The 288358-nt window shown below is 40.5% G+C and overlaps 2 protein-coding genes across 7 annotated transcripts; one reads left to right on the top strand and one right to left on the bottom strand.

The window, feature by feature from the left end:
* The first annotated feature begins 77299 nt into the window (after positions 1–77299).
* LOC125703116 (aldo-keto reductase family 1 member B10-like) lies at positions 77300–86929 on the top strand. The gene is made up of 10 exons (XM_048967183.1): positions 77300–77389; positions 78048–78215; positions 79269–79385; positions 80093–80170; positions 80952–81074; positions 82403–82509; positions 82694–82775; positions 83490–83573; positions 84391–84473; positions 84822–86929. Exons 1-10 carry the CDS (start codon positions 77321–77323, stop codon positions 84862–84864), a joined length of 954 nt encoding a protein of 317 aa, XP_048823140.1. The 5' UTR covers positions 77300–77320; the 3' UTR covers positions 84865–86929.
* Positions 86571–270969, bottom strand: CALD1 (caldesmon 1). 6 transcript variants are annotated; one of them, XM_048966957.1, is made up of 16 exons: positions 270699–270969; positions 201250–201338; positions 178399–178510; positions 118770–118916; positions 116166–117159; positions 115472–115552; positions 110745–110893; positions 105249–105432; positions 103290–103430; positions 95334–95377; positions 95154–95232; positions 93450–93587; positions 92375–92470; positions 90311–90394; positions 89952–89985; positions 86571–88232 (listed from the first exon to the last, which is right to left on the bottom strand). In XM_048966957.1, the coding sequence occupies exons 3-16, from the start codon at positions 178467–178469 to the stop codon at positions 88201–88203; spliced, it is 2274 nt and encodes a 757-aa protein (XP_048822914.1). In that variant the 5' UTR covers positions 178470–178510; positions 201250–201338; positions 270699–270969; the 3' UTR covers positions 86571–88200. The 6 variants fall into 6 exon arrangements, with proteins under 6 accessions (XP_048822914.1, XP_048822931.1, XP_048822949.1 ...); XM_048966974.1 differs by having other exon boundaries at positions 86571–88229; positions 270699–270968; XM_048966992.1 differs by lacking the exon at positions 115472–115552 and having other exon boundaries at positions 116781–117159; positions 270699–270936.
* Between the last annotated feature and the right edge of the window lie 17389 nt (positions 270970–288358).

Here is a 288358-nt window from a genome sequence, read left to right as displayed (position 1 = left end):
CTGTGAATCTGCAACACTCTCAAACTGCTCACTTGGGAAGTGAACCAGTCTGTTGACATGATTTGGAGGCTTCCATTAGCTTCAGTCCCATGAGTCAAAGATTCCATCTTCAAGGAGATCTCTGACAACCTTTTCTAAGCAGAGTATGAAGAAAAGCTGAATACAGAAATTAAAGTTTTTCAAAGATAAGAGATCATGCATGAGCACTTTTTCAAAATAGGATAGCTGAACAGAAGAAATAACTTTTTCAGCATGTTTCCTGTGGATGTCAGATTTTTCTTCTCTATTATCCTTTGTACATTATATTTAGTCTTACAGAACAAGACAAGGCAGATTATGCTGAGTTTCTTTGGTGTAACTTCTTGTACCTTAGCATCTCAGTTTCTGTCACACAGAGCACTGGCTTGATCCATTGCAACATCAGGCAGTTACTGCTTGTAACTTTATCCCCAGTATAACAGCAGTATAACAATACAGTTTTATTTTAAAAGGGTTCCAGAAACAGCATCTTTAAGGATAGCTATAGCTCATCTATTTGTCCATTCCTCATATCTTAATTAGCAAGTCTGAGCAAAGGGATTGTTATCATGTAGAAAAGAATATTTTCAAAGAAGATCTGATGAAAGCCTCCTGCAGCAATGTCCTCCAAAAGTTCCTGCTTCCAGGACTCCTCAGCTAAAATGCTACACCTTACATTCATTTAGCTGATTTGAACATTGCCACTTTCAGGGGTAACCAGAAGCAAGAACTCACATAGTTCAGACATCTCCAGCACACAGAGAAACCCAGAAGAAATAGAACATCAGAAGATTATGTAGCAGACTGAGAAAATCTGCCTAACATGGGAAAAAATAACAGAACAAAATAGCATGCACATTTTGTCAATTTGCAATGTGAGACAACAAAAATCTCAGTGCAGTTTCAGAGTGCTTCAGAGTGTTTGGTGCTTTGGTTAGAAGGAATAGAGTGAGGGGGCAGAAGAACAAAAGTCATTTATTGTGTTTTTTCCAGCAAGCTCCAGCCAAATGGGCTGCTCTGTGGGGAATCTTTCTGAATATGTGAGAACTCAGTGAGAACTACCAGTGATAGTGGATGGTTGGACTGGATGATCTTGGAGGGCTTTTCCAACTTTGGTGATTCTATGATTCTATGCCAGACTGCAAGCACAGGCAAGGGTACGCCCCCATAGATGCTACTGTAAGACTTTGAGACATGACTCAGTTACAGACAAACTTGGTGCTCAGTGTTCAATTCCAAGAACGTCAGTTGCTACTGAGAAATAAGATGAAAGAAAAGAGTTCAGTGAAATAACTCTGTATACTCAAGGTATGTGATGGTAGAAATAAAGAAAAATAAATAAAATTTAGGAATGGATTATCAGATGTGTACATTGTCACATCTTCACAGAGGTGAGAAAGTTAAGAGAATTCACTGAAGATAAATATCTTTCTCAGTGGAGCAGCACAGTAATCCAAGGCAGATCTGGCATAACATATCTTAAGTACAAAAAGGACTGAAAAATAAAAGTTCAAAGTAAAAGAGAAGTTTGAAGTTAAAAAGGGGGAGAATGTGATGAACATTTATGTGACCCTGGGATGAGGTGCTGGGAAGAATATTCTCACATGCACAGTGCTTCAGACTGAATGAAAAATAAGGTCCCTTCTTTGTAATTTCTCTGAACCACTCAGAAACCCTCTGAGCTTGGGAAATAATGTTATTCCATGACAGCTGTGAAAAGAGGAAGTCACAAAACTGGTCTTTCTCACAGTGTCAAGAAAAGAGCTACTAGACACAGGACACAGAGCAGCCTCCAGTGAGAGGAAGGAGCTATTAATTGTTCAAAAACAAAAATAAGAATCACTTTAATGGCTAAAGGGAAGTAACTGTGCAAAGATTAGGCAAGCATAAATAGAAGGAGCTGGGATCAGCAGACTGCAGGAAATAAAGCTGGTGGAATGCTTCTATGAAAAAGAAGAAATGTGTAATGGTTTTATAGACTTGTGCATCTTAAAAAGGCACTGAGGTATGCTTCTGATGAATTGGACCTTCCCCTCCCTCAGCCTTCATGGACCAATGGTAAAACTCTTAAAAAATGGTAAATTGAGATACTTCTGAGCCATGCATTGTCATTCCTGCAAAATAACAAATTTGAATTCATTTTAAACAAGTTATAGCGGAGCTACTATCATCAAATGCAAATCGTTAAATGAGCAAAGAGTAAAACATCTGCAAATGTCTTTCCGTGCAGCAATGCCTTTTCAAGAAGTGCCCAGGACAGAAAGAAAAGCAACGTGATGATGTTCATCTAGAGACATATGAAACTACTCCATGCACAGTTAAGCACAAGCATTCCCAGAATTTAGAGATCAGAGCTAACCTCAGATGCGTTCTAGCCTATTGTTATGTTTTATTCTGGCTCACATAAATATCAGGCAATTGAGTAACTACTTTACCATAAGTTTAACCCCCACTGGAAATACTGAAGAAAACTGCAATGGCTTGAAACAACTGCTTTAATCAGCCACAGGCAGATGAGGATTTGGATTATGGGAAACATCTGAATGAAACAGGTTGATTCCAGCAAAACTCTTTACAGTTGGAAAGCTCTCTGGTGTTAATTTCAGGATTTCAGAGTTGCTGTGCATAAAAGCAATGTGATGACTGGACCACAAGCTAATGCAGTGTATTGTGGAGAATAGACATAATGATATTTGCATGATAAACAGGTGTATGTATGGAACAACTTAGCTGAAAGTAATAAAGACTCCTGAGAACACCAGGTTTTTATGGGAGTACCAAGCTGAAATCTTATCTTGTCTACTGCTTTCTGCAAGAGAAAAAAATAAATAAAATTATATTTTCTCCTTTAATATACATCACCCTGCATGCTCTCTTTTTCCCCCTGCATATGTGGTGGGGCTTGATTAAAGCACCTGAAATACTTGTATGAATCTGGCTGGAGTCCATTTAGTAATGGACTTCATTGTTTAGAAATAACCGTCAACATTCATTAGAAGTATGCACCCTCAAAAAAACAGCATATGACATTGATGGAGAATCTGTGCCAGCTGTCTGAAAGCACTCCAGAAATATCTATTCTTACATATTTCCTAGGAGTAGCATTCACAGGAACCAGGCTATCTCAAAGTCTGCAAAAGTTTTCTTTTGGTAATGTGCTGCAGCTGTTGACTCAGATGCTGTGCTTTGCGTGGTCACCCACCTACTGAGATCCTGAGCAGACACAGGTGGTAATCAGGAATGAATGAGATGCTGGCAACAAGAGTATTCATCACTTAGACAAAAGAGGAGCTTTATCATTGACTCACCAAGAAAATTGACCATTTTTTTTTCCCCTTTCTTTCTTTTAAATTATATTTTTTGCTGTCAGTCCTGGTTTTAGAAGAGTCAAAAAAGTCTAGCTGCTTTCCTTGTAGTTATAGATATATTCCCCAAAAGAAATATCTTATAGATTGGCATAGATGCTTTACTGTGATATGTCATAATACGAAGAGTCTAGATATTGACTGAAAACAAGAACTCCAAGACCTCACCTGTTGCTAGTCTGGCTACAGCATTGCTATTTTTCATTTTCCTCAGTCATAAGATGGGAAACTACAGTCCCAGCTTCAGAGCTGTTGTGATTTGGAATGTTTACAGAGTTCAGCCTAATTATAAGAAACAGCCTGTCTTAGTGTTGCACTCTGAGATGCTGAGGATGCTGACCATCACTTTTACTTTCAGCAGAAATACATACAATGCTGCAGCTGCAGCCACTGGGTCTATCCTGAAATACCTGCCCAGCCATTAGCAGGAAGAGCTGCTCACACTGACTCTCCTCACATCAGATCTGGTGTGTGAAATATGATGTGTTTTTTTTTAAATATTGATATAAAACTGTATGTTACAAATCATATTGCATGGGCTATAAAATATATCAAATAACAAAACACATATAAAAACCACTTTCTAAATGTTAATATATGTGTGCCATGTTACAATGATAGCACAAGAATTTTAGTACTGCAGCTGCATCAATTTTTTCAGACTATTTTATTTCAGGAGTTTTGTATTATAAACAGCAAGTATAACATAATCTGTCCAAGCACCAGTCATTCTTTAAAAGATTATTCCCCTTAAGAGGAAATGTTTGAGATCTGCCATGAAAATATTCACAGCACTGAGTAGTTATCAAATGCCTGGACAGAGTGAAGCATAGGGCTGCTTTCTTTGCACAGCTAGAGCAGAGGTCGACAGTAATCCATAACTTGGAAATACATGAACAGTTGAAAGGAGAGGGAGGAGGGTGCTGGGAGGGAGGTTGTTTGGTTTTCTTTTGCACAGGACATGCATTATTACATTTGAATCCTTAGAAATACACAAGCTGTATTTCAATACCCTGGGTAGATTTATAAACCAGGTTACTCTATCTGAAATCTAATCATCACAGCTACTTTGCTCCAAATGCTAGCTCAGAGATAAAGCTTTGTAATAACGATTACAGAGTTTATGCCACAAGCAGGTCATTCTATGCACAGGCATCGTAAAACTGCATACCATGGCTGCTACTTTAATTCTGGTGAACACATCTTTCATTCACTGGATGCAGTTTCCAGATGCCATCGCTGTCAGCTCATTTCTTATTCCCACCGTTCCTCCACCCTGGCCCTGTCTGAATGGTGCTTTTTTAATATTGGCAGGGGATTTCTAGTACTTCAGAAGTATGCACACACCACACATGCTCCCTGTAGCTCTGCTATACGTGAACAGCTGCTCCCAGAGACGTAGAATAGGGGATGCACATGGGCAACATTTTCTTCTGCAACAAAGCAAGCCAGATTGCTTCACTTCAGTAATGTCAACTCAACGCCATTTGCAACCACTTTCCTTTCTAATGGTGAAAACTGTTGCAAGTGGAGTAGAGACAGTGCAAGACAGAGCCCACTGGGTTTCACAGTGGAAAACTGTCACCTTCCAATTCCTTTTATTTCATTCTGGGGGGTTAGGAGGTACCAGTGGAAACAATGGAAACAAAACAGTGTTTGAACACAGCCAGGCTCCTTTGTAAACTCAATGAAAAAGTACATTTTCGAGCAGAATCAAAAATGACTATTTGAAGCAGCATCAGCCTCAGAACCACAGCAAGTGACATGCATGTGTAGATCAAGTTGTCACCAAACAGCCACATGTGATCTCTGTCGACACTTCTTTTAACTGCCAGTGCATAGTGCCAGAACTGTACAGCACTGCTGTATGCCCGTATCAAAGTTGCTTCGGGTCCTAAGATTTCATTGAGAAGTTAATCATACGGTATCTGTATTTATCAGAGTAACTCTCCAAACACAAAGTGTATCCAAACTAAAGAACTCTGTTGCACTATTTATCTCAGCACTGAGGAATTCTGAAGCCTACAGAGATTATATATAGACCAGTATACTTTATTATTATTATTATTATTCAGCATTTTTGCAATCCAAACTTTCTCTGGTAGTATTCCAGCTTCCAAAATCCTAAATGCCAAACTCGGAACTACATTTTTTTACAAACAGTACCATGCAATTATGTGCTGGCAGTTATTCCAAAGTATTTTAAGTACCAGGAAATATGGGAAGAACATAAATAGTGTAATACAAAAGAAAAATAATATGAATCACTCAGTGCATTTTTCATCTTAGCTTTGTGAATGTGCTCCAGGGTTAAGTTAAGACGAAGCTGCTGCAAAATCTTCATTTAACTGAAGTGGAGTGCCATCAAGAATAACATGTCCTTTTACAGAACATTAGTCAAGGTGAGACAAATGATGCACAGAGATGCACAGAGTCAGATGTTATTCCTGTCGGTGACTGTCCAGTTCTGCTTTTCATCTTCTGCCTTTCAGATGCAGAGGGTTTGTTCTGGCCAAGCAGAAGTTCTCTTTTCCCACAGCCTGCACTACTGGGGTGGAGACTGCAAAATCCTTGCCAAGTGCCTTGAACTCCAGGGATTTTCTCCAAGTGCACCAAAGTTTTCCAGGAGGACATCACCTCACCATGGAGCTCTTTCCAGAATCCAGTAGCAGCGTGAGATAAGAGGATCTCTGACAACTGCTCCTTCAGCTTCTAAACAGGGTTTGAAACAAGCTGGCTTTGTTCCAGAAGCCAAACCATCTGAATTTAGAATATTATCAGTAATTACACTGTTAGTCATTTATCCTAAGGTTTCTATACATATATATATATAAAAAAAAAAAAACTACTTAAAATATCAGTAACTATATTTGGAATTGGTGGAAGAACAGATATTTTAGAAAAAGAGGAAATTGTCCAAATGGTTAAGAAGCATTTGGCTTTGTGTCATGGCTGTGAACATGACAAAAATTGTAATTGATAACGATGGAGAAAAATTAAAATCTTGCAAGAATGTTCTCCCACACTTTAAATCATGTGGAACATGGACCAGTGTTATGCCCTTCCCTTTTGCACTATTTCCTCTGCATTTTATAAATTGTATGTAACAAAGCCAACCCCTGCCTCCTGCCAACCTTGACACAGGCATAATCTCTTGGGCATTTTGAAAGTCAGAACATCTACCTAGTTTAGGGAGACTTGAATCATGAGGCAAAGAGATGAAAGAAATCTCCAGGCAACTCAGCTTTTCAGCGTGGTTGATTCCAGTCACAAGTTATCTTTAGTGGTGCTTAAAAATAATGTAGAGAGACTTGAAGTTGTAGAAGAATAGAAGGAACAAGAAAGAATGTGTATCCTGGAACTCATATTTTGCCATGTAGATATTCAGCCTGCATACTAACTTTGTTCATGTTCTGTCTCCATTACTATGTGGATCTGGCTTTCTTTAATTTAATTACTTGCGAGTACTACAAACCATAGAAAACCATCAGATACTAGAACACTGAAAGAAAATGACAAGAATTTTCTATTCTATTCTGTCCTCCTCTGGCTGCTATGAGAATGTTTTATCAGCAGTACTTAGAAACACTTAGGGAAATTAAACTGAAAAGCTTGTGGTTGAGTCTCACCCATACAAGAAAGGAAGAGCAATGTTAGCCTTAGTGGCACCTTTTGCTTCTTTCAGACCACTCACAGAAACCCAGGAGTGGCTTTTTCTGACAACAAGGAACATCACACATGCAGGGTGGCTTATAGCTGCTCCTGGTCCTCCCACTCACACAGAAGCAGATAAATAAATGGTGAAGCTTGGCAGTGCCCAGGATTTATTTCCTATCATCATGTATCTCAGAAGACAGACAAACAGGCTCTTGTGCTTGCTACAGTGCCAAATGCCACAGACAGTCTGAGTAAATAGGGACAGGTAAGGATTTCTGGATATAAGGCCTTCTCTTCCTCAGTTTACGACACAAGAGTAGAGTCAATCCAGAGCAGTTTTGGCCAGCTTAGGACTGTAAAATCTCCCACACCAGCTCTTCAGCCACCCATGAAGTTACCTAACAGGCTTCTTCTCAAAATTCCCATCACCAAAGAACCTTCCACAAAACTATCCTTCTCAGTAAAATACAAATTAACAAGCTTCATCGTTTCATCACAAAACGTGTGGTGTCTCTGTTTCTCTCCCACTCCTGGTATGTGGAAAACTTCTTATTTTGTCTACATTCTTTACCCATCCCTGACTGAAATAAAGACACCCAGTCCTTCGGAAAAAATTAAACAAAAAGTTCCATGTCTCCCTAGGGAAATAAAAACCGACACAACATACATGTGTTTTAAAAAATTATAGTGATACTTTCTTTGAGGTTCTGCAGGACAATTAGCTAGAAGGAGAAGGAAGACAGCCAAGTTTTCTTAGATGTTTATTCTAACTCATGAACAAAGTGTGGTAAACTGTACATTCTCTAGAGACATCCAAACATGTCATAAAATGGCAAATATAAAATGTACAGTTAAAATATTAACTTCAACAATTTTAACATCCCCAACACAAACACTTCTGAGTGGTGCTAAAGAATTCCCATCTTTGAGAAAAACTGTTGTTCTTACAGGGCAATTATACAACACTGAAGTATCCTTTGTTATTATTTTGGTTGTTTAATTAAAACTAAAGCATACAAATCTTCATGTTTCAGGTGAGATCTGCATTTTAACCCTCCTTGTCTGGGCACTGCTTCATTTGCACACAATTCTGTGGAATCCAAAGAAGAATCTACCAACACCTCTAACACTGCACAAGAGGATGCACTGTGGAGACCAAGACAGAAGAACAAAAATGCTTCTTCATATATGTTTATATATGGTAATAATCAAAAGATGCAAGACAGAAGAAGGTTATTTGATCTGCTGAGTGTTCTTGAAATAAAAGCAGCTCCGGATTCAGAGTTTGATTTACAGGACGACATTCAAGGATTCTTAGACAATGGATTAATTTTAAAGCTTTTGCAGAAAGGTAAGATGGGAAACAATTTCTTGAAAGAGAGGAAGTCAAAGCATGTTGAGTACTGAATTAAAGGTCTAAGTTGGGAAAAGGAAGAAAGCAATTTTAAACTCTAGTATAGTGATAAGTGCCAATCTAAACTGTGAACACCTGTGGAATATCTGAAGTGCCAAAAAACATCAGGACTGTGGGCAAAAAAGTAAAAAAAAAAAAGAGGTGCCTGGACAACTGCAGAACACAGAAAAGCCTTAAAAAGAAAGATCCCACAAAGCTGAGAAATCATTTTGAACCAAACTAATACATAAGTTTGGCAAACTGGTTACTCCAGATGACTTTCTGATACAGTCAATATTCCATCACACTTTTTGCAGGATCTGTTTTCTAAGTGAGATGCACACAAATGGAAAAAGAGAATTCAGCTCACCTGACTACAGCTGCACAGATCTTAGTAGTTTTAACTCCATTTAAGGGCCAGAGAGAAACAAACTTGCACAGGGCTTTATCTGCAGGACTGGTTTTGGCACTTGCACTCAGCTGTGTTGAGTCACAGTGTGGGGGTACTCATTGCTCTGCAGAAGCCTGCAGAAGTCTGTATTAGCAGGTGAGATGTGTGATGTCTCAAAACAAGGAGCACCATTGTGTACTGTTAATCTGTGCAGTAATTGAGTGGCATCAGCAGCATGAATAGCAAGCATATGTAGGACCTTTGTTTTCCAGTTGAGGGCCAGGAGCCAGATCCCACACCAGCCAACAAGCATAGCTGCAAACTGCAGAAACACAGAACTAAAGCTGGCTTAAAATAACACCCCTCCTCTCAGGAGCTGGTGCAACATCATTCCCCACTCAAAAGCTGTTCCTGAGCTTTGAGAAAAGAGCAAAGAGTGTTTGTATGAACATATTGAATTTATTTAATGCTTTGACAACCTTTCTGAGAGGAAGGGCAGCAGAGTTCTGGAAGTGTTTCGCTGTATGCTTCAGGTTGGGGGGTAAGCATAAGGAAAAGCTCTTATATCAAGAGATCTTTCTTTCTTCTGTCTGGGGATATCTTTGATCCATAATTCTTGAGGGAAAAAAGATAGAAAAAGACACAAGGCATTCTTCTCCCTAAAAAAAAAAAAAACAAAAAACTTTCAACACATTGTTTCAAATCTTTCTTCGCAGCTTACTGAGAGTCTGATAATGTCTGGGTTTAAAATAAATATGAGAAACAATCAATATATCTGCTTTTTGTTCTTGCTTCTACGCTGCACTCCCCCGAAATGCATGGAAGATGTGCCAAAATAACACAAAACGACTGTTCTACATCTTGTGCTCCCAGAAAGACAGGAAACACTGTGGTCTCATGAGAAGATTTTTTAAAAAACAACTGTGGCTTATCCTGCAAAGAGCTCCATGGAAACGTCAATGGAACTCATTGCTGGAGTGTAGCCTAAAGCTGGGGTTTAGGTTTTTTTTTTTTTCTTTAAAAAAAAAAAAAAAAAAAGTTTGTTCTTGTTTTGTCCAAAACAGCCTACACATCTCTGGTACAGCTCTGTTGGCCTGTTAGGAGCTAAGCTGAGCTCTTCAGCTTCTTTTAAAACAAGATACCAAGCAGCCATGAAATGGTAATGACTTTCAGTATTTGACCCAGTAACCTACAGGAGGAATGTAGGTAAAACTTTGTTGACTGATGCTGCATTATGTAAAGCCAGGATCAGATAAGTGCTGGTATTTTTTTCTATGCTTGCCATGATGAATAAAATCACACAAAGCTTTATTTCAAGATATAAATGAAGTTGGATTGGATTGAACAATTCTTTTAGCTCTTTTAAAAATTACACAGTTGGAAAAGAATTGTCAATCAGTTCTGTAGGGAACAATGAATGTTAAACCTCATTCAAGGCTGTTTCTGTACTGGCCTTATTTTCGTAGCATAGAGCACATTCTAGTGCTTCACATATCAGGTGGTATCTTTATGCCCTGTGCTTTGAATGATTTCATCTCTTATGCATAAAGGCACAAGAGAATCCTGAAAATCTTTTCAACTTGTTGATCTGAAAGAGTGTTTGAAAACAGGAGAAGCCTAGCTATTTTATACCCTTGACTTCATTACTTTAGAAAGTAAAGCTACATGTGTTCTGTTTTAACCAGTAAGTAGGCCCTGGAAAAGTATAAATATGCCACTCAGTATTCAGGGTTTTTTCCCCTGTCTGCAACAAGATGTTCTGCCAACTTATTCACATTTGCATGACATTGTAATATTTCCATTAGCTTGGCCGATAAAAGTTTTGAGAGGCTGAGTATGTTGACAACATCCAAAAATTTTTAAGCAACTTTGGCCTACATTGTTCTGAGGGGGAAGTAAGAAGACAAAACACAACAAAATTTTCAAGGACAGAGGATCTAAAGCAAACCATCATGACTTCGAAAAATGTGAATTTTAGTTTAGTTGGCCTCAAGTTTGCTTTAGATAGGAGAGCAATTCATTTTATTTTGCTTTTTATTTTTCTTTTTCATGTCCAGCTGTTCTAAATGTTTTGAGAAAATCAACATTGTAAATGAAAAGGACATCCTGTAAACTTGAACATCAAACCAGAAGACTTGGTCACGGTCAGCGTGAGCCCAACACTCTATCACAGTTACTAATACAAAAGAGAAGCCAAACACTGAAAGCAACCAAAGTCTAGAAGGACAAGATAAAGGTCAACAAGGAATTCCTTCTTTTAAAATTCTAAGATTAGCTGGGAGACTTTGTCCACAGAAATCCTACCTTAGGTGAGCAAATAGGGTCCACCAAAACAAGCTTCATTTCTCAAATGATGAGATGCCAAAGAACCAGAAGATACAGTAGAGAAACAAGAAATAGGAAATATATATTTCCTAGACTGAAGTAAATAGGATGCTAAAGCCCCTACTGCTCAGATTAACAGGGACCAGAGAAATCACACGGGGTCACGACAACAGTACCATTCTGTTTGCACCCTCAGACATTCATTGGAAATTCACCTATCAGTGATCCTGAGATTCACTGATGCTGGAATCAGGAAATTACCTTTAGTTTGTCTTTTTTCTTCTTCACTTAAAAAAAAAACAAGCAACAATAAAAAACCCCACACAACTAAAATGCAAAACTTAGATTATAAGGATGGAGAAAATAATAAGTTCAGGACAAGGAAAAGGATTTGGGCTGAGAAAACCAAGGCACCCCACTTCTTCCTCACTCAGCTCCAGAGTCCATTGTTGGAAGGGAGAAAACACCCCTTTTGCTTATAGGTCCTGCTGTTGTTAGGCAACACTCCTACTTGCTTTAATGCACTGATTAAACACTAAGGACCTCACAACTTAACCTTTAATTAGACCATCACTGTCTTGCAATCAGCATTGTGCAGCATTCAAAGTTCAAATCCTGCTCTGCACAAAGCTAACTTGATCCTGCAGAATATTTTGTGCATCAGTATTTGTTAGTGTGGGATGTTCTCAAAATTAATAAGTCTTACTGTGTGGGAGAGCTGTTTTATTTTTCTTCTGTAGGGTTACTCTGGAATAACTCTTGTGGCTTCTAGAAATGCTATATAGATGAGGAATTCAGCCTACCCTGTCTCATAATAGGGTAGTTTGTTGTTGTTGTTTGGGGTTTTTTTTGTCTGTTTTGTTTTTCTTAACATGAGGAATTGAATACTGATGCACATTCATAAAAGTCTGTTCTTATAAGCCCAAGTACACAGTGCTGCAGGACATACTTTACCTGCAAATTCTTGTGCCCATGTAACACTGCAGAATTTCATCAAGCACAGCTAAGCCTACCACGCAGCTAGGTCATTTGTAAGGCAATTTGTTAGAGCTGGAAGCCACACTTAAAGTTAAGTACACATTTTAATGATCTACAAAGGTCTCTTCCCACTAAAAGAAAGACTTATTTGCCTCCTTTCTACTTAATCCTCAGAGACTTTGCACCCATAGTTACAGCAGATGGCAATGGGACGAATCTGCTCCTAATGCACCAAATCTGCCATCCCTTACTTAAGGAGTAGGAATAAAAATGTGGCCTTAACGTGGCTTGAAATACGACTAAGAACAAACAAGCTCCAGAAGAACTCTAATTTGTGATCACACAGAAACTTCTATAGGATGCAGATTAGAAGTTCATGTTCTCGTCACTGTGGGGATATGATGCCTCTGTTAATTTAAGCCACTTAACCATTTGAGTTTGCAGTTCCTCATGATCTTGTTGCTAATTTGCTCACAGTGGTCTTAAGAATTGAAAACAAGCCTATCAGGGACCATTTCAAAGATCTTAACATTGTCATACCATTAACTCAGAGGAAGAATAGTTCCAGTCTAACTAAGTGTAGTCTTTAAAATCTATAACAGCAATGGGTGAGAAAAAGCTATGCTTAATGAGCCTCAGCCCACTCAAACATATGTTTGTTAGTAATGCAGAGTAAGTGCCAGGATTTATTAAGTAAATTATTGTACAGCCATTTCTTGAGTATACAATAATAATGACTTGGTGTGAAAGCAAATCATATGCAGAAATGAAAATCAAGAAAGAAATCATGTTATTCATATCTGACTGCTTTTGTTTCTGCCATTGACCAACCATTCTTTAGCATCAGCCAGGCTGCTTTTTGAAATAAACCCACGACAGACTCCCAATGAGGTTCTGTGTTTCTGTCTGCCAAGGGGTGTAATAAGAGAAGAGGCATTTTGGTGCACACTGAAAACCAGAAAGAGAAATAAAAGAACTTGCAACCCAAAAGAACATCTTACTTTGTACCCTTTAGATTCTGTAACAAAGTATTTTTAGATAGTACATGGAAGATCCCAACTAATGATTTCCCAAATAATATGTAAATGAATTCACCAGACTACCCAAAGCATTTCAACATGGCCTGATGTTTCACTGACCGTTCAGAAACCTTCTCTCCTGTGGTACAAACTTTGCATCTTCTTGAAAGGATTTGCCTGAAACGAGCACAAAATGTGTTTACAGCAGCACCCTTTTCAACACCCAACAGGGAAACAAAGAGAAGCAACATGAACAAAAGTGGACAGAACACCTTATAGCACTAGAGCTCCTTGGTGTGGAGCTCGAAGTACCACAGTCATAATTCAGCAAGCACCTACAATCAAAGTCACCCTTCATTTTTTTTTAGCTTTGTACTCAGAGGCTGAGTACAGAGAAGCCTCTACATGAGAGCTGCAAGAACAATGTGATCTGTCTCTTCCTTAGTTTAAAAATCACACTAACTGCTATTGGAAAGAAACATTTTCAAGTTAACAAGTTACCCTTCAAAACCATCCCATTGCAATCTTAAATGCAATTTACGGACAGGTAGTCCCAGCTCCTTGTGAGCTAATTTTAGGCACTTAGCTAGAGCTACCCTTGCGTATCCTAGGAGATAATGAGGTACCTGCTGACAGCAGTTGAGATCTTAGTGGTACGAACAACTTTTTTCCTCTACTGATTACAGTGAAGACTTAGGACAATTATGCTCCTAAATGAAGTGCATCAATTATGTACCTGAAGTTAGGCAAGATGAATGCAGGCCTACAGAGCCTAATATTTACAGAGAATTAGTACACCTAAGGTGCTTCCGTGGACAGGTTGTTCTTGAAAAAGGTTTTTAGGCCCCATGGTGAGCCTTTAGGTAACAAATTCCCTCCAAATTCACTGGGAGTTGGTCAATAACTACCTTCAAAAAACTTTCCTCTACAGCACATTCAAAAACTTCCTCTATTTTCATCCGTTTGGAGTGGCTTTGCACAGCAACAGAGCAACTGTCTATCAAAGGACAACAGCCTAGATATTACAGAGGGAGATACAAGTGGAGAACAGGGAAAGCTGCCATACTTTGTCAGATTTTCTAGCATGTCAGATGGCCCTCGAGAATCCTGCTGGCTTTGTATGATTGACATGATTTATGAAGGTCAAGGAGCTGTGAACAGCAGCTCTGGGTAGTGCTATAGCTGACAGCGTTCCTCTTCACTGGGAATGCAGTGGGGCACAAGGCAGTAACAATATGCAAACTGTGTCTTCACAATATGCAGAACTTGAGCTCTTTCTTAAAGAATGTTTGATAAGGGCTTGAGTATTTATTTGCAAGGCAAATAAATAAAAAGAATCTGCCTCAGTCCCAACAAAACCTTTCTAAAAGGAAAGCAAAACAAAAAGCTCATAGGAGAAAGCCAGAAAAAGCACAGTTGGTTGTTATTATTCAGCACACGCAATCCAGTGAGAGTTGAGAATTTACCAGAGAACATCAGACCAGAGGACCAATTGAAAGTCCCTGATGTTCTCCCACATGTAATCAGAGAAAAAAAAACACAAAGAAACCCCACACCATAATGAACCCAGGGGATTTCCATTGCTGCATGCTGTGAGAAGAGATAAAATTACTTTCTCTCCCAAGGAAAGTGGTTTAGTGGTCATGGTGGTGGTGGGTTGATAGTGGGACTTGATGATCTTAGTCTTTTCCAACCTTAATGATTCTATGATTTCAGTTAGTTTAAAATGCATGTTTTCACAAATAGGAGGACATATTCAGTAAGGAACATCCAAATCCAAACTTCCAGTTGTTTTCATCATGAAAAGAAAACATCCGTAGCATTGATTCTGTTCCCCTTCTCATTACTACTGTTCAAAAAAATATTTCCCCATTTATATGAATTTCCAGTATATTTCCACACAATCTTCTCCTTAGCTCTAAAATGTTCACCTGTCAAATGCCAGACTTCACTTCAGATGAGTCTGACAGAATGAAAGTTTTTCATTAGTATCAGACTCTTACCTCCTCTTACCAGATGTAATGCTATGTGACCACATATTTGCTATGCCACGTCATTCATCTGGTGGATTTTTATCCAAGTGACAGGGCAAAACTGCAGCAGTTCCCATTGCCAACAGCAAGAAGACATCGTTCTTGCTTGGAGAAGGGTCTTTCAACTTCAAAGACTCAAGTTGGTGGGAATTTCAGCAACAATACCAGAGGTGGGAGTGGAAGAAATAGGACAAATATGCTGAAGTCAACAACTTCCTTCTCTGTCCACCAAGTAACCATTTTGCTATCAGGTACAATTGTTATATCATTGTTACACCATCATTACCTCCTTTTGGTATTTTCTGCTAGAGTCATTCCCTCTCTGATTGCAGAAGTACCTCCTGAATCATCACGTCTCCAGGCCTCTGCCTACTGAGTTGCAGGCCAAGGGTTTGTACATTCAGAATGTCCCACAAGAAATGTCAAATATGGAGAATGAGAAGAAAAAAAGAAATGATGACTACTAACATCAAAAGCATGCATTACTTAATCAGACCACCAGAGTTACTCACTTTTTAATAAAAATTTGTGCCTACCTCATGAGGTGTTGATGTGTGATCATGCCTCAGCTGCTCACTACTCATGAATGTGGTAAAAATCTGGACTGGAGCACTACTGGATAATGTGTCCTAAGATCCACTGCAAGGAAATGACATGACAAATTTGAGTATCCTCTGCCAATATATTTGTGAAAGTGCTAGATGCCTTTCTAAGGAGAAAATCCAACTTCATACAAAACAATTTTTCACAAACTTGAAAATATTCTGTTTCCTCTTATCCAAAATATGTTGCACTGACAAACTCCTAAACGGAAAACAAAGATGAAATGGGCTTCCATTAAGATGCACTTCCAGTTTAGTATTTATTAAATAATGTTCTTTATTCTGGCTGATTCAAATCCTGCATTCAGCCATGAAAAATTCTATAACAGACTTTCTAATCCTACAGCTGCAGTGTTAAAGGGTATCCTGGTTTGCAAGAGCATAGAATATTAGGAAATGAAGTAGACTTATTTTATTCACAGTGGTGCCAGCAGTAAGGTTTAGAAAAGACAGTACTTCAGTGCAAATCTACTGACTGTATTAAACAAACTCTGAATTTTAGGACCGTGGACCATTTTCTTTATTACATCATCTGATATCTGAGTCTAGCCTAGCAAACAAGAATACTATAAAGACTATATGGTCCAGAGCAGATTATGCTTTTACTGCAAGAATTAATAAAAATACCTAATGCCCTGTGCAGCTCTTTTAACCTCTCTGAACCTAAAATTTCTTCCATAAAGCAGAGATAGCATGTAGTATCCTTGCAAAAATCACTACGATAATGAAAAAAATATTTTCCATACTCAATCCCTCTTCCCAGTGAATATTTAGAAAAAAAAAATAGAAACCTCATGGATAAACAAGCTCAGTAACATAGGCTCAGAAACATTTTCTTTCATTATGGAACACATAAAACATAAGCTCATGTGGGAGACAGGTTATAGCCTTGCTTCTGGTTTCTTTCTGTAAATGTACATTGTATTATAAATTAAATGAGGTTTGGTTCTTTCTTGAGGTTTGTGATGGCCTCTAGTGGTGGCTGTGTGAACAGAACATTTCCTTATCCCAAACATTCAGGAACCATGCTATGGAAGAAGAATTTGTATTGTAAATTGTGTCTCCCAGCTTCTCACACAGCAAAGGTGGAAAAGAGCAAACCAGCAGCACTTTTGTGTAGCTCACACTTAGAAATGAGAAATGCAAACTCTTTAGAGGTGAACAAACACTAGGGAGATGTCATCCATAGACATCTCTGAACAGGACTGAGAAGCGGGACCATGCTAATATCAAGAAGTTCAGCAAGGCCAGCACAAGGTCTTGCACCTGCATCAGGGCAATTCCAAGCATGAATAAAGACTGGGCAATGAGTGGATTGAGAGAAGACCTACAGAAAAGTATTCAGGGGTTTTGGTGGATGGATGAAAAACTCTACACGACTTGGAAATGTGTGTTTGCAGCTCAGAAAGCCAACAGTATCAGGGCTGCATCAAAAAAGGGGTGGCCAGCAGGGCAAGGGAGGTGATTCTCCATCTTTGCTCTGCCTTTGTAAGTCTCCATGTGGAGGTCTGCATCCAAGGTTAGGGCCCGCAGCACATGAAAGATGTGGAGCTTCCAGAGCAGGTCCAGGAGAGGAAAGATGATCAAAGAGCTGGAGCACTTCTGTTATGAAGAAAGGTTAAGGGTGCTGGGCTTTAGAATCATTTGGCTCGGAAAGGATCTTTATACATCATCTAATCCAGTAATCATAGCCCCAGTCAGCCTGACCTTGATTGTTTTCAGGGATGAGGCATTCACCACCTCTTTGGGCAACCTGTTCCAATGCTTAACCACCCTTATTGTAAAAAACTTTTCCCTTGTATCCAGTCTAAATTTCTCCTGTTTTAGTTTGAAATCATTTCCCTTTGTCCTGTCACAGCAGACCTTGTTCAGCTTAGAGAAGAGAAGGCACAAGGGAGATCATTGTCGCCTCCCAGAACCTGAGGGGAGTTTTTAAAAAACATGGAAAGAGACTTCTTACAAGGGTCTGTGGTGAGAAGAACAGGGAGCAATGGTTTTAAAGTAAAATTGGGTGGATTTAGATTAGATATTCTGAAGAAACTCTTTACTTAGAAGGTGGTGAGGCCCTGATACAGGCTCACCAGAGAAACTCTAGATGCCCCATCCCTGGAGGCATTCAAAGCTAGGCTGGATGGGGCCCTGGACAGCGTGATCTGGTGGGAAGGGTCCTTGCCCATGGCAAGGTGTTGGAACTTAATTATCTTTAAGTTCCCTTCCAAAGCAAATCGCTCTAAGATTCTGTGAAACAACTTCATCCATTGTTTGTCCTTTGCAAGAATATGTAAGCCCTTTCCTAATGTTTCCTAATATTTCATTGAAGTAACCAAAGTTGTCCTTCTTTCCCATAGCTTCCCTCAAATCCTTCTAGGACCTAGGGTTTTTAAGGTGAAATTCACTCTAGAAAAGTTATGGAAGGATGCACTTCAATACTGAAACTTTGAGAATGACGCAACACAGAGCAGCCAGTAAAAGTGGTTTCAGTATCCAATTTTCTTCTTGAACTTCAGTGTTTATCCTAACCTCAGCTTAGGATATTCATCAGGTTGGTTTCAAAACCATGACACTGCCCTCTATTAGTAGAAGTGCACTCATTTTCCCCTAACATGCAAGGAAAATCTTTGCATATACTGCCAGTCCTTAATGGCTTCTTTGCCAGATGCTTTCCATCATTTCTCTACTAGATTTCATCACCCAAACCACGAGTCTCTTTGCTATACCACTGCAGAGAATCTTGAGAAATGGTTTCTTCTTCTTTTACTCCTCCTCCTTTCTTCCTTCCAACTTCAGAGCCAAAGGAAAGACCTCCGTTCCATGAAAAGCTCTAAAAGTAGCAGAGCGCTGATGTGAAGACATAGCAATAACAGCAGCATCTGTTTCAGATGCCTGTGTTGAAGGGATCTGACAGAATCCATTCTTGACACACTTGACAGCAGAAATCAAGCTTTAAGAGTGCTCACCAAAGGTGTTTGCACTAGACATGCTCAGAAAGGGCCTCTTGAACAACGAATACATTTGAAACATGGAGAAGTGTTTTTTCTTTTCATTATTTCAATGACTACTTCAGAACTCTCAGTCTAAGATTTTCAGTTTTAAATCTTAAATGCAAAGCACTTAACTGTCAATTAAAATAATGATATCCTTTCATTCAGCATTTTTAGCTGAGCTCACCAAAGAGGCTAATGCCTCAATGGAGGAATGCACAGAACAGTTTTAAAGTGAGCGCTTATGTGGACTGGGAAACTGAGGCACAGTGTGAAGATCACAGAGACGCAATATGACAAGGTAAGAAACAAAACCCAATTTTCCTAGTTCCTAGGACCCAGTCCTAATTCTGGAACACATTCCTTTCTTTGCAAGGGGTATTTCAAAATGAACCGTCAAATCCCACCACTGTTCTCATCTTTCTCTGGACAGATGATATCCCATGTTGCTTTCATTATTGCTTTGTGCTATCCTTTGTCTCTCCTGTTCCACTCCAGCTCTCTTGGCTTCGCCCATAATCTCTTCAAAAACACAGTGCAAGTATTATTCCTGTTTCATGCAAAGCTTTCCTAAATTTGTGGCAGGGAAAAGGCTGCAGAAAAACTGTATCGTGTGACTCCCAAATGAAACCAGCTGCCTATTATTTCCATGCCTGTAACTTTAGACCAAATTATGTGAGCTGGAAAGCAAATCTTTGGTCACTCTTTGAAAAAGTAAAGTATTTTATAATCATTTTTATTTACATTTCATGCTAGTAGCATAGAAATTTGATCACAAATGTGACCTTGATATTTTCTCTTGCTCAACTATTTTGCTACTAAGCCAATTATAATAGTGATATAGGATATTCTCCTTATGGTGTCTTTAAAGTGTAGCTGCAAAGTCTACTAACAAGAGGCTTATGGTCAGTGACAAACCGCCATAGGACACTGAGGTCCAGGTGCTGTGAAAACTGATAGCACTTGCAAAGCTCTCCTGGAGCCTTTATCCTGCTTCCTGCAGGTTGTTGAGATGTCACACCAATCTCCATGCTACTGGGGACTGACTATGTCTGGAAATCATAAGATCTAACTTAGTGGGAATTTGGAAATATCTGCATGGGCTAGTATAAATACAGCTTTAGCCTACACACCAATTCTGGCCTTAAGAGCTCACAGAGTCGCCAGCAGTCACTGATGCTACAAGCTTATCTGTTAAATCAGAACTGAATATCCTTCAGAATTTGTTCACTCAGGTAGAAACAGCACATCAGTGCAGAAAACGTCCTCTGAAACACTATGGCCAGTAGTCAGCGAGATAGGTAATTGCCATTGTCCCTTCAGTTATATAGACATATATACAGTTTTCTCTCAAGCCTGTATATTAATAACACAGGTGCCCATCTTGCAGCTACCAGTAGGGAGTGCCTTGTTTCACCTCAATCATTTCAGAACTGAATGTCCTACTCCACACTTCTGTTTTCTAAGTGGGGGTGTGGAAGAAATGGATTCAAAACTTTTCCCTCATGTTCTGTCCATCATATACCTTTCATTTATTCTTAGTCATTCTGTTTGTTTGGGATCTCACACATGACTGTGCCTGCCAATTAATTGATACCAGTAATTATATTTGAAAAAGTTAAGCTCTAGTGAGTGTGATGAAGCCATAACATTGTAGTACATGATGACTTTCACAAAAATTAAAATTTCAATGCATTAGAAGCTGCATAATGTTTCTTCCTTGAGTACCAACTAAAAAGCAAGCTGCCTTTCATATTTTTGACCACCTGTACTCTTAAGTTCAAATGAGTTCTGTTTATGGTGCATCAACATTATCTGACCTGCAAGTGAATTTTAATTGTTGAACTTTCTCTCTTCTGCATTTCAAAAGCCACTGAAGTCTAAAGGCCCACATATTCAACCTTCAAAAATGTAAAACAGCTTATGCAGCCTATTGAGAAATAGATAACTGATTTCCTGAATAAAGCAACAGATTTCATAGAGATAAAATAATACTTTCTTTCTTCAGGGAAACCAATAAGAATGTTCCACTGGAACATTATGCAGCAAAATGTTTACCACTAATATCGTGGAAAATCTGAAGATCTAAAAATACAAGGTGGCAGAAGCAGCGTGCCTCAGTTCCAGCTCTAAATTGCTATGGTCTATTCACAGCCAACATCTCGAGCCTTGGAATGAATCCTGCAATGTACATTCTTCTGAAAAGAATTTATGGTCAGGAAGAAAGCTGACTGGTGGTATGAAGTCGCTGTAAAACAAACACATGCACAAATCCTGGTACTCTTCTAAGGGCAATGAATTCAAATCTACTTCCATCCAATTATTTCTTCATTTTCAGACGGGACAGAGAAATGAAAGTATTCGAGCTTTATCTTAATTCTGTCAGATCTGTGTAACAGAAAATGGCTTATAGCTTGAGGCAAAAACATACTTTCTTCTAGAATCTTTGTCTTCCTGGCTGCCCATTTAATGAGCAGTGAGCTTCCCACATCCTTGGCCTGCTTAAGTCTTTGCTTCAGTGAATCTTCAGTGTAATATCTTAGTGAAAAAAACACTGACTAGCTAGTAAGGCAGGCATGCAACAAACTCTTGGTCTCTTTTGTCAGCCTGGAACTTCAGAAGATCTCTTTGTCTTTCCAAAAATATATATATATTTTTTTTACTTCCAAGAACATGCTGTTTTTCTGACTGTTCATTCATGTTCAGAACAATGGCAACAAAATCAAAACCTGAAAAAGCTAAATCCCATACAATACTTTTCTCACATCTGCAGGTTTTGTCTTAGAGGTAATTCAAAAGAAGTCCCAGCTACTCATGAGTCTTACAGATTTCAGTTTCCTGGATAACTTTAGAGTAACAAGAGTTTTAGAGTTTGACTACTAACACATCACTATACTACATAGTGAAAGTCCACCTGCAGTTCTAAATTAATATATGTAAATTGTTATATGTGTGCATGTGTATTTACCTAACTGTCAGCATAAGCTGTTAAATATGTAAACAAATTCTTCAGGGTGTAAGTTAAAGCATGCATCTGGCAGAATCAGTTGTGGTTGGGTTTGCCTTCTGAGTTTCTTTTTAACATTTTGCAGTCACACTGCCATTATTTCTAAAAGACTTTCTTTCATAAATATTGGTTGGTGTTATAGTATCACTTAGACTCAAGCCTTTTAGATGTTGTATGCAAAAGACAGAAGTGTTCTGTAATTATTTAAGAAAGATGCAGTTCACACAATCAGATTGGGCTGCATGGGTTCAGCAATGCCCCAGTCAACCCATCCTACCGACTGAACAGCATGCGAGGAACAGAAGCGTGCTGGAAGTTTGTCAGGACTTTAGCACCTTGCAATACCTAGAAGACATGCTACTACAGAGTTCACATGATTATTTTTATGGCAGTTTCCCAAATGGCTCTATTTTGATATTTTTTAAGTGCAATTTATTCAACCATTTAAAATCACATGGATCTAAAATTAATTTTCTTCATGCTATTTTTAAGTTTCTGAGGTAATCCAAAATACAGCACTTCAGAAACAAGACTTAGGCAGAACTGATCTTTGATCCATCTTTTTATGTAAAACATTAAGATCATAGTCAAACTCTAAGTGATAATGTGAGACTTGTTCCTGCTCTGGGATGTACAGTCTGAAGCCTCAGCTCCCAGAAACAGAATTTACAGCTGATATTTACCCTTGGCAGAAGTGTAACATGACCAAGCAACAAACAATGAATCAAGACAGGGTCACCATTGAAGGCTTCAACAACTTCCCATAGCATAATCAGAAGGCAGCACTGTGGTTTCCATCACTACAGCAGACTCAATCCAGCATTTTCTCAGTTTTGACAAAGCAGTGTGCAGCTGTTATCATTATATTCCTTGCAGCATGAAATTTTATAGAGAAGAAAAGGTTGATAATGAAATTGAAGATTCTTACACATCATCTGTCTAATCCTACACATCACTGCTATATGTATTTGAAAGAAGCTTTCTTCTCAGAACTTGTAATAAAGTTGAGTCTTTTATTTTTTTTGTCCCAGATTATTGCCATTTTATCCCTTTAGTAAAACTAATAAAAATATAAAGTTTGAACTGAGAAAGCTAGATGCCTTTGCAGCTTCAGTTAGTGTCTGTCTTAAGCCACACTCAATATGGAAATTACTTTAATCCATGAAAGATGAATGACAGTTTTCATTCTACATAGAAACAGTGATAGCTTTTCTTGCCTTGAAGAAAACTGAGGTTAATTCCAATGATTTTGGTATCACAGAAACATAGCAGAGTATTTTCAACTTGGTTTTGATGGTATTGTGACATCTGGGAGTCCTACTTTTTCATCTCAATCATCTGAGAAGACATTTCTTATGCAAATACCCAGGAGCCCTTTCGCCCAGCCTCCCAGCTGGTACCACTCAGCATACCACTGCTATCACAGAGAGGACAGCTTTCTTCAACACATTTACAAAAAAAAAAAAACAACCTGAAAAGCCAAGTAAGATACTAACAATTGTACTGGTTTCCAGAATAGAGCATTAACTTTTTCAGACTACATCTCACAAAGACTACTGAAGCAAGCTGAAAAAAATCCAAATTCCTCTAATAGCAGTAATTCCTAATTTCTACTTTTGTACACAACCTGAAAATGGGTTTGAATCATCAGACTCCTCTATTTCAGAGATTAAAGATATTGAAAAGAACATGGAACAAAACTCTCACACTAATTCTACTGCTTTACATGTATCAGAGTTACTAATTTCATGCAGTGACAACAAATTATAGAGGTCAGGAACCTTTGCTTCATTATGATATTTTTGGTTTGTCAGGCTGCAAGAAGTGATCCAGTTAATAAATAAGCAAACTCAGCTAATAAACTTGATTTCTACGCCTTTACTCACCTTTAATGCATAACAAAGTAAGTGCTTGCTAGTGCCAAGTCATTCTGGTGCAGTGCTTCACTGTCATGCACAGCAGAGGTTATTATTTTTAACTTTCATATCAAATTGATGATTGGGAGAGGAAGCTTCTTATACAAATTATAGGCTGCTACTGCCCCAAGTGAGCCCTCTCCACCAGCAGCCAACCTGAAAAGAAATCAATTTTAAATGCATAGGAGAGCCACAGCTCTTCTTTGGTCTTGTGGTATGAAGGAGACTGGGGGAGTCTGTAAGACAAATTGCATCATACTGAGAGGATAACAGTAGTGAGTCTATCTACTGCTAGTTTAAGGGTTAGCCTCACTGCAACCAGTTAGAGGCAGCATTTGATCACACTATTACTTAACCTGGAAACACTCTTGTCTCGACCTTAGGATCCCAGCCACAGTAATATTCTTAAAGAGATGAATTGTCTTTTAGCTTGCTGGCTTTGTCTGGCAACAAGATGAAAGTAATTTTCTGCAACTTGATCTGGAGAAAAGAGGCATCTTAGTATTTTAGGACAGAGATTAATTGGAAACAATGGCTATACGGACACCTTAACACCATTTTGATGCTGTATTCTAAGATTGTATGGCATCTCTACTACCTAAGAGCAGTTAAATGCAAAAGTAACATCTGGAAAGAGCACCTGGGGCTGCCTGGACCCAACAAGGATTTGAGTATATTTTTCAGTGTAGTATGACAAAATATCACAGACTGTGCAGTTCCACATCAGCAAGATCTCAGATAACATGCACAGCAATATTTACTATAAAAAGAGTATATTACAGTATCAGAGCTTATATTATGGCTGAAAATGGAAATCAAAGTGTATTTCTTGAAGATTTATAACTTAATAACAAGAAAAAAAGCCATCATGGTGAAAGATTTTCAGACAACAAGAAGTGTCTGTTGTTCTACGATATAACTGGGAGCTTGAAAACTCACGTTAGAAATGACTGGGAAAATTTATAGACCTTGAAAAAAGAGGTATCTGCTGATTGTATGCCACCTCTTTATAAATAAGATTGACAAAGAAAGTCCCTTCGTACAGTTTTTATGCCTCACTGAAATAAGACTGGAAAAAAACACTAGTCTTTGTGTGAGACTCCAGGTCATCTGAAGGCTTCCTCTGACTGAATAAGGCCAAGTGCTGCCTCATTTCCAATCTCTTTTTTTTTTTAATTATTGTTTCCTACTTATCTTTGAGTACACAAAACTAATAAGCATGCTCTTATCATAGATAAATAAGGTAGCAGAGGTGAAATCTGCAAGATCAAGCAAGCATGGAAATGCCTTTATTGTTTGTTTGGTTTTTTTTTTAGTAAAGTTTTTAATAAAGATGTATATACAAGCCTTGCAGCTCTTCAATAAAAGTCTGAACCCACACGTTTCTTACAGACCTCAACTCCCCTGAAGACAGCAAGCAATTTTATAGGAAACAATCTTACACTGGCTCCAAGGCGATGAAGAATATTATCTAATATGTCTTTTCCCTCTTGAATCCCTGTGATTAAGTTTTTAATTATATCAGATGGAGAATACATATCAAGACAGAGGAGCAGAAGAACTGACCCCAGCTCTTTGCTCTCCTGGTGCAAGAGGGGGTGCACATTCCCGTCCAGCCTTGCACAGTGAGCCCTGGAAGGAGAGAAAGCTCCCACACTCCCCAGACACAGCCCTAGAGCCAGCCTGAGCCCATCTGCTGCTGTAGCACCATTTGCATTACTGACTGTTACAGGATGATTGCAGACAACACCTTGATGGCCAGCAATTCCTTTTGTTGTCAGTGGTGCTAGAACCCAGATGTTCTACTCTGATAGTTGGCAAACTGATTTCCTTTTATTCTTTTCCCTATTTCCCAGGAGAATCATCACAAGAAATAATTTTGAAGCCAACTAAGTGTAACATAAATAAAAAAGAGATTAATTGTAGAAAAAAGATATTTTCTATTTCAAAAGGGGAAATCTGGTAAGTTAGGCCAGTTAACAGTAATTAACCAAACTAGCCAATGACAGAGAGAAGCCTTCTGATCCAAGTACTTCCATACAATTTACAACGATAGAATGTTTTTGATCTTAAATATAATCTAGTTCCAGACCCATGAACAAGGTCTGTGTAGCTTGAACATCGAGTTCATAATAGGCATTATGAAACACAGTGACTGTGCAAGCAGGAGCTGTTTTGACTCCAGGCCAGCAGCAAAGTTGGGAATAAAATTTCATCCCCTGTTTATGACTCCCTGCACAGAAAAAGAATGCTCAAAGAAACTTGCTCAATGCAACTTGCATTACTTTTTTTTTAAGCATCTCACTTGTGTTTATGATCAAAGATGTGCTTAAAGTTGATTTACATTATCATAAAGAAATATTCTTTTTGCAACACTCTACCTTTGAAGTTATCAATACTTTAGAACCTATCCAACTCTATTAGCAGTGGCAATAGTTTCAACCAACAAACATTAGTAAGAAAAGCTACAGGTAGCTCTAAGTTCAATGAAATTAACAGTTCAAATTTAATTTCAGATGCATCCAATTAAAGAATTGACCAGAATAGAAATTTATCTTGGGAACTGATTCTTTCTAATGGTTAAATTATAGTTAATACTGCTACAAGTAGCACAACATACATACTTATGGATTTATAAGGGAAAATAAGAGGTACAAAACTGAAAAAGCAACTGGTGGGAGATGGAATAGAGACACATGCATAAAGAAAGTGAACCCATACCTCTACTTATTTTTTTTCTAATACTGTCTGACAAGGCAGATACTGTCTGTCATTTTCTCAAGCTGCATGAGCGCTCAGAGGAGAAGAGCTGATAAAACATGAGAAAAATAATGATGAAAATGTGTTCGAGCACCCAAACCTGCTTGGACAACCACTACTGCCATCCCTCATTTAACACGCAGCCACCACAAAATCTGTATATATTGACTAACTTATAACAGAAACATACAACTCTGTAGTTAGCTAGCAGCTAATGATGTGGTATCAGTGTTACAGCACAATTAGAGCACTGGCAAAATTACAGAGACCTTCTTTTCTGACACTCTGACACAATATGTGCCTTCCACACATCCTCCCTTGCATCTTGGTCTTCCCATTACTGAGACAACTAAACGAGCTAAAACTACAGTGGAAGCACTGAACAGTTTGCATTATGATCTGCTTCTCCAGCCTAACCTATTTCTGGAACACAGACTTAATCCTCCCTTTTTATATTTTGCATTGTTTTAAATAGGAACTGAGAAATAAATGCGCTCTTCAGTATGCATGGCCAGTATAGAAAACAAAAGCAAAGTCTCAATTCCCTAACTTCTTAATGTCTGCATCTCAAAGTCCAGCAGGCAAAGTTACCAAGAACAAGAAAACAAAACCATGCCATCATTAGGGCAACATATAAATAGCCAAAATAATCACAGAATGTGAAATGTAAAGAAAAGCCTATTTGTGTGACACTATAACTTACTGAAACCCAAATTCACTGCACAGAAATTGAAGGGTGTTACATTTGCTGCTGATAGCTCTCAACTGCTAGTATTAAATATTCTTGAAATGTTAATCTGTGTTCTCATAAGCCTATTTCAACATGGTTCATAACAAAAGATTCATACAAATGTGCTTTAAGAATGGGGGTCAGAAACAACATTAACTGGGAAAGAAATCTATATACCTATCTATTCCATCTTCATAGAATCATAAAATGGCCTGGGTTGAAAAGGACTTCAAAGATCATCGAGTTTCAACGCCCCTGCCATGGTCAGGGTCACCAACCATCAGACCAGGCTGCCCAGAGTCACATCCAGCCTGGCCTTGCATGCCTTCAGGGATGGGGCATCCACAACCTCCTTGGGCAACCTGTTCCACAGCATCACCACCCTGCACCACAATGAAAAGGCTAATCTACTATTTATCTACTGTAAATTGAAAAGAGTGGTCTCCTCTTGGGTAAAGGATTTTTGCAGCTGTAGCTGCAAAGACTCAGCACATCTACAAAACTTAGGACATCTACAAAACCTATAACATGCACTAGATTTTATACATATATATTTTTAACAAACTAACATATGGTATGGAAAAAGTACAGCTATTTTAGAATCTTATTAGAATCTTATTAGAAGCCTTGGAAGTGGAAACAAAAAGATACTTACCTGAACTTCCAGAATATCCTCACAGTACTTGCAATCCTTTCAGCCACATGATAAAATGGGAAGAATTATGGGAAAGGCCAAAGCCATTAAGCCTTTTGCGCCCAGTGTGCTCTGATGTCCATATCTGCTATGTCCATGCTCCCATCATTTGGCTTATCCTAAGGAGACTACGTATGAATGAGTGATGTGTTGCCTCATATTTCTGAAATAGTCAATTCACCCTGTGGTACAGTAGAGGAACACATGGGCTCTTCTGGCGTAGGAGTCTGAGCGCTGCTGTTGGAAAATAACATATTTTTTAATTGTGTGCCTGAACAAAAACACCCATGATAAAAGCATGTTGATTTTTCAGCTCTGATGACTAACGACTGGGACTGTAAATGATGTATATGTTGAGGCAATTTGAATTTTTAGTGAAAAGAAGAAAATGATGCCTGTAGAAGCTCAGGCCAGTAATCAATCTTAAAAAGCACTCAGCATTTAAAGTAAATTTGATCTAGAAAATTACTAGTTTGTCAGGTGTTTTCACGACTCAGGAAGAGAATAATAAGATTCCAGAAAAAGAGAAAAAGTCACTGGCAACTTTGAGTAGCAAGACAAGAGAATTCCGCTCCACGCAAGTTATGTAAGAACACACTACCATAGTCAGGTTCATGATACGGCCATCTCACCACTGTTATTTTTCATCTTTGTGCAGGCTAGACTCCCTGTCCTTAAGAGCTTATAACTGAAAAGGAGAAAATAATAACAGAAGGTAAAATAGGAAACAAACAAAAATAGGGTATCTAGTTTTGTTGCTGCTGCTTTTAATTAAACCAGAGAAAAGGCTTATGACAGAGATAGATTTCCATTGTGAGTAGGAGCACGAGAGTTACATGATTATCAAAGCGCTGTTTGATGCCATGTAACTTATACATTCTTTTATCTGTATTTCATTATACTCCCAAAGAAATGCCAGGTGAACACAGGGCAGAAAAGCTGAAGAAGCAAAGCAGACGGGGCTGCAGATTTCACTGTTTTTTCAGGTGTCCTCTTTTGAAATCATCTACACAGAAAGGTCTGTTGGCTGAAAGACCTTTTACAGTTGTATCTGGGGAATCTTTCAAAGGAGCATCAAAGAAATGGAAAAGAGTGGAAAGTAAAATAAAGGCTCCCAAACAGCTGTGGCTGACCACACAAGGCCAGGAAGGCCTACACAAAGGTCTATGGATTTGAGTGCGGTATTTATGTTAAATAATTAAGACAACGAGGCAGAGAAACATCCTGTGCCTAATCATTAGCAAACTAGACTAATATTTCAACCAGTGCTTGATACAATACCCTCATAACAGCTACAGCATTTCCCACGGATTGCACAAATAACAGATCATTCCACATTGCTTTACTGCATAATCTTCCCAGCAGTCTTTAATTAAGAATGCTAGGCAGAATCAAGAGGAAAAAATGGCACTGACAAACAGGATGAAAATAGCCTATTTAGAGTGGCAAGGTTTGTATTCCTAGTGAATAAGCAATGACACTGATCCACTGATCACAAATGTCATTTAGTGAGCTCTCACTCCAAATAAGGAAATTTGAATAGGTGTGACAGACTTCTCAGCATGAAAGAAAAATGCTTTGAATGCAAGCGGCTACAACCACAGCTACAGTACCATGGATCTAGAGGTCAAGACTCTTACTGACTGCAACTAGCTAAGAACCATTTGCTATTTGATCTTCCTTACCCACCTACCATCCCAACAGTCACGGTCACTGCAAAGAGCTGGTGATCTTGATGGATAGTACAACTGATGTTACTATCATCAGAAAGCAAAATGAACAGATTTTTCTATTTCCTTTGTGCCTGATTGTAGCTTAAGAAGATTTGGACCAGCCTGAAAAAGTGATCATAATTACATGCTGGCACATATTATAAGCTCTTAAAGCAGCGTTCAAGTAACTGACGTGATTTTAAAGGGACAGAAGGTGCATTAGAGGAATCATTCTGAAGGTGACCATTTTAAGGCAGACTATATAAATATTACAAAGTGATACTATGCATCACCGCATATACGAAGAACAGGAACATCTGGATTAGCAAAGAGAGTCGATTTTGGACTTAGTGACATGGCAAGTAAAAATCAGTAAGACCACAAGAATGATTGGAAGGAAAGGTAAGAAAGATAGTTTCAAAAGTGTCAATAAAGTGAAATTTTGAAAAATTATTTCTGTGCATATTTTCATGTGACTATGAGTGAGCTTGCCATGGAAAGTCAGCTGAATGGAAAATGTAATAATGTACACTGCAGGTAAGTTATAACGAGGAAACAATAAGCACAATTCTGTTGATGTGGTCAGTGCTTCAGAATCCCATTAAAACTGGCTAAACACTAGTCTGTGATAAACAAATCTTAATCTGTATATTTTCTAGCCTGTACAACAAAACAGTTGAGTATTTTATATCAGCTCAGTTGCTTGTGCACATCAAATTAGCAATCCATTTTGTTTGCTTATCAGCAGTAGCATACGGGAAATGAATTCCACACATAGAATCAGTTAGTGTGAAATAAAAGAGACAGGGTAACAAAGCTTTAATAAAACGGCATCCAGCATTTGGGGAAATTAATTATTTACAGAAAAGACAGACAAGCTTCTTCACAAGAATTCAGCAAAACAGTATTTGCAATGTTCTGATAAAACAGTAGTATAATTTTCCTTTAGCTTACTGGAATGTTAACCAAAGACACACATGAAGTGATCAAGCAAGTGGCCCCTCTTACACACAGTAATCTTTTCATTTGGAATTCCTAAAGTGAAAGGAAGAGAGTTGGTTAATAACAAAAATATAATTCTATGATGTAATGAATTTAATTTCTACGCAATGTTCAGTATTTGACAATCATCAACTTCTGTTAAGTAGGGAGGACAGAAAATATCAGCGTGAGTAATGAAAATTTTCAATATCTATGATTTTTGCATGATTTTCAGAAGGAAAAAAAATAACTCAGTTGATGCCAATAGTTGATTCTACTGGAACATAAAATTAGAACATTAGAATGGAACATTAGAAATAAGCATGCTATTCTTTGAAGTCACTACAGAGAGTTTCTTTTCATGAGAAGGTAGAAGTTAGCTAATTTGGTGTAAAATTTCTGTGAAAAGTAAAACCTGTGTTGCTTTTATGTAAGCTATTTATTAGGATAAAATCTATAAAGGGGGTGGAAATTTCTATTGACTTCTTGACAGTCTATGACAACATCCGAGCTCTATTAAATTTTACCACCCAAACATTCTGAAGTAATTTTTTCATTAGCCAAAGGGTTTTTTTCTCTCTCTGCTCCAATCTATTATATTTTCATTCTGCCAACTATGTCAGACAGCTAATGGTTAGTATGTGTATATGCCTTGGTCCAAGTGATCATTTGAACTGGACTGATATCTAGTAGCCTCTGGGAGGCTTCCATTTTGAACTAACTGTTGAAAAAAGATTTAAAAAGAAAAAAAAAGTACTTTGTTCAAAAGTTGTCCTCAGATGAACTGTAAAGGAATAACTCTTCCCCTCTCCCTGCCATATTTGTCATTTTTATTTAACTTTATTTGACTTGTTTCAAAAAGACAGGCGCTTCTAATCTCGTCTAGTAATACAAGCTGCCCTTCCTGATACCCGTTTCAACATGATTCCACTTGGACTCCACCTTTCTAATAGCTGTTGAGTAATCTGTACACAGTGTTTCAGATAGAGACTTGCCATGTTTTGCAATGCCATTAATACTCCCACAAACTTCAATGAAAATGCCTCACACATCACAGGTTTTATTCATTCCTTTAAAGTTTAATTGTACCACTGAGCATAGACCATATAGCAGAAGGTCAACTAACAGTTACCAAAGTAGAAGAGAACTGAGGTAATAAAGTTCAAACAGTTCAATTAGAGAAAAGATATTGATGCCTCATAAAAGCTTTAATTTTGACACTATTCTCTCCAAAATTTTCCTGTAAGTTCAAATTGTTCCAGGTGTGTTTGGCACATCATGGGCAAAAGAGGTACCATGATGTAACTCAGAAGAGATATACTTTTGAGCAGTAAGTAAAGGAAGAGAGAGCAGATTAAAGACCAGACTACTACAGGACTGCACTGGTTCAAGCCAGGTAATAAGCATCTTCGATGCCACAATCAACAAGTAAGTACCAGTCTGTACCTGATCCAGAACATATACAACTCAGTGGAAAAATATACCCTGTTTTCCATGTTCATTCATCCAGGCTCAGGGAAAACTATAGCTCAATCTCAAATAAGCTAGATAGTAAATGCAATGCTGGTGTTAAGGGCTGTTTTATTTCAGTTTCAGGTACCCACAAATCTTTTTTTCAAGAAGTGTTTCAAGGAACGTCTGGATTCTCAAGTTAAACAAAAATGAAAGTTTTGGAGAATATTATTCTAGCTCTGATGAGAAACCCTGCTTAAGTCTTTTTTCATTTCATGAAGATTTGTATATCCTGATATTATTAAAATTCATAGGCTTGTTGTGTCTGAGACACCTTACAAGGGACTGAACTTCTCTTTGTAAGGACTTACTCTTCAGTTGAAAATATAGCCAGACAAGAATTCTGTATTTAGAGAAAATAAATTCCTCATTTCTTTGCCTTCCTGTCCATCTCCATAGATTAATAAGAAGTTTGGTCACTCTCTACACTAATCTCTTTCCTGCAAAAAGGACTAATACATTTTGATTTAAGATCTTACCAAATTGAATGAGAATTTGACTAAAGATCTCAAATCTGTTTGCAGAAAGACAGTGACTCAGTGATTATAACAAAACAAACAAGCAAACAAACAAAAAACGTGAAAGAATCATAGAATCTAGAATCAGAAAATGGCTTACCTTGAAAGGGATCTTAAAGACTGTTGAGCTCCAAGCCCCTGCCATGAGCAGGGCTGCCACCTACCAGCTCAGGCTGCCCATAGCCCCATCCAACCTGGCTTTGAACACCTCCAGGAATGGGGCATCTACAGCTTCTCCAGGCAGCTGTGTCAGTGCCTCATCACCCTGTGCATAAATAATTTCTTCCTAACATCTAACCTAAATTTCCCCAGTTTTAGTTTAAAGCCACTCCTCCCTGTCCTATTACAATCTACCTGTGTAAAAAACTCAAACTCCCTCCTACTTAAAAGCTCCCTTCAAGTGCTGGATAGTTGTAGTGAGGTCTCCCCAGAGCTTTCTGTTCTCCAAGCTAAACAATACTAACTGTCTCAGCCTTTCTTCATAGGAGAGGTGCTCCAGCCTTTTGATCATCTTTGTGACTGCCTATTGGATCTGCTCCAACAGCTCTCCATCCTTCTTGTTCTAAGGGCCTCAGACATATATACAGTACTCCAGATGGGGCCTCACAATGGCAGAGGAGGACAATCTGCTCCCTGCTGTCCAACCCTCTTTTGATGCAGCCCAGAATACTGTTGGCTTTCCAGGCTGCAAGCACACATAGCTGGCTCATGTCCATGTCATGTCTTTCCATCCATAAGGATCCCCAAATCCTTCCCTGCAAGGCTTCTTTCAATGAATTCTCTCAGTTTGTACACATATTTGGGATTGCCCCTACTCAGGTATAATACCTTGCATTTGGCCTTACTGAACCTCATTAGGTTCATTATGATCCCACTTTTTGAGCTTGTTCAGGTCTGTCTGGATAGCATCTTTCCATTTTATTGTGTCAACTGCACCACCCAGCTTAGTGTCACCAGCAAATTCACTCAGGGTACATTCAATCTCCAGAAGAGCTTTGTTTTTTATTCCACGTGTGTTAAGTTCCCAAACAAAATAAGGCTGGGCAGTACTTCTACCTCTTCTTAATCCATTCATTGTAGGAATCTTATTCCAGTATGAAGGACAGAAGGAAGGAAGTTGTGGATCCAGTATAGGAAACTGGAGATGCCTAAATGCACCTTGACACTTTCTCTTACTTACACTTGATGTACATCAAAACTCTGATCTGTGAACTACAAGAGATCTGTGTTTCTTAGCTCTTTGATGACCTTATATGCCTCGCAAGACACTGTGTGTGCGTGCCCTCCAGACTGTGTACATCAAAGACAGAAAATGATGATTCCCTGTCCTGCCCCCTAACGTGGAAACTGCACCAGTCAAACTTCAAAAACATCAGAACTTCCTTAATGAAAGTCAAGTAACTCTCACTCTGATCACAAGTTGACTTTCGTGCAAGGTTTTGCAATTGGGCCAGAGGAATCCCAGGCATCCATACAGACTGGAAGGAGCAGTCCTTGAGAGCAGCCCTGCAGAGAAGGACCTGGGGGTCTTGATGTATGAAAAGCTTAACGTGAGCCAGCAGTGTGCTCTTGCAGCTCAAAAAGCAATTGGTATCCTGGGCTCCACCAGAAGAGAGCTGGTCAGCAGGGACAGGGAGGTGATTGTCCCCCTCTACTCTGCTCTTGTGAGGCCCCATCTGGAGAACTGTGTCCAGGTCTGGAGCACCCAGTATAAGAAAGTCAGGGAGCTGTTGAAGAGGGTCCAGAGGAGAGCCACAAAGATCATCAGGGGACTGGAGCACCTCCCCTATGAAGACAGGCTGAGGGAGCTGGGCTTGTTCAGCCTGGAGAAAAGAAGGCTGCTGGGGTGACCTCATTGCAGCCTTTCAGTACCTAAAGGGAGCCTACAAACAGGAGGGGAATCAACTCTTTGAAAAGGTAGATAACAGCAGGACAAGGGTTTTAAGCTGAGCAAGGGAAGATTTAGGTCAGATGTCAGGGGGAAGTTCTTTACCAAGAGAGTGGCGAGGTGCTGCACAGGCTGCCCAGAGAAGTTGTGGATGCCCCATCCTTGGAGGTGTTCAAGGTTGGATGGGGCCCTGGGCAGCCTGGTCTAGCATTAAATGTGGAGGCTGGTGTCCCTGCCTGTGTCAGGGGAACATAATGAATTATTTCTCAGGCCTTACAATAGGAACTGGTACATACCACCAGGTACTTGTCCATCTTCATTCAGTAATGCTCTGAAACCTCTTAACTGCTCTGTACAGGACACACACCAAGCAGACAAACAACTGTTAACCAACCCCATTGGACAAAACAGACAAAAAAGCCCATCTGCCAACACTTTCCTACAATAACCAGTTTGTGAAACTCTTACCTCTTAAATGCACCAGATCAGATTCTTTGCTTTTTTCCCCGTGGGATCAGGACTACCTTCAAGGAAGTTTTCCTCTTCTCTCTGGCGTTGCCATTATTCACAGTCACACTGACCATGAAGAACAAAACAGGGCTTTCATGTAATGATATCCAATTTGCATCTTGACACCCACTGAATCATTGAACCTTGATCATTGAAGAAGTTTTTACTGAAGTCATAAAACTAATGTGACTTGCTTAAAACAAACAAAAATCTTGTATCTTTGACCAGACATGGAGACCAGCATTTAAGTACCTATCCATTCTTACACAAAGATTCATTCATGTATCTTACCAGTCTGCAAGTTTTCTGTGTGTATAAACATACTGCAACCCAACCCTGTCTAAGCTGAAATTGAGCCAACCACAAAGGAAGAAAAAAACCACCACTCTAAAAACTTTTTTAAAAATGGAAAATCAGACATGTTAGACAAGTTTTTCCAGCATATTCTAAAACATTCCTGCAGCTCCCCTCCCAGGTATTTTAAGTTTGAAGAGGTTTGCCTAGTAATGCTGCTCTAATTTAATAGTAACAAAGCATGTGATTTGGTTTTGAGAATAAAGAGGCTTTTGGGATAGCAGATAGGCTTTATTCCAGAATCCTCAGTATTTCAGAAGAAAATAGTCGTGGGCTTCACACTTTCTCATGTTGCTTAACTGGTGAAAATAAAAAAAAAAAAAGTGAAGTTGCAACAACATCTGGGATGTTTTCTTCCACTATTTTATATACCATTGTGATTGTGTGAGAATAAGACAGCTTTGAGCTACAAATGAGCTTACAAACTGAAGCAGTTACGGGAAAAAAAGTAGAGAGATTAAAAGTCTGGAGAATTTATGTTGAGGAAATTGTATTACGACAAAGTGAGATGAAATTGAAAGGGAATATATAGCCAGGAAGTGAGCTAGGCATTAGATGTCAAAGAATAAAGATTACTGTAAATGAAATAGCAACTGCCTTGCTTACAAAACAATAAATGCTTTTATCTCTGGTTTTTCTACTATTAACTGTTCAGCAAGGATCACACTATACATGAAGTATACCTGTAAGTTATCAGAGAAGCAAAACATACAAGGAAGATATAGTAGTATCTCAGCATGTTATGAGCTATGTTACATGAAGATTTTGCACCACCTGCAGGTTCAAGGAGATATAAATACACTACAGATATACTCATCAAATAATAAAATACAACAGCTGTGTGCATAATTTCCCGTTCCAGCAATAATAGGTTTTGTGGATTTTTTGAATGCAGCCTTTATTGTTACTATATTTCTGGATGAGAGGCTGTTAGACCCTCTTGAGTACTCTCCAGCAAGAATCAAGCCATGTATATATATATATAAGATTTTTAGGATTCATTTAATCTTTAACTGAGTAGACAGCATTGTCCTGCTAACTTAGTTCAGGGCACTTAATTTTCCTGGGCAATCTGGCAGCGGCCACAAGCCTTCTCTAGTTCTTATATTCACTACTTGGGAATACTAGAAGTGTTTTCTTATAACCAAAGGCTACAGCATACTAATCCTCATCTAAATGTAATCATCTTGTACTTAATTATGCATTGTTAGAAAGGCTTTCTTCACCAGGTACTATTTTATATTCTCAGTGGTTCTTGGTGTGAGATGTTTTTGATGATTTAAGACTGAAAAAATATAGCAGTAAAGGTACAGTTGCTCATAGAGGTAGGATGATTTCAGATGAAGCACACTTTTTCTCGGTGTCAATTTGGAGAGGATTTAAAGCTTTACACAATAATATATTCTTATTGTAAAAAAGAGGACAAGATGGAAAATAAAACAAATGTATCAGTGTAATAATGCAATGAAAATTTGTTGTGTAAAAATCACTCAACATAATTCACTAGCACAAACATCAGTATAAAATTATACAGGAAATAAACTCAGTGGCCTTTGAAATTTTTCCTCATAAGAGAGAATGACACAAATAGGGTATTTAGGTTGAAAGTTTGATTAATTTGGTAAAACCAATTATATATCAAAGTACACCATTATTTGATACATCTGCCCTGCTGACACGTAACACTGCAGCAAATATAAACTAAGTCAGTTACTGATGATAAAATTTTGTGATGCAAAGATGTGTTGGGCTAGTACCAAGGGTATTACAGGAAAATAGTGCATACTACTCTCCTGATGACTTCAATATGTGTTTAAAATATACAGCTGCTTTCAATTGATCTTCAAACTTCTACTGACGTCAACAAGAAAACAATGTCAGGAGAAGATCTGTGATAAAATATGGTGAGTTCTAAGAGCAACTGTGCTTTTAGTTATTTATTTTAAAGTCACGGCAACAATACAGCTGCTGCAGTGTGTATTCTACTTGCAAAGGAGCACCTGTGAAGAAGAACCTGCAAAATATAGAAGAAAAAAAAATTAAAATATGTGCATAAATTGTCTTTTGCATTGATTTACTCTGTTTACTGTCCATGCACGTTAAATTTTTGCAATCTACTTTGCAAACAACACACACATTTTTGCACATCTTCACAACTTCAACTTCTCTATTGTTTGACATACCAAGTTATAATTTACATTTTGCCATGACATACAATTCTGCCAAAATTCTTGCACTGAATTTTTGCATTGTTTCTTATTGCCTCTGACTTAGTTTCTCTGGAGAGCTTGAGCAAAAGTGGCTCAGCCATTCTGAAGCACAAAACTTGTAAAGAGCAGCCAGACTAAATCTACAGTGAAAACTTCAATTTCTGAAGATCTCGGCCTTACCTACAGCAGAATTTTAGAGAAAAGCCATTACTCCAAACACTAGAAGAGTTATTGCACTTTTTTTCTGTGTGTGTGTGGAAATATATCCTGGCTGGCTAATTATTTGTTTTTTATAAATCTGGGAGCACAAAGTTTAATGTTAACACGCCCAGGTTCTGAGAAGCTAAGCAGGCAACTCGGACAGTGAAGAGTTAAGATTACCAATGGAAATGAAAACAAAACATCGTGTGCCAAATTGCCACAGCTAATTTTTGGCTCCGAGGCAAAAAAAAAAAAAATTACGTCAATCACTCACTCTGCAATTATAAATTGTGATGAGAGATATTTCTGGCTTTGGTATTTTAAACAGATGACCTAGGTGCCTGGTCCTTCTCTTCACAAATTGATCCCAATCCCCTAGAATCAGGGAGGCAGTAATCTGAGTTTTTGCATAGCCCTTGCACTCCTAATGCAGAAATTACTCATGTGCCAAAATACCCAATTTCTGCTGCAACACATGGTGGATTTTCTGAAGTTACAGAGAAGCTGGAAAACAACAGATTACTCACCCACACTGTTTATGCTGCACACACTACACTTTTACAGTTTTGCTCCCTAAAGATGTGAAGGAACTTCAATGGTGGTAAAAAAAAAAAAAAGCAGAGGGGGAGATGGGAAGCAGTGGTAGCAGCATAACTGCCTATTGGCTAACTTAGAATTTAGAGAAACAAAACAATGAAATGCCAAAGAAAAAAGGGAAAGCTTTATGATCTACATTCCAAATCGATTATATGACACTATTTAAATCATCCGAGAGATATTTGTACATCCTCCTAGGAGTGCAAGTGGACCCTTAAGAAAGCCAAAAGAACCAAGTGTCAGCCAGTGGGCAAACAGTCCTGCGAAGTCCATTGTTTTGGTTGTCAAACACAAATACTTATGTTCTAAGATGAAATGCAAAGTTAGCAGTATTGATTTCTGTAAGTCTCCAATATTATAAAGCATTTGTGAACAAGTTGAAGAGTACTTAGGGTAGCTTTCTTGGGTCAGGACAAACACAAGACTGCAGTTATGCATACTGCTCTGGACCTCAGTTTTTTATGCCACTTATAAGCCTGATGTTAATAGTTTTCAAGGAAGGAAAGAAAAACTTTAAAGGAAAAAAAAAAAAAATAGCAGAGTAGTGACATGTTTCAAAATCATCATTCCATGACAAATTTGAAAACCATTATTCTACCACAGTAATAATAACGTCAATGTACACATTGAAATCTGCCTAAAGCAGTTTTAATTTTTTTTCTTAGTAATAAAGACAGAATGATGCCTACATATCTTTTTCTACTCTTTTGTGGAAAAATTCTGCAGTAGTAGGTACTATATACTAATATTTATCAGAGGAAAATAATGGTGACAGGCAGCGTCTGATGCACAGACTTAGATGTGAAGGATCCAAATTATTTACTAGAAGTTCTCACATCACTTATATACATTCACAAGTTTCCTTTTTTTAGCTTTTCTATCCACCCTTAAAACTTTCCCATGCACCTTTACATGTCAACAAAGTATCTTACAAACTCTCCTTAACCATGCATGCAGATGCTTATCCTATGAGAGCCATAAGCCATTCCTTTTGCTTTTTTTCTTCTAAAGGTATCCTTGGTTCTCATGTTGTTTATCTTGCTACACAGCTGCTGCTCAGAATAGTTTTTCTTGTATTCCCACAGTGACACATACACTTAAATTTTAATCTAAGATCTTGGATTTTGTTAACTTTGCTGGTAATGTTAAAAAGAATAATTCCATAATTTAGTACTGAAAAGAACTGCAAATGAACCACAAGTAAATAGAACTGAATTATCTTTTGCAAAGATCTGAGAGAGACTGAAGTTTTGCATGCTGCATGTGAAGGCTTATAGAAAGCCAGATATATTTAATGTGTGGAGGGCATCTTTGCCTTGAGTTCTGCATTGAGTTCCCTCGCTCCAGAGACAGTCACTTGCATTATGATATGATGTATACTCACAGTTTGTATGGGAATAAACAAAGACATAAGGGTTGATAGAAAAAGAGCATATATTTGAAATGTAGGTGTTACGCAGGGATGCGTGTTGTGACGGTTGTAGGTATCTTAGGGCATGGGGAGGGGGAAATGTTGGGTTTGTTATTAGGCGACTAACCGGGAGTTCGGGCTGTCACGGTGCAGGCAGCTGGACTGTCTCATGATAAGCACATATGGGAGTTATTCAGCACTGTGGTAGGTGCTTGGAGCAGTATGTCCACTGGCCTTGAGGAAGAAATTAAGAGAGGAAGAAGGAGCTGAAGGATGAAGATAGGGAACAAGGAGATGGCCACCACCTGGAGATGGTCACCATGGAACAATGTTAACAATGAAGGGCCAATGGTAGGATTGGTGCTGGGCAGCCTGGGCTGATACCCACCAATAAGATACTGACAAGTGAACTCCGGAGGGTATATAAGATACTGTTGAATTTCAATAAACACCATTTTGCAGCATCCCCCATTTTGGTGTCTGTGTTGCAATGGCCCTAGCGAGGAGAGATTGTGGGTAGAGCAAGGACAGATCGCTAGCCCCTGCAGTGAGGGATCCTGTAATGGTGGCGTGTCTGTGGCAGTCTCCTCAGACTTTTACTCACTCTGCCATCCTCCCCTGAATTCTTTCTACCATGGCAACAGCTTTCTGGGTTTGAAGCACCCCAATTAAACACTTTCTCACCACTGCCTGATTAATTGTTCATAGACAATATAAGGGCTTCCTTCTCTTACTGATTCCTAATACTTGGCCTCATGTTCTTAAAACATGAGTAACAACAGCCTCCCCTCATCTCAACAAGATGTGCAGCTCCATGCAGCAGTGCTTTTCCAGGGTGTGCAGACAAAACAGCTTGGAGACCAAGGCTGCAGAGCATGGAGGTACGTCCAAGCAGGAACATACCTGCATTCTGAGTCATAAACTGTGTCAGAAAATCCACCCCACTGCAACCATGCATTCTATCAGCTCCTGAACTCACCTGGCACAGGATCTTGCCTTGATGACTAGCACCAAGCCTGCCTGCACAAACTGCTGCTGCCATTGCACAGGGTTAGTAGTCCACCCAGGGAGAAGTGACAACGGGTGGGAGAGTTTGGACTCTGGCATCAGGAACTCTCATGAGGGAACAGGGATGCAAAGGTTCTTTTTTCCCTGTAAACAGAAATTCAATTAAGCTTACAGCATCTTAGGATCATAGACAAGGCTTGGGTTGGAAGAGACCCTAAGGACAATCAAGCTCCGATCCCCTGCTGCAGGCAGGGCTGCCACACAGCAGCTCAGGCTGCCCAGGGCCCCGTCCAACCTAGATGCGAACACCTCCAGGGATGGGTGTCTGAACCCTTCTTTGTTTTTGGCTCAAAGCTTGCTTTCCAAGGCATTTCTTGAAATAAGACTGATTTATCTAGGAGACGAGAGGAGGGTGCTGCCATGTGGCAGTCGGCATCACTGTGTGGATAGTTTTACATTTGAAAGCATTTCTTTGGAGTTCTTTGCAATAAATAAGTTTGTACTGCTATTGGAAAGGGTCGTCACAGTTGTCGATGTCAACCGAACAACAACGCCCGATGATCCATCACTGCTGAAGTTTAGCATCTGAGCTATAAGCAATGCTGGTATCTATGGTGGTCACTATCTCCCATTTGCTTTCTACACAGACTCCTTGCTTTTATTTCCCATCTTTTCTATTGCCTATCTCCCCCTCTCCATCTCCCTAAACGACTAGAATATGTAATTAAATGATCGGGCGAACATTTGACCTATTGTGCCTTAATCTCAGTGTTGGTTATACATATATTAAAAGAACCACCTCTCACTCCTATAAACTGGAGCAAGACAGCGGGCCATCCACAACTTCTCTGAGCAGCCTGGACCAGAGCCTTGCCACTCTCTCTGAGTAAAAAGCTTCTCCCTAACATCCTGTTGAAATTTCTCCTCTTTTACCTTAAAGTCATTCTCCCCTTTTCCTGTCACTGTCAGACCACATAAAAAGTCACCCTCCCTTGCTTATAAGCTCCCCTCAAGTACAGGAAGACCACAGTGAAGTATCCCCAGAGCCTTCTCTTCCCGAGGAAGAAACAAGACAAACTCCCTCAGCCATTACAGAAGGTGCTCAGACTCTCTGTGCACCCCGATGGCCTCCTTTAAACCCACTCCAACAGCTCTACGTCCTTCTCAACCCCTCTGAATGGCATCCCTTCCTTCCATTGTGTCAACAGCACCACTCAGCTTGGTGTCATCAGCAAACTTGCTGAGGGTGCACTCAATTCTATCATTGATGTCATTGATAAGGATATTAAAGAGCACTGGTCCCTAGACAGTCCCCTGGGGGACGCTGCTCTTTACTGGCCTTCACCTGGAGATAGAACCACCCTCTGTCTGCAGCCTTTCAACCAATTCCTCATCCACTGGGTGATCCACCCGTCAAATCCACATCTCTCCAATCTGGAGATAAAGATGTGGGAGGACAGTGTTAAAGGCTTTGCACAAGCAGGGGAGCTGCAGACCTTCGTGCAGAACTTCGCATGGGGCCTCACAAAGGCAGAGCAGAGGAGCACAGTCACTTCCCTCACCCTGCCCACCATTTTATTTAAAATAAATAAATACATACATACATACATAACAATATCCATTGTACAGCCAAAGATGAGGGTGACAGTGCTTTCTAACGGGATACAAACAGTACAGAGCAATAGCAGATAAAAAAAAAAGGGGAAACTGCCTCAATCCTGTCAACAAGCAGTGACGATTCAGAGCACAATCACCATCAAGAAAGATGCAGCTCCCCCAATTTCTAACCCTCAAATGCGGATGAGGAGGGGTGGATCCTGGCTCTGCCCCCATTCCTTGCACCTGATCTCCCTAGGTTAGCCACACTTTCTCACCTTGGGCTCAACCATTGGTTCAGGCTGTGACCTAGCACTTCTGCTGCATACGTCAACTAGCATAAAGTAGAAAGAGTTTCAAGAGTTTAACTCCATTCTTTCCCACAGATTAGTTTTAATTTATTCACGACAGCCTGCAGGGCAGGAGAGGAAAGACTTAAAAAACAGAAATAAGAAATTAATATTTCAAATGTTTATTTAAAATCAGGTGTTCATTTAAAATCTGTTCAGAACTATGTATTGAAACACATAATAAAACGTTTTGGTAGAAACACAATGATATGAAGGAAAATACACTGAAGGACACACATCCCACACCTCTAATTCGTTATTTCACTATGGTTACCACGTGCTGAGTTGCTGACATTCACCACGGCATAAAGAAACAAGAGCTGACTTCTGAGGGGGTCCAGCACTATACTCAAGGTAATTAGAAGACCCCAGGATCCATACAGTTCTTTGCCTATGAACGTAAAAAGCTTTTGGTGTATCTCTGCACCGCACCTTCTCCCAACATGACAAGGCAGCAACCTGGCGGTGGCTGCTGGTGCACCTCCTGCCACTGTGACAGGGCTGCTGCGCCACTGTCCCACTGTGACATGGCTTGCGAAGATGCACTTGCTTCTTCTTACAATTAATAAGTAATTAATTTTAAAAAAGTTTACGACTCATCACTGTTCCAGGTGGGGGGTAAATTAGGGCAGGTACGGTTGGATTAGATTGTGAAGAAACGCGCACTGTTTATTGCTGTGTGCTGCTGGAGAACGTTGAGCAAGCGCACCGAGGCTCTATGCAGTGTAAGCATTGTGTTTCGGTTTCCTTCTTTGCCCTCTGTCTTTGCAGGTACTTTTTATTTCTTCCCGCCTGTTCAATTTCGTTTCCAGTTCTCTCCCTCCTCCCTCTTTGGTAGTGTGATCAAAGGACGGTGTGGGCCTGAGCAGCTGCCGGGTGGCACCACCCCGTAGAGCCCACTGGCACCCAACCCCAGTTCCTCTGAGTGTCCTCGTGTGTCAGAAAACAATCAGAACGCTTGTAGATGTGGAGAAAGGCTGAGAGCAGCCCCACTGCTGAGCCCTGGCACAGAGCAAACGCTCTGCAGGCCAGAGGTGAGGGATGGAGCTCCTCAGGCCGAGAGGCACTGCATTCCTTGCCCTCCACATCGCTCAGGCACGCCTGTTGGCCTCGCAAACAGGCTGAACTACCACCTATCAGCCAGCAGAGGCACAGCACCAGCGGTGAAGACCAAACAGCAGCAGATGGGTGCTAACGGGCTATTTTTAATACTGCCACCCCAGCCTGCCTTCAACCTGCAGCCCGGGGGCACTGCTGAGGTGAGCTGTGCTGGTCAAAGCCCCTGAGACAGGCTGAGGGGAAAGGAAGAGTCCTGGATTCAGCTCAAGAGGGGCAAACAAATCACAGCTGGGTGGGTTGGAGCCGCTGCTGCAACGGACGGCAGTGGGGGGCTGGGCTGGGGCTGGGGCTGGGCCAGGACAGCGCCGCCATTGGGCCGGGGCCGTTCCGTAGCCTGTGATGTCACGTGATGCCATAATGCTGAGAGCAGTGGGCAGTTGGTCAGCAGCTGGAGTTGCCAGTTAGCAGTTGGAGCTGCTGGTCTGCAGTTGGAGCTGCTGGTCTGCAGTTGGATCTGCTGAATAGTAGTTGGATCTGCTGAATAGCGTTTGGATCTGCTGGACAGTAGTTGGACCTGCTGGATAGCAGCTGGAGCTGCTGGTCTGCGGGTGGATCTGCTGAACAGCATCTGGATCTGCTGGACAGTAGTTGGACCTGCTGGATAGCAGCTGGAGCTGCTGGATAGCGGTTGCAGCTGCTGGTTTGCAGTTGGCGCTGCTGGTCGGTCCCTGTGCTTTCTCCGGGCCTTGATCAGCAGCATTTATGGGTGCACATCAGTTAGTGGCTGGTGAGTAGTTTCTTAAAATAGAAAATAACCCCTCCAGTAGGACCTCAAATTGGACGGCACCATCGTGTATTGCAGAAGTGTAGGGCACGGTTGAAGAGCTAGTCCAAAACTTACCATCATCCCTTCCCTGGGGTGACGATTTTGAAGGAAGTCCCAAAAATTTGCCCAAAGTTTTGTTCCATTTTAAGTCCAAGTGAACACAAGCTCTCTTTCTTTCCCCTTTATGTCGGGGTAACCAATCCACTTCCCCCCAGCTCCCTCCGCTATAAGAGGGAGAGTACCAGAGTATCATTTTCACCCGTGGATAAGTAATAGAGACAGCATTTGGCCCTAAAAATCACCCTCCTGGCCTTTGCTTCTCACTTCATTTCCGCGTCGTTTGTTTTGGAAACAAACACTAGAAAGAGGCATCCATGTAGTTTGCTTCTCTGATGGGCAGCTGCCCTGGGCACTGCTCTGTTACTATACTACTTCCTATCATGTGAAGATAGAGACACAGCAGTGACATGGTAATTGCTCAAGTAACGCTTGCTATTGTGACAGGGCTGCTGCCTGCCGCCTGGCTCTTCTGGCAGTCTACTATGCCGCCTGCCTCTTCCTGGCATCTACTACACTGCCTGCCTCTTCTGGTAATCTACTACCTTGCCTGCCTCTTCTTGCAACCTTCGACACCGCCTGGCTTTTCTTGGAAACTACTGCGCTGCCTGGCTCTTGGAATCTACTACACTGCTTGCCTCTATTTTGGAATCCACTGCGCTGTCTGCCTCTTCTTAGGCATCTACTATGCTGCCTGCTTTGTTTTTGGAATATTCTACGCGGCCTGCCTTGTTTTGGGAATATACTATGCTGCTTTCCACCTCTTCTGGGAATCTGCCACATCTCCCGCCTCTGCCTGGAAACTACTATGCTGCCTGCAGCTTCTTTGGAAGATAGCATGCTGCCTGCAGCTTCTTTGGAATACACTAAGCTGCCTGCAGCTTCTGTGGAATAAACTACACCTCCTGCAGCTTCTGTGGAATATACTATGCGACCTCCATCTTCTTTGGAGTACACTGTGCTACCTGCCTCGTATTTGGAATCAGCTATACCGCCTGCATCTTCTTTGGAATACATTACGCCACCTGCCTCTTTTTGGAATATACTACACCACCTGCACCTTCGTGGAATACATGATGCCATCTGCCTCTATTTGGACTCTACTGTGCCGCCTGCCTCTTCTTGGACTGTACAGCGCTGCCTTCCTCTTCTTGAAATACACCGTGCCGCCTGCCTTCTCCTGGAATGTGCTGTGCGACCCGCTCTTTTTGTGGCATATACTATTCCACCTGCCCCTTCTAAGGAGGATACTACGCCGCCTGGCTCTGCTACGGGATATACTACGCCACCGGGCCGTGCTGTGGAATATGCTACGCCGCCTGGCCCTGCTGTGGAATGGACTACGCCGCCTGGCCCTGCTATTGAATATGCAGCACTATCGGCTTTGTTTGCGGAATATTCCACACCGCCTGGCTCTCTTTGCAACATACCACACAGGCTGGCTCTGCTTGGAATATAGCACGCAGGCTGGCTCTCCTTGGAGGATACCACGCAGGCTGGCTCTCCTTGGAGGATACCACACTTGCTGGCTCTCCTTGGAATATAGCACGCAGGCTGGCTCTCCTTGGAGGATACTACGCAGGCTGGCTCTCCTTGGAGGATACTATGCCGCTTGGCTCTGTTTGGAGTATGCCAGACCCACTGGCTCTCTTTGGAACACACCATACAGCCTGGCTCTCTTGGCAATTGAGTACGCCACCTGGCATTCCTTGTAATAGAGTACACCACCTGGCTCTCCTTCTAATAAAGTACACCACCTGGCTCTTTCCATTAAACTTGCAATGGCTTTTTGTTTATAGAATTGTACTGCATTTTCCTTCTCTTATCATAGCGTGCCTTGGTTTGGGATGGACCTCAAGGGCCGTCATGTTCCAACTCCCCTTCCACAGGCATGGTTGCCCTGCACTACACCAGTTGCTGTACCTGTTCGCTCAGGGCCCCACGCCTCATCGACTTGAACGCCTCCAGGGACGAGGAATTTACAACTTCTCTGGGCAACGTGTTCCAGCACCTCACCACTCTCTCAGTAAAAAAACTTCCCCTCACATCTAATCTACATGCACTGCCCTTGTCCTAGCACCCTCTGCTTTTCCAAAATGTTGATTTCCCTCATGTTTCATCATCCTCTTGATCACCACATTTGGTTGTGCCTCTCTAGTTTCAATTGGGTGTAGATTTTACCTGCATCTTAGGTGTTCTGTTTCCCCTAGGTCAGCTACTAGTTTTGCTACTTACTTTACAACTACATCTCCAGCTACCAGACGGTTCCAAATAGCTACTAGAGCTCCATGTTGATGAGAGGGGGCTTTCTGCAGGATAAGATCTCTCATCAGAGATTTAAATTTAGCTAGGCCGGGACCTCCTTATAAAGTTTTCAGTGGGTTACGGGCTCTGCGTGGTTTTTTCCATTTGCACACTCTACCCACAGGCCAACGTGTGATACAGAGCCCAAGTGGAACACCTGCCTGCAAAACAAATCCTTGCAAAAACAAGATAAACTACCAACATCTTCTCTCTTCAAAACAAGATATTTGCGGCTGCGGCCACGTGCGGCCCAGTCCACAAGACTCTCATCAGCGCCCTTATCGTCTGCACCACCACCCGGCACAGGGACACAGGAGACGCACGCCATAGGGTGTAGCTCAAGTGCCCAATTTAATGCTGCGCAACAACTGCCTATATACCATGACACGTGACCGCCCCGTGAACCGGTGACCCGTTAAGCACCACCCAGAACCACCCCTGTAACTACCACCCACCTTAGCCCAAGTACCACCCACACCGAGTACTGCCCACAACTTTGTTCCTTCCCAGGATCATTCTTCAGTCTGGGGCTTTTGGGTCCCTGCCTGACACATGCCCCCCTATGATCTTGATTGGAACACACTGGTCCCTTTAAGTCTTCAGAAAACTTTGTTATATTATGGCATTAGTAAAATCACTTTTCATACTTTAAAAGTGTGTTTGCAGAGGAAAACAAACGTAAAGTTCATAGGGAATTCTTCAAATCTCCAAGATTAGAAAGCGTTTGTGCAGAAGTTGAAGATTCCTTGCTGAATAGCAAAATTGTCTTGGGTCACAACCTACACAAGATTGCAGTAGTATGTGCTGCTCTGGATCCCAGTTGTTCACGTTATTTACAAACTCGACTATTTGAAGTCTCATAATACAATCATAATAGCAAACAAACTGCACAATTGTTGAACTGAAGGAAGTCTTCACAGAATTTAATGCAAGGCTCCGCTTTTCCGTGGTTAAAGTACACATTTATGGAGAAACGTGATGTATTCTTGGCTTTGGATTCTTTGGAGCCCTGGTCGTTTATGTCTAAAGACTTTCTATGCCTGGTCCTCAGGCTTCGGTGAAAATTTCCATTTTGGTGTTGGCAAAACTGGTGTTTCTCAGGTACCCCAAAGGCAACCTCTTGAAGTAGAAGATGTTAAGCCCAGAAAAACCCATGACATAGTACTAAATCTGTGTTTTGTCCACCTCATTCGAGAAGGCAAGAACTAGTCAAAACTTTTTAGATACTCAACTTTCATCGCTGCTGGCGAGCTGCTTCATACTGACATTGCTAGATCCATAACCAAACATGGTTCAAAGAAGTCTGATAGAAGTTCTGTCCTCATACAAGCAGATATTTCCTACTAGAAGTTGTTTACTTTCGTTTCTAAAGAAATGTTGAAAAAATACAGCAATTTTAAAACACACCAAAGACTGGCAGTGTCAGCACGTATAATATGAAACTGTTGTTCATATATTAGAAGAGCAAAATAAATTAAGAACTAAGTTTGCTGACTTCCACCACTGTCCTAAGGAAGCCCACCTACAAACCAGTGGCAGGTGAGCACGCAGTGAGGTGACAGTCATGCTTTGGAAGTCAATGCCATGCATTCTGCTCCTGTGGGGGAGTTTCTTACTGCACCCACACACTTCAGCTTAAGGATGCATGCAGCCAAGTGCCTGGCAGGACTGCCACGCTGTGACTCAGCTATAGCACTGGGGCAATGTACCTTGATATTCATTCACGATGAGCAGTGAAACAAAGCCTGCAAGACTTTTAGACACCCATAAAAAAATAAAAAATAAAAAATAAAAAAAAAAAAAACCAGAGGTTTTAGTAGAGTATTTACAACAGTGTTGATCTTTCTTTTCTTTCTTTCTTTTTTTTTTTTTTTTTTTTCCTTCAGAGATAAGACCATTAGGTGAAATAGAAGCACTTTATGAACTACTACTGCCACCGAACTCAGTAGCTTTCTGAGCTGGATTAGACTGCCCCTCCGTTCCTAGGAAATACTTTTCACCACACTGAAGGCCTTGCTAGATGCAAGCCAGACCTATTTTTTTCCCCTCAAGCTCATTTTGCTGCAGTATTCCCATCAATGGCATGCTATAGTGCAGTATACGGAGGCGCAGCCCATTTTAGGGCTGTGACACTGTGACAGGGCTGCTGCGCCACTGTCCCACTGTGACATGGCTTGCGAAGATGCACTTGCTTCTTCTTACAATTAATAAGTAATTAATTTTAAAAAAGTTTACGACTCATCACTGTTCCAGGTGGGGGGTAAATTAGGGCAGGTACGGTTGGATTAGATTGTGAAGAAACGCGCACTGTTTATTGCTGTGTGCTGCTGGAGAACGTTGAGCAAGCGCACCGAGGCTCTATGCAGTGTAAGCATTGTGTTTCGGTTTCCTTCTTTGCCCTCTGTCTTTGCAGGTACTTTTTATTTCTTCCCGCCTGTTCAATTTCGTTTCCAGTTCTCTCCCTCCTCCCTCTTTGGTAGTGTGATCAAAGGACGGTGTGGGCCTGAGCGACTGCCGGGTGGCACCACCCCGTAGAGCCCACTGGCACCCAACCCCAGTTCCTCTGAGTGTCCTCGTGTGTCAGAAAACAATCAGAACGCTTGTAGATGTGGAGAAAGGCTGAGAGCAGCCCCACTGCTGAGCCCTGGCACAGAGCAAACGCTCTGCAGGCCAGAGGTGAGGGATGGAGCTCCTCAGGCCGAGAGGCACTGCATTCCTAGCCCTCCACATCGCTCAGGCACGCCTGTTGGCCTCGCAAACAGGCTGAACTACCACCTATCAGCCAGCAGAGGCACAGCACCAGCGGTGAAGACCAAACAGCAGCAGATGGGTGCTAACGGGCTATTTTTAATACTGCCACCCCAGCCTGCCTTCAACCTGCAGCCCGGGGGCACTGCTGAGGTGAGCTGTGCTGGTCAAAGCCCCTGAGACAGGCTGAGGGGAAAGGAAGAGTCCTGGATTCAGCTCAAGAGGGGCAAACAAATCACAGCTGGGTGGGTTGGAGCCGCTGCTGCAACGGACGGCAGTGGGGGGCTGGGCTGGGGCTGGGGCTGGGCCAGGACAGCGCCGCCATTGGGCCGGGGCCGTTCCGTAGCCTGTGATGTCACGTGATGCCATAATGCTGAGAGCAGTGGGCAGTTGGTCAGCAGCTGGAGTTGCCAGTTAGCAGTTGGAGCTGCTGGTCTGCAGTTGGAGCTGCTGGTCTGCAGTTGGATCTGCTGAATAGTAGTTGGATCTGCTGAATAGCGTTTGGATCTGCTGGACAGTAGTTGGACCTGCTGGATAGCAGCTGGAGCTGCTGGTCTGCGGGTGGATCTGCTGAACAGCATCTGGATCTGCTGGACAGTAGTTGGACCTGCTGGATAGCAGCTGGAGCTGCTGGATAGCGGTTGCAGCTGCTGGTTTGCAGTTGGCGCTGCTGGTCGGTCCCTGTGCTTTCTCCGGGCCTTGATCAGCAGCATTTATGGGTGCACATCAGTTAGTGGCTGGTGAGTAGTTTCTTAAAATAGAAAATAACCCCTCCAGTAGGACCTCAAATTGGACGGCACCATCGTGTATTGCAGAAGTGTAGGGCACGGTTGAAGAGCTAGTCCAAAACTTACCATCATCCCTTCCCTGGGGTGACGATTTTGAAGGAAGTCCCAAAAATTTGCCCAAAGTTTTGTTCCATTTTAAGTCCAAGTGAACACAAGCTCTCTTTCTTTCCCCTTTATGTCGGGGTAACCAATCCACTTCCCCCCAGCTCCCTCCGCTATAAGAGGGAGAGTACCAGAGTATCATTTTCACCCGTGGATAAGTAATAGAGACAGCATTTGGCCCTAAAAATCACCCTCCTGGCCTTTGCTTCTCACTTCATTTCCGCGTCGTTTGTTTTGGAAACAAACACTAGAAAGAGGCATCCATGTAGTTTGCTTCTCTGATGGGCAGCTGCCCTGGGCACTGCTCTGTTACTATACTACTTCCTATCATGTGAAGATAGAGACACAGCAGTGACATGGTAATTGCTCAAGTAACGCTTGCTATTGTGACAGGGCTGCTGCCTGCCGCCTGGCTCTTCTGGCAGTCTACTATGCCGCCTGCCTCTTCCTGGCATCTACTACACTGCCTGCCTCTTCTGGTAATCTACTACCTTGCCTGCCTCTTCTTGCAACCTTCGACACCGCCTGGCTTTTCTTGGAAACTACTGCGCTGCCTGGCTCTTGGAATCTACTACACTGCTTGCCTCTATTTTGGAATCCACTGCGCTGTCTGCCTCTTCTTAGGCATCTACTATGCTGCCTGCTTTGTTTTTGGAATATTCTACGCGGCCTGCCTTGTTTTGGGAATATACTATGCTGCTTTCCACCTCTTCTGGGAATCTGCCACATCTCCCGCCTCTGCCTGGAAACTACTATGCTGCCTGCAGCTTCTTTGGAAGATAGCATGCTGCCTGCAGCTTCTTTGGAATACACTAAGCTGCCTGCAGCTTCTGTGGAATAAACTACACCTCCTGCAGCTTCTGTGGAATATACTATGCGACCTCCATCTTCTTTGGAGTACACTGTGCTACCTGCCTCGTATTTGGAATCAGCTATACCGCCTGCATCTTCTTTGGAATACATTACGCCACCTGCCTCTTTTTGGAATATACTACACCACCTGCACCTTCGTGGAATACATGATGCCATCTGCCTCTATTTGGACTCTACTGTGCCGCCTGCCTCTTCTTGGACTGTACAGCGCTGCCTTCCTCTTCTTGAAATACACCGTGCCGCCTGCCTTCTCCTGGAATGTGCTGTGCGACCCGCTCTTTTTGTGGCATATACTATTCCACCTGCCCCTTCTAAGGAGGATACTACGCCGCCTGGCTCTGCTACGGGATATACTACGCCACCGGGCCGTGCTGTGGAATATGCTACGCCGCCTGGCCCTGCTGTGGAATGGACTACGCCGCCTGGCCCTGCTATTGAATATGCAGCACTATCGGCTTTGTTTGCGGAATATTCCACACCGCCTGGCTCTCTTTGCAACATACCACACAGGCTGGCTCTGCTTGGAATATAGCACGCAGGCTGGCTCTCCTTGGAGGATACCACGCAGGCTGGCTCTCCTTGGAGGATACCACACTTGCTGGCTCTCCTTGGAATATAGCACGCAGGCTGGCTCTCCTTGGAGGATACTACGCAGGCTGGCTCTCCTTGGAGGATACTATGCCGCTTGGCTCTGTTTGGAGTATGCCAGACCCACTGGCTCTCTTTGGAACACACCATACAGCCTGGCTCTCTTGGCAATTGAGTACGCCACCTGGCATTCCTTGTAATAGAGTACACCACCTGGCTCTCCTTCTAATAAAGTACACCACCTGGCTCTTTCCATTAAACTTGCAATGGCTTTTTGTTTATAGAATTGTACTGCATTTTCCTTCTCTTATCATAGCGTGCCTTGGTTTGGGATGGACCTCAAGGGCCGTCATGTTCCAACTCCCCTTCCACAGGCATGGTTGCCCTGCACTACACCAGTTGCTGTACCTGTTCGCTCAGGGCCCCACGCCTCATCGACTTGAACGCCTCCAGGGACGAGGAATTTACAACTTCTCTGGGCAACGTGTTCCAGCACCTCACCACTCTCTCAGTAAAAAAACTTCCCCTCACATCTAATCTACATGCACTGCCCTTGTCCTAGCACCCTCTGCTTTTCCAAAATGTTGATTTCCCTCATGTTTCATCATCCTCTTGATCACCACATTTGGTTGTGCCTCTCTAGTTTCAATTGGGTGTAGATTTTACCTGCATCTTAGGTGTTCTGTTTCCCCTAGGTCAGCTACTAGTTTTGCTACTTACTTTACAACTACATCTCCAGCTACCAGACGGTTCCAAATAGCTACTAGAGCTCCATGTTGATGAGAGGGGGCTTTCTGCAGGATAAGATCTCTCATCCGAGATTTAAATTTAGCTAGGCCGGGACCTCCTTATAAAGTTTTCAGTGGGTTACGGGCTCTGCGTGGTTTTTTCCATTTGCACACTCTACCCACAGGCCAACGTGTGATACAGAGCCCAAGTGGAACACCTGCCTGCAAAACAAATCCTTGCAAAAACAAGATAAACTACCAACATCTTCTCTCTTCAAAACAAGATATTTGCGGCTGCGGCCACGTGCGGCCCAGTCCACAAGACTCTCATCAGCGCCCTTATCGTCTGCACCACCACCCGGCACAGGGACACAGGAGACGCACGCCATAGGGTGTAGCTCAAGTGCCCAATTTAATGCTGCGCAACAACTGCCTATATACCATGACACGTGACCGCCCCGTGAACCGGTGACCCGCTAAGCACCACCCAGAACCACCCCTGTAACTACCACCCACCTTAGCCCAAGTACCACCCACACCAAGTACTGCCCACAACTTTGTTCCTTCCCAGGATCATTCTTCAGTCTGGGGCTTTTGGGTCCCTGCCTGACACATGCCCCCCTATGATCTTGATTGGAACACACTGGTCCCTTTAAGTCTTCAGAAAACTTTGTTATATTATGGCATTAGTAAAATCACTTTTCATACTTTAAAAGTGTGTTTGCAGAGGAAAACAAATGTAAAGTTCATAGGGAATTCTTCAAATCTCCAAGATTAGAAAGCGTTTGTGCAGAAGTTGAAGATTCCTTGCTGAATAGCAAAATTGTCTTGGGTCACAACCTACACAAGATTGCAGTAGTATGTGCTGCTCTGGATCCCAGTTGTTCACGTTATTTACAAACTCGACTATTTGAAGTCTCATAATACAATCATAATAGCAAACAAACTGCACAATTGTTGAACTGAAGGAAGTCTTCACAGAATTTAATGCAAGGCTCCGCTTTTCCGTGGTTAAAGTACACATTTATGGAGAAACGTGATGTATTCTTGGCTTTGGATTCTTTGGAGCCCTGGTCGTTTATGTCTAAAGACTTTCTATGCCTGGTCCTCAGGCTTCGGTGAAAATTTCCATTTTGGTGTTGGCAAAACTGGTGTTTCTCAGGTACCCCAAAGGCAACCTCTTGAAGTAGAAGATGTTAAGCCCAGAAAAACCCATGACATAGTACTAAATCTGTGTTTTGTCCACCTCATTCGAGAAGGCAAGAACTAGTCAAAACTTTTTAGATACTCAACTTTCATCGCTGCTGGCGAGCTGCTTCATACTGACATTGCTAGATCCATAACCAAACATGGTTCAAAGAAGTCTGATAGAAGTTCTGTCCTCATACAAGCAGATATTTCCTACTAGAAGTTGTTTACTTTTGTTTCTAAAGAAATGTTGAAAAAATACAGCAATTTTAAAACACACCAAAGACTGGCAGTGTCAGCACGTATAATATGAAACTGTTGTTCATATATTAGAAGAGCAAAATAAATTAAGAACTAAGTTTGCTGACTTCCACCACTGTCCTAAGGAAGCCCACCTACAAACCAGTGGCAGGTGAGCACGCAGTGAGGTGACAGTCATGCTTTGGAAGTCAATGCCATGCATTCTGCTCCTGTGGGGGAGTTTCTTACTGCACCCACACACTTCAGCTTAAGGATGCATGCAGCCAAGTGCCTGGCAGGACTGCCACGCTGTGACTCAGCTATAGCACTGGGGCAATGTACCTTGATATTCATTCACGATGAGCAGTGAAACAAAGCCTGCAAGACTTTTAGACACCCATAAAAAAATAAAAAATAAAAAAAATAAAAAAAAAAAAACCAGAGGTTTTAGTAGAGTATTTACAACAGTGTTGATCTTTCTTTTCTTTCTTTCTTTTTTTTTTTTTTTTCCTTCAGAGATAAGACCATTAGGTGAAATAGAAGCACTTTATGAACTACTACTGCCACCGAACTCAGTAGCTTTCTGAGCTGGATTAGACTGCCCCTCCGTTCCTAGGAAATACTTTTCACCACACTGAAGGCCTTGCTAGATGCAAGCCAGACCTATTTTTTTCCCCTCAAGCTCATTTTGCTGCAGTATTCCCATCAATGGCATGCTATAGTGCAGTATACGGAGGCGCAGCCCATTTTAGGGCTGTGACACTGTGACAGGGCTGCTGCGCCACTGTCCCACTGTGACATGGCTTGCGAAGATGCACTTGCTTCTTCTTACAATTAATAAGTAATTAATTTTAAAAAAGTTTACGACTCATCACTGTTCCAGGTGGGGGGTAAATTAGGGCAGGTACGGTTGGATTAGATTGTGAAGAAACGCGCACTGTTTATTGCTGTGTGCTGCTGGAGAACGTTGAGCAAGCGCACCGAGGCTCTATGCAGTGTAAGCATTGTGTTTCGGTTTCCTTCTTTGCCCTCTGTCTTTGCAGGTACTTTTTATTTCTTCCCGCCTGTTCAATTTCGTTTCCAGTTCTCTCCCTCCTCCCTCTTTGGTAGTGTGATCAAAGGACGGTGTGGGCCTGAGCAGCTGCCGGGTGGCACCACCCCGTAGAGCCCACTGGCACCCAACCCCAGTTCCTCTGAGTGTCCTCGTGTGTCAGAAAACAATCAGAACGCTTGTAGATGTGGAGAAAGGCTGAGAGCAGCCCCACTGCTGAGCCCTGGCACAGAGCAAACGCTCTGCAGGCCAGAGGTGAGGGATGGAGCTCCTCAGGCCGAGAGGCACTGCATTCCTTGCCCTCCACATCGCTCAGGCACGCCTGTTGGCCTCGCAAACAGGCTGAACTACCACCTATCAGCCAGCAGAGGCACAGCACCAGCGGTGAAGACCAAACAGCAGCAGATGGGTGCTAACGGGCTATTTTTAATACTGCCACCCCAGCCTGCCTTCAACCTGCAGCCCGGGGGCACTGCTGAGGTGAGCTGTGCTGGTCAAAGCCCCTGAGACAGGCTGAGGGGAAAGGAAGAGTCCTGGATTCAGCTCAAGAGGGGCAAACAAATCACAGCTGGGTGGGTTGGAGCCGCTGCTGCAACGGACGGCAGTGGGGGGCTGGGCTGGGGCTGGGGCTGGGCCAGGACAGCGCCGCCATTGGGCCGGGGCCGTTCCGTAGCCTGTGATGTCACGTGATGCCATAATGCTGAGAGCAGTGGGCAGTTGGTCAGCAGCTGGAGTTGCCAGTTAGCAGTTGGAGCTGCTGGTCTGCAGTTGGAGCTGCTGGTCTGCAGTTGGATCTGCTGAATAGTAGTTGGATCTGCTGAATAGCGTTTGGATCTGCTGGACAGTAGTTGGACCTGCTGGATAGCAGCTGGAGCTGCTGGTCTGCGGGTGGATCTGCTGAACAGCATCTGGATCTGCTGGACAGTAGTTGGACCTGCTGGATAGCAGCTGGAGCTGCTGGATAGCGGTTGCAGCTGCTGGTTTGCAGTTGGCGCTGCTGGTCGGTCCCTGTGCTTTCTCCGGGCCTTGATCAGCAGCATTTATGGGTGCACATCAGTTAGTGGCTGGTGAGTAGTTTCTTAAAATAGAAAATAACCCCTCCAGTAGGACCTCAAATTGGACGGCACCATCGTGTATTGCAGAAGTGTAGGGCACGGTTGAAGAGCTAGTCCAAAACTTACCATCATCCCTTCCCTGGGGTGACGATTTTGAAGGAAGTCCCAAAAATTTGCCCAAAGTTTTGTTCCATTTTAAGTCCAAGTGAACACAAGCTCTCTTTCTTTCCCCTTTATGTCGGGGTAACCAATCCACTTCCCCCCAGCTCCCTCCGCTATAAGAGGGAGAGTACCAGAGTATCATTTTCACCCGTGGATAAGTAATAGAGACAGCATTTGGCCCTAAAAATCACCCTCCTGGCCTTTGCTTCTCACTTCATTTCCGCGTCGTTTGTTTTGGAAACAAACACTAGAAAGAGGCATCCATGTAGTTTGCTTCTCTGATGGGCAGCTGCCCTGGGCACTGCTCTGTTACTATACTACTTCCTATCATGTGAAGATAGAGACACAGCAGTGACATGGTAATTGCTCAAGTAACGCTTGCTATTGTGACAGGGCTGCTGCCTGCCGCCTGGCTCTTCTGGCAGTCTACTATGCCGCCTGCCTCTTCCTGGCATCTACTACACTGCCTGCCTCTTCTGGTAATCTACTACCTTGCCTGCCTCTTCTTGCAATCTTCGACACGGCCTGGCTTTTCTTGGAAACTACTGCGCTGCCTGGCTCTTGGAATCTACTACACTGCTTGCCTCTATTTTGGAATCCACTGCGCTGTCTGCCTCTTCTTAGGCATCTACTATGCTGCCTGCTTTGTTTTTGGAATATTCTACGCGGCCTGCCTTGTTTTGGGAATATACTATGCTGCTTTCCACCTCTTCTGGGAATCTGCCACATCTCCCGCCTCTGCCTGGAAACTACTATGCTGCCTGCAGCTTCTTTGGAAGATAGCATGCTGCCTGCAGCTTCTTTGGAATACACTAAGCTGCCTGCAGCTTCTGTGGAATAAACTACACCTCCTGCAGCTTCTGTGGAATATACTATGCGACCTCCATCTTCTTTGGAGTACACTGTGCTACCTGCCTCGTATTTGGAATCAGCTATACCGCCTGCATCTTCTTTGGAATACATTACGCCACCTGCCTCTTTTTGGAATATACTACACCACCTGCACCTTCGTGGAATACATGATGCCATCTGCCTCTATTTGGACTCTACTGTGCCGCCTGCCTCTTCTTGGACTGTACAGCGCTGCCTTCCTCTTCTTGAAATACACCGTGCCGCCTGCCTTCTCCTGGAATGTGCTGTGCGACCCGCTCTTTTTGTGGCATATACTATTCCACCTGCCCCTTCTAAGGAGGATACTACGCCGCCTGGCTCTGCTACGGGATATACTACGCCACCGGGCCGTGCTGTGGAATATGCTACGCCGCCTGGCCCTGCTGTGGAATGGACTACGCCGCCTGGCCCTGCTATTGAATATGCAGCACTATCGGCTTTGTTTGCGGAATATTCCACACCGCCTGGCTCTCTTTGCAACATACCACACAGGCTGGCTCTGCTTGGAATATAGCACGCAGGCTGGCTCTCCTTGGAGGATACCACGCAGGCTGGCTCTCCTTGGAGGATACCACACTTGCTGGCTCTCCTTGGAATATAGCACGCAGGCTGGCTCTCCTTGGAGGATACTACGCAGGCTGGCTCTCCTTGGAGGATACTATGCCGCTTGGCTCTGTTTGGAGTATGCCAGACCCACTGGCTCTCTTTGGAACACACCATACAGCCTGGCTCTCTTGGCAATTGAGTACGCCACCTGGCATTCCTTGTAATAGAGTACACCACCTGGCTCTCCTTCTAATAAAGTACACCACCTGGCTCTTTCCATTAAACTTGCAATGGCTTTTTGTTTATAGAATTGTACTGCATTTTCCTTCTCTTATCATAGCGTGCCTTGGTTTGGGATGGACCTCAAGGGCCGTCATGTTCCAACTCCCCTTCCACAGGCATGGTTGCCCTGCACTACACCAGTTGCTGTACCTGTTCGCTCAGGGCCCCACGCCTCATCGACTTGAACGCCTCCAGGGACGAGGAATTTACAACTTCTCTGGGCAACGTGTTCCAGCACCTCACCACTCTCTCAGTAAAAAAACTTCCCCTCACATCTAATCTACATGCACTGCCCTTGTCCTAGCACCCTCTGCTTTTCCAAAATGTTGATTTCCCTCATGTTTCATCATCCTCTTGATCACCACATTTGGTTGTGCCTCTCTAGTTTCAATTGGGTGTAGATTTTACCTGCATCTTAGGTGTTCTGTTTCCCCTAGGTCAGCTACTAGTTTTGCTACTTACTTTACAACTACATCTCCAGCTACCAGACGGTTCCAAATAGCTACTAGAGCTCCATGTTGATGAGAGGGGGCTTTCTGCAGGATAAGATCTCTCATCCGAGATTTAAATTTAGCTAGGCCGGGACCTCCTTATAAAGTTTTCAGTGGGTTACGGGCTCTGCGTGGTTTTTTCCATTTGCACACTCTACCCACAGGCCAACGTGTGATACAGAGCCCAAGTGGAACACCTGCCTGCAAAACAAATCCTTGCAAAAACAAGATAAACTACCAGCATCTTCTCTCTTCAAAACAAGATATTTGCGGCTGCGGCCACGTGCGGCCCAGTCCACAAGACTCTCATCAGCGCCCTTATCGTCTGCACCACCACCCGGCACAGGGACACAGGAGACGCACGCCATAGGGTGTAGCTCAAGTGCCCAATTTAATGCTGCGCAACAACTGCCTATATACCATGACACGTGACCGCCCCGTGAACCGGTGACCCGTTAAGCACCACCCAGAACCACCCCTGTAACTACCACCCACCTTAGCCCAAGTACCACCCACACCGAGTACTGCCCACAACTTTGTTCCTTCCCAGGATCATTCTTCAGTCTGGGGCTTTTGGGTCCCTGCCTGACACATGCCCCCCTATGATCTTGATTGGAACACACTGGTCCCTTTAAGTCTTCAGAAAACTTTGTTATATTATGGCATTAGTAAAATCACTTTTCATACTTTAAAAGTGTGTTTGCAGAGGAAAACAAATGTAAAGTTCATAGGGAATTCTTCAAATCTCCAAGATTAGAAAGCGTTTGTGCAGAAGTTGAAGATTCCTTGCTGAATAGCAAAATTGTCTTGGGTCACAACCTACACAAGATTGCAGTAGTATGTGCTGCTCTGGATCCCAGTTGTTCACGTTATTTACAAACTCGACTATTTGAAGTCTCATAATACAATCATAATAGCAAACAAACTGCACAATTGTTGAACTGAAGGAAGTCTTCACAGAATTTAATGCAAGGCTCCGCTTTTCCGTGGTTAAAGTACACATTTATGGAGAAACGTGATGTATTCTTGGCTTTGGATTCTTTGGAGCCCTGGTCGTTTATGTCTAAAGACTTTCTATGCCTGGTCCTCAGGCTTCGGTGAAAATTTCCATTTTGGTGTTGGCAAAACTGGTGTTTCTCAGGTACCCCAAAGGCAACCTCTTGAAGTAGAAGATGTTAAGCCCAGAAAAACCCATGACATAGTACTAAATCTGTGTTTTGTCCACCTCATTCGAGAAGGCAAGAACTAGTCAAAACTTTTTAGATACTCAACTTTCATCGCTGCTGGCGAGCTGCTTCATACTGACATTGCTAGATCCATAACCAAACATGGTTCAAAGAAGTCTGATAGAAGTTCTGTCCTCATACAAGCAGATATTTCCTACTAGAAGTTGTTTACTTTCGTTTCTAAAGAAATGTTGAAAAAATACAGCAATTTTAAAACACACCAAAGACTGGCAGTGTCAGCACGTATAATATGAAACTGTTGTTCATATATTAGAAGAGCAAAATAAATTAAGAACTAAGTTTGCTGACTTCCACCACTGTCCTAAGGAAGCCCACCTACAAACCAGTGGCAGGTGAGCAGGCAGTGAGGTGACAGTCATGCTTTGGAAGTCAATGCCATGCATTCTGCTCCTGTGGGGGAGTTTCTTACTGCACCCACACACTTCAGCTTAAGGATGCATGCAGCCAAGTGCCTGGCAGGACTGCCACGCTGTGACTCAGCTATAGCACTGGGGCAATGTACCTTGATATTCATTCACGATGAGCAGTGAAACAAAGCCTGCAAGACTTTTAGACACCCATAAAAAAATAAAAAATAAAAAATAAAAAATAAAAAATAAAAAAACCAGAGGTTTTAGTAGAGTATTTACAACAGTGTTGATCTTTCTTTTCTTTCTTTCTTTTTTTTTTTTTTTTTTTTCCTTCAGAGATAAGACCATTAGGTGAAATAGAAGCACTTTATGAACTACTACTGCCACCGAACTCAGTAGCTTTCTGAGCTGGATTAGACTGCCCCTCCGTTCCTAGGAAATACTTTTCACCACACTGAAGGCCTTGCTAGATGCAAGCCAGACCTATTTTTTTCCCCTCAAGCTCATTTTGCTGCAGTATTCCCATCAATGGCATGCTATAGTGCAGTATACGGAGGCGCAGCCCATTTTAGGGCTGTGACACTGTGACAGGGCTGCTGCGCCACTGTCCCACTGTGACATGGCTTGCGAAGATGCACTTGCTTCTTCTTACAATTAATAAGTAATTAATTTTAAAAAAGTTTACGACTCATCACTGTTCCAGGTGGGGGGTAAATTAGGGCAGGTACGGTTGGATTAGATTGTGAAGAAACGCGCACTGTTTATTGCTGTGTGCTGCTGGAGAACGTTGAGCAAGCGCACCGAGGCTCTATGCAGTGTAAGCATTGTGTTTCGGTTTCCTTCTTTGCCCTCTGTCTTTGCAGGTACTTTTTATTTCTTCCCGCCTGTTCAATTTCGTTTCCAGTTCTCTCCCTCCTCCCTCTTTGGTAGTGTGATCAAAGGACGGTGTGGGCCTGAGCGGCTGCCGGGTGGCACCACCCCGTAGAGCCCACTGGCACCCAACCCCAGTTCCTCTGAGTGTCCTCGTGTGTCAGAAAACAATCAGAACGCTTGTAGATGTGGAGAAAGGCTGAGAGCAGCCCCACTGCTGAGCCCTGGCACAGAGCAAACGCTCTGCAGGCCAGAGGTGAGGGATGGAGCTCCTCAGGCCGAGAGGCACTGCATTCCTAGCCCTCCACATCGCTCAGGCACGCCTGTTGGCCTCGCAAACAGGCTGAACTACCACCTATCAGCCAGCAGAGGCACAGCACCAGCGGTGAAGACCAAACAGCAGCAGATGGGTGCTAACGGGCTATTTTTAATACTGCCACCCCAGCCTGCCTTCAACCTGCAGCCCGGGGGCACTGCTGAGGTGAGCTGTGCTGGTCAAAGCCCCTGAGACAGGCTGAGGGGAAAGGAAGAGTCCTGGATTCAGCTCAAGAGGGGCAAACAAATCACAGCTGGGTGGGTTGGAGCCGCTGCTGCAACGGACGGCAGTGGGGGGCTGGGCTGGGGCTGGGGCTGGGCCAGGACAGCGCCGCCATTGGGCCGGGGCCGTTCCGTAGCCTGTGATGTCACGTGATGCCATAATGCTGAGAGCAGTGGGCAGTTGGTCAGCAGCTGGAGTTGCCAGTTAGCAGTTGGAGCTGCTGGTCTGCAGTTGGAGCTGCTGGTCTGCAGTTGGATCTGCTGAATAGTAGTTGGATCTGCTGAATAGCGTTTGGATCTGCTGGACAGTAGTTGGACCTGCTGGATAGCAGCTGGAGCTGCTGGTCTGCGGGTGGATCTGCTGAACAGCATCTGGATCTGCTGGACAGTAGTTGGACCTGCTGGATAGCAGCTGGAGCTGCTGGATAGCGGTTGCAGCTGCTGGTTTGCAGTTGGCGCTGCTGGTCGGTCCCTGTGCTTTCTCCGGGCCTTGATCAGCAGCATTTATGGGTGCACATCAGTTAGTGGCTGGTGAGTAGTTTCTTAAAATAGAAAATAACCCCTCCAGTAGGACCTCAAATTGGACGGCACCATCGTGTATTGCAGAAGTGTAGGGCACGGTTGAAGAGCTAGTCCAAAACTTACCATCATCCCTTCCCTGGGGTGACGATTTTGAAGGAAGTCCCAAAAATTTGCCCAACGTTTTGTTCCATTTTAAGTCCAAGTGAACACAAGCTCTCTTTCTTTCCCCTTTATGTCGGGGTAACCAATCCACTTCCCCCCAGCTCCCTCCGCTATAAGAGGGAGAGTACCAGAGTATCATTTTCACCCGTGGATAAGTAATAGAGACAGCATTTGGCCCTAAAAATCACCCTCCTGGCCTTTGCTTCTCACTTCATTTCCGCGTCGTTTGTTTTGGAAACAAACACTAGAAAGAGGCATCCATGTAGTTTGCTTCTCTGATGGGCAGCTGCCCTGGGCACTGCTCTGTTACTATACTACTTCCTATCATGTGAAGATAGAGACACAGCAGTGACATGGTAATTGCTCAAGTAACGCTTGCTATTGTGACAGGGCTGCTGCCTGCCGCCTGGCTCTTCTGGCAGTCTACTATGCCGCCTGCCTCTTCCTGGCATCTACTACACTGCCTGCCTCTTCTGGTAATCTACTACCTTGCCTGCCTCTTCTTGCAATCTTCGACACGGCCTGGCTTTTCTTGGAAACTACTGCGCTGCCTGGCTCTTGGAATCTACTACACTGCTTGCCTCTATTTTGGAATCCACTGCGCTGTCTGCCTCTTCTTAGGCATCTACTATGCTGCCTGCTTTGTTTTTGGAATATTCTACGCGGCCTGCCTTGTTTTGGGAATATACTATGCTGCTTTCCACCTCTTCTGGGAATCTGCCACATCTCCCGCCTCTGCCTGGAAACTACTATGCTGCCTGCAGCTTCTTTGGAAGATAGCATGCTGCCTGCAGCTTCTTTGGAATACACTAAGCTGCCTGCAGCTTCTGTGGAATAAACTACACCTCCTGCAGCTTCTGTGGAATATACTATGCGACCTCCATCTTCTTTGGAGTACACTGTGCTACCTGCCTCGTATTTGGAATCAGCTATACCGCCTGCATCTTCTTTGGAATACATTACGCCACCTGCCTCTTTTTGGAATATACTACACCACCTGCACCTTCGTGGAATACATGATGCCATCTGCCTCTATTTGGACTCTACTGTGCCGCCTGCCTCTTCTTGGACTGTACAGCGCTGCCTTCCTCTTCTTGAAATACACCGTGCCGCCTGCCTTCTCCTGGAATGTGCTGTGCGACCCGCTCTTTTTGTGGCATATACTATTCCACCTGCCCCTTCTAAGGAGGATACTACGCCGCCTGGCTCTGCTACGGGATATACTACGCCACCGGGCCGTGCTGTGGAATATGCTACGCCGCCTGGCCCTGCTGTGGAATGGACTACGCCGCCTGGCCCTGCTATTGAATATGCAGCACTATCGGCTTTGTTTGCGGAATATTCCACACCGCCTGGCTCTCTTTGCAACATACCACACAGGCTGGCTCTGCTTGGAATATAGCACGCAGGCTGGCTCTCCTTGGAGGATACCACGCAGGCTGGCTCTCCTTGGAGGATACCACACTTGCTGGCTCTCCTTGGAATATAGCACGCAGGCTGGCTCTCCTTGGAGGATACTACGCAGGCTGGCTCTCCTTGGAGGATACTATGCCGCTTGGCTCTGTTTGGAGTATGCCAGACCCACTGGCTCTCTTTGGAACACACCATACAGCCTGGCTCTCTTGGCAATTGAGTACGCCACCTGGCATTCCTTGTAATAGAGTACACCACCTGGCTCTCCTTCTAATAAAGTACACCACCTGGCTCTTTCCATTAAACTTGCAATGGCTTTTTGTTTATAGAATTGTACTGCATTTTCCTTCTCTTATCATAGCGTGCCTTGGTTTGGGATGGACCTCAAGGGCCGTCATGTTCCAACTCCCCTTCCACAGGCATGGTTGCCCTGCACTACACCAGTTGCTGTACCTGTTCGCTCAGGGCCCCACGCCTCATCGACTTGAACGCCTCCAGGGACGAGGAATTTACAACTTCTCTGGGCAACGTGTTCCAGCACCTCACCACTCTCTCAGTAAAAAAACTTCCCCTCACATCTAATCTACATGCACTGCCCTTGTCCTAGCACCCTCTGCTTTTCCAAAATGTTGATTTCCCTCATGTTTCATCATCCTCTTGATCACCACATTTGGTTGTGCCTCTCTAGTTTCAATTGGGTGTAGATTTTACCTGCATCTTAGGTGTTCTGTTTCCCCTAGGTCAGCTACTAGTTTTGCTACTTACTTTACAACTACATCTCCAGCTACCAGACGGTTCCAAATAGCTACTAGAGCTCCATGTTGATGAGAGGGGGCTTTCTGCAGGATAAGATCTCTCATCCGAGATTTAAATTTAGCTAGGCCGGGACCTCCTTATAAAGTTTTCAGTGGGTTACGGGCTCTGCGTGGTTTTTTCCATTTGCACACTCTACCCACAGGCCAACGTGTGATACAGAGCCCAAGTGGAACACCTGCCTGCAAAACAAATCCTTGCAAAAACAAGATAAACTACCAGCATCTTCTCTCTTCAAAACAAGATATTTGCGGCTGCGGCCACGTGCGGCCCAGTCCACAAGACTCTCATCAGCGCCCTTATCGTCTGCACCACCACCCGGCACAGGGACACAGGAGACGCACGCCATAGGGTGTAGCTCAAGTGCCCAATTTAATGCTGCGCAACAACTGCCTATATACCATGACACGTGACCGCCCCGTGAACCGGTGACCCGTTAAGCACCACCCAGAACCACCCCTGTAACTACCACCCACCTTAGCCCAAGTACCACCCACACCGAGTACTGCCCACAACTTTGTTCCTTCCCAGGATCATTCTTCAGTCTGGGGCTTTTGGGTCCCTGCCTGACACATGCCCCCCTATGATCTTGATTGGAACACACTGGTCCCTTTAAGTCTTCAGAAAACTTTGTTATATTATGGCATTAGTAAAATCACTTTTCATACTTTAAAAGTGTGTTTGCAGAGGAAAACAAATGTAAAGTTCATAGGGAATTCTTCAAATCTCCAAGATTAGAAAGCGTTTGTGCAGAAGTTGAAGATTCCTTGCTGAATAGCAAAATTGTCTTGGGTCACAACCTACACAAGATTGCAGTAGTATGTGCTGCTCTGGATCCCAGTTGTTCACGTTATTTACAAACTCGACTATTTGAAGTCTCATAATACAATCATAATAGCAAACAAACTGCACAATTGTTGAACTGAAGGAAGTCTTCACAGAATTTAATGCAAGGCTCCGCTTTTCCGTGGTTAAAGTACACATTTATGGAGAAACGTGATGTATTCTTGGCTTTGGATTCTTTGGAGCCCTGGTCGTTTATGTCTAAAGACTTTCTATGCCTGGTCCTCAGGCTTCGGTGAAAATTTCCATTTTGGTGTTGGCAAAACTGGTGTTTCTCAGGTACCCCAAAGGCAACCTCTTGAAGTAGAAGATGTTAAGCCCAGAAAAACCCATGACATAGTACTAAATCTGTGTTTTGTCCACCTCATTCGAGAAGGCAAGAACTAGTCAAAACTTTTTAGATACTCAACTTTCATCGCTGCTGGCGAGCTGCTTCATACTGACATTGCTAGATCCATAACCAAACATGGTTCAAAGAAGTCTGATAGAAGTTCTGTCCTCATACAAGCAGATATTTCCTACTAGAAGTTGTTTACTTTCGTTTCTAAAGAAATGTTGAAAAAATACAGCAATTTTAAAACACACCAAAGACTGGCAGTGTCAGCACGTATAATATGAAACTGTTGTTCATATATTAGAAGAGCAAAATAAATTAAGAACTAAGTTTGCTGACTTCCACCACTGTCCTAAGGAAGCCCACCTACAAACCAGTGGCAGGTGAGCAGGCAGTGAGGTGACAGTCATGCTTTGGAAGTCAATGCCATGCATTCTGCTCCTGTGGGGGAGTTTCTTACTGCACCCACACACTTCAGCTTAAGGATGCATGCAGCCAAGTGCCTGGCAGGACTGCCACGCTGTGACTCAGCTATAGCACTGGGGCAATGTACCTTGATATTCATTCACGATGAGCAGTGAAACAAAGCCTGCAAGACTTTTAGACACCCATAAAAAAATAAAAAATAAAAAATAAAAAATAAAAAATAAAAAAACCAGAGGTTTTAGTAGAGTATTTACAACAGTGTTGATCTTTCTTTTCTTTCTTTCTTTTTTTTTTTTTTTTTTTTCCTTCAGAGATAAGACCATTAGGTGAAATAGAAGCACTTTATGAACTACTACTGCCACCGAACTCAGTAGCTTTCTGAGCTGGATTAGACTGCCCCTCCGTTCCTAGGAAATACTTTTCACCACACTGAAGGCCTTGCTAGATGCAAGCCAGACCTATTTTTTTCCCCTCAAGCTCATTTTGCTGCAGTATTCCCATCAATGGCATGCTATAGTGCAGTATACGGAGGCGCAGCCCATTTTAGGGCTGTGACACTGTGACAGGGCTGCTGCGCCACTGTCCCACTGTGACATGGCTTGCGAAGATGCACTTGCTTCTTCTTACAATTAATAAGTAATTAATTTTAAAAAAGTTTACGACTCATCACTGTTCCAGGTGGGGGGTAAATTAGGGCAGGTACGGTTGGATTAGATTGTGAAGAAACGCGCACTGTTTATTGCTGTGTGCTGCTGGAGAACGTTGAGCAAGCGCACCGAGGCTCTATGCAGTGTAAGCATTGTGTTTCGGTTTCCTTCTTTGCCCTCTGTCTTTGCAGGTACTTTTTATTTCTTCCCGCCTGTTCAATTTCGTTTCCAGTTCTCTCCCTCCTCCCTCTTTGGTAGTGTGATCAAAGGACGGTGTGGGCCTGAGCAGCTGCCGGGTGGCACCACCCCGTAGAGCCCACTGGCACCCAACCCCAGTTCCTCTGAGTGTCCTCGTGTGTCAGAAAACAATCAGAACGCTTGTAGATGTGGAGAAAGGCTGAGAGCAGCCCCACTGCTGAGCCCTGGCACAGAGCAAACGCTCTGCAGGCCAGAGGTGAGGGATGGAGCTCCTCAGGCCGAGAGGCACTGCATTCCTAGCCCTCCACATCGCTCAGGCACGCCTGTTGGCCTCGCAAACAGGCTGAACTACCACCTATCAGCCAGCAGAGGCACAGCACCAGCGGTGAAGACCAAACAGCAGCAGATGGGTGCTAACGGGCTATTTTTAATACTGCCACCCCAGCCTGCCTTCAACCTGCAGCCCGGGGGCACTGCTGAGGTGAGCTGTGCTGGTCAAAGCCCCTGAGACAGGCTGAGGGGAAAGGAAGAGTCCTGGATTCAGCTCAAGAGGGGCAAACAAATCACAGCTGGGTGGGTTGGAGCCGCTGCTGCAACGGACGGCAGTGGGGGGCTGGGCTGGGGCTGGGGCTGGGCCAGGACAGCGCCGCCATTGGGCCGGGGCCGTTCCGTAGCCTGTGATGTCACGTGATGCCATAATGCTGAGAGCAGTGGGCAGTTGGTCAGCAGCTGGAGTTGCCAGTTAGCAGTTGGAGCTGCTGGTCTGCAGTTGGAGCTGCTGGTCTGCAGTTGGATCTGCTGAATAGTAGTTGGATCTGCTGAATAGCGTTTGGATCTGCTGGACAGTAGTTGGACCTGCTGGATAGCAGCTGGAGCTGCTGGATAGCGGTTGCAGCTGCTGGTTTGCAGTTGGCGCTGCTGGTCGGTCCCTGTGCTTTCTCCGGGCCTTGATCAGCAGCATTTATGGGTGCACATCAGTTAGTGGCTGGTGAGTAGTTTCTTAAAATAGAAAATAACCCCTCCAGTAGGACCTCAAATTGGACGGCACCATCGTGTATTGCAGAAGTGTAGGGCACGGTTGAAGAGCTAGTCCAAAACTTACCATCATCCCTTCCCTGGGGTGACGATTTTGAAGGAAGTCCCAAAAATTTGCCCAACGTTTTGTTCCATTTTAAGTCCAAGTGAACACAAGCTCTCTTTCTTTCCCCTTTATGTCGGGGTAACCAATCCACTTCCCCCCAGCTCCCTCCGCTATAAGAGGGAGAGTACCAGAGTATCATTTTCACCCGTGGATAAGTAATAGAGACAGCATTTGGCCCTAAAAATCACCCTCCTGGCCTTTGCTTCTCACTTCATTTCCGCGTCGTTTGTTTTGGAAACAAACACTAGAAAGAGGCATCCATGTAGTTTGCTTCTCTGATGGGCAGCTGCCCTGGGCACTGCTCTGTTACTATACTACTTCCTATCATGTGAAGATAGAGACACAGCAGTGACATGGTAATTGCTCAAGTAACGCTTGCTATTGTGACAGGGCTGCTGCCTGCCGCCTGGCTCTTCTGGCAGTCTACTATGCCGCCTGCCTCTTCCTGGCATCTACTACACTGCCTGCCTCTTCTGGTAATCTACTACCTTGCCTGCCTCTTCTTGCAATCTTCGACACGGCCTGGCTTTTCTTGGAAACTACTGCGCTGCCTGGCTCTTGGAATCTACTACACTGCTTGCCTCTATTTTGGAATCCACTGCGCTGTCTGCCTCTTCTTAGGCATCTACTATGCTGCCTGCTTTGTTTTTGGAATATTCTACGCGGCCTGCCTTGTTTTGGGAATATACTATGCTGCTTTCCACCTCTTCTGGGAATCTGCCACATCTCCCGCCTCTGCCTGGAAACTACTATGCTGCCTGCAGCTTCTTTGGAAGATAGCATGCTGCCTGCAGCTTCTTTGGAATACACTAAGCTGCCTGCAGCTTCTGTGGAATAAACTACACCTCCTGCAGCTTCTGTGGAATATACTATGCGACCTCCATCTTCTTTGGAGTACACTGTGCTACCTGCCTCGTATTTGGAATCAGCTATACCGCCTGCATCTTCTTTGGAATACATTACGCCACCTGCCTCTTTTTGGAATATACTACACCACCTGCACCTTCGTGGAATACATGATGCCATCTGCCTCTATTTGGACTCTACTGTGCCGCCTGCCTCTTCTTGGACTGTACAGCGCTGCCTTCCTCTTCTTGAAATACACCGTGCCGCCTGCCTTCTCCTGGAATGTGCTGTGCGACCCGCTCTTTTTGTGGCATATACTATTCCACCTGCCCCTTCTAAGGAGGATACTACGCCGCCTGGCTCTGCTACGGGATATACTACGCCACCGGGCCGTGCTGTGGAATATGCTACGCCGCCTGGCCCTGCTGTGGAATGGACTACGCCGCCTGGCCCTGCTATTGAATATGCAGCACTATCGGCTTTGTTTGCGGAATATTCCACACCGCCTGGCTCTCTTTGCAACATACCACACAGGCTGGCTCTGCTTGGAATATAGCACGCAGGCTGGCTCTCCTTGGAGGATACCACGCAGGCTGGCTCTCCTTGGAGGATACCACACTTGCTGGCTCTCCTTGGAATATAGCACGCAGGCTGGCTCTCCTTGGAGGATACTACGCAGGCTGGCTCTCCTTGGAGGATACTATGCTGCTTGGCTCTGTTTGGAGTATGCCAGACCCACTGGCTCTCTTTGGAACACACCATACAGCCTGGCTCTCTTGGCAATTGAGTACGCCACCTGGCATTCCTTGTAATAGAGTACACCACCTGGCTCTCCTTCTAATAAAGTACACCACCTGGCTCTTTCCATTAAACTTGCAATGGCTTTTTGTTTATAGAATTGTACTGCATTTTCCTTCTCTTATCATAGCGTGCCTTGGTTTGGGATGGACCTCAAGGGCCGTCATGTTCCAACTCCCCTTCCACAGGCATGGTTGCCCTGCACTACATCAGTTGCTGTACCTGTTTGCTCAGTCCTGGGCAATGACCATCCACATGAGGCTTAACAAGAGCAAGTGCTGGATTCTGCAACTTGCATGGGACAGCCCTGGCTGTATGTACAGAGTGGGAACTGGAGACTGTAGAGCAGCTCTGTGGAAAAAGTCTAAGGAATCTCGTTGACAGCAAGTTGAACACGAGTCAGCAGTGTGCACTGGCAGCCAAAAGGTTCAAACCTACCTCTGGAGTTCATTAGCATTGCCACTGTGTGAGGGAGGGGATTGTGCTGCGCTGCTCTTCTCTTCTCTGCACATCCTCACCTCACGCACTGGGTGTAGTTTGGGGTTGCGATATCAGAAGGACATACAGATATGAGAGTGCATCTAAAGGAGGGCTACAAAGATGGTGAAGGGTCTGTAGGGCCCTCACGAGGAGAGGATGCACTGAGCTCTGCTCTCTGATAACAGGGCCTGAGGGAACGGCATGGAGCTGCATCAGTGGGGCTTAGGAACAGGTTCTGCATCAGAGGGCAGTGGGCATGGTACGGGCTACCCAGGGCAGTTGGCACGACCCTAAGTGCTGGAGTTCAAGAAGCATCTGAACATTGCTCTCAGACATAGGGCTTGGATTTTATGCGGTGCACTGCGCAGCCAGAAGTTGGAATCCTTGATCTTTGTGGGTCCTTTACAACTTGGAGTTTTCTATAAGGCTACTCTAAGGCAGGACACACCTGTCCAAATATTTAACAAGCAGAAAATTGAGAATTACATATCTGTGGTAATAGATTTATCTTAAGAAAGTACACAAAGAAGTATGACAAAATATATTAGTTCCAGACAGCAGCAAAATGAACTTTGTCCCATAGTCTGTGGGTGTCTGGTGGGGATGAAAAGGGATTCACAGCAATGAGAAGTTCACCCACTCACATTTCTCAATGAAAACAAGTTCACCATAGAGAAATCCATGTGCTGGATCATTTCTGTTTTGAAAGCCTGGCACCCAGGTAGTTCTTAATGGACTACCTGGAGAGAGAGGCCATCTCTCTCTCAAGCAAACCCTGTGGCCTGATATAGGAACATGCTCCCAAGAGGCATACCCATACTTTGTTCACCTTGTAGGTGTGAAACCAATGGCCCAACCTCTTCCTCTTCCTAGACTATTTTGGCATCCACTTGCTGCAGGCACCTCTCTGTGAGTGCTGGCATTCAGAACAGGAAGGCATTTGTGAGATGATTCCAAGTAATCACCACTACTATCCATGCCTCATCTCTTACTGTCATGGAGCTGCCTCATCATTTAATCCATTCAACTGAAGCAAAACAAAAGGCCATCGCAGCAGACTCCTTCTATGTAGAACTTTTTCTTAGCATGGCCTAACATACATTTGCATTAAATTGGCACCAACAAACAGTCAAGAGGTTGTATAGGCAAACAAAAGTGAAAAAACACTGACAACCTTAACTATTTCCACAGATCTCTAAACCTGATTAGCAATTGCCATTTCATGCACTTGAAAAGACTTCGCTGCAGATCCCAAAGGGCAGGAAGAAGTTCCTGCCACCCATGTTGCAGGGTTAGTTAGAAAAGATAGTTGAAAAGGCAAAATAGTTGAAAAACAGGTGTCATCAAAAAGCATAATGGAGCATGAACCAACAAAAAGGCTTCAAGCTCCACAGTGGCATGATACACTTCTGCTATTTTCTTCTGCCAACACACGTGGAAGTAGTGCTTGGGTGGAGAAACCCACTGGGCTGGGCAGCCTGGCAACCCAGACTGCCTTGGCCTGTGAGCCCATGCAGTGGGCTCAAAACCCAAAATTAGGTCTTCCAAAACTCACCAAACCAACAGAAAAAAGTATTACCAAAAAGCCTCTTTCTGCTACAAAGCCAGAAAAGCTGGCAGATCTTCCAGTAAGTGTTCCTTCCTGAAAAGGTGGTGTCCTGAGAAGTCTCAACACAAAGTTATCAACCTGGAAAAGAATCATGCACAGCAGAGCCTGACTTGATGTAGGGTGACAGGTCCATGCCCACTCAAAACCACACCTTTCTCCAGCACAGTTAAGCTGAAAAACGTTGGCACTTCTCCTTGCCTCCCCTCCAGGAGAGGAGATTTACAACAGCTACTTGTTGTCAGAGAGGCATTCATCATCTTCGAACAAGCACAAAACACAAGCTTGCCAAACTGACAGCTAAGCTGCAGATACACGTGACCACAGCAGCTGTTCTGCACTAGAACAAACTCAAAACCAGGTAAACATCCAGTGAGGTGCCAGCCACACTTTGAAAACCACAGTCATACTTATTATAGGCAAGTCCCCTCCTGCACCCACATGCTGCAGTCTGAGTATTAACATGTCCAGGCACTTGAGGAGGCCTTCCAGGGCTTAACAGGGCTGTGGCTCAGCTACAGTGATTTCAGGTGGGTGTCTGGAACCAGAACACATCTTAAGTGAGTAGAGGCTAAGGGAGCAGGGACTGATCAGCCTGGAGAACAGGAAGCTCATGGGGAATTTCATCAGTGTCTGTAAATACCTGAAGGGGAGGTGTAAAGAAAGCAGCAGTAGATTGTTTTCATTGGTGCCGTGTATCAGGACAAAAAGCCATGGGGAAAATCCGGAATACAGGAGGCTGTGTCTGAACATCAGGAAGCACACTTCTGTGCTCTGAGGGTGGTGGAGCACCAGCACAGGTTGCCCAGAGAGGGTTTGGGGTCTTCCTCCTTGGAGATCTTCAAAAGTTACATGGACATGGGCCTCAGCACTCTGCTCTGGGTGCCCCACTTAAGCAGGGTTTGGACCTGATGGCCTCCAAAAATCCCTTCCAACCTCAACTCTGTGGCTGTGTCCCCATGCTGAGTTCTGTGCAAAGGTGCCCAGAAGGCTTTTAGACTCCCAGAAAATAACAAGTCTGATTAAAATATCAATGGTGATGATTGCCTTCTTGCTATTATTTCATACTCGGCATTTCATTATTGTTGCAACAGATGCATTGCTATCAAGAAAGCTGGCCCACTCCATTTAGTATTTTGTCAAAGGCCAACCTTGAATGTCACTCTACAGGAGGGGCAACTCAAAATCAAATGCAAGTGAATATCCAGTGAGGAGACAACAATGCTTTGAAAGCTATGACCCCACTTCACAAGGTTACTTCTGATTCACCTGCATTCATGCACTACAAATCACAAAATGACATGGCAGGTTGTTCCAGGAGAGCTGCCAGGTTTTCCAGGAAGCACAAACACCATGACTCAGCTGAAGGATTGAAATAATTGGATCTCATTGTTCAACCATACTGAGTGCAGCCAAAAAAAAAAAAAAAGAAAAAAAGAAAAAGTTGAAGGCTTTTCAATTCTCATAAAGGTAGGCTTTAAAATGCTGCAGGTGATGACAGTTATCTTTGTCTGTACAAATAAAGCAGTCAAGTTAAACAGAACAGAAAAGCCTAAGCAGAAAAGCCTAGACATGTAACCATATCCTTCCAGCAGATCTTCCCAGTCAGACCCAAGCTGTGAGCTCCTGAGCTCTCCCTGCCTCTCCCTGCTCCCTGCTCCACCCTTGCCCCCAGAAATTTCACTTCAACCTCTTGAAGGCCTACCCACTGCTGGCCACACCTTGCTTTCTCTCCAGAGGCAATGACCCTGCATGCCCTGCATCCAGGTAGACCCTGGGTGACCCAGACACTTCCCAATTGGCATTCCCTTCTCAAGGAAAGTCCCCAATATGCACAGAGAACAGTTCATCTGCTATTACATCAGGGGGCACAGCTGGGGAGCAGAAGAAGGAAATGTGACACCCATGTCTGTAACTGCTCCTCCCCAGGCTCCTTGTACCAACAAGGCTGCTCTTGGCCAGGACACAACTAGTTCAAATGTTAAACAAGCAGGAGGTAGCGTGAGAATTATTCCTGTACTCATATCTTACTGTATCCAGACTTATCTTAAGAAGAAACTGCACACATAGTTGTCACATTAAGGATATGAGTCTAATACATGGCTAATTAGGGAAGCTCTCCTGCTGAGTTGGAAAGCTCAGAAAGGACCCTCTTGCTTTATAAAATCCTTCTCAGAGAGCAGCTTAGATGGGCTAGGCTCAGTCTTAGTCCCATACTTGGTCAGAGGTTTTTTTGTCTAAGGATAATGTGTATAACCACTTATCTTTACTGAAACAACATAAGGCTGTGAGGCCTCCACCTCATCCCAGGTGTCACTCAGTCACTGTAGCTAGCTTATCTGAGCGTTAAACTGCACACCTCCACATCTGTCAAGTGCTTTGGCAAGATAAGCAAGTTACTCAACTGTCACCTTGGCTCAGGACCAGTGTAAGATAAGCATGTTAGTTAAATCACATTCTTGTTCACACCAAATTGAGTTCTCTAACCTCAATCTCTCAATCTCTAGATTTCAACCTTTTGGCTTTTACAATTACGGGTTGATCTGACCAGTAAATATTGAAGTTTGCATATTATATATTGATCTGTATGGAGTCATCCAGTAATCCAGCAGTCAGTTGTTTGCATATCATACCAGTTACCATGCTAAAATTTTGGTTTCTAAATTTCTATCAATATTGATAACACAATAACTTCAACCATAAGTATCAGCAGTCCTTGAGGATGCTCTAGTTCAGTGTAGATAAACTATCATCCCACGTACAGGTTCTTGGCATTGATTTTCCTATAAAGTACAGAGAGAAAATGCTCATTCATAATATGACTGACAGATTTTAAGTTAAAATTTGTCTCCTGTGGCCACTTTCAATGTCACAGTTTAATAATTCCAGTTATTATTTTGCCTGTAAGATGTTACATTGGTGAACCGTATCCCCATTAATCATTGCTTTACCTCAGAGTAGGTGCATCCTGAATAAGAAGCAATCTGCTTGACAGCATCTGAAATAGCAAAGTGCTATTACCTATATCTTTCTGCAATTTAGATACTCTACCTTCTGTAATAAGCATTATTTCATTGATGTCTTCCAAATGGACATATCATTTACAATCTGTAGATTTCTGGGCAGTGCTTGTTGGCAGTGTTGTAGCCTTGCAAAGAGTATCTGGGAGATGGATCCACAAACGATTACACAGTCCTGATCTTACTTGTTCCACGTATTTCACGACTTACACCAGGGTGAGCAAGACACAGCTCCTGTTGTTGAGTATTGCCTGGAGTCTTCTGACTCCCTTTTGATCCATCTCCATAGAATTGGTGTAAGAGGCTGTTTTCTCCAGAGGCAACAAAGTGTTAGCAGTCCCAAAATATGTTGACATCAACAGTCCTACCACTGGTAAGTCCACTGTCTATGTTCCATCACTGATAACCCACACAGTGTGTCACAGGGTATGCTGAGTTCTGAACATATTATATCAGATGAGATATCATTGCTAGCCAGATGAGACCAAGTGTCATAGACTGAGGTGGTAAGTTGGGAGAGGTCAATACCAAGCAAGGAGTCTATAGCAAGATAAGCGAAGTGTATAGCAAGATAAGCAAAGGCACAAGATGCCTAAGGTAAGGCACTGACATGATATCATGTTTATAGTACTTTCCATAGATACCTTTTTTTTTTTTTTTTTTTTTTTTTTGGTAAGAATCACCAATAAAACATTACCAAAGGTAAATATACAGGGCAGTAAGATCAGCATTCTGAACTGGCAAGGTGGGTTAATTTGACAAAATGTAAGGAGAGAGGCTGTAGCCTCATCTAGAGTAGGATGGGGTTGTGGTGGGGAAGTGAACTTATTGCCACAATTATCCAATTCTCTACAGCAGCTTCTTGTGCTGCTGTCCAGAGAAAGATCACCACTCACACCTGCCTGAGGTCACAGAGCAAGGAAGGGGCCAGGCAAATGGATGCTGCCTTTATAATTGCCCCAGGAGATGATTCCTTTTTCAACCAAAATGCATGTCTGGTGTCTGAATTTATGTCTGTTTTTGTCCTTGCCTGAACACAGATTATTTAGAAAAAGTTGAAAGAGCTTATCCTGTTGTGTAGGACTCTGTGATTGTGCCAACACATGTTGAATAGAAACATATGGGAAAGTGAAAGGAACATGTGGGAAAGCATTCAATCCATAATACAGAATTATGGTGGGAAGCATTTAAAAGACACAGCAAAAAGGCATGCAATTTTATAGGTGATTAGAAAATCAATTCTGAGAAATGAGATAAAGTTATGGTTCAATTAGGTGCTGAAAGCCTCTAGAGTACAAGAGGCAGGGGCCTCCTATATGCCTAAGGAGATAAAACCCACTACAAACTTGGAGCCACGCTTTGATGATTAACATGAAGTCTCTTAACCCATATTAACATCCACAAATAAATGACATCACTTTTGGAAGTGGTCAGCGTACATAGCAGCTGTTGAAATGCATTCAGATACCATAGTGACAAGCACAGTACAGGAAACAAAACTAGCTGGAGCCATGAAAGTGAGAACCGAGGTGAACCCTTGATATTTCTCCTTTGGCAACACTCCCTTTGAATTTTATGGGTTTCACCTCAGCCCCTTATGTAAAGTAGCCCTTTGCTGGATCTGTCTGACAGCTGCATAGCCTGGCCCTCCAAGACCCCTGCCTCTCGTACTGAGGTACAGTGGCTGCATGAGGCTCCCTGCAGCCTTCACACGTCAGAACTCCAAGCGCTGACCCCACATCAGGTGAGTAGATCAGACTGAAGCACTCCTGCAGGCAAGCTGCGATTACAGCCCCATTTTTCCAGCCCCTGGCATCCTTCTGATGCTAGCCAACAGTTCAGCTGAATGCAGGGAACCAACGGCCTTGAACACCCCCAGTGGTCCCATAGGGAGTGATTTAGGAACAGATACTTCTGCAAAGAGAGAGGATGTGTAAGCTGGGTAAAAAGAGGCTCATGCTCCCTTGTAATGAATTCTTCTGAGCAGTGATGAATCTGATCTTTTCTAGGAATAAAAGATGGAAGTTTCAGGCTGTTTGTTTCTGCTTGTAACTGAGGATATCTGCACAGGACACCTCCTGCAGCAGTTCTCCCAACATTCTGAAGGCTCACAGCACTTCGGGAGAAGGCATGTGAAGCACTGAGTTCACCACTGATTAAGGCATTTCCACTTCAACAAAAAAATAAATGAATAGAAAAATCCTTGGCAGCCAACTAAAACCTCAACATCATGGGCCCCACGCCTTACGAAATCCTGGAGGAGGCGGAGAGAAAGGCAGGGGCTGGCTGGACCAGGTTTTTTTTAAGTGCCTGGGAGTGGCAATGGGCATGCAGAACCAGGAGGTGACCAAGGGAGACAAGTGGGGACAGGATGGCAGTGCCTTGCATGGAGCTGAACAACAAGATGAAGATGCCCATCCTGGGGCTGGGCACCTGGCAGGTAGTGGTGCTGTGGTTCTTGTGGATGCTGCAGGGAGGAGAAGGTAGGGGAGTTGGGGGAGGGAGGGCAGAGTAGGGTTGAAGTGACAAAATATAAAAAAAACAAGTTTTGGAGGGCTGCCTCACTGGTGTAACTGGGCAGATGGACTGTCAGGCAGCAGGCATGGGGCAAGAGGGGGGAAAGTGAAGAAAGATGGCAAAAAAAGTAAAATGAGAATAAGAGAAGAAAGTCCAAATAAAAGGCAGAAGCTGGGAGGGGAAAAAATGTGGATTGCAAAAGGCTTCCTGTCCCAGTGCTGGCTGCTGTGTATGGGGCCGCAAGTGACAAAATTCCTTGAGTCACACTGGAGGGAAATGAGAATGGGAAATGATACTGTGTTAGCCTACTAGAAAGGGCAGGGTCAAAATCATAGAACCAGAGACTCATAGGGGCTGCAGATCATGTTCAATCCATCTGCTAATGTCTGGCAGAAATTAACTTCTTTCTGTTCCACTCCCAGTGCTGCAGTCCTTTCCCTACAAAGAGGATAAGTTAAAATTCAGTTTAAATGCTGGTGACAGGGAGCAGCAGCTGTACAGGGAGACTTCGGGGGGCTGTCACAGTGGGTGCTGGCCAGTGGCAAAGGGAGGGTTCATGGTATGATTGTGCTTGTTTTCAGGCTCCTCCAGGGAAGGTGGAAGAAGTGGTGAAACACGCTATCGATGCTGGCTACCGCCACATCGACTGTGCCTATTTCTACCAGAATGAGCATGAAATAGGGAATGCAATCAAGCACAAGATCAAGGAGGGGGCTGTGAAGCGGGAAGACCTCTTCATTGTCACTAAGGTATAACGATGCAGGAATGTTGCTGCATTTAAGTTTTCTCGCCGATAAACCTTTCTTTCATCTATAAAGTAACCTAAGGGCTTGTTTCCTTCTGCAGTGTTTATTTCATGCCTGTGGGCTATGAATTCAATTCTTTATTTCAATTTTGACTGAACTTTATTAGAAACTGGTGAAAACTTTGGAAAAATAGGATGGCTGTTGCCATCATCATAACAATTTCATTGCATCTACTGAGGGTTCATGTGTATGCTCTCTAGAAAGATCAGGAAAACAAGACAAATCAGATGTTTGAATTCACAGACACTGTACTACCTATTGGTGTGCAAGACATCTGAGAATTATATCATGTAGAAAATATAGGTCTGAGAGTGAACAGAAGTATATAGTATATAGTTATACTATGGAACTTAAACCTGAAGCAGTTTGTGTTTGTACTGTTACTCCTTATCTCATTCACTTGTCTCGGCAATGTTTACTACCACAAAATGAGAACACATCTACTAAAAAACTTCTGACTTCTGGGTTTTCTAGCAAAAAGCCGTAAAACACTGAGCATAGATAAGCTGTTCCACACACTCTTCATTTTTGTTAAAGAATAATTTTTAATTTGAATAATACCTGTAAGTTCTACTTAAACAACTTGAATTTTCATTTCAAAAGTAATCAAAAGTAAGGAAAAATCCTCACAGTGGCCAGATCAAAGGGACAGAAAGAGGGTAGCTATACGATGCTCATGAAATTTGGTTTGTAAAAAAATAAGTGTATATAAATAATCTGTAGCAGTAGAAATTTTGCTGTGTCAGATACACTTTTTCATTTGGTTCTGAGAATCTCTTGATTGCCCATCTGATTGTCCATTTTCACTACTAACTTCTTTACTTGTGTTGTATTTGTCGTATCCTACCATTAAAATATTAGCATCCTTGTCTTCAGTGAGCACTCAATGGGTGGGAAGGCTGTTGTCTTCCCTAACCAGCAAGGGAGAGGTTCTTGTCCTCTGATCTGGATGGTGAAAGTTGTAGAGTCACAGTTGAGCTTGATTTCTCCCCACAGTTGTGGAACACATTTCATGAGAAGTCCTTGGTAAGGGAAGGGTGCAAAAGGAGCCTTACTGCACTGCAACTGGACTACATCGACCTGTACCTAATGCACTACCCTATGGGATTCAAGGTAGTCTTGCTCTACATTCCTCTTTTCTCCTTACCTGGGTGGAAATAGTTCATTCTCTCTATAATGCTGTGGCTTACTTCATTATACAGCTAGGATGTGCTACAGTTCATTTTGCTCCTCCCTAAGTCTGACAGAAGCATGCTTTCAGTTAGTAACTAAGCAGTGATATGTTTGAAAGTGTGGGTCTGGCTGTCCATTTCTGTTAGAGTGAGATAATTGTGGTTGGAAGCCCTGCTAATAACCTCTCTAAGTCTTCAGGTTAATTGTAACCAGTGCATGAGGGTGCAGTTCAGGATCATGAACTTCTACTGGGCCAGATCTGTGTGAAATCTCAGCTACAGGTGTTGGCTTGAATTGGAGTAACCAACCATGAAAAAACACACATAACGCAGGAAGAACGTGTTTCTTTTTCACCCAGTCTGCACCAGTGTAAAATAAATAGAAACTCTAGAATAAAGGTAGAGGTGGGCCTGTTCCCTTCACAACAGACCTGCTTAAGCCATTAAGATGTTTACTGCTAATCCCTGTCTCTTTGTAATGATGAATTTGTAGAAGCATGGCTCTCAACCAAGAGAATGTGAATCATTTTTAGTTATGTGATATGTTTAAATAAACTGCTAACTTCTGATCTGTAATTCCAGTCACAAATCTAGCATAGGGTCGAAAATTCAACTCTAGTATCTGTGACTTCTGCCTTGAAATTACAGGCTGGTGAAGAACTCTTGCCTGAAGATGACAAGGGTATGATTATTCCCAGTGACACAGATTTTCTGGACACATGGGAGGTAAGTTAATGTTTGGTCTTTTGTGTGGGTGTCTAAATTAAATGCAGCAGAGATGTGCATGCATAATGAAAGTAAGGAATAGGTTTGGGCACAGAGGGTAGTCACACAGTATTATATTTTATAACCAGAACAGCTACTTCCTCTTCTTGTTTTGAGTAGCCAGAAGGAGATGTCTTTCCTATAAATAAAGAGGACAAACCTAACAGCACTATGGATGCTATCACTGAAATAATATTTAAATATGCACAACGGTGGAGCTGAGGTATAGATTAATACAGGTGTGGCTGTTAATTTACTGTGAGTTTCATACAGATAAGAATTCTTGCACTTCGCAGCAAAGGGCATCAGCATCCTTCAATTCTACTTTCCTTGTGGACTGGGAGGATTCAGGATCTGCTCTTGCTACCTCTAACAGTGATGCTGTGGCTCTGGGAATTCAGTTTTTCTCTGCAACAGTAGAGTACAATTTCAAGAAAGTATGTTGTAACCAGCTTACAGCTAACATAGAGTCTCAGAGTAGACTCTCGGACCCTAAGCAAAATATATGTACCCTGTTAAAAGGTTGACCAACTCATTCTTATGCTACTCTCCCGTCAGCAATATGATATAAAGTACTCAGATAACACAAGACACAAAGACTTTCAATTTTTAAATTGAATGTACCATTTTTAAATCTATTATGAGTTGCTTGCTGGTTTCTCAATAGCTTTAGTGAAATACAGTATCATGGTTGACAGTTAATACCACCTCACAAGTAAACAATTGTTGTCCTCCTCTTTAGGCCATGGAAGAGCTGGTGGACTGCGGCAAGGTAAAAGCCATTGGAATCTCAAACTTTAACCATGAACAGATTGAGAGAATCTTAAACAAGCCAGGATTGAAATACAAACCTGTAGTTAACCAGGTAAGACTTTGATTTTTATTCCTAAATATATTCAAGCTACATTTCAGCACTTAAGCCTGTTTTCTGCCATGACTTTTTAATGGTTTGGTGCCATGGAAAGATGTCACAAAGCAGTAAGGTACCTTTCATTGTCTAGAAGATCCTCCAGGTCAGTGCTGCCTGAAATACACAGAGCTTCACTACAAGTGAATTTTACACCAATGCTAATGGTTTTTACCTCACAGAAGTCTTGAAAGAAAGGATTTTTGTTTTTTGGTAGACTTGCGTGTGTGTAATGCTGTGGACATTTGAGAATAATACCATCGAAAACATGAACAGTTTGGCTTATTCATACCACAGTAATAGGAAACAGATGAGACTATTTCGTTCTTAAACATCAAAAAACAGTGAAAATATCTCTGGCCTTGTGTAAGTCCTTGCAATTTTCTGCTGTATGTCCCCTTTCACACTCCCAAGTACCACTCACATCACAGCGCAAGTTGTCACAGGTCCACTTCTGCCAGCTCAGGGATAACCAGCCAGATCTTCAGTGCAAGCTACTGCACAAGTGTGGCAATGTACAGGAATGCCTTAGCACATTCACTGAATTTATTTATTTTTCAAAATAAAAGAAAACACCAGAATTAATTATAAGAAGCAGGTTTGAATCAAACATTCATATCATGTTCACAGATTCAACAAACTCCTTTTTTATGTGGAAAAATATTCAAGCAGTACTGTGCAAATACGTTGTTTTTAAAGCACTGGCTTCACACTGAGGAAAATAGGAAAACTTATGCACCTGTAAAATATTATTAAACTTTATATAATGCTTCTGTAAGAAGGGATAAGGAAGAACATCCTGGCTTTGTGATTGAGTAGGAATTTCAGGAGCCAAGGAACATACTGCAGCAACATTCTGAAGGTCAGAGAACCCACAGCAAAGCAGCAATGTGTGCTTGTTTGTGTATTCTGCACATCATCTAGAAAATATCCAGAAAGGCTATGCTAAGGAAGCTCATGCCCCCAGGCTTCTTTGGGAATCAGGCAGACTCCCTGAGGAGAGAGTGGATGGCTCAGAGCAGGCTCAGGTGGCTCAGGATGGCTCAGGTGTTCTGAGCTGTCCCTCTGGAGATGCAGCACTGTTCTCCTGATTAGTTCAAGAAGACTGATTTGCCTGATTTTTTTACACATTGCTGTGATGTGAATGACTTTTTTAAAAGATCATTTTAATAGTAAACCTGGGAGTGTTTTCACATTATCTGTGACTCAAGAGGAGTTAAAATGTTATGCTCTGGAGGCCAGTGCAGATTGCCTCTGTGCCAACCACCATGTTGCTGTGCTTGCAGATCGAGTGCCATCCATACCTGACCCAGGAGAAGCTGATCAAGTACTGTCACTCTAAAGGAATCGCCGTGACTGCATACAGCCCCCTGGGCTCTCCTAATCGGCCATGGTAAGAAAGCATGGCAGCCTCTCCACACAAAAGACTGCCACTTTTAATTAGAATTTTTGCAGCAAAATATGTAAATGATGCAGCTACAATGAGAAAACTGCTGTTGCTTTGTTGCAAATCCTTTCTTCCTGCAGAGATGCTAATACATCTCCATCTTCAGTATCCTGTCTTGTGTTTTTAATAGGGCCAAACCAGGGGAACCTATGCTGCTGGAGGATCCTAAGATTAAAGAGATTGCAGCAAGATATCATAAAACCCCTGCCCAGGTAAGAGGTGTTGACAGAGCAAACTGCTCATCTTCACAAAGAATCTTTGAAACTTGCTCATTTATGCAAGGTGATTTTTTTTTTTTTCTTCTTTGCTTGTCCCACTAAAGAGATCTTGCCAATGGTGGACAGGAACTGCGCTTCAAACAAATCCATTATGTTCACAGGCAATCAACCATAGTCATATTTTAAGAAAGGCAGAGCAGGAAAAAAATGTATCCAACAGGCTACCAATGAGAGGGGAAAGTTTTAAATATATATATATATATGTATATATGTATATAATGTAAAGATTTGAAAAATCTTTGTGTAGGTGAGGTACTTATTTCTGAGCCAAAACAGTCTGCAGTATTGTGCTTATCTGGCCTGAGCACCCATGTAACACAAGCCAGAAACAACATTGTTTTTTCTCTCCTCCACAACCCTAAAAGAAAGAAAAAATCTTGAGGAGCAAAGATGTAGAAACAGCGTAAGCCAGAAAGAACTGATAATTTTCTCATTAGACCATAAATAAATGCTGGATCATCATAATCGGCCTGTGCAAACTTGCAGTCTTCCAAAAAGCAAACACGGGTGTAGAAAGAAGAATCTGTGAATAAAGGGGGGAAAGAAGTGGAGGGGGGGGGGGGGTGGGGGAATAGGGAAAAAATACACAAAATGCATTAGAATAGCTTCCTTGGCAGCTCTGTATTCATAATACTTGTTCTTTTCTAGGTTCTGATCCGGTTCATTATCCAAAGGAACTTGGCTGTCATTCCCAAGTCTGACAAACAGCAGCGCATTAAGGAGAACATGCAGGTGAGGCTTCTGTTGGGATTACTACAACCACAGCCATAACTCCTGAGTGTTTCTAGCACTTGGTCGGAGAGGCATTGGAAGGGGAGCACAGAAATGTAGAGATCAGGTCCTAGCACAACCTTACCAGGCAGAATTCTTTTTCTTGTTCCTGTCAAAAGAGAAATGGGTTACAACAGGAAGGCTGGAGATCTTCAGTACTGGAAGTGGAATCCCAGTTTGGGTCTTACTTTCAGAGATCCTTATTAAACCCATTTTTCTGGGGCAAAAGGGAGGAACTGTAAACATTAGACCCAGTAATCATTTTGAGGCTGTGGTTCCTGTTGGTGGTGAGAATCAGCTGGATCTCAGATTGTATCTCTGTTACTTTCAGTTCATGCTGCAAAATCTAGACTCATTTCTTCTGCTAACCATGAGCAAAAATCCTTAGATGACATTTACTGTGAGATAATGATCTGCAGTTGGTACCCAAGAGTCCTTTGTAATAGCAGAAATATTTACTGCTCCAGTATTTGACGCATGGAGTAATCTACACTTAGCACCTAAATTCTCTGATGATGTATTACAGTGCAAATGGAAGTGGTGTTTGCATTCAATCACCTAGAACTATGAGACGTTGCTTCGAACAGCACTTCAGAGAAAAAGGACTAATTAGTAAACTGTTGTTTGGCTGTGAAATAAGATGATTTTTCAGCTACTTCTAGTGTGCGTGCAATATATTCCCAACTGAAGCTATAATAAATGAAAGAAGCACACAGTATCCAACTACTTATGAACTTAAATAAAAAGAGCATTTTCTTGTTTATTTTTTTTCCACGAGGTGTTTGACTTCGAGCTGTCTAAAAAGGAGATGGATGCCATCCTCACCTTTAACAGAAACTGGAGAGCGATTACAGTGCTGCAGTATGTTCCTTATTATCTTTATTATCCATCAGGCCTGTCTGTCTCTGTGTTTTCATACCCTGTATCTTGAAAGCATACATGACCAAAATGAGAAGTCTCTCATGTAAAACTCTAGAGGTCAGGTAACAAGACATATCCTGCAATGGACACCAGGAGGAAGAGTTTTCAGGGCCTTCCATTCAGTATCTTGTTGCATATGCTTGTTCTCAAGCCGTTATTACTACTAATGACAGCTACCAGCTGCAAGGCTTGCATATGTTAGCAGTGAAGAATGGAGACTACAGTAGGGAAATGCAGCTGAAGACACCTGGTTCAACACTTAAATAACCAAGTTCTTTCTCTTCTTAGGTCTGCGAATCACAAGGACTACCCATTCAGTGCAGAGTATTAACACCTGCAGTTTCAGCAACATCCACATCCTCCACCGCAAACCCTCTGGATTAGGGAGTTCTAATAGCTTCTATATATATATAATACTTCTATAGCTGAGTCCTGATTTCTTCTTTTGTACTCAACAGCCATTGGGAGTGGTCACTTGTCCTTCTTTTTCAGGAGGACACCGCTAGCTGGTGAAAGAACGCATCAACGGAAATGGGTCTTTTGTTGAGAGGTTTAGCAGAAATCTGGTTTTACTTCTTTTTTTTAACTCAACGTCTCATTTCTGTTTTTCCTTCTCCTGCTTAACTGAAAACATGTTTAGCAAATGAAGAAAACCCTTGTAAGTAACCAGAGTTTTTATGTTGTTTTCAGTGCGGTAAGCCTTACTGGCTCATGAGTGGCTGTTGAGGAATGCGGTGCTTATTTACTTTGCTTTTTATATAGTTGTGATTTTTACGGTATGAATAATTAATGCTTTAAAGTTTTATATGAATAAAGATTGAATAAAAGCAAACAAAAAAGAGAAGTCTGAATAACTTCATCAGTCTGACACTTAGATTTTTTTTCATGTAGTTAATTATAAAAACACGCCTGAAGTCTAGTTTTCAAATTTTAATACAGGAAGGAAAGGCTCCTATGGTTCCTGTCCCAGGAACTAATTTGGGACTTAGGTATCAAACAGGCTAGAGCTGTACCTAAAACGGACCTTCCTCTGAACAACCAGAAATCAACTTTTTGTACAATTTAAAGGTGGAAAAAGTGAAGACAGAAACATAGGCAGTGATAACTCACAAGAAAATAGACCCAGCAGATCACAGGTCCCGGAAATCTCAAACAAAATTAGATTTTTGCAGTTCTGCTGGTAACAGTCTATCCAAACAGGCTCTAGCTTTATCTAAGATAAATACAAAAAATATATATTTTATTTAAAAACACCAATGCAAGCACTGAAGTAGACTCAAAATCGCTTTAAATGTTTTCAGATAGATGATACTGGACCAAAGCAAAGGCTGAATTTAAAAGTCTGTTCTGTGGCATTCAGCACACTGACCACAGAAAGTCTGACTGGGATGCCAGGTGAGCAACAGTAAGGCATGAGTTAAGGTGCCAATTGGGTAGTGTCTCAAAAATCATCTCCTCACCATAGCATCAAAATACCAACACAACACGCAATGCCACTGACCCATCACAGGGATTTCTCTGCAGCAGATGCCATGGGGAGGTGGTTCTGGTTCAGGGGACAAGCCAGGAACCACTTGTACAACGATGTGTTCCTAAAAGCCAAAAATTTCCCAGCAACGAGGAAAAGCATTACTCCAGCCCAGGTTTGGAAGCACATCCCCCCTGAGCTGCCTCACCTAGGGAAGCAGGAGAAACACTGCAAACGCTACAGCTCACACAGAGAACATTTCACAACGCAGATGCCATGCCTGAGGTCAAGTACCTGCTTTTCTAGGCATGTTGATTTCTGGATGTTGTCTCACACTGGCAAATGTGATAATTAAGATAATTATTTTATTTTTCTCCCTTTAAGAATACATACAGTAAAGCTAATGGTTTCAGGACATAGCTGTCTGGTGTAGGATGTGTACGAGGTATATATCAGGAAATGCATCCCTCGAGCTTCATGGCAATGACGCCTTGTTTCACACGGCCTTAGAGGGGATTCCTATCTCAGTGACAACAGTTGCAATTCCTACTCATTAACAAACAGGGGGCTGCTGATGGAAATATTCCATTTATTGTGAATGCGGTTTCAGAATACATTGTTTGAACAAATCATTTTTATTGCAGCTATCAAATGTATTTGAAAGACTCAGAAGAGTGTTTACAAAACCCCCAAACAAAAAACATGACAACTCATAGACAATGTCAGGCATAGTTTCACCCCCTACAGATAACTACACGCATCTCTATGTAAACAAGATGTTTCAGCCAAGCAGGGAAGCTCATCTTTGGGCTCTTCTCTGTTACTAAGAAGTCAGATGCTGTAAGAGATGGAAGTGGTGAAAGGGAGATCCCGCTAGTTTCGATGCACAACAAAGCTGTTAACAACACACTCGGGGGCTACTTCAGCTGCTCAGTTTATGCCATCCATACACTGTAGGATGTCGATGCTAAACTGTATGGCATGTACATTCAAACCCAGCTGACATCATATAGCCACGTGTTTACTATATACAAATCAAAACGTCTGTAAAGAAGATATTTGGGAGAGAGAGTTAAAAAGAAGCACTACAAAGATAGAGGTTTACTTCATTTAGGTGGACCTGGTGTACGGCACTGATGAATGGCAAGATCTAGTGTGCAGTCATTTGAAACAAGCTCCAACTGTGCTTTATTTCACTTTTTAATTATGGTAGTTTTATATAAATTAAACTACAATGTTTTATACAAGTGACCTATTTTTGACCCTCTATACCCTTACCTTTTCCTCTTTTAAAAACTATAACTTTCTTTTTAATTACCCATTCCTGGGCAATTGACATTTAAATTTTTTAAAACTTATCTTGCCATACCTCTAATGGCAATTATGAAATCTTACTATAGGAAAGTGTGTGATTTTGTCTTTATCTTTTTAAAGCTGTGATATTGGCTAATTATGTATGTTTATTACTAAATATAATACTCTAGCATGTATTAAAGCATTCTACTGTTAGTAGTGCCTTTAGGCTAAACTTTGTGAAGCTATGTGTGTATATATTCTAAGTTGCAATCAATTACTAGTCACTAACAACAAAAAGAAATATCAGTACCGCTGTCAGCTAACATAATCATCCAAATTTATGCATTAACTTAAACTAGAATGGAAAAATTGATACTTTAAAAAAAAAGTACAAAACAAAAAATTAAACAAGCTATTGATGCAGTATTTCTCATGACATGGGCAACTTACAGAAAACATTACATTGTCAACTAAAGATATTTCTTCCATGCCTCAGTCTAAAGTGCAGAAGGAAAGACTTCTGTATTCCAAAAGTAACCATTGTTTTCATAGGTTTACTGCACACCTTTCTTGAGCAACTTCACTTTAAATGCATTTTGGGTTGACCTCTTATGCCAGCTGAAATCACTGTTCCGATCCATAGTTAGTTATGACTGTCAGTAGGAGAGTCTGTATATTTCACAGCATGGGTTTCTTTAGGAATAGAGGTTCTTGTGCAAAGGCAGTACTATTATGATGAATGTCTAGATTGACTATTAAATATAGTGCTAATATACATGGTTTTAAATGGGATAATGCAAAAAGACATTTTGGTAAATAAACATAAATATAAAAAGAACAATTTAGCACTTTTTCTTTCTTTTTTTTCCCCCGACTGATTGGTCCAGCATCTTTAGTAGCCTTCTACGGTTCTTTCTCAAACTGTCTCAAACCTGCTGAGAGAAAGAAAGATTAAAGATGGCCTGAAATAACCCGAACGTACCTCTGAACTAGAGAGGGCATGACTAGATTTACACACAGCATAGCATGGCAGAAGGCAGGACATGACTGGGATGTTGCTGTGCTTGGGTATTGGGCTCTTTCAGAGATGGTTTCCAAGAAGGCAAGCAGGTTTTCACTGGGATGCCTCCCTCATCTCCAGCAGTCCTGGGAAGCAGCCCAGGAGCTTCCCACCACAAAGGTAGTGCATTCTGCACCCAGCACATTACCTCTCCCAAGCCATGCATGGGTAGCTACCATAAAAAGCTACAGTGCTGGGCACACACAGTCAAAGTCCACAGTAAAACAGAAATCCAACAGTTGAACAGCAGAATCCTTCTGCTGCTGTTCCTCTGCTGAAGCCCTCATCTCAGCCTTAGAGAAGGGTCAGCCTCGCTGCTTCTACTCAGCTGGATTGCTCCTGTGGGGTTTCAATGGCACAGCTATGGGAACAGAGCTGCACAAACACTGAGCAAGCCTGGAAAAAACCCTCTGAACACTACAATTTGAAAAAGAAGAGAAGGTGGAAGTCAATTCTATTTCTGTGCAGTTCCAAGCTGACAAAAAATCATCCATAAGCATAGCATAGCTCTTGCTTCACAGATGAAGGTGAAGAAGAATGTGTAAAAAAGAAACATAGCAAAAGTTTTCTACATTTGATCATTTCATTCCTAATGAAAAAAAAAATAAAAATAATCAAGGGATATCGCAAGGTATCTTAATGCTGACCAGTAAATCTCCATTCTTCCCAAGTGGTCCTTAGGCACGTATATTTCCTCTAATTGGTTTTCTTTGGAGTGTTTTAGATTAAAGCAAAAATTAAAAGAGTGCATACAAGCTAGGAGGAGAATTTCAGTGACTTCTTGACCTACAACTAAGTTGTTTCCTAGACTAGTAATTTCAGCATGACAGTAGTAAGACTCTTTTTGTCTTGCAAAGACCAATGCACAGCTCCAGCAAAAGCAGTGACACTGCTGAGTGCATCTGAGCTCCATCCCCATCAGGATGTGCCAGAGCAGATGGGATTTGTGACCAGCAAGGTGAATTTTCAAACACTAACACTGCAGAGTTTTCAGCAAGCTTCATTATTGCCCAGTGGCAGTACTTAAAATCAGATACAGGGCTTGTTCTCAACAGTGCTGAGATCTTATTACTATTGCTATTACTATATTACTTATTACTATACTATTACTTTTGCTCAAATGATGCGGCCACAATAGCTTTGCTTTTTGGGTTCTCCCTTTCCACTTGTGAAAAGTATATCCATTCCCTCTGCAGCCTTTAAAAGAGCCTTTCCCAGATGCCTGGTATTTGCTGCAATTAGTTAAATGACCATCCCATTCATCAGACATCTCAGTTTAATGATGCTGTGCAGCTATAGCAACCTTGATGCGATGTCACTCGCACAATACTTGCAAACATAGCTGGAGAGTTTCTTGTCCTCAGCCCTCCCAAATGTTTCAGACTTATTTCTCAAAATGGTAGCCGTATTTTGGAGATACTGCAATGAAGCTTTTTTTCCCCTTTTTTGGCAAAGGAAAAGAAAGGTGGTTTTTTTTTTTTCATCAACGCTAACAGTTGTAGTGTTTTAAAAACCCGGAACTGTTGTGTCTGTACAAAAATGTGCCAACATTTTTTTCTTTTTAATAGGCAGATGAATTATTAGAATTACTTACCATTAGTCTCTGATTTTTTCCCCGTAGCTGTTACCTGTTTGAAAAAGTAATAACCCCTTATTAAAGTTGAATGTGGAAAAAAGTTACTTATAATAGGGGGTAAAATCATTCCAATTCTAAGGGCATAGTTCCAAGCACAACTCAGTTCTTCCAAATGGAAATATAAAAGCTATGTGCTATCTACGGCTTATGGTGCCTCACTGAACTGCACTTTTATAGATAAGAAGGTACATTAATAACACAAGACATGTAGAGGTCTAATTCCAACTGACTGACAGTATGGCTAACAGTGCCTCCCCCACCCCACAAAAAGCCTCACACAGAGACATCAACATTTTAACCATGTGCAAATGTGTTACCTTTGAAGAAGAAGCAGCTGGCTTTTCAACTGACTGCTTCTCCCAGAGATTACGTTTGCCGGATACATCTCCTGGTCTTAAATCCTGGATTTTTAAATTAATGTCAGAGAACATAACAAAAAAGCTTTAGTTCAGGTTTATCTTAATTTGATAAAGGAAAGGTTAGAATGTGACTTGTTCACAAGAAGAGTGGAGGACCATCTACAAATGGTAAATATTATATTGTTTATCAAGTATAAATCTCTTCTCATTTATACATGCTTAAACACCAAATCTTGCTGCATCTATTAGTTTTTTCACAGACAGGCTGTAATGTATTGCTTTCATCCCAGGCAGTACAATGAAAAGTTACTTTTTTAAGGAAAATATAATTCCTTGAAATAATATTTCAGTTATGGAGGAATTCTAAGGAAGTTTCTCTCAAGTACGTTAAATCAGAATCAAAATATTTCATTAAAATAATAATTTTAAAATGGAGTTATATTTTCATTCAGCAGATCCTTCTCTGCATTCTTAAATAAACATTTCAAGATTTAACACAGTAGTCATTCACGTCCGTCTGAATTTCCATTGTACAATGTCCATTGAGTTTTTTGCACATGAGGACTTCTAACTTAGCATAGAAACACGCTGAGTGATGCACAAATACCTCTAAATGGGGTGTTTGAGCCCAGCAGTGAAATCATAGATTAACCAGATATGGTTAAGACCTGAAGAAAGTGAGTTCTGCAGTAACAGAGGGAGAACGAGATAGCAAAACTGCAGTGGACTGTTTCCATGTCTGCTCTCAAATACTTCAAAATATTTAATTATTGTGAGGGAATGTGGCAGGGAATTATCTAGTAACTATGGAATTGTAGGTTTCCCTTTGATTTAGCCTTATAAAAAATAAAAACCACACAGATATACACCATTCTTCAAGATCTGTTACAGACAGATTTACCTGACCAACTTAGAAAAGAGACCCACAAAGAAGAGGAGGAGGACTGCAGGTTTCTTCAAGCAGAGATATTGAAAGAAGAAAGAGCAATCTATTGAGAAAGAGGGAAATGAAGACATGGATAGAAACAGTTGTCTGAGGAGAAAACTAGAGGTTAATTTTATGTTATCTAAAAGATGAAACTTAGAAAATCTGGAGGCAGATTCTGTACTGGCTTTTTTTTAATTGCAACACTTGCAATTAAATGCAGGCACCATAATGACTTCTTTTTTATTACTTTCCATGAAGACACAGTCTCTATGCAGCAATCAGTAAATACAAATTTAAGGGACAACACCACAAACTGCAAGTTCTTCTTTGGTACAAATAAGCACATGAATGAAGAGAGCGTATGTCAAGCTGCATCTTTTGTAACGGGCAAGTGAACTAGCAGAAATAAACTACACAGAGATATGGGAAGAAACCAGTTACTTAATAAAAGACCAAAGCTGAATCATTAACACAATGAATGATGTCTTTCCATTCCCCTTGGGGAACTGTACACCTAGTGCCTCAGTTCCTCATCTCTGCCCTTACCTACCCAACAATTACTTGTTTCTGCTCCTTTCCTTATCTACACTGCTGCTTCTCATTTTCTTACTTTACTCATTTGTTCACATTTTCTGCTCTCATTCTTGCTGAAGAAATAGGCAGGGTAAAGGGCCTTCATTAGGAATGACATTTATGCCCTAAAAGGATTACAGTATTTCAGCTATGTCTACAAAATTACTCGGAAGATTTTTATGGGGCAAAGGCCAAAGCACAAGTGTTTCATTCAAAGTCTATGTCTGGTAATTCCTGAATTAACAAGGCCTTCACAGACAGAAATGTCCTTCTCTGCTAGGGGAGCACTGTGTCTCTAAAGCAACTCTCAGTTTTAAGATCTGAATCACCCCATTCCCTATCCTCTTTTCTGACTGTCCAAGAATTAACACTGAGAGGGCCACCGTGAGCTTCTAAGAGAGGATAGACAGTAATGTTCCTCTAAAGACCATTAGTCAATTAGGGAAGCACCTAATTAGAGTCACCACCTCTGTCCCAGGAGAGAACCCAGCTACTGAAGAGATTGTTGCAGGTTAACTTACAGAAGGTTTTGGAGCAGGTGATTTATTACCCTCTGGGGTCTTGGTTAGCCATTCGTTGATACGACTGGAGACACCAACTTTCAGTCCAGCAGTTTCCTACAAAATAGTAAAATCTTATCAGAAGACTTTCAGAATAGCTTCTGATATATTTTGAATGGTTTGGATTCAAAGCAAAGCCAAACATCTTTAATATAGAAATCCTCACTGAGGTTACGGCTGAGAGTCATCCTGTCTACTCTGAAGATACTGCCGCTATGAACTACACAGTACTGCTGCCCTCTAGTTTTCATTGAAGATAAATGTGGTCTGACAGAATCATTTTTATTTTAAGTGCTAACTAAAATAAAGCCAAAAATAAACCTCAGACACAAACATTCTATTTCGGTCGTAACTTCAATCTCTAAGGAGAAAAAAAATAGCCTAAAGAAGAAAGGACACCAACAAGTTATTTTGTCTAGATTTTTGGTTTGTCAATCTTTTTTTTTTTTCAAGAAACATATAATAGAGGAGTTAACTGGGCTAAAATTTCTATCATTTGAAGAAATCTTAAAAGATTAGAACAAATTATCAAAATTTCTTCGCTCATTGTAAGTATCCTCCTTTAGTCTATGGCTTGGCTTTTCAGCTGAGATGAATTCTCATGAGCTCACATAAATTTATAGAAAGGAAATCTGGCTTTAAGAATTTATGTAGAGTAGATAAATGTCTCACAAACGCTTCTATCCATGATCTATAAAACATCAGTAGTTTGTCTGTTTAATCCTACTGTGCCCCTAAAAAGAATCTTTCCCAACACAAAGAATTTCTTTGTACCCAGCTTGAACTACCCCGATAAATTTGTCTAAGATATCTGATGTGACTTTGGAATGTCTCATAACTTAGCACAGTGTGTCACTAAATTCTTCAATTGCACTCAATATTGCAGCAACATCATTCTGTGGACTTCTGACAAGTTTAAGATCCTTTGTGATATTCTTCACTACCAACAGAAGCAGACAGGCTTGCTCAACATGAACTGTAAGATAAGGCCCATGATATAGTTTTGTATAATCACCACGTGAAATTAAATACATACCTTATTTGGTGTTCCTGTTCCCCCAGGTGATGAAAAAACATTCCCTTTCTCCCACATGCTCTTGATATTACGGACACCCTCAGCTGGAACAGGAAGGTCAGAGGCTGCTGGTTTGGCTGGTTTTGCAGCCTTGTTGCCCTGCAAAAGAATTGAGGCAGTTAGCATTAAGAGCCAAATTTGCAGTAAGTGCTGTGGAATGCAGTAGCTGTAAGTTCTAGCAGTAACCACACAAAGATGGAGAGAGGAGATCCTTCTGAAAGATGCCACTGAGACTCTTTTTAATTTGCCATTGGTCAGGCATCCTTGACACAAGAGTCTATGAAAACTACAATGCAGACTTTTCCATTTCTTACACTTCTAAAGGCTGCAGAAAAGCACTTATCTGAATGTAACTGCTCCAATGCTTTGATTTGTCTTCTTTTGAGTCATACCACTCAAATATCACAGAATCACAGAATGGCTAGGGTTGGAAGGGACCTCAAGGATCATGAATCTACATCCCCTCTGCCACAGGCAGGGCCACCAACCTCCACATTTAATACCAGACCAGGCTGCCCAGGGCCTTGCTGTTATCTACCCTTACCAGTACCCATACCAGTATGTCATACTTGACATACTGTCAGTCTCTTTCACTGACATCAGTAGGGAAATCGTTATGCAGAGGAGACTTCATCATCTGTCATTAGATATGCTTTAGCTGCCCCAAACAATTTAAACTCACAGCTTGTGATTGCAGAGGCAAATTTAAGTCATTACATTATATTTGGAATTATGTCAGCTTTTTAGGAGTGGGCTGGGTGGGTGTTGATTTAGGTTTTTTTGGCAGTTTGTCTTTTGCATGGTTACCAAAGTAAGTAGGTCAAACATAGCCTGTTCCTTCTCTTCAAAATTCTTGAACATTTTTTATAACACAGTTTTTATAAGAGGAGAAACTTACATGGAGCTATCAGCATAATATCCCTTTTAATAATCTTTTTATTCCCATTATACTTATCACCTCAGTTCTGCTGCATTAACCAGTGGCTTGCACATTATTTGTACTCACTGACTTACAAAAGTAGTTCATAAACAAGCAAATAAAAAACTACTTTTTCTTGAACTATGAAAATAAAAAAATACATATACCGGTTTAAAAGAACATCATTAGCTGTTCTGTGTCAAAAATACCTGGGGTTGGATCCTACTTCATTATCATTAACCTGTTTCTTCTTTGTCACTTCATATCTTCCTAATTCACTGAAGTGTCTCTCTCTGCTCTAGATTTTCACTCTGAAGTAGCAGTAAGCAAAACAGGCCCAGTTCCTTGGTCCCCTAAATAAGCCGCTAAGTGACCCCAAACAAATTAGCTCAAGATGGCTATCATCTCTCTGCTGATAGACTAGGTACACATATCACTCAAGAGATGCTGAGCGAATCCTTCAAGGGCTTCTCCAAGCTTACAAAGCAGACAGTATATTTTGTAGCCTCAAAGGGAAGACAAGAATCAAAGATTATGTTTAATTGTATATATACAGGTTAGGTATTGGCATGCCCCAAGAATTTTGCTTTTGGAGTCTCTTTGAAAAGAGCTTCTGGTAAAAGAAAAAAAAAAAAAAAACCCTGATATTTTTAAACTGATATTTTAAAGTAAAATATAGGGTGATTATTGAATCTTAAAAGCCATTAGCAAATAAAGTCATTGATTGTGACCTGGAATTAACTTACCACAACTGCACTAGTGTATTGCTCAAGTCTACTGTCAATCTTTGAGACAACTGCTGTCGGGTGGGCAGGTTTCATACCACTGTAGGGAGCAGAAAAGAGAAAGAAATTATTATTTACTCTGATTAAACATTTTGACTGAATCTAAAATCTGTTGGATTTTTGTTGGTTTTTTTTTTTTACCTTTTCTGAGCAGATTTGTTCAAAAATTCTGCTCGTTCTTCTATCTATAAGAGAAAGAAACAAGAGTTACAAATTTAAAGGTAATACACAGGCAACTGGTACAAGGCCAGAATAAAACACCATCTTAAATGACAAAAGATCAATCTAAAAGAGATGAGTTTCTACAGAGATCACCACAGACACACACAGAGGTTTGTAATTGGGAGCCTCAACAGATGCATTAAGAATGGATATAATTTTCTGCATTAATGAATTTGTATTGTGTGTATTCTGCAGTGTTTCATTTGTAACAAGAGTTTAAATTCAGCAATGCAGAAAGGAAAGAAGTTTATAGAATCATAGAATTGTTTAAGTTGGAAGGGACCCTTAAAGGCCATCTGGTCCAACCTCCCTGCATTGAACAGGGACACCCACAGGTACATCAGGTTGCTCAGAGCCCCATCCATCCTGACCTTGAGTATCTCCAGGGATGGGGCATCCACCACCTCTCTGGGCAACCTGCTCCAGTGCTTCAGTATCCTCAGAGTAAAAAACTTCTTCCTTAAATTCCTTCATTTCAGTGGCCCTGTTCTGGTCATGCTCCAATAGGTCCTCATCTGTCCTGTACTCCACATGACTGACTCCACACCTGGATGCAGTACTCCAGGTGAGGTCTCACCACTTCAGAACAGAGGGGAAGGATCACCTCCCTCACTCTGCTTCTTTTGATGCAGCCCAGGCCACACTTCTTTTGATGCAGCCCAGGATACAGTTGGCCTTCTGGGCTGTGAGAGCACAATGCTGGCACATATCCAGCATCCCATCTACTAGGACTCCAAGTCCATTTCTGCAGGGCTGTGCTCTGTCCTTATGAAAGGGGTTGATATCACAAAAACTGCTAAATTTCCGCATATCTTCTCCACATGGACAGGTGTATGCCTCTTGAGGGAGACAGCAAATTGAATAAAGTTTGTCTGAGAGATATCAGACTTGTCCAGGTTTAGAGCTCAGCCACGTACTCTTCCTCATGCATGTTTTTTCAAGACATCAACAATCTGAGCTCAAAAAAAAAAGCCATCAGATTTCTCATGTTCAGCAGTGTCACTGTGGAGTCGATACCTACCAGCTACTACTATACAAACTGGTATCTTACATTTCATCATTTTCTATTCCACATATAGGAAAATATCGTAGCATTTCCAGGGAAAAAGAATCATGAAGGTATCATAAAACTAATACCAAAACTCTTGAAAATTTGAAAACATGAAGACTGCCTCCCTAAATGAAGTTTTAAAACATTCCATGATAGAAAAATGTATTTGCATTCCAGGTCAGAAGTACTTTAAAAAATCAACTTCCTCAAGTCTCTTCCACATCATGTTGTTCTATTTCTTGTCTAGGCTCTATACTTTCGTGCAAGAGTACAAAAACATGCCACTCCAGGGAACAGAAATGACTGTTAATTAGCCTGGTCATACTCCTAGGGATTCCCTGTTCTCAGTATCTGTTGCCCATTCTCAAATCACTTTAACATTGACAGTGAGAGCCCTTCCTTTACAAGGTTCTCCTTGGTGCCCTTTAGCATTAAAGCTGTATGAGACTCATCAGTCATACACCAACCCCATCAAAGGGCATGCATGTTTTCCTTCTTTAGATCATATGACCAAAAACTCAGGTGTTTCACAGCAGTGTAGAATTTGCCCAATAAGACAACTGGAAAAACTCTCCAGATAGTGTCACATCCATCTTAAAAGCACCTCTAAAGTTTTAACAAATACATACAATTTACAGAGTAATTTATAAGAGTTTTAGTTACCAAAAAAAGATCTCAATGCAGTCCGAGGCAGAAAAATGGGCTTTTGCTTAAACATGCACCAGCTGTTTCACTTCACTCTCACAAGATGGCAGCAATACACCAAAGAGGAGTTGCAGAGCACAGCAGCACACATGCGCACAAACGGGGACGCAGATCGGCAGCTCTTCCCATTCCATCCTCACAGTGAGCAAGTTAGTTTTTTCCCGAAGGAAACATAATCAGCGTTGCAGTAAAGCAAGTAAATTTGATTTGAAGTGACTAGATGGATTTATGATGCTAAAACACATCACCTCACCTCACCTCGATTATAGTATAGTATGAAAAGTTTCCCAAAGCACTGATTTCTGGGCCATAAACAGCAGTAACCAAAATATGTGCTGTGTCAATGAGAGCTGTTGGTTTCTCCCATTCTCTGCATGCAGGGGTAAATCCCGCAACTGCATCAGTGAAACACTGGCTTGTAGGAAGAGCGATAAGGAATATCCCAACGAACCAGAGCTCCAGGTAACAACACTATAAATCAATTACAGCAGCTTCTAGTTCAGATCAACTCAGATTCCACTTGAAATCTTACAAAAGGGACAGATCTTAAAAGCGTTTAAAATAAGCTAAACACCAGAGTCTATAAAAACTTCTTATGTTCATAAAGGAGAGACATTTCCATACAGCAGGAAAACCTGGCTGGCATGGGTGCTAAGAGAACAGCCTATGGGGAAGAGGGACATGAATTATACAGGTCATAGTAAGAAGACATGGAATTATTCCTTACCCTCTGGAAACAACACTCTGAGCACTTGCTGTGGTATCAAAAATAGGCTGTGAACTGCTCAGAACAGGAGGATAGGGAAGCAAACCAGAAATTAAGTTAAATGGGAGAGTAGTTAGGAAGTCACTGTGAGAGCTGGACATGATCCTCTTCCTAAGGAAGCATGTGCCTTGTGTGGACGGGTAGCATTTTCTGCACATTCAGATAAGGGCTTGTTTTGTAGAGCATTTGCTTCAAAGTTCTGCATGCCATGCACAGAAGAATATATTGCAAACACACCTGTGCACACAGATTCATTCAGCATACAGCTCAAATACATTTAGACTGCACAGCAATATCTAAAGTTTATGTACTACTGCACAGCACACAAACTCCATGCAAATAATTTTAAATGTTTGACACATACAGTGAACAATATTACAAAATAGATCTGTAAGACAAACAGGGAATGCAAGGTGATTATCACAAGATGTGATAAGAAGTAAAAAGAATCTTGTAAAACACTTTGGAACTATGTTTTGTCACCATGGAGTGCTTTCCAGACCTCTAGCACAAAACACACATACTTTGAAAAGTCCACCTGCCAGTCTCTAATTAAACTACAGAGAAAAAGAACATGGGATCTCATGCTGCATCCCTCCCACCTAACCTTGGTTGCTTGAAAGTTTAGCATTTAGTCCAAACTACTCATTTTACCCTCTATAGTCAGTGGAGAGACAGAAGATCTCACCTCACCCTAAGGAAGTTTGGACCTGCTTGTCCAAGAAGGCTGACTTCTTAGTCTATCAACTGCCAAATAAGCCCAGACTGGACAACAAAATGTTTAGATGGATACCTTTTCTTCTGCTGGTATATTTAGATGAAATGAAACCCTCTCCTGCCCAGGAACTAGCTCCTGCCTACAGCTTGATGATAACTGTGTGCCAACAAAAGTACCCAGCCACTTAACTGCATCCCTACGAAGCAGTAACTTGCACCATGGTTTCCATCCTATTCAGTGCTTCGAGGTTCCCTAATCACGGCAGCAGCCATCAATGGACATAAATGCAAAACAAACAGGTTTACAGCTGACTGGGGCCTTTCTCAACAGGGACAGCACACACAGGTGGCAAGAAATAAATTAAGCATGATGTTACACAACAATATAGGTATGTATTTATGCACATTAAATATTTTATAGACGCATTTTGATCTCTGATGTGCAAGAAGTTGCTTATTAAAAATCCAATTTAAGTGTGGGAGTCAAAGTGTGCTCTGTTCCATCTGTACATCCTCCAAGAACAGAAACCGAATGAAAAAGGAATGAGTTAATACACAGTTTGAGCCAATGACATGGGAAACACGTACCATCTAAATATTTCCAGCAATGTTTGTTTCTTGCATAGTTTTTAAATGATTATTAGGAATTTAAAATTGCGTATTGGATACTATGCAACAAGATTTATTGTAAACTGACGTACTGAAAAATTGTTTTCAGAAAAAAATGTGTCAAGAAAGAGAGGGAAGAAGAAACACGCATTAAAACAGAAATCCCTTTCTTATAATTTCATCTCATGTCTCAGAGATAGAAGAGCCTGGTGGAAATCCACTCTGTGTGATACCTGGTAGTCTCTGGGAGTAAATAGCTTCTCCCAAGCTTTGCCTCTCATTCTCTTTTGCTTCTTTAAGCTGTTGGGCTTTTTTCCCCACTAGCATCTGTGCAGAATGGGACAACTTACTCCAGTCTACCTGGCAGATTATAGTGTTGCTATCAGCAGCAAAGAAAAGAAAAACAAGCATCACAAATCCTGCCCTTACCCCTCTCTTTTCCTGCTGCAAGAACAAGATCATTTCCTAGAAAGCACTGAATGAGAGAGTCTAATTCTTTCCAGTCAGTTCTCAGATAGTGAGCAACAATGAGATATGAGCAGACAGATCTTAAAAAAATAAAATAAAAAAAAAAAAATCTCAAGCCTGAGAAGTCCTGTTTCTCACTTAGTTGCCAGTGCTGCCTTGTGGAAAGCTGGCTGCCACATCAGCCCATGCATGGCAGGAGATGTCTGCAGCAAAAGCAGGAGATATCCCCAGGCTTCTGGCCTCCTGCTGCTGCTTCCTCCCCTCAGTACCTTATTGCCTCTGCATTTCTGTACTGGTGGAGATCTCTACCACCACCAGAGGAGAATCAGTGCTGAAATATCCTATTCTCTCCTGATTAAACTAGAGATCGAGATGTCAATAATGCTCTTTCCGAAAGAAAACATGAGAAATTAACCTCTCTAAAACAGAAAGGAAAACAATGAGTAGGAAATCTCATTCTTCTACTGCAGCACCATTTGTGAGAACTAGAGAGAGCATAAGATAGAGTGGATGAGCGAGCAGCAAAGGCTGTCCCAGAGACTCTTTCCTTTGCTCTTATGAAGACCAAAAAAAAACAAAAAGAGAGAAAGAGAGGGAGAGCAGAATCAGCACAGAGGTTTGGTTCTGCAGCTAGAGCCTATGGGGAATCCAAAACCTTAATAAATCCAAGTTACTCTATCCCTAAACTAGGAATGAATCTAGCCTACATTTACTTTGCATCCTTCCTTCTTACTGTCACCTCTGAAAAAACCCAGCCCCTGTGCCCTCTCTGGAAAGACTCCATGCTTCAGCACTTGCAACTCCCCTAAAATTAACTGGCAAAATCCCTGAAGGTACCATGTCAGTCAACACTACCTCTCTTTTCCTATTCCATTCACTTCAAATTCGGTCACCTAGCTTCTAGGGCCAGCAGAGCTCTAATCCATCCCACATCTCAGACTCCTGTTTTGATCATGACAGCAACCAGCTGTGGTGCCCTCTGTGGTTCTGCTGAAACAGTATCTAAGCTGTTAGGGAAGTATTTACTTAACAGTTAAAACAAAAGGAGTTGTTCAGTACCTTAAAGACTGCGATCTGTTATAGGCCAAACTAGATAACCACAGTAGTACTTTCTAAATACATGTATTTATATTAAGTCCATGTTTATATCTTTACGTATGTAAACTGTGTAATCCATGGAGATGAATTATGTATCTTGGTCTCTAAATTCTGAGTCTGCTCATCATGCTATTCCATGCCTTGCTTGATGGATTAATGCCCTGTCCATAAGATGATAATATACCATACTATTTTCAGCCTCTCTCTCTTCTTTCCTTTGTTCTAGTGTTCACCTGGTAAAAAACACATTCTGCTCTCTTCACCTAAGTCATTCTTAGGAACTTCTTTTTCTTCGCTAAAGTTTACCACATCAGAAAGAACACAGGAGAAAAAGATCTAGGAGAAGTCAGAATGTGCACATGTATCATAGAGTCTTCTAATACTGAACCTCACCTTTTTCTTTCTTAATTCCAATGGCCCACCCACAATTGAGCATTTATAGCTCTCACATGATTCACAACACATCCAACCAGAGGATACATTTATCAAGGGAGAAAATACATGCCAGATGCTTTACCAGTCAAAAGATAACTTGGTCAGTGCATAACAACCAAATGAAAAGGCTATACACTAACCAGGTTAGGCCAGCTGGAGAAGTCTGTCCAAACAAAAGGTGATTACAGTTACTTTTTTCTAAAAAAACAGAGTTTGGCATCAGGTTATTAAAACTAGATTATTTTCTCCTTAGCTATTGACCACAGAAGGCCAAGAAACTGTTTTGGGCATGAAGATCAACAGTAGTACATATATATTCTGGCCACCCACAGACACCAGTCTGAAATATGTATAGTATCACCAATTTCCAGAGAAACTGAGAGAAAGAAAAGCATGTGCAGAGTTGCATATATCAGTTTTTGTAACAAAAAAAAAAAAAAAAAAAAAAAAAACCTTCTAGCTACGAAGCTATAAAAGCAGCAGCAATTATCATAATAAAAAAAATGAACCTCAAATACTTAACATTTGGAATATCCCAGCCTTCCTCTAAAAATACTTTTAGTAGCGTCAATCCAAAAGTTCTCTGAAAGCTATGAACCTCCTGCCAAATCCACTGTTTTGTCCCACTCTCCCCCAAATTATGATCTGTATCTTGCTATTATGCATTTTCAAGTATAATTTTCTCTCTTCTGAGTCATCTGTGAACTAAAGCTCCAAATGTATGTCATAAAAGGCATCTTAAGAAACAGAAGGAAGAAAAAGAAGCCCTCTCAGGAAGACTGGGAAGAAGCTGTGCAATTATAGTGTCCATTCCTGACACAGTCTTTTGCAACCAAAATTGCAAGACCAGGTTTATCTAATAGAATAGAGTTGTGAAGTTTGGCAACCTTCATTTACAGCTGTATGTGTTCTGTCCTCAAATTTCAGGTTCAGATGTGCCTGAGGAGTTAAAGTCAAGTCCAGCCAAAAGTATCTGGCTACTGTATTTGCTGGAACAGGACCCAAAACCATATAGGACTGAAGCTCCACATCAGTTTGAAGAGTGAACATGGTAAGCAGAAATGTCATTCTGACAAAATGCAGCTTGCCACTCATTAATGGCATTTTTTCATCCCATGCAGATCCAATTTATGATCTGATGCAAGCTTCTACCTGACAACCTCCTACCTGGTTCTTTTTCCTCCTAGGTCCTACTAAATGGTCCTTTCTGACAGACATTTTGGATTTTTATTTGACTAATACCTCAAAAGCAAAAAAAGAAAAAGATAGGTCAAAATGATGAAGAGATCTGTAGTTTGGGCCTGAGCTGAGAAGGAGACTAGAATAAATACCAAAACAAAATTCCCAATAATTTCATTGGCAGCAAGATTTCTCTTCCATGCTGAAAGATCATTTCAATGATTTATCTGACATGCAAAATAATACAGGCCACAGAAGACCACTTAGAAATTCCTGCAGCAAGAGAAGGTTCTGTTTTGTTTTTAAATATTATGTAAGAAAATGAAATTGAGCACACTATTTCCAGACATTGTTTCAGAGGGGGATTAGGCATAACATAGACCTCCCATGTGAGACAGTTTCAACTAATGATACTTAGGCTGAATATAATTAAAAGACAAAGTAATGTGGCAATGAAGAAAGTAATCCTGGATATGGAAGAAGACAAAGAACATTTGTGATCTTTTCTGTCCCAGCTCACAAATCAGTTCTACAATAAATTGAGAAATTATTATAGTAACACAACTCTGAGTTCCCATTTCCTCTTGAAGGTGATGAACCTTTTTGGACATTACTGACATTATTGGGTAACTCCCAGGCTAGACAATTTTTAGAAAGGGTCTCTAATCCTCAATCATGCCAATGAATGAAGTCTTTCAGCTGTAGGTTTTAGGGTAAGACCTATTTCAAAGCATTGGCCCACGTATGATATCAAGTATTTCCACAGTGCTTTGGTGTTGGGTAGTTGGTTTGGACTACAACACCCATTAGTTTTTCAGTACTATACAGAAGTTAACAGGGAGGCTACCTTCAGAGATGAACCTTTAGGACTGAAACATTTAAATGGCTTCTTTTCTTCAGACACGCCATCTTCTGGTACTTTCTGACGTTTCTCAGCTGCTTCAGCCCTTCTCCTTTCAATTTCTTCTTTCATCCTCTTCTTTTCCTCCTAAAAAGTATTAATTTATTCTTTCAGAAACTGCATCACCATTACAAGGCTTTGCTGTCCTGCAAAAATTTATCAGGTTATCTAATAGATTTTTTTTTATGCTAGCCAAAACAGTTCAGTGAATGCTGTCTGAATGCCAGTAACACGCTGGTGACAATACATCATAGTCTTAAGTGAAGAAGACAATTACTCCATGCTCCTTTAATCTCTCCTCACAGTCCTGTCATCAGATTTACCGCCAAATAGTGTCACTTACAGAGAACAAAGCACATTTATAAAAACATTATTTCATTAAGAACTCAATTTCAGAAACTTAATGTTAAATTTTCGCAATGGTGTCTGTATTTAAAAATATTTCTGAGGAACATTTAGATGAGCTGAAAGAAACAGCAAACAGGTTTTGAAGTGAACTAGTCAACCAGCTTGTACAGACTGCTATTTGTCCAAAATGGTGTAAGAACCAAAAAATCCTACAGTCTCATTTTGCTTCCTAAATTCAGTTTCTCTGTACTCTCAAGTTTCACCTTTGTATTCTTTTTCTCCATCTTCTCTAGCAATTGTGCCAAGGTTAATATTTAATGTGGAAAAAATTGATAGAAGCCCAAAAAGTGAAGTGCTTGAAATGCTTATAGTTTCCCCTCCAGAGAGACAACAGGAGTTTTTACTTTCAGAACTGCAAGTTGAAGCACAACCACTGTGAGTGCTGGTTAGCAGAGTCTTTTTTTCACACAGTAAGTCACTGTGCAATTTCAGCATCTATTTAATTCTACAGTAAAGAGCTTAGCATGTTAAAGCAATTGGCATTTATCTACTAGCACTATTATTATTCTTCCACCACTTGCTTTCCAAACAAGTAAGATTCCTTAATGATGCACCAGAGATTTTAAAATTCTATTTATAAAGTCTCTTGGCAAAGGAAGCACAAGCAAACAGATGTGCTTGGGTACTCAGTATTTAAACAGGCAAAAATATCTTCCTAATGAGATCTTGCCCATCATAACTGTATATAACATTAGCATTCCAGTTCATCTGCAGCAGATGAATTTTTGCCACATCCTTTCTAATTCAAGTTGTGCAACTTCAAAGAGACACTGAAAATAAATTAAGAAGTCTGTGGCTATAAGAGTCTCCAAAATGTTACCCAAAAAGAGTATAAATGTGCAGCTGCTGTAGATGGCATCCTGACTAATTAAGACATTATTAGAGCCTTGTCTTCCTTGAGGCTAAAACTGCAGTTTTTCTTCGTATCCTGAATGTTCTACCTTGGGTTCTCACTAGAACGTCTATGTGATGTGGTTGACTGATACAAAATACAGCATGCTTGCAGTTAAGCCTGTCGGTTAGAGGAATGGGGTAATTTTAATGCCCATGGCATATTTGTGATATGGTCTATCCATTGTGATAGACCATCTCCTGACACAGGCTAAGAAACAGCCGTTCTGATAGAGTACATGATCCAAATAGAGGGCTCAAACAAAGGACAAAACCGGAATCAAAATCCACCAGCAAATCCCCACACAGACCTCAGGCAGTATCAGGTTCACGAAGGAGAAGCACACACTGGTCTGTAGGTTTGTTTGAGTTTGGTCTTGCTTTCACTGTCACATACTCTTTCCTCACCTATGTGCAAGTCTCCCATGGTATCATTCTGCCCTTTTGCTAAACAAAGATTCATCCATATCCAACCTCACACTAACTGCTTTGTACTGTACAGATTACTGTTGTAAAGAGTTACCATCTAATCTGAGGTGAGTGGAAGCAAAGGAGTTACAATGAGGAATTAAAATCAGAAAGCAATACTTTCTCCTGTACGCTTACCTCCTCTCTGATTTTTCTCTCAGCCTCCTCCTGCTTCTTCTTCTGCTCCTCTTCCTCCAGGATTTTCCTGCGCTCCTCCCGCCTTTTCTTCAGCTCATCCAGATCCACAGCTGCCTCCTGCTGTTTCTCCTTCAGCTTCTCAGAGCCAGCCTCAGCATTTGCAGCTCCTTTCAAGTTGGAGCGGCTGGGAAAGAAAGAAAAGACGAGATAATGCACCACAAATTTTCTCTTCCTGGCCAGAGCCAACCTGATAACCCACATTCACCAGCAATACAAAGATACTCCTTATAAGATCTTTTACTCCTTGTAAACTCCATCAAACTCAAAGCAAAGCATTTGGTGTAGGAGCCAGATAGGTCTGGACACTTGGAGGAGCATGTTTCCCATCCACTGCCAGTGAGGGAGCAGGCTCATGTACTCAAGACAGGGGCTGGACCATCCTGCCTGACATCTCAGATCCCCTCCATTTTCATCACAACTCAACAACTAAGCTTTGTATATTTAACATCTCAGGTAACATCAGCAAGATGCACCTTATCAGCATCTTCATGAGGAGACTGAAGGCCTACTCTGAAAGTAATGCCTCCTAGTTTAAGATGTTGGTCCGTGACATCAGAGGTAGGTTTTGGTGGTACGGCAGTAGAGGTTGAACCTTCCTGACAGTGTTCCATTACATCTGCAGTCGTGTGACAGGTGGCAGCAACAGGGCAGTTTGACAAAATGGCATCTGATATGGAGTTGCCTATGAAGCAAAGGTGTCACCAAAGTCCTCCATGAGGAAAAAATGGCACCCACTGACACTCATTGATGCTTGCTGAACATTTCTGGAGACCAAACTGTGGATGTGAGCACAGTGAGGCGGTGGATGGGGCATTTCAATCATGGAGATAGTGACATGAAAAACAAGCCACATTTGGGAAGCCATGCACAGTAGTCACCCCACAAAGTGAAGTGTTTCTTGATCAGCACATCCACACAAATCAGACCAGGGAACTGTTCAAGGAGCTGAATAAATGTTTCAGTGCCTTGGTAACAATGGATGCAATGTTGGAATATCACAAAGTTTGCACAAAGTGGGTCCCAAAAATTCTCACACAAGAACAGAAGGAACACCATATGCAACTTTGTCAGGACCTACTGAACAAACAGCAGACTATAGGCAATGGTTTTCTGAATCACAGTATTACTGGTGATGAAACTCGGTATCACCACTAAAAGCAAGAGTCGAAGCAGCAGTTCATGCAGTGGCAATATCTGAATTCACCATCAAAGAAAACGTTCAAGATCCAGTTCTCAGCAGGTAAAGCAATGTGTACTGTCTTTTGGGATAGGAAAGGGGCAATTCTTCTGGATTTCCTGGAACCCAGACAAACAATCAACTCTGACCGCTGCGTCACAACATTGACAAAGCTGAGGGCTCAAACTTCCAGGGTCAGGCCAGAGAAGAAGACAATCTTTCTCTTGCAGCATGATATCACCAGGCCCATACCAGTTTGAAGACATAAGCACATTGCCAGTCTTGGCTGGACTGTCCTACTACACCTACTGTATAGTTCAGATTTGGTACCTTGTGACTTCCAATTGTTTGGGTCAATGAAAGGTGGACTGCATGGCCATTTTCCTAGCAAGTATCTTTGGGGACCAAACCAGATACAGAAGGAAACAGAGTGGTGAGACTCTTACTGATTCAAAACATAAAATGCTTTTAAAAGCCTAAAAATGTTCCTACGTAATCTAAAGCATCTATCGCTTGGACTCAGCAAGCTTGTATGAATAGAAGGGTTCATCAGAACTTCTGCTGACATTTTCCAGGGAAAATATGCCTTCAATTAAGGAAGTGGAAATTATTTGTTAATGACAACTTTCCACAGGAGAAAACCCTAAGTTTTACAGCCAACTCTAATATGAGAGACAGACAGAAAGAATAAAAGGAGTGAGAAGTGGGGGGAGAGTATTTGTATAGGTGAAGTGCATGCTCTCAACAGAGTCAGATAGTATCACCTAGTTAAACAATTACCACAACAGCGTTTAGTCAAACGTCTACTCCCTGAGCACGTTTAGTGTTACTGCTGACAAGGAGATAGGTACCACAGAGGTATCAGTATGCTATTCACAAGGGACAGAAAAGGAATGTACTTACTGATTTTTTTAAAGATCTTTCTGCTCTGTTCTGTTGACATTTAGAAAAGCTGGATATTAATAACTTCATTAATGGAGCCAGTGTTGTGGAGTTAAATGCCACAAGACGGAACAAATCAAGTGTTCCAACAATAACAATAACTGTTAGAGATGATGAGATTAGAGATGACAACATGAAGAACAAATACATAAATCTGCAGTCTGCTGAATCACACCCAATCCTGCAAAGGCACTCTTCATTCAAATAGATTTCTCATCTAGATGGGGTTAGCCATATAAAACAGATTGTAGGATCAGAGCTGAATTATCTGTGGTTTCAATATCACAATAGGATCTGCTAACACAGATTACTCTGCCCTCACATGGTATTACTGACTGGGAAAAAACTCAGCTGCAGCAGGGCAGAATGTATCATTTAGAAACTGTAATACTAAAAAAACATATGGTAAAACAGCATAGCCAAACTGACATTGTGATGTGCTTATCAGCTGTTGTAATTCATCTGTGAAAGTTCAACACCAGTGTGGTAAGACCGGGCATTTATTTTGAAATGTGTTTATTTGGAAAGGCTTTTCTATATATAACACCACAAAGCAAAGCTAAAGGAAAAAAAGTCCAGAGGTATGTGAACTTCTGTATCCCCAGGACATTGTCACACCTGATTTTCTACAGTTATAGCTGCATAGTATACATTTCTCTAATATTACTTTATCACAGTCCTTTTCTGCTTTAGGTCCTAATCCTGAATGTGTTTTTGCCATGGAGTTACTCAGCTCATTGAAACAGAGCCATAAAATCACCCTCCATCATAAGCGTCACGTGGTTGTGAGTAGTTACTAATAAGGGTTTGCATCAGGTAGTGATGAATAATTAGAGAAAGGAACTCAAGCCCTTTTTTAATTTAAAAAAATAAATAAATAAATAAAAAATAAAACTAAAACACTGAGAAAAAATATTGTAAACTATTTGAATTTTCACTTAGGCTGCTCAAAGAACAAAGCAAGGACCAGCTCCTGTGGTTTAAGGCACGCTTTTGGGTGTTTAGCCTGAAATATTTCTAATATCATTTGCAGAGATTACAAAAACCCATGAACTTTATGGGGGCACAGGGTGTTTCTAAAGATCTATCTATCCTGCCCAAGCCATTAAAAAGCTGTTTTTAAGGCTTTCCCGCTTCATTGCATGGTTACAACCTCTGTAACAAACATCCCAGGAACCTAATTAATGAATTAATTAATTGTTCTTGCTATCTGAAGTCTGGCTTCTCCCAGCCAGACCTGCAAGTTTCAGGTCCCCAAAAATCCAAGAAGTCACTTCTAACAGACATAATGATCCAATTTTCTGGTGGTCCTGTGTGGAGCCTGTTGTTGAACTCAGTGATCCTTATGGGTCTCCCCCAACCCAGGATATTCTATGACTCTATAACAAAGGTATCACTTGCCAGGGCAAATACTTCACACTCAAAATTAAAAGAACTGAGAATATTTGACCTGTTTCTCTTAACAAATAACCATTCTGTTTTATATGACTACACAAGAAAGGTTAATCCTTAGTGACTTCAGTGCAGACAGCCTCAAAGAAATCGACAGCTACTCTCTACTTTCAACTCATAAAAAAACAAAGATATAATCTAGTTTTAGGATTTTTGTTTGAAGACTTCAAGTGTCCTCCTTTGTAAGGAGAACACTTCAGGTTTCTAGCTAATTTTATTCTCATAGAACCTTTCACTTCTGGTTCTGCATAATCTGAAACAGGAAACAATAAACTGGCAGTCATTCTCCTTGTTTTCCTCCACCTCCACAAAATCCTCTGTTCTCAACAGATTCTGGGAATCTCCATTCCTTACTGTCAACAATGAAAAATTAGTATTGAGATGCTGGGTGGAGGAAGAATTTCGTAAGTACCTCCTTGGTGCTAAGAAGTGAAGACAGTTGCCAGCTTTCAGACAAGGAGGAAAAGGAAAGAAGTGGTTTGTGGGAGCCAAAAAAAGTCAGAATAATGTGGAAAAAAAAGCACTGCTTCATATTTAGTACTTTTGCATTCCTGTGTGAGAATGGAGAGGAAGGTAAGTAGGAGGGGAAATGAGAAACGAAAGATCTAAAACGCCTTTTTTTCCTGCAATTTTCTGACTGATACGAACAAATGAGATGCAGATAAGATTTTCCTTTAGCCTGCACTACCCTATTTTGTTCTCAGTCATCACCACTGAGATTTAGCCAAGTTACAATGCTTCTTAACGAGTATCTGATGTGTTCATGCAAAAACAAGAAGAAAGCTCCAAACAAAGCCTTACGTTAGCCATCCTTCTTCACACATTTGGAAATCATGAAAGAAAAACAGAAAAAGAAAAAACAGAGTGGAAACTCAAATCTACATGTTGCCTCCAAGGCTTGTCTCCCACAGGAAGTGAAACAAATGAGAACACAACAAAAATATTTTCAGAAATCTTTTCTCATGTTATTGATGATGTGACCCCAGTCATGATGCAGGGTAGTTCTAAGGAAGGACCATTTCCTGCTACTCCATCTCCGTGCTGCCTGACTCTCTCTGTCTTTTGGCCTTAGGTCAGGGTGTCCCCAGGGTCTTTTGAACTGCATTTTATTTTGAGAAAGTTTGATTTTCCCGGAAGAATCACAAGGGGAGTGCTGAGATATAACAGCAAAATCCATCTGCCCCACACATTTCTAAATGTGCACGGAGAGCTTAACCTTCTCTTTGCCTGTGCCAATGTAAAAGAGAAAGAGAGGTGTATAGGAAAAAAAAAAAAATTTCTAACAAAAAAAAAAAAAGAACATTTTCTCATCTAACTGAAAAATATCACTTTTATAGCAAAAACATTAACTACAAGGTTTGCCTTGAAATCAAGAGAATTTCTAGCTGTCAAGAGTTACCAACTGAATTGTGCTTCATGCTGATATGCATTATTACTAAAAGGAATTGTGTGTAACTAAAAATCATTGAAATCCAATTTCAGGATGAATTTGATTTTAAAAATTTAGGGAACACAAAATCTGGAATTCAGTCATCACTGGCCTCTGTGCAGATAGTGGAATGAAATGTCTCTCAAGGAAGAAAAAAATCCAGCAAAGAAAAATAAGCCACTAATTTCTACCAAGGTTCTATTTACATCTGTTTCCTGTACCTTGCTTTATCACTGTAAAAACGTGGGTGCAGCCTGCTAGAAAACTAACCAACAGCCTTAAATCAGACCTAAGCACTCAGTGAACACTAGAGCCTCCTCTGATGGTGCCAACCTAAGTCTTGCACACAGCTGCTACAAGGCTTTTCACTGGAGACCCCAGGAAGGCCCCCTGCTCTACTCTAACACAAAGACCAGTGTGCTTAGCTGGAACTTACCCAAAAGCATTTTCAGTAGATTTAAGTTTGGGGGCAGTGAGTTCACGTTCTCCATTCTGTGCCTTTTGTTCTGGAACTCCCTTTTTACGATCCCAGACACTTTTCATTTCCTCCTTGGGTGCTTTTTCTTTATCCTTGTTGTCTTTTACCTGCTCAGAAGATACCATAAATCACAGGGGAAAAAAAATGTCACAATGAGACATTATCAATAGCAGTCAATGAACAAGAATTCCTTGAACGGAATTAGTGATTAACTCAGCAACTGTCTTCAAAATGATCATGTGCCTTAAGCCAGAAGTAGACTTTTTAACTTTACAGTTTAAAAATAGGATCATCCATCACCCTGCCTTTCTGATCCAAATTCACAATGAAAACACCTAAAATAACCAGTCTTCTGTGAAAGTGTATCGCAGCTACACATGTGGTAGCATGGGGCTTGGCTAGTACATCTTCTTTCTGTAACTTCACCTTCCTTAGGCACCTCAGTCCTCCTTACTTCCACTGCAGCATCACTCATGTGCAGCCCATTAAGATCCTGGGCTGCACACTCTTTGGGGCTAGGCTTGCTCAGATGTTCTTGGTTAAGAGCATTGGAGCAATAGAAATCATTTATAACCTTCAGTTTGCTTGAACAAAGCTCATGCTATGTGGATGTAGGCAGATCATTCTGCAGCACAGCAAGGGAGTACCAACAGAACAGAGCTAGTATTTTCAGCATCACAGCAGGTGGATGCCTCAGTACTACAGGAACAATGAAAAAGATAAAAAGCTGATCTTTGTATCAGAGTCTAAGTCACTCTGTCAAAAAGCACAGTCATGTCAGAGGATGGTCACCAATAGTGTTATCAGGCTCAAATATTTAATCCTATGAAGAAGCAAAAGTTCTCTCAAATGTTCTCTCAGGAAACACTAAAGCAAAAATTCTCCCTATCCTTACAGTTTTTTACCCTATAATTTTTAAGAGTAATCAAGTATATTGACTGCATGAATTTCATTCTTTAGTATCCCCCTATAGTTATGGGCTTGAAGTATTTACCAAAACCAGAAACAGCCTGATCTCAGCATGCCCATGGTTGGATGCTGAGAAGTGGAGTATATAGACCTACTTAAGTCCTTTGTCCTCAGGCAGAATTATTCCCACGATGAAAATTAGTCGACCTAGCAGCCTAAATAAACTTTCAACAGCAGCAGAGGAAAACATTATCCCAAAAATATCTCTTTTTCCCTGGCTCTCCAGTGTTGGAGGAAGCCAGCAAGAAAGGAAAGGAAAAAAATACTCTCATTTCTTGCCGTCCCATTTGCTAATTAAAAAGCAGGAATAATTTCCATAACAGTCCTGTCTGCAGCACAACTGCTTTTATGGCATTCCATGCGGCATGAGGAAATAAAAACCTACAGCAGACCACACTGAGGCGGCACACACTGCACGTCAGTACTGAGCAGCTACATTGCTCCAGTGAGCTTGCCACTGATGAGGGATGTAGGACACAACCCACAGCGACGTCTGCTCTGTCCTGAGAGCAGGCAGCAGCAGCAGCAGCACAGACATTCCCCACAGGCTCCTGCCAATGGGCTGTAGTTGCAACCTGGATCCCCACCCTGACAGACAGGAGGGGAGCTCAGTTTCCATGGCCATGCATTCTTTGGCTGTGATGCTGTGACTGCTAGCAAGCAAGGCCATTATTACTTGGTGCCCCAAGGAAAGGTTTTCTTTTTTTCTAGGAGCTGCGTTGAGGCAACCAGTGCTATTCATTGAGTCTAATGTACGCTGCCAGACAGCTATGACTTTTGGGAGCTCCCAAATGTGGGCAAGATTCTAGCTTGTGACATGTTCACAGCAAAAAAGCTCTGCTGCTTGTTAGCTCAGGGAGATACTGAGAACAGCAGTACTGATTGTTGTAAGATCTCAAATGCCAGGATGTCTGTGTTGGGACTTTGAGAGCATAGTATTTCCTTTGCTGAGATTTTCATCAAGACCTTTCTCAGTCTCATTAAAAAGCCGATACTTCCAGTTGCCTTATGTATTGAAGTCCACTGGGGAGGGTCATATCTCTTACATCTTAATTGAAATTGCTGAGAAAACTAATATTAAAACAACATAATTTAAAAAATAATAGGTTAGGAAATAGCATTTCAGAAGCTAGCTAGGATTTATGGTAATGTGCACACATTTGAGAAAACCATTAATGCAGCTTGGCTCCCTTATTCAGAAAGATGATAAAACAAGATATTAAAGAAATATTTCACAGCTTTCAGGTCCAATAATTCTCCTACTAATTTTAATGCCAAAACTGTGATTGATAGCACAGGAACAGACAACCATTATGTCCCACTCCAGAGGAAGACAACAGAAAAAGTATTTTCCCTTGTCTCAGTGCTTTCCTGAATTACAGGCCAATTCAGTTTTTGCTGAACTTAGTAAAAAGGACTGCTCTGATTCCAGTTGGAGTGGGTGGGTAGTTCTACCTGAACTGAAAACAATTCACATGCTCCCTTCAAATCTCGAGCCTCGAGTCAAAAGAGAGTATGGACAAAACCATGCTTTGTTTAGCTAATTTTCAACATACATAATTTATATTCTCATCTTTCTCTGTACTACATCTTTCCTGTTAAGCTCTTATGCTAACATTTGAGAGTCAAGATTTCTAAATCTAGAGCTTGAACAACTTCACACTACGCTGGATTGATTACTGAGGATGGAACCTTTTGGCATGCTGAGCTCTTATTTGGACACAGTTTCTTGCAGTCTTAAAAGCTGTGGGCACCTGGGTCTAGGCCTTCCATTTAGAGTGAACTGTTACACCCAAATACCACGAGAAAAGCAACTGTTGCAGCATGTCTAGCCAAACTAGAAGCAGGAAATACCAGGAGCCTCACATCATGAGAAAGCTTGTTCTTACGAGCTTTCCAGGACAGTTGTGAGTACCCAAAATCGTGGGGCAGTTCAGAGAAGGAGACAGATTTTTTATTTTTTTTTATTTTTATTTTTTTGGTAGTTTGATCAAAATCTGCCATTTGAAGGCCAGACTTTAGTCACATTAAGAATGGATATGTGGTCATGTTGCACAGTTACAAAAGCAAAATCTGGTTATGTGAAGAAGGTATTCCTTCAGGGATCTTGTTCACAATATATCGCCATCCTCTTAATTGCATATATGTGTCTACAATAAGTCTCACTGAATTTTGCTCTTTGCATGAGGGGAAGAAGTAGCGATAGGAACCTGATCATTACTTTATTTGAAGTCTAAGAATGTCAATTTTTCATTACAAACCAAGAAGCAACAACTGAGATTTTTAAAACTGAGCAGGATATTTCAAAAGTTCAGCTTGATACACATGCACAAGTTTCACCTTTCAGCGCAAGGACATTCAGCATTGCACCAGAAGTGGGATTCCTTAAACTGTCTCAAATTAAGCATCCAAAAATGGAAGCACTAAAATCACAAGTCACTTTCAAAAGTCATGACAATTCCCTGGAAAATCCAATCTTGTGGGCATGTCTTAAAAGGATCGTGGGAGTCCCACTGATAGCTGAGTGAGCTCCAGGCAAACATAGACAGGATATTGTGTCTCAAGCCCTGTTGTGGCTCTCATTGAACTCTTTCCCTTTCTAGACCGTTATTTTAGCACATTGCCAGTCTCTCTCCCTTTGGAACCTTTCTTCCAGTCATCTTCATAACGTTATCTTTTCAATCTCACCAATATTCTACTAAAAATATGGACAATAACTCAAGCAACTGGACCAAGAACCTGGTGGCATGACTTGCCTTCACCTCTCTCTGAGGGGGAGATAAGCTTCTACAGCATGTTCTACATCGATCAAGTTGCTTTCCAACAACTAAGGACAATAGCAAAGATCCTCTGAAGCCCCCAGCACTCCCAGGCAGACAGAGGCACAAAGTCCCAGGCACAAACTACCTGTCGCTAAATCTCTGTGTTGCAGCTCTTTAAGAGAGCCCCATGAACCTGTTTGAACCCATACCGGCGCAATCCTGTAAGAACCTGACTGGTTTCAATGTCTGGTCAGGATCAGAGGCTATTCTGATACCTTCTGCACTGACCCAAAAGCACACTGAATATGGCTCTCTGTTTTGTCAGCTGTAACCTGAAGAGTAAATGGTTCCCAAATCTTACTTACCATACAGTAAAACACCATGGCACCAGCTCCTGTGTTTACAGTGGAAATGCAATGCAGTAATTTTTGTAGATTTTCTCTTTAAAACAAAAGAAGAATCTTGGGTATGCACAGTTTATGTCATGTGATATTGCAGCTTTGGGGAAAATGATTAGTTAAGATATTCAAGCGGCCAAAGGGCCTAGATTATTATTATTACTATTTTAAGAGTAGGTCTCAGTCACAGGAGAAAAGTTCACAGTAAAGTGAGAGGAAACAAGGGAAGGATGATTAGTTGATACAGTCCTGAAAAATTCATCCCTACGGTGCAAGCCATCCTTGCGCTATTGACAGAAATGAGTTTGACTGAAGTATTTGTTCTAAGACAAACAGAACTTGGTTCTAAGGCCACAAAAGAACAAAATACTTGAGCATATACTTAATGTTAAGCACGCAAGTAGCTTCATCTATTTATTTCAACAGGATTACTCATGTTCTTGAAGTGAAGCACATATTTAAGTACTTTGCTGAACAAGCAAAATTCAGTTATAAGTCCCTTATTTTTTTAACTCAAGTTTCCTTACAACAACTAAATCAACGGTTAATAAATTACCTGTTCTTTTTTGGAGGTAGGTTGAAGCTTCTGTGGTAAGCTTTCCTTTTTAGCTTCCGCTTTAACCTCTTTGTCTTCCTCCTTTGTTATGGAGTTTTTAATAATTTTTGTTTTAAATACGGTATGAAAACATTGTTCTACAAGCACTTTTGTTTCTCCACACTGTGCTCACGTACCAATCCTGTGTGCAGCCACATGTCCTTCACGTGCTGTTGTGCCCACATCTGCATGTACAGCGGTGCTCCCTCCTCCCTCTCTAAATGCTTCCATTCCCCCATCAGGGCTTTTCTCACTTGCGTGGCATCATGCTCACGTGTTCCAGCAGAGAGCCCTTTCTTGTGATTGCATTTAACACACACATTCCTCACACAGTTTACCAGGTGCTGATAATATTTTGTGTTGAGTTGTGTTTGCCTCAACCTTATGTCTTACTTCATCAAGCCAGCTTATAGCAACTGAGAAAAAAGGCAGCAAAGAACATGCAAAGGTCTGAACATGCATGGTTTGCTCTGAACAATGGAGTGAGGACAGGCATGTTATGCATCCCATTACTGGTAAGCAGAAGCAAGGAGTTTTATTTTAAAACAAACAAACAAAGAGTATTAGTTGTTTAAATGCAGGAATTAATCTTTTCTTGCATTACATTTCTCACAAACCACAGGTGTCTTAATTTGGTGCAAAATGTTTACTGTACCTTTTTTATTAGCAAATCTGCTTGAGCTTTTTCCTCTTGTGCTTTCTTCTCTTCCATCTTTTTCTTTTCCTTTAATTTTTCTGCTTCTAACCTAGCCTTTTCTTCAGCTGCTTTCCTTTCCTCTTCTGCCTTAGCCCTCTCCTCAGCTGCTTTCCTTTCCTCTTCTGCCTTAGCCCTCTCCTCAGCTGCTTTTCTTTCCTCTTCTGCCTTAGCCCTCTCCTCAGCTGCTTTTCTTTCCTCTTCTGCCTTAGCCCTCTCTCTTTCCTCAGCTGCCCTTTTCTCCTCTTCTGCCTTAGCCCTCTCCCTTTCCTCAGCTGCTCTCTTCTCCTCTTCTGCTTTAGCTCGCTCTCTTTCCTCAGCTGCCCTCTTTTCCTCCTCTGCTTTCTGTTTTTCTTCAGCTGCTTTCTTTTCTTCTTCTGCTTTTAACCTCTCCTTTTCTTCTGCCTCAAGTCTCTCCCTTTCTTTCTCAGCCTCTTCCTTCTCTTTATCCGCAGCATCAGTTATACTCTGCTCCCCTTCCAGCGTAGCACTTGTATCATTCTCTGCATTTACAGCTAGAGTTTTTGTTTCTACCACCTCTTCTTTATCTGTGGACTTTTCTACTGCCACATCTACCTGATTTTCCTCTGTGGGTACCTCCTTTGGTTTCTCCTCTTCCGTGTCTTTTTCTTCTTTTTTTCCCTCTTCTTCTCCATCTTGCCTCCAATTGTTCCTTTGGTACGATTTGGTAACTGTTTCTGTTTCCTCAATCTCACAGCGTCCTTGGCGTGTTTCAACCTTTTCCTCTTTCCCTGTGGTCTCATTTTCTTCCACATTGTTTACTTCTCTCCTGCTGGGCACTGACAAGCTCCCATCTGTGATCGTTGGGTCAAATTCCTTTTGACGTTCCAGGGCTTCCTGTAGACGTTTTTGGCGTCTCTCTTCCCGTCTTGCCAGTCTCTCCAACAATGCAGCTTCATCATCTGTACTACGTTTTGTTTCTTCTTCTGCCACACTGCACAAAAGTGACAATTTGTCATTAGAAAGTTTTCTAACAATGTATGCACTTAGCTGTTTCTAGAAAGAAAAAAAAAAAAATCACTATAAGATCATTCCATGGTTTGAAAACACAACAGGTTGCATAATTCAAATTTTAGCAAAATGGTTCTGGGGGATTAATTTTGGCATTTCTGCATGTATAGGAATGTGGCTTTTCACAATCTCAGAGCCTGGAAATGTTCCCTTCTAGGCAAGCTCTAACAGCCACACCAACAGTCCCCAGGAGTCTAACTAACCTTACTGTCCTGATGCTTGGAACAGATGAAATAAAAAACAACATTCAAAAATTCATCCTCCCACTCTGCACTCCACTGCAGAATATATGATAGATCTCTGCTATCTTTAACCTCCCCCTTCAGCTTGGCCAGAGGCATGCATGAGAACTCCTTACCACGCACAGATGAAATTTTAGAAGATGCTACACAATCAAGATACTTTCTGACTTCAGTGACATTCTCTAAGAATGAGAAAGTGGTTAATCCCATTCAGCAGCAAAATCCACAGACACAGTCTATAATGTGATAACCTCGCAATTTAGGGTACAGTGCAGCTGTGATCATCTATTCAGGGACATGAATTTCTTAGAGATTGGAGTGAACACAGATCTTAATTTAAGCTATGCCATTCAGCACCTACAGCTAACAGGACAGGATCTCACTCTCAGCGCCTGGAGGTTTTTTGACTCCCTCAAAATTCAGCTCTTTAATTCTCCTATATGCATGTTTGTTCCTTCTTTCTAGCTGTTTCTGTTTATTTTATACTTGAAAAAGATTACCCTGTAATCAGATGTTTGCCATTTTCTTACCTCCTTTTATTTAACAAAATGCTGCTTGAGCTCAGTATCTATTAGTTTGCTATCACAATATATATTTCTGGTCTCTTCTGTCAATTGTGTTACGGCTAATAGAAATCTGGATGTATTATTTGTTACTATATGAGACTAAACCAATAGCAGACAGACTGGAAGGCCAACACTGCCCACTCAGCTTGTGACATGCAGAGCTAATTCCATCAGCTTTTCTGTTGTTTAGAGCTATATGGCCCTGACAGTGACAGGTGAGGGCTAGTGTCCAATGCTCACACCCCCCTCACCGGCACATCTCAGCCATAGCTTAAGGCCTGGGGTCTTCTCATGTGCATTTTCCCAATGACACCATGGCCCCAGTAAGCAGGATCACTACACTTTTCTGGCTGTCTGTCTATCAAAACAAAAGCTGGAATACAAGGAGCTTTGTGAGGCAAGACACCAAATGCTAAGGGAATGAGGGAGCAGAATGTATTGGAGGCATTTCCCTCTCTGAGCACCAGATGAGTTATCCCATAGATGCCCTACAGACACTCTGGGAATGTGTCACAGGGCTAGGCCTCAAGGCCAGTCTCAGCAGTGCTCCCACCATGTTGTGCAGACAAAGCCAGTGGCACTTCTCATGGGGTTAGGTTCTCCTCACAGCAAGGATGGCCATATCTAGCACTTGAAAATTAAGCAGCAAGACAGGCCCTTTCAAAATATTTCTCTCCTCTGAACAAAAAGTGTAGCTGTCTTGTCTGTAAATATCAACCATTTACCTGTTCTGGGCATTAACTTCTGATTTCTCTGTTACTTCCCCTGATACATCTCCTTCTTCCTTTTGCCGCAGCCTTTCCTGTCGAGCTCGTCGACGACGTTCTCTGGCAGCTTCTTCCTCATCATCATCATTTCTCTGGTAGGACAGCCTGCAACAAAGCAGGAAAGAGAGGGAAATTAAGGGGACTGTAGCATGTAGGACTGCATGTCTGAAAAATCACAAAAAAAGCAGATGGCTTACTTTGGCTGCTCTATATAGTGTTTAGAAAATAAACTGTTGAGACACCTCATTTCAAGGCTTGGTTTTGTGTTCTTTTTCAGAAACAAAAATGACAGAGTGGTGACAGTGAAGGCAGCAGCCTCACCACACTTTCAGCTTGCTCCTAGAACATATCAGGACCATAAAACCCCAGCCCAATAGCTAAGCAGACATCCTGCTGGACTTCATCATGATCCTGCCAGGATGCACTCAATAGTTTGAGCAGACTATCACTCAGGGTCCCATAACTGAGATTGGACTTCGTTAAGTAACTTTTCATTAAACCCCTCTAAATTTAGAATGACAGAATCATAGAATCCATGATAACACATTGTTTTAAATGCTGACAGTATTCTAGAACTGAGAACTACAAAATTGTGAGACACAAGCGTGACGACCCTCAGTGCTCGGTTCTGAGTGCCAAACATCTGACACCTACAAAACTTTTGTGAGTGCAGAGCCCTGCCAGGCTAAATCATCCAAGATCTCTGCTGTGATGAAAGGCTACAGCTGAGAATCCATTGTATTCTTCTAACCCAGTAGATGATTACAATTAGTTTCATCCTACTTGAAAAAGAAAGCAAGACATTACAATCCTAATAATCCCATGACCCATTCAAATCTTTGGCAAAGTGCATACCACTGCACAAGATAAAGTGAAAGGCCTGCATTCCTGTTATCTTTTAGTGCAATGAAAGTGAAATAGGAAGCTAACATGTACCAAACCCAATCAGGGTAGTCATTTACTTTGCATCCAGCAGAGAGATATGATGGTTGAGAAGTCACCCTTAATTATGTAGTTGTTTATTTAAAAAATTGTGCAGAGTCAAAACAACCACAGTTGCAATTCAAAGAATATTTTAATATTAAAAGTAAACAAAAATATTTTGATTTAGTCGTGAATCAGACTCTTCAGGTCCAAGCCTCTCCCACTGCCTTGCTGTAGTACTGTTTGTTTTTTTCCCCTCAAAGAAATACAGATTCTGCAGACATTCAATTAGTCTAATTTTGCCTTAAAAAGGAAGCTAAAGCTCAACATGTCTGAGTCGTTTGTCCGACCTTGAACAATATTTTCATCCAGTGCAACTTTCCTTGGCCTTAGTGCACTGAAGGATTTCATTTGTTATTTTCATGCTCCGCTTCAAGAGCTTGTATCTCTCTCTTTGTGCACAGTAGCTCTTCTCAAAGAAGGTGAAAACCAGGAGTGCAGCCATGAAGGGTTACAGTAGTGGGGAAGGGAAGAAGGGGAGAAGAAGAATTAAAAAGAGATGAGGCAGAGAAAGCAAGGAAAAATACTATCTGTTGTTTGTAAGTGATTTTAAAAGGGTTCAGTACTTCATCGAGGTCTTGGACAGAAAGCATATAATAATAATAACAATATAGTAAGAACAATAGGAATATAATAATAAACCAATGATGTCTTTAATTTTCAGAGGAAAGAGCATAAAACCATATTGGCAAAGTGACTACAGAAAGCCAATTCACTAGAAAGATTTTCTGTCTGCAAGAAGCCTATGATCTGTTTAGCTCTGAACTGCAAACATAAGGGCACAGGACCTTTGCTCCTAGCCTGTGGCAGCTGGATAATAGCCATGACTGAGTCAGTTCCCAGTGCCAATGGCTGAGGAGCTATCTTTACAGAGAGACCCCAAGAGAATGAAGTATTTATCCTACCCTCTGCAACCACAAAGAACCCTCCTAGATAGTGAGGAGAGCAACCATTTTTAAGAAGTTCTTTAAAATGCCTTTTTGAAACAACCAGTTGCACAGAAAACTAAGAAAGGAAAGAAGAAACATACTCTGAACAAAAAACTTCCACCAAATGGTACTCATTAAATAAGTCAAATGAAAGCAGATATGTATTTCCTGTCCTTGGACACATCGCATAGATCGCATAAGAAAGCTGACAATCTCTCTCAATATCCCTGTAAGTGTAAATGCTGCCACACTGTGTATCAGAGTGTTCTCCTGCAGCAGGAGAGTGGAGATAGGGGCTCCACTTTTAAGGATCACAGCATCCAATTCTGTTCATCAGCATGGATGCACAAAACATCCTCAATAACCTGGAAATAGGGAGCAGCCATCACAGATTGACAGTAGAACAAGCTGAAACTGCAGGCTAAGGTCAGCCTTAGCAGGCTTATAAGCATGCTGTGAGCAAACTTGTAATGTGATCAATTATGAAGAGACACAGCAGGCACCTGAACTGCAACTGACATTCCATGAAAAACTCAGTCAAAGCAACAGTGCATGATACAGACTCAACAGCTACCACTTCTTCGCATGAAAAACGCACTTCTGATGACAGTGCTCCTCCCACTGATCTCTTAATCCTCATGCACTGAGGTCATTCACCCTATGTTGGCTGGCACATCGTTCACCTTCCTTGATTAGCTAATTCCCCTTCTCCTTAGAGTGACAAGCTAATTTCACAGAGAGATTAAAACACAGGCGGGCATACAAATTTATGTACTCTCCTCTGTACATTTTAGATTACAAGAAGACTGAGGCTCCCTTTCCTATTGCTACAGCTCTCCCTAACTTCACATCACAAGTCTTTATTTCCACTTGCTTACATCTTTTGACATTGGGTAGACCAAGAGTAAACAAATAACCAAGCGTGAAGCCAGGACTTCAGTCTGTATCAGACAGATGGAAATCCAATGATCCACACTGGCCTGTGTTGTTTCTTCACCTTTGGAGAACTGCCTTCCAGCCCAGCATGTACACACCTTACAATCAAATTAAATTAACATTACATCCATTTTTCCCCTTCTCCACAACTGTTCAAGTCTCTCTCTACAGTTAGCTGTTCCACTATCTCGGGTAATGAGAGCACAGCATGATCTCAAAGAAGTATGCCAAGCCTTCTGATATTAATTTTCTTATTAAATATTCAAACAAAAAGATGACTATACTTTCTTACCAAAGGTGTATGCTCCTGATCTAAATGACGATCAAAAGGAAAAAATAGCAGTGTTCACTACATCTCCTGTTATCCCTCTGTGTTTCTGACCTGAGAAAAGGCAGTATAACCTGCAAGCATTGTTGACAAGCCATTCTGGTAATGCATTAGTGCCAAGTCTATCATACTTCAAGTGCAGCACAACTCATGTTGAGGAGACTGAGCACCACATCTGAATGCAGCAGTATATCCCACCATGCTAGGTAAGGATAATTACACACATTCTGCCTCTCTGGGAAGGCAGGATAATTACAAATATGTTGAAGTCAACAACAAATGTTCTAGTTATTTCAGTAACATTACACTCAAAGTTAGTGTGATGACCCTACAGAAAATAACTCTGCTGCATTATGAATGGCACCCCTTGCCTCAGATATTGCACCCTTTGAATTTTATGTCAAGCACTGAATTTAGATCAACTTATAACCCACTAAGAAAGCTGGTAATAGCGAATATGGTTGTTCAGTCTAGAGAAGAGAAGGCTCTAGGAAGACCTCATTACAGCCCTTTAGTCTTAAAAGGGATCTTATAAACAAGATAGAGACTGACTTTTTATGTGGTCTGATAGTGATAGGACAAGGGTGAGGCATGTAAGGAATAAACTCACAGAGGGAAGATTTAATTTAGACGTTAGGAAGAAACTTTTACTCGGAGAGTGGTGAGGCACAGGAACAGGTTACCCAGAGCAGCTGTGGATGCCCCATCCCGAGAAGTGTTTCAAGGCCAGGTTGGATGGGGCCCTGGGCAGCCTGGTTTGGTGAGCGGCAGCCCTGACCACAGCAGGGGGGTTGAGACTGTGTGGGCTTTGAGGTCCTTTCCAGCCCAACTCACTCTATGATTCTATGATTGCGAGGCTGAAACCGTTTCATACAATCCAGCTTCTACTAGTTTCCATTTGAAACCACCAATCAGCTCAAACATTATCTGAGGCACTTTGGTTTTAGAATGTCTTGCCAGCACTACTTCATTATTATTATTGTCTGAGTTATGACAGCATTGAAATTTTCTGATCAAGCTTGAAGGCCTGTTATACTAGGCATTCATAAAGGTAGGGGAAAATCTGGTCCCTGTTCTATAAAGTGTGTGATACTGATAGAAGAAAAACATAATGATTTGAAACAGTACCTACCCTCAATGAGCCATAAGCTAAACCTAATTAATCTTTTCTATTTCTTACAATGGTGGAAAAACAATACTGATTTAAGATGGGTTAAACTGCTCCGTTCTAGAAGAGATGGGGAAAAAGAAGACTGATTCCACAGTCAGAGGAAGGGTGTCAGAAATATGGGGGGGAGGGGGGAATTTCAAACAAAACAAAAGCCTTTGAGCATAGATTTTTAACTTGAAAACAGTTAACAGTTAACAGCTCAGGTCTGTCTCCTCTTTCTCCCGTGACTCTCTCAAATGCCAATCAGTCTTTGCAATCATCTGCAAAAACCAGATTGCATTCATAGAACCAGTGACCAGAAAGAGGATCATTCATCCCAAATCAAACTACCTCACCTCCATATGCAACTTAACCTCTCCTTTCATTACCTAACACCACAGCACCGAAGTCTTTGCACTTGTGTGTCTCCTAATTGATGGCAGAGGGAAGACATCATTAAAATATCCTTGATGACAAATTTCACTGCCAGACTTGGTATACAGCAGCTGAATTCATTGGTCTTTTGCATTCTTAGAAAACCTATCTATTTACCCAGGCTCTTCCTGAAAGGATGGGTGGGGTGAGGGTGGGCTGTTACAACACCCTCTGGAGAGTGCTCTTTATGTCACTGCTGATATTTGGTCAAGTTTTATTTATGATTCCATATGTTTTTGTGTTTTATTTTATTGTTACTTTAATTTGTGTTATCATAGGCACGCTTCAAAACATGAACATAAACAACTGATCAATCCTTACCTCCAAAAGACAGAAAATGTACATGCCTTCAGGGCATTAAATCTCTATCAAGCTTTGCATGTCATAGATTAGCTGCATTTTGTTCAAGTTGCATCAAAAAATGTGGTGAATAGTGGGGGAGCAGTTGTGGGGAAAACTATTTCTTCTAATAATTTCTCCATAGCTCAGTGAGAGCTGCCAGCATTCTGCTCAGACCTGATCAAGAAGATTCATTTTTTATGATGGAACAAGCAGAATTTCAATCCAAAATGCTCATGTTTCAGAAAGATATAGTGAGTGAAAACAGGGGATTATGCTGGAGACATGCATACATGCCACCGCAGTTCTCAGTGCAATGTTGTGCACGAATGCTCTTATTAACACCCATATTTTTCACATATTTCTCAATTAGACATGCACCACTTTTTTCACATTGAACACAGGAGAGACAAATGGATAAAATTAACCAATGGATGGAAATTAAACCCAGACAAATTTAAACTGGAAATGAAGCACATGTTTCTAACAGTGAGGTTGATTAAATATACAAGAAATGATGGAATATTCATCTTAAGATGAATGCCTTTTTGGAAGTGATACTGCAGTAAAGTACTAATTCTTGGGCTCATTACAGACACAACTTGGTGGATTTCCATTACCTCTTATGTATAGAAAATCAGGCTAGATTATGCTGTGGCTTGTGCTGGACTTAAAAATTGTCTTCTACTTATAGAATGTACGTGTCTTCTCATTCACTTCACAACTCATCTCTGTCTCACAAATACTTTTGCTCTTTTCACCCACGCATTCTCCAGAGCTACGCAGCCAATATTCCTGACTTGGCACGTTACCGACAGAATGTATGCACATGTTCTCTTGGAAAAACAGAGACTGACACACCTTTCAATGTAGTCCTTTCTCGTTTACATTATTTTCATATTGTCAGCTTCTAGTACCCTTTATTTTTTTAATAGCTCCAAAAAGTTTAAGGGATTTTTTTTTTTTCCCTCTGAGTAACCATCTATTCAGTGGGTTAGCAGAAAGATTTTATTTCCAATGGACCTGGCATCCATATTTTCCTACCATGACTTTAGCAGTCTCCTTTGTTCTACCTTAACTCTTGATCAAAAATATCTAAAACATAAAACAATGTGTATTTTAACAATTAAACTATTGTTCCTCTGTGCAGAATCTTCAGATGATCTGCACTGGTTAAGGATCTGACCATGAGATTGTTGCTTTGTTTGTATGACGAAAGAACTAAGTATGGGAAAGGAATGGGATTCTTCTATATATTCTTCTTTGTGGTTTCTTTCATTTGGTTGTCTTTGACATTTAGTTTTGTACACAGGTAAGAAAAGAATAGGTACACTTGTCCGTTTAACAGTATGATTCTAAAAAACTAATTAGAAAGCAACTCCCCTGGGAAAAAAAAAAAAAAAAAAAAAAAAAAAAAGCATAAAAAATGATTTGCAAGCCAATAACCACAAGTGAAAATGACTCCAAATTGATGAAAAAATTACCGAGTAGTTCATGCCAAAAGTAACCAGGGAGTTTATTTCACTGCTGAAGATGCCATTGAAGCTTTCAGGACAGATTCTGGCTTCCTGAATTAGTGGTTTCTGTTGAAAATGTACGCTTCAGTTTAGTTGCAGCCCAGGATTTCCAATGTCCTGTCTCATCTCTTGCAGCCTTCTCTTTGTGATAACGCTGCTGCTTTGGTTTTAGATTCAGGCCCTGAAACCTGGGTCTTGTAGTTTGAGCCAGTCTGTAGTATCACCGCGTGGTTCTGCACAAAGGCAGAATGAGTCATGCACGCGCCTATTTTTTTTCCCTCATGGCTGAAAACTGATGATCTGTTTCATAATGTGAAATGCAAGCAGATTCTCCAACCACATCCAAATAACTCTGCTAAATCGCCTCTGAATACCTCAGCATAAATCGCATGCAGGACCACTAACATGAAGGGTAAAACCTTCAGCTACTGAAACAATGTTAAATTTGCTTCCAACATATATTATATTTAGATAAAAGAGCTTGCTGGAAATGTCCCAGGGAAAAGCATGTAATTTTCTCAATATGTGAAGTTTGTAATACTTAGCAGTTTTCCTTCAACCACGATAGATTTGACATTGACCAGTCAGGAAACAATCCAGTGCATTTAACCCATTTTTATTTAGAAGTTTCACACAAAAAGCAAAAAAAAAAAAGGCACTGAGTAGAAAAGTAATTGGCTAATTTCCTTCTAGCAGATAGCTATTACTTCTTTACTGCTTTTCTTGACACTTACTGGAATTCACACAGAAATCTGTCTCTCTGTACAAAAAGAAGCGTACAAAACAAGTTTACTTCTTCCAGCTTAAAAATGTGGAAGCAAAGCCCAGTTGCTGTGCATACCACTGTGGTTGATGTGGTATTTGCTGCCTCTGTAGCAAATTGCTTGCTGCTTGCTGCCACCACCTCCACTTTCTAGTGCTTTATTGCATATAAAATTCAGTATCGCTTATGCCACATCTTTACCCAGTAATATTCCAGGCATCTCCCTATTGAGAATAGTGGGCATGTTGCCTAGCTGAGGCATAAGTAAGGAGTTACAGGACTCACCCCAGAACATACAATTCACAATTGCTACAAAGCCAGATCATAATTTTTTTATTTTTTTTTTTTGTGGTTTTGGGCCCCTGTATTCAAGGCTTTCAAGGCACTTTCATACCCTCAAATTGCTAGCATATTAAATGTATACAAAGTTAAGGACTAACTCCTCTTTTGCATTGAATTGCAAACAAAGATCCAACTAATGTGATTGAGAAGTTCGCGGAAGACAGAAGGAATTAAAATGAAGAAAGAAATCAAGAGTTGTGACTTTAAAAAGAACCCTTACATTCTGACAATTATGGTTTTTCTAGAAAATATGTAAAAGTTTTGAGGAATGAAATCAAGAATTTTTTACGGCACCTTTAAGCAAACTGATGCCTCCTCATGCTCAAACTACAAAGTTCTGCATTCCCTCCAAGAATCATTTTAACCCTTTCAAAATTCATGTTATCCTTTGCAGAGGATCAAAGATCTTTAAATAAAGGTTTTAAAAAAAAGAAAAATGGCACTAGGAGGATATCTTCATACTCTAATGTTCCATCGCATTGCCCAACCTACTCACGATCAATTTCCAGCATACTTCCATTCACCACCCATCCTGTCAAAACAAGACATGAAATTTGAGAAGAAAGATGTCTTTTTTCTAAGATGACACATCTTCTCAATGAGAAGAATCCCTTTTAGCATTTTTTCCCTGCCAGGTTTTTCAGGGTATGAAGAAGAACCAGGGGTCAGGACTTTACACACAGGTGAATCCTGCGGGAAACAAAGTCCACGCTGATCAATATCAGGGACAACACTTACCAATAGCACTGAACCCAACTCAGAAGGAATTATTTCATCCATCATGGAAATGCAGCTGTGTCTAGGGTTGGTCAGCAGGAAGTCTATAGCTGAGTCTCTAGAACGGTAGCATCAGTCTCTGATTTAAGATCGATACTAAAACTGAGTGTAGATTAGAACAAAGCTAGAGAGCCAGTGGGGCAGGGAAGATGGAAGCAGAGATGATATAGGGAACGTGTCTGTAGGAAGGGGACTGGAACAATATGCCTCCCTGAGCTGGGGAGAGCCAGCTAGTAGCAACGGGTGACTAGATGATTTCTGAGGTCTTTTCCAATTTATTGATTTGATGAGGAGCCTGGGTGATGGAAAGTGGATAAAGCTTGATGGAGAAAGCAGAGGGAGCGAAGAGGAAAGAGATCTGCCAGGAGGTAGCTGGGACAGTGGAAGAACCAGAGCTGGGTGAGCAGCTCTGATGTCAAAGTACTGAACTTCTCCCATGGCTTCTAAGTCTGTTGCACAAGGACCTGGAAACCCAAATTCCACCATGATTGACAGAATTGAAACGACAGGACAGCAAGTCACAGTTACTCAGTTACCTGTACATCATCTGTTTACTCCCTCAGCCTTGCATAATCTGAAATGACTATAAATGGTCAGAGATGGCTATTTGCATTGCTCGATTCATGAGAAGTATGGGGGTTAGCACTAGTCTGGGCTATGTGAAGCATCAAAACTCCTATATATTTCCCAGGGGATTCAAGATTGCAACTAACTTACTATTGCTCAGGGCCAGAAAAGTCCCTGAAGTTCTCTGCTGTAGCTTTCACATACGCAGCAAAATCTGTGCTGTGTGAACAAGGTACAAGGCATGTATTTGCACACAGGGAACCTGGAAAAGTAATTTTACCAGATAATCATACAGATAATCACAGAATAACCTTTTTTCCATCTACTCTTCCTGATACAAAATATGCAAGAGGACGGCACAGCCTTAATGTACCTCAGCAGACTAAATATTGAAATAAACACTTGCTAATGGGAAGGCAGCTGAAGTGCAAGAGGAGGACTTGCAATGAAACAGAACAGACTGCAAAGCCATATGCTAACTGGAATAAACCACTTTAGGGGAGATACAGCATTACAAATACGTTCATTGCTACAGCATATGGCAAACAGGGAAAAAAATAATGAAAATCAGATGTCTCGAAGTCTTCTAGTACTGATTCCCCATACTCACAATCCACGGATGCTGTGCAGGTGCAGATTTGGTTTCAAGGGAAATTCATGACTGTTCACTTTTAATGTGGACAAGCATCTATCTCTTTCTCAGATACTTAAGAAACCTACTGTCAACAGCTAAGGTGATTAGGAGACATTTTCTGTGAGACACAGGAGGAATTATGAGTGCAGATCCTGTCATTTGCTAACAAGATTAGGGCTAGATACATTCCATGCATCTCTCTGAACGTTAATCCTGATCTGTCTTTCACCTTCATGAAAGGTAAAAAAAAAAACAAAAAAACCCTTCCATAAAACAGGCCTGTACAGATATGTAAGGTCACGTACAGCACTTTGAACAGCACGCTAACGTCACAATGATTTGCAGACATCGTATACCAGCGTTGCGCAATTTAAACAGCTGGAAATTTGACATGTATCCATTGCAACTATACACGCATAAACACTATAAAATATCCTGGCTTTATTCTTTTAATTAGCTTTCCCTTAGATGCGCCTGTTCCCCCTTGCACTGCTTCTCTGTGATCCTTATTCCAGGAAAAATTACTCCTAAGAAACTAGCATAAAACTCAGTGTAAAAAGTTAGAGAAAGAGAGTAAAGCTGACTCTGAAGTCAGGACAGATGACCAGCCACACTGGAAATACAAACATAGAAGCCATGGAACTTCAGAAAGGGCAAACAAACAAACAAACAAACAAACAAACAAATAACAAATAAAAACAGAACAACAACAAAAATACCTTATCATGGAATTCTATAGCCCAACAAAAACCCTTTTCCATTTCAAATATTCACTAACAAATTATTAACATATTGTGAGTTATTCATAGGAAATACCCAGATAAAAAACAGGAAACAAGAAAATAATAATTTGCTTGTCCTGACTGTGCTTGTGGTCCATGGACTTCCAATGGAATATATGCAGCTGTTCAAGGCACATGGGTGCAAATAGCTCACATTAATTACCATGCATAGATACCATGCCAGTATAAGGGTCTTTTTCCACAGTATATAACATGCTCACAAATAACAGCAGCTATTATGGTAAGCATTAATTTTTCAATCTGGAACAGCAGTTCCATATACAGAGCTAGGCTGTAATAGTGACTGCAAAATGCTTCATGCTGAAATATCCCCACACAGATGGGCTCTGCAGGAACATGGGGAAGCTGAGTGGTACTGCCAGTTACACATTCACAGCAAATTATTGATCAGGTCCTGTTTGCTATTTAACAGCTCTTCCACTGCCAAACAGCTGTTCTTTGCCCTAGTCAGCCTTCTTTGCTTTGTGTTCATCAGATACAAAACCTGGCCCTGAGCTTCATGGCCCTGTTCCAACTCAGGCTTGTCCATCAGACACCAACTTTCACACTCCTTCACCACCGGCAGATGTTTGCAGGACAGGCTAAGCAGCACCAACCAGGCCTGGACCTATGGGTTCCAGGTTGCTTCCATGGAATTATTTCGTGTTATTATATCCTTTGCCACAGCATTCAGTGATCAAAGTACCAGCCCCAAAACAATTAATTTGATGCCATGCAATATATTCTTTATTTTAGCTGCTTTTCATTATTTTGCTAAAAAGAAATTCCAGGTGAGTCCAGGGAAGGAAAGGTGAAGGAGCAAAGTGGATGGCACTAACCACAGAGCAGATGACTGTGATCAATGAGAGAAGGAAACAGAGAAGCTAGTCAGCTAGAGGAAGAGAATGGCAAAGGGCTGCTGTGGCAAGAAAGTGAGCAGATGCAAGTGAAGGCAAAAGAGAACCTAATTCCAAAGATGAGGAAACAAGAGAAATTAAGTTTTCACCACCAAGAAGCACAGGTTTTTTGGAGACTGAATTGACATTATTAAGGAAAGAATAATTGAAAAAATTGTTGTTAAATGCACAAAAAATTATGTTTGAGCCAAGGCTTTTAGGATAATCTCTTACATTCCAGGAGTGAGCACAAACTGATATCTATTTTCCTTTCCTCATCATATTAGCACTTGGCACTCACTAACTTTCTATCAAAAGGTCTCAACATACTTTACAAATTTAATTAATCCTCACAACCCCTTTTGACTGCTGCATGCTGATTATTATTCCTACTATAAAGCTGGTTTATGGAATGGAAAAATAGGGACATAGACAAATGTACTTGTTTCAGCCTCAACCCCACAGCAGATAAGATTTGTGCATTGGTTGCAGTACCTCAGTCCTAGTCCAAACACTGTGGAAGTTAACAGGAGCTTTTTTAGCAGCTTCCAAAGGTCACTGCTACAGGTAGGCCAAACCTCTTTCTCCCAGGCCCAACAGCTGCACCTTGCCAACTTCCATTGCTGCACCCAAAAGTGTGTGAAAGCCACAGGCAGAACTGATTATCCTGGGACAATTTTTGCTGGCATACAGAACAAAGAAATATCCTCCCCTGAGTTCCCTCTGAGCAAGTGGCAGCCTGCCCTCCTCTATGCAGTGCCTTCGGTTTCCAGGTACTTCCAAATCAGTAGTTTACATTTTAAAAAGAGATTTGCCTGGTGTAAAATGGGAAAGGAAACCCAGAAAGCTTCTTTACCCAGGGGAAACTTGCAGCCATGTCACTGCAAAAGAACCTCAGGCTTCATGCATGGGTTAGTGTGCCTCAACACAGCCTGGCAGCCCCTTCAAGCACCAAGTTGTGAACTAAGATACACCTCAGTGCCTGAAAATATGGAAAATATGGGTGCAGATCGCCTGCCTACCACTGAGTTAGTTATGCAGAAGCTCTTGAAGACTTTGCTTGAGAAGGCTTCTGTGCTCAGCAGCTCTCACTGCACCATCTCCAGTGCCACACAGTAGATGGGACTGACCTGAATGTGAGCCAGGACCGTCAACAGCAGCCCTTACCAAACTACCTCTTGATTAAAGGGCAACATTTTCTGTCGCAAGATGAAATGCAAGATGAAAGAGCATTTTAGGAAGCCACTGGAGCTCCTAATGGAAAGGTATTCACACAACATAAGGACCCTTCAGAATAACACCATCAGAGAACAGGCCTTAGGCTTGGCTCAGACCTGCTGTGATTCATTCTAGTGTCTTCTTCCCAGCAGCCTGTACTAACTATTCACACATGTACATCAAGCCAACTGCAAGAGAGATGCAATCCACTTTATCCTTCTACGAAAGTCCTTACTGAATTTCAGTTATGTGTCCTGACAGGCACTGGAAGGAGCCAAGAAAACAAGCACTGGATAGCGAGTCTGTGTTTAATAGTCTTTTGTGAAAATACAACATTTGATGAATGAGGATATAGCAATGTAAACTGGAGAATATTTGGCACCAGAATTGGGACAAGAATAAGAGAAATTGAATTCCTGTTCTCAGAGCATGGTCCAACCTGTTACCATAACTCAGTTGACTGAGATTACTGAATAAATAAGAATAAATGAGATGCTTAAACCCACTTGTGTATAAGTTCCCATTCGACTACAGCGGGGTTCGGTGAAAAAATCATCCCTTTGGGAGATTCAAAGTTTGGCATGATGGGCATTACCTACATCAATAAGGTATTATAAGACCAATCAGTCTAATATAAACATAGGCATAAAATTAGACACAAACACTAGCATTTATCTGCTAATTGGGCAATCTTGGATGTATTTATGGGTGCTTCTGCCAGCTTAAAATGAATGTGAGATAGGAGTATTTTCATTGTTAGTGCATAGCTATGAGTGTATACCAATAATTTTTCTGCACTCTCCCAACAGTTTGATCAAAATACTCCCACAAAATTACCAAAGATTTAGGAAACTCCAGGGCAGACCGCACTACCTACTTTTGCACTTCAGAAAGAAAACTCCCAAAGGGTTTTCTTCTCTGTTTCACCTCCCCAGAAGCTTTTCCAGTTCCTTCTCCAGTTTCTTCTCACATTCCAAGCAGATCATGTCACTTCTCATCTAATGGCACTTTAATGGGTGTCTCCATCTTCTTACTCCACACCTGTGAGCCCTGCCCTAAATTCTCCCAAGCCTGAACATCCCAACTTCATACCCTTGCAAAACTATCAGCTTTGGGTGATACTCCAAAAACGGAAAAATGCCAGGTTCTGCACCTGGGATGGAGCAATGCTGGACACAGGTACAGACTGGTGAATGTGTCTGGGGAGCAGCTCTATAGAAACTGACCTGGGGGTTCTGGTAACAGCAGTTCAGCAAGAGCCAGCAGTGTGCCTGCCAGCCAAGAGTGCAAACTGCATTTGGGGTGCATTAAACACAGCAAAGCCAGTCAGTCACAAGAGGCTATTCTCCTAGCAATTATGTGGCATTGTCTGGAATACTGCATGCATTTCTAGGATTCACAATATGAACAGGATGTAAAGGTCCTTGAAAGTGTCCAGAGGGAGGCAAAAAACCCAGTAACAGGGTTGGAAGGCATGTATATGTTCGGGAGGCTTGGACTGTCCAGCCCAGAGAAGGGGGAGGCCAAGAGGCGGACTGTAGAGGGGAAGCAAAAGGAGGTGCCAAGCTCTGCTTCAGATACTGGTAAGATGAGTGGAAGAACACAAAATTGCACCAAGAAAGCTGGGCATTTGAAAGTATTTCTTTATTGTGTGGGTGGTCAAAGACTGAAACAGGCTTCCTAGAGAGATGGTTCATGTTCCATGCTTGTCATATGCAAGAGGCATTTGGACAGTGTCTTCAATAACATGCTTTAACTTGAAGAGGTCAGGCATTTGGACTAGATGATCCTTGAAGGTCCATTCCAAATAAACTACTCTATTATATTCTTTTCAGGGCTCAAGATCACATTGAACTTGTTGAGAATTGCTGGAAAGAGCCAAAAGCTAGGCAGTGAACAGCATAATCTCTACCTGTTGTAGTGTAGTAAAGAGCACAATCATATCCTTTTTGGGATGAGAAAACAGATTGGTAGTATTTCCACAGCAGAACTGCATGGGGAACAACAAGCATACATAGAATGCAACAGAAACAAGAACTGTTTTATGCATTCAGAGCATTCATCCTTCTCATTTAGGGACTACAAGCATGTAGCTAGATGGTATGTAACAAAGCTAGACTTTGTCTCTCACCTGATCACTCCTTAGGGTGTTGGGTGAGGCTAAAAGGGAAGAATCCAAGAAATCAAGCAAGGAATTAAGGCTATCTCCAAATGACAAAGGATCAAGTGAAGCTATCAGATATGCACAAAAAAGGAATATTTCTCCTCAACTGGATGGGCTGCAAATTATTGCTAATGAATATGCTTTCAGTGGGAAGATTTTGTGGCCATACAGATAAGGACTGGCAGAAGAATCAAGATGGCATTACTGTAATAGCTTTTTAGCATGTCAACAACTCTTGAGTAAAAGTTACATTTGCAGAGAACTTCCAAGCTATGTTACTGTAGGCTTTATGGTAAATCATAGAGAAACTAAAAGAAAAACACTTCTCAGCCTTCATCTTCCTTACTAAAGTAAAAGCTTAGCTGACTTTGGAAACAGATGTTACCTCTGTTAATTAGGCTTTGAGACTTTTTGAAATCCTAAGAAAGAAAACTGCTGACATGCTGTGTTTGACCACTTCTGTTCCAGAAGGGGACAGATGACTAAGGTCAAGATGCACAACTCTATCATACACACCCAGAATCCATGCCAGTGATTTCCATTCTTGGGAAGCATGATTCTAAAAATTTTCTGCTTCACAGAAGAAAGATGCTGTTGCACAAAACATATGAGGCTATTCCTTGAGAGTAATTTAAAAATGGGACACCTTTAATTCAGGCTTTATTTGTAAATAATTTGACATCTTTAATTACACTGAAGGAACTCCAGCACTGAATGTACTACAGATGGAATTTGGCAAGCCAATAATCTCTTGTTCAAAAACATGTAATATATTTTTTATGATTAAAAAATGTGCAGGCAATTTGGCTATGACAAGACAAATGGAAGCCAAGATCTCACATCCTGTAGTGACAAGTGTGCTGGTCTTAGGGATACATCTCTAGGACAAACATCCACATTTCTTGGAGTACCCAGGGTAGGAAAGCAAGTGCACTTGGACTGCTTCTGCAGGAGTGACTTGCTCAAATTTTCTGAAATGCACAGCAAAGAAGTCAAGAGATGTTTTCTTAATAAGGCTCTAAGCTGTCTAGAAGACGGATCCTTTTTTTTTGTTTGTTGTGCAATACAGCAACTATTACATGCAGGTTCCATACCAGGACTGAACCTCCTGAACAGAAATATAAAGCAGAGCAAAAGACTCTGAATTCAGAATCTAAACTGCTTGCACAGAATTAATCTTTACAGATTAGCATGCTAAGTTCTGCTAGAGTCACTTTTTTTCATGAGAATCCAAATATTTCTCAGTAATGCTTAGTCAACATATAGAAAAATGTGGTGAATGGTAATTAAAAAGAAAAAACATGACAACAAAGTCAACCAAATCCCTGATCTTCAAAAGAGGTTCTGACTTTGAGGAAGAAGAATCCGAGGACAAATAGATATCAGACAAAATTATATATATATACACCCCAAAATAAAATGGTTGTGCAACAACCTTTTGGATGTAGCCTACTTCTAGCAGCATATCTACATTTTGTTTAACATGATCTGGTTCATCCATCCCTGCTACAAACACTGTTTACTTATCTTTTCTGCATTATTACCATGAAAATTATCTTTCACATGTTTTGCATACAGTGAATAACCTCAGCAATTACAGGAAATGTACTCTCAAATTATGTCGAGAAAAAAAAATGGGAAAAAAGGTTTCACGAAGAGTAGAATCAAACTCATAATACACTGATAAAAATAAATGAGCATAGAAAACTGGACAGTTAGTTACTAGGTAAAACATCATTCCTCCTGCAGTCCAGGAGCCACACAAGGGACACCGCATAGGAAGGGACAGTCGCTTTGCATCAGTTTTGGCTCCTGATGCAGCATAGAGTGAATTCTAGCATAGCCAGCACTTGGCTTGGCATTTCGTTTACCAAGAGACACAAAGAGACTGGAGAAGGAAAGAATTTCGATACCAGCTTCTGCCCTTGCTTGCAACTTTGTGCATCGTAACTCAACTGAAAGCTTGAGAAATTCTATTGAGTTCAGATCTGTGCTGAAGCCTCTATTTAAGCCTGGGATGCATTGCTCATCCCTGGAATTTAATGTGAGCCTTCAAAGCAGTTTGAAAGAAAAACAGCAGAGCAATTTAAAGTGTCAACAAACTCCTGTAATTTGTACTTTCCTCCAATGATGGATGTCTGAGAAGAGGGAAGTTGCATTTTAATACCTTAGACCAAAGTGTGATCTTTTGACAACTCCATAAACCATTTAGATGCTTCAGATGTATAACAAACTCCATAGAAACCTATGTTTCACCATGCCTGCTGCTTGCTCAGAGGTGACTACAGTAAATTATGCTGTTAAGCTTGCAAAATCTTCTCGCTACCACCTCCAGTTTGTGTGCCACAGTGAGATTTTACAGCACTACTGAACACTTGTAATGTTGAAAAGGAGAAGGAAGAGGGAAGGGGGGAAACCCTCCCTGACTGTCCGCTCTGCAAAGGATTTGAACTGCAGAAAAGAGGAACCATGTCAGCAAATGCCAAACCAATGCAGTACCTGCCAAACCGCACCTTATCCTTCTCAATCAGCAAAAAAATTATCCGCTGCCTGATTTCTCTTACCTCACCAATAAAGAGCTAGGTTTTTTTCCCTTATTAGGACATTCTCCATGCCGTAAAATTCTGGCTCTAATAAGTGGCTTTAACAATATGTGCTGCACATCAGCACAAAAAAGAAAGCAACTAATAAAAATAAAACACAGGAGGAGAATAAAAGGGCTGAGTCCTAAATTAAAAGGGACGACATCAGCTTAGTTTGGGCTCCAAAATTTGATCATAGATTTTATAAAATAGAGAATTAAAATTGGAAGGAATAAATGCATGAAGGCTAACATTATACAGACATGTAATTATAATTTTGGCCCTGTAGCTACTTATACATGTAAGCAGCCTTACTGAAGTCAGAGAAAACTCTTTATAAACTTCAATGCTTACAAAGCTCAAAGCAATTCAACCGTTAGAAAAACTACAATATTAAAAGAAAGGCAGTTTTTGTGTTTTCTTTAACAAAGTAAAATCAAAAGGAGTGAAAAGTTACAAAATTTTATCTGAGTTTTTCAATTATTCAACTTTAGATATTTTCTTGATTGGATTTAACTGTACAATTTTGTATCATCTAGTTTACTGTATCTGTTTAGTAGTGCATTTATTGCACTACTCACATTGCACAGAAGAGCAGAAAGACCCTGAAATAACTAGCGGAGACTTCCTCCCTGGCCTTTCTGTACCTTCTTGTTGTGTTCCAAATGTGAAAAGGGTGGAGAAGGAGGCATGGGTCTGCAGGTTCTGCAGGGAAGGAAGCAGGGGTAGGAAGCAGCAAGATGAATGTCTGCTGCCCCCCATCCCACATTGGCACACCTGTCTCAACGGGAAGGCTGCAGAGGAACTATCTGGATTTAAGATCTGCACTAGCACTGAATTCTCTAGTTTTGGTGAAACAGGAAAAAAAAAAAAAAAAAAAAAAAAAAAAAAAACCACCCTTGTCAGAGCAAAGTAACATGGAAAATGCTCAGGATTATTTTAATTCAGTCTGAAAGAAGGCAGCAAATCTTTCATTTATTTTTTCTTCTTTTAACTTATTTTTTCTTTCAAATTTAGGTTTGGAATTGAAATTGGAATTGAAAGATCAGAATCTCTTATTACAAAGAAAATTGCAAAGAGGCAGCTCAGCAATTTGTAACTTAGAAAGTGTCGAAAATGTAATTTTTAAAAAATATACATTTCCTCTTGCTTCCCTTAAGATAAAGCAAGTCTGAGAATCAACTCCGAACCAGTTCTGCTCTGCTTGGTACTCTCTGTATTTTTCTTGGTTTTTCTACATTTAGTGTGCATGAAAAACAATCATCATACCTGGTCTCAGGCTCTTGGATTTCCAGAGAGCAGCATCAAGTCAAGTCTGATACACCTCAGCACTGCCCTGGCTTAAATCTTTGAAATTTGGTTCTTAAAAATCATGACTTCAAACTCAGATAGGTGCCTAGAACTCCACATAGATTAATCCAACTCCGCACACTGGTCTCCCAGTGCCTTTCTTGTGTTGGAGGAAGCACCTCCAAAATCTCAACAGTTTTGTTACCTAACTGCCCTTTCTCTGTCATAATGTTTCCTCCACTGTGAAGGATAATTTTGTTCAGAAATGTTTCAGCTGTTGTAGAAATTTTCTTTTGATACTCTGTGAGGGAAGTTCCTAAATCCAGCAACAAAATCTTAAAATGGACATTTAGTCTTCAGTAGCCAATGTCCCTGATGATGTGTAAACCATACACCTAAGTCTCTCACTTAGTGAGACAATTAATGCTCTGTGTACAAGGAGTGTTGTTACCAGAGCATTTAACATAAATATGGTGCAGGCAGACAGAAATGTATTTGCACTGAAAGCACTCATTTGTTATTCTATGTGTTTTACATTCATTCTTAAGCATCAGGCACTGCTATGCAACATGGATATAAATAAACTGTACAGCTTAGAAATGGACAGGATGGTGTAGGGGGATGAGCCACGTTCAGAGACAGATTTCTGTTCTCAGTTTTTAAGATGGAGACAAAAAGGCTTTGCTACAGGCTAACATTTTAGCACATCTGGTGTTTAGTCACATGTTCTTTTTCCTCAGTAACATTAAAAAAAAAAGCTTTAAAAATTAAGGATTCTGGTTATTTCCCATTAAGGAACAGAAATGAGATGTGCAAACAGAAAAGACCAGAAAGAAGGAGGAAGATGGCTTTGAGTGAAAATGAGCAGCACCAGTTTTTAGAGCAGAACTAGCCAGCTTCCTCAACCCTTCTCCTTAAAAAAAAAAAAAAAAAAAAAAAAAAAAAGTCAATTATCTGTCTTGTCCATCTAGCCCAGAAACAGAAAAAAAAAAGAGAATTACATTTGAGAATGTAGAATATGAGGAACCAATCAGAAAATACTGTGAAGGTCAACTTCCAGCATCCCAACTGTCAGCAAAAAAATCTGTAAAGCTTGGACAAAAGCTACATTGGCTGGAAGAAAACATTCTACCTGTTGGCAAAGAATACTTCTGCTTTCTTTAGAAACTTGCACAGCATTTTAGTGTCCAGTAAAGAGAGCCAATTCAATTCCTATACATTCACTTAGCAGTCTTTACATTTTCATGCCAACCGGAATGATTTCTTGGCTACGATGAGAGCCTCTGCTTTTAATTTCCAGTGTATCAAATGTTAACAGGATTATATTCAACTATTTAGCAATTACAGGATTTTCTACAAGCACACTAAAACTGTAGAAAGTACCTTTAAATGATGCAGCTGAAATGATCACATAAAGGGACAATTAGAGGACATTTGCAAGAAGTTAGTTAGAAAACTTACTATGCCTCATTCAAAGCAGCTTAATAACAGACTCCTGTCTTTCCCTGGAGAGTCTCCAGGGAGTTAGTATATAAGAATTTTTATATTTCTTTTCCATTGCAATCTCCTGAGAAGGCATGAGCACTTGGAATGATTACGTTATGCCTCCACCTGGGAAGGGCAGTATTTCATCATATATTTCACTGAGAAATGCTTTGAAGAAGCCTTTTTGGGTAATGCTAAAGGTGTCTTCCCCACTTTTGGCCTGAGGTCATGGGCATGCTTGTAAAAAGGGAATAAATCAGTTTCCAAATTTTGGCCACGCATTTCATTTTTCTTGAAAGACCTCTCCCCGAGAGAACTTTGCTATTCTTCTTCAGATACGCTACTGGAAGACTTGACAAAAGAAAATCCATGCCTGGTTGTCAGGTGTCTGCTCTTGTTTAGAAGCTGCTATGGGATACAAGTCTCCCAAGACACAAGGTATAGTAGCTAGTAATGTTTCATGAGAAAAAGACTGAATTGTCTTCATCCAGATATAATTTCACTGACTTCAGTGAATTCACTTCACAAGCATAATTGTAGGTGATAAAGCAGGCGCACACTGAGACATTCCTACCAGCATTTGCTTCAGAGACACACAAGGCACAGAGCCAGCTCATTGCTGGTTCCCTCTCTCACCCATGGGAAGACTGGAGAAGAATCTCCCTCAGCAAGGATATCCAAATACTTTGGTTTTTTGTTTTTTGTTTTGTTTCTTTTGTTTCGTTTTTTAAGCAGAACAGCCATACCCTAACTGATTTAGCTAATCTGATTGCAAAATAAGTCCATGAAAAGGGCCTGAAGGTTATCTCAGAGGCTCAGCTCTCCACATCAGGTACCAAGAGTTCTGATTTCCACCCGCCATACCAGCTTTATAATGCCAAAATCACTCCTTTGCTTTACCCTCACATAGGTGGTGGTGGAAATGGATCTCTGCCTGGGCAACTCCCTGCTCCCATTTAACAGTATGGGAGGGCTGGCTGCTGCAGCCTGTGGCCGTGTTCCACTATGGACCAACAAAAAACAAATTTATTTGACATGCTCTTAGCTAAATTGCTACTTATTACTCCATATCTGAAATCATAACAAAGGATTTTAGATTCCTGGAAGGGACTTCTTGGGGGGGCTGAGTTCCAGAAATCTCTGAGCTCTCTCCAAGAGCACAGGATTTGATACTGGAAACTCCAAAAACTAGCACCCAAAAATCTCAGTCAATTCTGAAAACTTCTCCCCAGTGTTAAACAACACCACTATACAAATCACAGTATTTTATAAAGATAGTAGTGCTCTGTTTCCCTCTCATCAACATATGAAGCAGAAAAACAAAACAGCACAAGACCCAAATAAACTAGATAATTTATTTGGTAACATTGCACAGGCTAATTGATTTTCTTCTCTTGCTTCCCTCCCACATTCAGGGATGAATGTGCTATGAGGACATTATTTATTCGGTGAATTAAGCAATCTAAGCTACGAGTTTTCACACAAGCTATGAAACTTGAGTAAATTTCCAATTAATGCAACTCCGATTAGCAACCAGTCTTTCCAACTCATTCTTCTGCCACTGAACAAAGCAATTCAAATTCTGCAATTCAGATAAAAAATGATGTATATATGCAAAGTCTTTTCTTTCAGACAACAAAGCAAAAAGAGTAGTAAGAGAACCTACATCGAACACTTACTTACTCCCCAGTTCGACCAACTTCCAGCTTTTTACATGCCTTTGCCATCACCATCATCCAGCATTTCCTATGCAATGCTAAAAGGCTAAATCCATACAGATAGCAAAATAAATTGACAACTCACTTGGAAAGGCTTGACAAGTTCTGCCTGCAGTATGATCTGCTGATCATGTCTGTAGCGAATGAATCAGTGCAAACTGCTGCCAGCTCCAGGGAGAAAATGGACAGATGATCAGGGCGTGGAATGAGATAATAAAAATGCCATTATCCTTTTAGGCATGCGAGACTCATTGGATGCTCTTTCCACCCCACAGGTTAACCATTTGGCCGGTCCTGCCGCTCCCGTAATGACACTCTCTATTTGCCTATTGTGAGGCTCATTATCTATCCCGTATCCTCCTCCCCTTCCTCACCCCCCTCTGCTCCGAGATCATATGATTATTAGCTTTTGTGCTGTATTCTCTCTAATAGATGCTCTTTAGCTGGACCTCCAGTAACAGAAATTCCTGCAGATTTCTCAGCTGCTCAACTTGATCGACCAGTGCATGCTCCCCATCCAACTTTCACAAAAAAGTGCTTCTGTTTCAGCAAGTCAGTCCAAGCATGGAGCAGCCTGAGTGCTGCGCAGATCTGCCCTCACAAGTATTTGCTTGTAGGGAAGTCACATTCCAGCCTGCAGAGAAATGATGAGGGGAGAGGACCCGAATATAAAACAATGGTCCAGGAAACAGTCCTCCCTTTTCATCATAAATCATTGCTTGAACATATTGCAGGCACTTGCATCCAGTCTGACTTGAGAAAGGTCACGCTGGATAAGGTAGCTCAAAAGACTAGAGGGTGACTGCCAAGCAGGAACAGATCCAGGGAAGTGGGAAGTAGCTGCAAGCTCAACGGCAGTTAGGATAAAACCATCTCGTCTTTAGCAATGGGATTAAAAACAGGTCTGGAGCCAAATCAGTCCTAACAGACTCTCCTCATTGTTCTTCCAACTAATTCAGTGAATGAAGCAGAAAACAGAAATGCAAACAAAGTAATTTAAATGGAGGCACCATCAGTTCCCCTGATTTCACATGCTTGGCTCTCATACCTCTTTGAGCCCTCATACTGCAAGTAAACTGAAACAGCTTACTGTGCAGTCCCGCAGCCATTCCACCCCAGGCTGCGATCGTGTTAAATTTCATAAATTACAGGGGTGGGTGTGGATGGATTAATTCTCCAAAGAGAAATCTGTCCTGTAAGCTTGCCCTTCTGTGGGAGAGTGAGGGTGCTCAGCAGGTGGCACTCTTCTCTTGGAGTGAGCTGAGGCAGTCCTCTTCCAGAGTCCATGAAGGATGGAAGGTTTCTGTGCAAGAAACCTACAACTGCACTTGGCACAGGGCACTGATGCTCAAGTAGTGCAGCCAATTTATTTTTAGTACTTTTTTTTTTTTCCCAAAAAACTTCTCTACAGTTTCCCGGAGATTACTTTTGGGAGAAAGGAAGTTTTGTGCTTTACAAACAAGCAAAGGATTCTCATGCAAAGGCTCAGCTTTTTCACACACTTAGGCACAGGTTTGCCATACTCCAAGAAATGGCTGTAATTTCAGGTGCACTATCTGAAGACTCAGACTCTTGATCTAGTGTTTAAAAATAAAACTTGCTTTATTTGTCTTTCAGTGTATAAAATCCAGAGGAATTCTGGGCTGAAGTAAGAAAAAGCCTACACTGCTGAATGAAAATGGAGAAAGATATGAATTTTGTTTTTGTGGTGGTAGAGAGATCTGCAAATGAGATGAGATTACAGCAGGCAATCCCACTCCAATTCTTTTACCTTGTCCTCAAGGGAAGGAGGACATGTAAGGCAATGTGAAAGTGTAGAGTTCTTGTAAAATGCTGGTGAAAAGGGATTCTCCTGAGAAGACTCCTGGAAAAGGCATTTCAAGACTGGGGAATTACAGAAGCAAAATTCTTCCCTCTAGAAGTGCATTAGTTAAATAGAGATTGTATCACTGTTCTGCCAAAATATACATTTTAATCAGATGCCAGATTCAAGAGATGATGTTTGTGAAACTGCAGACTGGGCTCCAAAGCAGCCCTACAGATTTCAAATAGAGGTCTGTATTTACAGACCTATTTAATGTGTCATGGAAACAGATAAATTTTTGTTTTGAGTGGGTTCTAAACACTTTTCAATCCACTCTGGATTATTGGGGTTACTGCACTTGGCTCATAAACAAAACAGCTTTCACAAGGGATACAAATAAGTGGAAACTGATTATCTGCTAAAATCTTACAGTACTTCTTCAAAGAAAAAATATTCCCTGACTGGACATGAGCATGAGTAATCTTCTCTAGGTGGCCCTGCTTCAGAATGGGTTGGATCAGGTGGCCTCCAGGAGTCCCTCCCTAGCTTGACCACTGTGATTCTATGAACAGTTCCAGATACTTCGTCTTAACATCCCACTGTCACTATTGCCAGGCAAATTCTGGCTATGTGTGGCATTCCAATCTATTTATTGGGTCATTATGAGCAGGAGAAGCCTTTTGCACTTGTAGTAAACCCCAGAATGGTTTTAAACCCTCCTCAGTCTAGCACAGACAAAAGAATTCCAATTAAAATCCCAAATAATGTTTTGAATTAGAAAAGTCTGGAGGAGCACTTCCTGTCTAGATGAACCACAGTGATTTACGTAGTCTATTTTTGACTTGAACCAAGACTTCTAACACAGAATTGGGTCTCCTTGCTTATAGTTTCCATCTCTACAGCACTACTGAGAACTGATGGCTTTTGTCTACTGAATTCTTAATCAATCAATGCTGATCATATAAGTGTATCCTCAACTTATGCGCCTCCTTTGCCTACAGAAGAAAAACTGAATATAATAACGCGAGAAAACCTCCAGTCCCAAACTGTAGCAGTCTCTCTGCCCAATTGGTTGTAGCATTCATTTGTAAAAGGTACTCTTGTCAGCAAGTGCTTGAAAAACTCTGCAGGTTTGCATACCAAGTATTGGCTTTGAATTCAACAGCACTAGTGTCAATTATTTTTTTCCACCCAGAAAATTCAATAAGCAAGACTCACCACATGTGCAAAGTCTCAAGACTCAGCATGCAATTCTAGACACGGGCCTGTTAAGTCTACTGCATACAGGCCATGAGCATGCTGGCAAATGGGGCTGGGCTAACCTGTGCTTAGTGGCATAACAAAACGGTGAGTGGCCAAGAGACTTCACCTTCAGCCATTCTCAGAGTTGTGCACATTGTTTTAAGTCGTAAGGCCCTTTTAGCTGAGGAACATCACTGTTTTAACACGGACATTTTGTAATTCATTTTGCAGTACAAAGGAGCAATCACCATGGACAACACATGTAATACTAACCATACACATGCAGTTGGGTGCAGACTAAACAGCTCTATAAATGTACAGCAATGCTGAACTTGTTCTCCTGAAAGAGGCTGACACTGAACCAAGATTTTGCTATGCTTGCAAACACCTTTAAGAGAAGGGGTGGAGGAGTTGATCCTTGCACTTAATCATTACATTATATTAAAGTCAAATATTTGTTATTTACTTTCTTCAGTAAATTAACTGAGAGGGATGTATAATTTGTCTTGTGGCCTTGACGTTGCCCACGTTGCATATGGAGCAGCAAGAGGCAAATTACCTTCCCTTAGAACATTTTGAATATTCACATGGGCATCTAAAGGATGAAAAATGATGGTGACAGAGCATGCATGTCTCACAACCTGTTTTCTTTGTATGTTCTGATGTTTCTGAGATGATTACTTGCTCTAGAACATCAAGATCCCTGAGCAAGAAAACAGAAAGAAAAAAAAGGTAAACACAAACAAAACCAGGGCACTTGAAAGGAGCCATTCACACGAATGAATTCAAGTCAAATAGCTCTGTGAGAGTCTGGGCTCATATGTTACAACAAACTACAGGGCCTTTCATAGCTTGTCAACATTAAGCCTAGCAAAATGAGGAGGAGGAAGGAGATGTGAGAGCTTTCCAAAAGGAAATTATTACTGGGAAGTTCCAACATCTCCTCATACTAACAATAGGAATGTCCAGAGGTCATCCAGAGAGCCACTTCACATTTTGTTTGTTATTCTTACTTTAACCATTCTTGCATGTGAGGCAGAGTTTTCAGGGGGCTGATCTCAATAACCCTTTTTCTTCTGAGATTAGAATGTATTTAGAATCTGACAAAGGCACATCCATAGCTCGGACCATGACTTCCCATATTCCCATATCCCTATTCCTCTCTGCTTCTGTTTGTTAACAGTGGATTCTGTCTTTCACTGCTCTGCCCACTATTCTCGTTCTGTATCTCAAATGCTCCTAGGTTTCTATAGCTCTGTGTTAGTTCTTTCCCAGGTCAAGGCAGTTTTAAAACAGGAAGGCCAACAACTTGTAGAAATACACCTGATTTGTTTCAGTGACAGTAAGCAGCTCACCATGCACATCCCTCCTTTTGTGCCACTAGCCTGAAATAAGTAGGTAGACTTGCAGAGATCTTTGCAAAGCTACTGGCATTTTGCAAGAGAAACAGAACTCTGTTTTTCATGAAAATCCATTCTAATGACATCAACATCTGCTCCTCATTTAAAGAATATTTTTAACTGTTCCCTCTCTGGGAAAATGAAAGATGCCACAGTGTCTTTCATGTTCTCATGGAGCAGAAAAACTGTTGGCTTTTTTAAGGTCTGTTCTGAAATGCCCCAGCAGTTTACTGCAGGGAACTCAGCGTATGCATCTCACAGGGCAAAAAGAATCTGTATTCATCCTCCTCTAAGACTTCACTTTAGGACACTGGCATGTGAGTAGAGATTTAACTTAACAGATGAACCACAGTTGGCATATTAACCCATCAGCAGTAGGTAGAGTCTGGCAACCCATATGTAAGGTCTTGGAGGAAATCTCTTGAGTACTCATAAAAATAAGAGTATGCTTTTCATCGTCAAATAATGCTGAATTGTCTCTTTACAGTTGTTCGTTCCAGTCCAGTTTTAAATATCTCAATTAATGGAGAATCTGCATTTCTCAGTGGGAAGACTTCTGCAGTCTTACCGAGTTCAGTAATGAGAAGCCATACTACAGCTATGACATCTATTTTCTTTTTTTTGTTTCTTTTCAAATGGTAAATTGTCATTACTTCTACCTGAATGCCTATGGAAACTGCAGCAATGCCAGAAATTTGAATGTACTTAGTGGAAACTGCATGTAATACTTAACCTAGCCACAGAAGTAGATATATATATTCAAATGCATATTCAAACTGTAATTTGTAGTCTTGGTTTGGGGTCTACGCAGGTGCAAATCATGGAAGCACATGCATACAGAGTTTGCATGCTCACATAGACACATTACCATGTAGCTAATGACTTAGCAGGCAATAGAACTATTTGCATAGGCAAATTCTACAGGATTGGAAACATAAACCTGAACATCAAAATGTGAGAGCCTGAACCCCCTGAAATGTTAAACACTTGCAATAATATATTTCCAAGTACTGAAGACCCATCTAGAATCCATGTGAGGGAAGCATTCACAGAGCTGTCTTTAACTTTTCCCAGTGCTCCCGTACTGCCACTCCTGAGTGACAGGCTCTGTCCCCTATCCCTGAGCCATCCCATTTCTCTCCAGCCTCCAGCAGCAGTGCAGGACAGGGCCTGTTTCCCTACTCGCTTCCGTTTCCATATCATTGTGCTTTACCAAGTTTCAGGGAAGCCTGCCAATTCTCACAGAGATAAAAAGCAATACATTATTTTGGCTGGCAAATTTTAAAATTTGCTGGCTCTTATTTATACCTGAACTGTAGTGTGCTTGGAGCAGTAACTACTATTAATAAATTTCAGCTTTCACAGGAAGAAGAATAATATTCAAATCTCAGAAAGTTGTGATTGGTCTTGTAGGACTTCTGCTTGCAGCCATGTATTATAATACTTGCAGAGTCCACAAAACAGAAAGCTGAAAAAACTGTCAGTAGTGCCAATATGAGATTTCTTCACCTCAACTGTTTCTGGCAATATTTAATTTCAATAACACTTTCAACAACAGGTTGCATTTAAAATTATTCACCTTATTTTTAATACACTAACAGCCATGCTCTGAACAGTATTAATCCCTTATTAGCCACAAAACCCAGAAAGAGCCACAATGTGGTAGACAAGATACAAGCATACAGAATGTGCTGTATTCGTGTGTCTAGCCAAAGGAATTTACAGCCCTGACTCTTCTTCTGAGTGGGGATGGGTTGATGCACATGCCTTAACAGCTGTCCCAGTAAACAGCAGGAAAACTGGGAAAGGTGAAGCATAGGACCTGTTCACTCTTGTATGTCACCACAGTGAGATTATCTGCTGTCTCACTTCAGTCTGAAGCCATGGTCTAAGTCCAAGCTTTGGGTTTGGTCCTTCTTTGCTGGAATAATTTATATAAATGAGTGCACAGGCAGACACACACACAGCTCTGGAAAAGGAAGAGCATTTCCTGCTGGGCCAATTTATGGAGACATTCCTGTACCAAGAGCTGCTGTCTTATTCTCTAAATTTTACTGGTGAACAGCATCCAAGCCCTGGTCCAGACCTCAGCTTCACAAACAACCCAATAAACTCTGCTAGCAAAGCTATCCACTGTAGCCACTGACTGTTCAACATCTTATGCCACTTGAACAGCTCAGAGGCATTTAAAATGAAAAACTTAAGACTCAAAATATTCAGCCTGGGCCTTCCTTGTCCCTGAACTTAGTTTAAATGTATTAAGATGGAGCCTCAGACCAGGACTGTGCTTCACACAGATTAACAATCAGTTAAATTCCTGGCTGGATGGCTTGTTCATTTTTAATATCTGGTAATGGCCCTTAGGTGTTTTGGAATGGACTTTATTTCACTAGCTGCACGGGGATTACCGACTAACCGGATGCTCCCAGGAACCCTCAGAGAGCAAACAGTGTCAGTTTATTTAATAACTTTCAAAGTGAAACTAAAATCTTGTCCAAATCATGTCTCCTCTGATTTAATTAAAATGCACCACACATACTGCACTGCTCTGTTAATCATTAACAAAGTTAATTGAAGACAGAAGATGTGTCTTTTCTTTTCTTTCATTCAAAAGCCTCCAGCCAGTGGAAAACTTCAAAAAGCATTCCCAAAAAAGACCAGTACGGTATGATTTTTGTTAGAATGGCCAATACGTCAGTATGGTTTTTTCCTCTTCTGTATTTCTGACTCCTATAGGAATGTTAAAAGAGAGGGGTTTTTTTTTTTCCCTGCTTGGCAAAATACCTTTCCCAAATTTTCTAAATATTGCCTGGTATTTGCGTCAATATGACAGTCATTGGGTTTGACAGGAATCAGATTGCTAAATCCACAGAAAAATGCTTTGGAAATTAGGGGCTAGTTATACATTAAATTCCAATTCAAATCCGCTTCAGCAGACTGGCAAGGAGTGGATCTGAACCATCTCCGTTATCCATTCACTGCTGTGGTTCACAAGAGGTTTCTCAAGCACACTAACCTTGAAGCCAACTTGACTCACACAAGACTCCTGCTGTCTGATAAACTTCATGAGCAATCCTGTCCCAATCCATTTTCACTTTCCAAGATGACCTAGCAACTCATGAAACATATTCTCCCAGTGCAGCAAGCCTTTCCATTTTCTTCCAGGAAGGAATCAAATAGGAAATGAAACAATATTAGAAGTATAACACTTTGTGGACTATTCAAGAAACAAAGTACATCCAGCATCTATCTTTCCAACAATTCTCCTTTTTTTTTGGAGGAGGTGAGTAAAAAAAAACCACTTAATTGTTCACTGTCTTCAGGTCTTAGGAAATCTATACAAATGCTTCCAGTCTCATCGGTACAATTGTTATCTAATGGGATTTCCCTTTTGAAAGCAACAAAGAGTCAAGGCTGAACTCTTCCACAAGGCCTGTCATATCAGGTCAGGACAGCACTCCATCAAGGCTGGATTCTTGCCTCCAGCTATGGATCATGCCTAATGTTTTAGAGTAAAGCAGTAGGGGAAAAAAAAAAAAAAAAAAAAAAAAAGGCAAATCACACTGCACCTGGCCCACTGAGCAAAGCTCTCTCTACGCAGTAAAATTCCTCTGAGCCTCCTGCAGGCAGGCAGCTGGGGCTCTGCCACATGCACTCCAGAGATCTTGAAAATAAAATAAAAAAAACCTAATTTGTTGCAGGGTAATACACATAAAAGGGCACTAAGCAGCTAAAATGAAATCATCATAACGTTCAGTATTTGCATCACAGCTTGCACATCAGGACATAATGATCTGGGGACTTAAATAAGTCCAGTATAATAAAAAAAACAAGCGTATTTTCCTCAGCACCACCCAGCACATCGTTGCCGGTCAGCATCATGGATGGGAAGTCCTGGATAACAGACCAAAATGCGTTAGCATCTGAGCTGTTTGCCAGTCAGGTAGCAGAGCATGAGGAAAGCCACACAGCTCTGATCTGCTCAGTCCACTGGATGTGTTCATAGCCTTGGCTTCCCTGGAGAGCATAAAATGGTGAGCCACACCATAGGCAGGCCCACGTGAAGGAAGAAGAGGAGCTGTAATCCATCATACTCTACTGGGCTTGTTTTCTTAATTTTCTATGTCTGCTTTGGTTTTCATTTGTAAAAATTTTATGAGTAAAGGCATCCATGAAGAAATGCATTTGTAAACAAACATCTGGGCAGTACTCTTATAACAAAGGTTGTCTCAATTCTTTATCATTGCTTATGGACTTAGGCAAGCTTCTCCTCCAGTCCAGTGCCCACAGTTAAAATCTGAGGCAGCACTGTGCAGGTAGCAGGCGAAGTCCTTTATCTGCAGGACTGCAATATGAGCATGTTTCCTTGACACATCAGGGTCACATCCCCTCCTTCAAAGTCTAACCATCAACTCAACACTCAAGAGATCTGTTGAAATTGAGGTCATATGATGAGGGTAACCTTGGAAACACTTGAACCACAATGGGGTGACAACATTCCCACCTCTTCAGTGGGTGTTACACACAAGCTTACCACATTCCTAGTTAAGCATCCAAGCAAGTTTTTCAGGAAGCTAAGTAATAAAATGAGAAAAGGCTTAGAGATTTGAGAGCAGGGAAAGCAAATGTGTTCTTCTGTGTTTGTTAGCACTTGTTGCACAGCAGTCATTGTGTATGAAAAGACACCGCCCACAAACTTACACTAGCCAGAGAAGTTTTTTGCTGCAAGAAAGTGGAGAAGGGATCTCAACCTCAACTGTTCCTTTGCTATTACTATACTCAGGGAAGCCATTGGCAGTCCCTGCTGGATGGGACAGTCTTACAACCCACGCAATCTGCCACCAACAGTACTCTCCCTTTCCCATTCTGTTCCTGATATTAAGACTGAAAAATTGTCAAGAAATGACAAAACAGAAACTTTACATTTTCCCAAAAACAGCTGACAAACCTGTGTTCAAGGAGATTTCAATAACATAGCTATCCAAAGAGTCCTTAAAAGCAAATTCAGGAGTAGAGCTTGCAGAGAGAAATGTCAGTCACAGGCCACAAAGAAAACTCATGATCATTTTCTAATGGCAAACCTTCCTTCAGATCTGAAAAAACTGCAATCATATTTCTAAAGCTGTAGCTATAGCTTCGCAGTGATGTTTTGTGCACTGAGAGATGGCTTCAGAACATCACGTTTTATGAATAAACTTTATGACATGGGAAGGACTCCAGGAGCTCCTTTTCCATGGGCTCTTCTGGGGTTTAGATGTTCTGTAGGGATTAATGCTCATGCAGTACTATAACCTCCTTTCTGGAATTAGTAATTATAACAGGAACATACCCTTCCAGTTTAAATAACATCCGTTCTGACAGTGAACGTTTTCTGTCACTTCAAAGTGCAGACAACTGGAGACAAACCAGTTCTTAGAGTACCATCTTTGCATTTACAAAGGGACAAAACTTCAGTTTTAAATACATCTTAGCTGGTGCCAATGTTTCAAACAAAAAACATCTTCATCAAAATGAGAAGAAAAAAAATAGCAGAATTGACAATCTTGTGCTTTAAAAAAAAATCTGGAAAGAAACTTGATTGACACTTGAAGTTTTTTATAGAGAGATAATTACCAAATCTCTCTAAAATGGCCACTAGAAATTTTAACTCTCTAAAGCTCTTGAGAACTATTAAAATCATGTTTCCATTAAACATTTCAGGAGAACATAAAAGAGAGAAATCGGAAGTATTTTCAGAAACTTGGCAGAGTTTCAAACATCTGTAATACTTGAGAACAACTTTTTTTCACAAAAAAAAAAAAAAAAAGGTTTGCAGATTTTCTATCGACATTAATTCATTTGCTCTGAAAATGCTGTGAAACTCTGATCTTAAAACCAAAGGAAGACTTCAGGATTTGATCAAGTAGAAAGCAGAAAATTCCATCAGCTTCAAATGCCAAAAAATTTGAATGCCTACAATTCAAATGGAAGCATTAAACTGAATTCGTCACACTCTGCCAACAAGTAAGATAACAAACTATTGATAAGATGTCCTGCGATAAAACTTAGATCTTTTTTAATGTTGAATCTCTTGAAAAGACTGTTTCAGACTCTAATAAGATAGATGCTATCTCAGCAAGGGCTTCTAAACCCTCCAAAGTGCTCTGAAACCAATCAAGGATCTTTGGGCTTTCCCAGTGTGTTTAGATAAAGGAAGGGGAGCCAAGATACATACTACTGATATGCTCATTAAAACCACGAAGAACACCGATACTTGTGCAAAGTACACTGCATAATCAAAGCCAAACAGTTCTTGGGTGGGTGCTTAATGGGTTCCCGCCTTGGCACAGGATTCAGAACAGGAAAGTAACTCCTTCTTCACTCTGTGTGGCTCTGCCCTGCCTCTGGCAGCCTGCCTTAGGTGGTCATAGTAGGAAATGCTGCCCAAAGGACACCCTGCTCCTTTCCTCCTCAACCACCATGCATCCCAGCCACCCTCCTGTATGTGCAAGGAGGAGCTGGCAGTGGCATATGCAGACCAAGGAAAAGGAAAACAACATGTTGAGCCCTTATAAGGGAAGCACAGCATTTATGCAGCCAAGGCAAATGGGAAATGTGCAGCTGTGTGGGCTTCTTTTCCAACTGTGTGGGCTTCATTTCCCGTGCCATGGCTCCACGGGCCTTGAACCTGCCCTGATGGAGCCATCAAGTTGGAATGGACCAACAGCAGGTTCTACTTCATTCAAATACCATCATGAGCAAAGACTCAAAGACTCCTTCAGCGTCACTTAATAGGATTTAAATGAACAACAGCAACACTGGAGATCCTATAAATAAACATCTGGCCCAAGCTAGATTTGAATCCAAATAATAGTAAACAGCAGACGTTCTCGGAGAGAATGCAAGAAATTAAAAAAAAAAAAAAAAAAAAAAAAAAAAAAAAAAGAAGCTCCATATGATCCTTTACCAGTATTTTATCCTTATTGGTATTATTTAAACATGTTCCTCTTAAACATAATGCCTTCTCAAAACCCAGTTTCATCCACATTTTTACATTTGAATCCCAAGTTCATTTTTTGAAAATGCAATTCTCAAAAAACAAAATTTAGACAATACCTCTCTCAAATAACACAAATTATATAGTATTTTCTTTCTCCATTCTTCCTTAGGAAGGAAAATATGAGCCTTAATAATTCCCAGGCTGAAGAATATTTTTATATTTACATTGTTATAATTTACACAATCAAAATAGGAATGCTATTTGAAACATTATAATCTTTTCTGTTGATGGGTTTTTTTTTGTTGTTGTTGTTTTTCCTCTAAAATCTTTCTGGGAAAAAAAAAAATCATCTCTGTTAAGATGTAATATTCAAAATTTCAGGGATAAAAAATTCTTCAGAGAAAGTCAAGGGAAATTGATTCATCTCGGAAGATAAGCTTGATCCTTGACTGTGGCCTGGCTACTCATGATGACAAAGCTTAAGAGGGTAAATGTGATTCTCAGAAGAGTACGGTGCATTTTTGTTTTTAGAAACTCTACATTTAATTGAAATGAGAGATAATGAAAACGATCCTTTCATGAACAGGGACTGGCTTTAGGCATTTTCTTATCAAGATGGCCATGTTCAGAACCCACCCACCAACATACCAGAAACCGCAGTTGGCAAAGGCTACATGCAAAGGCATTTCCTGAGTTCTGACTTTCTAGCTGAGGGCCAGATGCTTCATGATCCTTCCTTAAAAGCGCAGTTAAAGAAGTGGGTGGACAGAGCCTTGCCTAATCTTGCATGTTCTATGTAAAGACCAGGCAGTATCCCAACCACATGCTTGACATCAAAGAGGCAGTGGTCCATTGCTCTGTTCTCAGGAGTTCCCTGTTCCATTGAAGAGTGGACCAACAGTCTACATTTTCTATCCCATCACCTTATAAGCTACCGCTTACAACCTAAAGCTGCTAAATTAAGTAGTGATTATTGTGGCTCCCTCTCCTATGATGTGCCAAAATTCCACAATAAAAGGAAGAGCAAACATTATTATAAAAAGTAAACAGCAGCTGAAGGGCCTGGAGAGAGGACTGTGGTTTACTTCTAACCTACACCATGCTCTACCTGCACCACTTCCAACAAGTTACTTCCAGCTTTCTCTCCTATTATCTCTAGTATATAATAGGATAGTTACCTGTGTGAAATTTTCCAAAAGCTCTTAGCTCCCTTGGAAGTGAAAGACTTCTAGGAGGACTTCGAGCTTATAAAAAGATTGTCCAAAACTTTCTACAGGAAAAAAAAATAAAATCGATAGTTCTTAAAAAATAAAAAAATTAAAAAAAAAAATCAGCCCCTGCCCTACAAAACAACCAAAGAAAGAATAGACTATCAATTTTGAGCTTCCTCATACTGAATAAAGGCAGCTTTTAAACAGAGGTAAAAATAGACTACACAATTTGTATGTAAAACGGTAAGGCAGATCCTTATAGTTTTTAAAATTCCATAGTGTGGCTGGCTAGAGACATAACAAACTCTTTGCCCACATGTGTACATGATTCATGCTTGTGATACTATCTCGTGTACATACATTACTCTGTGTCAATCTGCAGTATACCATTCTACATGACTGCCTACAAATATCAAGCATAGAGTCAAGGAGAAAAGCATGTTATGTATGATAAGAGTACAGCTTCAACAAGCCAAAATAAGATTCCCAAAGCATCCTTAATTTTTAAATCTTGAGCCTGTGCATTACAGTTCTTTGTGACCTGGTGAATCCAGATGTAAGCATGTAATGTAAGTAAGTGTAATGTAAGTGTGATGGACAAGAATCACAATAACGGAAATTCATTGCCAGAGACCTTTTCTCTATATGTTGCCTTTCTATGGCAATGTCCTGTCGGGCAGTTCTTTCACAGAAGTTACCCTAAATCAGCAGCATTTAATCTCCAAGTAAGATAACTAGGAACTCTGCATGAGAAAAGCCATTATACAGTCCTATCTTTTTGAATCCATGTAAACACAAAGATCTTGGCTGCATATAGTCAGTAAAGAAGAGAACTCTCAGGCAATTTCCTGCATTGAAGAGGTGACTTAAGCATTGCCTGTGCAGGTCCTCAGCTGCGGTAGTCATGCAGCTGAAGAAGGATTAAAACAAACAGGACCAAGGTCTAATCAATAAGCATAATCAGACATATCTTTGGTACCATATGTTAAGAACCACTCCATTGGTTTTCTCATAAGAGACTGAGACATGTCATATGAAATCAGAAATTATTTTCAGTAAATTCAGCCTCGTTATTTAAAATTAGGCTAAACATTCAGTTGTATTTAAAACTCTCTGTTTTATCTTTCTTCACTTGTGAACAGCTTACTTACAAATATAGGCTGGAAAAAGACGTTGGCTGAGTAAATCAAAGCATATTAACATCTGTCCCCTGTTCTATGGTATGCCTCTTCTCCAAAATTATAAGCTGGATGATTGTGTTTCTAATCCACTTTTCCACAGAGTGACAGTAGGTTGCCGGTAAGATGTCATGCCCTATTCCTACATGTGCACTTCTGTAACTGTCAACAGCCTCCTTCAAGAACATACCTAGTGCAGGTAAAACAGCAACAACTAATCATCTCACAACACACAATATTTTATTTGGACTGTTTACTAGCTGAAGAAATGTTAGGGTTCCCTCCTATCCCACCCTCACACCCCCATACACATTGTTACTCCTGAAGCTGGATGATAAATGTACCCAGAAGAAATATTCTGAGAAGTGCACTCAAACCTGTCATCTCAAATTGATGGCTGTGTTCATTTCCTTTCTTGTATCTGCACCAGAAAGGAGACAATCATCTGTAACAGCCACAGCTCTGTTGACAATACAAAAAGCAGAGCAGAGACCACTGTGCCTTCCCCCTTGTCATTTTGGTTCTCTTTCTGGGTAAAATACTAGCCAGATAAACAGAACAGTTTATGATGGACAGGCAGATATTATATGTTTTTTCCAACGCCTGCCCTATACTGATTTTGATTCCAGTCATATTATAGCTTGGGAGAAAAAGGAGAAAAAAAAAAAAAAAAAAAGGAAAAAAGAAAAAGAAAGAAAAAGAAAAAAAAAAAGGAAGCAATAGTTAAACAAAGTACTTAGCAAAACATTTGGATTCAGTCGTGCCCTTTAAAGCCATTATTTTAAAAATGTTTATGCAGCAGAAGCATTTCTCCTACACATAAAATATCTTGAAAAACAGGAAAAGGAAATCAATGCTTCCTTCGAAATTAACCATTATTAGTATATCCTTTAGTCTGCTACTGTGATACTCTACTGTGCCTTTACCTTTGTCTCTATCTATAAGATTCTGCATTGAATTTTAAAGTCATGAGCTATGCAAAAGTTTAAAAGGAAGAATAAAGACAAGCATTTTTTCTGATGTAAAACATTTTAAAATCATTTTTAAATTAACATCAAATTACACTGAACATTTAAAACAACAGCAACAACAAAAATATTGACATCAAGATAATATTTTCAAAATTTAACACAGAATTTTGAGAAATTTGCAATCTCTCACCTGTGCATTCAGATGGCACAGCTGTCATCAATACAGACCAGTCAGTAAAGTTTCTTTTTCTTTTTCAGTGTTTCTAATCTATCAGCTTCCATCCATCTCACAGCATGCAATCATTTTGCTGTACTATAGAGAAGACTCTCCGCACCCCTTCTGGCAATTCCATGCAGTGCTAGAAGTCATATAGAATCATAGAATGGCCTTGGTTGAAAAGGACAACAACAATTGTCTAGTTTCAACCCCCCTGCCACAGGCAGAGTCACTAACCACCAGACCAGGCTGCCCAGAGCCACATCCAGCCTGGCCTTGAATGCCTCCAGGGATGGGGCATCCACAACCTCCTTGGGCAACTTGTTTCAGTGCACCACCACTCTCTGTGTGAAAAACTTCCTCCTAATATCCAACCTCAACCTCCCCTGTCTCAGTTTAAAATCATTCTCCCTTGTCCAATCACTATCCACACTTGTAAACAGTTGTTCCCCCTCCTGTTTATACTCCCTCCTGAAATACTGTAAGGCCACAATGAGGTCTCCCTGGAACCTTCTCTTCTCCAAGCTAAACAAGCCCGGTTCCTCCAACCTTTCTTCATAGGATATATGATGTATGTGACCCCTATACTTGCATTAGTGGAATTAAAACTGTGACAAGCTTGATCAAAACAGGCTGAACAGGCTAAGATTTAACTCTACTCTCTTGCAGATTTCCTGAAGAAATGCAAGGCGACATTACAAACCTACTCAGCCTCCGTTGTAGTAAAGCTCTTCAAAACCCCGCTTAAATCCTGTGGACAGCCATTCAAGTGCTATAGCCTGCATAAGTCAGCTGGAAACTGTCACAGAAATTCTGAAGTCATCCTTCACCAAGGAAAGTGTGGTAATGATATTGTCATTTCACAACACACTGCAATCCAAAGATGCAAATATCTACTGCTATTAAAATGCTGGTATTTTTACATGAGTAGGAAGTTCAGTTTGGATCAGGAGCAGCAGTGGAAGACTTCTAGCAGAGTTCTAGACAGTGCTAAAGGAATCAAGGACAACATGTTGTGCATGGAATGGAAAGGACTGTAGAGATAGCTCCTCAACCTATTACAGATCATCCTAGAGACAACTAAAATTAAAATTATCCATTAAAATACTTCTCTTTCATCCTACAGACTAGGCACAGGAGAATATCTGTAACACAAATTCTTATCCATGTGTTAAATTGACCATTACTTGCCATAATTGCTCCTAAGAACTCTAACCAGAAGTTTTGATAATGCACTGGCTGTATTTTTCAGTCTTCTATGTCTGCTCAAATCTCCTTCAGTGAAGAGCTACACAACAATGTCCCTGAGAAAGATCAAGCCAAATTTAATCTTTATGCAGTTTCACTGATGGCAATATCTCCATTCAATCACATCCTGCATTCAGTTCCTGGAGGGTAGCCCTCCATGATGAGTGGATATGGCTCTTTGTTTGAAATGTATTTTTCAATACTGAAGACTGAGTTGTGTCATCTTGTCCAGAGAACTATGCCTCACCTGAACAGGAGGTCCCTTTAGCAACAGGATTGTCTTTCACTGACAGTGTACTAAATTTGTTGTCCTGTTGTTGTTTGGCATTCTCTGTAAATAGTCACAACCTTGCTACTTTCAAAGACAAAACACATTTCCAGGCTCTGTGGATAGAGGCGAAGGACTACCAGATATAGAAAAATATGAACAAAATGTCATGTTTCACAGCTAGCGAGGTAGTCAGTTTGATGGCTTTCCCAAGATTACTATTCTTCTCCTGTCAGTCAAGTCACATTAAAGCTTTTCTTCTGATGTAACTACTGGTATAAAGGCTGAAAACTATAAATGTAGGACTGGGTGGCTGAGATAGTGGGGAGAAAATAGAGGGAGCATATGAAATGAAGGCACAGAACATCTGAGAAGACCCTATGCCCTACACACTTGTAGATATGCTACTTTTAAATTCCACGCTGCTCTGGTTTAAAAGTCCCTAAGAATGTATGCAAAACAGTAATATTAAAGAAATTTTGCCATTACAAGATTGTCTCTCACTTTAAAACAACATTCCTTTTGCTTCCATCTTGCAAGTAAAAAAAAATGGAAGATACAAACAGCTCAATACAATGGGCCTAAAAATAGACTCATCATTCATGGATCAAGTCTTACAAATTATGTATGCAGTAGCAAAATTCGTTTTTTTTTGCCCACTCAGGGCAAGAGCACCCCAGGTTAGCTGAGCTTACAGCATGCTCATCAGCTCTACTCCCTAGGCTCTTCCCCATGTGTTTTGTCGATGGCTTTCAGCAAAGACCTCCCAGGACTACAGAAAACTGCCATCAGCTACCTCTGGGCAGGAGACCTCAGTCCTTTGGCCTGGCTACTTGATGTTTACCAAACTTTCTCCAGCAAGGCCTATCTGGCTTCTTTCGAGCTAGGAAGTAGACAGCATGTTTCCCTGACTTTTACAACTGTTTTGAAGGTTGTATTTTCTATTTAGCAGTAATGTTTAATAACCTCTTATCTTCTGGGAAACAGCTTTATACATGGGAAACTAAACCGTGATCTTTATGAACGTCACACTGCTCACTTGGCAAGCCTTTCAAGCCAAGGTGCAGTCTGCGCTAAAAAGCTCTTCCATCCTCCAAGTTTCTTCTCTCACACTGTCAGCACTGCAGGCAGGCTGTGCAGCTGCCATCCCTTTTGTCAGGGGTGTCAGAGTTCCAGAACTGCAGGGCATGTGCACACATCTACCTACATATTGATGCAACAACTGCAAACACAGTATCCAACCTGACAGCAACATGCATCTGTCAAAAACACAAACACTATTTCCACAAAGCCAACGGCACTGTTTGTCAAACAGGGCAGGTGGTTCATAGGCCACAGACCCTACCTGTCCGCATCACCTCCACAGAGGAGGAGGAGAGCCTTGAAACATGTATTTTTCACCTTCAAAATAACCAGAGGCCAAAAGGATGCTCTGCAGCTGACAGCAGTAGCAGAGAGCACAGGCGACATTGTCAGGAACACATGCAGATCTGCTTCTGCAAAGCCCCTGTAGAGACTGACAGAGGTTTCAGAGAGTATCATGAGGCACTTCTCTCTTTTTCTGTTTGTTGTAATACCTTTAAAAATCTGCCTGTCTGGACAGGATATATCTCACATGACTACAAGCATGAAATGAGTAATTAGCTGAAACTTCATACTGATCACCTTTGGCTTCACTTGCAAAGCTACCTAACTTCCATTAACTGTGTGGTTCTAGCCTCTTGTAAGATTAAAAACAGTACATATTTTTTCTTTTTAGGGAAAAATATAGTCTAACTTGGCTGCACAACTGCTCACAGCTCAGCTATGAGCTCCTCTCAAAGGCTACACAGTAAGTTGTGTCAACCTATACCTGCACTGAATTAGGTCCTAAGTCTACACAGCACTTTCTCTCAACCAACATTTGACTATTGGGTAGACCACAGTTATTTATTGAGTCATGTAGGATTGAGCTTTGCTGGGAGCCATATTTTAAAATTATAAGCATGGTTCAGCCTGACACTATTTTTTTTTTTCTCTCTCTCTCCTTCAGCATTAGCTTGAGTATTGGTACAAGTAGCAGCTCATACAAACTTGCCAAAAAAAAAGTGGAATACTTTCCATGGGAGTATAAAATAGATTGCCCACTGTTATTCTAACAAGCGCATTAGTTCCATGTGCTAGAGAAATAAAGTGTTCATTCATTACCCAATTTGACAGCTTAGTGAGATATCTCGTTTACATTCTGATAGACCCATGAAATGAACTGAATTCCCATGCAGTCGCTAAAGGCCAAAGTTAGCATTTTCTTTAAAAAATAATAATAAACTCAAGTCTGCCTCTGGAGCAGATTGGCTCTAACCTTGAATCTTAAAAGAAATGAAAGGGAGAAAGAAAGTGCAAGGCCCACATCATAAGGGGGTGGGGAAAAGCTAATGGCACCGGGAATGGAAAATGTGGGCATTAAAAGAATTTCCTATTCTAAACAGCATGCAAAGTTAAAAATACCTTCTCTTGAGATTATCCTCAGCATAAATACTCACCACAGCTATTTTTAGCTGTCTTGTAGCCTATGACAAAGATTTTTATTCCAACAAAGGAGCTGTATACCAATGCACGACCTGTTTAAAGAACTATTAAAATGGAAAATAAACCACTCTTGCGTCAGCTAGCCATATTGGTATCTGTTTCCAATGCCATCTAAACACAGCTTTTCTGGACGCTGACAACTGGCCATTAAATACTAAAGAGAGGGAAAGGAAAAAAAGTTGTATTTACCACAAGCCAAAGATCCACTGTCATAAAGGCCAACGTCAGAGTTCCTGCAAAGAAGAGCTGAAATAGTGCGGAGGGTGCCTGGGACAAACCAGGAAAAGACCATGCTGGGACTCCCAGTCAAGCCATATGCCATGAATATAATCCCAAGCTGCTGGGAAACTACCCAGAGCAGAGTGACACGGGCAGGCTTTGCTGGGAACCCATCAGACAAGAGAATCTTTAAAACTTTATTCAGTTTCCCATTCTTCGACATTTTTTTTTCCACTACTGCTGGCCTTTTGGAATGACTGGGAAATGTGGGGAACCTGTTTAAGTTTAAAAGAAAATGGAACACAAAGCACCATACATCTTCAGAAAGTGAAAGGTATATGTGCAGCAAGTAAGCAACTGCTGGCACACATGGAGAGCTTCAACCTGTTTTGAGGCATTTGACATTCAGAATAGAATGGGAGCAGAGAGAAGCAAAGCAGATAGGGTTGGCATGCAACACTTGAAAGAAAGATCACTTCCAGTAGCACCGATATATATCCCTACTGTATTGTTTGCCTTCAAATTTGAATTAGTCTAAACGCTTTTTAAAAAGTAATTAATTTGGAAATATACTGTTGAAATCCATGGAACATTTTGCAGAGATACCTCATGGTATCAGAGGGTAGGTACTGCCAAGTTCTTTCTCGGGCAGCGCAGACCTGTAATATGAATGGAGGAAAAGGCCAGTGCCCTCACCACACATATAAAGTAAAGTGTGTGTGTCCCATCAGATGGGTCTAACAGTGTGACCATCAGCTCCCTGTATACTCTCCCAGGAATTACATCTTTTATTTCTACCTCCAGTCTTAGGCCAGCAGTTGTATCTTGGGGTGCAAAGGTAGGCATCAAAGATCCTGTTTTCTCCCTTCTTAGATCTCCCTATGAAATCCGTATTTAATGTGCCTGGATCACATATGATAATGACTCCACAGCTAATTAGCTGAGTTGTTACTTGTAATTGCCTCACTCTTACTGAATGTTCAGTACTTCTCCATCAGCCATACTCACTCTCCAAGAATTTCAGACAAGACGCCTTCTCTTCACTGTAACGCATAAAGGAATTTGGGGTATAAGTACTTGATGAAGTTCAAGTAATGTATATTTTTAAGCTCAGCTTCGGTTTGGCTTGGGTCAGATCCCTTCAATTCAAGTTAAGATTTGAATTAAGAAGAGACATTTTAAATTAATGATTTGGACTGAGTTTCATTTCAAGAAAAGAATAACAGCTTAAACTAATTTTAAGTTCAGATTCAGTTCAAATCTCTGGTACTGGTTTCTAACTTGTGACTCCAGATAGCTAGTAATGAAACACCACTGATGTAAAATTAAGTATAGCAGAAAAAGAGGGGTTGCTAAGGAAGATTTAATTAACACAGAGAGAACCCAAGCACCGATGTGATTCATGTTGCAGCAGCACATATTTCACAGTGATAACATCATCCCATCCTCTCCTCCAGAAACAGAGCATTTTGCCCTCTCTCAGGACATGCTGTTAGTCCATATTACTATGCAAGGCCTCTACCTATATTTCTTAATGGAACAATTTACCACTTCAGAGAGTTTTCTCCACCTGGAGAAAACTGGAGTTGCTCATTGTTACCTTGCAGGAAATGGAGAACTTTCCCTCCTCCCCCATTTTCATTTGTAAAAAAGGGTTTGAGATAGCTTTTCCAGTTTTCAGTACTCTTTTCTATCTCCCAGACACCAAAATTTCCTACTATTACGTGGCTTGCTGAAAAAAAAACAATGTACTTCCATCCCTCCTTTTTTTTTTATCTTTAAAGGATGAAATCAATAAGAATTTTGTCCATAGAAGGAATAGCAAACAGAAACCTTTGCCTGAATGCTAAGAGTCTTACACGTAACTTTCTGTGGAAGCAGAGGGAAGTTAGCACAGCAAAATAAACTGTTTTGAGACATGGAATTTTAATGGCAGTTTAATCTATTGCACACAGTTTAGCGACGTAATGAGAAGCCTATAAACCACACAAGTGCTACAGACTGACATGACATTTCAGTCATAGTATATGGTTTTACACAAAGCAGCAACCATTGCTGGATAGTACAGTACATTCTGTTCTACCAATGGCAACTCAACAGCATCATCTACATCTGACTCTCATTCTTTCTGGTATTCAGTATTATGGCTTTTAGAACAGTATAATAACCATTATTCCACCTCCTTCCCAATTCTGTGGTCAGCAGCTCAATACTCCTAGCATATTTAATTGATAAATAATGGGGAGCATGGCTAGGGAGGAGGAAGTCTAGTGAAGGGAATTGAGTTACATAAGTGACTTATTTTTTTCCTTTAAGTCTTAATTTATTATTTGTTCACAATGTTCACTAGATATATAAGCTCAACTGCCATATTCCCTTTCTCTGTGTGAAGGTTGCAAGCAGTTCTGTGTCTTCTGAGACACACTTCCGTATATTAAAAGGTGAAGCCATGTTTGTCCTAGTTTACAAGATGCTGGAAACACAGCTTGCAGGTGAAGCGCAGACCAGGCTGCTCTGTAGGAAAGCTCACAGCTGTTCTCTGCCTTACTGAGATGACGGTCCTGTCTCTAAGGCATGGCCTCTATTCCCACGTCTGCCACTAAGTGATTAAAGATGGAGCTCGAGGAAAAATGTATTCTGACAGCCTAAACCCATGATGACAAAGGCACATTTACAAGAAACGAGGACATGATTGTGCTTTAAGAAAAGAGAAAAAAAGAAAATAAAAGAAGCAAAACAAAAACAGGGAAAAAATAATAATCTGATATGACCATAGCTGCTAACCCAGATGGTGAATCCACTTCACAAATGGCACAAAAGTACTTTCAGTCAAAGGGTCTGGTATGATTTCTGCCCTATTTTCTGATTACTTTCCCAAAAAGATCAGCATCGTGTTTGTTAGTCTTGGCCAGAACAAGTCTCCAGATGTCTTCCACATCGTTCTCTCACACAGACAAATCAGTAATACATTAAAGTACCCCATCAACTGGCTTTTCAAGATGTGCCTCTAAAGCTTGTAGACACTTGAAAGACATTTCTGACTGCCTTAAACAAAAGCCATATCATGTAGAAACTCATAAAATCCAGAGGAAAAGGGCTACAAGGAGGTTGCTCATCTCCAGTCTTTGTAAGTATTTAACAGATTAAGAGCAGGGCAGTCCCACAGACAGACTGCAGGCTGTGCAAAACAGCTCATGCCATCTCAGTGCCTGGCACAGAACATTTAACAAGTCTAGCATTATCAGACTGTCAGCCCAAGAAGTCACCACCACATGCACTGTAACATCTCCATATCAACATCCAGAAGTAAACAGGCTGTGAGCAGCAGAGATAAACAAAGGGTCTGCATCCAATTTTCCATGCCACAAAATGTGCATGAAGTTTTACTTAAATGTAATCAATAGATGCAGGCCATCCCACCATAAAGACCATAAAACTTACAGAGGTGGATTATTGCAGCCTACTGTGGAAGACGATATTTCATGCCTTCTAGAAATGACCAATACCAAAATACTGATGCTGAAAATTCTGGTTTGGGTGATTCTCCACATTCTCAAAATTCTGCAGCTGTAGGCTGGAGAAAAATCTATTAGATAAACAGGCAAGAATAAAAGTTTCATCCATCCCATCTGCTAGATTTTTGGCTGTGACAATGAATCGCTCTTAGCAAAGCTAAGTGAATTGCATTACCGTGTTACCTGGATGATGAAAAAAAAAGATTGTCTAGATCTCAGTTCATAAGGTTATGAAGTATATACAAACAGCTTATGCCATAACAAACGCAATCCGGCGCTAAAGGAAAGGGGTAAAAATAGTTAAAATGGTTTTAATCCCAAAATAAGGAGTCTCCTCTAGGTATCTTTGAAGCATTCCCCTGAGGGGCTGTGTTTCATCTATATCCCTTATGTTTACAGACTTCCTTCATCTACTTAAGCACTTAAAGAGTCTGAATTTTAATAAGCAAACTGATTATCTTATTTTAAAAGTCTCAATTTTAAAACCTTTCTGAAACTCTATTCACCCTGCCCTGCATAGGAGCAACTTAATGTCACTGTAAAAGTAGGCCATTAGGCACAGAACCTGAAGAATTTCTCCTGTAAAAGTTGACAATTCAGATAGTATCAGCATACGTTCACACTTTCCTACGAAAAGTGCATTGCAAACTACAGAGACGCATCTTCAGCAAAATGCATTTATTGCTTGAGTAAAGCGTGGCAGCCTACTAACTCATCATGTACTCCAATAGGACAAGGAGACATTTTAGCTAAGAACAGTCAATGTCTCTCATAAAAATGGCTCATTCTTCACCTCAGAACAGTGAAGACCTCAATACTTACCATGTGTAATCCAAATAAAGACAACATTCAGAATATTTTTATTAAAAACAATTGTTTTGAATACAAATGGCCCAAATTACAATATGTTGGGTAGCTGCCGGATGTCGATAGAAAATGAACATATGCTGTAAATTCAGTACTCAGTAATTAGGAAAATGTGTATGTTTCCCAAGTCTGCTTCTCGGTAGGTAGGACTAAAGGGCAACATTATGTCATTTCCCTTTGCGCAGGACTCCCTATTGACTTCCATAAAGAATTTGGCTTAAAAACTGATGACAGGGTACAGCCCAAGTTCTTCCCTAGAGGAAAGAACAACCAATAAATAAAGGAAGACAGGTTGGTGACGGAAAAGTCATTCTTAGTCACCAAGACATCTTACCAATATTTTCTCTTCCAGCAGTATAATGACGACAGGACAAATGATCTCTGTTCTCCGTTATACCAATTCCTTAAATTCAGAGTAATTGCTAAACACTCACAACCACTGAAAACAGGATTCAGACTGAAACATGTGAGTGCAAGTTCTAAAATAGTGAATGCAATATAACATGGAACAGCTATGAAGGAATGACGCAGCCTACTAAATTCACCCTCTGAGTTTAACTAAGGGCCAACCTGGCTCTTTTCTGCCTTAAAAAGTATTGTTCAATAATCATTTCTATTTCAGATCTCTTCTGTTATCAGCAGACATTGACAAGAGTTTAGGAGCTCTCATTAACCAAATTGCATGTCTTGTGATCTTTGCTCCAGTCGTGCACATTTATACCTTATGTTCTCCAAGTGAGATATTATATCCAGTAAAACCATACAGCCAACAAACTGAGAAGTCACATTCCTTTCAAACCCAGAATAACCACAAAAATGCAAGACTTATGATGATATCGAAGTCACTGCATCAGGATTTCATTGTAAATATACTGTGAGCGTGATAGGTGAAGTCAGGATGGGGATAGTGAAGGAACAGCAAAACAGATGAAGAAAGTTTGACTTCTAAGAGATGAGTCACCAAAACACCTTCAAGTGCTTCTCCTTTCTCACTTTCAGAGCTGATGACACAATTAAAGTCTTGCATTGACATGGTTTATTAGGTATCATATTAGCCCATCTGACAATAATCAGAAGAAGAAAAATTAGATTACAGACCTATTGAATATGCCTAAACATTTCTGTTTTGCCTTGAAGATATATTTTCTTCTATTCAATTTATGTATATCCTGTACATACATTCAGGCCTGACAAAACAAGATGAGGTAGATTTTCATTACTTAATAGGGGATTTCTCATATTAAATTAATAGCCAATATATCCTTTCTCTTCAGAAACATTGAAATGAGTCACTCATTCCCTGAAATATTTTTGTAAGAAATAAGACAATAGCCCTCAAGGATCTTATTCAACTTTCCAATGTAAGACAATTAAATGCTAATGAGGGAAACGACTCACTAGCTTGTATGGAGAGAAAGAGGTGGGAGGGAAAATTCAAAAAATTAAAAAAAAAACCTTTTGCTTAAATTAATTCATCTTGTGGCATTGCAGCACAGACAACCCCTCCAGCCATCATAACTCACTGGTTTGAAAAGGTCATTAGCTCACTATCCCATACTGTTGCAAGAATGAAAAGCCATAGTCATGAGCATGACATAAAAATTTGCCCTTGGTGTTCCTGAGGGATGACCTGAACTCTGAAACCCTACTGAGAAATTTTTCAGGGGCTTTTTTTTTTTTTTTTTTTTTTTTGTATGAAATACCAGCCCAACGCATGCACGTTTCTTCTGCACATGGCATTTACAGCTTCATCCTGCAGCCATGATGAACAAAGCAATAGCATCCGTACAAAATATACAGCACACCACAGGTTTTTTTTTGCCTTTTTTCTACATTTTCCTACCAGCTATTTCTTTCTCTCCCTCTCAGAGCAAGCTGTACATGTGGCACCGTGATGCCTCCACTCAAAAGGCAAGCTGCAGTGGGAAGCACTTTGTTATCCATGTCGCTGACCTTCAGCGGAATACCCCACTGCACAAGCTGGACCATAAAAGGAATCCAAGTGTAGCCAATGTTTAGAAAAGTCATCCCCTTGTCTTTTGTGACTATTGCGCTGCCTTATTAAGACAGTGCACTAATAGCCAGCTGGAGAATCTTGGGAATGTTCTGAGCAGTAGTGCCTAAAAAAGCTTGTCATTTTGTATGGGCTGACAATAAACTGGTAAAGCAGCAAGAACTGTTCAGTTTAGCAGGTGCAGGTTAGTAAAAAGAAACCTATTCCAAACAAACTGTAGCAATGCTATTCTTGAGGACTCTGTGCTCTTGTGAAAATATCTGTTCAGCCATTTTATCTGTGAAAGCACACACAACTTTCTTCCTTTCAAATTTTTTTTTAGAAAAGTTTTCCTCAAGGGGGAAGGGGAGAAAACTAGACTGGGAGTTGAGAATTTCATCTCAAAGGATTGCATGATGTGCCATATGAATGCAATGGAATAACCATCTCATGATGTGGTATAGTTACAAGTAACATCTACATAGATGATCAGAAGGGCTGTCCTCCTAAGTCTTCACTTTATGCTGGACCTCTCACAAGAAGATAAGCAGTAGGAGAAGTGGAGACAGTCTTAGTTGGTAGTCAACCTCACAGCTGTAAGCTTTTTTGTGAAAATCTGACAGCTGTTTTTTGCTGAAAACTTTTTGAATTTCTATGAAGGCTGCTGAAAAAAATAAGTTTGTGAGGTTTGTTTTTATTTCATCAAAATTCCATTTCACTGAAAGTTGTTTATAGCATCTCCTTCTTTACCTTTGTTCAGAAAATGCAAGTGAAAAAGATTTTTTTTCTATATCAGGAAGCAGTTCTGCTCTACAGATAACTTCCAACCCTGTATCTTTTCTCACTACCCTGTTATAATTATGCTTTTCAGAAATACACAGGATTGGTACACAGGACATGTGATTTTGCTCTTATTGCTTGAGGGCAATGTTATAAATGAAAACAGTTTGCTCCTGTGAAGCACTGTCTGCTCACTGAGGTCAAGGTTTTGCTTAACAAAAGCATCCCTCCTTCCATTAAAAAGAAGTAAATATATTAAAAAAATGACATTTCTAAGAATTAAGCTATTATGCAAAGGAAATCCTTTTGTGGTAAGAAGCACTATGTTTTTTGAACAAGTGAATACATATGTTCTCAGATACTCCTGCACTGCTTTTCTCACTTTAAAAGCAAAATCATGATTTTTCTCTCTAGTATCTCTCTCTGTCTTTGCAGGATGTCCCTCTGAAACAGCTAGAAATGACAGGCCAAGCTACTGCAAGAAGCCTGCTGCAGGACCAGGAATAGCTGTAGGCATTTGCCAACTCCATTGTGGTTTACAGCAAGTCTTGGAGATGCTTTTCTTGACATGAGGTTAGCAGCAATTGGTGGATATGCATAAAACCTCATTCACCCATCTCATATCAGCCTTCTCCTGGAAGGGGCTGAAGTAGGTCAGTTATCTGAGCCTCCGCATCCACGGCACATACCTCCCATTTCTCTGCAGCTTCATGTTACCAGTAGACAAAAGCGACTACGAGAGGAGACAGATTTGTATGGAAAATGCCAACCCTGAAGATGAACACAAGTTCCTTATTGAGGACTCCAATACCAACATGCCTCTCCACAGTCATGAAGGCCTTGTCTGTACATAGAAGTTGCAGAAGTTTACCTCAAGTGAATTAAATCTGTGCAAACCTCTCAGTCTAAACATGAAAGAGCTCACTCTGCCACACGGTTTCACAGTAAGATACCTCCCTTGCAAGAGAGTTGGATGACAAGCAGCAACTTGAGCCACATTCATGTGGTTACTCTCCACTGTGTGCACTTAATTGACTTAAACATTTAGCATTATATGCATCAGGTTTATATCATACAAAGAGCATGAGCACAGAAGGATTACTTGTTTGAGTGAGTCAGTTCAAATACCAGCAGACAAAATGCTGTCTCATACTGGCAGAAGAGGAAAGCACTAGTATAGAGAATTAATTTAATATCACTGAAGACTCCCTGCTTTTCAGTACCAGTTTTCAGCAACACTCTTACAGCCTCAGCACAAGAAGAACACAGTCTACCTGGAACATAATCTCTCGCTAAAGTAGTCCATGCTGGCTTTTAGATTTTGTCTCAATTAAAAATGGGTCACAAGCTATCTTAAAGGAAACTGAAGCATGTATTCAGCAAATGTTGGGTTAAAAAATAAAAATGTTATTTTTTTGTTTCTTTGTTCATTTTTAAACAAAAAGTCACAACTAGCTGCTGAGTTACATTCTTCCCTTGATTTTTGTATCAGATTTTGCTGGCCATTTTGCAATGGCCTATCCAACAAAATTCCACCCAAAAAAGATTATTAATATGCAAGTTTTGGTCTCACCCACAGGTTTTGACATGAAAGAGAGAAAAACAGCATCTATTTATATTTTCTTAATGTCATTCTCAATGAGACTGACCTTTAACTGCCACATACACAACCCATTAGTTTATACTTTCCAATAAACTAATAGAGAAACATCCTGCTTACTTCTCCACTTCTCATCACCCTCACAGCTTCCCAGGAAGATAAGGACCCCACCACAAGGCTGACAGAACTACTGCTCTTTCTCATGTGTAGCTGTACCACTTCTGTTACCAGCCCCTCTTCACTCTGTGTGCCAGCATCCACAGAGACTGCAGTCTCTTTGTTTCCTATGGTTCCTTTGGTTCCTCTTCTTTCCTATGGCGTAGTTGCCCACTGATCTTATTTCTGGCAGGAATATTTCTGCAGCTGTGTGCTGATAAATTAAGTTGCCCGAGAAACTCATACACCTGATGTCTCATGAAAGAGCTTGATCACACAAAGACAATCTGCTGGCATGGAGGATTTTCTTTGTTTAGTGCAAGCTAATAAGTAGGTTATCATGAGAGAAATAAAGCTGCTTATAAGCGTTTATCTTCAGTAATGATATATTTGTTTAAAGGCACAAAGCCAAAATGCAGGATCTAATTAATCAAATGTGATGCTTCTGCAAGCTGAAATCAGTTTGGAGTATAATTTACACATCATATTTTTCCCTCTGTAGTTCTTTGCAGTGAACAGTAAAAAGGTAACTTTGCCCAGGCTACCAGCAATTTGATAGTGCTTATATACAATGCTTATTCATGCAATGCATTTGATTTCTATTATCCCTGCAAACAAATTGGTTTCAGCTTTTTAAATGGAAATCTGATTTTCCAGTTTAATTTCAGATATCAGTTCATTAAGATGTTATTAAAACGTTAACTCACACTGAGAAGCAGATGTTCCTAGAAATCCACTGGCTAAACCCATGTCATGTTCATGTCACTCTTGAAAGAGTATCATAGTTGAGTAATGACTACAGTTTCTTTTGTGTCTTATAACTTTTCCTTTCCTGTGCCCAGTGTGCCCTGAGGAATAGCCACAGAATAAAGCAACAACTTTAACAATGTTCTTATTCACTGAAAAGAAGGCATTGTGATGTAACAGCTAAGAGATAATTTGTACACCAGTCTGGAAATTTGAAGTTGTAGAGACTTGTTTTCAGTTATTTTCTTCTGCTTAAAGCAGAAGAGCAAATTAAACATCACTCTCCATCCACAGTAGCCTATATTCAACACCTCTTTCAGATGCAATATTGTGTCACCATACACACAGGGCATTTTTGGCCAAATTGCTTATAAGCAGATATATTTGTGCCGTAAGATATACACAATCCTATGGCCTGGCAGTGAACTAAATTGACCCTTCCTCTTCACTAGTTGCAGGTGTTGGGCATGTGGGAAGTAACCACAGATGTGAGCTTGATCACATACTTACTGTCTAGAACAAAAATACAGATCAATTGTTTTTATTTATGAACAGGCACAAGCCTGGGGATCTAATAAACATTAGCAATGGTTCCTGCAGTTTCATTTGCCAACTGACACTGACTGTCTAGATCAATGAAGATGGGAGATTTCCCCATCTGTCAGAGAAAGTATGACAGAAAGTAGACCCAGGAACCAATAACCAATAATCAAGTGTCCTTTATTCTGGCTTTTTTTTTTTTTTTTTTTTTTTTTTTTTTTTTTTTTTTTAGTACAGTAGCCACAGTCCCAGCCATACTGAGTTAACTGAGCTTTTGTAGAAGGTGATTTCCATGAAGGGCTGATGAACTCTGATACATTCATGTGATTCTATGATTCCTTGCCAAAGGACAGGAAATGCTGCCAGGGGCACTAGGGTGCCAGCCTGCCTACAAGGGGAAGAGATATTCGTAGTCAGAGGTACCACATAGCTCATCTGTGGCTGCTACAGAAAGTTCCAAGTCTCTGAGCCTTCACAAACCTCAGGCTAATATTGAGTTAATGGAGCTTTTTGCATTTTGAATTTCTGAAGTCATTTGTATGAAAAAATTCTGACGCTAGTTATGATTTACAGTGTCTGAAGAAACAATGGCAGATTCACAGAGCTGCAAGAACATTACAGACTATCTTAGCTTAATTGACTACATTCTGCCGATTTGCACGTAAGATACTAAAGAGATGTTATTTTTCACATAAATGTGACAGGGCAGCCATTGACGTATATGTACAATGCCAGCTACATTCCTTCAGCCTCATGTTTTCCTTCGTGCAGTGCCTATGCCTCAGTAATTCTTAAAACCATGAAGAAATACCATACTGTCCTACGACTCCTGGTACCCTTTTAAATATGCATACTAAAATTGTCAATAAAAAGCACCAAAAGGCATGGCTCAATGCCCATATTTAGTAGGCATTTAAATAAGATCCAGTTCATCAAAGGCTTTAGAGTAGTTAAGCTAATAAAAATACAGTAGAAAACAGAATGATAGACTTCTTTGGGGGATAGGTGGGCTAGCTGGCTATAGGATGGGAAGGGGAGCTTTTCACCCAAGAATTTCTAACACTCCTTGGTGATTCTAAAGCAAACTTGCCACTTTGCTGAAAGAGGTGAAAGACATGGCATTTTGCCAGCTGCCTGGATGCTCTCCTCCTAAAAGTTTAGCTGCTGTGGTAGATGTAGTACAGAGATTATAGAAATCTTAACATACATGTGGGATTCACATCTGAAATATTAAGGAGCCCATTTTGTTGTCTGCTTAGGAACTGTAGGGGGGTTAGTTGAGTAAAGTCTATAGTTTTCATGTCTAACTATTTGGAAGAACAAGGCTTCTTTTATAAAACGCTTCTCCATTAGGACATTTAAAGAAAATACAACCTGCAAAATGCACAGTCACTGTAAAATTAAGTGGTAGGGCTCTACTCAGGTTTGTGTATGTTTGGTTATTATCTCCAGGGCATCTGAAATGCTAGCAAAGCAAAGATTTGTCTAATATCCACTCTCACTTCAGAGTGACAACATTAGGGCAGGCTTTAAGGAGGCACTGAATCAATTACGTTTTTTTGTCTGTGTTAAGAATGAGCTCCAAGAATTCCAGGAACAGTGATCAGTATAATGTGCAGGGCCAAATTCACCTTGACAATCCAAATATTTTCTGTCAGTCCTGAAATGTAAGGTAGCTGGGAAGACAGATTAACAGCTGGACTACTTCGTTTCAATTTGTGCTCAATCCTCATGCACTTCTAACCTTATTTATTCATTTTTAAAAAAATTTAACTTCTGGGCAGGATATGTCACGCCTCAGCTTTTGTAGAAGGTATTTTATAGAAAGACAAGCAGATACCCTTGAACTTGAAACTTGAGGATATATAAAGAGAACATGAAGAGATAAAATCACTGTAGCTTGTGTTTTAGTACGAAGAGTAGGCTGAATTAAACAAAGCACAGTCCTCTGGAAGCCAGAGGGTGACGTTTTTGGAAGTACTGTTCTGAAATAAATCATGAACACTGGGAAATTCTTTGTTAAGTATATGCAGTCAGCCTCTCATATGTTTAAACATCCTTGAAAACTCTGTTAAGATTATTCTCTTCATTCAGTTACAAAAATCTGAATCAAAGCACAATCTTTGAAGACCATTAATGAAAATGCAACCAGGCATAGACAATCCCTAACCTTTCAACACGCAGGAGATAATTTAGAAGTATCAATTTATGCTCATTTTTAAACTTCAAGCAATGTTTAACATTTTTCCTCACTCTATACCCTATCTCAGTGATACCTCTTTCAACAATAAGAAGCAGTTTCAAAAGCTGTTTGTGGTCATTCAGTGTTGATCTAATATTAATACTTACTTATCCTCACTTAAGCTGTCTTAGTCAGAAGCACAGAAATTGCCTATTTTGTGCCTCATAACGATGAACTTTCCTTGCACTACAAATGTACTAAGACACCCAGGCAACAAATATCTTCTGTCTTACTTGTCGAGAAGACAAGCAACACACTTCTCATTAACTCTTATAAGGACACACACTGTCTGATTCTGCCGCCCTTACCTTCTTAACTTGTAGGTTCAGCCCTTGTTATGATTACCTGAGTTCCTGAGCTACATCAGCCTCAACAGGAACACTCCAGGAGACTTCCAGCCACCTGAAAGCTGCCTCTATCCACAGTCCACAAGCCAGGTTATTTCTGTGAAATTTCCCTAACCTATGTTCACAAATGGGAACCACACTGCCTTATGAAACTGTTTACATGATAAGCTGGAGAAAGTTTGCAATTAAACTGTTACATGTTTTAAAAAATAGTTAAGAAAAAATCCTTACATACTACATTTAGTAATTAATGACATAATGAACGATTAATCTTAATGGTAACCTTTCTGTGTATACCCTAATGACAGCTTCCTGCTACAGTCGTTGTGATGTAAATACTGATTCAAGTGCAATAAAAGATAAAATAAGTGCATTGAATGGCATGAAATGTTCTTCCATTTGTAATTATTTGCAGCAGAAATGCGGGTGACACTTGAATCTTATCATATATTTATTAATACCTTATTGATTTGCAAGGAGATGAGTTTTTTAGTTAAGACTGCTACAATACTCCTACAACACTCCTACATAGCCAGCAATATCATGATTAAAGAGAGCCTTTTTACTGGCCTGAGATTTGCTGCTAGATAGCCAATTCTCTACATTGTATTTGTATACCAGGATCACCCTTCACTGTGAAATTACCTGCTGTCCTTTGGGGAAGAGCATTACACAAAGCAAAGCTGTGGTTCAAATTCAGTTAAGCATCAGCTAAACAGAGACCAGTCTGACAGCGACCCTCGGACTTTTCGGAATTCTGTGTGGTGATGGTGTGGCAAGGAAGCAAATTAAACCTGCTTGCTAGTATAATGTTTTAAAGAGTCCTGATACCAGGGAAAGGTGAAAATACTTTGCAGGGGAATTGGCAAGTCAGTCAATTATAAATTCATGGCTTATGTGCTAAATAGATTAATCTGAGAGTTATTCTTCAGAGAATTCAATGGGTAAGTCTTCACTCACATTTTTTTCTGAAGTCATGGAAGTAGATCTTCTCCCCCTTAAAGACGTGTTTCACCTCAATACTTCACTCATGCACACTCTAGCCAACCCCAGGCTGAATTCTTCCAGTGTCAGCTACAGCATCAAAATGACAAAACCCAATGCCATGGAACATCTTTTATTGCCCAGGAAGAGGCAAAAAAAAAGCAGGTGTCATTTGCTGAAAGAAGCCAGCCCCTTGTGCTTCAGCTACAGATGGATTTTTTTTCATCAGTAAACACAAACTATTTCTGTGACAGCCCTGCCTGTGCAGCACGGTATGTACCCTGTGACTAGGAGGCAAAGCTCCTTCAAGGCTGCTGCTGAAATTGCCTCATAAATCATCTGGCTGGAATAACTCAGGTAGGGCCTAGCCCAGAGCCCAGTGAAATAAATGGAAAGCTTCCAAGTGACTTCAGCTGGTGTGGGCCCATGCACAGGTCTCTCTCTGCCACCAAGGATCAGGATGAATCCTCAGCTCCACCACGTAATAGTTCCAGAGGTCACCCAAATAGCTGGTGGAGTCTGACTTCCCCTGCCCTCACAGCTGTGTAGTAGAAACCACACACAAAATGCTACCAGAATGGAGCAGTTAGCAGTGCCGTACTTTGTTCCAGCCTGTCCAGAAAGTCTTGCAGAGTTCTGGCAGCACGAGCACATGCAGTAAATCTGACACACTGGGGGCAGGTCCCACCTCCATTTTAGGACACATGCCGCTAGACAGGTCTGTGGTGTTACTTCAGAAAAGATGATAAACCTCCAGAAGTAACAGGTAAACACAAAAAGCCAAAGAAATCCAGCTGAGGCTAATTCTGGGTGGATATGACAGGCCTGTATATGGGAAAACCAGGCAACGTAGTATATCTTGAAATGAGAAGAGTGTAAAATGCTAATGAAACACGAGATTTCTGGACCAGTAGCAATTTATATCTGAGCTGCCATGGCATGAACTAACGTTAAAAGCACATGCCAAGAGTGGACCATTCTGTTGGTCTTTAAAAGACAAAGGTAGCTTCCTCATCATCACTCCTGAGCATATCAACCCAAAACAGCAGAGCTACCCACCACAACAAAGCATCATCATTTCTATCAGCTTTCTAACAAGGAAGGGGAATAACAACAACAACAAAGCCAAACATCAGCCCACGTGGACTGCACTCACCATAAGCATCTCCAGAAATCAGGCATATGTTGCTGGGCAACAGTGGCTCTAGCATGATGGTCACTTGGGAAGCTGATGGTACATTTACCCTGACCAGTCCTCAGGCAACCTCTGGGTCCTGCAGAAGAGGCAGCATTCAGGGCACCCCCTCACATGCATGCTGTCCATGAGGCCTTACAGACTTAAAGCCATCTGCACGTCTCCATCTCTGGAGGGTGTGGTTGTCAGGATGAGAAGATAAGCCCTCCAGGTGCCTTTAACCCAGGAAATGGTAAAATGCGTCACTGCAGCTGACTGATTTACAAATAGTGCTGTTGCATATGGTGTTTTCATTTCTGTGTTTACTGTTTCACACAAAGAAGTCTAAACTGTTTCTGGAGGCCTAGGAAATACAGCCTACACATCAGGTACCAATGCTCAGAGCAAACACTGCATTTTCAGCCCCTGTGCTGCTCTTCAGGAACACACTGTTCTTACTTGACAAAAGACCCAAAAGTATTCAGATCAAGGGAGGTCTGGCTAGCAGATTGCTGTGGTTTAAGGCAGAAGAACAGACAGGTACGCAAACATGTTGTAGTCATATTTTTGAAGGTGAGAATGATCCACAAATCCCTGAAGTGTGAATTCACTACACATAACTCAGAGTTTCATATTCATTTGCTAATAAATGCCTAAATCCTGCTGGCCCTCAGCTCCATTTGCTATGCAGAAAGGACCAATGTGCAGCTCCTCCCTGACCTTGCCCCTGCTGGGGTGGGTTTCATGAAGTCCCAGCTCCAAGAGACATCCAAACTTGAGAGTCAGGCCCTGTTATTGTTATGGCAAACCCAAAATAAAAAGGCCAGACTAAATTATTTTTAAGATCTCAAGATTTTTAAAGCAGTCTTGTGACTTTCAAGAGGTCTGACTCATAATACTTGAATGCTTGAAGTTGGCAGCAGCACAGGGAGTGCAGCAAGATTTAGCGTACAGCAATTTATTGCTGAAAGTCTTCAAATGTGTGGGAAAGGGCACGGAGTGCTTCTGCAGCGACTGAGCAGAAAACAGGGAAACAGACCCAAGCCCTACTCATCCAGCCAGTCTTGCATCAATTTTGTCTCCTCCACAAAGGTTACCACACACACACAAACCCCCCCCCCCCCCACCACAACAACAAAAAACAACATAGCGGCCCCAAGCACTGCAAAAAATACTTCCCAAAAGGATGCATGGGTGGGTAAATTGGGGCTGTATCCCATCTCAGAGGCCATCACTCTCTTGCCCCAACCGCTTGACTTCCTGTTCATGTAAGGGAGGTAGAGACATTAACCCTCATGGCTTCCCAGGTATGGTCCTTCAAAGGCCACCGCTGAGCTGTTCATTGCAGCTTTTGTCCCCTCAAAGCTCCAGTTTCCCTCTGCATGAACAGAGACAGCTCAGCCTATGTATTACACTGTGGCTTAGTGACACACTGGATACACTGGATTTCTATTTCTATGGCAGCAAGAGCCAACCCCGTTATCCCCTGCAACTGTCACCACATCCACAAAATGGACACACAACATCACTGGCACCCAAATCACTCAGCAGTCTCAGCATACTTTTGTAGAGTTTGAATGATTGTACAGAGAAATTCATATGACTTTTTTCCAAGGTAGAAAATACCTTTTAGACTACATATCCCAGAATCCTCAACAGCATCTGAGTGTTAGCAATAAACCTCAGACTCTGAGCCTTTGTTTTAAAAGCATGTTGTTTTTTGTAGAGTGGAAGTGTAGTAGAAGTATATGAATATTGTATGTTCTCATTATACAATGCTGTTAAAACTCTGCTAAAATGAATGTACATGTGGTGAATGCACATTCAGTGGAAATGGGCCTCAGACCGGACTTCCAGCATGCAATATATCTGAGCTATTTGACTTCTCGGACAAACAGCAGACTTCTTTCCAGTTGGTGCACGTGCCCAGCATTATGCCCACATCAACAGTAACATCACACACCTTCCTTCATTTCATATCATTTCTGCCTAAATAAATGCTGCAATAGGAAGCACAAGCCAGATACCGCTGGAAGCAGAAGCTCTGCTCACCCAGCAGGCCAGGCTTGCACTGGCACAGGCTCTGAAATTCCTCCCACTCTGTCCAACCAAAATATATTACTACTGGTCTGGAGAAGAACCTTCTGGGATAAGAAGGCCACTTTGTGACACGGCACATTTGCTTCTCTTTCTGTTGGGAATAGCCATGAACCAGGTGATGCTGGTTTGCAAAGGAAGACTATCTCATTTCCCTTTGGTCACCATGCCCCATGTAAGTTTATTTACCTGCAGGCAGCACTGCTGTCTTCCAGAGCTCATGGATTCTGCTTATAGCCTGATGAGAGCTCAGAAGCTCAGTTCTGCAAGGCAACATTTCCTTTCAAAAGAAAGGTCACTATTCCATCTCATCTGTCTGGGAGTTCACCCTAGATACTATCAGAGTCCATCAAAGAGCTCTGCTATGTAAGCAAGGCTTTATTAAAAAGCTCAGTGCAGACTTACAAAATATATTTGGTATCGCATTCTGCTGATTTCTGATTTCATTTCATTTTAAAATGCTTAGGAAAAAAAGTATTTTGTCTAAAGCACACAGAACCTGAAACACCATAGTTTTGCTAGTGAATGGAAAAGTCAAGAAAAAAAAAAGAAGTCCATACGCAAAATTAAACACAGAAGTGGGAACAAAATATGCTTAAACCTAAGTTCCATTTTTTTTAAATCACAATGTTGTTAATAAACTACATCAAATCTTTATATCAAAAGAAATATTACAACAATAGAGCCTGACTTTCTCTCTACTTACTCCATTGTAAAACACGGGAAATCCTATTAAAGCAAATGGATCTGTATAAATATGAAATGAAAGTTCAACAAATATCATTCTTAATATTTTCACACTGTTTCTTTTCATAGACATCATCATGCCCATGACAAGTTCTGTTCTCAACTGCACCAAAGTAAAGCTGTAATCTGCAATAACTGATAGGAAATGCTGCCTGTATTGCCCACATGCAGGGCTGTAAATAAATAATGACAGGCACAACAAACATAGTACCAGTTGCAAAGCAGTGGCACACAAGTCACAGATATGCTATACCACATCCACCAAGAGTATCTCAGCTTTCAATTGAAAACCTATGATTTTAGCTCAACGTCTAAAAACACAAAATCTGTTCCATTCAGCAAACACTGCCTCACAGCATCTTAGCATGAGTTTTCCTATCAGTAGTTTCACATTACCATAGTTCACCTTCACTGTTCACGTTCATCCATTCAGCAAAATAACTGGAAGCCAGTTTATAATGCCCTAAGGGATATAGGCAACAGATACCACTGATGTCCAGCTTCTCCCATGATATTAAATAAAGGCATTTTATGGCATATATTTTTAGCAAGGACTCTTCAGTTAGCTGCAGCAAGCTTTTGAATTTAAAAGAAAAATCCTCAAAGCCACTGCTAATAAAAGGCAAGTCACTGACACCATTTTCCATACAACCTCACCTCTCTGCTTCAAGGCGCATTTCCTCACGCTTTTGCCTCCTGAGTTCTCTACGGCGTTCAAAGTCATCCATGGTGAGTGCTCAAGTGTTCAGAGCTCTGGAATGATCCAAATCTAAAAGGGAGATGACCACTCAGATCAGAGAGAAAGCACAATGAATGCATTTATACAACTGAGTTCATTTAGTTTTGTTTTGCTTTCTGAACTTCACTGTAACAATTTTTCTTTTCTATCAAAAAATTTAACTTCCTCAGTATTGTTGAGATAAACAAGATAAATGAAATGCCTTGTAGGATAAACATAGCCCATGCCTGAGCTTAGTTTCCTAGTTAAAATTAAATCAATATGCTTTAAGTAAAGACTGTATACATCTGCTAGCCGCAGACCAGCTATTTGTAACGTCACAGGTCTTTTCCTACAAACAAAAGCAACAATTCAGCAGGATTTTAACTTGTAGCTTCCAGTTTTTACTGGAATCAGTGAAAATGCTGTACAAGAGATTGCTTGTTTTCTCTAATTGCAAAGATAATGAAAAGTTTTGCAAAAGCTAGCCCCCGTCCTTGTGTCCCTATCCCCCCTTCTAAAAAGAAAAAGGAAAGGAAAAAGAAAAGGAAAAAGAAAAGGAAAAAGAAAAAAGGAAGGAGAAGGAGAGAAAAGAAAAAGAAAAAGAAAAAGAAAAAGAAAAAGAAAAAGAAAAAGAAAAAGAAAAAGAAAAAGAAAAAGAAAAAGAAAAAGAAAAAGAAAAAGAAAAAGAAAAAGAAAAAGAAAAAGAAACAGAAAAAGGAAAAGGAAAAGGAAAAGAAAAAGAAAAAGAAAAAGAAAAAGAAAAAGAAAAAGAAAAAGAAAAAGAAAAAGAAAAAGAAAAAAGAAAAAAAGAAAAAAAGAAAAAAGAAAAAAGAATAAGAAAAAGGGGGAAAGGGGAAGAAAAAGAAAAGAGAAAAAATAAGAAGGAAGAAAAAAGAAGAGAAAAAAAGATAAATGAAAAAGGGGAAAAAAAGGAGAAAAAAAGAAGAAAAATAAAAGAGGAAAAACTGAGAAAATCGGGGGGTGGGGATGGGGGGGGGAGGGGAGGGGAAAAGGGGGACAGAGCAAAAGAAAAAAAGAAGAAAATAAAAGAGAAAAGAAAGAAAGCCGGAGCTTTTGATACCACCCAGGAGGAGCCAAGCTATATATAAATCTTGCTCAAAAAAACAAAAGTAGCGATATCTTTTTGTAGTTTAATCCGTGCATTTTCCCCATACCCTACCTTCTTCTTTATGATTTAGTCCATGAAATATTTTCCCCTTTACAGTTCTTCATATACAAAGCCTTTTCAGCCTTGGTTTATATCCCATCAAGCCGAGTATTACAGAATTCCCCTGCAGCCCCCAAACCAAAAATGACTACCAGAAAAGGGAAAGCTGTTCTCTTTTTGTCCCTGCTTTGTTTACAGAGCTGTCAGTGGTTAGTTAAACTCTGCCTGGAATCTGGCATTTAAGGCCTGCTCTAAGATTGCTTCCTGTGCAGGGCTGGAGGCCTCAGCTTCCTCTGCAATCCTAGCCTCCACACTGCACTCACCCCCCACGCCCCCCCCCCCACCATTTTCCAGCCCGGCAGTATGGGGCTGGCCGGAACGCAGCACAGCCAGCCTGCAGATGCGGGCCGACCTTCAAAGGGGTCTTAATAACTGCTTGCAGTTTACAGGGAGACAAAGCCAAGGTGCGTTTGGGAACTATTTGAAGCGCTCTGTTTGCAGATACGGATCTGTCTTGCGGCTTTCGAACCATGCCCAGCGGTGCAGCGTCCAAGCGCACTCCCCGTGAAACCACCACTGGCATTAGCAAAACCTCCCATGACTTAAGGGAATCTGTGGCTTTCTCTGCCCCCCTTTTTCAGATTAAAACACTGCTGAGGGCAGGGGTTTTGTGAAGATTATTTTATTAGTTTACTTTTCCTGGGGGTGTTTTTCTTTCTCATTTGTTCCTGGATTGGGGGATATAAAATGTTGTTGTTGTTAGTTTCTATGTGTTTGGCTGGCTGGGGTTATTCTGCAGAGGTTCAAAGGGAATTTTAATTTCGCAAATCTGATACTGGCTTTACAATGTCTGCAGCTCTTCTTATTTTTTTTCAATTTACAATTATACGATATATGTAAAAAGCAGGTTGCAACAAGACTTTTTTTTTTTTAATCTTGTGTTTATTTACACTTAGCACCATGGACACCTTGAAGAGCAAAGAGCACCAAATCTGCCATTCTTTCATTTCATCTTAGCCTACTCATGCAGCTAAATTCTGCCCCAGAGCCCTTGCTAGAGGGACACATGTTGCAGGAGCAATGTGGTTCTCCCAGCTGGAAGGCAAGGATCAGAGGGGGGGCGGAATATGGCAGACAGCAAGTTCCAATCAGGATCCTGGTTTCTGTGTGCAGAAGGCAGCCTACAGGAGGTGGACATGCATCACACAGCAGTGTTTGCTCTGTGGAGGGCAGTCACCACTGGGGCCTTAAAACAGAGCTGCTTGCTAGGCTGACACCTCTCATGCTAGAAACTGAGAGTTCCAAACTTTTCTTCCTCTCTCCGTCGCCAAGGCAGACATGCATTGCCATCTAACTTATGTGCACCTTCATCCCTTCTAACCCAGTGAGGTACCTCCCTTTCTCCACCTCTCCTGAGCAGGGTATGTTCCTTCTCTCCCAAAAAAATGCAGCACTGTGTACCCAGTTCCCTTCACATCCCCTCTTCATATGTCCCAGCCCAAAACACTTCTGGCCCTTCCCACATGGCCTCAGCACCATCTCTCATCTCCAAAAGCTCCAGGTGTCTTCCTCATGAGGAAACTTGAGGAGGACGAACAACAACACCAAACTGTTTCAATTAATTCTCTTCTTTTCTATTCCCAGGGATGCAGGAGAGATTACACAGGGTAATAATCTTTGGTTCAATGACCTTCCTCCATCTTCTGGGTGCTTTCCTGTTTTTTGACACAGTTCAGATCAATTAACCTCTTGGGAGTACGTCTCAGGTTTGTTAAAGTGTGCTACCTTCTCTCCAAGGACTGAGGGCTCTTCATTGCATTCAGACTCACAAGCCAAATCACTTTTTCAAAAATGAGGAAGATACACAGGAGACTAAGGTCAGGTCATCAGTCCAACCTTTAGTTAGCAAAGCTACATCACTGCAAGATGAGTCATCAGATAGACAGATGGTCCCCTGGGAGAAGTCAGCTACTCAGTGCTGTTCACTGTCTTCCCCAAAATGATTTGTTATCTTTCAGCCTTTGTAAATTACTAGACAATAACTTCATCTCAATTAATCTCTCTAAAAATGTTTCCTGTATCCGCTGAAAAGGAGTATAGTTTCTCAAAGTGTTTCATAGTTTCTCAAAGTGTTCTAGCCTCTCAGAAAACTCAAAAATCATTTTGCTTATAGATGGATGTACCAATTATTTGAAGTATTTCCTACAAATCATTTTGAGGAATGCACACATTTTTATGCTCTTTTTTTTCTTTTTTCTTAATGAAAATTGGTCATGAGTGAAAACATCCTGGGTCAAAGCATAACATTCCACACAGCTCTAGGGCCTGCCTACAGAGACAAATGCGAAAACATCTCTGTGTAACCTTCCCAAATATAGAGGGTGTATTGGAACAGAAACAATAATGGGCCTCACATGTCCTGATAAAGGTATGCAAAGATATTTTTTATTATTATTCTTTATATCCATTTTTTCTTCTGTTACATATTTTTAATCACTTGATATCAAACAAAAAAATTCATTTTCTCACAAGAGGAAAACTATCCCTAAGAAAATAGTACTTTGTTTGTATTGTAAATGTATAAATTTTGCTTTCAGGAGTACAATGGAAAATATTTTGATATTGCCTTTTTTTTCCTCTGATTTGTTTCCAAATTCAACAAGAAGTCATAAAATTTTAATGATATCTTTTTACAGCAAATAGAAAAAGCTATCTGAAACTTTTTCACCTGTTTCATCATCCCTGATATCCATGTACATACACAAACTGCCAGAATACAGGCTACACATATAGTGAAAGGGTGCACCACAGAAACTGTCATTTTGCTGTCCTTGCACCAAAACAAAACCCTTAGCACTATTTCAACCTTTACAGAATTGAAATACCACTGAAAGAATCCGTAGTGAATTCTTATGACTTCTCTACCACCAGACTCAGAAAGTACTTATGGAAAAATACTACAAACATTGATCTTTTTTTCCATACATATATATATATAATTTTAATTAAATTTAATTATATTATTTAATTTGAATTTATATTATATTTATATTTATTATATTTATTATTTATTATATTTATATTATATTTATATTAATATTTAAATTTATATTAATTTAATTTAAATTTAATTATTATATATATATACACATATATGTATTTATACACACATATATATATATTTTTTTTTTAATACCTCCCAGAAGCTATTGAATGTAATTCTTGCTCAGGACCTCAGATTTTCCATACTTTCATATCAGTGGGTCTCCTCAGAGTCCCCATCTTTGATTCTGAAATGGAACCTAGAACACAGGACATTTTATGAACTCTGCAGTCTTCCTGAAGAGATGAGAAGACTGAAAAGGGGCAGATAAATGAAGTGGCTTACCTACAACATTTACTATTGCCAAATTATTTGAATCAGATTCACAACAAAGTGTGTGCCCTGCAAATAATACTACCTCCATACATAAACACTCTTCTAAACCAGTACGTCTCTCTTTTTCATCTGTGTGCTTCACATATTGCCTTTGATATTCATTTGACTAGTGTTTATTACTAAAATGTGTTGAGCTTTTCACTGTCTTGCTAAAGCATGCTTCCTTTGAGGACAGACACACTCAATCCTTTTTGGTACAAAACATGCACATGCAAATCCCTCTCCCCTTTACGGCTCATCTCATGACTGACTTTAAAATATTGCCTTCTTGCAGCTTTCAGCAAGGTGGTAAATCAGAGGAATACACAGTAATTGTAAATTGCAAATTGAATTGTAAATTACGTGACAAAATATTTCAGTGATAATTGTCAGGAGTCTACTTTTCAAAGGCAAACAGTAATTTGTCTAAGTGGAAATACATGCACAACCACACAGCCATATAGTGCCAGTATAGTGAGCTAAATAACCTCTTGCTCTGGCTGAGGTTTAATACTGTCCTCACACTCTCTCCCCAGCACTGGTGATGCAGATAACTCAGCATTCAGTAGGCCTCAAAAATGGATAAGCCAGGTTCATAACAAGAAGTAAAAATGCAGACTGCTAGTCAGGTCTTTAACCAAGGGAGAGGCTTTTCTTCCAAGATCTGCCACACACCTTTCCATTACACTGAATGAGTGCTGAACCATGATATTAATGCCAAGCCTGTGCAACAGCTTCAACCTAGTAGAGCCAAGAAACATCAAGGCAGAGCACATTCCCTAATATAGTGTGGCTGCTCATTGCACTGGGCTGTAAGCCGGCCACGTCTGGTGACAGCACTGTGCAAGCACATGCCATCTTGCTTCCCTCCCAGCACAAAGAAACAACTGTAGATTTCCTCTTGGTGGCCTTTAGACAAACTGCCTGAAAGTCATGCTTCTTTGCTCACAGCAGGATCGTTCTCACTGCTCTGCCACTGGGACTGCCCAGAGCAACCTTCACGTAGAAACAGCTGCTAGGCAGATGGCAAAGTGACTACTACCTATGTGAGTGCTTGTGTTTGGTACTCACGCTGGACTTCCCTCTCAGCAGGTTGACATATTCTTCAGTAAAACATGAGAGCAGAATACAGCTTTATTGGTGGATGGGACCAAGGGGATTTGGCCTTGGGTTCCTTTATAACAGGAGAGATTTTCTGCTATATTTCCCTTCTTGTCTACACCACGTACACTCCCCTCCCTTCCACAGCCCAACATGCCCCTCATGCTAGTGGCTGGAGTGAGGAACCAAAACAGATCAATCCTCCATTGCTTTTAGAAGGAAACAAAGAGAAGGGCTAGATTAGTAAAAAGGATGATTCCCAGAGTCTTCCTAAAAAAAACCGTGACCAGTTTCTATCCTCTCTTTTTTGTGTCCTGAGCAGCTGGAAACAGGAATGAGGCAGGATTTCCAGAAGAACAGAAATAATACATAATAGGGAAGGTAATGAGGTGTCGCAGTCCACTGCCTAGCATTCAGGGTGTACCAGCAACTGTGGATACTTCTGCTCAGTTCTACCTCTGATTTACTTTACATCCTTGGACACTGAGCCTTAGTATTTGTGCCTGTTAGTCCTTCTATCAACTCTGCTGTCTGCAAATTCTCTTTGTGCACTTTCAGAATGCTGAAGTGACAGAACACTGGAACAAGCTGCCCAGAGAAGTTGTGGAGTCTCCTTCTCTAGCAATACTCCAGATCCAGTCAGACACCTTCCTGTGCAACCTGTTGTAGGGAAGCAGCTGTAGCAAGGGGTTGGACTCAATGACCTCTAGAGGTCCCTTCCAACATCTAAGATTCTGTAATTCCTTAAAGCACAACCAGGCCCTTCTTTTGGTCACAGAAGTGTAACTGTAACATCAGTACTGAAAAAATCCACACCCTACAGATAAAGGAGAATTTTCTGGGCTTTTCCTACAGATGGTTAAGAAAGGGAGGAATTCCAGCCCAACTACACAGTTTTTCTGCATGCATGCAGCTGAAATTCTGTCTTCCAACCTGTCCTCACTGCAGGATCAGGTGGTAACACAAGACCCAGTTACACTGTCATCACTCTCTTTTTGGTATTCCTACAAAAAGGATCAAGTGTCTCATAAAGTCTCTACATAAACTTGAGACTGCAAACAACTTTGTGAGTTGCACCCCATTAAGTCAAATATCCTATAGTCCCATCTGTCTCCACTTCAAATGTCCCAAATCCATGGCTTGGAGGTGTGGCTCTTTCAAATGTCAGTAAAAAACCTGCCAGTGACAAGTATGAAGAGTACGTTGCTTCAGCTGGATACACGCCATGACATCCACTGTCTCCATGATAATCAGTGCCATCTTTTTCCTGCCTTTCCTGTCAAATACAAAAATAGAATTTCATTCCCCTTTTGTAGCTGAGAGCAAGTCAAAGAGCAACACTCATTGTCCCAGTGCAAATTATTTAATTCGGCATCCATGAAATGCAGATAAGACAAATATTCTAGTGCCATATCTGAGAGAGTTAAAGTTCCTTAATCTATGTCCCGTCAAAACAACTAAATCTGTTTTCTATGAATATCTGTCAGAAAGCACTTGGAAATGATTTTCCCCACTCCCCTTTTAATTTTGTATTAGGAGTATCCAGCACCACTCAGATCTTTCAGCACCAAGCACAACCTCACTGAAGTCAGAAGGTAGAATTCAATTAATTGAATACAATTTTATCCCAATCTATTCTGTGTTATGTTTCATCTGACCTTGCTTTTTAGTTCTGAAGAACACTAGATGGAAGTCCACTGGTAGCCCACAAGACCACATCACAATCCAGGCCCTTGATCTCTTTGCTGGTGGCAGGCCCTATGTCAATTCCTGCTGCTGCAGAGTGAACTATATGAAAATGCTGTCACGGAGCTTTTTATAGGACATTATCCCTACCACAGAGTTCACTATTTGGAATTGCAAATAAAAGACTCCTATCTTTAAACACATCTGGTCAGGTAATCATTAAGACAATCTTGGAAGACTTAGATGCATGTTTAGGTCTGTATCTCATATCCACACAGCACTGCAAAAGGAACACTACAGAGCTGTGTGGTCTTGGATGTGCCAGCAAACATCTATCTTGCTGCTGCTAACACTGCAGCACACTAATACACTTGCAGTGGCAGAATCAGTCAGTTGCAATGCAAAGTGTCCATTTGTCTTTACTCTCTTAGGCAGATTGAGTATGGATATGCCATTTCCACTCCTTGTCTTTTTCCTACTACACTTTGACATAAGGACCAGGCAGAGCTTTGCCCTGACTCCCAGATTTGCATATACAGGTTCCACTCCAATCCTCAGTGACATGTCTATCATTTCCCATTAGCAGACAAAGGAAGAAACAACATTTAGCTGGAAGCTGCTGGTACAACCACTGGTTCTCACGTTAGAAGAATTGACCCTTGACTCTCCCCATCAAATATCCTCCAAAATATTTCAAATATGTTGTCCCCAAAGGTCTGAAGACACTGAAATATTATTCATATACAGATTAGAGTTGAAATCCCAGTCCTGTCCCTGGCAGATTTCCCAGAGACTTCAGTCAGAACGGGATTCCATCCTAGCAGGCCAAGTTTATCAGTTATGCATGTTAGAAAAGATCAGTGAGCTTTCCATGCATGCTGGAAGCTGGTGTGCTCTCAGATTGTGCCAACATAGCTATGCTGTCCTCTTGTACACTTGCGTGTATGCATGCAAAGACAGATTTTCTTTTATTCCTGCAATGCTTATTTGTGAGAAAAGAATATTTTTATTCACATTGTCATCACTGAGGAAATCACCTTTGCTACAGATACAAAGGGCAGCTTAAAAGTGCACTGACCTTTCCTACTGTTTAATGATAATTAAGATAGCCTAGGAATGATAATGAGACCCAATCCAGAAGGACAAAACACTAAAATGGGAGACATTTTACGTCTACAAAACAGCTTGTAAAAGTGCTTAGAACCAAGAAAAACTCAGACTTATACTCACTGCTTCTCTGCATTTAAACACTGGGAGATGGGTTTGGGGGGCATCGTTCACTCACTACCCTTATCTTTCAGCTACTTTTATCAGCAAAGACATTCAGCTGCATCATGTTAATGTTATCACAAAAATGCCTACATCATGTATTGTCCTCCCTGCATCCTCTTCCACAAATCTGTGGCCTGACTGATGAAACTTGTGGCAATGCCCTGGCTGTCAGCCAGCTCCATCTCCCACTGAAATCTCTGAGAGCGAAAAACAAGGGCCAAAGCCATACCTTCCAGCCAAAACCTTTTTGTCTTTTAATAACAGGAAACAACTGACAAACATCACCAAGAAATGGATTAGGCCCAGCGCAGGTGGCCAAGGCTATACAGAAGATGGAAAATGCAGTGGCAATACATACAGGGCCTAGACTAATATCTGATCAGGCATCCACCAGGGAGGATGCTGCTCTGTCCAAGTGAGGGAGCATTTCTACTACACCAGACCTGGCACGGAAGCCAGCAGTAGCAGTGCAGCTCTCCATGCATGTTTCTGCTAGGAAGATAGGTTATAGCTTCCCAAGCAAGGAGCTGATCTGGGCCAGCAACTGGTAACATAGGGAATGACCAACCTCTGCCTCCCTGACATCTCCCACTCTGCTCCTGTCTCTCTCATTTTGTGTTTTTCTCATGTCCCACCCTCGTGCCACCTCTGCTGATCTTCATCTCCACATGCAGTATTTCAACAGAACACTGTGTGAACTTATTTGTGCCCAAGTATGTTTTATGAGCACTTCAGCAGTCTGTTCATGCTCTTTCTCTGCATCTCTCAGGTCCTGAATTAGAAAGCTAAAGTAATGCCGTTAAAAATAATAAAATATCCAGCTAGGTCTAAGGTAAAGCTCCAACAGAAACATTCACTCAGCCAGACTGCAAACTCCGCATGTTTTCTGGAACGCTTTAAAATACAAAATCATGATATATTAAGCTACACAGCCAGTCATAAAAATGTAATAGAAAATAATATGAAGATAAATACAGCCAGCTTACTGTGGCTTCGTTTTTGCTTTTTTCAAGTACTTTTCCTGTTAAAACATGCAGCCCTAGGATCCAGCTCTGCCTAGTGCTGCGCATTGTAAACTTTAATGAGGGTTGAGGACTCTGTTTCTTGGTTTACTAAACCAGCAATAAGCAGCAATACCAAGGTTTAGTTGTCATTCTCTGCAATTTTAAATGAAAAAGAAAAAAAGAAATACACCTTAAGTTCTTTGTTTTGCTGATCTTGTTACCCCTTCAGTGATACTAAGCATTTTGAACCCAAACAGTTCCTTGGAAAAAATGAAAGACAAATACTGAATGTCCTCTGCTTGTTGCTCTTTTATTTTAATGAATTAATCTTCTCTCCTGATTTCTATACGTTTACTTTGCAAAGACATAGCGCCTGCCCCCAAATGATAGATACATTGTGGCCAAGAGTGCAGCTAGTCAGCGGCAGAACATCATGGAAATTTGTGGAATTCCACTAGGAATTAATCCAGCTGCAGAGCTTTCTAGTGGGCTTTTCCAGCTCACACTTTCAAAGTCATCTTAAAAAATGAAACACAGATTGTTCCAGCCAAGTGACTACAGTAATTTATCTCTAATAAACAGCAATTCTGTGTCATTTCAGTTAACAGCTGAGGCATGATGTCAGCACCAGCTTCAAAGAGGTAAAGCAGGGCAGCAAAAAATGCAAAGTCTTTTGACAGGACAAGTCAAACAAGGTACTGCAAAATAGAAGCACACTGAACCATTTCCTACATACAGAATTTATATTATATAGGCCTATCTTTATGAGTTTAGCTGAAAGCCAGGGAACAATGACATAACACCACCACCAAGCCAGGAGAGCCAACAGCAGTGAGACTTCGGTACAACAGAAAACTGATGGGCAAGACGACACCCACATGCTGTGCATAAACCAGCATAAAATCCAACACAACATAATTGCAATATTTCCAGTTCTCCTTGTAAGACTTGTACAGAGTAGCTGCTAAATAATCTTGACAATAATCTGACTGCTATCTAGACATTCATGCATAGATGCTTGTTGCCAGCAAGTATAGTGGCAGCAGTACACTGACATCTCAATAATGTTTTATGCAACTGTGCGTTGCTTCTCAGGGAAATAGCATCGACAAAACTTTCACTAGAACCTGGCTCTGAGTCAATTAAACAAGACAGGTGAGGCCTGACAGTACCCTATACACTTAATGCTGGGAGCAGACAGACATATACAGTTGAGGGAGGGGAGATTTAGGTTGGACATCAGGGGGAAATTCTTTACCCAGAGAGTGGTGAGGTACTGGAACAGGCTGCCCAGAGAGGCTGTGGATGCCCCGTCCCTGGAGGTGTTCAAGGCCAGGCTGGATGGGGCTTTGGGCAGCCTGGTCTGGTATCAAATGTGGAGGTTGGTGGCCCTGCATGTGGCAGGGGGGTTGGAGATTCATGATCCTTGAAGTCCCTTCCAACCCTGGCCATTCTGTGATTCTGTGATATACGCTTATTTTGTAGGAAGGTGATGAAGGAAAGTTATGCCTGAGTCCTATATCAAGCCAACAAATTTTACAGTTGTTTCATTTTTTTTTAGAAGCAGCGCTTCAGACAATATCTGTGTGGTCCAGAAAGGAAAATGTTTGATTTTCCTTAAATAAAAAAAAAAAGAAAAAAATCTCTGTATGATCTGCTACTTTTCCTTAAGACCTCTGCCATAGGAATTGAAAACCCTATGGGGCTCCTCCAGCCTCTCTCATTGCAGTGTTAGGCCCATCCAGCAAGGAATGAGAGACAGAGAACACATGGTCAGTCACAGTCACAGTTCTGAGCACTGAAGGCACACAGAGCACCTTTTTCACCAAGAGACAAAGCCAGATAGTATGCGTAGAAAGTGTTAACCAAAACCAAACAAGGGTTAAAGTGAAGGGAAGACAACTTCCAATCAGCCATAAATGTTCTATAAGTAGGAAAGCAGCCTGTGTTTACTAAGCACATTATCTTTCACAGCTCAGTAACTTCATCTTTAGTTACAGGCTTGCTAGGAAAAAGATTGGTTGACCTACACCTTCAAATTTTACACCACCTTCAAAATGATGCAAGTAGAAACACAACTGTGCTTGGCATGAAGAACAGGCACATGTGTATGAAGGCCTCCCTTCAGTGAATGCGTCACTACTCATGAGACTTGATGGCGTGGCAGAGGTGGAAGACAACTAGAGACAATCTCAGTAAGGACACCCTATTCAAGATGTGGAAGAAGAACTAGGAAGTCAATGGAACAACAGGCAAGGACAAGAGAAAAAAATATTAATAATAAAAAAAAAACAAAACAACCAACCAACCAAAAAGAATATTCCTGGAAAAGGAATATAGAAAAGGATCAACCTAAACTTGATATCATCACGTTTGAAAACATAGAGGATTTTTACAATTCATACTCCTCATAAAAATCCTAAAAATAACTTGCACCCTCAAGGTGAACAGAGAAATTAAAATATATCTAAAATGTATAAATTTATGAGTTCATTAATAACATGAGTAAATTAGCCAAATTTTTCAGTGCTTACCTGGGCTGAATCAAACCTTCACAACTTGTAAATACTGAGTTGTGTCACTTTGGATGTTACTAAAGGATTCACTAAACATAAAAGAGAGGTTGGTCTGCAGTTAAATCATTTCTCCCTTGCTTTTCCTATGCTGAAAGCAGTTGAAAACCCAAGACATGCTTCTTGATATATCCCAGCTTTTTAGGAGTACTTAGAGAGTACAAATACTAGCTATGTAGCTGTACTTCACATTTGCAACCACATACCTTCACACAAAACAAGGTTAAAAACAAATGCATGAACATTTATAGGCCCATAAAATACATGCACAATATACCTTAAGGCTGTTAAATGTTATCACTTGCAAGATACTGAAAATGAAAATACACACAAAGATGGCACCAGTTCTCCTTGGCCAAGGCTCCTTTGCACAACCTCATAATGTATTTCTTTCAAACCAAATGGTGTGACAAAGGACATTAGGAAAACTGCCCAAAGAAAAATGTTGTATAGGGAATGCATGTGACCACAATGTCCAAAGGATGTTCGCTTACTTCAGAGAGGTGACATATAGGAGACAGATCTGAACTTTTGCTATCTATACTCCTGCTTTATGTCTTCATTACAACATTTACATTTTAAAAAGGGAGACAAATATCTCTGAAGATGGCTAAGCAGTTTCTTGATTTCTATTAAGTACCAAAAAGTAGTCCTGCCAATTGATTAATATTTAAGTTTCTACAACTTAATATGAACTTGGTTCCAAGAACTACATAGGTCTCCTTAAAGTATGTGTAGCAAGAAGTCAACGGTGTGCCAGCTGGCAGATTAAAGAAGCCATTAAAGTAGACTCCTACTGAATTTAAAGGATTGTTTTTCATCTTTTCCCTCTCTGTTCCACTACATCCAGATGTATTATTTAGGGAATATTTTCCAGCCCCAGTAAGAAAAGTAAAAGAAATGCCCTTGGCACTTGGAGAGTTTTTCCTCCAATGTGGTCTCCTGCTGCATTTGGAATTTATTCCATTACTATATGGCTTGCAGTGGTCCCAAAATACCTCTAACTATATGAAAAGATGGGAAAAGTGTGTTTAGGGTAGATATGGTTCATCATTCAAAAGCAGGGACAGCCTGAGGTGATTGGTCTGAATGTATGATTTTGTTTGCACCATCATTATCCAGGTATGTCTCCCTACAGTCCAAACCCTGCACTATTACCATGTGTTACAGCTGGGAAAAGCAGAGCACACCCAGGTTAAGGACAAAGCCAACATGAGCCTCCAACAGGATGGCAGAGAAGATCCAGTTTCTCTGCAGACCTTGCAGGGCCTCAGTGCTGAGAATAAATCTGCAGTAAAACCCTGTGAATTCACAGAACTGAGGCCTTCCGCATATCATTTTTCCTTCAGAGGTTCAAATGCTTATTTGAACTTTGTTGGAACTATCTGAACTTCATGACCTAGCAGTATTCATGGGAAGAATGATTCTACAATAAACTGTGGCATTAAACCTGCCCTAGTATAATCTGCACAGTTTAAGTTACATAATATTTCAGATAAAAACACCTCCTACAAGAACATTTCAGAGAAAACCTTCAAAAGATCAGGGTTGTATCTGTTTGCTATGGGCATTTCAGAATGATTGGGACTACTGGCAGCTGTAAGAAGAGCACTGGGTTTTGAAATGCCTGGAAAATACCTTTTATTAAACTGTAATTTAAAAAAAAAAAACAAAAAAAAAAACAAAAAAAAAAACAAACCACCACCACATATACTTCTTCAGAATTTCCATTCCTGGGTAGTGAAATGAGTTCAGCCATGTAAACTTGCTACTGAACTAGAAAACAAAAGGTCTTTAAACCAAGTACAGGCACACAGCCAGAGAATGCAATGGTCAGGTTTGGAGTTGCTGGTGACTCCAAACATCTCTCCCTGCACAAGTGAGGAGCTTCTGACTCCTGCTCAGACCCTGCTGGTCCCACAGGGCGAGCAGTTCCCTCAACAACCAGCAATGATCCTGGTCTATATACTGACTTCTGAATTTGGCTCAAACAGTTTGATTTACTGAAAATGTTTCAGGAGTCAGAAATATTCCTTGCTTCTTTGGGGGCAGCATAATCCTAAATTGTATGAAATGTAAAAATTGCATTTTGTACATATGCTTTGTTTCTAATGCCCAGTATCCTTAAGGGGACTCCCTTGCTTGGCTAGCAGTCGGGATTCATTAGACCTTTCATAATGATTCTTTCTGGTGTGCAGAGATATGATGAATCTCAGATGTTTAAATAGCATATAACAGTGCTCCATTGACCTTGCTGAATACAGTTGGAGGGAAAGAAAGGTAATTTTCCTCAAAGAAATGTTAAAAATGTGTCTCCACTACAGCACAGATGCGGAGGATAAAGAAACTCCAGAGGGATTAAAATATTTTAGATTAATTTGGAAGAAGGCCACATTGTGTAAAGCCTGGTTAGTTTTGGCCTTTCCAATTCCACGCCATATAAACAAACCCATTTAAACCGCATTTGTTAGAAGGAATGTTAAAAAAAATAATCCCCCAAAGTAGCTGTAACTCAAATGACCTCCAGTTCTGCATTCGCTTCTCACTGCATAAAGAACAAGCGTATGAAAAATATATTATAACCAGAGCTTTTGCAGTTGTTGTATGATTCATATTTCTTGAAAATGAAGTCATTGAATAGAGGCTGGTTTCCTCAAGCAAATTATTAAAGCAGAAACAAGGTTAGATATGGTAGGTTCTGGAGCCTGCTTCCATACTCTGTCCAAGTTCACCGGTTATAAGCAGTTTCTTCCACCAGTGTGAGCTGTTTTAATAGGGAGTCCGATAGTTTTGAGATATGCATCGTATCCTTCCTTTTTTTGGGGGGGGGAGAGATTTTCAGGTTTTTTCTTGGTTTGATTAGTTGGGAGATTTTCTTAGTTTGTTTTTTTATTATTATTATTTAATTTTGTTTTTAAATTAGAAGGATAGGAAGATTTTGCTTTGGTTTTGATGGAAGAAGGAAAGGGAAAGGAAAAGGGGGTAGGGGGGAAATGACATTGATTATGATCATGGGTATATAAGGATTAATCTAATGTTTAATGCACCAATGTGTGTGGAAGAATCAAGTCCTTAGCATTTACTCATTTTCAAGGATTAAATTTACCTTTTCAAGGAACAAATTTACCTTTTTTTTGCCTGCAGAGGCTTACAAGAGACAAAGAGACAAAAAGAAAAAAAAGAATGCGGTACTAAACGACCATGAAAAATAAACAGTTTCTGACCCATCTGAGTTAATTTAGATAAGACACAAATGAGGGTAGTGGTGAGCTACCCAGAGGAATTACAGCATGGAACACACTGTGAGTCATTTTGCATGATTAGCTTCTGCAAAACAGTGGGCACTTAGTGGGACTTTCCTTATCATAAACCATACATGAAGAATACTCTTATATCTGCCATTTGAAATGAAAAGTGGTCTCTTGTAGTCCCAGTCATCCTCGAGTTCTTGAAATTTCTCTCCGCTCAGAGGACATGAGGCAGATGGCATAGCCAAGGACAATGCATGATCTTCTCTTTCACAAATACTGAAAGGAGCCAACATCATTCGCTACTGACTGTGACCATCTTGTAGTGAAATATGGAAAATTTACTGAAGTTCAGAACGATAAAACTCAACAGTTCAGAGTATAAATTGAGGGGAAAAGTCTAGTTCATTACAAATAATTTATTTACACAGTAAATAGGAAGATGAAGGTTAGCATCTTACTGCAGCTAGTATACGATGCTCTGGATACGACATTGTAAAAGGTGCTATGATGGTTCTGACATCACAGGTATAAAATCCAACAGTGATAAAAGCATCTTCAGCTATCAGACATTAGATAGAACATCGTTTGCTTGCTACAATGCAACTGGTTTTAATTTTCCATGCAATATTTTTTCCTATGAATTGTTGCAGCACATTAGCGATAAACATGTCCTTCAGCATCTTCTGCCCATTTTTATTTCGATTGTTTCCATAACCAGCACTGTGCTCCCACACTCAGCTTATCAAAAAATCAATTCATATTCTAGAACTTCTTGTGGCTGGATTATGTTATTTGAATGTCATGGATGGACCTTTGTTGACTCTACACGTTCATGAAAACAAGATGTTCTCTAGTAGCATTGACTATCTTGGTAACACAGATTTTAAATAAATACTTCATATAATTTCAGAAACATATGCTATATAGTAAAAGTACATGTTTGCAACAGAGATGGCTAAGGCCTGTTTATTAGCACTTGGAATTTTCAGTGTTGTGCTTCACTTTATCACCAGTAATACATCAAAAATACAACAGCCTTTACATACTAAGCTTTCCTTTGGAAATGTATTCAAGTGTATTCCAATAAGTTTATAAGTAAAACTATTTTGCAACATCCTTAACTTTACTTTTTCATTCACATATGCTACAATTCTATATCCACATATCGTATTTTCACTGCTACTTTGGTAGCATTGGCATTTGTCCTCTGTTCTATCTCATGCTGGATTTATACAGAGGCTTCTCTGCTCATGCAGAACTTGTGTGACAATTTTTGCCACAGACAAAATACAATCAAATCATTCTAACATGCACCTGAAAGTATGTATGCTCTATGGAGAATTTTCCCATTTTCACCTCAGCAGTGGTATCTTTTCTTTGAGGAGAATAATTTAAAATTTGGAAGGAGCAGTTTCCTTCGCATTGCTCATAGGCCTAAAGTTACAGTTTAACACCGGCATCAGTAACCATCAGTCCAAAAAAGTCTGTAAGATGCTCTGCCAATTTTTGTTTCTCCTAGTAATTTGAGTGTAAATGTGTTCCCTCTTAGTATTCCTAGTTAGACACCAGCATACTGATATCATGCCTCCCTTGTTGATATTACCCATATTTGTTCAAACGGAGCATGTCTGCTATCTGTAATACTACATTTTGAACTCCTACCAATGATTTACTGGCTCTTAGTCAAGTGGCAGAAGTAAGATTAATTCAGCCGCTTAATAAATCACAGAATTTCAGTTTAGTTACTACACTGCAGCCAATTTTATGTTGCCTGAAGTATTCAGAGGATATGTTAAGGTCATACAGAGATACACAGCAGGGACGCAGATGTACGGTGATGTGAAATCACACAAGTGCCTTTGCTCAGAGCTGTTTTGGTTTATGAATGGGCTTTATGAGTGCTGGTAACAAGGAAAGCCCAGGCTGCTTTCACACAGAGCTCCCCAGCTTCGCATTCCCATCCTCTGGGCTGCTAGTACCACATTCCCACCCTCTGGGCTCCCAGCACCACATTCCCATCCTCTGGGCTCCCAGCACCCACCCTGCTTTGGCTCTGGACGTGCAAGGAAGGCTACGTGCAGCCACTAAGCACCAGAAATAAGTTAAGACCCAAGATGTGTTTGCACAGAGCTGGCTCTGGTGTCTGTGCTATCAAATAACCAGCTGTTGGTTGTTAGCTTGTTAAAGAATTCTGTATTAGGCTTAGTTTGAAATGAAAAAAAAAAAAAAAAAAACCTGAAAATTCTGGTAAGTTAAAAATAAATGTGGGAATCAAAGAATAGAAAATAATTAATAAAACTAAATATGACTTTGAGATTTGTGATTTCTTTTTTTCAGACTTTTCTTGGAGTTTCCTGTTCAGTGTTTTCTTTGTGCTTGGAAAGAAAACAGCACTTAGATTATCTTCCATTTTAACGCAAGGAAAAAACTTGACAGAGATTTGTCTCTCGGTGATAAAGCTAGCAAAAATAGAACACTTATGATAACCCAGCCTTTGAAAAACATCAGCAAAGAGCCCCTCGAGCTCCACGAACATGTTGCAGACTGTACATGTCACATAACTAAGGACTACAATGTTTTGCCTAAGGCTCCCACGTTTAACAAAGAGAAACACTGCTTTCAACAAAAGATGCTGTTCTAGTTATGTGCCCTTTTACCCTGACAGAGAAACAGCTGGTATCATAAAGTCACAGCTAATTTGTATCATGTCTGTGCTAACAGTCAGATCCAGTTTGTATCAAACTTTCAAAGTTAGACTTAATACCAGTTGATGGATGACAGCTTTTCTCGCCTTCCCCTTTCTCAAAACATATCCAAACAGTGCCCCTCATAAAAACCCCCAATTCTCAAAATATAGATGGAACCTTTTATGTTTTACAAAATGAGCATATGCAAAAAAAAGTTTAACATTAAATCGGTAAGTCAAAATTCCTGAAGAAGAGTGAGAAAATTACACCAGTGGTTCTGCAGGTCTGTGACAAATAAATAGAGCTTAAGACAGACATGTGGGTACCAAGTGGAGTGGAAAAAAAGTGGGGAAAAACATCTCTTTAAAAAAAACCAACAACTTTGCCTCAGGTAATCTCTTGCGTTTGGGGTATCTGTTGTCCTAAATATATTTCAGTCTGCCTGCAGAGACTTTAAGGGCTTTCTCAAGGTCAGCACTCAATAATTCAGGAAAGGCCAATTTTAGTTCTTTTTTTTCCTTTTTCTTCTTCTTCTTTTTTTTTTTTCTTTTAAAGGGAGCTGTTTCTCATTTATGGTATTAAATGTCATCCACTCTCATTTTAAGATGCCCAAAGATGAATGCCTGAGCTGTGCAAAGGGACTCACGTGAAAGGGAGATTCAGGCCCTTAACAGCTCCAAACCTGCAGTGCTCTTGTGAGAAAGAGCTGCAAAGATCAGACTATTCTTGGAAAATAGACATAGAGGAGCTTCCAGACACAAGGAGTTCAAGCTCAGTTCAGATAAACATCTAACAGCGCTGGGGCACTCCCGAGGCTACCCTCCACAGCACCTGAGACTACAACATTTTCTTTAGATGAGATACTCTCTTGAGGCTTCAGATTCTTTCTGCTTCCCAATGATCTAGAATTACTGGACCAAGCCTCTTTCTTCCCATGATGCAAAAACACCATCAAAATGTATACAAGAAAAATCTCACAACATCCTCAGAAGAGAGGAATACTGCTTTGGAAGTTTTGTTTCCCAATGCTGTTCAGTAGTACCATTATCTGGGTTCCAAACAATTGGCTCCAGGTACCTGAGATAAAGTTTACATAGGGGACCCATCTAAGTACTTGTAGCAAACAACATCCCTGGGAATTTGATAGCAGCAGTATCTGTAATGCACTTCTAAAGTGGCAGGAGATCTTATTGTGAGTGAACTGAGAAAGGGCAGTTGTTGAAGAGTGAGGAATCCCAGCTCCCATCTTTCCCTCAGTGCATGCATTTCCTGCCTTAGAAGGTTAATATTGCACAGAAGACAGTAAGATACAGCTTCTGCTGTGCCTAAGCTGTGCTTGGCACAGGTTTGCAATGGACTCCTTGCCAGCTAACAGAGCCAACGCACAGCATGCTCTTGCCACATCCTCTCCAGCGAGCTATATCTGCTTCCTACCTGCTGGGAAGTTGCAGATAATCAACTCCACTCCCTTCACTCCAAGCACAGCAGTGAATCTGCCCCTACATATGATCCCTGAGCTTGTTCAGTTTGTTTTTTTCCTCTGTACTTAAACCTCTGTCTTGCAAGGCACAATTTATTAGAAGCAGATTTCTTTTTCGCTACTCAGTGTCAGTTTTACAATTCTTAGGTGGTGTAATTCCTGGAAAATAAAAAATGTTCTTTGCTGAAAATTTTTGATAAGTCACAGCAGGTTTACTTGTTTTGAGTCACCCTGAAATGCAGCATGACTTTCTACGTCAAAAATGATGCTCTGGTTTTGTTTCAGCTGCCTCTTAGCTACAAATTTCTTCCAAGTGGTAAGACTTGTAGAAAATGACACCCACAAATTTGGCTCAGCAGCCACTGAATGGCAGCCATCAGATTTTCATGGGTCTGTGAACTGCATCAGAAAGGACACTGTTATTCCCTAGGCTTGATTCCCTGGTTTTAAACCAAGCAAAACTCCAAACCATTGGCATTAAAGCCTTTTCAGAAATGCAACGTTGCACAAAAACTACCAGGTTCTCACCATACCAAAAAAACACCCCAGCTATGTGTAGAGATTGCCTGAAGTTCTTGCACCTAGTTTTGGTGCTTCATATCCATTTCCAATCAGCAGGGAGAACGGATAAAAGAAAGGAGACCACCCACTCATCTTTGTGTAACTCACCACAGCAAAGCCTCAGAAAAAATTAATCTTTTGAGATTATACAGAAATGCTTTCAGTCCTGAATAATCAAGAGAAAGGCTGGATAAAACCTTTCTTACACTATCTTTCCTAATGGCAAATGTCTTCACAAAATGTACATTTCCAAGGAAGATGAAAAAGATAAAAGCCAGTCATCACTAGCCAGTGTGTTTGAACCTTAACCTTATATGGTATCACTTCTTTTTGAAAGTAATTTGAAGAAGCATGTCTGTTTGTCTTCCAAAGTCAGATTTGCCTTTATGTGATAATTAAGAGAGTTACAGATCCACCACACGTATACTGAACTATACTGATGTATTTCATACCTACATATAGAGATATGCCCTGTTTCTAGTACTTTAGTGAGGTAATACTTGTTTTTGCCTTTCCTAATTATTGTAATGGTCCACACCATCTTCTTCTATGATTTTTCTAAAGGCAACTACTTGCATTTTTTGTGGTATTTTCCATGTCCCCTAGAGTTCATCCTTCCATGTGGACAGATTTGCAATTTGGAAGAGAAGGTTAAGTGTGGAAGTTTCTATCAGGTTTTGCTTTTTATTCTTGACAGAATTCTTCAAGCACTTTGACAAGTTCAGAACAAGTGCATTGACAGAAGAGGCTCCTCTTGCATCCTCCACTTGGAGCAGATGAATTGCTCACTGAAGGACAGTATATTTTCAAATGCAACTTAAGCACCAAAGTAAGATACCAGGTCAGAAATACAATGAAGAGTAAGTCTCAGTTTTGAACAACTGAAGTGCTTATTTCAATACTACAGTCTTCATGCTCAGGTGTATCTACAGACACAGCTCCAGCTGCTGAACTGGCAGAAAAACTGTGGAGGGTGGAAACTATGGCTTCTCTGTCCTTGGATCAAAATTTTAAGGAATTTAGATAACTTATGAATGCACCACCCAAGAAAGCACTTAGAATAGAATCACAGAATCAAAGAATCCCTAGAGTTGGAAGGGATTTTTAAAGGTCATCTAGTCCAACTCCCCTGAAATGAATAGGGACATGCACAACAAAATCAGGTTGTTCAGAGCTTGATTCAGCCTCACCTTGAAAGCATCCACCACATCACAAGGCAACCTGTTCCAGTGCCTCACTGCTCTCATTGCAAAAGACTTTTCCCTTATGTCCAATCTAAATCTACCCTCTTTAAGCTTGAAGCCATTTCCCTTTGTTCTATCACCACAGACCTTCCTAAAGAGTCTATCCCTTGGGACATGGCAACATACATTCAGTAAGCTCACTGGAAGAAGTGCTTCATGGGAAATTATAGAACATTTAGTCCAGTCCTGAATCAGAGTTTCTCAACCTCAAATATCAAAACTTCTGACAAACTGTAAAGCCCACCTTATGTCTGGCTTCAGCCTTGAATACCCCCCAAGTCTCAAAAGTAATGTAGAATTCCAAAACAGCAATCAGAGCAGAGAACAGCCTGCAACAATTATCAGTCCATTCAACACTTGCACTAACTTTCTCAGAAGCATATGCAAACTTAAATTTGCTTCCCCAAGGAGAACAACAAAAACAACTAAAAGGGGCCCAGACCCAGCATTCTTGATTGAGGGAGGCTGCTGGAGATGAAAGGAAACACAACACGTCTTCAGTCTTCAGCCATGCTTCTCTCCTCACCACTCTTGCAGGAAAAAAAAAAAAAAAAAAAAAAAAAAAAGGAGGAACAGAGCAGAGGTAGAGTGGAATAGGCAAATAGAGAGTATGGGACCCAGCAAAGAGAATTAAAAGCTTGCTGTACCCTGAATTAACAAAGATGGTGGTGGTGCCTAAGGGAGTTGCTTTGACCTGGTGCAATATCTGTGATCCCACCTGGTTGCTGTCACAGACACTGCTTAAACTTGGAGCCAGTCATCTGTATGTCTTCAATCTAGAATTTCCATATATTCAAGGGGATGAAGTTTATGCACATCATAAACACATAAAGAAGAAAAAAATAGAGCTAAGATACACATATTGGGAATAATCAGAAAACATGGTTACCTGGAATCTCAAGACCCCTCAAAGCCCACACTTGCTCCAAAAAGACAAGTGAATTTGATTTGAATACAATGTAAGAATCTCACAGCAAGCAGAAAACCTGCTGAAATCCAATGAAGAAATAAAAATAGCTACTAGAAGAACAGCCAAATGCCTACAAAGTGAGTATTATAAAATTCAAAGATTCAGACTTGAAGATAAAATTCAAAATAAAATCCTATAGCATCTACTCTGAAAACAGATTGTGGTAACAGCGGCCCCAAATGAATAAATGTTCATGACCTGATTGCAGATCTGCCTACTAGCTGTGGATAAGCCCCTGAAAAAGCAGGTAAGCACACAAGGGAAAAAATAGAGAGACAAAAGTTTTAAAATAATTATAAAAAAGAAGTGCTGAAACACTATTGAATTTCCTCTGGCAAGGAAGTCTGAGGTAAATACTTTAATCATACTCACAGGAAAGCAATCAGTGGAAATATTCTGAACCTTTCAGTAATGAACCAGATGCTGACGAAATCAAAGTGCCGAGGAACTGGAGGTGGTCACTGTAGAGAAATGAAAGTAAAGAATGTCATTTAGCATATCACAAATATGAAAAATATATACCTTCGGTAAATTCTTTCTCAGTAAAAACCCAAAAACCTTTTTTTTTTAATATAGAATAAAATAGAATAAAATGGAAAAAATTCTGCACAACAGATGAAATGCAGTATCAGCTTTATAAGCTACAAATTAGCAAAGCAGACTGATCTCCCGAAAGCACTCAATGTCACAAAAACCTCTTAAAGAAGTGAAGCTGATACAGGCTAAGCAAAACTATCTTTTGTGATAAATAAGATACAAAGCACAGCATCACACTAGTAGTGAGGTGCCTCAACAGAGAAAGGTTTCCAGTGGACCTCCCTAGGCATTGAATCGGATGCCCCGAGAAGTGGTGAAGTTAGGAGGTGCAATTTAAGCTCATAGTGTGGGACCATATTAATTTCTGCTTAATTACAGGAAACCCACAGACTCTGTGGGACTCTTGATATAAATAGCTATTCATTAATTTTTAAAAATGATTTTACAGTCTGATCTCTTAAGTTTTATAGGCACTTGTCTGTGATTTGTATCACTGAAAATGTTGAGGTTGATCAAAAGCAAGATTTTGATTAATTTCATTAAAACTTTCCATATTAGAATCAAGAGATCAGAATCCGCTTTTGATGCTTACTGTTACAAAGCATGTGCCTCACAGCAGAACACAGCACAGTAAGAGCACATGTCTAACCCTCAAGGTCTGAGAAGAACAACCAGGAGCTCCAAATCACCATCAACTCACTAGTTAATAACAATTACAAGCAAGAGAATGTGTGTGTTATATCAGCTTACGGGGTTCTAACTTTTGTATAGCATAAAACCCTTCCAAGTCACTGAATTCACCTGCACTTTTTCACCAACTAGCAAAGTTGACTTTTACTCATTTCTGTTTTTTTAATATGCATCACCTAATGCACAGCAAGATATCAGACGTGGTCTGAATGTTGTGAAGGTATATGGTACATGGGGTCCTGGTTACAACAGGCTGTTTTGGCTGCAGACTTTGCTTTCTTCCAAACTCTTCAAGATTAAAAATAAACAAAATTTAAAAAAATATGGAGACAGCTCATGTACAATCACAAAGACCTCTACTGCTATTTTTCTTTAACTTGCTCCATCCTAAAGCATCATTTGTCTGAATTAAACTCAGCAGAATTTTTATTATCAATAAAATAGCTGAAACATATTTGTTCACTATTTGTTTTCTGAAAGAACATCTGTTACACCACAGTTCTACTGTGAGCTTACTATGAAGGCCTAAGAACATTTAAACAAACAGGACATTTCCATAGATTTTAAGAATGAACAAAATTCAGGTTGAGCTCAAAAACCATACTTTGTTAATCTAAGCTGTCCAATCCAAGAGATATCACTAGGGTTTGGATAAAATGGGGGCTGTAATTTTCTGTGGTAAAAATGGCAGATTTTTTTCTTCATACTAATTTTTCAGTCCTCCGAATTCCCCCAACAATAAACACTGTTATACCCTCATGTTCATTCCTCCCTACGTTACTGATGAGGTCAGTTCCATTTCACTGGGTAGCCTTGAATAGAAATGAAGTTACAAATCTCAGTAGCCAAAACTATATTCTTCAGGTGCTCCATTTTCTCCAGTATCTCAATGGCTAGGGTTACAGTAGGGTTTGAATCAAATCTCTTCCAGGATGGATTTTAACCTACATCTTCCTAAAGAACACTTTAGCACTTGGATGTACATTCCAGACCTTTCCTGTCAACACGAGTGTTAAGAGTATAGGAGAAGCTGTAACACGGTAAAGGCCCAATCAGCTCTGATAGTGGCCCATATAAAATCTTTACAGTGTAGCATAAGAACAGGGAAAAGACAGAATGATGATTCCCACAAATATTCCTCCAGCTTCCAACTGGCAACCTCCAGAATGTTTGTGTCAAAGGTGGAATTTGTGTATTTACAGTTCTCCATGGCAGTGTTTTTCCATTATTATTTCCAGTAGCTGCAAACATTCAGCAAAATCCCATAGCAGAGTGTCCCACAACATAATTACATGCTGTGTGAAGATACAGTTCACTTTGGACATGTAATTAAACCTCCAGAGTGACACTTAGGCTCAGCTATGCCACTTCCCAGCTGAAGGTTCACTCACCTAATGCACAGCTAGCTGTGGTACCCAAATAGGAAGCATTCCTCATTGCACCACATATAATGGAGCAACCCCAAATTACCCAATAGCAACATAGTTAATAAGCTGTTACGGAAATAGCACATCTGGGTTTCAGTCCCAATTACATATTTAATCATTTAGGAAAGTGAAATAACATCAGTAGGAGAGACTTGAAGCACCATAAAAATAACTATTCATTATAGTTACAGAGAGTGGACTCCAAAATTTCTTTGGACAAAGGAAGTAACCCAGTCTAATGGGCTATGCGTTAGCAATCAATTAGATAAAAGGATTCCTTTGGTCTTTAAAAATAGTATTGCATCAGTTTAGCTTGCAAGACACCTCTGGAGATCACTTAGTCCAACTCCTTTTTCTGAGCAGCTTGCCTGGGTTCATGTTCAATTGGGTTTTGAATCTCAAAAGATGGAGACTCCACAGCCTCTATGGGCAAATTCTTCCAGTCTTTATCATTTAAAGTTATATATATGAATTATGTCGAACTGCTATCTTCTGGTTTTTAATTTGTGTCCTATTCACCACAGTGTGTAACTGGGCACCACAGAGAATAATCTAGTTCCATCTTTTTTGCCATCATCCCCCCTCATTCCCTCAAAAAGACAGAAAGCAGCTGTTAAATGTGAATCTCATTCCAGTTACAGCCATAATCTTTGTCTGTAGATTACAGCACTGGCTCTTGTGCAAACCGTGTTTAAATAAATCGTATAGATGAGGTATTTCTTTGCTTATCCATTCCTTCCAGATCTCCTTTTCCCCTTTTGGTTTTTGTTTCAGGATTGACAGATACTTTATTTACTTATGAAGACAATCACAGAGAGAACTATATGCTAGTGCACAAAGGTGGATTTTCATAAGAGTATTTAGCAAATAAGTATTGTCAACAGAAGAGGGGCAAAATAAATCTGATACACATCCATTACTATGCAAACAGATGCCCCAGGAATTTGTTTTCCAGGAAGAGCTAGAATGGGGAGGTGTGTTATCTCCTGTAAACGGCTCACCTAACCACTTCTGAAAACTTATCACTACATAACATCAGCAAAGTAAATAAAAACGCCTAGTAAGTCTCTTGCAGCAAGACACTTAAGTGAGAGATTAGTTTTAAAGTCATGCTTAAGGCTCATTGTCTTCAGGCGAAGTACACACTTGCATGTTCTCCTGAATGCAATTTAGCCCTCTCTGATCTTTACTTCCAAGAAGGCAGCAGCCATCCTCAAGTTCTCAGTTTCTCTGTTACTGTTGGAACCATGACCACAGTAGTATTGCCAAGCCCCAGCTTTCTGGGTACCATAAAGAGAACAGGACAAAAACGTAGTTCTTACCTCCAAAGAGTTTATAATCCAAGTACAGGCAGGACAAAACTACACATTATAAATTTGTGATCCAGTAGTATTCTCAGACAACTTAATATAATATTATTATATTAATACATTATTAAAGAAGTTAAAAGTTCAAGTGCTATCTTAACCTCAGTTAAAAAAAGAAAAAATATAATTAAGACAGATTTTGAGTGAAATATTTTCATCTTCTAAATATGTAGCTCCATGTATGTATCACTCAGTTTTTAAATGCTATGAAGCCCTGAGTCCATTACTTTATCTTTCTGCAGCCTCATGTAAAGAGGATTTTGGTGATGAAATAAGTGCAGATACATATGGAGAGCATGAGCTGCAGGAAAAAGTTTCCCACTCTTATATTTTCTGGTTGAAAATGTAAGTTCTGGTTTCTAGATTAGGAACAACACAGGCTGTGCAACATACAGGGCTGATGGTCCTGGTTGTCCAGTTGTGTTCAGGGTCTGGAGGTCAGAGAAGAGGAAAATCATGCTGTCAGCAGTGCCTCTTCCAGCCCAACTGGAAAATATATCAGATATCTGAAGAGCAGAGAGGAAAGAATTCCCTGTCTAACATTCACTTGCTCTTTGAAGTTCAACTTCCTGAACACTTTCAATGCTGAACACTCCCAATATTATGAGCATAGCAGTACACAAAATTGTTTGCCAGAAGAGGGCTCTGTGAGAACCTGAGCATATCACATCCCATGGGGAAAGCTGCCCAATGAATGTTCTCTATTACAGTCTGAATCAGAGCTTTATAATCATGATTGGTTTTTTAAAACAATGCCAGACAGCAACATGCATTAGGTGAGAGAGTTTATGAAGGAAAAAGATTAATCTTTTCCCTTCAGCCCAGCTGGTATCGTCCTTTCAACAGCAACTCATCTGACCTACAAGGTTTCAGGAAATAGCATATTTCTTGTCAACCATCTTAAAATCCCAGTTTTCCTTACATAGATCACAGCAGTAGAATATCCTAAGTGTCTGGTGAACAATCACACACAGTATTATATCCTTAGTGTAAGTGAGCAACTTTTAGATATGCTGATGTATACGAACATATAGACTTTTGTTTTACATAGCCTGGCATGAGTGAGACAAAAGAACTGAGGTAAAACATGACCAAAAGGCAGGACTAGATATAGCTCATAACTAGTGGAAGTAAACTTCAAGTTCTTTGCATAGTTATTCCTGAAAATAAGCAAAGTATGTGTACGTCTGAGCAGATGTGGGCTGGAACATCATCCTCTGCTACTCAAATATAGCACTTGCTTCCTTCTTTGGCCGTATGTACTAGGCAAAAACCATTTGCTAATCGCAGGGGCATCCACGTGAGCAAAAAAAACAGAGTCCTCATCTCTTCCTGCTTTGTTCAGGGCTTACTAAGCACAGGAATAAACTGAGGTTTGTGCTCTTTGCTTGTTTCACACAGGGGCTACTGTCACATAGATGGCAGCAGGAATAGACCAGATGTTCCAGAACATTTGTTCTCATGTAAGCCTGTCCCACCAACAAAGAAGGAACATGTGCAGGAAGGAAAAGCTGATTCAGGCAAGGTCTTTCCCTTTCAGTTTGATCTGGAAGGATGAGCATTTTTAAATTTAAAAATCAAAGCCAACCATGTTCCTTTCTGATCATTTGGAGATTGAACATGAGCTCCACTACATCACTGGCAGTTCACACAGGCGTGTCTGCTACATAACATGCTGTCAGAGGAAAACATTTCCTGATAAGACTTCTCAAATTCCCTGCAAATCTACATCTCCCGAGATATACACTCAACTGGCTGCTGCAAAGCTTTTGAAGTGTCTGCTATCAACTGCCATAAGAACTGCAAGAAGAGTGATATTCATCGTCACATTTAGAGAAGGTTTACAGCAAGCCTAGAGCTCTGATCCAAATATTAATAATTCATAAAAATCACTGCATAATAATTCAAAAAATAATACTGCAACAGACAGCAAATGGAAACTGACTGATTTAAAGTACATTTTGACAGCTGCTAGCATCATTCAACATGACAAATGAAGGAATTTGCTCAAAAAAAGTAAAGAACTGCAGAAGTACAGCTAAAAAATATCTGTAATAACAAAAAGCCTGTGCCTTGTGAAAGCTCCAACTTTCTTCACTTTTATGTCTTTTGAAGTTATCGAAAATGAACATACTGCTGGGATGGGTGTAGGAGAGAGAGAGTTACAGGGGACATTCTGCAAGTTGTGAACTTTTCAGAGAATTCTAACTAATGGCATTTTTTAGAAGAATTCTGATTGACAGGATTAGTGCCAGCACTAAAAGTTACTATTTGGAGATCCTGGAGCTCATAGCTCCCATAAAAATAAAGCAGTTTAGAAAAGAGCTTTGTGCAAATGAAGGCATTCCCTCAGCAGGGAAAGTTCATGTGAACCTCTTTATGTGGCTTTCCTTCACATGGGTTTTTCACTGGAGATGGGATAACAAAGTCCCTGGAGGATGGTCTCCCTGGAGTGCAGAAGAATTGATTCAAGTTTTCTAGGTTAGTCCTTGGGGAACATTTCTATAATGAGCCAAAATGAAACTCAAAGAATGAATGTTCCCAAACTTTGTGGAGGGGAACATATGGTTCCACTTTCCATGCTTCAGGATTTATTTTGGGTTTGTATTGGATACCTTTTACTTTCGTTTTTCCAATCCACACCACCTTCATCTTAAGACAGTCTTCTAGTATTCTCCTAGTAAGAGTCAGTGCAAAACACATGATTTCACTATTACTCTGATCCATGATAGAGAACTTGGGACAAATCATTCAACTGGCCACAAGCATTGCATTTTACTCAATTACCATCAGATCTTTAAATACTAACCCAAAGTAAACCATCTTTTAGAAGGGAAAAGCAATACATGCCAAAACATAAATTGGAATTTAGAAAACAAAAGATTAGCCTTTTCCAGAAATCTCCAATCTCACTCCTCTTGGGATCTTAAAAATGCGTGGGTAGCAGTATTTCTTCAGATTAGAATTATTCACATTCGTCCTTGCCTTTCTGGATTCTAACTAAGGCAAGGTAAGCAGAGCTCACAGAAGAAAAATACAGTACATCAGAAGCCTGCCACTTATTTTGGAACAACCAGTGCAAATAACTCGTTCTTTTAAATGGCTATATTATATATGGAAAGAATGCAAATAATGCCTTGAAAAGACAGTCCTGATAGCAACATTGTTGGCAATCAATACATGTAGTTATGTCTTCTTCCGTGATTTGGTTCAGTGACCCAACAAACCACTGCTTTTTTTCCAGCAACTATATTTCTGTTTGGGAATAACACTAGCTTTGATGCTGTCAGCTCCCTTTGCTGCTCGCACTCCAGTGTGAACCTTTAATGCTACAGCATTACCATCTCAGCTTTAATTATCTTAACTCAAAGAAAACACCAGATACTCTTAAATACTCAGAAACCTCTAACTGTCCACAAAAATCTTAGATTTTAGTTCACTCAAGAAAACTGGACTGATTTTTACAGAGAGAAAGCACCTTCGCTATACAAACCATCAGCTCTGTCCTGACATGCTGAGAAATGGATCATCATCCTGACTTCTTCCTGTTCTGCCTGACAAGAGGAAGAGATTAAGTTTTTGGATGAGGCCTGTTAAGCATGCCTATTTTCTCCCTTCTCAACTAATGCTTAAACACAAAAACTGGTAGTTTGCAATCACTTGCCCAAACGAAAACCACCAAGGCTGCTTGTCAGTCTTCAAAAACTACCTGTGTGCTCAGTGATACCTGAAATTTGCCAAACCCAAGTCATTTATTTTAATGAACTACAACTCATAAATTCAATATGCAGTTTAAATCTTTCCTCACTTGGCAGCCATATAAAACAGCATGGAATGTGCACATTAAAAAAAAAAAAGTTGTTATCCTGGTCACACCTGTTACTTTTCCAAAAGGAAGGGTATGCTCAGGTATTGTAGATGAGAATCTAGATAACTGAGCTCCAGCTACTTGTTTAGACTGCCAGCTTTATTTTCAATGGTAGGAAATATTACATAAAATCCATGTAACACATACAAGCTAAGTGCAAATGATGAAAGAAATCAGCAAGGGAAAACAGGCCAGAGAGCTGTTGTGATGGAAGAATAGCAGCTGGGAAAACTGAAGTCAAGCCAGCTATGTTATTTTTTAATTAAAAATAAACATGGGCTTTGTTGCCAAGGGATTGGTTAGCATTCCATTTAAAAAAGAAGGGGGGGAAAAAAAAAAAAAAAAGGAATGTTATTTTATTTTGTTATTTTATTTCATTCTCATTCCCCTCCTTCCCTCCCTCCCTCTCCTGCCTCTCCCTTTTCCCTTCCAAAGTATTTATAGATTCTGCAGGGAAAAAAAAAAAAAAGTGAAATTTAGGTCAGTAAGCAGCACCACACAGAGCTACCTAATTTTAAGGCATTCTCATTTTCTTGATAATCAGAGAATATCATTTTTAACTCTTGGTTAATGGTTTCATCTTCAGCACTGACACTGCTAGTGATATAAGCACTCATGACTGCACTAACACTGCACATGTATGACTGATAAAGGCCATCTTTGCACAGCACTTTTAACAAAACTTTCAGCAGACCCACATTAACGTTTCCAAGTCCAGATTGACTTTTATCAAATAAGAACACATCACTTATTCAGGCCTGAACTGGAGTTTGTCCCATTTTTATGCCATATGCTTAGATTGCAGCACTGGCACAGTCTGCCCAGAAAGACTGCGGACTCTCCTTCTTAGAGAACTTCTGCTCTGGGTGTCTCTCCTTGAGTAGGAGTTAGACCAGACAGATCAATGATCCCTTCCACCTTCAGTCATTCTGTGATTCAGCTGAACCAAGGTAATTGTTGAATCAATGAAGCATCGTTATACTGGCCACTCATTGGTAGTCAGCTGGCTGGTGAGATAATTCAGGTGAATAAAGAATACTAGCATCTACTTCCTGTGCCTCAGATAAGCACCATCATGCATAGCAAATCACCAGACTAAGTACTATTCTAGAGTAGGACAAAAACTGGTGTTCATCATAAAACATGAGGTTAGCTAACCAAATAGCATAATGTGCGTTATTTGCAATGTAACAGTAGGCACAGGAGAAAGAAGATAGTGGGTTGCAAAAGAGTTTCCTTTATGCTTTAGATGTTGTTTTGGAAGCAGAAAGCAAACCAATTAGGACAAGCAATATATTTGTTTTGTCTCAAGGACACTGACCCACAAAGAAATGTTGCTGCAACTAGGGAGAGTTCAAGTTGTTGTTACATAAACCATATTATTTAAAAAAATAACAACATATAAAAGGCTTTGGAACTCAAATGTTATTCCTTGTTACAATCAGATATAAATAATTCAACAGTTATGTGACCAGCATTATACAAAAGAGACTGATTTTTTTTCTGAGTGATTTGACTCAGAAAAGTCTACTGAAGTAGAGCTGTGAAAATTAGTTCTCTTTTGCAGCAACACAAAATTGGATTCAGCAACAGAGAAAGGGGAAAAATAATAGTTTGACAGTGGCAGAATCTAAACACAGCATGTTTCAGGCCCCTCGAGTTTTACACTGATTTCCATGTGAGGGTACAATTCAGTTGAATTAAACATGATTGTAGGGAGAGTTTCGTCTTTCAGGTGGTTACTTGCAGCTCTATATGAAAGCAGAGATGTAGGAGAAGAGCTGCTCAGTTAAACTCTTCCTTTCACTGATAGGGTGACTATTTGACTACCAAAATAGCAACATCTTTATTCTGACCACTGAAGAGGATTCCGCTCTCCTTTCTACAGTATTTTTGCTTTTCTTTAAGATCTGCGACAGCTCAAAAATCAAAAGCTTTGAGAGGCTTATTTTATTATCTGTGTAAAGGCATGTGATACAAACACACAACTACTGAAGGCAATAGAGGAAAGAGAAACTCAAAAATACGAATGAAAGATAAGAGATCTGTCTGGGAGGAAAGATTTGTAATAAAGTTACTTAGAAATGCTATCGGCCTTTTTAAGAGGAGCTGTTATATCAGTAATATAACAGACATATCAGACAATGATTCTTCAGAGTTTTAAATAAGTGGGAGGTTGCTCTTGTCAATGCTATTTCTTTTAAGTCTCTGGCCAAGAAGTTAGGCCATTGAGAATGCAAGCATGTGCCAAAATGGATAAAACATTTAAAATCATCCACATGTCCCATCTTCATCTGGCAAACAGAAAATGGAATGCTATTTACAGCCCTTTGATATTTCTTTTTTTTTTTCTCATGGGAAACTAGTTGATGTTGTCTATTGTCAGCTCTCATTGTTAACAACACTCAGCAAGAGTTTATTAATCTTATTTTTTGATGCCATTCGTGCAAAGAAAGCTTTCTATAAGGGTTGCATTAGACTAATAAACAATCAAGTATCAAACAGACATCATGATTCATTCACTAAGTGGAATTCAAGAAGACTGATGCTTAAATTTTATGTATTTCTTATTTTAAAACAGAACCCTCCTGTCAGCTTCAGTACTTCCTTGATCTTTACGTTGTAGAAATGTACCAAATCAAACAATACCCTCCCACTCCACTCACTTCTCCTACCACATAATATAACAAAACCACACTTCAAATAATATTATTCCCACCTGAATATGTTCCATCTTTGTTTTGCAGTTGAATTGGAAATCTAGAAATGAAGCATTTCATATACAAAGTAATGCCTAGCTTCACACGTCCAAAGAATGCTAATTTATGATTTCTCTGCTGCTCTCCTCTTGCTGAACAGCAGAGACCTACACTGCCAGAATGTCACATTGTGACACTGACATGAAGTTGTCACCCGTTGAGTTTCATTTGTTTTGATACAGTACAATTTATAGAAAAGAAATTTCTCTGTAATCACAGTGCTTTACCTAGAAGACCATCCTACCTATTACAAATTGCATCTACTTTATGCAGACTAGGAATAATTTTCTCAGTCGTAGCTGAGTGAAAAAAGCTGTCAGGAGGTGAAGTTACAGAGAGAAGTCCATCCTATGCTTGGAAAATAATGCACTCAAAACACACGATGTAGTGTACATGGAAAACTAAGGTACTGGGAAACAGGATGTGAAAAAAGCAGAGGAAGATTGGCAGGGATGCAGAAGCATCAAAGATGAAAATGATAGGAAGAACAGTTGACACAGAGAGAATGAGACCAATATGAGAACAAGCTAGCAGGTAGAAGTTTAACAATAAACTAGAGCTGGGCCATCATACTGGAGACTCAAAGCAGCTCTTACAGCTCCTCCAGCTGAAGGTTAGGGCTGCCTGAACTGCATGGCATTATATTGAAGATATTACTATATTATTCTTATATTTTTTGTATCCTCAGTGTTGCTTGTCTTCTCTACAGACAACAAAGTCAGACTATCTCCATAGTTTGATTTTGCATCTAGAAAAGAGGCCCGCATGCTAACAAGGAAGGAATTCAAGTAGATTTACTGCCAGATAGATGTATTGCAGAAAAAGACTTATGATAATAAATATACAGCAGGGCTCATTCTACCTATCTTTCAAAGAAAAAAAAAAAAAAAGAGAGAGAGAGAGAGAGAGAGATTAAAGAAAGATAACAAAAGAGGAGAAAGAAGAGAGCTTGAGAAGTTATTTGCCTGGTGCTGTAGCTTTGAGTGTAATTGACAAAACAGCTTTCGTCAAAACAATTAGATTGCTCTCTTCAAGCCATTCATCATCTCAGATATTTTTCTAATTTTGACTTTTACCCACTAGAGAGCAGAAACTTTCAGAATAATTATCATCTAGGGATACCTTAGCTGGAATTTGGAATGGTCAACATAATTCCTCCAGACAGTGCTTCTCAACTTTTTCCCATAGACTTTGATACTGCAGTGAAATGCCAAGCATGCCGACTCTGTGCTGCAGAAATTACCCTACTATGTGACATGTCAAATTGAGCCATTTGGCAGCAAGACTGAAAACTAATAATATGCTCCCATCTGAGTGATTATCTATTTCTAGAATACATTTTGGGACGAAGGGGTGTGGGGCAACTGTTTTCCCAAGTGAATTTAATGTTGAGATTAGGTTATTAGCCCCATAGAACAAAATCTTGCACTGATCTACAAAGCTGGTAGAGTAGTGGTAATGGCAATGGCAGCTATGCCAGTCCAATTAGAAATGGATTGAACTGATCTTGACTCCTTGCATTTTCCATCCAGAGTGCCAGAGTGGGGCAGTAGCTTTAGCGGACCTTCTTGTAGCAAACCACTTCTTCTAGCATTGCTCTCTGCACCTCAGCCTGAATGGAACATAATTGAAATTCCACACAAAGAAGGTTTCAAGTGATACATTATCTCTTCCCATGGCTGTTTATATGGTTTCTTGCAACATAGGCACAAATATCTCACTCATCAACTTCAGTCAACATCAACCACTGTAAAATGCACATTTCTGTCTATGGCATACATATGATGTTCATTGCAACACGGAGTGATTCACAGCTTTCAATTTTGCAACAGCCCTATGAAGAAGGGAGTAGTTTCTATTTTTATTTTACAATAGGTTGATTGTAACAAAGGAAGTATAAATAATATATCATATATAGTCTCGGACTTGTTCTATGAATGAAGGAAGAACTTACATGGAGGCCTCCTAGTGTGTCAAATAGTGAACCAACTTTTTTTTTCCCTTTTTTTTTAAAAAAAAAAAAAAAACAGAAACTCCAACTTTCTATCAAAGAAAAAATGCTTCACTTCTTAGAAACACGAAATTGGTTTATGTCAAATTCTTTCAGGGTTATTCTCTAAAAAGGGAGAGAGGGCAGTGACAAATGTGATAGAATTTGATAAACTGCTATCTATGCTAGAAATAATAGTCCTGCTGCTGACGACTTTGTTGTTTGAACCAGAAAGAAAGCATAGTCTTTATAGAGATTGAATAGACTGTTTATCAGCCATAAGTGGCATATCAACAATTAAAATAATGCGAGGAGAAGAAAGGAAAAAAGAGCAGAACCTTCAGACAAGCCCCAAGTTAACACTATCATTAGTGCCATATTAGAACTGCCGGAAGGATCACTTGCAATTTCACTGAATGTTTGAAGATCATACATGGTTAAAAATCTGTTTACTTGCTGTAGAGACTATGATTTGTTAGCCTCTGTGATAGCCTCCCAAACTATGCAACATCCTCACTTCAAGATGAATCTCATAAAATTATAGACAAACATCAATTAGAAAGCTGAAAAATTATTTATAATTTAATATTTCCATATGTGTCCTGGTCTTAAAGGCTGTTGCTGCACTGGAACTCTTGAAGTCAAATCACAGCATTCAAAAGTATACATTTATTTAATTTCTTCTTTCTTTTGAAGAGGAAAATATTTCCCAAGTACCTTCAGATGTGGTATATGGTATGTATATTTACACTGTGACATGAAATCTCAAATCTTCTTCAAGTATTTGCACTTCTTCTATGAGATCTGCCTAAGATTCAGGAGGAGACAGATCAATTGTAAACCAAGCTCTCCTAGCTAACGGGCAAACAATCATGAAAATGATTTAGTCCTATTCCCATAGGTGCAGATTTTCCTGTAGATTGATTTGTCACCAGTTTCAAATACCTGCCCTAATTAAGAGACAATTCTTAGCAGGCACAGTAGTGCTTTTTCTTTTCAGATTCTCCATGACTCTTCTCCCTGGTACCATTTCCACAGCCAGCTAACTGTGGTCCACACCATCTAAGCAAGCTTTCTTTCTAAACCAGAAAGACAAAAAGAAAAACAAAAAACAAAAAACAAAAAACAAAAAAACATGGAAAGCACAACCAATTCAAGCTTGCCCTTACACGTGCAGCTTTTGCTTGGTATGCAAACAGTCTCTTCTAGGAAGGGATTGTTGAACTACTTCAATGAGAGGTACAATTCTGAACAGATGCAGCTAAGCCCTTACAAATCCCTGGGGAGACATAGTTATTTCAGTTTGAGAGCTCAGAGTGTGACCAAAAGTCCAAACACTTTGAAGATGACATAAATCAAAGTTGCCTCTTCTTCAACCCAGCAATTTCCCCTGCTTCATGTTCCTTCCACTTTAAGAGAAGGGAGATAAATCAATTTCTTAAAGTAACCTATACTGTCCACTAGATCGTATGAAATACTTTTTTTTTTTTTTTTTGTGACGGTTTTTTGTTGGTTGTTTTTGGGTTTTTTTTTCATGTCTGCTGGTACCTTTAAAGGCTTGTTATAATCACATGGCATTGGATGACTGCCTGGCTGTAAAACTTGTACAGAATGTCATCTTCTTTCCAACTTAAACACAAAGGTAAACCTCAGTACTGTGGTAGAAGGGAAGTGTGGTGACAAATGACAGGAACTCTTGTGCCCGCTATTATGCACCAAAAGTAACATTTTCAATATCTTGTTAAGGATAACAGACTCCATTAATATACTAGCAGTACCATTCTCAATGTGAAGAGTTTTGTTCTGGATTTAGGGTAACAAAAGACAAAACAGATACAACACTAATATTAAACATTAATAAACAAGCTACGAAGAGTTATCAGGGTTCTAGTCATAAATAATTTATAATGGGCTAGAATATATTCTTAAATAGAAATCAGCATGTTAGTGGGTTGCTAGTTATTAGTAATGAGGAACATTATTTTCCACTGGTATTCATAAGATATATCAGTCATATCAGCAACTTGACTCTTACTTCCAGAGATAACTTATTAGACCTCTATGGATAACCAAGGAGTCACTGTTTTCAGGGCCATCAGCATTTGATCAGCACCTCACCGGTCTGTATGGTTTATCTCACAGATCTATATACTGTGCTATTAATAATCCCCTTATTCAGAGGTGCTGCTTTCACTAGAGCAAGGATTCTTAAGTAGCAAAGTACAGAATCATAGAATCGTGTTATTAGCCTTATTTAGAAGTAAGGTACTAAGGGGGCCTTAACTGAAAAGCCTTGATCACGAAATTGTGGAAGAGTTTATTTAGTTTCACAGACCACCCATGCCTTGCTCTCATGCTCCAAAATGAGTTTGACAGGCGAGAACTTGGCTCAGTCAATACACAGTTTACTGGGTAGAAACAAAAATATAGATTTCTGAAGACATAAATGACAGTTATGTGTCCAAACCTCATAGAATTTAATGAGATATATGTATCCTGTATTTCGGAAAATTTCTTTGGCAAAAGTTGATCACCTTCAAACTGAAAAAAATCATCTTTGGTACAGACATTAATTTTTACTTTGTTACACTCATTTTCATTTAAAGGCAACATACCACTCAGAGCATGAATAAATTACTTTAATTTATTTTTGCCAAATTTTTATGGGATTGGCTGAGTAGCAGATATTGTTTATCTCAGTATTAGTAAGGCTTTTGATGCTTATCTTATACTGTATAACAACCCTTCAACAGAGGTGGATTGAAAACTGGGAGGTCCACTGGGCCCAGAGATTGTGATAAGACCAACTGGAGGTTGAGCTCAACACTGAGACCAATACTGTGTAACATATCTTCCTCAATAACCTGGATGGTAGAACTGAGCCCACCTTCAGCAGGTTTGCAGGCAATATAAAACTAGGAGTACTGGCTTATACCCCAAATGTCTGTGTTGCTATTCAGAGGAACCTTGACAAGCTGAAGAAATGGGCCAAAATAAACTTTCTGAATTTTAACAGGAGAGGTTCTGGAGTCTTCGTCTTTGGAGATATTCAACACCCCTCTGGACACAAGGCTGAACAACTTACTCTAACTGATCCTGTTTTGAGCAAGGGCACTGGACTACAAAATCTCCTCAGTTCCATTCTGGTTATGATTGTTCTGTGATAACTATGCAAAGATACATCTTGCAATATACACTGCACATCAATATAGCGTGCAAACATAGAAAATGTATCATCTTCTGTAGTATAAAAGTAGAACAGGTCAGGTCCTTAGGTTATAACCAATTTATCTATTGGAAACTAGTCCTGTATATTACAGTCCGCAGCAGTTGAGGATATGAACAACGCACATTAACAAAGTTTTGTTGTAAGGAGTAAATTTCAATGGCACTGAGACAGAAACGCTTCTACCAGAAGATCTTTTATCCTTTTTTTTTTTTTTGACTGCTCAGCATCTTACATGAATCTGTTCTAATTATTGCTATAATCAACCTCATAATTTACAATACAACTTGCAATTAACATATGGTAAATAGTATTGGCCAATTAAACTATCATATGCATCATACATCTGATTTCTGTTTCCACTGGAATGCAGCTTTTTGTGCTGGATCTCATCCAGAGTCTCTGCTTTGGCCTCTAATGCTCTCTGGATGATCAACCCTCAAATTTCTGGTGTAGTTAAGTGGAAGACAAGATTTCTAAACATATGAATTAGGTTATAGATATGAACCTTGAAAGGTGGTTCATTAGTCATTTTTAGAGCTCCACTACTTTAAAGTTGAGGAAAATAAATTACAGTACAGATTCCCTTCATCACTGTATACTGTCACCACAGACAACAGGCCTCTATGGATAACCAAGGAGTCACTGTTTTCAGGTCCATTAGCACTTGATCAGCACCTCACAGGTTTATGGTTTATCTCAACAAATCAATATAGAATTTGCTATTAACAATCCCCTTACTCAGAGTTGCTGCTTTCACTAGAGCAAGGATTCTTAAGTAGCAAAGTATCACAGAGTCATAGAATCGTGTTAATTAGGAGATACTCTTAAATGCCATTTGGTCCAACTCCCCTGCAATGAAAGGGACACGCACAGCTTGACCAGATTACTCAGAGCTTCGTCTAGCCTGTCTTGAGTGTCTGCAGGGACAGGGTACCCTTCTCACTGGGCTACTTGTTCCAGAACCTCATCACCCTCATCATAAGAAACCTTTTCCTTATATCTGGCCTAAATCTTCCCTCTTTTCATTTGAAACCAGTACCCCAAGTCCTTTTCTGCAGGACTGCGCTCCATCCTTATATCCCCCAGCTTATATTGGGAATGAGCATTGCTGCAACCCAGGCACTAGACCTTGTGGATGGATTTATTGAACTTCATGAGGTTCTCCTGGCCCACTACTCGAGCCTCTTTAGGTCTCTCTGGGAGGCATCCTATCTCTTGGGCATGTCAACCACACCACATAGCTTGTTGTCATCCACAGATTTGCTCAGGGTGCATTCAGTGCCAGTGTGATTAATGCTTAGAAGATGTTAAAGAGCAAAGGTCTCAGTACTGACCCCTGGGGGACACCACTTGTTACCAACCTCCTTCCAAGCATATGACTGTTTATACAGTCAGGTGTATGACTGTATAAGCATATGACATAAGCATACCCATATAAAGGACTGATTTTCCTTTACCAGTCTAACACAGAGCCTCCAGATTCTGCTCCTGACAGGAGTACAAACACATGGTGCTCAGCAAACCATAGAACAAAGATATAATATATGAAGTCTCCTCTCATACAATTAAAAAATAAAAAAATAAAAAAAAATTTTAAAACCTAGGAATTCTAAAGGAAGGAAAACTGAGAATCATCTTAGAACTTTCATTAGCATTGCTTATGAACATTCCAAAATTAAAATGAAAGGAAGACATTCCAAATTCCAAAGAAACCACCACAGAAATCTTCTGCTTTTACCTGCCTCAGTAACAAATGCTAGAGGAGCAAAAGAGGCCTTTGTCAAATAGCTTCCATCACTGGTAGATTGACAATTTTATTTAGGGTCCAGAGGAACAGCAAGCTAAGGAGACAGTCACTGCCACCATTATTACTGAAGCTACAGAAGAGCTTCTGAAAGATATCCTTTTGAAAGATATTCTTTTATTACCAAGAAAAGAAAGCTGTATGCTGAGACTCAAGAGAAGACTTCTCTGCCCAGCTCCACCATACAATCTGGGGAAAGGGTTTGTAATGAGATCAGCGGTGGGGATTGTCCTTCTCCCCTACTGCCCTTTGATTTTTATCTGGTCTGATGTTAAGTCTGAAGTCCAGGAATGTTTTTCATTATTAACAGTTCTTCAGTTCTTTATACATGGGGTATTGAACTATGAACTCAGTACAGATAATGTAGCATTTCAATTTCTTTTCTCCAGGATAAATTTAGAGAAAATACTGACATAAAGTCAAAGGAAGTAAGCAAAATTTTTTTATGCCAAACCAGTGACTGCTTGTTAGAGTCTTGAAAAGGGTTTATTATAAGCAATGGAGACTTTGTGAAAGGTAATGTTCTGTTGCAGTTTCCATCTCTGTCATGTAAGCAAGGCCTTACATGGCAGGCTTCCATCATGTGCTCTTGATGCTGTCAAATAAAGAGGGAAGAAAATGGAAATATGAATCAGTGAAGTCATTTTCCTTCCCACGTATTACCTTAGGCTGAGATGATGTCAGGTTTTTCACAAGCAAAACAAGTTTGAGTGGCATCAACCAACCTTTTTCAGGAGGAAATCCAAAGGAAAACTATGCCCATCAAATTGTGACACTGATGATTCAACAGGCAGCATCCTTACTGCAAAGTCAGCAAGGAATTGGTGTCTTCCTGCTGATTGATACACGAAAATCATACCGGTCTAGTGAAAGCTGTAATCTCTGACAGATCTCAATCATTTCCACTGAATTATGAACTACATAAAATCAGTGTAAGAGGAAAATCCTCAGTTTCTTTGGCCTTCCAGACTGTTTCTGGAATAACAACAGAGAGGGTGGACACAGAGACAAGTTACACTGGTGTTATACCAGTTGAGATTCTGCCTCTGTCAGGGAAATTCTGAAATTGCAGTTAGATTGCATCCTTTTTGCACCAAAGTGGACAAGACGGGGACTGAGGACATAATCTCAAACTTGATCTCTCTTTCTCACTGCAAATCCCATGGCAACTTATCACAAGTGTAGAAGTGCTTGGAAGAATTAAATTCAAGCCCCCTTCATTCCGAATGCATCTACTCTGTAGACTAAGATGCATTATCTAGACTTATAACAGCAAGCCTGCATTCCAGGTACCATTTGGTCAGAGCAGAACAGAACTGTGCTACCTTTTCCTTTATTCTATACAGTGGGTTTTAGAAAGAAACAGAAAGTTCAAAACCATCAGGTAAAAACTGCTTCCCCCTTATTTTGCCCTCCATGCTCCTGGTTTGACACCATTTCACATGCTATACTATAAAGTATATAGAAGCCTCCATTTGAAGTATGATTTGAAGGGAATGGAGGAAAAGGGATAGTGGGAAATTTTACCCATTTTTCCTTTTGCTTGTCACTTTCTAGAAAAACAGGTGATAGAAAGGTGCATGGCACCTTAGCTGTCATTTCAAGGTAACCTTAGACTTGGAAGGAAATGTGGCAAGATCGAACCACATTAAAGCCATGATTTAGCAAAGAGCTTTGAAACACATGCTTACAGTTAAGCATATGCCTAAATGCTTTACTGAATTAGGGCCTATGTTGGTAAAAGGGGCAATTGATTAATGGTTTCTGACAACCACCAGAAACTAATGAGCCACAGACCTCCGCTTTTTCCTCCAAATGACTGTACTTAAACCTGAAGGAAATTTCATTATGGAAACAGAAAACACAAATAAATCATATGTGTCTCCTTTGCAAATATTAATTTTTATCTGCAATTAGTGGTAAACCCAAACTTCTCTTCATACAGTAACCGGAGACAGTGCCATTTGCCCTATGTAACTGGTTACTCATTCAAACCCATAAATTTCTAGAACTGCATGTTTTACAGAAAGCTGTACGAACCCAGCTAAACCAACCATGAAATAGGCAGTATCCAATGTACTAGCCAAAAGGCTGCTTCACTGTCATATAAGCTTCAGAATGAATCATGCCAGCACTCTGCAATCCACCTAGCAAGGAAGAGCTCAGAAACAAAGTGCTGAAACACTCTTTCTGCTGCTGTGTGCTCAGACTCAGTGAGACAATACAGGAGCAAATCTCAGGGAATTAACCCAAGCTATTCAGCTCCCACATGAAAAAGGGAAAACGTCCAAAACCAAGAGAAAGTGACTTGTCCGAGATAACCTCGGTCTTCTAAGATACAACCCAGCTCTCTACTTGCCAAGTTGTACCGCATCACAGAAATTTTTAACCTGGCAGTGAGTTTTAGCAGACTTCACTTTATTTATATTTAGAGAATCAGGAAAAACCTGTGGCCAACACAGATCTACTGGAGCCATAGCATTCAACTCTAAAGTCAACTTTATCTAAATCCCATCAGAAAATTCATTTTTTCCCCAGCATCACTGCAATAAGCAAGAACAGACGAGTAAGGACTTCTGTTAACAGGTCCTAATCTAACAAATGTATCTATAAACTTCAAGACTACAAACTAAAAAATAGGCATATCAGTATTGGAGGTCTTGCTGTTGGTCAAAAAACATCCAAAATGATTCTTCTTTTTCCACGTGTGTTTTACTCATCCTAACCAGATTTCATGAGTAGACAGATGCTGTATAACTAAATGAGCATTAAAAATATTCTATCAATGACATACACTAAGGTTTTAATGTGTGTTTACATGGTTTAAGGGTAAAGATGAAGCCAGTCTTCATACAAGACGAAAACTGAGAACAGTTTATTTCATTCACATACTTTTTTCTTGAGAATACACTAATTCACCTACAATTCTGAAGACAGTAATTTGAGCTCATAACTGTGGCTGACTTAGGTTTCAAAATCAGTAGGTTTATGTACAAACGTATCAAAAACTGCAAATTCAGATATCTGTGATCATATTTTCATCCTTTTGTCTGCAGATCATTACACTTTTATACAAGATCTAAGCTTTGCAAATGTAGGCAATACTCAATCCACCAAAAATCTTGCCAGTATAAAATTAAGCAAAATTGTCAGTTTGCTTGCTAGCAGTTTCAACCAGTAGAAAGTTTAAACCAGAGCTGCATTACACCATCCAACTACGATATTTCTTACCAATTATTAGGAGCACTAATGGACAATTTACTTCATCATTGAACCATGACCTACTAGAAGGGGGACTTTAACTTCTACAGTGTTGTCTAAATGTTTCTTGAATATCCACTATGACTTCTTAACAGAGACAAGAATTAAAAGACAGTTCTGAGGAAAGAACAAGTGGCAGGGCTTACAGGCCTGAGACTTGGGGAAATGACCAAAACCCGTCCAATCAGTGGGAAAAAAGAGTTTCAGTTCCCTGGGTTTGGATCAGATCAAATATGCGCACATAATAACAATGCCCCGGAGGAAAGGGTGGGAAGGGAAAAGGAAAGCATTTGATTTATTTTCTTAAGTCTATCCAAATAAGATATTACATTATTAAGCAAATATTTGATGTGTTTACACTCCTGTTAGACTGTGAAGAGGAAAAAAAGAATTTACCTTTATAAAGCTGACGGTTTCCAATATCCTTATTATAATAGAGATTCTGACACAAAACCTATTTCAAAGCCTATTTCAGGTTCCCATGGATTTCAATTAACAGTTCGTAAAAGCTCAAATGGTCTATGCATATAACACAGTACTGTGCACAAGATATTCCTAATTTCAGATGGAAAACTTTGTGCACGTTTAGAAAAAGAAAGACAAGGTAGTGAGCATAAAAACAGATGTCCTTAATCAGTGCATGGGAAAGTTTAAAATATCATTTATTTCCTATTCCTAGCACAGTGAAAATCTACAGGGTATCAGTTATCACCCTTAGAGGTAAAGTTTGATATTTGTAAAGATAAATACTGTAGCTAGGCAGCTACCAGTGCAAAAAAGTTTATCCATTTGGTAGGCCTCTTATTCTCAATACATCAGCTGGAACCACACAGAGCCCAGTATGATAGCAGCACCACAGATTGCAATGGTCTCATCAGTTACACCCACACCTGGGCAAATAATGCCAAAACCTTTTCTTCTTCAAAACAGAATTTGCTTGATTATAAAAACATACTGTGAACTCTCACCATTATGTTTCATTATAGAAAGAAGTCCAAGTTTGTTTTCTTAGACTTGTATTTCCAGAGATTTTTTTCTCTACTGCTGAGTTATAATGATATTTACATTTTTTTTCCTTCTTTCTTATACAAAGTAGAAAAATTTGGTTTCATTTGTATGAATAGTTAAAGAACACACACGAACCTTCCACTACAAGGTTGCTATTCTAAATTCAGCATATTCACACCAAGACAGAGGGATTTTAGGAACTGAGAATTTTTTTGCTACAAGCACAGTTGTCAGCTTTCTACTTTAGGTGGTACATTTAATAAGAGTTGTCATCTTCTTTAGTATTCATCTGAGTGTCTAGGAAATTTCCAGGAGGCTGAGTGTAAGGAAACCTGGATGATTCTCTCACTGCTATAGTAAATTCACTTCAAAGATACCAACAGTCTTTCAGCTGTGGGGAAACAAATATTAGAGGAGCAAGCACCTTGTCTTAAGCTGTTCTGCTTACATGGATGGCTTTTTACATGGATGGCTTTTACTCTAATAACATAACATCTGCCACAGGACTCACTCCACTTTCAATAAAGCATGTTTGCTTGTCTGTCATAGTATTGCCTGTTCTCAAGATTTCTAAAACCAGATATTAAAAATGAATATGAAGCACACCAATAGATGCTAAAGAAACTTGGCTCCAGATCCATCCTGCTCTCCCAAAGCATTTCTTTAATTGCTGCTTTCCTAATCATTTTCAAAAACTCGTACAAGTACTGCATGCATGTATTTCCTTCATTACTCCAGGGCTTGCTTCCTTACTTCAGTCCACTTTGTTTTCAGCTTAACATCTCTCACGAAGCCACTTGGTCACGATGTGGCTGAACATATTAGGCAGGCTAAATTATTTGATCAATAATAAATAAAACCCAATGCACAGGGCTGGTAGTGTATCCCACTTCAGGAGAAGTGTTGCATGGCTGGAATCACACCAATGACAAACAGCACTCCATTTCCACTGTGTACTGTTCAGATTCTGGCTGGAGTCTCAAGTTCATCTGCACTTCAGGGAAGCTGTGGACAAATTGGAAGATGGTCCAGAAGAGGACAGCAAAAGTTATCTTAGATCTAGGTGAAAGTTTTCATGCAGAGTTTGGAAAGTTTGGTCAGCCTAAAAGACAAGGTCAGCATCTTCACATATGTTAAGGAAGAAGCAAATGATAACATCTTCATATCTAAGGGCAAGACTAGACAGAACATGTTTAAGATGGGCAATCAGTCCCCCTTGACATTAGCAATTTCCTTACCAATACAAATACCAGGGGAATCTATGTGAAGAAAAGGATAATTAAACACCATTACAGGTCAACTGAGAGAATCATGTAAAGCTCTTCAGAATTATGTAAAACTTTCAGAATCGAATGCGCCAGTCAAAAATTGTTATTATTAACATCTGGTTTGGGCTAAAAGATGGACCACATTACTTGCCAATATTTTCTCCAGTCTAGAATTTGCATTTTGTAATACAGCCTGCCAGGATTTCAATATAAATTTTGTGTGTGTGTCTTGAACAAGAACAGAAGTTGGAGCTCAAAATACCATCAGAAGGAAGAGGAAATGCATAGTCATCTTCTCCACAGAAGCACTTGCAGAAAAAAATTCCTGAAGGTTTTGCTGGCAAGTCAGCATATCCTTGCAAGCAAAAGCTATCAAAAATCAGTGGTAGATGCAACAAAACCAAACCCAAGATACTCTGACTATGGACGCTGTATTAACCACAGATAACAATTAAATCAATATACAAAAACTCCAATCTAATGCCAGATTGAGATAGCTATTATTATTATTATCATTATTATTTTGCTAAGAGTAGAGTTTTAAAGTTCATTAACTCAATTTCTTTTCCATAAACCAAAAATATCCGAACATGAAAATTCCAAGGGGCATTAAAGAGATACAACAGACTGTTACTAGCCTTGATTTTACTGAGTGACTATTTCGTGCCTATGAAAATCTCTCCCTAATCGATACCAATTTCACTGGAATTTCTCTGTATGTTTAATTTATAGTATTCCTTTTCAGGTTTTTGTGTTTCTTTGTTTGTTTTAGTTGGATCACAGGAATAACACCAGAGATACCAACGGTAGCATCTACCTTACCAACTTGAGCGTCCTGACCCCAACAGTAGCTATGAAACATTCAGAAGATAAGCTCATGATTCACCTATCAAACTGTGCAATAACAAGCAGAATAAAACAGGTAAATTCTTCTCCAAATCCCTCAGCATTCAGCTTACACTCTGGAGTATGGGATCTGCTTACCCTTAACTTCACAGGCACCCCTACACATTTTAAGTCAGAAAACAAAATCTTTTATATTCAAGCCACTAATAACATTGCCAAGAATTTGATAACCTAAAATTCTGGAAGAGATAGAGGAAAAAAAATACATCATTAGGAAGACTTGTCCCTGAAACACAAAGTAAATGTTAGTAACTCTTCAGTCCACTTTATGTTACATGACAAAGTAAGACATATGAAAGAAAGTTTTCAGGGAAAAAAAAAAAAAAAAAAAAAAAAATCAAAGCAACACCATAATTCTGTCCCAAGGAGAACATAAGTGGGCCAGACTCAATTCAAACTACCTACATTTTATATGTATAAAATAGGAGGTTGTTTCCAAAACATACCCAGATCTTAGCTCTGTAGTGCTGGCTCACCTCTAGAAAAACAAATAAAACCCTCAAATCTCCTGCTGTTTTATTTAGAATTCATTCATTGAAGCCTCCAAAGATTAGGTTTACGCCTAGCCAGATCATCCAAACTTGTGTGCAGGCTTAGAACAGACCTGAATTCTCTGTGGGCCAGCTACCTCACCTTTGCTGTCACAGATGTGTTCATTTCATACAGATGAATCCTTTAGCAGGGGAGCTCCTTTCTCTACTAGATATAGAACAGAGACCAACAGAAATGTTTCTATCTCCATTCCCTCCCTATTTCCTACAAGTGAATTCAGCACTTAGGCTGCACTTCCATCTATTTTGTCTTAATTTGATATGTTGTGGAGAATGCAGAAGAATTGTCACGGGTATCTTCCTTGCTCTCCCAAGAGCTGCTGGACATTAACACATCCTCCTTGAATTTTCAGTTCTTTCACACAACTTCCAGTCCTCATCTTGGACTCCAGTCTATGGCAAAAGCCTCTACTTGGGCAGTAACATTCACTCAGCTAGTTTTGTGATCTTTGAGTCTCCAGACTATAAGCAGCTATATACACCCGAAGCATCTCTACGGAAATTTTTTTTCCAATTAAACATATCTTTAGCCATCTCAGAACATTCACTTCCGAATACAATCTTAACTTAGTTAAGTCACAGATCACTGATGTATTTGGAAGCCTCAGCAACCATCACTGCAACTTTCTCAACTCTCATAAGCATTGCATCACCTGATTTCCCACAAACCAGCCAGGCTCTCAGTTATGTTACAGTTCTCAAAGAACCCCTCAGCAGGTAGAGACCACCAACAAATATTCATAAATTAACATCAACTAGATATTTTTGCAGTGAAAAAAATAACTTCACCAACTTTGTATTTCACAAAGTCAGTGGGCAGAGGAGAGTTGGATGCATCTTTCTTTTGGCTGCATCTTCTTCACAGAGCAATTATATCACAGTTTTCTCTAATTCAGTAAAACCACACGCTGCGCCAGGGAATGGGTTATCAGCCTCGGTTTAGAAGCAGCACTGGTGACACATCGTCATTCATACGATTTCAGAGCACACGTGAAATTAACATTTTATTCTATGTTCCATTCCTTGCCCTTGTATTTTTTATTTTTATTTTTATTTTATTTTTTTTTACAATATTACATGGATATAACCACATGCAAACAAAAAACAGGCTTGCTTCCTTTCTCAAGATTTTCACTTGGTCATTGTATGTGCTTGGGCAGGCCTCTTAAAATAAAAAACAACAGCTGGGCAGAATAATAAAGCAAATTTGGATACGTTAAACCATATTCTCAATGAGCCTCTATACATTCATCATCTTCATTTGTTTTATTTCTTCTATTATTTTAGCAAACCAGGTGATAAATGATTATGCATGAACAGAATTTCTAATCATAGTGCTCCTCTAATTCCTCAAATCTGAACAACATAAGTTTACAGGTAACGTAATGTGGTTTGCAGCAGCCTTTTTCCTAAATATTTTTGCACTCCCAGTTCTTTGTATTTTCCAGACCACATACAAACTTAAGCTGACCCTCACAGCAACCTTACAAAATGAAGCTAGTATAATGTTATCTTCTAGCACATATGGACACAGGGGCAAGAAGTTAAATGACATGTATAAGATCACACACCATCGATAGAAAACAGGACCAGAACTCACACGATGATTCCAGCCTCCTGACAGCCTAGCCCCGACTTTAGTTACAAACTCAGGGCACATTCCAGCAATTTCTGCATCTTTTAATGTTGTCAACATTTGCCATCAAAATGCTCAAAAAGTTTTAAGCTAGACATGTGTATTTTAGATTCTTAAAAGAACATATCAAATCAGTGCGTGATATGGTAGCAGACAGAGTCCAATCAATATTAAATATATTAATATTAATGTTAAATATAAAGGCAACCTCACAGGACAGAAAGGTAGTATTCCTCTCTGTGGTGAGAGACCATGCTTTGTGGTGTTCACACCTGGAATATTGTAGTAAGTTCTGGAGAACTCATTTCCTGAATGATAACAACAATCCCGAGGAATATCACAGGAGAGCCATAAAAATGCTAAGCAGGCAGAGAGGGACTAATCTACAGTGAGAGATTAAAAAGAACTAAGGATGCATTGGCTGACTTAATCCTGTGCAGTAGATATGACAACTGTCTGCATGCATTAGAAGAGCATTAGCACAAAGAATCATCTTAGTAAAGCAAAAGTGAACAATTACACCACACACAGTACAATCACATTAAAAATTATGAAAACTTTTATTGATCAAAAAATCATTTTAATAGTAAAATGTACTATATAATGGGTGTAGACTTGATATAGTATTAACTGATATTTCAATTTTTTGAATTCCAGTCTCTTAAGAACCCAAAAAAATTGTCAGCTAAATGATGAAAAAAAAAAAATAAAAAAAAATCAATTTTGAAGTTTTTAGTTGAAAATAAGTTTTGAAATTTCCCAAGAAAAAATGTTTTCCCCAGTTGGAGGGATTTCAGACATCCATAACCCCGAGGCATTACAGACATATCCAGCTCAATGCTTTTGTTCTGCTCCCGAGTATCAGTTTTGATTAGGATCATCCTGACAAATAAACCAACCTGTTGTGTACTAACGAACATGTCCCACACAGGGACACTTTGAGTGAATCCTGTCCCTTCTAACTATCCTGAAGAACAATTATGAAAATACGTTAGATCCCATGCCAGAACTTATTTGGGATAACTTGCAATGATAAGGAAGCTAAAAAACTCTTCTTTTTCCCCTCATTTTCTCCAGAAAACAGTGCAGCAGTGGACCTTAAAATTAGCCTATCCAAATGGAAAAAGCTCAATTTGCCAAACCTGAGCAAATGCTCCAACCGTTCAAAGAGCTACCAATCCACTTTTCACTCTGCCTTGATGATTCTGCCAAAGAGAACAGATCTGCTTGTGCCTCAGTCAGTCAGGTTCACTGCACTCCCATTTTTCACCTGAATAACAGCCTAAAATTTAACTGTTACGCTTTTATTGAGATCTGATTTACAGAGTGATGAAGATCACTGGATGAAAAGCATAAGGGAGTCACGCACTTCTGCTATAATAATGTCAACTTTTGGTTCTCTTGTCCTAGGAAATGCCCTTTTTTACCATCAAAATTTAATGGCAATATTTAAATGGTTTCATTTGTCATATTTTATTAAACCTGCAATTTCTTAAAAGCAGTGGCTGTCTACTCCATGAAATATGTGCACACAAACAATAAGTACATCAAAAGCCTGTTGCTAGTTGGCCAATTTCCATATAGCCTAATATGGTTAAGAAAACGTTTGACTGCAGCCCAGAGCTGACTGCCAAACTTAACAACTCTGCAGTAAGCAGAGTGCCACAGAGCCCTCTGTTTAGCCTCACTGTAATTTCAGTCTGGTGCAGTTACTACCTCCTGACATGAACTAAACCATAATTGTACTTCTACACAGCTACAAAACACAGAACACTTTTGCTCTCTCTTTCCAGCCAATGAAGATTAAAGCTAGCTGCCGTACAAGGCTTTCAGAGATGGAAGTGCCTTGGAGTGTTTCCCTTCTTGGGCTCGATACAGTAAGGAAATCCTGGGTTTCCCAAGGATATAAAAGAACACAGACTGTATGAGGTTCTCTGGTGTTTAGGTAAACATAGAGGAAAGAGGATGTTTACACAATTCTCTTGCTCCAATACAAGAAAACATTTTTGCTATATCTACAGCTTATGTACGCACTACAGTTTCAGCAATAGCCGATCTATATGAATATTTTTTGCCACTGTCACCATTTATGAGATTTGGCATGGCACAGATTGCTTATCTGCCTCCATCTGAACCCACTGCAAAATAAACCTTGTCCACTTGTGTTAGGTGTTTGCGTTTCCCTCTTTCAAATTCAGCTGAGCAGCAAAATTCAGGATTTTTTAAATAGATGAGACAAAACCGGATGACAACACAAATGAGTAACATGATCAAAGCCGGTCTTTAAGTCACACTTCAGTCCTCTCACTCTCGAGCCTAACACCACCGAAATCATTGTGAAGTCTGATAACAGGGATTTGTCGACAGACAAAAAGTGGATTATTGAGTTTATATAAGCCAAATGAGTCACTTTAGGCATTAGAAGAACAATGCTACCTTGATTATGCAGAAGGGCTAGCCGGCCTCTCCCACATTTCCTATGAGATCATATGCAGACTTGGAAACAGAGGGGACAGGCTTCAGGAAGTTTGGAAGCCTTTTATGGATTATATTAGCAAGTCATGGGCTCTTCCCAAGAAGCGACTGTACATCAGATTCCAGTACTGCCACATGCCCTTGGTTGGAAGGACTTTAGCACACATGATAGCACTAACAATGAACAAAAAAGCAGCAAAGCTGTCATTCAATCCCTGTGATTTTTTTAAATTATTTTTTCTTTAATGCTGGCTAATAATTACAGGTTTTAGGTGTGGGCAGCATCCAGTTAAAAATGTAGATTTAGTAAGTTATTTGAAATAAAAATAAAATTCAGGGGAAAAAAAGTGTACATCAGTAACTACCGTGGGATATTTATTTGGTTCCCTAAGCTTTAAGGCGTCCTCTAGAGTTCAGCCTCAACTTTATAAGCAGTTAATTACCTGTCTTGCAGAAGCTGATGAAAAAAAGTGCCACACTACAGGACTTTGGAACAATACCTGCTAACTACTAAAGGCTTATTTTTATTTTTTACTGTTACTGCTTACAGTAAGGAAAAAAAATACGTACCTATACAAAATTACATCAATGTTTGAAAAAGATTTCTCTTTGTACAATTTGAGATCTTAGCCAACAGATTTAATACTAAACATATTTTAATTACCATTCTTTTCTGATTCGGAAAGAAAGGAAATCAGTGAATATACTTCTCTAAGAATAAATGCTGTGCTTTTTTTTTTATTATTTTCTAAATTTCGTATCTGGCTACTATTTCTCTGATGATGCATATGAAGAGGCTGACCCTTGAGTCTATAAACGCACCTCAAAAGCATTAATGCCATTTGGAAGAGACAAGGCATTACTAAGGCTCTGCCTTTCAGACTCTTTACAGAGGCTTATGCATCCATTCTGTTTCATGTTAATTCTTTGGTGCTATGTAAGTTGCATGCTGAGATTTTTAAAGACAACAACTGCAAGATGCTGAATTTCATGGTAGGAGGCAGATTAATCTGTTAATTAAACTAGCTGAAATTAATTCTATTTAGCAGCACTGACATAATTAGATTTTGTAATGAGCTGCGAGTAATGTAATATTTTTCTTTCCCCGAACAGCTGCTCTCAACAAAAAGTAATATTTCCCCTTTATATTGAAAGAGGGGAAAGAGAGGCATGGACAAATGCAATCTTTTGCCCAAGATCAGTTAGTTCTTCAACAGCAGAGTCTACTACACCCCATTTAAATGCTTCCCTCCACAAAGCTGCCCTTCCTCCTACCATCCATACAGGATATAACCTACATCATCACTGCTGTGACTGGAGAATCAAAACATTTGGAATGAATTTTTCCCTAGTGTCAAACTTCCATTTATAATTAGAAGTAAAACACATCTTCTATCTTGGGAAGGAAGAGAAATAAGAGGTACCTGGGGAATGAAAAATTCACAATACATCACAATTATTTGCTATCTGCTTAAGGAAAGCTCTATGCCAAAATAGATGCAACAATTAAAGAAAACCATTGCCTGTGTTCAGCTTTGGGAATAATAACCCTTGATGCAATCTCTCAGGAATCCATCCTTAGAGCTTTGCCTATTGCTATTTATAACTGAGTAAATGTTAGAAGGATTCTCATCTCTTGCCCTGAAAAAGCAAGACTTGGCCTTTCAGAGAGGATTGTTACTCTGCAACATTTCCTTTCATTAACATTTCCTCTTAAAATATATGGCCCAAAAGAGAAACACCAGCCCTCAAATATGCCACAAATATGGACAAGTCTGCCTGCAGGCATTTGAAGGCTGGGAATTTGCCCAAGACATTATCCTTACAAAATTAACCAACTCTCTGTTAGTCAGCATAGTCAACAGCCTCAAAAAATAATTCCACATACCCACCTTCACTGGGACAACTCAGTAACTGCATGTTGCACTGTTTTCCATTTCTTAAGGTTAAATCATTCCTGAGGACTGAAACTGAAGCCTTTGCATTACTACATGCAAATAAGAAGTGTTTGAGACACTGCACTGTCCAACTATCGCTTTTAGGTTTCTGTTACACCTGGTATTAGCCTAGCTCACCATCCTCCCTTGCCCTCATATCCTGACACAAGCTGTAATAGCCAGAGCTCAGAAGAACAAGCAAGTTACAGCTTACCACATCAGCTCAGCATTGCTTTAGGGATTTTGACAGAGTGAGGGTGGGAGAAGGCTGTGATGAACTCTATCACAAAGAGCTGTCTAAAAGAATGGCACCGAAAGGCAATGTAATTGAAAGGCTGTTCTTCACTCTCTAAAACCTAGACACAGTCATCAGTTCCATCATGTGTATCATCTGACTTACTGGGATACACAAAGCCTTGCCCTCGTGGGAAAAACTGAAAATACCAAATTGAGATCAGGTCTCTGCCGAGGCCAGTCCTTAATGGAGGCCTGCCAATTAAATTGGTCTTAAAATTGCATTGTAAGACAGACAAAGCATTCAATGCAAGTCCATTCATCATCAAGGCTGGCTTCTTCACTTAAGTTTTAAATATCTTTAAATTATTTTCCTTAGTGGTCACTATTGTAACTCTGCACTGTATGACTGTTTTATATAAATCTCTTTTCCTTTTGGATCAGCGTGGTAATAACATTTGCTACACATGGCATCATAACTTTCACACATGTTGTTAGAACAATAGAATTCCCCCATTTGGAGCAATTTGCACTAAATAGCAAATATAAAATAAGTATAGCCTGAGAATGTTTGTCATTAGCAAGACTTCTATGAAACGCTGAAGCAACAATCTTCTGAAAGGCAAATTTCCTCCCACATAGCAAGGAGAAATATTTTACACATCCCTGTCAAACTAAAACCAGGACACTTAAGGAATACAGTCATTGCCTTTGCTAAAGTATTCAGCAATATTACCTTAATGATATATAATAGTTTACATATTCATAACCTTTCATTAGAATAAAGACAAGTATAGCTGTTAAGCTGAAATAATCACCTTTGTGTACAGCTGATGCTTGTGTAGCAAGATGACTATATCTAGGTATAATGACAAAGACAAATGAGAATTAGGGCTTCTCAAGGGAAGAAATGATCCTTCCCAAATTAAAGGTGGTTTCTAGGGACCACAAGAGCCACAAGATGAATTTCTCTTTTGCTTCAGAAAGATAACAGTACTTAGAATCCTAGGAGCATAAATTCTATCCGAAGGAATCAATCTGGCAGAGTTTCATATACTCAATCAGTTTCTGATAATCAGCTAAGAACTACCATAAAATATCTTCCCAATGTGTAAGTTAAGCCAGATAATTACCAGCTCAGAATGGTCTCTTTCCACAGCAGATCTTGATTTTGATGGAAATGAAGCTAAAACTAAAGAGCTGCACATGCGAGTAAATATCTCCAAAAAAGAAAAACACATAGTATAAGCATCAATGAAAAACACATAGTATAAGCATCAATAGCATATCTCATCAGAGATTATGTCTCTGAACCTGGAAGGTGCTACCTCTTCAGCTCACAAAGGATTCTTTGAATAATCAAAAGGCTAACACACACACTGGAATAACTGAAATGTTTATGGGTGGGAATCAAGAGGGAAAAAAAGGCAGTAAAATTTTAAAGTAAGGATGATTCAGAAAGCAGAAAACAAACCTTGGCCTTGCTGCAGTTACTGTTGTACCACTGACTAAACTGACTTGTAGCTCCTTTATTTCTCCAGCAACTTCTCCATGAGAAAGAATGAAATTCCAAATGGGGAAGGGCAGTTCTGGCAAATTCTGCACCATGAATCTTAAGTCCAATTAAGGGAAAAGAGTGGCAGGGAAAACAACTCCATTCACCTGATCCTGCTGCCATGACTGTAACCCAATCACAATGTAATGCAATCCTGAGAACAGCTTGGGAAGCATCAGCCTCAAAGCTGAGAATTTTAATAGGCCAACTGCAATGATTAATGTGGAGTCAAGCCTGATTATGGCCCCATGATTAATTTTACAAAAAATATCTGAGGGAATTCCCTATTTGCTTTGGCTGCAGAACAGCGCGGTTCCTTGATTGCTGGCTGTCTCCAGTCAAAAATGCAAAAATGTTTGTCTATTTCTTCATCATTGCTGGAGTGCATTTACAGTCTTTGGTGGCAGGTTGATTGTGTTTATAGGTATTTAGCCACTTTGTGACTGTTGAAGTAATAGAGCAGCCACCTCCAAGTAGCAGCCAGAATAATGATAACAGCTCGAGCTATGCATGGTAAGACTAGAAATAGCCCCTGTGAGATGCCTCAGCAGGAGGACTGGAGGGAGTTGCTTGGGAAAGAGACATAGAAATCCTACCTAGAGTGAGGTAAGGCAGCTGGGGAAAGTGCTCACAGCCTCCCTTCACTAGTGGCAAAAAGAGAAAACTTCCAAATGTCTGTACACTCAAAAAAATGCTATTTCAAGGTCCAGAGCAATTTCATTCTTCTGTTAAACTAGGTGAAGCAAGATCTCTCAAAAGCGAGCTGACTTCACAAGCAGCCTAATTAAAGACAAAAATAGAAAGTTTACGTTTCTTATTCTCCACCTAATCAGCATAATCAGAATATATATTCAAAGGTATAAGTTTAACTTGCTTGAGCAGGAGAGTGGTTTTCCAAACCTCTTTGGAAAACATAGTATGCCTTTTTCAGTGACTGCATTTTTGCATCATTTCTTCTTAATCTCTAAATGGTGCTTTTTGGGAGGGTGAGGGGGTAGGGAATTTTGAGGACTTTTTCCTACAGCTCTACAAGGCCTGCTAATTGAGGTTTTATTAAGGAAGCTTATCAGTGGTAGAAGGATGAGGGAATCAAAGCCTCCATATTAAAAGTTGTACAGTACTGTGCTCCACTGTGGCTGAACATAACTTGTGCCCTTACTGTTTTAAGAAAAAAAAAAGAAAGAAGCACCTTTCTTGGTCCAAGAAGATCATCTTAGTTCCATGGCTTTCATTTCGGCTCCTTTGTGTGGTACATTAACATCAATACTTCTTTCATAAAGTGCCCAAATTCACAAGGTACTTAAGCATGTTCCTAACCAAGGAAACAAGATTATTCACCTACTTCAAGTTAGGTACATATTTGTTGAGTCAGAGCCAAAATATGCATACAAATACTCATCCAAGTACATGCTTTTTCTTCCATGAGCTGTTTTTGTTTGTTAGTCCAAAGCACAGTAGCAAAAAAAAAAAAAAAAAAAAAATCCATTATGTCACATCTTCAGGAATTCCTCAGTGAAACTCAGCAACAAAGTTAATATATTTTACATCATTTATTTCCTAATTATGATGATTAGTAAAGTCTGTACTTGTGCTGTCAAAGCTAACAAAACTTGAATTCTCTCCTAAAAGGATATGAAAGTGAAAAATCTATCTGAAAGACATTGCAAACAAGCTTACACTAATGACAGGGCAGGATAAGAGGCAGATGAATAGTTTACCTACTTGCCAATATACTTTCACAGTGCTTTAGACCATGTACCATGACACTTTGTAGACAGAGCAGAACAATCAGGTAAATGTTGTCTTCCTTCCTCCAAATAAATAAATAAATACTAAAATGTCTTCCAAGTTATTCGTTTTTAAAAAAAAAAAAAAGAAAAAATGGGTTATCCAGATCATATTAGAGCATAACATTTTAATAATTTAGGCCATTTGGGCAACATGAGTGAACACAGCATCTCAATTCACTGATATTCTGCTTCTTATCTCCTATCAGTACCACCCCACTTGCGTGACTACAGGATCTTCAGAATCAGGCCCAGGCTATTATGAAGATGAGTTGCAGGGATTCACACGCATCCTATTTCACAAACATTGGGGCCTACGGATTGGCCTCTTCCCAGTTGGTATGTGATAGCGTTAAGATGCTACACACTGATTGGAAAGTGGGCTGAGGCACTGTAGTCTCTCACAGCACAGAAATCCCACTGGGCCTGTTCTGTGGTTTTAAACATTTGAACGCTTAGATTGTAAGATGACACCAAGAGCTGCTCAAGTCCTTTATTCAAGGAATGAACTGATCTTTTCTACCACCTAAACTGTAGAACCTGCATTGCCACATCCATGAAATGCCGTACCCTTTGAAGTTTTGTTTGGCCAAAATGCTGAGGACAACTCCACCCATTATGGCACAAGCATTTCAATACTGACAGAAAACAAACTTGAATGTCTGAACCTCCTTGGAGACCTGGTTAGGGGCTATTAAAACAGGCAGCGTGAACAGCAGCCATGCAGCTCATCAGAACCACATCAGGTATGACATTAATTCAGAGAAAAGTGCTGTATATACTGAATCACTCCTTTTTCCAGCAATTTTGACTGCCCTGAGAATTCATTGCACTGGTTTTATACAGCTCAAGAGACTTCATAAACCAAGAGGATTTGGGCTACAGACATTTAAAATGAGACAGATAACAAAAATATCTTCCAGTGCAGCCAGCAACACCATCTTCCACTTATGATCACTTGAAGAGAGGACAATAAATCCAGCATCCATCACAGACAGAGGTCCCACTTTGATGCCCTAATAGCAAGCAACCCACACTGCAGAATCACGTATATACACAAGTGCATTTGAAATTCTCAATAGGTTAGTTCATTGTTATATGCAAAGTCCCAACTCTCACATCTGGCCAGGCTGAAGGTAGAATGGTGACAAAGGTGAAATAGGTTATAACTTATAGACTTTCTCAGATGCTATTGAAGATTTCCCATCAAGATATCATTTTTCACAGGATTTATATTATGAAGAAACATACTTAAAACAAGAAAACTGCTATCTTATCTACCACAGCTATGTATCTTTTTTCAGCACTTTTGTCTTACCTATTAAAATTAGTCCTTTAATTTCTTCTCTAATAGCATTCAAAGAGACCTGAAGCAGATTTGTTTATTACTTGAACATCAGTAGCATTCATTTTTCTCCCCTATTTTTCACCACTGATGTGAAAAGGTATAGTTAGCCATAACCTAGTTCAAAGCAGAGCTCTTAATCCCCTTTGCAACTCAAAAATGAAGCTGGATTTCTGTTTACAGGACAATTATTTGATGAAAACAATATGCCATGTGCAAGTACAGAATGATGGGAAAGCAGCAGGTTGTGTTTTATTTCCTTGTCAATCTACAAAGAAAAAGTGTATGCATAGATGCTGCATGCATGGACAGAACACTGTTTAATAATCTCTAATCAGATATTTCTGATTAAAACTCCTACCATGCACCCATCTATTCAACTGCCTCTATCAGTTATGGAATCAGTCATCAACAAACATTTGCATTTTAGAAAGGAATGGCTTTTTCTTTTTGTTGAGTATCCTTTAATTCTTTCGTATTTTTACTTCACAGAAGGTCATGTCCTATTTTACACATTTTTCCCCTGACATCTTCGTTTCATATTTTTCTTTGTAGGAGACAGAAAGATAGAGATTCTGTACATTTTTGTGGGACAATTGCATCAGGCAGCCAGCCAATTTCTAAGCCAATATCAGCAGAGAATTTATAGCTCAAAGGAAAGAAAATGCTGAAGAGACAGGGGTTTGTGGGAGGGAGGTTTTGTTTGGTTTTGTTGTTTAAATCTGCAAAGCTGTTTTTGACGAGTTTGTCATCGGACTCATAAAGGAAGAGTGGAATTTAAAGCATCATCTGCTCTGAGGGATCTCTAGCACTCAGTCATACCAAGCATAACTCCTCATCCCTACTCTCACTCCCGGCTCTATGGGTATTCCACCCTGGGTCATAGTTTTACATCTAATCACTGCCCTCTGCACGTTTAAGCTGACTGCTGGTAATCTATATTATAAAACATGTAAAACTTTTTATTTGCTTTTGCTTGCTTAACTTAATTCTCTGGAGCTTCAGTCTGTGCTGACATTTTGCTTAGGCAAGTCTTGTCACACCACTGAAAATTGTGCACAGATACAAGGTTTTTAAAGCAAAGGTCATCTAACAGGCAACAGGAGGACAACTGCAGTTCTGCAAGTGGAGAACGCACTGAGCATCAAAAAGTCAAATTTAACAAACGCTGCGCTGACAGTAGGCACCCAGCTCAGGCTGAGACTGGATGGGACTGAGGTTTGTGTCAGCAACATGGAGGCATATCACTGTCATATGCATATAGAGATTAAAGCACATCCCAAGGCAGCAGATTGGTGGCAAAGCCTTGCAGCTTGTTGTTTAAGGTTTAGAATCACTAGACAAGTGGCCATGGCAGAGAGAACACTGGTGAGCATTAATGGATGTTCACACTCTGGCTGAGATCGCTCTGGCCTCAGTTCATTCCCACATATCGCAGCAAGGGAGCCAACAGTGAGTCATTTTTCCTTAGCACAGCTCCTGATTGATCCTAGTAATCAAGCACACATGAACATTCAGGACATGCTTTCTTGCCTTCTGGATCCATTCTTTTTCACATCCTTGTCCAGTGCAAGGAAGGTCCACGAGGTAGCAGGACCATGGCAACCCCTGTGCCAATCCCCCATATCCTGCTTTTGTACCTCTGTCCAGCTCCAGTTCTGTGCTAAACATCAACTCCAACAGAATAACCTCTGTAGCAGAAGGTTCCAGAAAACACATGTTCATGCCTTTCTTTAGGTTACAGACCAGAGGCAGGCAGCTCTTTCCTGGTTTGGCTGCCAAAGATCTGCTTCTTTGCAAGAACATCCTTTAGTGCTTACTCCTTTCTGACAGAAGCATGATTTTGCATTAGCTAGTCATTTCACAGGAGAGCCAGAATACCCCTGAGTCACATCCCATGTAATTCAACACCTATTTTTTGTAGTTTAATGCTATTTAAGTCACACCAGTGGCTACAGAATAAATCATACCCTCCTTTATCAAACAGGCACCTCTGAAAGACACAAGTTTCACTATTTTCTTCAGACTGGTACAGTTCACACCATATTAATGAAAATGCATCAAATATCAGAGCATTATGATGAGAAAGTCTCTCTCACTGGCTCCCTCAGTTCCAGGAAAAGTACTAAGGCAAACACCTACAGCAGCAACAACCAGAAGCAACAACTCAGACACTGTTCATGCAAAAGAGGGCAGCATATAACAGATATTCTGGATTTAAATGAGCAAGCAAATACTGTCTTGGAAGCAGAAGAGGGAAGAAAAGAAAAAAACAACATTTATTGGAAAAGGGATCTACTGAAGAAGGTTGTTTTGAGATATTTTAAGCTAAAAAATGTTGGGGAAAAAAAAAGTGAAATGAGCATGTGAAAAAGATGCAGCATTTGCTGTTGGTACTACATTTTTTATCTGGTAAGAGTCTACTTTATTCCACAGATTTTAAGACATGTTTAAGATTCCATAGGTTTAGTATTACATCAATAATGGTTCATAATGAAATTCCAGGCAGTAGCAAAAAAAAGAGATTTCATGATAGAACGGCACAAGATATGGATATGGGGCCCTTTGTGCAGATTTACTGATAGGAATGTTGAATGTAGCTTAAAATAACATAGCTGTCTGGCTCACTTGTGTGTGCTAAAATGCCATATGAAAGAGTACAAGTTATGCTATTTCTTGAATCTTTTTTAAAAATTAATCTTATTTTGCCCCTTACTGGATTTTTCGATAGATGACTCGTTTGCTACTACTCTGCTTATGATTTATTATTGTAAGAAGTATTTTGCCTTATTCACATCCCATTCAACTCTTTGATGAATAAACTCTCAATGGCTTTAGTAGCCTGTCTGGTACTACTTGGAGTGTCAGACTGCCCTTCCAAGTGCAGTGTGGCCAAGCAAACAAAGCAGTTGGCTGGCATCTGTTTCAGCCTTGTGCTGCTGCTGAAGTTATTTTTCTTTTTTTGTGTTTCAGTTTTTCAGACTGACAAAAAGGAAAACAACACTAAGCTCCATTTTAAAGAACTTTGAGATCAACACATGAAAAGCAATGCATAAAAGCTAGATCACGTTGTTATTTTACCTGACAGAAGGAAAGTTTCTTTTAAAAATTTCTTTAAAAATAATTTAAAAGGAAGTTATTTAACATCTTACAGCTAAGTAGGCTCACAATAGCTGAAAATAACTGTGACTAACTGTCCATTCTTTACAAGTGAATAACCCACGTCTGGGGAAGACCTATCAGAACTCAAATCGACTGGCTTCACTGGATAGGAAATATTCTAACCCCAAAGATATCCATTGTAACAACATTCTTAGCTTGGGTAAAAAACTTTATCGTCTCAAATTACTGTTTTGTCAGGCCCTCACCAATACTGCTGATCAAAAGCCACTGTTCAATTTCATAAGATTATGTCAAGAGCAGAAAAATAAAGCAAAACAAATACTGAGGAGAAATATCAGTGGAGCAGTGAAATAAAGAATAACTGTTGCTTTAAAATGTAGGGTGGAACTACACTGTCAGAACTGTGATAAATCATGAGTAATCCCAGGCTGATATTTGAGAACCAACAAAAAATAAGAATAAAAATAATAATTAAAAAAAAGAATAAGCTGCTGAAGGCCTCATCCTTTGCATGCAATCCATGGATCTTCCCCTGCACCATGTTCCAGTGATTTTGGAAGTATCAGACATACAGATTCCCACAGCTTTCTCTTGCACTATAGTCCTGACAGTGCCACCTAGATTTTCATAAAATAAAGTCCTTTACCCCAAGAAATTCTCTCATCACTGAGTTTGGGGGTTAAGTACACAGCCCATGCTGATACAGTGATCCAAATCCTGCAGCTCAAACTCCCATGGAATTCAACACCTGTCTGGTGTGAATATCACAGAAGCAGAGCACACAGCTCTTCAGAATTTGGCTTATTATGTATATATGCACATAAAAGAGATTTTAAGTTGAGCACAGAAAAAGGTGTATGGAGGTGCAAGAAGGACAATGGATCACATCTTCAGCTTTCTAAAGGTCATATTTTTTTCTTTTTACTTAAAATAGGTAAGTAAGAAAAAAAATATGAATAAGCTTTAGGATTTTTATTAGGACCTTGCTGTTCTGTGAAGTCAAACCAAAAAGCAAGTAGGTTTAGATGAAGTTTTTCAAAAGCTCTTAGTGTTTTTAGCTGTGTTAAGCTGCTGTAACGGCATTTGATTTTCAGGGTAATGACAGTCAGGTCTAAAAAATATCCTAATGGGACATCCAAGAACCAAGGCATTTCAAAAATAGCTTGGAAAATAAACTGCCTTTTGTTTTGGCCTCTTTTCTTTGACAGAAAGAGTGTCCATTTGCCAAATTAAGTAAGGAGAAATATGAAAGCGTAAACAGAACTTTGACCGATCACAAGAGCCAGACTATTGTTCTACATCGCATGACTGTGACAGTATAAAATGTGAATTTAACAAGACTCTTTGGGAGCTTTAAATTATCCACACACACTCAGCCTGCCAGGGTCAAGATTTGTACGTTTGTTGTTTTGGGTTTTTTCTTGTAACTAGTCCTTTTTACTTTAGAAGAATGGTGACTTGATTAAACCATCGCAATTTCTTTCCAGAGTTCTCAAATCTGCCAGCAATGACAAGTCAAAATAAGTAAGTCTGAAATATTTCTGCATTAGAATTATTCTCTACTGCACTGCTTTACTTTGTGTTCAGTTGGAATGAATCTAAAGCATGAGGCAAAATGAACACGCAATGAAAACACTCAGCATGCAAGGACAAAGCATGTTAACAGAGTTTGCAGACATCCAGTAGCCTGGGGTACCAGACATCCAAAAAACTGGTGTATCATGACCAGGAGGGAGAATATTTTCAAACTCCAGGGCCATGGGAGTTGCATATCTCTACATTATAATGAATATGAGACAATAAAACACGTGCCTTGGCAGGAGGTCCAGAAATGCCCCATGGCTGAACGCTGACCCAATCTTCAATTTATATGCGTGCAAAACAGAGCCTGATTGGGCATGACAAAAAACAAAAAAAAAACAACAACAACAAAAAAAAACTTGAATAATTCACAGCAATAGTAGTAAATGTAGAACAGCAAAAGCTCAGCCAGAGAGGACAGTCACTCTCCCACCCCTCTAATACTGAAGCCATTAGAGAGGAAGTTTGCTGCTAAGGTGTCCAGCACAGACCCTATCAGTCACATGCCTTTTTCCCCCAAATTGCAATCCCTGGTTAGCTAATAGAGCCTTTCCTTCTTTTGTACTTTCTTCCTTTCTTCTGTGCACATTTGCTTTCTCCTGTGGTATTGCAAGTCCCACTCTACACGTCTGCAGACACCCAAAGGAACAATTGTTCTGCACAGTGAGCACTATCAGTCATTTTCCCAAATGTGCAAACCACTAAGCTGTCTGATAAAAAATCATTCACCTTTTGTATGGTCTTTTCAGCAGAAGAATGGATGCCTCCTACAAAAGAGAAGATCTCAGGTTCTGAACCCAAAGACAGTGGCAGCGCCTCTATACACAAGTGGTCAAGGAGACATAGACTTTAGAAGACCTCTATGCTTAATATTTGCTGTTGGCAGGTCTTCTGAGGCTATCCTTTCTGCTTAACTCTGCCCATGTTGGATATAGGCATTACTCTTGGTTACCTAGAGATACCTAAACATTAGGGAAGAGTAATCCAGCACCCAAACTGCCATTATCATCATTGACATCAGAAGTGGTTTTCAAAAATGTAGATCCTGTCTAAACATATGCCACGGGATTCAGAAGAAAACTTGAAGGGAAAGGTGATTATGCCCAACTGTAAGCAGTACTTTATCCATTGAGTAACACTGAGATTTTACAGTGCTTTGTTGTTCTTTCTCAAAGGGGGAAGGAAGGAAAACATTTACAAAGGTTTGGAAGTTTTGCTTTTGCTGCTGCAGAGATGTTAGTGTCACAAAAAAATCTGTATGTTTTACTAATGGCATCATATATCTTCCCAGGCATTTCCAACTTACCCTTTGTTGAGCTATCTAGGTACTTTATCACATAGGGTTACTGTGTCATGTATTAATATTAAGATACCGTGCCTTGTCTTCCATAGGAAACTACACATTCTTATCTAAATTGCTGAGTCTAATAACTTGAAATATTGTCCCTGCAAAACGTACTTGAATGCTCTGTATTCAGATAACTAGCACTCTTTATTCCCTCCCCTCCCAGCAAGTGAACATAAATTAAGTCTCCACAGGAACTAACCCAGGAATAAGCTGCAGTCCCAATTTGGAGGCAGGGAATTAGGATGTACCATAATAAGAAAATTCATTCCTCATTTGACTGGGACCACATGCCACACCAGGCAGAGCTCACAACAGTGGCACGGTCTCCTTGTTCCCCAGCAAACCCAGAGCTGCAGAAACATACACGAGGAAACAGCATTCTTTTTCTCCTGGAAGTTTCTTCACTGCAAATAAAAAGTATTGAACACTCACTTGTGTGTGTGCTTTAAAACTCAGATACTTAGCAGTAAAGATTGTTTTCAGCTGATAACAGGCTGAAGGATGCCCTCTTGATTACTACTTCTTTGATCCAGACAGCATTTGGCTGTTTAATCAGTCACAAAGCTAAAGTACAAAAAGAGAGTCCTCCAAAGCCTTACAACCCCACGTACTTAATTTAATCTAAAAATAATTCTGGGCAGAAAGAAAATTTAATTAACTCTTTTCTATAAAAATGTATGGTAAGATGTGTAGCAAGATCTTATGCATTCTTTTGAAGTTTGTCATACATTCTTGAATACCTTTGACAGCCTAAGAAGTTGTGTGTCTGCTTCTGATTAGATAATTGAAATAAATCTACACCAAATAAATTCAGATCTCTTAAAATAAACTGCAGAGGTACATGAACTTTGTAAAATGCATGTAGTACTTCAACGAAAAGGCATTTTTACAAAAATCAGCTATCAAGAAGGAATTCACTTCTCTGTTTCCGCGTGCATGGAGTGCAGTTGGTATCCAAGGTTTAATCCAGCTTTGACACTATTAAGCATCACATACAGTTCCTATGTGATCTGACAAACACTCCAGCAGAAAGAAATCACCTCTTATTTATTGTTTTCTCCATTTCATCCCTTAGAATTAAATGTTTATTAAAAATGGAGGTATCTTCCACTGTCAAGTGTTATGCCTTGACACGTCAAGCACCCACTACAACTCCAGCAAATATTTGTCCACCACTTAAAATTGAGTCTACACTGACAAATCTGGCAGATAACATGGAGAGAAGAACATCACCTCATGTGATCAGTCCCCATTCATTACATCCAATCCAGCAAACCACCAAAAATAATGAGCTTGATGTTACTGCTCCTATCACCATACAAAGTTGGGAAAGGTGTATATTTACAATATATACTACAATGCACAGTCCAAAGCACAGCTGGTATTGACAAGATACACAGAAACTCATGGAATGTCTGGGGGTTACCAGCCCTGCATGGAGGTGCATGGAGTCATAAAGTGCTTGATATTTACAGAAAGACATCAAGAAAAGGTGATAAAAGATGCAGTAGAGAAGCTTATGCAAGTGTTTGTTTTAAAATGCATCTTTAAGTCAAATGAGAATAATTTAAAATATGTTGCAGAGTCTTATTAAGAAGTCAAGCCTCATCCAATTCTTGGCTGAGGATGGAAGAATAATTCCAAAGATACAGACAAGATGACAAATTCCTACATTAAAAATGGGTGCACCTCCTTCAGTTAACTAACAATTATTAATAAAAGCTTACTTATGAAGTTACAGGTAATAGCAAATCTACTTCCTGTTACTTTGTCCTGTTTTGGAGATCAGAGCAGAAAATTTACATTAAAAACGCCATGCAAGTGATTTGCTGTATTTTTTAAACGATTAGAAAGCATTATTATTTGCTTTTTTTTCCATTACAGTACACTGGAATTTTTTTTCTCCAGTTAATCACTTTCTACCAACAGATACGTGAAGAGCTCATGCTAAAAATTAAAAATGTTTTTCATCAGGTGGAAATAATGTTTAAATTAAAAAAAAAATGACTTTACTAAGCTAGTGTTATCACATCCAAGCAGAAGCACAACAGCCTTTGAAATCTGAAGGAATTTTATCACCTCCACATTTTTTATCTCAGTTCTCTATCTACCATCTCAGTTTTCAGCTCATCATCTGTTACTTCCTATTGTTTGCCGTGGCTTTAGTTCAATCTGGTATCCAGTACCCATCTTCCTCCTCACCTTTTCTCACTGTCACACTCCTGATAGCTCCTCCTTGTCTCTCCACAAACTCGGGGATCCAACGCCACCTTCATCTTTTCTCACCTCTCCTCTCAAATTCAACACCCTTTTCCTAAATTCCACTCTTTTCTCGCTTTTCTATTATTTCAGTCCTCTCCACAGAAGCATAAATATAAACTCAAAAAGAAATCTTTGTTTATTCACCTCTGAAGATGCTTTTTTTCGCAACCTTCCACATTATTTGGGATTATAAATGCCACAGCAAAAATAATGTTTCTTTATCCTCCCCATTTTTTGACCACATCACACACACTCATTTAAACCTTCCAGACTTTCCATCTCTAGCTGACAGAGAATTAAAACTATGTTGTGTTTTTTCATCTGTCAGTCTTCTACGCTTCACTTCAATCTTCTCAGTGTGTCACCATACAATATACTCAGCCACAAAGCTCCCTCACCCATTTCCATAAAATGGAAAACAAAGAAACACAGCAATTTCTCTAATTAAACACTGACTATTTACACGTGCCCCTCTGAGTTAGTCCCAGATTCTGCAGACAAAAATGAAAAGCACTATTAGCTCTATCTAGGTTGTAGGATGTAATCTATGGGGTCTTAAACTAGTCATTTCTTTACCTGATTCTGTAAAAAGAGCATCAAGGCAAGTAACTGAGAAGACACCTTAAGACAGGTAACGTGCTGTTTAAAGTTGTCATTAGAAAAATATACTAAAATGCATCTGCACTGATTTCTACAGAAAAGTTAGAACATTTATTAAAGGGTTTTAAGTTGCAGCTGCACTTTGTTTTAGAACAGTTAGTCATCAGTTGCTAATTGAGCCTCGAGATAAACACATAGCGCCCAGTGATGATTATTTATGTCTAAAATTCCAAATGCAAAATTAACATAAAATGCACAGACAGCTCAAAGTGGTGCTGGTTTTTTTTGTTTGTTTGTTTGTTTTTCTGTTCTGCATTATCTGTGGATTAAAGTGAGTATTACACAAAGTTTTCCTGTTCTATAACGTCAACGAGGTACTTAGTGCCTACTGAAACATTTTATAATTAGAGATTATATCATTAGTGGTTATTAAAATGGCTTGCTCTTTTACTGGAGATGCAGCAGAGCAGCAAATCTCTTATGTGATGTTATCTTTCTCCAATACATGCTAGTGAGTCATTCATGTGACAGTTAAGCCTAACTTTAATTTCAGCCTAAGCATTTCCATGAAGGCATCCATTCAGAAAGCCATTGGGTACATTGCTCATCCATCCCAGTCCTTGGCACCCTAATGTCAAGGATCACCAAACCATTTTGCAGCCACTAGCACCAGTCTTCTTGTTTCTTCCTTAAAAATGTGTTATTTCCTTGCACTCTGTTTTGTGTTTCTTACCTTACCAGACATTTCTAGACACATTTTTGTAAGAACTACTCCAGACAGAGACTACCACACAGTTTATGAATCACTGTAAGAAAGTATTCCTATTGGGATTTTAATTATACAAGCTCAATACTTTTGTTACAACACACTCAAGCTTCCATCGTGATCATTCTAACATGTCTAGCAGGACTCATGAGCCTAGTGTACACATAGTCCCCAGGTGAGTTTTTATGTAGCACGCTTGAGGAGACTATTGAGCTGAGAGAAAGAAGAAAAACATCAGGATACTGGAACATAAAAGCAGAGTCACATTTTGTTAACAGCATCAAGAGATGAAGAATCAACCAAACTTTATTCTTGCAGTCATTCACCTCCCTGAGTACAAAAATGTGTGTCTAATTTACTTGTCTGGCTTCAGGTTCCAGCTACTAGATAGGATTTTCTCTGGTAGAATCATAGTATTTTAGTAACCAATATTTCTCCCTGAAGACATACCAAAATTCAGTTTTTATTAGTCTTCTACATGGTTCATACACAGAAGATACAATCCCTCATTCTGTTTTTCCTGTTCCTAGATATATGATTTTGTGTTTGGCTGCATTACAACAATTTATCTGAATGGAATCCCTTTATTGAGTGATACAGATTGCACTGTACAGCTGCCTTATCTTCATCACTGCTCACTATCCCCCACCATCCTGATCTTTGCATCATCTGTGTGTTTTATCTGAATCATAAGTAGTAGCAGCTGTAGTATTTCCCAGTAGTAGAGCTTCTTAGCTTTTGCTTCTTGCTCCTTTTCCTGAGGTTTCCATTCTGGTGTGTTATCACAACTGTTCAAGAGAGACCAGTGTGTGATACATTTCCCAAAATCACGTCTGAATTCAAGAGGGACCATCTGCTTTAAGGTTCCTGAACAGAACTGCTGTCAGTAAGAGCCAACCATCCTTTACTAACTCATTTCACTTCACTAATCCCAATGGAGCTGTTGTGCTTTCCATATCAGAAAGGAGTGTTTGTGGGAGTTATGGGTTACAAAAGTAGATCCACAGTGTATTTTGTTGACCTTGGAACATATCCCACCATTGATTCTGTGTAGAAATCTCCCAAAGCCTGCTTCTTCCCCAGTCTGTAAAAGCCTTCTGATCTTTTTTCAGTAGGGGACATAGTAAGGATATTGCTCCACATTAGTTCCAGTGTGTTAACTTTTCTTTATCAAACACATTATTTTGGAAATTTATGAAGTAATTACAAAGCAAACCCCAAAAATTGTAGCTACAGAACAGGGCAGACCACAGAGATTCCACAACCACTAAGTAAGCCAAAGGAAATCTTTAAAGTATCATTCTTGCAAATGATTTGCAAGTGGGTGGATAAATGCAAATATTTGATAAGTACTTATGTTTTTCCCTAAGGTTTCAATCACAATAATGAAATTGTTAACCTGTAAAACCTGGAGCATTCCTAGTGCCAACTGGACACTCTTAGCTATATAAATGTGTAGCATATTTGCTGAGTAGATATTTATATGCGCTTCTTGTTCCAGTATTAACTTTTTATTTATTGGAAAAGAACCAGAAGCTCTCTATTCCTTTGGGAATCTTTTTCCATTAAAGAGGCTGTAGGTAGACCCATTATTTTTTTCAGATTTGAAAGAAAAATCCAACTGTATGTGTATTTTGGATTTGTTTTTTGGGGTTTTTTGATTGCTTGTTTTTATTTTTCCAAAAACAAGCAGGGGCTAACTGACTGGAAAGATTTTCAGATTAGTTTTTACTGATCTACCTCATGACACCTGATAATGCTTTGTGACAATGGAGCACAATTCCCTTACACATGACACTTTTTTACTTAACAAAAAAAACCCACAAACTATATGTGTTATAAGTAGCTCCACTGGCAGTCTCCCCAGAAAAGTCCAGTGGTTGCATGAGTGTGAAATCTGCATGCAGTCCTTTCTTCTTCCTACCAGCTGAAGTCTTTCAGAGTGGGAGGAAGGTCTGATAAAAGCCTTTGTTTGGGCTATCTTCTTATAGACAGAAAATGAACTTCATTTCAACGCAGTTCATCCAACATTCCTCATAAGCGGGTTTGCATGGAGTTATATTTTAAAAGAAATGTGATACAAGTGACAATGCTGAGTACCTGGGTATCTTACCAATGACATATTCTGCCATAAAGAAAATCAGAGAATATAAGACAAACAAGTATTGAGCAAAATTCTCACCGCTTTGTTTTATTACTGCCTTGGGCTTGCCAACATCAAGAAACACTGTAGAAATAATTGAAAAGTTAAAAAGACTAGGAAGGACTGCAATGAATCAGCAGTCTAAAATAACTTCCCAGATATTGTTTTAAGAGAATATTCCAAATGTTATCATTTAGAGACTTTCTTGAGTGACAATGATTTCAGAGGAAAGACAACAAAAAGTAGAAATGAAGATATGTTCTGATGATTTAAGCATCCCCATCTGGAGAAATATTCCGCCTTTGCTTATTTGAATACAGACCAGAGTAAACTGTATTTTAAAACATACATCTGGATCTCTGAAAGCAAGAAAAGAATGTCTGCTTCTGGTGAGGTGTGGTCCCTGACAAACCCTAATTCCACACCTAGAATGTCACTCCACTTAAATCTGTTTATAATTTTAATGGTACTTATAGAAATATGAGCAGCACATTCAGCTGCTAGTAGCGGCAGCTTTCACCTGTAAAAATCTGTACTGATCATATTTTGGTCATTCTGTGCATCCTTTTTGCTTTGGATTTTCTCTAAGCTGCCAGTAGTATTGTGCAATTTCTGTGTGCAATTTCAAAGACTTAAAGAAAAGAATAACAGCTTCTAACACTACCCAGACACTTTTAGCAGAGGGCGAAATTTGGTCCAACAATAGAAGGTTCTGTATTTAGAGGAATATTTCAAATGGCGCAAAAATCAGCAAGTTGCTTCAAAAGAGAAGAAGCCAGTCATGTCCTATACAACCATAACCACATCCATTTGAGTACATGCATAAGTATAAACACTTTCTTCCCTGTGGAACCTGCTGACTTTGTGTCATTTTTTTTCACAGTACCACAGGTTTCACTTTCAGCAGAACACTGAAACGAACCTCACTGAACATGCGTGCTTGAGAGGTTACTGAAGGATGACAAACTGAGTGAATTCAATGCTGGTGAAAGATGCTAGACAGACAGACCTGAAGGTGAAGTCCTCTAGTTAGAAATTTTGCAGAGGCCAAGCAATGCAGATTTCATAATACTTCCCTAAAGATGTAACTAAATCCTGAGCTATAATCTGCCAATGATTAGAATGACTATAAATGGGTGTAAGGGAAGAATATGTCCTAGTAAACCAACTGAAAAATATTTCATGAACATTGGTGGAATATTTTGCTGTGTGTGCCTTAAGTCACAGAAAAGCTGTCAGACAGGAAGAACTTTTGGTATTATTTTCTGATATCAGCTTGATCTGGCCATATAATTCTGCATCACACTCTGTGCCATGCAGTCCCAGAACTTCAGATCATGCAGGCTCATTCAGCAGACATCTCTAAAAATGAGCCATCCAGTTAGAGGTCAAGAACACACCTTAGTGGGAGTCTGTAATTACAAGAACCTGGTACGTTTTGATATTTCTTAATTATCCAACTAAATGAAATATTTGTCAAGATCCCAAGACATCAGAGCAAAGTAAGATGAAGATTCAGTATAAATTTTTTTGCAGGCAAATCCCTCTGTGTCCTGCCAAAATCTCCCTATAATTAACCTCAGCACAGGCTTTGAGTGCCCACTGAATATAAAGATTGTGGAGGTATTGTTTGAATTCAGACACATTCAGAAGGCATATTTTGCTTTCTCCTCTTGGATAGGGAAAAAATGATTTAACAGTGGCCAATTTCCTTTTATGTGCAAATCTCTTTTCCACACAAACCCATGCACCCTCTCAACAAACGTAATTTATCTGACTGAACATAAGCAGATAAAGGAAGACATCTAGGGAAAGATGAAACCTTCTTCCACCAACTTAGCCATGGTGATGAAGGTGAGACAGAATTTTGTCCTGTCACTTGATGGGAAACTTCCAGCAAACAAAAAGATTTCTAAAGTAACTAAATTCTTCCAGATATATAATCATAAGATAAATTCAAGTAAAAATGGGAGATAATTGAAAATACATGGATTTCCACTGAGAAGTGGACTTACACTACAAAGCCAACAATTCCAAGGACAACTTATGCCAGCTACAGTGCCAGCCATCAAAGATTTTTAATTCTGAACAGCTGCATCCATACCGCAGTCAACAGCTGCATTTTCAGCTGGATCCCTTATCAACTTCAAGTCACTGTTCATTGCCTCAAGGACAAAACTCCAGAGGAGGAAAAAATAAACATCCCTCCTGTATAATCAAAGAATATGAGGATGTTATAATCACAAAATAAACAAGAGAGTTAGGCAAAGCAGACTATGATAACAAAAGAGAATAAATAGAAGGCTTACCCCTATCCTGGGCTCACCCACAAAACACCAGCAGAGCAGATCTCCAGAAGAGATCCTTCCCCACTGGTAGCCAGCTCTTCAATAGGTGTAGGAGGGGTGCAGCCAGGCTCCATCCCTTCCGGCAGCACAGTGAATTGCCTTCACCTGTGCTCCTCTGGCTGACTCATGGCTCACCTCAGGTGATCAATCGGAGGTTCAGGCCTCAGCAGTTCCCATACACCTCCAATTTTTATTGTTTTGATGTAGGAAGTATAACAGTCAAAGTTATTTTATTTGACAGTAGAAAGACAAAATTATATCTTTTCAAGGTATTTACATGAAGGAACACCAATTCAGCCCACGCGTGCAAAGACTGATTCATTTTTTTATTCCAGTCTTTTCCATATAATCCTTTGAGGCTTTGGGAGAGTACCAACTGCTCTGTGACTCGCTGTCATACTCCTATTTATGATGCTGCTTGATAAATACTGGCAGAATAGCTCCTCTGTGCATTAGAAGTGCTTTGGGTCTTGTAGAAGTGAGAATTCTGAGGGGACAGGCAAAACTAGAAGTCAGCAGCTACCAACGGTCCACCCAGTTTTCTTACCCTAAAATACTAAAGATTTTCAAAGCGTTTTATAAGTGCAGTCTCTTAAAATCAGGCTATTTATACCCCCTCTTAAAACTGTTTCCTGTACTTACATATATGGAATGACTGAGGAGTAAAATTAAATTCACTTGAATCCCAAATCCACTTCATTTTCTGCTAACTATGGGGATCAAGGGTAGCCTCCAAATTTGCTTCAAATTTATCTTCCCTACCCTTGCAAGTAAGCTGTTGTAGCCCAAATGCATTCTGTGCTGCCTGTATGTAGTTTTCCTATAGTACCTGCAAAGTGAATTTTTTCTTCCTAAAGAGTGGAGTAAACACCTTCCATCAACAGGCACAATGCCTACTGGCAAATTATACCCTTCAAATGCTATCTCATCCAGAAAGAGCAGGTGGCCTTCACATCACTGAAGTGCAGGCTGGATTCAAAAAAAAAGAGATTAGGTAATTTCAGCGGTACACAGATACTGCTTTTTTCCACCCATTCCATCCAAAGAGTTAAAATCATTTAATATTGTGCCTGGATACATATAGATTCATTCAACAGGTATCACTGAGGCAGATTTTTCTCTTCCCTCAAATTTGAACTACCTCTCCATGTTCCTTTCAAATGGAAGGAAACAAAAGGCAATAAAACATCTTTCTAATGTCAGTATACTGGACACAACTCCTACCTAGAAAAGGCCTATTGTTCTCAGTGATAAAAGCATAGCATAAAAGCAAGATCTTTGATGGACAAACATCAGTAAAAACCACATCAATACAAAGAAACAGAGTAAGGCAGCTAAGGCAAAGTCTCAGAGAGTAGGCATAACCTCATTTGCCCATTTTTTTTAAAGGCAAATGATAGAGATTAGAAATTTTAGACTTCAAGGTACTACTCATCTATATAAACTCTATTAAAACCCATGTTTCATGGATTCAGAGCAATTGTGTAGAATCAAAAACAACCAGATGCCCAGTGGGTGTAAATCAGTAAAGTCCTATTGAAGCCAGTGAAGTTGCAGTGATTAGTATCAGCGCAGGAATTCAACTTAGAGAAGCTTTCTGCACTTGGCATTCTCAGAGCACACACTATTCTCTCCCTTTTCCTCCTCAGATTCCCATCAAACACAGTTCTATAACAGAAGTGTTCTTTTCCTAACTTGGCTTCAAGTCATGGCTACAGTTCTCAATAGCATATAACCTGTCAAGATAAAATATGCTTTGGGACATAAAATCTCTTCTGAGCATTTTATTGACTTAGCTCTACCATTTCTGAAAGGCAGCCAAAATTCCTTAAGGTTTTCAAAGGATTTTGTTTTCTAAATATAATCTATGAACAGACAGAAGAACACAAAAATCCTCAGCTGTTTACGTAGTTTGGCTTTTGTGCCATGCATTGCCCATCATGATATATTAATTTTCTCTTGAAAGCAAACAAAAATTCTCAGCTACTAGCTGTTTTGGCTTAGGGACCTTATAAGATACATAGAGCCCGGGGAACCATTCAAAACAGGGATGTTTCCCTGTCTATAAGTTACTCAAAAACTACTTTTTATCTTCTTCAAGTAAATAAATAAATAAAGCAGCATAAAACAAAACACCACCGAGTTCAGACCTCTACTGGAGCTTTTCTATCCAGATGCTGCTTGAGAGGCCAAGAGATTAAAAGCCAGCCACAGAGTTGCTACTAACTCCATAAAACACTCAAAGCAGTATTTCACAGGAGGAAAACGCCACTTAGAGAGACCAGGTTATGTGAGCACAAGAATGAGACCACCTCTCAAGAAAGGTCCCATGTAGCTCTCCCTGTACTAACTTCCCACGGAGCTGGCCCAAAAGGGACAAGACATGCGTTCAACCCCAGCCCAGCAGAGGTCAAGTTCATCCCAGTCTCAGAGCCAAGGCTGAAACAAACAGAGGCAGCGACCTGAACCAGAGGATTCAGTGTGGCCCCAGCAAAAGCCAGGGGACCCCTCATTACTGTTATTGCTTAGGCTGCTGCCACCACAGCCTTCTCAGGGAACAGAATTACTGCAGAGGTAGGAGATGGACTGGCTGCAACTCCTTGCATCCGTTTCACAGTACAGACCACACACCAAGAGAGATGCCTGGTGCAGTGCTGAGAGATGATGACATCTGTCTGCAGGAGCACAAATGCTAAGGTTACAGTTGCTTCTTACAGAGCCCTGAAATGGTTAGGAAGTCTTTCCAAGCCCACTTTTCCTGTAGCTGTCACACTTCTGCTGGACTGGCTTCTAATGCCAGAATCCTTGGCTGTTCTAAATCTAGCATTGTATTTCTAAGTGGAGGGAAGTCTTTTAATTGCTCAATGGGCTGAATAACTAGTTATTTTATTACTAGTTTTGTCCCTGTAACTTACTCTGCTACTTGAAGCAGTAATTCCTAAAATGTTGCTCAGACTCCCTAGGTGAAGTTCTAGGAGAAGCTTGTGCTGTAATTTAGGATTTAAATTACAAACCTAATAATTTATTCCAATTGTTTGGACTAATCACACAAATTCAATTGGCCCGCATCACTTCAGAAATGCACATTCTTTGCAAAGAGGAACTTAAAACTATGCTGGAAATAAATCAATTAGAAACCCACAGGATCAAAGAGCAGGAACTACGAAGCTTAGCAGCTGATGATAGCATTATCTTTCCTCTGCTTCTTGTGTCCATTACTTCAGTCAACAATATCACAATGCACTTATCATCGCTTCCAGGGCACATTTCTGTAAAAGGACATCTAACCACTTCATAGACACTAATTAAGGCTTAAGTCACCACACTCCTGTGAGAAACAGGATCTCCACATGCTGAGATTTCCGAAGACCAGGACCAAGTATACTTTTGCCTATTGTTGCAGCAGATGAGTAAGGTCCTACCTATTCTAGGAAGCGACACTTAAGTTTGCTTGGAAGAATCCACAGAATAATGGAGAGCTACGCCCATGTAAGTCACACTTCATGCCAGTGGTCTGACCAGATGGAGATCTTCCACAGCCTTTCATGAACTTATCGTTATCACCACGTCACTATACTGAAGTGCTTTGCTGCAGTCAGTCTTTCACCCCATACTACTATGGAAATCTGAAACGTGTTTTTTAAAGATAAGTAAACAAGACAAGGCCAAAAAGTCTGTTAAAGTCATACAGCATAACTAAGGCAGCACCAGAAATGGAGCAGAGTTCTTGCTCTTGCTATAGCAACACGATCACCTTGAAAGAGGTCAGTGAAGGCTTTCAGATGCCTTAGGCGTTCTTGAAGATATTATCAAGTGTTCAATTTTGAAGCATCATATAGTTACAATTTTACCAGAGCTTTTGAAATAAAAAAAAATAAAAATAATAATAATAAAAAAAGCTACTCTTACCAAGATGCTTTAAACAGAAGAAAATAGTGAGTAGAAATGTCAAAGGCCAGAACCACAGCTCACTTTAATTCATTTTAATGTGCACTCAGAAGAATGCAAGCAATATTTTTTCTCCTCCATTATGTCTGCATAGCACAGCTCAAGCCATCACCTCTGTCTTTTGACAGTAGTGAACTATAAGAAACAGGTATCTTAACATTAAACCTGGCCAGCTGTAATGCATTTGCTAAAGTAATTACATTTATTTTTACAGATTACATGTGCTTAGGTTTCACTTACTGATGTACTCAAGAATCAGAGGTTTCAACTTTTCAGATAAAGTTCAGCACTGCTATAATCAAAGACAGCATACAGTGCTTAAAGTTGCTAACCATACACACTTTAAAAAAAAAAAAAAGGAAATATTGTAGCTGTACTATAGAATCTTACCTGCTAGCTCAAAGAATCTTGTCTTGTTTTCTCTTTTTCCTCATCACATTAACAATATCATGACAATTAGATAGCAATTACCTAAGTATACAAATGTGTGGGCTCCTTTAATTGAAGGAGCTGCATAATTTTTCAAGCCACATAATTTATGTTGCAAGCAACAACAATATTCTCAGCCAACACTGAGGTTCTTAACAAAATCTGGTACCTCTGTCAATACAGCAGAAGCTGAATCGCTTGATGGCAAAGAAGCATTCAAAGTGAAGTTTCAGGTCCTCTTCCCTTCAGCTGCTAGTGGTGAGCTCAACTAATGAACCAGGCACTATAAGCAACTGGCTACATGCAGATGGGTAAAAATCAATGCCACGCATGTGTTTCTTTGGTCAGTCTGCATCAGCTGTTAGCAGAAATACTGAAACAGAATTGAACTGACACTGATAAAAACGTCAACAAAGAACTCACAGTCCAAACTCTGACACTTGAAAATTCCTAAAAGCATCATTTTGAGGCATCTCTGATTTTATTGTGCATGTGTCCAATATAGGAGCAATTACTTCTAAAGGCTGTAGGAAACATGCTTAAGAGTATAAATTGGAAAGTAACTATCACTTCTTGTGTTGAAATGAGGACAACAAAGCTGATGAAGAATCTGGAGCACCAGTCTTATGAGGAGTAGCTGAGAGAAATTGGGATTGTTTAGTCCGGAGGAGAGGCTTAGGAGTCACTCTCTACAGCTCTCTGAAGGGGTAGTAGCAAGATGGGAGTCAGCATCTTCTCAAAGGTAACAGTAATAAGACAAGAGGGAATGGTTTTAAGTTGCACCAGGAGACGTTCGTGTTGGGTATTAAGAAAAATTTCTTCGCAGAAAGAGTGGTGAGGCACTGCAACAGGCTGCCCAGGGAGGTGGTGGAGTCACCATTCCTCGAGGTGTTCCAGAAATGTGCGGATGTGGCACTGAGAGACATCATCAGTGAGCATGGTGGGGATTGGACTAGATGGTCTTTGGGGTCTTTTCCAACCTTAATGATTCTTACATGCAATACTTCCAAGAAGGCATTTAACGGAATGCACTGCCCCTGATCAATGTGCTGGGCATTTTAAAAAAACACTCTTCCCACTATTTTAAACTCTCGCTTTAGTACTCTACTAAACACAAGAACTTTGTTTTCATCTTGACAGATAGAGGGAACAATTCCTCATTCTTTTTCACTTCCAGTGGTTAGAAATAAGCTTCAACCATGGTAAACATTTCCTGAGATTGTGAGGGCTTAAAATGCAATAAACAGTAAAACATTGCAGTACAATAGCTCAACAACAGCTTAAATAAATTGTCCAGAAGCTTTATAAAGTTATGAAATTATTAAAACAGAATTAATATCTGATAAAGTTGAAGTGAAAACGCACACAAAATAAGACAATCAGGTAATGGAAGAAGAAATCTGGGATAACGTTGAGACCCGCTACTGTACAAAGTGCCGTGTTTGAGACCTGATGCACTCTTAGTATTGCTGTACACCCCCAAAGTTTTGGCTGCACACTCTTGCCTTGTCCTAATAATTTGCTGAGAGTGCAGCTGGTTCCCCAAGAGAGTTTCCAGAGATCACTAAATGAGTGAGTGTTGGGCAGTGATTTTATTTCAGTCTTTAGATTTTATACAACAGTCTAATTCAAGATTTAATCCCTCAGTTGTGGAATAGCATCTTATTTCTATTTATAGTCTCTTCTATCCTCTACCTCCTGCAAAAAGTAAACAATCCAACAAAGCCCTTCCTGATACCACCTAAGGAGCTTAATTCAGCTTGGCAAAACTTCATATTTACATTGGGAATTTGCACTTAACTTTGGACATCATGGACAGATTTTTGCATGATGTGTATTGTAGGTCATGTTAAAAAAGCATTCAGCGGATTGGAACAAGATTCAGCTGATGCTATCCACATAAACATTGCAAACCACTAATTACATTTCTACTAAATGAAGAAAAATGTATAAACAATTTCCATTTGCAAAAATCAGTGATTTCAACTGGGTGGAATTCTGCAACTGCCTCTTCATCAAGCAGTCAAGCTGGGTAGCCACTGCCTTCTTTATGAATACTGAATAGGGGCATTATATCCTTACAGAAAATGCACATGGGTAAGGACAGGTCTTCTTTTATGCACACAACAAGAACGCCAACACAAGTGGAGCGTGTTTGTTTTCTACCACTCACGTAAATGTCAAAAAGTAATTTATATCAATGATATAAATGAGACATTCCATCTCTCATCCAGTCAGCCAGTTGCACCTGTATAAATGCAAAAATCACATGTGGTACATAAAGTTTTCTTTCTAATATTTCAGAGATAGGTTTTTGTTCCCTGTGGAGCAGGTGGCACCAATGCTGCATGAGGAATACCTATTTCCATCTATCTTACTGTACTTCCCAGCTTCAGGCATGTTTCAACATGAAATCATAATTGCTCATTCCTGACACCCATAAAGCAATACTTTAACAAAAAAAAAAAAAAAAAAAAAAAAAGGGTGCAAAACCATCTGTCAGAGCTTCTGCTATGTCTTCATCCATGCTTTCACTTCTTTGCTGAAGTCCAACTTTTCAGACTTTGCACACATTTGTATTCTGAAACCAGTGAAACCAGATATACTGCCCACTCAGACCATTGGGCAATTGCTAAGTATATCTCCAGGATATTAAGCAAAGAAAAATTCTCTGCAGATGTAGACTGTGTTAGTATCTCTGGCAGCAGCAAGTTTCCAGCAAGTGGTTCAACACCTCTTGCCATGTATTTTTACTAATCAAAAATAAAACCAATCAAGGGTGGCCAGACTACTTGGATGGAATATCATAATACTGCATTCTAACCTTGGATTTAGCTAAGTAGCAAAGGGGGAATTCAGCTTCTAATAAAAGACATCACCTCATAACTTCCAAGTCCCTAGACCACATCTATCTAGGTCTTTTGCCAATAAAAACTTTCATACAGGAGAACGTTCAACAGATAAACCTGTATTCAATACCCTAAGCTTTTTTTTCTTCTTTCATTTTAATGCCTATAAATTTGTGTAAGATGTTCTTAAATTCTAACCGTGCTTCACAGAATAATTTTCCTGTTTACTTATCTCTTCCTTTATGGTTAATATGGCAGCCCCAGCAAACAGTCCAAGGAGCTATGAGAAAAGGTTAAGTAAATAGGTTTGTGAGTATGACAGCATAGAATCTTTAAGGTTGGGAAAGACCTCTGATATCACCTGGTCCAACTGTCCACCTATCACCAATACTGCACACTAAACCATGTCACTAAGTACAACATCTGTCCTTTCCTTAAATTCCTCCAGGGATGGTGTCTGCACCACTTCCCTGTTTACACCTATGAATTATGACATAGTAATTAGAAGTCCCAGTCTGCAGCCCCAGCTCTTTCATTGACTTTCCACACAATAATGGCCATTTTATTCCAGAGAAAGTACTTACAATGTACACGGTATGATTCAGTGTACACAGGTCAGAGCAGACTTGGCAAGCTCTGTTCAGCTTCTGTACTGACAGTACTGAAACAGCAATAGGAATGTGGGGGTTTGCTTTGTTTATTTCAAGGACAGAAGCACGCTGGAAGCAAGCAGGATAAAACTTGCGCATACTCTATTCAGACAAGAGCTCTCCTACAAATTTCCCTCATCAGCACCTAATCTGCTCAGGAGGAAGATCCAGAGAAGACTAAAATGCTCCAAGTAAAGGGCCTTTCCTTCAAATTTACCACCGTGGCAGAGCACTGCAGCTTGAAGTCATTTCTGTCTCGTGGTGCAGCTGTATGCTGTGTGAAGCAGGTCAGTGCTCTCAGATCAGCTCTGTGGGGAACACTGCTGCATCACCACCAGCAGTAATTAGCACTGCCATGAATCACAGGGGTGCTAGCTGCTGTTGCACTTTTTGTGGACAATGTCACTAGCTTCAGCTCAGATAATGAACAGCAAGAACTCAGTAACAGACTGAGAAAAGACTTCCAACTGGTCTCTGTAAGAGCTCCCATTTAAAGAAGTGGACAGTACCATTAAAAGCATGTCACATACTGTACTGCCTCCTCTCCCACCAGTTTTGGCCAATACATTGCTTAATTATGATTATTCTGCTTCTTCAGTAAAATAAAAATGAAAATTAACACAGTTAACACCACATAACTCCACAGTCTTAAAATGGTGTTGCTCTGTCAGCAGGAGTTCCCCAAGCCAAACTACAAACACATTACAATGAATATGTCACACACCTGTAAACTTCACAATTTCAATGATTGAGTAAAGCAGAAATCATCTGTAACCAGTGTTTACTGCTGCTGGAAAATTCTGCTACAATCCAGGGTGTTAAATCCTGTGCACTAGATGCACTAGACCTTCAGGTGCTGCTGTGCTGGAAAGCAGGGAACAGGACCACCAAAACATGAGCAGCAAGAAACTATGAAGACAAAACCTTTCCCCTGGCCATTCTCCACTCTTAACCAATGTCCATCACTTCTTTACCCATGTTTCCTCACACTCTACACAAACACAGTGCTCATCTCACAGTTGTAAACTGGTGCTTGTATCCAGCCTGCAAAGTAAAATCTCTGCTAGATTTAGGAAGCTCTGAAGCTCTTCTTTCCTTACAGTAGAGCACAGATGCCTTTGAGAGTTTTGCAAGATTCAGCTAAGTTGAAGGCTGAGCTAGAAGGACGTAATATTGTGCAATTCTGGAGAAAGGTTTGACTAAAACATATGATTCTTATTTCACTGCTTGCTTTGATAGCTTCAAGGCAGAATAATTGTACAGCTGGTGCTTTTGTCTGAGCTGGATTGACAATAATCAACACAATTCCTTTTTTAATTTGGTATGGTTGAAATGAAGAAGCAAAATTACTGAAGCTACCTGCAAAACAGGCTCTCACTTCCGTATTTCCTACCAATCTCACTAAGGAAACATTAGAAGTCCAGTAAGGAGGAAACTCGGCCCAGCACTCAGAAAAATGAGATACTTCTCTGGCCCTTCCTGGCAAGTTATCCCTTCCTTTCATTTTGGATTTGCACAGGTGCTATTCAAAGCATCTCCCAGGTGGCCTGAAGCATTGACTGCAATGTGCAGATATGCTCATATATTTTATATGGATGTAAAGTACATTCCCCAAACTAAAACCCTTTCCCAGAGAATCTCCCTAGGTCTTTGACTGATTTTGGCCTCATTTACTCCCTTGCAAATGAAAACCAGTTCCACCGAAGTCAGTGAGGTAACACTTGTATTAAACTAGCGTGAGATCATGTCAGAGGTCCATAATAAAACCAGCTGCCATTAACTCTTCTATGAGTTTCCATTCATTAGGTATTTTTCGCTTGAATTCATATAGGCAATATCCATAGGCCAAGAAACACATTTTAGAATGATAGCTATTTCCGCTTGCTAAAAACTAGAAAGCATAGCAAACTATCCCAATCCTCACTGAGAACCTACAGCTTATTGTATTTTGTTAATAAACAGAGGTGTTTATGGACAAAACACGTGTGAATATACTTTAGGGAGTCATCTCACACTGTACAGGGAAAGGGACAAGATGACCTAATATGTCTTTCCCAGGTTTTCAGTTTGGGATTTCCTTTTTTTATTTTTATTTTTTTTAATGCCTATAGCCTCTGGTATTTAATTTTAAAAATGGGGGGAAAACCTGGAATTTAAAGATTTAAATTCAGGCTCAGCAATATTTAAGCACTGAACCAAGATCGATGAAACCATTTCTGTGCCTTCTAATGCCAACAGACTTTCCATCAGTGCCTTTCCATTGCCATGAAGTGTCACAGGAGAGACAGAAATAACACTCAGATTATAATGTTTTCTCCAGTTCACCATACTGTTTCTAGACTTTCACAAATGTGTGTTTTGTCATATAAGCCAGATTCACAGTCTGTCACCACTTCAATCAGTTCATCCTAACGAAACCTACTTCCCACACATATAGTAAATTCACTTCTTAATAACATGAAGTGATATTTATTAGACACTGATACAGGAGGAAAACATTTCCCCTTGTATTAGAATTAAATTTTCAATATATAGACTCCACAAAAGGAATTCGTGTCTGTTACAGAAGGCAGTAAACAGAAAAATAAATATTGCTTATTTTGTAACACCTTTTGGGTTGTTGGAGCAGATGGTCTACGAAGGACAGTAGCTTTCTGGTTTGACAGGTGAAGCAATAAACATCATTACTGACAATGGGAATTCTTTGCTGGACAACAGACTGAAAAATCTTAAGCCAATTCACAGGGAAGAGTATTCTAACAAACAATCACAGAATCAACTCACAGAATGGCCAGGGATGGAAGGGACCTCACGGATCATGAATCTCCAACCTTTCTGGCACATGCAGGACAAACATAAATAAAAAGCTTTTCTTGTAAAATGACATCTTTGAAAGTCTTTACTAAAAGACACCTACAAGTAAAGGAGAACTCCCAGCCATGTACAGTGTGGAGCAGCAGAGTTTAACTTCTGCAAAGCTTCTCCACGGCAGCCAGTATGAGACTAAACCAACATGAAACTCAGTCACAAATCTCTTAGAGAGAGGGAAATGACTCCAAAGCATGCATAATTTACCTGCCTCTTAAATGAGAAATAAAGAAAAACAAAGTAGCCTCACATCTTATTTTGGGGCTCAAGAAAGTTGAAGATGCTAAAAAAAGGAAATAAAAATTTCTTCAACTATGTAAGAATATTTATTGCTCTCCATTTGCTTATTAACCAAGGGCTTTTCACAAAGGTTCCAGGTGCTATTTACAAGCTGGTATCAAAGAAGGCAAATCCAGTCCAAATCCTGAATGAAGAAATATGACACACACCAGTTATTTGGTTATTCTGGTCTCCAAATTGGTTTTCTCCAGCTCCTTTCAATAGCCAGAGAACAGAAGCAGTAATCTGTATTACTATCACAATACTGGGCTGTTAAAACCTCTCATGGCTTCTTTTAGCCACATTAGGGTTCCTCATTGGGCATCAGTCTTATAAACCACAGCTCCATGATAAGTCAATGCATGATAACAGTCTCCTCAAAAGTACTGCCATCCAGAGATGAAAAGTCAAAGTAGGCCTAATTTGTACCCTCCAGCTCTTTGACATAAAATATTGTGATCCTTCTGATGAAGCTGAGGGCATTGATTTCAACTCTAAGAAAGCAATACATTGAAAAGAAAAAAGAAAAAAAAAACTTTCCAGTGAAGGAAGGTAACAGAAACTATCACAAAGGACCACTTGCGGTGGTTTAAGCTGGCAGGTGGCTGAGCACCACACAGTCTTACCCTCACTCCCCCTCCTTCCCAGTGGGATGAGGGAGAGAATCAAGAAACAATAGGTAGAACTTGTGGGTCGAGATGAAACTATTTACTAAGATAGAGAAAATGAAAAGGATAATAGTTATGACCATATATATGTATATATATGAATATATATATAACAAGTGATGTACAAGCAGTTATTCACCATCCTCCAGCTGATGCCCAGCTAGCCCCCCGCACAGCAGAAGAGAGCAAGATGAACTCCCACCCCCTTCAAAACTCCTTCCACCAGTTTTGGCCAGTTTCAGTCAGCTGTCCTAATTCTTTCCCCTCCCAGCTCCTTGCACCCTTCGCTGAGAATGGCCTTGGCTCTGTACAGCACTGCTTAGCAGCAACCATAAACATCAGTGTATTATCAACACTGTTTTTCTCAAACAAAAAACATAGCACCATAGCTGAAAAAATGCCTACTTTATCAACAGTGACAAAAAGTCATTTTACCAAGTATACTTACTGGAAGCTGCAGAGGCCCAGATGTGTGTGAAAACAGAAGGTGAACCACAGATCTGTTGCAGGGCCATGGTACTTCTTGAGACCAGCAGTAACATTTTTGAGGAGCAGAAAAATGAATTCAAATCTAGCCAACTGTCCTGTGACCAACTATATAATCTGAAGAGTTGATCACATTAGTTTAAACATACTCAAAATACAAGTAACTGGATGATGCCAATGATGAAAATCCTTATGGGCTTACATCAAAATGTCAGTAGCTTGAAGGATCCTATCAATAACCTCTAAATATATCAATATGACACAAACATCATATTTGTAAGGCTCATGACAAGTAAAAAACTCACAGGAATCTTCAGCAAGGAGGGAACAGTACATAATTTCATTGTTGTAGTTACTTATTTGTCCTCCTTGGGAAGTGAAAAGCAACTAGGCTGACTATTTTCTCCCTTTGATTTTGATGTCAGAGTAGGTACTAAACTGTAAAGAAAACAAACTGAAAAGTGAGAATGAAAACACAACTGTTTTCTAACGACTTTGCATCTTAATGTCATCTGCATGGGTTTTCACTGCAGGAACTGATGTGCTGGGAGGAAAATCCCTCAGGGTGCACGCAGCGCTTGGAAGCCCTTCTGCAACTCCCATCCAAAGCACGCTGCTCCTGCCCTCCCCCCAGATTCATCTCTGTTCATGCACACACGTTTACTATTTGCTGTACTCCTGTGATCCTACCGCTGTTTCTGAAACACTGGCATTTAATCATTGCTTTTGTTAATGTTAGCGTTTTATACCTGGGGTGAGAATAAGATTTTGTCTGCTAATCCCAGCCTGCAGTCATATAAACCCACAAGAGATATGCTGAAGACAGAAGTGCTACATTTATTTATACTGGTAGAGGAAATGTCTTTTTCTTGTTTGGGTTGTGTAGGGGGAAGGAGAGGAAATAGGTTCATGTGTCTGGTTTTATGGAGGGAAGATTAAATGGCAAAACAAACCTACTGCCATTTGCATGGATCTAAATAAAGGAACAACAACAAAAAAAGGTAGTCACAGAGCTTTTTAGTACCACACAGTGGAGAAAACAGCAAACAAACTGCAAAAAATAGCTGCTGTTTTTCCTTTTTATTGTCCCAGGCCCTTGCTCCTTGACTGTATACTGTGTCCAGTGAATAAGACATTTACTATTGTGGCTGCAACGAATGAATGCCCAGCCTTTACCATTTATGGCAGGCTTTTAATCACCAGGGAGCAAATGAGCAGTGGAATTTATACTGGCTTACTGGTTTACCAGTGTCCTCTCTTTTATGAAATATCGTTTCCCAATGAATGCTCCTTACCACAATTCTGACCAATTCCCTTCTGCTAGCATCCTTCAGGGGATGCACAGAAATCAAAACAAAAAAAGATGGATTCTGAAACTAACTCTGATCTACATTATGATAACTGAGATCAGACCCAATATGTATTTTTTAAAACTGAAGTAAGGTTTACATCACCACACAGCTGCTGAAGTAAGATCAGAATCAGACCAGCCAATGCCCAGGTTAAAACATCTCCTTGTTTTCAGCAATGCAGTGACAGCTGAACTCAGACAATCCATGTGTTAAGTTACTGGGAGTAGCAGAATAGAACTCCTCAGCTGGCCTTCTTTTGTTAATGCAATATACATTAGCCACAGAAATGCTTAGCTCCATCATCAGGATTTCCTAAGGACTCCTATTCATATTCACAGCAATTAAAATGCTGCATTTCGGTCTTTATAATCCAGTTTATTTGAAGTGGGTTCATTTAGGTTGAAATCCTTAATTTCCATAGCAGGATGTGGCTGTTAGGGCTGACAGGGCTTTGCTGTTCCCAGAGCCCTGCAGAGGAGCAAACCCTTTCCTCTCCCCTCTTCTCCCCAGACCCAGAGCCACAGCACAGCCCTGATACAGGATGACATCCTTTAGCATCAGCAGCAGAGAGACTCAGCTCTGCAGGTATATGAGAGCTGGCCAAACATTTCCCCTGAGCTCAGAGCTAACACAGCTACCTCCTGTTCCCACAATTTGTGGCCAAGCCCAAGGAATTTCTTTCCCAAACTTATGAGCTTTAACTAGACAGGAATGAAGCCAAATTCTCCCCCTGGCTTTGAAACTGCTGAGAGAAAGCAGGTTATTACTAGGTCATTATTTTAGAGGTAAGGGAAGATGCAGACAGAAACAGTTCTCCATACAGGTGCTTTGTACTGAACAGTGATGATTTGGGCTATGTAACAAGCTTGCTATGTGCTCTGGAAAGGTAAAGGATTAGGAAAGTCCTGCCTTTGCTTCTGGATCAGAGATGTTACTGATGCAAACACTGCAGCTGAAGAAAAAAATGGGAAAGGGAGGAGGACCATTTCACCATTAGAGAGCTTGCTGTCAAAGAAAAGAATGAAGCAGGAAGAGGCTAGTAACATGCCCTGTGGCAGCCACAGAAAGAGAACGGGAAAATCAAAGCCCTCCAAATAAGAAACAAACAGGGACCGATCTCAGCCCCTCCACATGGCCACAGCTCCCTTTGAAGCCGGCTGACAGCGACTTATGCCAAGCCTCAGGGCCCAGCCTGGCCCCACAGCCACTGCTGCTCTGGGGTGGGAGGCAAAGTGATCTTCCAGCAAATCCTGATACCCACAGACATGAGGGGATCACAAACGGCAATTCTCCCTCACTGACTTACTCAGATCCTAGGGGTGCACAGTTAGCGGTGCCCCTTGGATCCCCACATAAGTGGAGGAAGAATGTTGACCGGTGCAGACAAGGGATGTGCCTGTGCATGAAAACATGGTCTTGCTGCAAAAGCTCTCCTTTCCCATCATTTGTCAGCTTACAGTGTCACTTTCCTCAATAGATCCCAAAACAGAGTATTTACAACAAAACCTTATCTCCACAAATCTATTTATAACCGTTCTATGAGCTAAATTCCAAAGATTTTTTTTCCCATTTAAGGACACGAACCAGAAAATGTGCAAATGGGTGGGTTCCACTTCTCCTCACACCCTCCACAGTGAGTCTCAAGGGAAATGCTCTTTATTTGCGTTCTGTACACAAGAGGGTGTGGAAACACGCAATGATTTCCATTGCCTGAAAGCTTCCCCTCACATTTTCCCCACTGCCAGGAGGTACAGCACTGAGTTTTCTGATAACATGAAGCTGAGCGAGCAGGTAAAGCTTAGCAGCATGGCCAAGAGTTTCTCTTCCAACGTCATGACACTACAACAAGGCTGTCAGCAAAATCTCTCATCCTGCAACTCTGCTATCCGCACAACTTCACAAGAAAATGGGATGCTCTCAGGTGCAGCAAGTGCACTTGTATCTGCAAATACTGGAAAAATCCCATCCAGGCATTTCAGCTCAGTGTCACGGCACAGAGCTTGGCCCACTTTCCACTGTTTTCACTGTGCTTCTGAGTTTTTATGCTTGCAGTCCAGAAAAAATCAGTTCTAGAGGAATATGTAATTGTGCAAACAAGCCAAAATGTGTGCTTTCTCACTGAGAAATAAATTCAAAATAAGGTATTTCAATCAATCAAAATTGAAATCAATAAAAAATAAGGACAGTGCTCAAATTTGGATTACAGGATTAAAAATTATTTACAAATGCTCAGTAGCCTCACAAGCTAAATAGAAAACCGCATGGATTATCTTGAGCTTGAAGACTCAAAAACACACACACAGCCATTAGGTGACTCACCAGGTATTTATGATCACAGGGAAAAAAAAAATCAAATGACTGCAACAGTTTGAGATCTGGCCTTCTTTTTCCTCTCCCTCCTTCCTTCATTTCCCCAGTTATTTGCTACTGAAAGTCAGCAGAACAGACCCAGTGAGCACTTTGTCCTGACTTCAGAACAGACCCCCTAAACACTTCTGTAGGCAGGATAAGGAGGTTCCAGTTAGCAGTGCTTGAGAAAAGGGACTGCTAATGCTACTATCTGCTTGGCAGCTCAGCTGCCAGTCCCACACCACTTATCAGCACTAAGCACAGTTCCAAAGGAGAAAAATGAAGTAGTTTCCTACTCTGGATGTAAACAGTACTGCTAATGTAGCAGGACTAGCAGCTAGCTGACAGTGTTACATGCCCTAATCTTCCTTGTTAATCTAATCCATTTCAAGAAAAAGCTCTCCTGGGGGTGGGAGGGATCCCAAATTACAATGTACTGTGTGTCCTTCCCCGCTGGGCTAGCTGAAATGTACCAGAGCTGTAGGAAAAGCGAAGAGAAATAGTTACATAGTTCAACCATCCTATGACCTCAGTGTTCCATCCCAAAAGGTCAAACCTAATCTGATCTTCAAATGCCTTTGTGTCAAATTTCAGTCCCAGCAAAATCCTTGACAAACCATTTGAAGACATGCAACAGCCACAGCCTCCCAGAGTGCACCAACATCTGAGGAGAGGCACTGATGTGTAGGTGGGTGACTTGTTTCCAGCACAGTTGTGCCCAAAATCCATTCTCAGCACTCCTAGCGTTTCAAACCACACAAGAGCTAGGAACAAAAACAGCAATCCAACTCTTGAATATGAACACTCCTACAGGTGAGCAATCGAGTGAGGAATAGTTTTCCTGTTCCGAGCTTCCAGGAGGTAGTTACTAAGCGGAGACAATTTGTAAAGAATGGAAGTTTTCTTTGAAGATGGACTCCTACTCTTCGCAGCCACAGGCCTGTCTGCCTCAGGCTTTGTATAACTGGAGCCCAACCCTGCAAGCTCCCTATAAAGCTCCCTGCAAAGGCAACGAGAGGCTCACAAGACTGTGCTTCACGTTGTGCACAGTTACCTTTTTTGGTGCTTTCTCTGCTACCCAGGAGAGTCCAGACAAGCCTAGCAGATGGACAGCTAATGCTGCTGTCTGGCCCTCTCTTTCTTATGCATATATGGTTTCCTGTCCCTCTTTGTTCATGTGTAGTGATTAAATGCATCAAGCTGCCCCTTTAGCAGATACAGGTTAACAGCTCCACTGGTATCTGGTAAAAATCAGAACATGAGTACCCAACGGAATGGGTTTCATGCAAGAAGCGGCTGAGAAATCAAGGTATTTTAAGCAGTCCCAAGGCATTCAAATCCTATTTGTCCTGCGTGAAGGAAGGAAGAGAGCAAAGGTTCACCTCTCTGCAATAGAACAGATGCCCTTGGGAAACAAAACCTCTCCAGGGCAAGCAGCATTTTAAGCATGCGTAAGAGCAAGGAGTGTTTTTCACATGTGACAACATAGATTACGGTGTACAGCAGCAGCACACAGAGCACATGTAAACCATCAACCCTGCCTGACAAGAAAAAAAAAAGCTGAACCAATGTCAGCATTACCACAAGAATATGGGTTGTGCTGCTCTCTTCCACCAGCACATGCCACCCAAAGCCTGGAAAATCACAATCACGTCAATCAAAAAGGTGCCCCAATGCACATCATTTAGGGTGGTTTGTTGTTGTTGTTGGGGATTTTTTTGCTTTGGTTTTCATTCAAACACACACAAAAAAAGGGTTCTCCAACCCTTGTACAGTGCGGCAGTGTCTGACTCTGCAGTGGTTGCCCCATGCAGCATACTGCTGCACACAGGGAAGGGCAAAACAGGAAGGGTTCCTTGTGTGGCTCTCGATAGACACTTCCTCCTTTCTCCTCCTATGCAACATATGCTACCTTCTAGCAGGCAGCCAGCAAAGGGAGCCTTTCTGGTTTCACCACTTGGAATCAATGGCATTGATAATAACACTGTCCAAGTTCAGATGGTTGCTGACCAGCATGTCTCCCTGCTGTGTATGGCCCTGGGATCACGCTTAATGGACCTCAATTTTCCCTCTAGTGTCAGCCAGCAGAACTCAGAGGCACTTCTTCCTTCCAAATCACTTAGTTTTCAGTGACACGATTGCATTGTCTGTCAGCACCAGGCAAGAAATAAAAGCACAAGCAAAGTTACGCCTTTCTTAGGTTGCACTGTGTCAGAAAATTGTGAGCATCTAGAGTGGCAATTGCAGAAAATCCCTTACTCTCCTACAGCACCTTTAGGTTGCTCACTGTCAAAGAGTATTTGAACAACACAGGACTCTCCAAGCATCAGAATCTGCATCCATTAATGAAGGTATTGAATTCACCAAGACTAATCTAGTGAATGGAAGATGTGGAATCGATCTGCTTGCCATCATGTGCTGCAACAGAGGACTCTACATAAAATATATATTATTTCAATTTCGTATCCTGTTCACAGGGAAACACCAAGTATTTCTCCCCCAGCACAGTGATTTAACTATTGTGTTAACAGTTGCAGGCTTGTTATCAAAGATACCTGCCTGTCAAAAAGTCTCCCAAAGAAAGGCAGACCTGCACTTTCTCAAGACACTTGAGAAGAGCTCAGACCTGCTTTACTTTAAAGGCAACTTAATTTGCCAAATGGACTACTTACTTCCTCGAAGTGTCACTGCATTTGTAATTTAGGTTAAAACAATCTGTTTGATTGGTTTGTATGTATGTAGCTTTAGGATCCCCCCCTATCTCTCTTGATGGCAAGAGAAAAGGGTATGACATTCATCTGGAGATGCTCACACAGCAGCCCACTGCTGTATTTAATGAAACTGAGAAAGATGCAGGGTCTCGGAGTTCTTTGATGGCAATTCATTCAAGCACAATCATTCACAGCATGGTATCTAAAATAGACGACTTATTGTAAGTACATTTTTTTCACAGAAAAAAAAAAAACACTCTGCCTGCATATTTTCTTTGAGTTGCAGCCAAGGAACAGAATGGGTTATTTTCACAAATTATTCTCCTATACGACTGCAAGAGCAGGGTTCACAAATAGGCAAAATTATATAAAAGCTGCTCTGAAAATAAATATTCCACAAAAAGTCATTTTAAGAGTTCTCCTGTTCAGTTTTCCATATGATACATCATATGACATAGGAGAAGAACCAATTCTAGCACTGGCCAGGGGTTGGCAGTTTGGTCAATGTCTGTCTCTCCCAAGTATCAGTCTGTAACTAGCATCATTCTTCCCTTCATTTTCCCAGCCCTCTCCCTAATAAGTTCCCTGCTGCAGAGAACACCATGCTAGCAGCAGCCAGCCTTGCACAACTTTCTGCAGACTACCCAAGCATGGCAAAGGATCTGGAAAGGAGAACAGCGTGCTCACCAGCTCTGTTATCCGTGGTCTGACTGACACCAGCACAGAGCAGTACTTTTAAGAGCTCCGGTCCCACCCAAGCACATTTTTTTCCCCCCCTTTTAACAGAACAGACAGTTTCACAGGAAAATTTCTGGCAATGTGCTCCTGTGCATGCTGAAGGCTGAAAACAAAAACGGATGCTGTCTATTGTCAACAGTATTTCTGTGAAAGGCTGCCATGACAGACATCTGCTGCAGCAGGCATCGGATCGGTTACACTAACCAGAGCTTTACTCTATCCATATCAGTTACAGAGGGAGGCTGCCTTTGCAGTCTGAAAGCCCAGGTATTAAGTTGCAAAATAAAAGCAATTCACTATTACCACACCAAAGACCTTACTGCAATTCCTTTCTTATATGTAAAGAAACAATAAAGAAAGGATAGGCTCTCGCCCCCCCGCTGACAGTCCTGCTGCAGGATCCCATGCAGAGTGGGACCTTGCCCTGCTCCCGGCACTTTGCCCCGCATTGGATTCCACCAGTGGGTGAGCGAGCAGCCCTGCACAGCCCAGCAGAGCTGCCCCTTTGGTTCCCCGTGAGCATCTGGACAGATGGACAACAGGGAGAGGAGGAGAGGGAGAAGAGTATCTGAGCGTCTCGGAGCGTTTCCACGACTCGTCAAGTTTTGCATGCTTCTTAATCTCTAGGCACGACGCAAACGCAGTCAGACCGACTCGCTCCCCAACAAATACATATGGTAAGCCCTTACCTCTGCGGTGAAAAGTTTTCACTAGTAGGAAGGAAATGAATAACTGGCTGCTTGGGCAGGAGCGAAGCAAGAAAGGCACACCAGCAGCCTCACACACAGCCCTATTCAATAAAACTACAGCCTCGCCTTGGCCCCTCCCAAAAGTCAATGCTAAGTGAATACATATCCCTTATGTTTACAATTGGCAGGCAGCGGTATGCATTGTCCTCAATTTATTCTAATAGGCAGCCAATGGCTATGCACAAGCCAAGGTGGGTTCAGCCTGCCTGCAGAGATGCCTGTCATTCCCTAGGCATGCTCAGGAAGCCACTCATCAGAAAACCAAGACCTAAAAAGCTCCGAAAATTCATGCAAGCTGCCAAAACTGTCTTGCTACATGCCCTTTTTTGGTTATCCTTAGCAGGGCCTCTGAAAGTAAATCCTCTGTCAGGAACAATCATAAGAAATGTTAATCTTGGAGAAAGAGGCTGTCTTGTTGAATACAAACAGAGCTTTAAAAAAGGAAGTACACTGAATGGAAAGGAGCACAGTAAACATATTTACTTTCTGCACCAGGTTTTTAAAAATCAAATAAATAATTCCACTATAGCAGAACTTTGCCGTTGATTTTTTTAATTATTTATTTATTTTAATGAGCACCACATGTAAGAGGGAACATAGAAACTCTCTGCTGTGCAAGCTTGATTCTGCAAAGACACACTAGTGGGAAAGGCACATGAAAGATGAGTTGGCAGGATCCGCAGCCTGCTTCCACCTCAAACAGTGCAACAGAAGTTACAAATAGAATATCCCCGCTCTGAAAAGCAACTTGAAAAGGGATTCAGAATATGACAATGATTCTCGGTAGTTGGATGAAAGGATTTCGTTTTCAGGCGTACAACTATTTCTCTATACATTTAAACAGGTTCATTTACTATAAGGACAGCCTTACATCTATATATTTTGCACAGTACTTTTTAATATCTTTCATTAGCGTAGATAAAGGAAGCTTAGAATCATTTTTTATCCTATTTTTTCTTTCTTTTTTTTTTTTTCCTTTTGTGATCATTATTGATAACTTTCCAAATTACACAGACAGCTTAAAATGAAAGAACAGATGCAGACTGATGCAGGAAATAAATGAGCTACATAAATTAAGACAGTGTGAAAAGAAATGTGAAAATTATTGCAGTGCACGGACTCTAACACATGTACCAGCCGCTAAGCAAGGCTGAAAGAGAAGTGCTGACTGCTCCAGAGGACAGGATTCCAGACGAGGAGATATTCTGCAGATTCATATTTGACAATAACATACACAAAACCAGTTGGGGAAAATATGTGTAAGATGACTTTGCAGCTGAGCAGGCTAAAATATTTTAATGCCTTTCTGGGTCTTTATTTCTGGTCACTGGGCCCCGTGGATTTAGTCACATGTGTAATGCAAGAAGGATTCAGTCCACAGACAGTAAACTAATCTTTACAACACAAAAATATATTTAAAGAGCCAAAGCTCTACAGATTTACACCAAGCAATTCCAATTTTACAGTGCCATTTCAAATTTCACAACTTTATTAGAGGAAGTAAAAAAAGTTGCTGGTTTTCAGAAGGCTCTTTTTTTTTTTCAGTAACCCTTTGGAAACTCTCTAATACCATATCTCCCATTATGGCTTTAAATATTAAAAATAATATATACAGTACATATATAGCTTGGTTTGCAGGATTTACTAAACTATGGAGAACAATATATTTGTTCTCTGTCATTCCATTAATTACAGAAATTATTAGCCTATGTATTGATAACCAAATGAAAAGAGGAAATAACATTACTTAGATACTGGATCCTACTGTCTTCCCAGATTTTTAGAAGGTAAAAATTCAAAAATCCAGGCTAGAGAGTAAATAGGTATAAGGGATGCTGAAGGGCAGAGCAGAAATCTGGATGCCTCATCCCTGGAGACACTCAAGGTCAGGCTGGATGGGGCTCTGAGCAACGTGATCTACCTGTGGGTGTCCCTGTTTGCTGCAGGAGAGTTGAACCAGATGGCCCTTAAAGATCCCTTCCAACTCAGATGATTCTGTAATTCCATGTTAGATGTACCTCATGGTTCTCATTCCTGTCTAACCATCAACTGAAGTGCTGCAGACTCAGTGTCCACTATAGCAGGAAGCTAGTCGGTATAAACTACTTAAGGCTGAAAGCAGCTGTGTGTTTTGAAAGTGGTTTGGCATGAGTTTCAATCTTCCCCTGTCAAAACATCCCAGACTTAGTGATCTAGGTCACTTTTCCATCAAAATCCTACAAAAGGTCTGATTTTGCCCTCTAGAAATGGCATAACGAGAAGTAACGTTCTCATCCTTCTAGCTGAGCTGAATTTCACCTGGAAAAACTTTTGGATTTCAAGACTTCAAACTTCCAAACCAAGCTAGTACAGATCTCCTGGAGATATTCTTGAGAATCTGAGCTCCTGAGAATGCTAAGTTAAATTTCTACTGGATGTCCCGTGGCACCCCATGACCAGGTGCAACCTGCAGATGCCTGCTATAAATACACAGCTATAATATGCCTAAATCCACAACAATAAGAAATTAGGGAACTACCCTTGTAGTCCTTGCCCTCACTGCCAAGGTTAGCACTCTAGCCACAATTCCCTACCCCCGCTGCTTTGACCCTGACAATCAAATTCTTTGTGCCACAGCACAATGTGCTGAAAATAGGACAAGGCTGAAAACATCTCTATGTCTGAAGAATCCAGCTCCTGATTTATGATTGCAGATGTAAGACATTGAAAAAATAGCAAGTGTAGAAATCAGGCCCCAAAACAAGGCATAGGTATTAAAATTGTTCTTATCATGAGAAGAAAGGGCCCTGCAGTGTTCATTGCTCAGCTCTTGAGATGATAACTCAGGGCAATGGTGGGACTGCCAGTGATAAGCACCAAAGCATTTGTACATGCTGAGCCACCAAAGCGTTCTCAGAGCCCAAGTCTGCAGTCATTCCCTTGAAGAATCATGTTAGAAATACCTGGAAAACTGTATAAGCTGTGGCTCTCTAAGGTTTATCAATTTTTCCTATGAAATTCACAAGCAAAAACTGAGGCAACGTTGTGGTCTAGAAAGTATACTAGAAACCATCCCCTGGGAGGCAGGTCTGGTTGCTACGTGCTGCCACTCTTAAGAGATTACATTTTGCTCCACAAAGCCCACAAGGCTCTGCCAGCATCAATACCCACAGGGCCATTGGATTACTGCTCTTCCAGTCCTCAGAGCACCCTATTCCCAAGGCAGCAGTGCAGACAGAGCTGTGCTCTCTGTCTGGGAAGTGTTTAGGGCATATGGAAAGGATAACTTTTTGAAATGAAGTCCATTTTTCTTCTTGAATTTCTTAATTTTTTTTTTCTTTCTTTCTTTCTTTTTTTTTCCTTTCCTTGGCATACATTACTATTGTTGAATAGCACGGAGTCTCAGGCAGCCACTGTCACTGCAGCATGTGCAGCTGCCATTTTGGAATCCAAAAACAAAAACCAGGTATGTCTCCACCCCTGCACACTCCCATAACACAGGAAGATACATATGCAACACCAAATATGCCATGGAGAAGCCCATTTGGCCACTACCTCATATCCCCACAATCTGATGTTTGGGTGGCTGCCACAGCTAATAGTGGATCTAACTGTCCTAGAGCTCACAGCACAAAGACTTTAGGAATGAGCTTCCATACTGTAACTGTACTGTAACATACTGTAACTAACACAGATGTGTTTAGGCTGACCAATGCTCTGCTTAGGAGAAACAGTGTTGAGGTCTGTGCTAGGAGTAACCGACCCTGTTCCCCAAGCACAATAACAGACATGGGCAAGCTCCTCTGGTCCCCGAGAAGGACACAGCTGCCCTAGGGATTGGGTCAGATGAGAAGCAAGCTCAGAGAGTAAACCTTTGACACAGCACTAGGAGCAGCCAAGTTTGACATCAACATACACTCAGTGGTCTGCACACCCTGGTCAATGCAATACAAGAGGCAGGGGAAAACTATCAGATCTGGCTTTTTTCCTCCCTTGGTACAATACAGCAGTCATCGAGGCAACATGCTGTACCTCCTGGCTAGCTCACACCTCTCCTCTTGCTGCAGGCTATAATGAAGAGCATGGATTGTCTCACCACACGTCTTCTCATATCCCCCCAGTAACATAGCACAGTGTGGGTTACCCCAGACCCAACAGCTGAATTCTAAATGATGCTATGGCTACAGCTGTGCTGTTTCCACAGCCCATCTGATGTCAGCCGAACCTTATACACAGAGGATATAGCCCAGATGGCAGCACTCACAGCTGCGCGTGTCTGACATGAAGGTGAGTAAGCTGAGATTTGTGAGCAAGCCACCCAGCTGGCAGGTCTGTCTGGGGGACTGCCTCAAAGCGCGTGAGGGAGAGGCCCACACACCGTGAGCAGATTTGGTCATCCTTATGGTTACCTCCTGGGCACAGACAGGCTTCTTCTATATTAGAGAAGGAGGGGTAACTTTTTAGGAAAACTTTACACGTGTTGCTTCAGGCAATATATTTTGGTCTGGAACAGCAAAATCCATAGGACTCCAAAGCCATGAGTACACTGAAAGTGAGTGTAAAAGCTACTGCAAAAGAAAGCAGAAGAGTGAATGTTTCTTCGAATGCAGGGCTATGTACAGTTAGTCAGAAATAAAAGGCTAATGCTGTTTTGATATAGTAACAAGGACTACAGTGCGTAGATAAGAAAGGGATATGCATCTTCCTTAACACAAATGGCAGCCTGTCTCACTAAGGCTCTTTTGTGTTCAGTGGAAGAGACGTATCTTTCCAAAGCAGATTCAGGAGATCCACTGATAAATAGGAAACTCAAGGTATGAAGCCCCTCTGTCCAAGATGCCACAAATCCCTCACAGGCAGTACAGATTGCATTTATTATTTCCTTATTGAAAGTCATAAGTTTTCTGTGTCCTAACAAAAGCAGTACATGAAAACCTCAATGGATCCTGTTTAAGGCGCAGGAATCAAGCATCGTGTCATGATAACCATGCAAGGAATGCAGGGCAGAAGTGGTACCAGTTTCAGCTTGCACAAATGCACTGGGAAAGAGGAGACACTCCTGGTATGGGGAAGGTGTTGCACCGTGAGAATAGGGACCATTCCAAAGTTTCCAACAGCCCTCACCTTGGGTTAAATAAATGAAACAGTATGCATATAATTATGTGTAATTCCCATTCACGTTGGTGTGGAGTATCTGCCCATTTCTGCTTGGTGTGGTATTCTGTTTCTGTTGGTTTAGCCAAGCATAGCATATTTATGTACTGAAAGGAATAATCAAAACAAAACAGGCATCTCAAACCTCTTGGAAAGTAACATTCTTACCCACAGCAAGAAAAATTAATCATGGATACTGTGACTTTACCTTTCTAGAAACAAAACAAGCAGCATGAAAACTCACCTTCCAAAGAAAACAGAATACCTGCACATTTCCAGCATGAAAATAAGCATAGTTACAAGCACACAGTGCCCCCCAAAGAACAGAGACCTCACAGCACTTTTGCTCATGAATGGAAAGGGGGGAAAAAAAGCTCTTCCGGACTGCTTTGGGAAGCAGGACATTCATACACTTTTTCTGCAAGCTAACATATGGTAAGAGAACTCTGCCCTCAGGGACACTTCTTTTCCTGAAGGGCATGCCCACTTCTCTTACATAAGCTATGAACAACAGATGTGTATCTTTTTCCCCAAACACCCTTGTTTTCCATTGCCAGACATGAAAAATTGCATGCAATGAAATTAACAGTGTTCAGAAAAATTGTGCACATTCTCAAACTGTTTTCATTTTTTGATTTGAGAAAAAAATCCGTCTGCTCAAAAACAATGGCACTGCATACACTCCTTCTTTGCAAGACTGGCTTTAGTTTGAGTATTGTTTTCCATGCAGAAAACATGGTGCCATTGCTTACTTTTGCAACCAAGCTGCAAATTGCACAGTTGCTGGGACAGGCACTTTGAGGGTGAGACATATTCCTTGGCCTTGATTCTCCTCTCACTTGGACTAGGGTAAACCAAGTGTCAGCCTAATAAAATCAATATTATCTGACATAACCCATTGTTACAATGTGAGAAACAGGCCCTTTCTGCTCTGATGTTAATAAACTATTCAGCTTCAGCAGCTTGGTTCAGGCAATGAGCAAATGTTAGTTCTCAGTTATTAACTTCGAGTAAAATGAAAAACATAACTTCAGTGGGCAAACTCCATTTAAGTTCTACACATGCCCATGTTTGCAAACAATGCCTTTGATCTTCCCTTACATCTTCTGTGCAACAATGGCTGCCATAACAGAGTCCACTTCCAGCTGTTTCTCAATGGTCTTGTCCTAAGGGGTGGAAAGTCATAGTAGGAAGCAAGGCACATCAGGCAGCACTTAACCAACAACAATCTCCGCTTCTGCACTGCAATGGGATGTGGTCGAAAGCAGGTAGAAGGAAGAACAGTAGCAAGGAAGGAATATTGCTGCCTTTTTATAGATGGGAACCAGATACAGAGGAGATCCACCATTAATCCAGCTTAGATCCATGTAGGTGTTTGTATAATCAAAGAATAGTAGGATGTTATAATCACAAAATAAACAAGAGAGTGAGGCAAAGCAGACTATGATAACAAAAGAGAATAGATAGAAGGCTTACCCCTATCCTGGGCTCACTCACAAAACACCAGCAGAGCAGATCTCCAGAAGGGACCCTTCCCCACTGAATTGCCTTCACCTGTGCTCCTCTGGCTGACTCATTGCTCGCCTCAGGTGATCAATCAGAGATTCAGGCCGTGACTCAGCAGTTCCCATACAGCGTTCAAATATTCAGCACTTATTTATGCCATTCATAAGAAGAAAGGACTTGTCGGATGCATCAGCAGGCAGAGCGCTAAGCAGAATGAAAGAGTGAAGACAGAAAGGTGCAAGAACACTGAGACTGAATTTTCACACTCCCATTGCTATTATGTGCAGTATGGCAGAGCTGCACTATCCGAGCTTGGAAATAACCAGTTGCAGTTTTGTGCCATACTCTGAGCACACAAATGTTGTGCAAGTGCTGCACAAGAGAACAAAAAACAATGAACTTGTTTAAAATGAAATCTCTAGTGACCTCCATCATACCCTCTTAGCTTACGGAGTGCAACAGCAGAGCCATGATAGGAAGCCAACTGGAGCTGACTGTAGCTGTGCCAAAGCTACACAGTGGTTCTGTAGACGGAGTTACACATGTCAGTCAGAATACAGCCCTCTTTCAATCTTCCAGCCACATAGTCCCTCTGGACAGAGCAAGCCTTTGCCACTTCCTTGAAAAAGCCAAATTTCTGTCATCACTGCTGACAAGGAATCTATAGGAAAGAGGAGCAAGCACAGAGAGAGCATCAACAGCAGTCTCAGGCATTCCACCTAGCCAAAAGCTCCATCTGCCCTTGGGTTTATCCAGTGGAAAGAAGAGGAACTGCAATATCTGCCTCAAGAGAAATTAAAGAAGTGGAAAGAAGAGGAAGCAAGTGAAGAAACATTAGCAGTATGGTGTATGTAATACTAGGAACCAAATCTGAGATTTGGATATAGAAGTGCAGTTGAGTCCCTAACATTCATCCAGCAAGACAGATTGCCAAGCCATCTTGTCACAAAGCTGTGAAAGAGATCACTAAAATAATAACCATTCCAATTACAATATTGCCTGATAATGTAAGCTGGGAGTCAGCTTTCCATGCAGTGGTCCTTCTGTTCGCCTCACAGCACAAGGATGTGAGAGATGCCTGCGCAGGTGGGATCCTCAGCTACACAAATGTTCTTTCACAGGCATGGCTCCACTCCTGCAACCCTAGGAAGGCTTGAAACTTAGCATGAATTTCTCTGAAGAATGTGGTTTGACGGAATGCCTTTCCCTGCTCCCTTGTCTTCTGGAAAGAGGGATTGTGGTTTTGTGTTAATTATTCAGCGTGACATTTGCTCCTCTCCAAACCTGGATGAAACACCCAACTTCCTTTTAAGAGTGCTGGGTAATGTCCTCTGTCAGACAATTTCCTATAGAATCTTCATTTAAATTAAAATTAAGTATGAAATAATTAAAAAATGGGACTGGTTCAGGAGCTTCCCTGCTTTGTATTTTAAAGTTATATTTCATCATGCACTTCCTATCTCCTTAGTTTTCCCAATATGTCTCAGTTGTCTATATTGACAAATGAGCATGACAGAATTTCTCAAAGGAAATTATCAGAGGGCAGCTGGGGCTTTGAACTGCAGATAGCTATGCAAATTGTCTGTGTAAGCTAAGTCACTGGCAGAACACATGATGAGGTAATTACAGAAGCATACAGGAAAGAATAGTAACAGCTCATATGTTTCTCACAGTTCTGGTCTCTAGCTCCTCTATGCTTCAAAAATGACTTTGCTCCCATGAAATTAAAACTCTACGCTTGGCTGTGCAAGTGGTATAGACATAGTTTATCCTATAATTGGGGTTGATGTAGGATGTGGCTTGCTGCTTTAAGCACACTGAGTCAAATCTGCTTTGGTCTGCGCCTTGGTCAGAGGATGGAATTGAAAGTACTAGGTTTAATTCTCTAGGCAGGGGTCATGCTTACCTGAAAAATTACATTGTGACCTTATGGCTCTCCTGTAATCAGAATTCCTCAAATACTTATTAAAATATTTGACCTCCTGAGTGGCTTCAATTTCCCTTTGGCCCTTCCCTTTCCAGAATGACCCAGGTTCACCTTCTGTGGCGCTCTGTGAACTCCTGGAGATTAGTATAATTCTCAACACACTGACCCATGCACATCCAGTGCAAATGTCCTATACTTTTTTCCTATTCTTTAAGGGCAAAACCATAAAAAGCCCATTTTTTCCATTATTTGTTCTTTCAAGACTAATTTTCAGCAAATGAGCACTATCAGCTATATGGAGTGCATAGACACTAATTAGAAACACCCTATATGCTAGGAGAAGAATTCCCATTCAGCCCTTTGAATTTATTTTTCAAGCCCTTTTTTTAAGAGCTCATAATTATCTTCCTCCAGTTTTGTTCCAGGCGCAATGGAAATGCAACACTAATGTAATGTTCCTAGCAGGTTTCTGGAATTCTTCTTTGCTAGATACTGGTATCTCATCAGATACCACTTCCTCAGACAAGCCATATAACGTCAAGGAACACTGAAATGCTCCTATGCCTGTTTTCAGTGATAATGGTAGACACAAGGATTATTCCCAGATAGCCTGAATAACTGCTGTAAGGAAGAGCTGCTTATTTTCTTTAGCAACTGCAGTGTAATTAAGTCACAGGATTTTTATAGGTATAAAGCATGTTCTTTGCCATCATACATGCTCAGTTTTATATTTTACAATAAAAGATTAGCATGGGTATGCCCACATGATTCACGTGTTCACAGTATCCCTCTCAAAGCATCTTAGCTAAACAAAATGGGGTTCTTAGAAAGCATACAAAGCTTAAAAAAAAACCTGGTGCTCTTATTAAAAACAAAGAAGATGCATCTTCAAGAACATTTTGCAGAGCAGTAGATTTTCCTGTAAACAAAGTAACTTATTCTTCCATGAAACTCTGGATTACATACATGCTGCTTTTTACTAAGTTAGCACCATTACTGCATTCTTCTCATTGCTAATGCTCAATTTCACACACTATTAGGAGAGATTTCCAGTGCTGCAAGCTTAGACACTGATGACATAAACCAGTCACCAATGGGTTATGGTTAATATCTTTATTATTTTCAGCCACAAAGATAACTTCCATAAATAAAAATAATCAATGTACTTTTTACCACAAATACAGAAAGAAGTATTCTTGCTATTACAAAAGTCTTCATTGCTGTTAAATGCTTTAGGGTAAAGAAAAGGGACCTCCTTGCCAGCATCTACCACATATGATATTCTAACCCTTGAGATAAACATGCACATGCCATGAAACAGAGCTGCTTCTGAGCATCAGAATGCGTGGAAGCATTCCTAACTAACAGCTATTGTTTGCAATCCTTCTAAGTATCACATGCCTTTGACATTTTCCAGGACTTAACACGCTATAACACCACAAACAAAAAAAAGCCAGTTGATCAGTTTCCTAAGTGGCCTTTGTTTTTAAAGAGGTTTTCACATCTGAACATGGAACAGAAATGTGTTCATGCATTTGGTTGTGATTTTTCAGTTCAAAGCAAGTCTCAAATACTCTGTGTTTGACTGAAAAAAAAAAAAAAAAAAGAAAAAAAAAAAACCTGATTCTTGGCTTATTTCATTTGGCTTCTGAGCAGTTTTAACAGATGATCTCTAAAGCCCCTTTCAACCCAGACTATTCTATGATTCTATGTTATGCAAATGAACACTTCCTCAGAATCACTAGGTGGTTCCTTACCCAGATTCTTGAAAAGAAAATATCAAAGAAAAACATCTTGCCCAAGTAGTCTGATTGGTGACTGATTGGTTCATAGAATCATAAAGGTTGGAAAAGACCTCCAAGATCATCTAATTCAACTGTCCACCTACCACCAATGTTGCCTACTAAATCATGTTCCTAGGTGCCACATCTACAAGTTTCTTGAACACCTCCCTGGGCAGCCCATTCCAGCACCAGACCACTCTTTCAGAGAATTTTTTCTTAATATCCAACCTGAATCTCTCCTGGCACAACTTGAGGTTATTCTCTCTTGTCCTCTCATTAGCAGCCAGGGAGAAGAGGCTGACCCCCACCTCATCACAGCCTTCTTTCAGAGAACTGTAGAGGGCAATAAGGCCTCCCTTGAACTCCTCTTCTCCAGACTAAACAATCCCAGTTCCTACAGTCACTCTGCATATGACTTGTGCTGTAGACACTTCAGAGCTTTGTTGCCCTTCTCTGGACACAGTGCAGGGCTTCAATGTCCTGCTTGTAGTGAGGGGCCCAAAACTGAACACAGTACTCAAGATACTGAGTACAAGGGGATGATCACTTCCCTGCTTCTGCTGGCTACACTATTTCTGATACAAGCCAGGATGCTATTGGCCTTCTTGGCTACCTGGGCACACTGTTGGCTTGTGTTTAGATAAGCACTGACCAACAGCCCCAGGTCTTTTTCCTCCATACAGCTTTCCAGCCACTGTGCCCCAACTCTGTAGCAATGCATGCAGTTGTAATGACTAAAGTGCATGACTTGATACTTGGCCTGGTTAAACTTCATCCCACTGGCCTCAGCCCAGTGATACAGTCTACTCAGATCCCTCTATAGGGCCTTACTACCCTCAGGCAGATCAGCAATTCCCCCCCGCTTGATAGCATCTGCAAACTTTCTGAGAGTGCACTCAATCCCCTTTTTATGGGAACTGCTGAATCATGGCCTGAGCCTCTGACTGACTACCTGCAGTGAGCAATGAGTCAGCCCTGGGAGCACAGGTGAAGACAATTCTCCTGTGCTACTGGAAAGGGTGGAGCCTGGCTTCACCTCTTCTAGACCCCATTTAAGAGCTGACTACCACTGGGGAGGGATCTCTTTTAGAGATCACTCCTCTTGGGCTTTTCAGCCCAGGATGAGGGTAAGCTTTCCATTCTTTCTTCTTTAGTGTGATAACCTGTTTGACCTAACATTCCTGTATATTTCTTAATTATAATATCTGTATATTCATTGATTACACACTCCTCATCCATGTCCTCAACAAAGACATTAAAGAGGATAGGCCCCAGTACTGACCCCTGGGGAACACCACTCATGACTGGTGACCAGCTGGATTTAACCCCATCCACCAACTCCCCGTAGGCCCAGCTCCTTAGCCAGTCTTTATTCAGTAAAGAGCATACGTGTCTAAGCCACGAGATGTCAGCTTCCTCAAGAGGCCTGTGGGAGACTACATCAAAGCCTTTGCTGAAATCTAGGTAGGCTGGATAGACACCAGAACCATCTCTGACAGCCCGTGAAGCAGATAATGTAACAATTAAGTTTCTGGTTGCATACCAGACACAGGATAGCTATACACAGCAGAATTTAGAGCTCTGTTTTTCAAAGTACTGCCTCCAGTATAGGTCAGGAACTCATAAAATCAGTGAGATTTGTTTATTCTTGTCAGTCCATATAACCGGTGTTTATTCCTCAGTTTGCACTGCACTCAGCTGCAGAATCCCAGAGGCATTCACGGGGCTCAGCATCCATCTGAAGACATGAATAGCTGCTGTGAAACACAGCAAGTGTGATGTAAGTAAAGAAGTCATACTCTCCCCTCTCACCAGATGCAAAATGTTCCATTCCATACGTGCACCAATGAGGCACATGGTACTCTAAAATGATATTTGTTCAATGTTATGAATGGGTAAAGTGCTATTCAAATAATTCTCTGCCCTGGTCAAAGTCCCAGATGTCTGTTTCATGGGAGATTCCCACATTTCAGGAGCGTACTTGATGTCATTATTTATTTGGAGACAAGACCAAAGAAATCCAATTAAATTTTGGAGTCACCGTTGCATGACAATGACATCTTTTCTAACTCCTTACTAACCTTTATGTTAAAATTAGATAATAGGTAGAGTAACACCAGAAAAACATGCTATACTTACTTTCAAAATTTCTCGAATATTATTTAGACAAAAGACAAAATGTATTCCTGTGAAATACATTCCCACAAAACTCAAGAAATCTGTTTAAGAAGATTTTGTTTTTGCACTAACATTAATAATTTACTGTTTGCTACAGCCTCTTTTTGAAATCACAGAGGATATACGAGGAAGCAATCACTAATATCCAGAAAAGTATTTAGCTTAAGGTCTTGGGACCAATTTCCCCATTGCTTAGTTATTACTGATTATAAAAATCATGTGATACAGGTTCTGGTTTATAGATATGAACTTCATATGCTCAGAAGGAGTAGAAAAAGACATTTTGATTCTTTTTTTTTCCCAGGGGAGAGAAGATTTTTATAATCTCTCTGAAAAAAAATATATTTGTAGTTACATAGTGCAACAGTATGGGAAACTGAGATCGCTTATTGTTTCAGGCCCAGGCCACCCAAGATTTGAGAGGGCTTGGCAGTTCTCAGAATACATCATATGAGAGACTGGTAAAAACAGACAAACAAAACAAAAACAACCCAGATGGCCACGCTTCCCCCAGTTGCAAGGCAAAACCATCAGAGAGAGGCCCTTTCCCACACAGAAAACATTTCAGATTGAATATTTTAAGAATGTCCATCTTTGATAAAATCTTTCCACTTATACTATTTTTATCAACAATCATGATTTCCTCTGAATTTTCTACAAATGAATTTATGTGAAATCTGCAGAAAATCTCAAAGAAAAACTCACAAGATTTTTCCCCAGCCTCTGTTTTCTGTTTGATGAATATTAGATACAGGAATGTATAAGGGCAGAAAACACAGTTCCTTGGGCTCAACCGGGTACATAGACAGTCAGTTCAGTCATCTCTGAATTTTCTGTGTCTTGTACATAGATTTTTATGTTAGTATAGAATTGTTCATTTGAGCTATATTTTATACCCTCTGACTGAAAAAATAATGAATGTTTGTAGAAATTACTGAAAACAGTCTACCTTTCACACAGTATTCCCTAATAATAACCATTATGACTTCCAGTGTCACTTGACATTCACTCAGCTTCAGTACATCCTTCCTGTTTTAAAGCAATGCATCTTTGCAAGCATCTTTCCTACTTCACTGCTTCAAGCTCAGATGCAAGCTCTGGGCAGACCTTACCAAACACATTTGGAAAGCCTGGTATATGGTAAAGGAAGGAGACAGAATTTTGATTCAGTAATGACTTTGGTACATGACTACATGCCAAAAGCAATGCCTTACCCATAACAATCTGTTCTGATGCACAGATTCCTTATTATTTCTAAACAATGGTGAGAATTTATGCATAGCCCTTCTTTCCAACAAACATCATCACAGTTTTGTTTTGTTTGTATTTTTTTTCCTGGAAAAAACTTCCCCAAACTATATATACCACAGTTGTAACCATCTGCACACCCACAGCTATTCTCTCTAAACTGAGTTTTCATTCATTTTTTTCCTGGTACCTTCCTTGGCTTTATAGCCTGAAAATATTCCCCTCTCAAACAACCACTCTATGGAGACAGGAACACTGGGGTTGCTATCAACATGAATTATTCCTCATCTTTGTTTAGCTTGTATGGCAATCAGGAATATTAAATTTATATATAAATGACTAGGAGGTGCCTAGATGAAAAAAAGACATTTGCAAAATCTGCTAAAGCTGCAGAAGACATCTAGTCCTATTGAACCTCTTGGCAAGGGTTAGGGGAACAAGGTCCCTCCCCACTATAATAGAAACACAGAATTGTAAGGGCTGGAAGGGACTTCTAGAGATCATCGAGTCCAACCTCTCTGCAAAGCAGGCCCCCTGCAGCAGGCTGCACAGGTAGGCATCCAGGTGGTCTTGAATAACTCCAGAGAATATCCACAACCTCCCTGGGCAGCCTGTTCCAGTGCTGTCACCCTTACTGTGAAGAAAAGCAAGTTCAAGATCACCCAATGAGATTGAATGTGTTCAAGTCTATTGTGCTACATGACATGCATCCCAGAGTCTTGAAAGACATTGCTGATGTGGTTGCCAAGTCACCTTCCATTATAGCTGAAAAGCCATGGCTGTCAGGCAAAATCCCAGTGACTGGAAAAAGGGAAACATCGTTCTGATTTTTAAGAAAGGCAGAAAGGAAGGTCTGGGGAACTACGGGCTAGTGAGCCTCACATCTATGTCTGGGAACATCACAGAACAGATCTTCCTGGAAATTAAGGCACACTCAAGATGAGGAGGTGATCCATTATATCCAGCACAGCTTCACCAAAGGCAAATCTGGTGGCATTCCACGATGGAGTGATAGCTTTAGCAGAAAAAGGAAGAGCAACTAATGTCATCTACCTGGATTTCTGTGAGGTCTTTGATGTGGTCCCACACCCCATCTTTATCCCTAACCTGGAAATGTATGGATTTGAAGGATAGAATATTCAGTGGATAGGAATTGGTTGGATAGCTGCAACCAGAGGGGTCTATCTTGGGACTGGTTCTCTGTAACATCTTTAGCAATGGCATAGGGAGATTGAGAGCACCTTCAGCAAGTTTGCTGATGACGCTAAACTGAGCAATGCAGGGGATATAAAAGGAGGAAGGGATGTCCCAAAGGGACATGAAGTTCAAAAAGTGGGCCCGTGTGAACCTAATAAGGTTTAAAAGACCCAGTGCAAGGTGCTGCACGTGGGTGAGGGCAATCCCAGATGTGCATATAGACTGGAAGAACTCACTGTGAGGAGCTCTGTAAATAAGGACTTGGTAGTTCTGCTGGATGAGAAGCTTGACACAAGCCAACGGCATGATCTCATGGTCCAGGAAGCCAACTGTATCCTAGGCTGCATCAAAAAAAGGTGACCAGCAGAGAGATGGAGGTGCTTGTCTCTCTCTGCTCTGCCTTCCTGAAGCTAAATCTGGAGTACTGTGCCCAGATCTGGGGATCCTAGCACAAAGATGATGTGGAGCTGTAGAAGTGAGTCCAGAGAAGTGCCACAAAAACAATCAGAGGACTGGAACCCCCCTCCTATGAAGACAGACTGAGGGAGGTAGAGAAGACAAGGCTCCAGAAAGACTTCATTGTGGCCTTCTAATTCTTAAAAAGAGCTTGCAAACAGGAAGGAGGCCGACTTTTTACAGAGGCAGATAGTAATAGGACAAGAGGGAATGGTTTGGAAATAAAAGAGGGGAGATTTACATTAGATATCAGGAGGAGAATTTTTACTCAAGAGGGTGGTGAGTCTCTGTCACAGGCTGCCTAGGGAGACTGTAGATGGCCCGTCCCATGGGGCATTCAAGGCCAGGTTGGATGGGACCCTGGGCAGCCTGTGTGATGGGTGGCAGCCCTGCCCACACAGGGTGGTTGGAACTGGGTGGTCTTTAAGGCCACTTCCAACCTGACTCAAGGAACCTTCTGGTCCTTGATTCAGTAATGGCAAAGAGAAGAGGTACAGGTTATATCAAGTTAGTGTGGTTGATTCCCAAGGTAGGCAAGATGGAAGAAAAAAGTGTCTTATAAAGGCTTTTGGAAGAGAAACCACTACAATATTGGGCTTTCTATAATAGCTGGGCTTTCCTGGGCTACAATACGTGAATAGGAATTGTCAGCCCATATCTACAAAGGTTGCTCCAAAACTAATGCCTCCTATTTATTTCCATAGAAACTACAACCAGTATAAAAGCACCGTAGCACTATTTAATTGAGCAAATTCTCAGCTACAAAACAGTCTCTTTTAACAGTCACAACGATTAGCTATGCATTTTCACTGATGGTGAACAAGAGCCTGCACTTGTAACAATCTGCACCAGTGCAAGTGACCTGCTGTCACCATTGCTGAAACACACCACCCATCGCTTCACTGTACTTACATTCACTGTTTGGTCTGCATAAACATTCAGCAAAAATCAATGAACGTCAGTGAGTGTCATTTTTTCCACATGGAGGAATTCAGTGACACATGTTTGCTTCATACACACTTTCACGTCATACAGCATTCTGTCAGACTGCCCCTCTGCTGCCATCTGGCACACAGCGACAAAATGTAACAGAATGTTGTTGGGAAGGTTCAACCACTACTGCTATGCCACCAACATCCATCTCTGACACTGTGGGCCAACATCACACAAGGAATCAACAAGATTAAAGGTCAGCAGGCTACTGAAACTCAAAACAGCAGCTGAACGTGCATACTACTTAATGGAAGAGCTCCATTAACACTGTAGCTCAATTGCTGAGAGCCAACTAGCTATACTGTAGTGTTGTTACGTCTCCAGTTGGGTACAAGAACATGTTTACAAATAAAAGCATATCTTTCAGATCTCAGAAGTAGTAGGAATAAATCAATCAAATCAGACAATCTCCAGACTCTTTTCTTTTTAAAACATTTGAATTCTGCTTATTAAAAATATTTTGTTCCAGATTTTACCACTACTAAACTATTCCATGTCTTCCCACAGGAGTGCAGAGCCTCTACCTAAACACTTTAAAAAAAATCCATAGCTCTGCTTCTTACTTGTTTCACACTTGCTCTGGACACAAGTGAGCACATGAGAGTCTTTCTACCCAAACAGTACAAATAACATTGTAGAGAAAGATGTAAAAAGAGCTATGCCTCAGATGCATTTCCTTGATCATTGCAGCCCTTAGCAGCGTGACAAGTACTTCAAACTGTATGCCTAAGCAAGCCATATCTACCAATATTTTTAATTTAGAGAATAACAGCAGATCCCCAACCAGCAGGCTTTGCTCAGTCAAGTAAATCCTCTTCTCTGGCATTCTCTGTTAATTCTCCCACAAGTCTTTGTGTTCCCCCAGGATACTCAACAGTAGTTCACCAAGCAAGCAGTGTCCAAGGGGTGAAAGGTTGCTAACAATATATTTTAGCAAGAATATGCACTAAAGAGCAATTCTCAGATGAATTATCACTCCAGTCAGCAAAGCTTAAATTTACATTTCAAATTAATGCTGTCTGTTTCCTCTGTATTGCAGCAGAAGTAAACATCTCCTGGCACTGAGCAGAGGTGTAGATGAACTGAGTCCAGTCCCTGTTCTAATTAGCCTGGAAAAACCTGGGAAGAAAAGCTGTGTCCTGAAGCTGGGGAAAGAGACTTGAGCCAGTCTCTCCCAT

This window comes from Lagopus muta, chromosome 1, assembly GCF_023343835.1.
Source record: "Lagopus muta isolate bLagMut1 chromosome 1, bLagMut1 primary, whole genome shotgun sequence".
NCBI classification, from domain to species: Eukaryota; Metazoa; Chordata; class Aves; order Galliformes; family Phasianidae; genus Lagopus; species Lagopus muta.
Note: the sequence above shows the minus strand (reverse complement) of the source record. Positions and strands in the feature narration are given on the sequence as shown.

Coding starts and splice junctions, on each gene's coding strand:
- CALD1 (XM_048966957.1), bottom strand. CDS start 178,469: ATGGATGACTTTGAACGCCGTAGAGAACTCAGGAGGCAAAAGCGTGAG. Junction 118,917..178,398: donor ATGCGCCTTGAAGCAGAGAG/GTGAGGTTGTAT, acceptor GCTTTGTTGCAG/GCTGTCCTACCAGAGAAATG. Junction 115,553..116,165: donor CAGATTTGCTAATAAAAAAG/GTACAGTAAACA, acceptor TCCATAACAAAG/GAGGAAGACAAAGAGGTTAA.
- LOC125703116 (XM_048967183.1), top strand. CDS start 77,321: ATGGCAGTGCCTTGCATGGAGCTGAACAACAAGATGAAGATGCCCATC. Junction 77,390..78,047: donor TGGGGCTGGGCACCTGGCAG/GTAGTGGTGCTG, acceptor GCTTGTTTTCAG/GCTCCTCCAGGGAAGGTGGA. Junction 83,574..84,390: donor GCATTAAGGAGAACATGCAG/GTGAGGCTTCTG, acceptor TTTTTCCACGAG/GTGTTTGACTTCGAGCTGTC.